Here is a 288,358-nt window from a genome sequence, read left to right as displayed (position 1 = left end):
AGGGGGGTTTCCACTGTTTTGGTACATCAGGGGTTTTCCAATCGCGACATGGTGTCCGATCTCAATTCCAGCCAAAAAGTCAAATGGCGCTGCTTCCCTTCCGAGCATTGCCATGCGCCCAAATAGTGGTTTACCCCCACAAGTGGGGTATCAGCGTACTCAGGACAAATTGCACAATAACTTTTAGGGTCCTGTTACCCTTGGGAAAATAAAAATTGGGGGTGAAAAGATCATTTATGTGAAAAAAATATGATTTTTTTAATTGTACCGCTGTACGTTATAAACTTCTGTGAAGCCCTTGTGGGTTCAATGTTCTCACCACTATCTAGATAAGTTCCTTGGGGGATCTAGTTTCCAAAATGGGGTCACTTGTGGGGGGTTTCCACTGTTTAGGTACATCAGGGGCTCTCCAAAAGCGACATGGCGTCCAATCTGAATTCCAGCCAATTTTGCATTGAAAAAGTCAAATGGCGCTCCTTCCCTTCTGAGCTCTGCCATGCGCCGAAACAGTGGTTCCCCCCCACATATCAGGTATCAGCGTACTCAGGACAAATTGCACAATAACTTTTGCAGTCCAACTTCTCCTGTTACCCTTGGTAAAATAAAAAAAATTGAACCTGAAGTATTTTTTTTGTGAAAAAAAGTTAAATGTTCATTTTTTTTAAAATATTCCAAAAATTCCTGTGATGCACCTAAAGGGTTAATAAACTTCTTGAATGTGGTTTTGAGCACCTTAAGGGGTGCAGTTTTTAGAATGGTGTTACTTTTGGGTATTTTCTATCATATAGACCCCGCAAAGTGGCTTCAAATGTGATGTGGTCCGTAAAAATAAAATGGTGTTGCAAAAATGAGAAATCGCTTGTCAATTTTTAACCCTTATAACTTCCTAACAAAAAAAAATTTTGATTCCAAAATTGTGCTGATGTAAAGTAAACATGTGTGAAATGTTACTTATCAAGTTTTTTGTGTGCTGTATCTCTGTGATTTAAGAGCATAAAAATTCAAAGTTGGAAAATTGCAAAATTTTAAAAATTTTTGCCAAATTTTCATTTTTTTCACAAATAAACGCAAGTTATTTGAATGAAATTTTACCACTATCATGAAGTACAATATGTCACGAAAAAACAATGCCAGAATCACTGGGATCCATGGAAGCGTTTCAGAGTTATTACCTCATAAAGGGACAGTGGTCAGAATTGTAAAAATTGGCTCGGGAGTTAACGTGCAAACCACCCTTGGTAGTGAAGGGGTTAACACTGAACCAATATGTGGCAATAACCTCAGGAAGACAAGTCCTGACAAGAGAGTGACACCTATTGGTCAACAATGAAAAGGCACCTATTTCTAAAATGCCAGAAATCTATTGTCATTTTTTGTAAATTTCTATTTATATTCAGTAAATGCGCTATTTAGGGCTATATTTCCCATAAGCAATCTATTAATGAGTCTTTGTGCTGCACGAAGCTATTGCTTACTATTTTTGAAGTGAAATAAACAGAAAGGCATTCTGGTATAATCAACCCCAGCCTTGCATCAAAAATTATACTTAAAAACTAAAGACTGAACACCTAAAACATAACTTTTAATTGTCAGTACTCAAATGCGAAGACATTATAGTGAAATTCTTGAAAAATATCTATATTGTCTCAGAAAAATAATCAGAATTGTGAGTCCTCAGTGGTTGATACCTTTTAATGGCTAACTGAAAAGATAGTAACAAATTGCAAACTTTCCAGACTACTCAGGTCTCTTCATCAGGCATAGACTAATACAAAATCTGAAGAATCACATATTTAAGCACAAAACAGCACAGAAAAAGTGCAATAGATAAGACAAGTGATGTGAAGCAGAACTATCATTATAGGGGAGTGATAGACAGTTATGGCCATAAATATTGGACCAGTTCATAGATAAGGAGTGAAAGGTTTATTGTCCTCTGATTGGGGTTTGGTTCTGTGTTGTGATGCCCCCACAAGATCTTTGGAGCAAATTCCTTAATTGATGTAAAAAGACATAAATCCATGAGACACATTCATTCCTGCACTGATAGTGTCAAAGGTCATCATGAGTTTGTAACTCCCAGACTTTTCTGTCTCTCTGAGATGTGAACTTACCTTTCAATACCAATAATTTCATGTCCATGGTGCTGTGATCAGGCATACAAAAATGATTTGCCACAGGTAGATCCAGTCTTTTTTCTCTTATTGTGTGGCAGTGAGAATTCATCTTTGTTCTAAGCTTTTGCCCTGTCTCCCCCACATACAGACTCCCAGTTGGACATTTAGTTCTAATAATTAAGTACCATATATACTCGAATATAAGTCGAGATTTTCAGCCCAAAAAATTGGGCTGAAAGTCCCCCTCTCGTCTTATATTCAAGTCATATACAAAGGGGGTCGGAGGGGGCGGAGGTGTCAGGTCATACTTACCCGTCCTGACGCTGTGTCTTGAGCCCCCAGCTGCTCCCCGTGCTCTCTCTTCCTGCCTTCAGCGGTCACGTGGTGCCGCTCATTAAAACTCATGAATATGCGCATATTCATGAGTTTTAATGAGCGGTACCACATGACCGCTGAAGGCAGGAAGAGAGAGTGCAGAGAAGCTGGGGGCTCAAGACACAGCATCAGGACGGGTAAGTATAGCGATACTCACCTGTCCTGCGTCCATGGCTGCTTGCTGCTGTCTGTCATCGGTCAGTGACGTTCAGACAGCAGAGGGCGCGGTGACGTGGTTAGTGCACACCGCGCCCCCTGCAGTCTGAACGTCACTGACTGATGACGTGGCAGATAGCGGTGAGCAGCCATGGACGCAGGACAGGTGAGTATCTGACACCCAGCGACGGAGAGGTGAGTATGTCATTTTTTTTATTTTTACATGCAGCAGCAGCACATGGGGGAACAATATGGAGCTTCTTATGGGGGCAGTATATGGGGGAACAATCTATGGAGCTTCATATGGGGGAACAATCTATGGAGCTTCATATGGGGGAACAATCTATGGAGCTTCTTATGGGGGCAGCATATGAGGGAACAATCTATGGAGCTTCTTCTGGGGACACCATATGGGGAATAATCTATGGAGCATTTCCCACCCTAGGCTTATACTCGAGTCAATAAGTTCTCCCAGTTTTTTGTGGCAAAATTAAGGGGGTCGGCTTATACTCGGATCGGCTTATACTCGAGTATATACGGTACACCACATTAGATGTGATGCAGCTGAAAGTACCTGGGATCTTGTAGTCCTGATGGGAGTTGGGGATCTTTATCATGTCCGTGGTCATTATAAATGGACAGGTTTTACATTTTTTTCTGGTTGCAAGGAATGGTTCCTGCAGCTGTGGGAGAGGACAGGGAGCTTCTGACAATGATGCTTCTTAGATTTGGGGGCTGCCTAAATCACAGTAGTGGGGGGTCTGGAAATATGGATTGTAATCGGGCATCTTTTTGTAGTAAAGGTTGTAATTTCCGTGCAGCTCCCCTTAGCACTTCCAGATTTGAGTTGTAGGTGACCACTAGAGGCACCCGGTTATTTTCTTCTTTAGCTTTGTAAAGTAGCAGATGATTCCTCGATATTCTGGTGGCTCTTGTAATTTGGTTTTAAATTGTTCTTGGATGGTAGCCCTGATTCAAAAAGGTCTTTTTGAGGCAACCAAGGTGTTCATCTCTATCCATGGGGTTGGAACATATACGATTGTATCTGATGGCTTGGCTATAGATAATAGAGTTCTTTATGTGTTTTGGACCGTACTGATGAGAGAAGGAGCAAGCGCTCCTTCTCCCATCATCCCCCTTTCAGCGTCTGATGCAGACACTGACAGGGGGTGCGATGACGTCACTGCCCGGCGCCCGATGTCAGGAGATGAGCGGGAGCTCGGAGCAGCGCAGGAGCCAGGAGGAAGAGAGGTGAGTATTTTTTTGTATGGGGGTGCATTATTTTATCGTCTGTCTATGGGGGGGTGCTGCCTTACGTTACAGTCTGCCTATTGGGGGAGGTGCTGCCTAACAGTCTGCCTATGGGGGGGTGCTGCCATACCTAACAGTCTGCCTATGGGAGGGTGCTGCCTTACCTAACAGTCTGCCTATGGGGAGGTGAGGAGGTGCTACCTAACAGTCTGCCTATGGGGGGGTGCTGCCATACCTAACAGTCTGCCTATGGGAGGGTGCTGCCTTACCTAACAGTCTGCCTATGGGGAGTGCTGCCTTACCTAACATTCTGCCTATGGGGGGTGCTGCCTTACCTAACAGTCTGCCTATGGGGGGTGCTGCCTTACCTAACAGTCTGCCTATAGGGGGGTGCTGCCTTAAAGGGAATCTGTCACCCGTATTTAGTGATATCATGTAAAGATATCACTAAATTGTGCGTCTGGTCCAATGGGCGTGGCTTAGTAGTCTTCTCCCCCCCACCTCCTCGGCTTGCTTTACGTAATCTTCATGATATCACTAAATATGGGTGATAGATTCCCTTTAAATAACAGTCTGCCTATGGGGGGTGCTGCCTTACCTAACAGTCTGTCTGCCTATGGGGGGTGCTGCCTTACCTAACAGTCTGCCTATGGAGGGGTGCTGCGATACTTAACAGTCTGCCTATGGGGGGTGCTGCCTTACCTAACAGTCTGCCTATGGGGGTGCTGCGATACCTAACAGTCTGCCTATGGGGGGTGCTGCCTTACATAAGTCTGCCTATGGGGGGGTCCTGCCTTATATTACAGTCTGACTATGGGGGGGTGCTGCCTTACCTAACAGTGTGCCTATGGGGGTGCTGCTTTACCTAACAGTCTGCCTATGGGGGCGTCCTGCCTTATATTACAGTCTGCCTATGGGGGGTGCTGCCTTAAAGGTAATCTGTCACCCATATTTAGTGATATCATGTAAAGATATCACTAATTTGTGCGTCCCATAAGGATTCTATTAGGGCTTTTGACTCCCCCCGACCCCGCACCTTTGAGGCATAAATACCTTTTTGAGCTTGTTGGGGATGCATGCAAATCGCCGCGGTCCGGTCCGATGGGCGTGGCTTAGTAGTCTTCTCCCCCCCACCTCCTCGGCTTGCTTCACGTAATCTCCATCTGTGAAGACCACAGACGCCGTTGGTTTCCGCGCTTGCGCAATGTAAAGGCTTCCGGCGCCTGCGCAGTATGCTTTGCCCAACTGTGGGCGAAGCATATAATCGCTACTGCGCAAGCGCCGGTATCCGCCATGCATGGTCATCTGGAAAATTATATATTGAAGTTACCTCTTCAGATATTGTATTTGTTACTTCCAATAGTTAGCACTAGAGATCTAGTCAAGCTCGGACTGGCCAATAGGAAGAACAGGGGAATTCCCCCTGTGGGCCCCTGTGTTGTTCTGGGCACCCAACCTCACTATATGGGCAGTACTTGGCATAATTCACTTGATTCACTCTGTACAGAAAAGCAGCATCTCCTCATTCATTAACCAAACTACCTATTTTATTATTATGCAGCAATATAGGTACATTTGTGAACAACGGTAGTGTAATATTTGCATGCAGGTGAAAAATGGGCACAAAGTCATTATTGCTGGTGGGCCCCTGGCACCCCTGTCCAACAATGGATCTAGTCCTCTTCTTCGATGAAGAGGCAATTTGCATGCACTGTAAATAGAATTATAAAGTCCGTCAGCCGCTGATTTTGTCCTTTTGTACCTGCAGATCATAGCTCCTCAAGAACGCAAGTACTCTGTCTGGATTGGTAGATCCATCCTGGCTTCCCTGTCTACCTTCTAGCAGATGTGGATAAGCAAAAAAAGATACGATGAAGCTGCCCTCTCCATTGTGCACCGCAAATGCTTTTAAATGTCTTTTATTTTTATATTTATATCTTCAATTCCAAGTTATATCTTCAAGTGTACTCCAAGTGCATGACCACCATTTCATTACAAAAAGTGTCTTAGGCGCTAATTCGATAAAGTATTTTTTGTTAGTTTGTTATTAACCCCTTTACTCCCAAGGGTGGTTTGCATGTTAATGCCCGGGCCAATTTTTAAAATTCTGACCACTGTCCCTTTATGAGGTAATAACTCTGGAACGCTTCCATGGATCCCGGTGATTCTGACAATATTTTCTCGTGACATATTGTACTTCATGTTAGTGGTAAAATTTCATTCATATAACTTGCGTTTATTTGTGAAAAAAATGGAAATTTGGCAAAAATTTTGAACATTTTTGCAATTTTCCAACTTTGAATTTTTATGCCCTTAAATCACAGAGATATCGCACTCAAAAAACTTAATAAGTAACATTTCCCACTTGTATACTTTACATCAGCACAATTTGGGAACTAAAATTTTTTTTTGTTAGGAAGTTATAAGGGTTAAAAGTTGACCAGCGATTTCTCATTTTTACAACACCATTTTATTTTTAGGGACCACATCATATTTGAAGTCATTTTGAGGGGTCTATATGATAGAAATACCCAAAAGTGACACCATTCTAAAACTGCACCCCTCAAGGTGCTCAAAACCATATTCAAGAAGTTCATTAACCCTTCAGGTGAATTTTTTGAATGTTTAAAGAAAATGAACATTTAACTTTTTTTCACAAAAAAATTACTTCAGGTTCAATTTTTTTATTTTACCAAGGGTAACAGGAGAAATTGGACTGCAAAAGTTATTGTGAAATTTTTCCTGAGTACACTGATACCTGATATGTGGGGGGGAACCACTGTTTGGGTGCATGGCAGAGCTTGGAAGGGAAGGAGCGCCATTTGACTTTTTCACTGCAAAATTGGCTGGAATTCAGATTGGATGCCATGTCACGTTTGGAGAGCTCCTGATGTGCCTAAACAGTGGAAACCCCCCACAAGTGACCCCATTTTGGAAACTAGACCCCCCAAAGAACTTATATAGATATGTGGTGAGCACTTTGAACCCCCAAGGGCTTCACAGAAGTTTATAACGTACAGCCGTGCAAGTAAAAAGTCATATAAAAGATCTTTTCACCCACAATTTTTATTTTCCCAAGGGTAACAGGACCCCAAAAATTATTGTGCAATTTGTCCTGAGTACGCTGATACCCCACATATGGGGGTAAACCACTATTTGGGCGCATGGCAGAGCTCGGAAGGGAAGCAGCACCATTTGACTTTTTTGGCTGGAATTGAGATCGGAAGCCATGTCGCGTTTGGAAAGCCCCTGATGTGCCAAAACAGTGGAAATCCCCCAATTCTAACTCCAACCCTAACCCCAACACACCCCTACCCTAATCTCAGCCCTAACCCTAACCCTAGCCCTAACCCTAGCCCTAATAGGAAAATGGAAATAAATATATTTTTTTACATTTTATTATTTTTCCCTAACTAAGGGGTGATAAAAGGGGGTTTGATTTACTATTTATAGCGGGTTTTTATGTTTGGCAGCTGTCATACACTAAAATATGCTTTTTATTGTAATTTAATTCTAACTCCAACCCTAACCCCAACACACCCCTACCCTAATCTCAGCTCTAACCCTAACCCTAGCCCTAACCCTAGCCCTAATAGGAAAATGGAAATAAATACATTTTTTTTATTTTATTATTTTTCCCTAACTAAGAGGGTGATAACGGGGGGTTTGATTTACTATTTATAGCGGGCTTTTATGTTTGGCAGCTGTCAAACGCTAAAATATGCTTTTTATTGTAAAAATAGTTTATGCATCACCACATTTTGAGAGCTATAATATTTCCATATTTTGACCCACCGAGTCATGTGAGGTCTTATTTTTTGCGGGACGAGTTGACGTTTTTATTGGTACCATTTTTGGGCATGTGACATTTTTTGATCGCTTTTTATTCCGATTTTTGTGACGCTGAATGAACAAAAACCAGCATTTCATGAATTTCTTTTGGGGGGGTGCAATTACACCGTTCCGCGTGTGGTAAAATTGATAAGGCGCTTTTATTCTTCGGGTCAGTACGGTTACAGCGATACCTTATTTATGTCTTTTTTATGTTTTGGCGCTTTTATGCAATGAAAACAATTTTATATAAAAAATAATTATTTTTGCATCGCTTTATTCTGCGAGCTATAACTTTTTTATTTTTTCGCTGATGATGCTGTGTGGTGGCTCATTTTTTCCAGGATAAGATGACGTTTTCAGCGGTACCATGGTTATTTATATCCGTTTTTTTTATCGCGCGTTATTGCACTTTTTGTTCGGCGGCATGATAAAGCATTATTTTTTGCTTCGTTTTTTTTTTTTTTTTTTTTAAGGGGTTCGCTAAAGGTGTTAACTAATGGGACAGTTTTATAGGGCGGGTCGATACGGACGCGGCGATACCAAATATGTGTACTTTTATTGTTTTTTTATTTTCAAAAAATTAATTTATTAGGGAATTTTTTTTTTTAAATTTATTTAGCGATTTTTTTTTTAATTGTTTTTTACACTTTTTTTTTTAAAACTTTATTACACTGTCCCAGGTGGAATATCACTGTCATGTGACAGATCGCTGATCTGACACATCACAGATCACTGTGACAGATCAGTGATCTGACACAGGCGCTGCACAGGCTTCCTCATGCCTGCGCTCTGCGGGCAGTGAGGAAGCCGGCACCCTGCAGGCCCTCGAAGGTCCCACGCCGCCATATTGGATCCGGGGACCTGCAGGGAAGGAGGCCCCCGCAGCAGCGCTGCACATCGCGCTGCACCGGGGGGCTCAGGGAAGCACAGAGGGAGCCCCCTCCCTGCCGATGCTTCCCTAAACCCCCGGTACACTGTTTGATTGCAGTGTGCCAGGGGTTAACATGCCAGGGGCGGTCCGTGACCGTCCCTGACACATAGTGCCGGGTGTCAGCTGTGATAAGAAGCTGACACCTGGCCGCGATCAGTGGCGCTCCCCACAGGGGGCGCCTCTGATCGCTATGACGTACTATTCCGTCCTTGGGACTTAAGTCCCAGGTCACATGGACGGAATAGTACGTCTAATGTAGGAAAGGGGTTAATAAAGCTTAATCTTTTCTAGAAATTAATTAGTAAATGGCTTATGTTATAAGGACTGTACTGGGTATGTGTACATGTGAATGCAGTTAGAGCGACACCTACTGGTCTATCTATAAATCACAAACACTGGCGGAAAAGAAAAGGATACATATTTAGTAATCGACTTATTGCAGTTTTCCCTAAGAGTTACCGTGTCGTAGAGGAAGGCAGGAGATCCCATAACTGAGAGCTGATATCTCATATGTCTAATATGTGCCTGTATGGCACATTATTTAATAAAACAGGTGTTGATACAACTAATGAAGAACCTCTTTTTAAAAGGAATCGGGCACAAAGATTTAGGTTCTGTAGCTTCTAAAGTGTGAGGTATACAATTTTGATGTTGAGTCAACAACTTTGTCATAGGTAGGTTTTCCTATTCTTTGGGTAAAGATTCACGTCACTGCTCAAACCCTACATCTAGTGTCCCCGGCACTTAATACCCAAGTTACGAGCCCCTCCAGCACTCTCCAACCTACTGCATTTTCTTCTAGGTGAAGTATGTGGGTCTTGGGTATGTAACCTGGACCACAATGCTAAATCTGTAACGTGGTCCCCCAACTATTAGAAGTCATTTACAATCTTCACCGCTTATAGGCCATGAGGGGCTTTTTGAGCTCTAGGGACTGGGTTCTCCCACCTATTGGTGTGCCCCTGCATGTTGCTCTTATTTATTCTCTGCGAGTAATTTGTTTGCTGTAGTAGGTCTTTATGCATGAGGCCCATATGTTTTATTTTATACACTGTGTAAAATATTATAGAAATCTCATTACATTATAGTAAATGACAGTGATAATAATGAAATGCAAATCCACTCATAGACTCCTCTAGATTATCTAAATGGAGCGAAGTTGAGTTTGTCTCCTTTCTGCATCGTATTTTAATAGGTCTATCTTCGTAAGTAAGATGTCTGAGATAAAAGCTGCACTTTGGCTACTAAATTACTAAGGAATGGATACTGTATATGCAGAGCAGTGGTAGTGTCACGGTGTGACTGCGGAATAGCAAATGTGCTTCTATACTGACCCTCACGCTATGGGGTCCCTAGCTATCCCTGTCCCCAGGATTACCCCTGAAGGTGGGAATGCCTGGGCCTCATTCCTTACTGTAGCCCTAAGCAGAGTTAGTCAGTAAAGTGTATGGGGAGAATACAAACAATACAGACAGGACAAAACTTAAGCACAATCAGACAACACACTCTCAGTGAAAACCACTAAGGAATTAAAGTGTAAAGCCCGTGAGGCAGCAAAGCAATGTAAAGACACCTAGTGAAAAGGAAAAAGTTAACCAAACACCGCTCGCAACAACTTTGGAAATAACCACTAGCAACCAGGGTAGTGAAAATATTGCTGGCATTACCTGTAAGGCAGAGCCAACTTAAATAGAGAAAGACCAGACATGACAGGTTCTCTCACAGAATGTGACCCAAAGCCAATCAACAACCTTAACCCAGCAAAGACTTAACACTTGCTACCCTGCCTCCGAGCTGAGACTCTAAGAGTTGACACCCAAGTCACTCTGTGCAGACCATAACTACTTATGGAGTTAGAAGGAGGAGTGTATGAATCTGTGGAATCCACAGACCCAGACGCCATGACAATTGGTGATGTTTGAAAAATCCTCCTTGCTTCATGTAGACATGGAAGATGGGGAGCACCATAACGAAAATCATAGTGGGCCACTAATATAAGGCTGGGTTCTGCCAGCCACGAAGGACTGATACTTATTCTCCACACCTTTTCCATGACACTTGGGCCACCCAATTATTTGCTACCAATGTGACATGGCCTTGACCAACCCGGTGAAGAGCTTGGGACCAACAAGGATTGGGCCCCATTCTCTCCAAAGGGCCTATTGTATCTGCATATACTGAATGCATGGGATGAACACACTTAATTTTCAGAAGAGCTGCAGAATCTAAGCCGAAGGATCTGCAATATAAAATCATATAGCAAATAAAAGGAATCGTCTTCAATCTATAATGAAGCTGGTATGGCGATTATTTGATTTCCGCAAGTTCTGCTTCTCTCACCTCCAATGATTAGCGGTTATCATCAGAAGAAACAGGCAGTCACATCTTACCAGTGTGTGGCATTACATAGTGCCTCATTCTGGCTCACAGAGGGAGGTCTCTTTCTGGAGACCCCCTCATCTGCGACATCCAAATGCCCTAATAGGGAATGTGCACAGAGGTCTTCTTGTAACAACCCCTTTAAATCAGTTGTATTCTAGAGCAAGCAGACAAAGCGTGTGGTTACAGTGAATGCATAAACACACAAAAGGAAGGCTGACGTTGGCACAATGTTTTAGTAATAAAATTTAATAAGTAAATGCTTCCATTCAGCACTGCACATTAAGGTTAGAGAATAAGCCAAAATTGGTCTGGAAGTCACAAGTCATTTCCTTGCTTAAACCAAATAGTTTCCCACAGGGCAATAACCCGCAGTAGGAATGATTGGAAGATAGTGTTTTTATCAATATACTACTAACCATTATCTCCTTAAATTCAGGCAGAACTTTATAGACATTATTAGGACTTCAGTCCACCAGCGTTACAATTACCGCTACAGATCCCTAGTCATGCTAAATAATGATATGTGGGTTGCCCTCCCAGGGCTGTGGGGGGTACTCGGTACCGGGCCGGTGTCGGCGGGATGTGTCACAGCAGCGGGGACCCGGTCCGTGGCCTTGGGCGCCCAATTAATAGGGGGAGTTTGAATGGTAGAATGCAGTGAATGGAATAGTTTGTGACACCACCTGTGGTGTTCGGCAAATGAGATGTTAAACCGACGCTGCTTGCAGATCCTCTGGGGCTGGTGGTGTGTTGCAGCCAAGATGGTGAAGCTCCCCACAGGTGGAGCTGTAGCCCCAGGGCAGTGTAGATGTGGAGTTAGAGGAGAGGCACAAGCAGTGTTGAAGCTGGTACCCAGATGTAGCAGTGCTGGGTGTGTTGACGCAAGAATCAATGGAGGACACCAGGGCTTGTAGTTCCAAAGCTTTACTCACAGTCTGTAGTACACACAGGTGCCTGCCTCCGTACTGTGTCCTCCGGGTCAGAGGCTCAATCAACCTCCAGGTCAGATGGAATGCTCCCTTCCAACGCTCCGCCAACATGTACCTTTCTGAACGTCTCCTCTTATAGCGCTTTTAAGTGTAAAGATCTCCTAGTGCTGAGTTACACCGGAGTTCCTCCTGACAGATGTTCCCAAGAACTCTACTTGTACGGCAGACAGCTGTAGCCTCCTTCGGGGACTCCTCACTCCTGAGTCCCGGCTCACTATCCAAGTTGCTGTTGTGCCCCCAAGTCTTAGATGGGAGTAGTGCATTTACAGCCCACTACTCCACCGGTGTCTGCTGCACTACCATTAGCATCCATACAACCTCGGGGACCGGGCCCCGGCCTTGCGCTTAGAACTTCTAGGCAGGGTTCTCTCCTAACCCACATCCTCTGGTCCCTTTTACTCCTTTGTTCCGTACTAATCTCTCTCTCTTATGGAAGACCAGGTTTCAGTTCAATGTCTTTCTCCTTCTTTCCTTTTCTGTGCTAGCAGACCCAGGTCACTGAGGTCTGCTGCAGCACCTCCTTTCTCCATCCCTCTCTGGGATCTTCTTTCCTCACTCCTCTCTGAGTGGCTTCCTCTCCCAGACTGACCTGTAATCCTAAACATTCCCTCTCTTTTATGTATTCTCAACTCCACCCGCCTCCCAGCACGTTTTGTGTTCCAAGCAGGGAGCCACCAAAGGTGCTCTGCTATACTCCAAGCAAGGAGCCGCAATGTGGCTTTGCTGAACTACTCTGTTGTGTGGGGTGCGAGTGTTGGAGCGTGGTCAGGAGCCTCCAACTTACCTGGATGGTGGGGCACCACACCTCAGGAGGAGGTGCAGTACCTCTGTGTCAACTAAGCCTCAGGGGCGCCACATACCCCCGTTAAACACAGCACGTCCGCAGTCTGCAAGGCAAACAAAGTTGACAGCACAGGAACATACAAAATTTTTTTTTGTAATGCTAAACAAACATTTCTTATACTAAACTTCCCAATGTGGGAGGCACTCATTCTTGAACGTTGCAAACAATTCTTAACTAACTATCTAAAATCTTAAGTCAAAAGTGCAATTTTCAATACAATATGTAATTCAAAGTGCTATTGTCTGTTACTCACTATCACTTCAGTATTCTTCATCAACACATTTCTTTCCATCTTTAGTGCACATTTTCTACTTTCTTTTAACGCTGAATGACAACCTGGGTGCCTGGTTCATCACCTACATTTCCAATTCTTTATTCTTTATTCAAACCTCTCATCTCTCTACCAAAACATTCCTAATCCTATATAAAAGCCATTTCCTAGTTACCAATACTCTCATAAGACACATCATTATCAAATACTTCACATTAAAACTTTCAATAATTTTTGTAAACGCTGGACACCGCTCCTAGCCAGGATCTCTTGCAGTGTCCTTTGATTGGAGTCATACTCCAGATGAGGTAGACCTTATCTTCGAAAAGGGTCTATGTAAAACCAAGAGAGGGCACCTAAAGAGGTGCAACTATTTACAATGGCAGTTCTGGACCATTCAGCATTCATGATCTCTATAGTTCAAGTCTAAAGGCTGCCAACAAAACTGGGCAACTCTGGGAAAATAAACTAGGACATGATAACCAAAAATAGGAAAACTGGTGCAAAGAAAAATGGAAAACAATGGCACAACTGTGCAAATACCCTCCTGGGTAACGAGAGGTATTAATGGTTGTTGTTTCCTCCTGGGGTTTCTGAACTGGAACCGCTACCAGATGTGATGCTTTGGGTATCTTCATCTTGTTGCTGGTTGCTTGCCAAACGCATGTATTCTGCCTCCCAAAGGGTGAGATAGGGACTGGTCGGGGTAATGGAAAGGGCCATGGAAACGTCAACTCCCTGTGGAGACGGCATATCCGCTACCACCGAGGGCACTTCTGCTGCTGTTAGTGATTCAGCCGGCGCTGTCGCTAATTCCTCAGGATCTGATTCTTCAGTGTCCATCGGGACCTCAGCCAGCGGCTCTGCGGTCGGGGATCGCCGGCGGAGGTTAATTGGACCATCCCTATCCGTGGGTTCCGCTCCCAAAACTAGGGTCAGACCTGGAGCGGTGATCATACCTGGCGCTCCGAGCCACGGTTCCGGCTCCGGTACCCGGTGGTGGACGGCGGCAGCCGCAACTCCCGGTGTGATTGATGGGGTGGACCGCAGTTGAATTCGGGCAGGGGCAAGGCCGGTTTCGGCCGGGGTCGTCGGTGGAGGTCGGTGCAACCGCGCCCGGTCCAGATGGGGATGCGGTCCCGGCCCTCCGTTCTGCTTCAGAGCCCTCATATATCTCCTCCGGACGGGACTCATCCAATGGCAATATCGGTTGTAAGGTGGTGGCGGACGCTGCAGAGGATGTATCAGCGGTCGCAGCCTCTGCAGGGGCGGCCTGGGGGCGAGTGGCTTCTCCTCCCCCTGTTCTTCTGACTTCTTTTCTCTTTCCATCATGGCATTCTGGCGTTCTTCTTCGAATCATATCTTGGACATCCTTCCTTAACATGACGTCCAAAAATTCAATTTTATTCTCATTGTGGACAAAGGTCAGCCTGATATTAAGTGTGTTATCATTTAACTGCTGAAAAAATTGTCCCAGCAAACCACTAGAGCCCTGCCAGATCAAGAACACGTCATCTATGTACCGCGTCCATAAAAGGACGCGGTCCATAGATGTGTGTGGATCTGACTGGAAGAGGTCCCTTCCCACAGACCCAGGAACAGATTAGCATAAGAGGGCGCATAGGCCGCTCCCATGGCTGACCCCTGAGTCTGTAGGAAAAAGGACCCCTTGAACACAAAAAAATTATGCGTAAGCACAAATTCCAATATCTCCAATATAAATCGTTTCAGACCAATAGACAACCTGGAGGTGTTTAGAAAAAATTCAACAGCTCTCAAACCATCAGTATGCCGTATACTAGTATACAGTGACTCGACGTCAGCCGTCACTAGTATCGCATCATTATCTAGAGAAAGACCATCCACTCTCCGCAATAACTGATTGGTATCTTTAAGGAAAGATGGTAATTCTTCCACCAAAGGTTGTAATACTGAATCAATCCAGCGGCCCACATGTTCCAAATAATACCCCGACCTGAAACTATCGGCCTTCCTGGTGGACATTGTGTATCCTTATGAATTTTTGGGAGCAAGTAAAGAGTTGATATTGTCAGCTCATTAACAACCAAGGCGGACCCCAACTCCCTGGTGATGGTTTCTGCTTCAATAGCCCTAGATATGATCCCCCTGAGTTGGGTATCATAGGCGGACAAGGGGTTAAACGTGAGTTTTTTATAACAGGTATTGTTCAACAACTGGCGAAACGCCTCTTTTTCATACATCGTTTTCGGCCGTATGACTATGTTACCCCCCTTGTCCGCCGGTTTGATCACCACATCAGGAAGGTCACGCAGACACAATGTCCACCAGGAAGGCCGATAGTTTCAGGTCGGGGTAATTATTTGGAACATTTGGGCCGCTGGATTGATTCAGTATTGCAACCTTTGGTGGAAGAATTACCATCTTTCCTTAAAGATACCAATCAGTTATTGCGGAGAGTGGATGGTCTTTCTCTAGATAAGGATGCGATACAAGTGATGGCTGACGTCGAGTCACTGTATACTAGTATACAGCATACTGATGGTTTGAGAGCTGTTGAATTTTTTCTAAACACCTCCAGGTTGTCTATTGGTCTGAAACGATTTATATTGGAGATACTGGAATTTGCGCTTACGCATAATTTTTTTGTGTTCAAGGGGTCCTTTTTCCTACGGAGCCAGGGGACAGCCATGGGAGCGGCCTATGCGCCCTCTTATGCTAATCTGTTCCTGGGTCTGTGGGAAAGGGACCTCTTCCAGTCAGATCCACACACATCTATGGACCGCGTCCTTTTATGGACGCGGTACATAGATGACGTGTTCTTGATCTGGCAGGGCTCTAGTGGTTTGCTGGGACAATTTTTTCAGCAGTTAAATGATAACACACTTAATATCAGGCTGACCTTTGTCCACAATGAGAATAAAATTGAATTTTTGGACGTCATGTTAAGGAAGGATGTCCAAGATATGATTCGAAGAAGAACGCCAGAATGCCATGATGGAAAGAGAAAAGAAGTCAGAAGAACAGGGGGAGGAGAAGCCACTCGCCCCCAGGCCGCCCCTGCAGAGGCTGCGACCGCTGATACATCCTCTGCAGCGTCCGCCACCACCTTACAACCGATATTGCCATTGGATGAGTCCCGTCCGGAGGAGATATATGAGGGCTCTGAAGCAGAACGGAGGGCCGGGACCGCATCCCCATCTGGACCGGGCGCGGTTGCACCGACCTCCACCGAAGACCCCGGCCGAAACCGGCCTTTTAAGCAGTTAAATGATAACACACTTAATATCAGGCTGACCTTTGTCCACAATGAGAATAAAATTGAATTTTTGGACGTCATGTTAAGGAGGGATGGCCAAGATATGATTCAGACCAATATCTTCAGGAAACCAACTTCCACGAACTCGTTGTTGCATGCCACCTCTTCTCATCCTAATCATATGATTAGATCAGTAACGATAGGACAATTTTTACGCTTAAGCCCTTAAGCCCCAAGGGTGGTTTGCACGTTAATGACCAGGCCAATTTTTACAATTCTGACCACTGTCCCTTTATGAGGTAATAACTCTGAAACGCTTCCATGGATACCGGTGATTCTGACATTGTTTTCTCGTGACATATTGTACTTCATGTTAGTGGTAAAATTTCATTCAAATAACTTGCGTTTATTTGTGAAAAAAATGGAAATTTGGTAAAAATTTTGAAAATTTCGCAATTTTCCAACTTTGAATTTTTATGCCCTTAAATCACAGAGATATAGCACACAAAAAAACTGAATAAGTAACATTTCCCACATGTTTACTTTACATCAGCACAATTTTGAAACCAAAATTTTTTTTTGTTAGGAAGTTATAAGGGTTAAAAGTTGACCAGCGATTTCTCATTTTTGCAACACCATTTTATTTTTACGGACCACATCACATTTGAAGCCACTTTGAGGGGTCTATATGATAGAAAATACCCAAAAGTGACACCATTCTAAAAACTGCACCCCTTAAGGTGCTCAAAACCACATTCAAGAAGTTTATTAACCCTTTAGGTGCGTCACAGGAATTTTTTGAATATTTTAAAAAAAAATAAACATTAAACTTTTTTTCACTAAAAAAATACTTCAGGTTCAATTTTTTTTAATTTACCAAGGGTAACAGGAGAAATTGGACTGCAAAAGTTATTGTGCAATTTGTCCTGAGTACGCTGATACCTGATATGTGGGGGGGACCACTGTTTCGGCGCATGGCAGACCTCAGCAGGGAAGGAGCGCCATTTGACTTTTTCAATGCAAAATTGGCTGGAATTCAGATCGGACGCCATGTCGTGTTTGGAGAGCCCCTGATGTACCTAAACAGTGGAAACCCCCCCAAGTGACCCCATTTTGGAAACTAGACCCCCCAAGGAACTTATTTAGATATGTGCTGAGAACTTTGAACCCACAAGGGCTTCACAGAAGTTTATAACGTACAGCGGTACAATTAAAAAATCATATTTTTTCCACAAAAATGATCTTTTCACCCCAATTTTTATTTTTCCAAGGGTAATAGGTCCCTAAAAGTTATTGTGCAATTTGTCCTGAGTACACTGATACCCCATATGTGGGTGTAAATGACTATTTGGGCGCATGGCAGAGCTCGGAAGGGAAGCAGCGCCATTTGACGTTTTTGGCTGGAATTGAGATCGGACACCATGTCGCGTTTGGAAAGCCCCTGATGTACCACAACAGTAGAAACCCCCCACAAATGACACCATTTTGGAAACTAGACCCCCCAAGGAACTTACCTAGATGTGTGGTGAGAACTTTGAACCCACAAGGGCTTCACAGAAGTTTATAACATACAGCCGTACAATTAAAAAATCATATTTTTTCCACAAAAATGATCTTTTCACCCTCAATTCTTATTTTTCAAAGGGTAACAGGACCCTAAAAGATATTGTGCAATTTGTCCTGAGTGCGCTGATATGCCACATGTGGGGGTAAACCACTATTTGGGCGCATGGCAGAGCTCGGAAGGGAAGCAGCGCCATTTGACGTTTTTGGCTGGAATTGAGATCGGACACCCTGTCGCGTTTGGAAAGCCCCTGCCTGATGTACCAAAACAGTAGAAACCCCCCATAAATGACACCATTTTGGAAAATAGACCCCCCAAGGAACTTATCTAGATGTGTGGTGAGCACTTTGAACCCCCCAGTGCTTCACAGAAGTTTATAACGCCCGTGCGTGAAAATACAAAAATTGTATCTTTTCCACAAACATGATCTTTTAGTCACCAATTTTTTCATTTTCCCAAGGGTACAAGGAGAAATTGGACCCCAAAAGTTGTTGTCCAATTTGTCCTGAGTACGCTGATACCTCATATGTGGGAGAAAACTACTGTATGGACACACGTCGGGGTTTGGAAGGGAAGTAGTGACGTTTTGGAATGCAGACTTTGATGGAATGGTCTGCGGGTGTCACGTTGCTTTTGGAGAGCCCCTGATGTACCTAAACAGTGGAAACCCCCCACAAGTGACCCCATTTTGGAAACTAGACCCCCTAAGGAACTTATCTAGATGTGTGGTGAGCACTTTGAACCCCCCAGTGCTTCACAGAAGTTTATAACGACCGGGCGTGAAAATAAAAATATCGTATTTTTTCAACAAACATCATCTTTTAGTACCCATTTTTTTATTTTCCCAAGGGTAACAGGATAAATTGGACCCCAAAAGTTGTGGTCCAATTTGTCCTGAGTACGCTGACACCCCATATGTGGGAGAAAACTACTGTATGGGCACACGTCGGGGCTCAACCCCAAAAGTTGTTGTCCAATTTGTCCAGAGTACGCGGATACCTCATATGTGGGAGAAAACTACTGTATGGGCACACGTCGGGGCTCGGAAGGGAAGTAGTGACGTTTTGGAATGCAGACTTTGATGGATTGGTCTGCGGGTGTCATGTGCGTTTGGAGAGCCCCTGATGTACCTAAACTATTGAAACTCCCCACAAGTGACCCCATTTTGGAAACTCGACCCCCCACTGAACTTATCTAGATGTGTGGTGAGCACTTTGAACCCCCAAGTGCTTCACAGAAGTTTATAACGCCTGGGCATGAAAATAAAAAAATCATTTTTTGCCACAAAAATGATATTTTTGCCCCCAATTTTTTATTTTCCTAAGGGTAACAGGAGAAAGTGGACCCCAAAAGTTGTTTTGCAATTTGTCCTGAGTATGCTGATACCCTATATGTGGGGGTAAAACACTGTTTGGGCGCATGGCAGAGCTTGGAAGCGAAGGAGCACCATTTGACTTTTTCAACGCAGAATTGGCTGGAATTGAGATCAGACACCATGTTGCATTTGGAGAGCACCTGATGTGCCCAAACAGTGGAAACCCCCCAATTATAACTCCAACCCTAACCCCAACACACACCTATCCCTAATCTGAGCCCTAACCCTAGCCCTAACCCTAGCCCTAACCCTAGCCCTAACCCTAACCCTAGCCCTAACCCTAACCCTAACCCTAATGGGAAAATGGAAATAAATACTTTTTTTTAATTTTATTATTTTTCCCTAACTAAGGGGGTGATAATGGGGGGTTTGATTTACTATTTATGGCGGTTTTTATGTTTGGCGGCTGTCGCACGCTAAAAGACGCTTTTTATTGTAAAAATAGTTTTTGCATCACCACATATTGAGAGCTATAATTTTTCCGTATTTTGACCCACCGAGTCATGTGAGGTCTTATTCTATGCGGGACGCATTGACGTTTTTATCGGTACCATTTTTGGGCACGTGACATTTTTTGATCGCTTTTTATTCCGATTTTTGGGGCGCAGAATGAACAAAAACCAGCGTTTCATGAATTTCTTTTGGGGGGGTGCGTTTACACCGTTCCTCATGCAGTAAAATTGATAAAGCGCTTTTATTCTTCGCGTCGGTACGGTTACAGCGATACCTCATTTAGGTCGTTTTTTATGTTTTGTCGGTTTTTTGAAATGAAAACAATTTTATATAAAAAATAATTATTATTGCATCGCTTTATTCTGCGAGCTATAACTTTTTACTTTTTGCGGATGATGCTGTATGGTGGCTCGTTTTTTGCGGGACAAGATGACGTTTTCAGCGGTACCATGGATATTTATATGCGTCTTTTTGATCGCGTGTTATTGCACTTTTGGTTCGGTGGTATGATAATAAATCATTATTTTTTGCCTCGTTTTTTAATTTTATTTTTTAAGTGGTTCGCTAAAGGGGTTAACTAATGGGACGGTTTTATAGGGCGGGTCGCTACGGACGCGGCGATACCAAATATGTGTACTTTTATTGTTTTTTTTTTTTCAACAAATGAATTTATTGGGGAATATTTTTTTTTTTTTTTACTAATTTATTTAGCGATTTTTTAAAAATTATTTTTACACTTTTTTTTTTTTTTTTTTTACTTTATTACATAGTCCCAGGTGGGACATCACTGTCCTGTGACAGATCGCTGATCTGTCACATCACAGATCACTGTGACAGATCAGCAATCTGTCACAGGCAGTTCTGCAGACTTCCTCATGCCTGCGCTTTGCAGGCAGTGAGGAAGTCAGCTCCCTACAGGCCCCCGAAGGCCCCCGTCGCCATCTTGGATCCGGGGGCCTGTAGGGAAAGAGCCCCCCCCAGCAGCGCTGCACATTGCGCTGCCGTGGAGGGCTCAGGGAAGCACGGAGGGAGCCCCCTCCCTGCCGAAGCTTCCCTTTAACTCCCGGTACACCGCGATCGTGTTTGATCGTGGTGTACAAGGGGTTAACGTGTCACATTGTGCCGGGTGTCAGCTGTGATAATCAGCTGACACCCGGACGCGATCAGCGGCGCTCACCACGTGGGCGCCGCTGATCGCATTAGACGTACTATCCCGTCCTTGGGAATTAAGTCCCAGGGCACATGGATGGGATAGTACGTCTAATGGCAGAAAGGGGTTAAGGCGCATTTGTTCGACAGATCTTGATTATGAACAACAGGCCGATGACTTGAAACAGCGTTTTAGAGAAAGGGGCTATAGTCATAGATCAATTAAAAAAGCGTACAATCGTGCAAAACATAGTACGCGTAATTATTTATTGTATAAGACCGGGGACCCTCCACCCAAACTGGATCAATTAAGATTTGTAACAACCTTCCATTCCCATTCAGATAGGGTTAGGAAGATATTGGAAAAGTCCTGGCCTATTTTGTTGGTAGATCCAATAATGGCCAAAATATTACCAAGTAAGCCTAGAATTGCGTATCGAAGAGCAAAGAACTTACGGGGACACTTAATTAAGAGCCACTATGAGACTAATCCACCGTTGACATTCCTGAGTGGTGGTATTCCACGACAGGGGTGCTTTTCTTGTGGACAATGTGTGGCCTGTACCAACATCGATCGAAGTGATACGTTTACAGATTCATCAGGCACCGAAGTATTTAAAATCAAAAAGAGGATTACTTGCTTATCAAAATGTGTGATATACTACGCCACCTGTCCGTGCTCCCTGATCTATGTGGGATTGACCACACGTCAGTTGAAGGTTAGGGTCAGGGAGCAAGTGCTGGGTATACAAGCTGCGGCGAGTGAAAACGACATTTCTGTACTTAAAACCATACCAAAGCACTTTAAGTTTTATCACCAATGCGATAGCAAGACATTTAGAGTTAAAGGGATCGGCATTTTGGATTCTGGTATCCGGGGAGGCAGAGTATCACAACGCTTGGCCCAATGTGAGGCAAGATGGATCTGGACCTTAAATACGGTCCATCCTAATGGGTTAAACGAATGTTTAAATTTTGCATCATTTCTGTGATCACCCGCCGGCTGTATTGCGTAGTCCATTTGGTCATCCACGTTTGCGTGGTAGTTTTTAATCGGCTGTTTTTATATTCTTTTTTATAATTTTTTATTATGTATTTTATATTTTAGGCCATGTGTATATTATATTGAAGTACAGCATTGAGCCACACTTGGTGAACATCTTTATCTGAACCACGAGATCTATATATCTGCAGAATGCAGTTATATATTGTATACCATTATATCAGGATCGTACATCATGGAGCCATATCCGGAGAATATCTTCATTTGGAATCATGAGAGCCATATACCTGCATGATACAGTCATAATTTATTGCATATTATATATTTTTTGATAATTGTGAAACTTAAAGTCCCATATGAATCAATGGGCCAATAGATGTTACTTATAGGGTAAATTATTCAGAGATCTATAGTGATATATATGTAGTATGGTATTATTATTATTTTTCTATGTAAGGTAAATAGGTACGGTATTATCACCATGTCATTTATGTGTTTGCTGTAATGCTATATACATGGTGTATCCAATATCTCTAATTGAATATATAATAATGTTTCCTTACGTTTTATATTTCTAATTTAATGTGCAATAATGTTGTCTTTATGCTCCATGCGATCAATAAGGATTATGTGTTACGATCATTATATTCTGTATTGTTCATCTTAGAGTATTGTGCGGCCGTTTGAGATGCTTTCTTGACCAAGCACGCATGCGTGTCATGGTCTGGGGCTGAGACGCGTTTCCTGGCATCTCCAATCGGTGTGTTCCCATGGTATCTATGACGCCGTGGTGCACGCTGATTGACACCGGCGCCGCTTCGCATCCCTGGTCGTCATGACTACGGATGCGTCATTTCCGGTCTGCGCTCTCTCATTTCCGGTTCACGGCCTTCTTAAACTTTCTGGCTCTGCTGTAGTTCATGCCCCCTGACTAAGGACGAGCATCCGAAACGCGCGTCGGGGCAGACGTGCAGACCCCCCTGTGACTCCTCTATTACCGCCCTTTTGGTAAGATTTACTGCCATGATTTTTATCATTGTGCCTTAAGGCCAGACAGGGTTTTCCCTATAGAAACAGCGGCCATATGATGAGGGACTCCTTGGGACTTTTCTATTCAATGTCCTCTTTTTGGTGAGACGTTACCGCCATGATGTTTTGTCATTTTATTACTCCTCTGGGCCAGATAGGGTTTCCCATATAGAAACAGTGGTTATAATGAGGCAAGATTTAGGCTGGCAATGGCCAGATTTAATAGTGTAGCCATTTTGGTGAGGTACGGTGACGGTGACACCTTCTGTGTATTATTAGAATTGTCCTTTGATGGTAATTGCTAGATATAATATAAGGCCGTACAATGTTCTAAATGTAGTGCCCTATGTGTATTTATTCATTCACACATATTTATCGGTGATGTATATCTGTGTGATTTACTATCAGGGTTGATTTATTAATAGAGTGATATACAAGATTCGTCATATAAGAAATTGATATGGTGATAATACTGTGCATTTATAATTTAGGAGACATTGGTGTCTACTTGGATTATATCATTTGAGTTTTTCAGGGAGGTCTGCTATGTTTTCCCATGTTGTGTGGGTTGTTCCATAATGTATTACTGAGCACTGTCTTTGTCTAGTTCTGTATACCTGTCCTAATAAAGATATATATATATTTTTTACATCGGATCTGTAGTCGCACACTAGTGGTTTTTCCACCCCTATTTCATTGGGCTGGTATGAGAAAAGTCATTGAAAATTGGTGCCGGGAGTGTGGACAATGTAACTTGCGCAGAAAGGACCGTAACAGCCAGCGAGCTTCTTTGCAGCCAATAATAACCAAACAACCACTCGAGTTGGTCGCCCTGGACCATGTGAAGCTGGCTCCAAGCCGTTAAGGCTACATTTATGCTCTTACCATCATTGACCACTACTCGAGATTCCTGGTAGTCGTGCCTGTCAAGGATCAAACAGCCCGAACAGCAGCCAGAGCATTCCAACAGCACTTTTGTAGACCACACGGATATCCAGAGCGAGTGCTTACAGATCAAGGTCCAGCCTTTGAGGCAGAAGTGTTCCAGGAATTCTGTAACTTGTACGGTTGCAAGAAGATCAGGACAACACCGTACCATCCACAGACCAATGGCATGTGTGAAAAGATGAACCAGGTGGTGATTGACCTACTGAAGACCTTGCCTTTGGAAGAGAGGAATCTGTGGCCAGAAAAGCTGCCAGATCTGGTAGACCTCTACAACCACATTCCTGTGAATTCCACCAACTGCACTCCAGCCTACCTAATGAGAGCGAGGCCTGGCAAGTGGCCTATTGATTTGGATATGGGAGTCCTTACCCCTGAAGTAACATCCCCAGATGCTGACTGGGATACAGAAAGTCAACAGCAATATCGAAGGGTACAAGAGTGTGTGGAAAAGAGTCTAGCTCAGGCAAGACAAAAACAAGAGAAGAACTACAACCAAAATGCACCTGCAGTTCCCTTGTCACCAGGAGAATAAGTTCTCAAGAGGAAAAGAAGGCTGCATAAATTGGATGACCAATGGGAAGCTGAACCCTATACCGTCTTACCATCGAACTTCGACAACACTAAAGTGTGCCTTATCAGTAAGGATGGAGGTGAAACCTCAGCAGCAGTATCAAGGGATCATCTGAAACTGTGCCCTGACCAGTTAAAAGAAAGGATGGAAGAACAAAACAATCTTCAGCCCACTGAAGAAGAGGAAGAAAAGGTCAGCACTGTACTTGGTGAATTCCCTGCAAACTGGACAAGAATGGGTCCCGCCATTGTAGTTCCTGTCCTAACCTTTCCCCAGCCTACTGCAACTGAAGTAGCAGAGACTCAAGAGAACGTTGAAAATCAGGAAATTCAGGCAGCGGATGCCACACCAGCAGTGGACCCAGAGAATCCTCGCCCTGCCAGTGGTGAATCTGTCATGCCCACAGTGAGTCTAAGAGTTCGCAGACGGCTACTCCCAAGTTTACCCACACAAGAGCTTTGTAGGTCTACTCGTAGTACACAAGGCATACCGCCCATCAGATTTTGCATATAAATAAGTTAAAGTAAATAATGATAGTGTCTAATGTTCTATAGTAATGGTGAATGGTTTAATAAAAATGTAAATATGTAATCTTTCTCAAGTTTTGTGCCTACAGAGACTCTGTAAGAACCTGTATATAGTTCACCAATTGCCCAGGAATGGAGCCATGGACATTGGCGCATGGACTTATCGTCATAGGACTCTTTTTAAGCATTTGTTTTTTTTTGTAAATTTTTCCTTTTTGAATCTTGTACACCTACAATTGTTTATTTGTTTATGTTGTTTACATGTTTTTCTTCAGCCCAGTAGTGCTGAATTGCACTAGGGGGAGTGTGGTGCCCCCAGGAGTATGGTCGCCACAGTGGCATTGCCTTCCGCCTAGCGAGAGTGATGTCACGCCTGGAAGCAATGAAGGGTCTCTCTGGCAGTTAACCATTGCATACAACACAGTTCCTCTCCAGGCCAGCAGGGGGAGCTCTGAAACAAAACTGAGGGAAGAACTTCTCTCTGGGGGCCAGGAGGGGAAATGAGTCAGTTAGTGTGAGAAGGCGTCATGTGCAGACGTGGAGAAGAGCTGGGGAGACTGAGCAAAGTAGAGAGCTCAGTCCCAGTGATAGCGCATGATCTGGAGCCTGGTCTCCAAGGGTGTATGGATACTAACGGTCCCGCACCAGAAACCAGAGGAATAGGAAGCTGTAAATGTCCTATTCCCACATAATCCTCATAGGCACAACAGCGACGGGTGAGCCAAGAGAGATAGAAGGCTACGGCTGTCTGCCATGCGAGTGGAGTGTGGATAACATCAGAAAGGAGGAACTCCAGTGTAACTCAGTACTGGGAGTACTTCATAGAGAGCGCTAGTAAGGAGACTGCACAACCCATCTGCCAGAGTGATTCCTGATTTGCTCCCAGGCTAACCAGCTCCTGTGCCATCTGTACTCAGGACCCTGGACTGCATTTTCCAAGTAGAGGTAAAGAAACTGCAACCTATTGTGTCCTTGCCTTCTTGCTGCAACCTCCCTGGCACTGCTACATTTCTGTGCCTGACACTGCACCTTCCTTCCCAACACCCATCTACACTGCCCTGGGACAACAGCCCTGCCTGTGGAGGGTTATAACATCTTGGCTGCACCACACCATCTGTCCCAGCGGATCTGTCTGCAGCGTCGGCTTAACATCTTCATTGCCGAACACCACAGGTGGCGTCACGAATTATCTATTCATAAACTTTATTCCGTGACTTCACTCCCTTACATGGACGCCCAGGGTCACGGACCGGGTCACTGCTACTGTGACACTTCCTTGCGAAATACTGGCCCGGTACCGAGTACCCCACTGCCCTGGTGTGCGATGCACATCCAGGCAAGTGACGGCGCCCTGAGCGAGCAGGAGATCCCACTCACCATCGGGACATCGGCACACTATGGGGCCTGTGAGTCGGGGGGGCAGAGCATTATATGGGTCAAATTCTGTATGGAGCATTATATAAGGCCCAGTATTCTGTATAGAGCTATATATAGAGTCCAATGTTCTGTGTGGAGCATTATAAAAGGTCCATTATTCTGCATGGAGCGTTATATGGGGCCCATTTTTCCATATGGAGCACTATATGGGGCTCATTATACTGTATGGAGCAATATATGGGGCCCATTATACTGAATGAAGCATTATATGGGGTCCATTATACTGTATGCAGGACTATATGGTGCCAAAAATACTGAATGGAAGACTATGTGGTGCCCATAATACTGTATAGAAGACTATGTGGTGCCCATAATACTGTATGAAGGACTATACTGTGCCCGGAGCAACACTAGAATGGTGCGGTGAACGCCGCTGAGTCACGTTGAGTGCAGTGGCGACCGCATGCAGGTGTCAGTTGTATGTGACAGCTGACAACCCGCAGCAATGCCCACGATCGGTGCTATCACAGATCGTAGGCATTTAACCCATCTGATGCTGCTGTCAATAGTGACAGTAGCAAAGAGAATCATCGGGCAGGGAGGGGGCTCCCTGCACTCTCCCACCGGAACAACGATGTCTGCGGGTCCTTCCGGGTCCTGCAGGGAGGGGTGGCTTGCATGCCTCCTTCCCTGCCTGTCAGATCCTGATGTGACACTCTGTTGTGCATTGTCAGATCAGCGATCTGACATTATAGTGATGTCCCATACTGGGACAATGTAATAAAGTTAAAAAAATATTATAATGTGTAAAAATATTTTTTTTTAACCCCCCAAATAAAGAAAAATTTTTTTTTTTACCAATAAATATATTTATTTATGTAAATAAAAAAAAACAATAAAAGTACACACATTTGGTATTGCTGCGTCCGTAACAACCCGCTCTATTAAAGTGCCCCACTAGGTACCCCCTTCAGTGAACACCATAAAAAAATAAATAAAAAAACGAGGCAAAAAACAATGCTTTATCATCATGCCGCCGAACAAAAGTGCTGCCTGACTATAGTAAATGGATCCATCGGGGGTTTCATCTGAATCATGTTACTCAGAGATTTAGATGGAAAATCCCAAAGTATGTGGTCAGCGTAGAGTGCCGGATAACTTTGATCCCAAACATCATGTAAAATGTTCCCAATAAAAGCTTCCACTCATCCACATAAAAAGGAAGTCCCCACACAGATAGCTCATCTGTTAACAGAAATATATAGGGCTTCCACGTTACTGGTAGCACAAAGGCTCTGGAAAAGCGAAATGGCTCCACACCCTCCAAAAGAAATTCAGCAAATTATCTGCTCCCAAATTCAAATGCCCTCCTCCCTTCTGAGCCCCACAGCGTGACTAAACCTCATGTAGCACCCTCATGTTTGGCATTTCTGTAGTGAGGAGAGCCCACCTAATTTACAGATGTGTATCTCCAGAAGCACGGGCTGGGCATAATGTACTGGTCCCTATAGCGTACTGGTCACTACAACAGCAGTTTGTAATTTTCACTCAGTATGGGCGGTGTCACACATCCAGATAATTCCGGCACCGGAAAGCATGGTTCCGGAGTTATCCGGGTCCGTGTGTACACGTGGCACATCCGTGTGGCACACGTGTGCCGCATCAGTACCACACGGATGGCCGCAGGGGAAGTAGCACTACAGTAAGCGCTGTTCCCCTGCTTGTGGTGCTGAACATGGCTTTCATCCTTTCTCCCCTGCTCTGCCGGCAACAGCGCAAGCAGGGGAGAAATGAAAAAAAAAAACGACGTGGGGTCCCCCTTATTTTTTCAACCAACCCGGCAAAACTATACAGGTGCGGGCTGCTATTCTCAGGCTGGTAAGGGGCCATGAATATGGGCCCCCCCAGCCTTAAAACAGCAGCCTGCAGCTGCCCAGAAAAGATCTATTAGATGCACCTATTCTGGTGCTTTGTCAGGTTCTTCCCACTTGCCCTGTAGTGGTGGCAAGTAGGGTTAATAAGGGGTTAATGTCACCTTGCTATTGTAATTGCACTGTAATATGGTGCTACTTCTCTTCTGAGCTTTGCAAAAGTAGTTTTCAACCACGTATGGGGTATTGGTGAACTCAGGAGAAATTGCACAACAAGCTTTGGGATCCATTTTCTCCTGTAGCCCTTGTGAAAATGCAAAATTTGTAGCTAAAAAAAGATTTTTGTGGGGAAAATGTGATTTTTTTTTATTTTCACGGCTTAAAGATATAAACTTCTTTGAAGCACCTGGGAGGTTCAGGGTTCTCAATACACATCTAGATGAGGTCCCAAAAGGGTCTAGTTTCCAAAATGGTGTCACTTGTGGGGGTTTTCCACTATTTAGGCACATCAGGGGCTCTCAAAACGCGACATGACGTCCACTAATTATTCCGTCAAATTTTCTTTGAAAAAATCAAATAGCGCTCCTTCCATTCCAAGCCCAGCCCAAATAGTTGTAATCCCACACATATAAGGTATTGGCGTACTCAGGAGAAATTGCACAACAAATTGTATGGCGCAATTCCTCCTGTTACCCTTATGAAAATGCAAAATATGGAGCGAAAAAGATTTATTTTGGAAAAATTTGATTTTTTTATTTCTACGACTCTATGCTATAAACTTCTGTGAAGCACCTGTGGGTTCAAGGTGCTCAATACAAATCTAGATAAGTTCCATAAAGGGTCTAGTTTCCAAAATGGTGTCATTTGTGGGGGGTTTCCACTGTTTAGGCACGTCAGGGATCCTTCAAACGTGACGTGGCATCCGATAATTATTCCATCAAATTTTGCATTACAAAAGTCAAATGGCGCTCCTTCCCGTCCGAGCATTGCCGTATGCCCAAACAGTAGATTGCGCCTACATATGGGGTATCGGCATGCTCAGGAGGACTTGCCCAACAAAATGTATGGTCCATTTTCTCCTGTTACCCTTGCGAAAGTAAAAAAAATTAGGTCTGAAGAAAAAATTTTGTGAAAGAAAAGTAAATGTCTATTTTTTTCATCCACATTCCAAAAGGGTTAATAAACTTCTTGAATGTGGTTTTGAGTACTTCGAGGGCTGCAGTTTTTAGAATGGTGACATTTTCGGGTATTTTCTGTCATATAAGGCCCCTCAAAGTCACTTCAATTGTGAGGTGGTCCCTAAAAAATATGGTTTTGCAAATTTTATTGTAAAAATGAGAAATTGCTGGTCAACTTTTACCTCTTATAACTTCCTATCAAGAAAAAAATTATGTAAAACAAAATTGTGCTGATGTAAAGTAGACATGTGGGAAATGTTACTTATCAACTATTTTGTGCAATATGACTCTGATTTAAGGGCATAAAAATTAAAAGTTTGAAAATTGCTAAATTTTCAAAATTTTAGGCAAATTTCAGTTTTTTTCACAAATAAGCACAAGTTATATCAAAGAAATTTTACCACTATAATAAAGTGCAATATGTCACGAGAAAACATTCTCAGAGTCACCGGGATCCGTTGAAGCGTTCCAGAGTTATAACCTCGTAAAGTGACAGTGGTTAGAATTGTAAAATTGGCCTGGTCATTTAGGTGAAAACAGGCTTCGTCTCAAAGGGGTTAAATCCCCCCAGGGAACACAGCTATTGTAGAATTTACAATAGATATCACTCATGTAATGTAAGACGTAAGTGAAATCTTTGGCATTGTATTATACCTATATTTCATCATGAATTGTAGTATGTAGTGATGAGCGAGCATACTCGGTAATACTCACTGCTCACCTGAGTATCACTATACTCGCAGTACTCGGCGAGCACCGAGCATTTCCAGGATTGCCCGGAGGGAACTCGAGTCCCCTCCCTGCATGTTTGGTGCTCTTTAGAGAGCAAATCAACATGCAGGGATTGTGTGCGACGCACTGTAACGTCGCAGCCATCTTTGTTGTGGTATTACCGTGATTGGCTGGCTGCACAGTGTCATCAGGTGTATAAGAGACCTGGCACCGCCATGCTCGGTGCATTCAGCTCCGGATTTAGTGTAGGGAGAGCTGCTACCGAGATAGGGTCAGATTTGGGGATTTATTAGTCAGTGTGGGTCTACCATCACAGAATCCACAAATCTAGCTAAACCAATAGTTCTAAGGACTAATTATGGATTATCTAGATTGCAGTGCTATGTAGGCAGGCAGGGGAGTGTGTATGTGGCTCTAAACATATCAGTGCAAGGCATACAGGCACTGTATGTGGGTATCTAGATATCATTGCATACATCAAAAGGGTCCATTACTGTCTGCTGCTGCTGCTGCCTATTACATATATACCTAGCCCCAAGTATCAGTGTCTAGGCACAAATTTTTTTTTTCACTTTAATCCTGATTATTTTATTCCAAAGCCCCTTTTTTTTCCTCCATTTGCTTGTTGACACTGCAGACTACAACCAGATTCTTTTAATAGTACAGCATGAAAATCCAGCAATTGTAAACGGCTTTGCCCGTCCCAGTCATCACATCTGAGTACGCAGAAAATTATGGCATTTTTTGTGCTACTGTAGTATTTTCTGGAGTGTCTTATACAATTTTTTGACACCATTTGGCTGACAAAAAAACATTTAGCTGCCAAAAAAATATTTAGCTGGCCAAAAAATATTTAGCTGCCCCAAAAATATTTAGCTACAGTTTATAAATTTAACACTGGTGTTTTGTCCGCCACACGAATCGCATATCATTGCGCTAATTATTTTACAATTTCAGTCCTCCAAAAAAAACCGAAAAAACCAGGCTACATATTTAACAGTGTGCTCTTTCCGTCAGACACCTGATCTATCTATGGGCTACAGATTTGGGCATTTCAGGCCTACATTCACCTTTATTTGCTGTGTCTTACCCTAGTTCTATACACTATTTTGCGGTAAAAAAATATAAAGACAGGCCACATGTTTTACAGTGTGGTATCTCCGTGACATGCCTCATCTATCTGTGGGCTACAAATTGTGGCATTTGAGGGCTCCATTGAACAGTTTTTTGCTGTGTGAAACCATAGTTCTAAACACTATTTTGCTGTAAAAAATAAAAATACAGGCCACATATTTTACAGTGTGGTATCTCCGTGACATGCCTCATCTATATGTGGGCTACAAATTGTGGCATTTGAGGGCTCCATTGAACTGTTATTGCTGTGTCTTACTCTAGTTATTGACACAAGTTTGTTAAAAAAAAAAAATTGTTACCTACAAGGCAGACATTTTAAATTGTGGTTTTCCTGCACTTGGATCACATATAAGTTTGCTCCAACTTCAGCCATTTGTAGTGAACATGGAAAATATTGTAGTCCATTTAAAATGGGCAAGGCGCGTGGCAAGGGACCGGAAACTGGACGTGATGGTGATGGTGCATGCACGGTACATGGCCAAGGCCATGGGCAAACTGAAATTGGGCCACAACAAACACCCACATCTGCTCACTTGACCTTCCTGTCCCAATTAATAGGGGACCGCAGGACAGCACTATTGAAGCCAGAGCAGTTTGAAAAGGTTGTTGGTTGGATGGCGGATAATACTTCCAGTCAGTTTACCACCAGCACCCTGTCTTCCAGACGGTCGAGTTTGAGTAGCCGTGCGTCTGGACGGCATGTTCCTGAACCTGAACCTCTTTCCTCCCACCATGCTGAGTGCCGGAGACAACTGATCCCACACTTGGACACTCCGAAGAGCTGTTCACTTTTCCATTTATAGATTCGGACCTCTTGACCGTCCCACTTGAAGCGGGGCAAGTTGAGATTCCATGTAGTGATGCCCAAATATTTGAGCAGCCACGGTCACACGAAGGCGAAGGTGGGAACGTGTCACAAGAAGTGGACGATGATGAGACACAATTGCCAGAAACTCAGGAGGAGGACCAGGGTGTGGAAGTGGAAGAAGAGGTGGTGGATGATATAGTAACTGACCCAACCTGACAGGAGGACATGCAAAGTGAGGACAGCAGCACACAAGGGAGGGAGGCGTAGCACCCCAACAGGCAGGAAGAAGCAGTGTGGTGGCCACAGATAGAAGGCAGGCAACCATTCCCGTAACACCATGATGGATGTTGCCAGTCCAACTGTTAAGTCTTCCCGAGTCTGGTTGTATTTTAAAGACTCTGACAATAACCCCAAACAGGCCATTTGCACCACCTGCCTGTTTTGATAAGCCTAAAAGTCTGGGGTCTCTTTACATAATCTGGAAAAGGGTTAATATTAGCTACTATATTGAACATTATGGGACTCATTTATCAGTTTGCGCCAGAAATCTGTGGTAAATCTCTCCATATTTTTTGGTGTAAAACAGAAATGTTACAGAATTTTTGAATTTTGTGCAACTCATAGTTGAGTTAAACTGCTGCGAAGGCAACAATTTTCTCATGATTTATGCCACAACAATTACATAAATTGTGACAGAAATGTTCTGTATGACTGATGCACATTTCTTGCAGTAAAAGATGTGTCAAATTCATTAGGAGCTGCCCGTCTCAGTAAATTTGGTGTATTTTACTCCAGAATAGATTTTACCAAGGCTGGTATATAAAACACTAGTCTTGATGAACCAGTCTGTGTACTGGGAAAGTGCAATCTTTTTAAATGAGATTTTTGTATATTCACTTAAAAATTGATTCATAAAATGGGTTTTCAAAGAATAAATATTGGATAGTTTATTGTTAGAGTAGGCCTTTAATATGTAATAGTGGTGGGGATGGGGTGGCACCTCCTGAACCAATCACAGCTGTGGCTTCTTGGTTTTACTGATGCGGAGAGGTGGTTGACTGCCTGCACCCATCTGAGTGAGTGCCTGATGCTGTAATTCAGCCCCCATTAAAATAAGCTGTTTTGTTTTTTTCAATTAAGTGGCCAATTTTGTTCTTATTGTATTCTTGCTGCTCCCCTGAGTATTGTTTTCCGTAAAAAAGTAAATTTAAAAAATCTGCCATTAAGTTTTAGAGATATGGACCTTTTCATTTAAAGGTTCATTTAAGGGGGTTGTCTGTTTCTCGGACAACCCTTTCTGAATCTTTATGTTCTCCCTTTCTTAATAACACTCACACTCACCTCTGGTGCCATTCCAGTAATGTTGGCACTGGCACTCCCGGAGATTACGTGACATTGTTATGTCATGTGATCCCAGCAGCCAATCAGCGCTGGCTCCACTCTCCCCGCCTTAGGACAAGTCACATACAACTCTGGCAAAAATTAAGAGACCACTTTCAAATGTTCATTTTGTCTGATTTTTCTCTTTATAGGTATATTATTTAGTATGATGTAAATTGTTATTTTAGTCTATAAACTTCAGACAACATGTCTCCGAATTTCTAAGCAATAAATTTTGTTTTTTTCTGAAAAGGAGAAATGGTCAAAATAAAGAGCAAACGAATAATGCAAAGAAAACAAGTCCATAATCATTTAGAAACAACAATGTTACTAATGTTTTAACTCAGGAAGACTTCTGAAATGCAAAAATGTAAGCAGTTCTTCTTTGTTTGATGGCTTGTGACTATCCATCATCCTCTTGATTACATTCCAGAGGTTTTCAATGAGGTTCAGGTCTGGAGAATGGGTTGCCCATGACAGGGTTTTGATGTGGTAGTCTCTTAAATTTTGCCAGAGCTGTACATCTCGCTCACTTTCTCTGGATGTGTGCGATTTGTTTTATGGTGAGGAGAGTGAATCCAGCACATTGGCCACATGGATCACATGACATAACAATGTCACATGATCCCCAGGAGTGCCATTGCCAACATCGCTGGAACGGCACCAGAGATGAGTATAAGGCTGGAGTCACACAGAAGGTAGAAAAATACGGACCGTATTTTACGTCCGTAATACGCATAAATGGTCTCTAAATAGTGGTCTGTATGTCATCCGTTGTCAGGGTGTGGCCGCGTATTTTTCTCATGTAAGCATCCGTATGTAATCCGTATGGCGTCCGTATACAGTTTTTTTTCTCGCAGGCTTGCAAAATGGACATTTAACGGTTTTGAGGCCTGCACATAATTTAAATCATCAGCACCAACTCTATTTATTGCCTCAACATCAGGTGGCAGCCTCCAATCTGCCCATTTTGGTGCTCTGCATGTGTTCGTGTCTTGCTGGTTGTTAGCAAACATGTCTGACACACTTCAGTTCACCCCAACTGACCGTGTTCTCTTCAACTGGGTTTTGTCCAGGCACTTTGGTCAGCCATACCCAGTGATTGTGGATCCGAGGAGGAGACGCATGTGGGTCCATCCACTTTTGAGGCAACGACTCACAAGAGGTCATTTTCATCCCTTCTATTCTTCTCTGCGGGATCATCCGGAAAAATTTTACAAATACTGTTGCATGAGCCTTGCAACATTTGATCTACTCTTGGAGACAGTGCGCCCTGGGATCCTGTGATAACCCTTCAGGACACAAGGATGCGCAAAGCTATATCTGCAGAGGAGCGACTTCTACTCACATTACGGTATGTACTACACAACCACATTCTCTATGTTCATGATGTGTTGCCCAAAGTATGTTTTTTATTTTGTCCTAAGTTTAATGGCCTCATCTTATTCCAGATATATATAAACTTACAGACCAGAATGTTATGTGTAATATGTACTGAATATCACGTAGTGATTGTGCGACCAAATATATGTGTGTTAGTAGATATGAATCACTAACAAGTTTGGTATGTATGTACCTGGTGTTTTGGTAATTTGTGCATTCTAAAATGTTCCATTTCTGTTGTTCTTCAGCTTCCTGTCCACTGGCCTGTCTTATGCCGCCCTCCACTATGAGTTTCTCATTGGAAGATCTACCATTTCTGGCATAGTCATGTCGACATGTAGTCAAATATGGTCAAGACACCATCAACTCGTCATGCCCGAGCCCAGGATGGAAGACTGGTTGAGGATATCAAGGGACTTTGAGGAGGAATGCCAGTTTTCTAATTGTATTGAGGCCCTTGATGGCAAACATATCCGGGTGCGTAAGCTGCCGAACTCTGGCTCACAATTCTTCAATTATAAACAATACTTTTCTGTTGTGTTGTTGGCTCTGGCCGACCCTCAATACAAGTTTATAATTGTTGAAATTGGGGCCTATGGAAGGACGGGAGACTCTAGAGTCTTCAATACTTCCATTATGGGTCGGCGGCTACGCACCAACCAGTTGGAACTACCACCACCACGCCAGCTACCAGGATCCACTCAAGAATCAGTCCCTTATGTCCTTGTGGCAGATGAGGCGTTTCAGTTAACGCGCAATGTCATGAGGCCATATCCCCGGCGCAACCTGGACCACCGGTGCTGAATTTGTAACTTGCGCCTATCACGTGCTCGGTGACTGGTGGAGTGTTCCTTTGGCATTCATTGGGCCAAGTGGCGGGTCCTCCAGTCTGTCATTCAGCTGAGTGAACAAAATGCAAAAGAAGTCATTAAAGCATGATTGTTGTTCCTCTGCTGGTGTTGTGCGTGGGTCAGACAATGTACGTAGGGCGAGACCACCTATCACCCCTCAACGTAGACCGCTCTCTGGGCTGAAAGTGCGTGATATTTTCACAAATTACTTTATGTCACCTGAGTTGGAAACTTCTTGGGAAGAACATGCTGTGTCTATGTTGTAAATGTTTTTGGGCTTTGGGAAACTATATATATTACAACCCCTTATGTCTTTTCTCTGTTTATAAATCAATGTGTAAGCATATGGCAGCATGTCGTGATGTAAGTGCATCATTGATAAAGACAACAACAATTGAAAGTGAAAACTTTTTAAGTATCCTTTTTTTAAAGTCCTTGTGAAGCCTTATATTATTTAGCAAAATGGCCAGAATTGGCCTTAGAACACAAACAAATTTTTCGAATGTTACAATACAGCATTTAACCACAAAAACACACACAAAGTTATAAATTGTAGTATGTAGGGGGGGAGAAGGCAGCAGCCCAGCCTGTGTTATCTGATGGCTAGTGTGGCCACCTTGGCCCTCGGCCTGTGTGGGGGCATACTCTTGCCCATGATGGAGGTAGTGGGCCGGCTCATGGGCTTGAGGTGGATACTGGGCACTATATTGGAGACAACTCTCCTGTTGAGGCTGGTAGGGCCCTGAGTCTAAACCACCAAAATGGCCATGTCGTCCCCAACCAGATTGGGACCAGCCTCCAACATTGGCTGGGAACAAGTGGCCATATTGGTGTGCTGGATTATACCCTGACATTTGGGAATGATGTTGCCAATGTTGGGTGGGGGGGAAGGGTGTGAGGTGTAGGCCCACGTGTAGGAGCATCCTCAGATCCTGATTGAGCAAGCACTTGGGGGTGTGGGTTAAGACGCATTAAATTCCTGGGTGACAGCTGCCACCTCTCCAGAAACTCAAACAGCTCATAAGGGGTATTGGGGGGTGTGCTTGCGTCAATTAGGATCTGAATGGATCCTCGCACACACAGCCGCACCTCACGGGGAAGGGAATGAAGATAATGGGCAAGGCTGCGTGAGTACTCCTCCTCCCCATCATCAGTGTCAACTCTGTTATGAGAATTTTGGTCCCCTGTATCCACATTGGTCATGGTATCAGTGGCAGGGATATTGCGCCTTCGTCTACTTCGCCTGGATGGCACAGCAGGCTGGGGGGAGCCCTCTAGGCAAACAGTTGGGCTGCTGCTGTTGCCCTGTTCATCATGGATGTCGGGTGGTGATGCAGCTGACGGTCCTTGTTGTGGCTCTGTTCCTGGTGATGGTGTTTCTGGTGGCGGCCCAGGTTCTAGGGCAGGATCAGGTCGAGCCGGAGAAGTCACTTTGGCCTGGCTCCTTGGAAGCTCACAAGATGGTCCAGACACCTCAACCCCTCCACCAACAGGATCGATGGCCTCTGATTCAGACCCTGTCTCCCTTTCAGTGAGGTTAGACTGAGTTCTATGATTAAATATAACATGTAGAAAAAGGAAATTTTTGATCGGGCCCTATAAAGCATTTGTGTCATGTGGTGTTTTTGTTATACTTACGGTCTGAGATCCATAATTTGAGCGAGGAACGAGAGGCGGTCAAAATAAACATATTTCCGCTTTGTGTGGGCCCCTGAACCACTTCTTGCCCGCTGCTGGCACTCACGGTGATACTGGTCACGGATCCTGCACCAACGTCTCATCACATCTTCGACTGCAATGTGACATAAAAGAATGAAAACTTACAATTTGCCTAAAACAAGTTTTTGAACTAGTATCAAAGTCATGTGGCCTACTAGGGTGTGAGTTCTACCCAGGGTGGCATATAGCGTTGGTACAACCAGGCCAGATGCACAGGGTCACAGTAGCTCATGTGGCAATTAGCAACTCTTTAAACTGTTTTTGCTAGGCATTATGAGGAGCTTGGGGACAGGGTAACATTCTCTCAGGGTCAAACAGTGGGTCCAAAAATAATTTACAAGCCACAAGAGACCAATATCAGAAACACAGGATGTGGGGGGGCCTACTTGTAAAATTTTTTGGGGATGGCAGGTAATTTGACATACATAATTTATGTGCACGTACTTATGTGCTGCTGCTCCTCATGTGGCTGATCACCAAAATCAGGGAACATTTTGCAACATATGCGCCTCCATGCAGCGTCCTTTCTTGCCCGGTCGGCATAACGTGCATCCCGTTGGTCCCATAATTCCGGGCGATCATGCACAAGAACAATTAGCAGCTCCACATTCAGATTCTGGTAGGGTGCCATGATGCTGTACTCCGTAGAGGCGTACTTCCTGTATGACTGGAGCGCTTTTTGAGCTAATTTGCATGTCTAAGCTTCCTGATGATGGATTGGCCCATTTCCTGTCACCAGGAAAAGTCTTGCGTATTTCTCGCAAGTCACATGGGTGATCCATGTGGAATGCGATTTTTTTGCGCACCCATAGACTTGCATTGGCGTACTACGGTCGTAATACGCTGAGAATCGCATCATGCTGCCATTGGCATGGACCATAGAAAATAGGAGAGAAAAATACGGCTGATGGGAGCTACCCCATAGAGAATCATTGGTCCGTGGGCAATGCGTTGTTTTCGCCTCTCACTCGTCCGTATTCCTCTCTAGTGTGACGCCAGCCTTAGTGTTATTATTTTACAAGGAGGAAACATAGAACCTGAGATGGGGTTGTCTGAGTAGTGGAGAACCCTTTTTATGATCTTTATAAAGGGTCGATGCTCATAGGGTAATACAGCAGAGCAGCCTGAATATAGGCACCCTTGTTAAATACTATAAAAATTAGCTGTGATATAAAGGCCATATCTCTGGAACAATATGGTCTATTCAAAATAAAAAATGAAAAACAGAATACTCAGGAGAGCAGTGGGAATAATATAACCTGGCCACTTTTGATCTGGTCTGCTTTAACCCCTTCATGACCCAGCCTATTTTGACGTTAATGACCTGGCCATTTTTTGCAATTCTGACCAGTGTCCCTTTATGAGGTAATAACTCAGGAACGCTTCAACGCATCCTAGCGATTCCAAGACTGTTTTTTCGTGACATTTTGGGATTCATGTTAGTGGTAAATTTAGGTTGATAATTTTTGTGTTTATTTGTGAAAAAAACAGAAATTTGGCAAAAATTTTGAAAATTATTTAAAAATTTTGCAATTTTCAAATTTTGAATTTTTATTCTGTTAAACCAGAGAGTTATCTGACACAAAATAGTTAATAAATTACATTTCCCACATGTCTAGTTTACATTAGCACAATTTTGGAAACAATTTTTTTTGTTAGGAAGTTATAAGGGTTAAAAGTTGACCAGCGATTTCTCATTTTTACAACAAAATTTACAAAACCATTTTTTTAGGGACCACCTCACATTTGAAGTCACTTTGAGGGGTCTATATGGCAGAAAATACCCAAGAGTGACACCATTCTAGAAACTGCACCCCTCAAGCTACTCAAAACTACATTCTAGAAGATTATTAACCCTTCAGGTGCTTCACAGGAACTAAAGCAACATGGAAGGAAAAAATGGACATTTTAATTTTTCCAACAAAAATTTTATTTTAGCATCAATTTTTTCATTTTCACATTGGCAACAGGATAAAATGGATCCTAAAATTTGTTGGGCAATTTCTCCTGAGTACACCGATACCTCATATGTGGTCATAAACCACTGTGCGCACGGCAGGGCTCAGAAGGGAAGGAGCGCCATTTGACTTTTTGAATGGAAAATATGCTTGAATATTTAGCGGTTGCCATGTCGCGTTTGGAGAGCCACTGTGCGCCTAAACATTGGAGCTCCCCCACAAGTGACCCCATTTTGGAAACTAGACCCTCCAAGGAACTTATCTAGATGCATAGTGAGCACTTTGAACCCCCAGGTGCTTCACAAATTGATCGATTAAAAAAAAGTACTTTTTTTTCACAAAAACTTTATTTAGCCTCAGTTTTTTCATTTTCACATGGGCAACAGGATAAAATGAATCCTAAAATTTGTTGGGCAATTTCTCCTGAGTACACCGATACAGAAGTTTATAACACAGAGCCGTGAAAATAAAAAATTTTTTTTTTCCCTCAAAAAATGATTTTTAGTCCACTATTTTTTTATTTTCACAAGGGTAGCAGGATAAATTGGACCCCAAAAGTTGTTGTCCAGTTTGTCCTGAGAATGCTGGTACCCCTTATGTGGGGGGGAACCACTGTTCGGGCACACATTGGGGCTCGGAAGGGAAGCAGTAACGTTTTGAAATGCCGACTTGATGGAATGGTCTGTGGGCATCATGTTACGTTTGCAGAGCCCCTGATGTACCTAAACAGTGGAAACCCCCACAAATGACCCCATTTTGGAAACTAGACCATCTAAGGAACTAGTGTAGATGTAAGGTGAGCACTTTGAACCCCCGAGTGCTTCACAGAAGTTTATAACGCAGAGCCGTGAAAATAAAAATATTTGTTTTTCCCTCAAAAAATGATTTTTAGTCCACTATTTTTTTATTTTCACAAGTGTAGCAGGATAAATTGGACCCAAAAGTTGTTGCTCAGTTTGTCCTGAGTAGGCTGATACCCCATATGTGGGGGGGACCACTGTTCGGGCACACGTTGGGGCTCGGAAGGGAAGTAGTGACGTTTTGAAATGCTGACTTGATGGAATGGTCTGCGGGCGTCATGTTACGTTTGCAGAGCCACTGATGTACCTAAACAGTGGAAACCCCCCACAAGTGACCCCATTTTAGAAACTAGACCACCCAAGGAAATAATCTAGATGTGTGGTGAGCACTTTGAACCCCCCAGTGCTTCACAGAAGTTTATAACGCATTTATGAAAATGATAAAATTGATGCTAAAATAAATTTTTTGTTGGAAAAATTAAAATGTCCATTTTTTCCTTCCACGTTGCTTTAGTTCCTGTGAAGCACCTGAAGGGTTAATAATCTTCTAGAATGTAGCTTTGAGTAACTTGAGGGGTGCAGTTTTTATTTTTGCCCCAATTTTTTATTTTCCCAAGGGTAACAGGACAAATTAGACCCCCAAAGTTGTTGTGCAATTTTTCCTGAGTACGCTGATACCCCATATGAGGGGGTAAACCACTGTTTGGGCTCACGTCGGGGCTCGAAATGGAGGGAGCACTGTTTGACTTTTTGAACGCAAAATTGGCTGGAATAAATGGTGGTGCCATGTCGTGTTTGGACACCCCGTGATGTGCCTAAACAGTGGAAACCCCTCAATTCTATCTCCAACCCTAACCCCAACACACCCCTAGCCTTAATCCCAACCACAACCCAAACCCCAACACACCCCTAACCCTAATCCCCACTCTAACCCGAACCACAAACCTAACCGTAATCCCAACCCCAACCCACCCCTAACCCTAATACCAATCCTAATTCCAACCCTAACCCTAATCCCAACCCTAATTCCAACCCTAACCCTAATTCCAACCCAACCCTATTTCTAAACCTAACTCTATTTCTAACCCTAACCCTAATTCCAACCCTAACCCTAGCCCTAACCCTAGCCCTAATGGAAAAATAAAAATAAAAATATTTTCTTTATTTTATTATTTGTCCCTACCTATGGGGGTGATAAGGGGGGCGGTGATTTACTTTTTTTATTTTGATCACTGTGAAAGTTTATCATAGTGATCAAAATAAATGAATGAATCTGCAGCGTTGCAGATTCGATTCGGTGCACTGCGCATGCACCTGCCATTTTCCAAGATGACGGTGCCCATGATCCTGGATGGCGGGACACCGGGACGGCCAGAGGGAGTCCAGAGGCACCGTGGAGGGTGAGTGGGGGTGATCGGAGGACGGGGGAGTGGAGGGAAGGTGGGGGGAGCAGATTATGATGGCAGCTGCCGAACGGTGCCGTCAATCGGTGGCGGCAGCCGATCGGTGCTGTCAGTCGGTGTGGGAGGGGGGGTCAGGTCTCGGTCTCCAGCCATGTCCGATGCTATTTCAGCATCGGCCATAGCTGGATTGTAATATTGCACCAAATTTCATTGGTGAAACATTACAATCGCTCTGATTGGCAGTTTCACTTTTAACAGCCAATCAGAGCGATCGTAGGCACATGGGGCTAAGCCACGCCCCCTGGGGTTAATTCTAAGGTGTCCTCTGTGTGCGGGTCGGGTGACCTTTCAGTGACCCCGGTCACCCAACCCGCAGGGGGGCTTTAAAGTCATGACGCCACATAGGTGTCATGGGTCGTATTGGCACGACTTTTCATGATGCCTATGTGGCGTCAAAGGTCGGGAAGGGATTAACAAATTTTCTATAATAGTTGGCGAATCCCAGAAAGCCTTCACAAGGTTGAACCCAATCAATTATGGCCTGCACCTTGCCAGGGTCCATCTTAAACCCTTCTGCTGACAAGATAAACCCCAAGAAAGAGATTTCCTCCACAGAAAAAAGCACATTTCTCTAATTTAGCAAACAGAGAGTTCTCCCTCAATCTCTGTAACACAACACGGACATGTTCCTGGTGAGTGTCCAAGTCTGGTGAGAAAATTAGAATGTCATCGGGGTATACTAAAACAAATCTTCCAATGCAATCAGAGAAAATATCATTCATAAAATTTTGAAACACAGCAGGTGCATTAGATAATCTGAAAGGCATGACAAGGTTTTCAAACAGACCCTCAGACTTTAAAAACGCAGTTTTCCACTCATAACCCTTCCAGATTCGTATCAAATTGTAAGCCCCTCGCAGATCAAGTTTAGAAAACAACCTGGCCCCCAGAAGCTAACTACATACGTCCAGGATGAGTGGAAGTGGGTAGGTATTTTAACTGTGATCTTATTTAGCTTTCGGAAATCAAGGCAAAGACGGAAACCCTCATCTTTCTTTTTAACAAAGAAAAATCCAGCAGCTATAGGGGAGGAGGAAGGACGGATATGTCCCTTATGTAAACTTTCGTTAACATATTCTTTCATGGCAGTCCGTTCAGGCCCTAACAAATTATAAAGGCGAACTTTTGGCAACTTGGTGCTAGGAATAAGGTCAATAGCACAATCATAGGGACGATGGGGAGGTAGTGACTCCACCTCTTTCTGAGAACACATCACCAAAGTCCTTGAGGTACCCTGGAAGACCCTCCCGACTAGCGGAGCATATTTGTACATTCTTTAGGCATTTCTTGTAACAACTCGGGCTCCATTTTTACAATCTCCTTCTGACACCAATCAATAACTGGATTGTGAACTTGCAACCATGGAAAACCCCAGTACCAATCAAGCAGGTAAATTATCCAACACAAAACAGGAGATGGATTCAGAGTGGAGAGCACCCACTTGGAGAGTGAAATCCACCATTGCACTCTTGACCAAATTGTGAGCTAACAGTGTCTTGTCAAGAGCAATGATTTCAATGAGTCTTTCAAAACTAACTGTCCCTAAGCCTTACTTCAGAACCAGTCCCGAATCAATAAATTTAGCAGCAGACCCACAGTCAATAAACGCCAATGTTGATAACACCTGTTTCGCGAAGGAAATCATCGTATTTATCAGTACTTTATCAGAGGAAGAAAAAGGTACCTGGGAGTCTGGGTGACCTCCTCGGCTGTCACCCAGACTCAGACGTTCTCCCGATGGTTCCATATCTTGAGGACAAGTTGGGCAGTTCTTACGAAAATGTCCAGAGAGACCCCACAGTATTGACAGTCTTAAATCTTGTCTCCATCTTCTCTCCGCAACGTGAAGACTGGTAACTCTAACCTCGGATAAATGGACCTGCTCCTGGGAAGTGTAACTTGCGGCCTGCTGTTCACCATGTCTCTCATGGATTCTGTGGTCCATTCGTATGGTCTCAGTCATGGCCTCCATCAAAGAACAAGGGGCGTCATGGAGGACCAGCGCATCCTTGAGTGTCTCGGAAAGGCCTCTTTGGATCTGGCACCTGAGAACAGCATCATTCCACAGAACTTCGGTGGACCACTGCAGAAACTCAGTACAGTAGTCCTCAGCTGTGAGACTTCCCCTGTGCCAGGTTCAGGATCTTAGCCTCAGCGACCTGGATTCTGTCAGGATCATCATTGATCACACCTAAACTGTCAAAAAAAGGCAACAGAAAGTCGTTCTGGGTCTTGTGGGAACAAACAAAATGCCCAGGTCTGAGCACTCCCTTGCAGTAGGGACATGATTATTCCTACCCGCTGTAACTTCTCCTGTTGTGAGTTCATTTTCCCCTTCGTCACTGGGGTCTGGTGAACTCCCTATTTTGGTAAAGGAAGGTAAAGAGCCTGATTATCAGGCACCTGAGTCTAATGAGGATGACTGGCTGAGTGGAGTCACGGACTGGATATAAGGCTGCCGACGCCCTTCTGCCCTGCGGGTGATTTCTCTGTGGACTTCTAGGACACCAGTCTGATTCCTGCTCCTCTCAAGCTAAGTTTTCTGTTTTGCCTGTTAAGCTTTTGGTTTTGTTTTTTGTTTTCCTTGCTTTTCTGTATTCTGCCATTCCCTGCTGGGGTGAGCTGAATCTCCTTTTGCCTGTAGCTCTGTCTTCAGTATATTCCTGAGTACTGACATAGCTTTTTGAAGCCTAGCATCTTCAGGGCCTTTTTCACTGTCAGTCTGTTGGCTCTTATTTTCATAGGGTTTTTCACGGATTGCAGACAGCAGCTTTCCTGTCCTTTTCTGTCTAGTTAGCTTGGGCCCCTCTTTGCTCAGTCTATCTTTCTGTCTGTGTTAGTATTTTCATCTTGCTTCACCGTCATTATATGTTGGGGGCTGCCTATTGCTTTGGGGTCTGCTCTGGGGCAGTTTAGATTTCCCCTTTCTTTCTTTAGGCCTATTTAATTCTCCGGCTGTGATCGAGGGGTCTAGGGCATCGTAGGAACCCCCACGGCTGCTAGTTGTGTTAATAGGTTCAGGGGTCTGCAATCCGATAGCTGCCAACTTCTCTGGTTTTCTGGACTTAGCTAGCATTTCTGTTTTTTGCCTCCTACGGTGACTCAATCATAACAGAATCACCCGCCATACCGCAGATCCTAGGGTACTCAATAGCAGGAAAGAATTGTGTTTAAAAAAAAAAAAAGTGTGTGTATATTCTTTCCTCTATATCTCTGAGGCCGTAGGGGGAATTTTTTTTTTCTCTCAATGGAGATAAAGCAATTGTCTGATCATGTGGAGCAGCTCGCTGCGGAAGTGCGGGGAATTTCCGCCTACCTTGCTCGTTCGCATGCTGTTGAACCAAAGATCCCTTCACCTGATGTATTTTTTGGGGATCGATCTGAATTTTTGAGTTTCAAAAATAATTGTAAATTATTTTTTGCCTTGAAGCCTAACTCGTCAGGGAGCTCCGCGCAGCAGGTTAAAATTGTCATCTTTTTGCTGCGTGGCGATCCCCAGGATTGGGCGTTTTCTTTGAAACCAGATTATCCTATTCTGACTAATGTGAACGCATCCTTTCAAGCTTTGGGGTTGTTGTATGACGAACCTAATGCTATTGATCAGGCTGAAAAGACCCTGTTGGCATTGAACCAGGGTCGAGATTCTGCAGAGTTGTACTGTCAAAAGTTCCGAAAGTGGGCGGTCCTTACTACCTGCAATGATAATGCCTTGGCTGCTCTCTTTCGGAAGGGTTTGTCAGAAGCCGTAAAAGATACTATGGTGGGATTTCCTGTTCCCTCTGGTCTGGACGATTCTATGTCATTAGCCATTCAGGTTGATCGGCGTTTACGTGAACGCAGGATTGCACGAGAGGTGTTGCCACCGGTTGAACAGACGTCTGAACCTATACAATGTGATAGAGTTTTGTCTAAGGCGCAACGTCAGGAGTTCAGAAGGCGTAATAAGCTGTGTTTTTTCTGTGGAGATGCCTCGCATATTATTTCTGTTTGTCCTAAACGAGAGAAACGCTTTGCACACACGTTTTCTGTTGGTGGTGTTCAACCTAAGTTTCTTCTGGCAATTACTCTGATCTGCTCCCTGTCCACATTTTCCGCCAAGGCTTTTGTGGATTCGGGAGCAGCGCTAAACCTAATGGACTTGGATTTTGCTAAACGTTGTGGATTTCCGATGACACCTCTGCAGACGCCTATCCCTTTGAGGGGGATTGATGCTACTCCTTTGGCTAAAAATAAACCTCAGTTTTGGTCCCAGGTGGTCATGCGGGTCGCCCCAGACCATCAAGAAAATTGCAGATTTTTGGTATTGCATGGTCTGCATGATGCCGTTGTTCTGGGGTTTCCCTGGTTGCAAATTCATAATCCAGTTTTGGATTGGAAATCTGTGTCTGTGGTGAGTTGGGGTTGTCGGTGTGCCTTTAGTGAGGCTCCGGTTTTTTCCACCTCTCCTCAGTCGCATGATGTTCCTGACTATTTGGCGGACTTTTATGATGTATTTAGGGAGAATGAGTCTGCGTCCTTGCCTCCTCATAGGAGTTATGACTGTGCAATTGAACTAAGCCCGGTGTGTAAATTTCCCAAGGGTCGGCTCTTCAATTTATCTGTACCCGAGCACGAGGCTATGCGGTCCTATATTAAGGAGGCGTTGGAATAAGGGTCATATTAGACCATCCTCTTCACCCTTAGGTGCCGGTTTTTTTTTTGTGGCCAAAAAGGATGGTTCTTTAAGGCCTTGTATTGATTATCGTGCCCTCAATAAAATTACTATTAAATATCAGTATCCGTTACCCCTGATTTCGGATCTATTCTCTAGAGTTAGAAGTGCTTGCTGGTTTACCAAGCTTGACCTCAGGGGGGCGTATAATCTTATCCGCATTAAGCAGGGGGATGAATGGAAGACGGCGTTTAATACTCCAGAGGGACATTTTGAGTACCTGGTGATGCCTTTTGGGCTCACTAATGCCCCTTCTGTCTTCCAGTGCTTCATGAACGATATTTTCCGAGACTTTGTCGATAAATTTTTGATTATCTATCTGGATGATATTTTGATCTTCTCCAAGGATTGGGATTCTCATGTGGAACATATTCGGACTGTGTTCCGGATCTTGAGGGAGAATTCCCTGTATGTCAAAGGATCGAAATGCCTTTTTGGAGTACAGAGGATTTCATTTTTGAGATTTATTTTGACTCCGTCAACTATTGAAATGGACCCGGCCAAGGTACAGGCCATTTATGATTGGGTTCAGCCCACTTCTTTGAAGGCCCTCCAGAAGTTTTTGGGTTTTGCTAATTTTTATCGGAAATTTATAGCAAAAGTTTCTAGTATTGCCAAGCCATTGACTGATCTGACTAAGAAGGGTGCTGATGTGTTGAATTGGTCTCCTGAGGCTGTTGCTTCCTTTCAGGAGCTGAAGCGAAGATTTACCTCCGCCCCGGTTTTGCGGCAACCTGATGTCTCACTCCCGTTCCAGGTAGAGGTGGATGCTTCTGAGATTGGTGCAGGAGCTGTTTTGTCCCAAAAGGATCCTGTAACATCTAAAATGAATCCCTGTGCTTTCTTTTCCCGAAAGTTCTCTCCATCTGAATGTAACTATGATGTGGGGAATCGGGAACTGTTGGCCATGAAATGGGCATTTGAGGAGTGGAGACATTGGTTGGAGGGAGCTAAACATCAAGTTGTGGTCCTCACCGACCACAAGAATTTGATTTACCTAGAGTCGGCTAAACGCTTGAACCCTAGACAGGCTAGGTGGGCCTTGTTTTTTACACGTTTTGATTTTGCGGTCTCTTTTCTTCCTGGAACTAAGAATGTCAAGGCAGACGCCCTCTCTAGGAGTTTCTTTGCTGATTCTCCTGTGATGACCAAGCCTGCTACCATCTTAGGCGAAGGGGTAGTTCTTTCTGCCATCTCGCCCGATTTGAGACTTGCTCTGCAAGAGTTCCAGGAGGACAAACCTGAGCGTTGTCCCAGTGGAAAGTTGTATGTTCCTGACCAGTGGAAGAAGAGAGTGATGTTTGAAGTTCATTGCTCTGCATTGGCTGGTCATCCAGGTATTTTTGGTACTAGAGATATGGTGAGTCGCTGTTTTTGGTGGCCCACCTTGTCTCGTGATGTCAGGAATTTTGTGCAGTCCTGTGGGACTTGCTCCCGGTCTAAATCTTGTTCTCGCTCCAGTGGGTTGTTGATGCCTTTGCGGGTCCCCAGGAGGCCATGGACCCATATTTCAATGGATTTCATCTCTGATATGCCGGTCTCTCAAAGAATGACTGTTATTTGGGTGATTTGTGATAGGTTCTCTAAGATGGTTCATCTTGTACCACTCCCTAAGTTGCCATCTTCCTCTGAGTTGGTGCCCCTGTTTTTGCAACAGGTGGTTCGCTTACACGGGATTCCTGAGAACATTGTATCTGACAGAGGAGTTCAGTTTGTGTCTAGATTTTGGAGGACTTTCTGTTCCAAGCTGGGAATTCAGTTGTCCTTCTCCTCTGCTTTTCACCCTCAGACCAATGGGCAGACAGAGAGAACAAACCAGACCTTGGAGTCGTATTTGAGATGTTTTATTTCCGCTGATCAGGATGATTGGGTTTCGTTTTTGCCCTTGGCCGAATTTGCTTTAAATAATAGAGCTAGTTCTGCCACTTTGATGTCACCTTTTTTTTGTAACTTTGGGTTTCATCCTCGATTTTCTTCAGGGCAGGTGGAGCCTTCTGCCTGCCCAGGTGTTGACACTGTGGTGGAGAGAATGCACCAGATCTGGGACCAAGTGGTGGATAAGTTATCTCTCTCCCAGGAAAAGGCCCAGCGGTTTTCCAATCGACATAGGACCATTGGTCCCCAGTTTAAGATTGGTGATATGGTGTGGTTATCATCAAAAAATATTGCTATGAAGGTGGCTTCTCCTAAGTTTAAGCCTAGATTTATTGGACCTTACAAGATTTTGGAGATTATTAATCTGGTCTCTTTTCGTTTGGCTCTTCCTGTCACATTTAAAATCCATAATGTGTTCCTTAAGTCCTTGTTGAAGAGGTTTGTTGAACCAGTTGTTCCTGGGGTGGCACCTCCAGACCCTGTATTGGTTGAAGGTAACATGGAATATGAGGTAGAGAAAATACTGGATTCCCGTCTGGCTAGACGGAGACTCCAGTATTTGGTTAAGTGGAAGGGTTATGGTCAGGAGGATAATTCCTGGGTCTCTGCCTCTGATATTCATGCCAAAAGATTGGTGCGTGCATTTCATCGGGCTCACCCTGATCGCCCTGTTGGCGTGGTTGAGGGTTCGGTGACCCCTCCTCAAGGGGGAGGTACTGTTGTGAGTTCATTTTCCCCTTCGTCACTGGGGTCTGGTGAACTCCCTATTCTGGTAAAGGAAGGTAATGAGCCTGATTATCAGGCACCTGAGTCTAATGAGGATGACTGGCTGAGTGGAGTCACGGACTGGATATAAGGCTGCCGACGCCCTTCTGCCCTGCGGGTGATTTCTCTGTGGACTTCTAGGACACCAGTCTGATTCCTGCTCCTCTCAAGCTAAGTTTTCTGTTTTACCTGTTAAGCTTTTGGCTTTGTTTTTTGTTTTCCTTGCTTTTCTGTATTCTGCCATTCCCTGCTGGGGTGAGCTGAATCTCCTTTTGCCTGTAGCTCTGTCTTCAGTATATTCCTGAGTACTGACATAGCTTTTTGAAGCCTAGCGTCTTCAGGGCCTTTTTCACTGTCAGTCTGTTGGCTCTTATTTTCATAGGGTTTTTCACGGATTGCAGACAGCAGCCTTCCTGTCCTTTTCTGTCTAGTTAGCTTGGGCCCCTCTTTGCTCAGTCTATCTTTCTGTCTGTGTTAGTATTTTCATCTTGCTTCACCGTCATTATATGTTGGGGGCTGCCTATTGCTTTGGGGTCTGCTCTGGGGCAGTTTAGATTTCCCCTTTCTTTCTTTAGGCCTATTTAATTCTCCGGCTGTGATCGAGGGGTCTAGGGCATCGTAGGAACCCCCCACAGCTACTGCTAGTTGTGTTGATATCAGGGGTCTGCAATCCGATAGCTGCCAACTTCTCTGGTTTTCTGGACTTAGCTAGCATTTGTGTTTTTTGCCTCCTACGGTAACTCAATCATAACATTCTCCCCTGATGACGAGGGATGCAGGATAAAAGAAAACTTACAGCTCCGGAATACCCTAAACTTATCTTTCTCTCCTGCAAATTTATCAGGCAGGGATATCACAGGTTCAGGAGAGACCAACTGTACATCAGAGTGTACTGACGTTACAGCCTCTGCCGGCAGTGGGGCGCTATTGGGGAGTCTTCATCAAGATATTTATCTGACCCTGCAACTGATATTGCGATGACTCCAGACTTTGGCAATCCTTCGCCAAATTCTGAGTCATCTGCATCAAATTTGCCACCTGGTCACAAAGCGTGTGAATAGGATCCATACTGGTGAAAAAGAAAAACATATCGACCAGATGTAATGTGACGCTAGTCACTTCTCACGGCCAAACCGTGAGTCACAGTGGTCAAGGAGTCCAGGTCAGAAGCCAGGAGGGTATGTCATAAAGAGAAGGAAGAGACAAAAGCGTAGTCAGGTAACGTTCCGAGGTCAGAGTACCGGGAGGATAACAGGTCAGTGCTCAAAGGGTTAAACAGGCGGATGGTCACAACGAAGTCCAAGGTCAGGCAACAGATCAAGCATACAGAACTGAAGGTACAGGGAAGCACAAACCACACAGGCTATAAATGTACATCTGGCAGTGGTCTGGGAGAAGCTTCTCAGCTAGGAAGCATGGCGATTACCTGGAATAGTGAACACCTGGACACAGCTGACGCCTCACCGTCTCATATTGGATAGTAGAGATGTCAATCAACACACTGACAGCTTAATCACACCCCTATACCAGATTGGATGGCTGAGCTGTCAGTAACTGCATCCCAGACATCCTGATAGGTGGAACCATGACAAATTGTATTCATAGGGATATTCTGTGATTTAGCTCTCATTTTGGACTCATTCAGACATTTTTCTTGCATGCAAAAAACGGACGAGTGTCATCAGTGTTTGGGCAATCTCAGGCAAATCTAGGATTTCCTGCACCTGGGACAAAATTTCAGTTTTGCATCACCTCTTATGCACAGTTTAAACGGTTTGAGTAGTCATCATATGACCACTTATATGCGATCTGCACACTTACAGTCACATGCTGACTAGATGCTCTTCCTAAGTCTCTCAATGTTCAGAGAAAACATACAGCCCCTGCTTCATTTAGAGAAGCAGGAAGAGAAGCTAATCAGAATGTGACTATGTAAGTATGAAAAACATGAGTTAGGATTTGATATGCTACAGTGTTTCATTTTATAATAAAAGTGTGTAACAAATACATATGTAGTAATCCTTAACTTGTTGGACGGCACATTAAATGTAGCCATGTATCACCTTATCTGACATGTGATGGATTGTGTTTCATATATACAGGATCAGAACCAAGCACAGGAATATGTCACCAGAACCATGGTGGCATCAGTACAGAAACACCAGAGGTCACGGTGATAAGGTAGCTATGTGGGATTTATCATTTTTCTCACAGGCTGGACTTAGTATAATTAATGGGTCTTAATACATGAATAAGGATTATAAAATAACGGGGTATTTTGTTTGTGACTATCAGTAGTACGATTAGCACCTTATCAAAGACACTGACACTTTAATTGTATCTATGTAATTCCTTTTAAACCTCAGTTATAATCAGGTAAGTTCATGTGAAAATGAATATCAATATTCCAAGCATTGTCACTTCATCCTTGCTTATTATCTTTATAGTGCTTGACTTATTGGAGATTTGACTAGGTATTTATTAACTCTTGTGAGGGTTTGTAGTACCTAGGGTCTGCCAGGGCAAGACGACGGTGAGAGGGGGGTGCCATAACATGCGTGCTTATAGGGAAGAGTCATTTTGAGGGAATATTATTAGGGAAAGAATTGAGGTGCCCCCCCAACCTATCTAAAATAAACAACAAAAAACCCTTGCTTGATATGTGACAATGTTTAGCCTTATCTTTATTGTCTTATTGACTAGTGATAATAATATAATAATACATTTTATTCCTATAGCGCCGACATATTCCGCAGCACTTTACATTTCAGCGGGGACTTGTACAGACAATAGACATTACAGCATAACAATAATCACATAGATCATAACAGATACCAAGAGGAATGAGGGCCCTGCTCGCAAGCTTACAGTCTATGAGGAAAAAAGGTAGACATGAAAGGTGGGTGGTAACAACTGCCCTGATTGTTTGGACCAGCCATAATGTTAAGTGTGTAACAGTACAGACACAGAGGGCTAATAGATGCATAAAGCATGTGGGAACATAATGTGGGGAACATGGTTATGGTAAAACTTTTGACTATGCCATACAGGGATAGTTAGGTTAATGTGTTGAGGTGGTAGGCCAATCTTAATAAATGCGTTTTCGGGGCACACTTAAAATTGTAGGGATTGGGGAATATTCGTATTAACCTGGAAAGTGCATTCCAAAGAATTGGCGCAGCACGTGTAAAGTCTTGGAAACGGGAGTGGGAGGTTCTGATTATTAAGGATGCTAACCTCAAGTCATCAGCAGAATGGAGGGCATGGGTAGAGTGGTAGACTGAAACGAGGGAGGAGATGTAGGGTGGTGCTGAGCCATGGAGAGCTTTGTGGGTGAGGGTAATAAGTTTGTACTGGATTCTGGAGTGGATGGGTAGCCAGTAATGACTGGCACAAGGTAGAGGCATCGGTGTAACGATTGGTGAGGAATATGATCCTGGCTGCAGCATTCAAAACAGATTGTCGAGGGGAGAGTTTGGTAAGAGGGAGACCGATTAGAAGAGAGTTACAATAGTCCAGAAGAGAATCAATACATAAATACATATGTAATGTGCATGTCTATAAATCAGGAACATTATGGAAATTCTTTTTTTTTTAACAAAGGTATTAATATTGTATTATGTTTTAATGGATGAGGTTTTTTCTGTTAGACACACATTACTAGAATGACCAACAGTACAGAAATACACCAACACAACAACTATAAGTACAGAAATAGAGCACCAAAACCACTATTTATACAGAAATGCATTACCAAAATCACCATAAGAACAGAAATATATCACCAGATGCACCATAAGTAGAGGAATATATCACCGAAAGCAAAATCAGGACAGGAATACATCACCAGAACCACAAACAGAGCAAAAATGTATCACCAGTCTCCATCAGTACATAAAAACAGCCTTCAAGCTTAGAACAGCAATTAATTGTAATGTCAGGTCAGATGTCAGACATGACTAGAACTAACATTAGTAAAGGAATACACCTCGAGAACCACCAGTAATACAGCATCACATCCATCATCAGTACAGGAATACAGACCCAGAAGCACCATCAGTACATCGCCATAACCACGAACAGCACAGAAATACATCACTAGATACATGTAGAATCATCCATACATGAATGAAGCACCAAGTTTAGTACAGCAATCAATTGTAATGTCAGCTCAGATGTCAAACATACATCACCAGAACCACCATGAGTACAAAAATACAGACGCAGCATCATTACAGGAATACATCACCCAAGCCACCAACAGTACAGAAATACAGCATCCCAACCACTATCAGTACAGGAATAGAGAACCAGAAGCACCATCAGTACAAAAATACAGCAATACAGCATCACAACATTATGTATACAGGAATTCATCACCAGAACGACCAACAATACTGAAATAATACATCACCAGAACGACCAACAATACTGAAATAATACATCACCAGAACCACTAACAGCACAGATATACAGCATTAAATCTGCAAAACCCTTCCATTAAAATTTTATCAGTCTTTGACAGCAGCTACAACAAACATACAAAACAGATAAGAAATCATGAGGTTTAAAAGATTAGACTAATTCCACTAGTCATTATAATGTAAGCCTGCTCAAGGCCATGTAAATATAGATGTATAACCTAGGATGTGTGACTGTGATGAAAAATGCTATGCTAATAGGGTAAAGGTACTGTCACACTAAAGCCCCCATTACACACTGCGACATCGCTAGCAATATCGCTGTAAAGTCACCGATTTTGTGACGTTGCAGCGATATTGCTAGTGATATCGCTGCATGTGATACTTACCTCCGACTGGCTCCCCCGCTGGTTATCGCTGATCGCGCGAGAAGCTCCTGGACCATTCCTCGTCGGTCACTTCCTGCGGCACTTCCTGCTGTGACGACAAGCGACACGTGGAGCCGGGCGGGAGGACGCAGGATCACCGCGTCTGACAGGTAAGTAGCGATCCCCGATCAGCGATATGACGCGGTCAGGATCGCTGGTGCATCGCTAGGTGGTCGCTAGTGAGCTGCCACACAGGCAGATCTCACCAGCGACATCGCTGGGGACGAGGCCATCCTGACGTCCTCCCGCCCGGCTCCACGCGTCGCTAGTCGGCGCCACAGGAAGCCCAGCAGGAAGTGACCGACGAGAAATGGTCCAGGAGCTTCTCGCGCGATCAGCGATAACCAGCGGGGGAGTGGTCGGAGGTAAGTATCAGACATAGCGATATCGCTAGAAATATCGCTATAACGTCACAAAAACCAGTGACGTTATAGCGATATTGCTAGCGATATCGCTTAGTGTGACAGGCCCTTTACACAGGAACTCCATTATTTGCTTACTGCACCTTATATACCTAATTTTAACTAACCTGAAACATAAACTTACAGTATGTGGTCATGTGAACTGTGTTTGTGCTCCATTGTTACCTCTATTCAGGTATCTTACTACAGAACATATTAAATGTGCAAAGGTTTATATGTATGATTTCCATATAGATGAATGTTTAAGAGCAATACAAAAATTAAGGTTCAAATACATCATGCAGAAAAACTTGAGATTGCAAACCTAAGAAAAAAATGATGTTTGTGTGTAGGAGGAGGGTGACCCATTGGGCAACCCGATCTGTCCCGACCAAAGAACCAGCACCACTCTACAGGCTTTGTTCATGGCTAGTATTTAATTCCCTTAACCCCTTAACGACCGCCGATATGCCTTTTAACAGCGGTAGTTATGGGTACTTAAACAACAGCACCGTTAATTAACGACGCTGTGGAAAAAGTGTATAGCGCCCCCCCAGAGTCGGATTTTCTCAGGGGTTTCGGCTGCCAAGGGTAGCTGAGACCCCAGAGAACATGATTCGAGTCGTTTTTTACCGACCCCGCTTTTGCAATTAGGATTATTAACCACATAATGACGATGGCAAAAAAGTAGTCAGATTTGTCATTTAATTTCTCTCTCCTCTGATGTGATTGCACATCAGAGGAGAGAGAAATAGGGTCCCCGATCCCCCCGGTACGTACTGGTGGTACCTCGGCCTGCGTGCTTCCCCTCCATAGGTGCCGCCATCTTCTTGCGGGAAGAAAATGGTGGGCACATGCGCACTGCGCAAGCCGAGATCTGCCAGCCGGCACCCGGAAAGATTTAATTCATTCATTCAAGGAACATTTTGATCACTGTAATAAACCCTTTCACAGTGATCAAAATTCAAAAAAAGTAAATAAACCCCCCCTTTATCACCCCCTTAGTTAGGGAAAAATAATGAAATAAAGAAAAATATTTTTTTTTTAATTTTTTCCATTAGGGTTAGAGTTAGGCTAAAGTTAGGGTTAGGGTTGGAATTAGGGTTAGAATTAGGGTTAGGTGTGTGTTGGGGTTAGGTTTGTGGTTAGGTTTGGGATTAGGGTTAGGGTTGTGGTTAGGGTTGGGATTAGGGTTAGGGGTGTGTTGGGGTTAGGGTTATGGTTGGAATTAGGGTTAGAGGTGTGTTGGGGTTATGTTTGTGGTTAGAGTTATGGTTGGGGTTGAGTTAGAATTGAGGGGTTTCCACTATTTAGGCACATCAGGGGGTCTCCAAACATGACATGGTGCCACCATTGATTCCAGACAATTTTGCATTCATAAAGTCAAAAGGTGCTCCCTTACTCTCGAGCCCTGACATGTGCCCAAACAGTGGTTTACCCCAAAATATGGGGTATCAGCATACTCTGGACAAATTGCACACCAACTTTGGGGGTCTAATTTCTCCTGTTACCTTTGGGAAAATAAAAAATTGGGGGCTAAAAAGTCATTTTTGTGGAAAAAAAATGATTTTTTATTTTCACGGCTCAGCGTTATGAACTTCTGTGAAACACTTAGGTGTTCAAAGTGCTCACCACACATCTAGATAAGTTCCTTAAGGGGTCTAGTTTCAAAATGGTGTCACTTGTTGGGGGTTTCCACTGTTTAGGCACATCAGGGGCTCTACAAACGCGACATGGCATCCGATCTCAATTCCAGCCAATTCAGCATTGAAAAAGTCAAAGGGCACTCCTTCTGTTCCATGGCCTGCCATGCGCCAAAACAGTGGCTTCCCCCCACACATGGGGTATTGGCGTATTCAGGAGAAATTGCACAACAAATTTTGTGTTTCAATTTCTCTTTTAAAACTTGTAAAAATAAAAAAAATTGGTTTTGAAGCAAAATGTAAAAAAAAAAAAAATATGTTAATTTTTTCCTTTCACATTGCTTCAGTTCCTGTGAAGCACGTAAAGGGTTAATAAACTTCTTGAATGTGGTTTTGAGAACCTTGAGGGGTGCAGTTTTTAGATTGTGTCACTTTTGGGTATTTTCTGTCATATTGACCCCTCAAAGTGACTTCAAATGTGAGGTTGTCCCTAAAAAAATGGTTTTGTAAATTTTGTTGTAAAGATGAGAAATCGTTGGTCAACTTTTAACCCTTATAAGTTCCTAACAAAAAAAAATGTTGTTTCCAAAATTGTGCTGATGTAAAGTAGACATGTGGGAAATGTTATGAAGTATTTTTTGTGAGATAACTCTCTGATTTAAGGGTCAAAAATTAAAAGTTTGAAAATTTTAAAATTTTCGCCATATTTCCGTTTTTTCATAAATTAAACGCAAGTCATATCGAAGAAATTTTATCACTAACATGAAGTACAGTATGTCACGAAAAAACAATCAGCAGGATCCGTTAAAGCGTTCCAGAGTTATAACCTCATAAAGTGACAGTGGTCAGAATTGTAAAAATTGGCCTGCTCATTAAGCTGCAAATTGGCTCCATCACTAAGGGGTTAAATGAGGAGGAAATGTACTATCAGGCGCAGCTGAAAGACAAGACTGATAATGTGAAGTGTAATTAAGAATGCACCATCCCTGGTGTTCATCTAAAGTGTATTCTAAAAATGATAACATCAGATTGTGAAGCCAGAAAAATAGACTCTCAGTCGGGGTCCATCATCCTACACAAAGACGTATTTTAACACTAGGGGTTCGCTCAACACCTCTCTGTCCCATTCTTGAATTTTCTACAATTCAAAACTCTATCGCCATGCCACGCCATATATGCAAACATTTTCTTCTGAGAATCCAGTCCCCTTCCTACTCCTGGTCACATTGATACACTCATCTCACCCAAGGGAGTACAATCCTCTGTTCCTTCCTCTCCCTCTTCATCCCCCTGGATTGCAATTTTTCCTTTTTGACAGTGCATTCCTATAGCTTAGGGGCTCTTGATCTCACCTTAACCACGGGTGAGAAGGAATGCACCCATGAAACCTGTCCTAAACCCCTGTTAGAAGATTTACTTGAGCAAGATCTGAGCCTAGTTACAGGACATGAGCCAGTCCAAAACCTTAATACATTGGGGAACAACCCTTCTATTATTTGTAGTGCGCCTGTAATTACGGATTTATCCACTTCAAAGAATTCTTCACCTGACACGGCCACCATATCCTCCAGTGAATACCTTGTTCACCAAAATTCCCTTCCCTCTACTGGTGCATCTTCAGTTGCAACTTCCATCCAGGGTGCTTGTAGTCATGATCGACAAGGGAAAATTACTCTTTTTTTTCCCCTCGTACCCAATTACTTTTTTTTCCCCTCGTACCCAATTACTCTTTTTTTTCCCCTCGTACCCAATTACTCTTTTTTTTCCCCTCGTACCCACCTCAACAGGTCATTAAAAAGAAAAACATATTCAGAGGGAGTAGAGGGGGGGAGGAAGAAGTCCTATAAGAGACAATCCACCCAACAAAATTAGATGCAACCTAAAGTGAGGATATTTAATTAATCCCAATGTTAATTAAAGTCAGAGGAAGTTGAACAACTGAATAAAGGGTTATATTTTTGTCCCACGGCTAGAGCAGATACATTTAGTCTGTTCCTAAACATTAAGTTTTTTTTAGGAAATAGACATTTTCTTATCCAAGCAAATAGAAAATATAGTGATATTAAAATCCATGTGGAATCTCATGATGATGATCTGTCACAAGTCGCTATATGCGACCCGTTTCTCCTATTCGGAATTTTTACCGTATTCATCAACGAGACTCATTTATAGACCTTTCATTATTTAATAATGAAGGAAATTAGAGCTTTCCCTCAGGTTTTTGGAAAAACCAATAACAAACCTGGAGGACAGTTGGCCCTTAGGAATCTGAAATCGAATAACCTAATAGTTATACGAGCCTCTGACACTGGGGGTGAAGTGGTGGTTATGAATAGGTCATCCTACACTAATGAAGCAATAAGAATTTTGTAAGACTCATTTTTATCAACAATTATCTCATGGTCTTTCTCCCTACTATTTTCAGGAATATCAATTACTAGAACCAGTTTATCAATCTAGATTATTTAATAAAAAGGAAAAATATTTCCTGTTCATTAAGCATTATCAAACACCTCACTTTTACTTTTTACCCAAAAGTTCACAAAAACCTTACAGACTCCTCTGGCCGTCCAATCACATTGTGTCACGGTTCCACCCCTCAGGGTGTCTGGGATGCAGTTACCGACAGCTCGGCTGTCCAATCCGGTATAGGGGTGTGCTGAAACTGTCAGTACTTTGATGGACAGCATGGCCATCCAATCTGGTGCAGGAGCGTGTTGAGCTGTCAGTGTGTTGATTGATAGCTCGGTTGTCTCAGGTGTTCACTATCCCGAGTAATTGCCATGCCTACTTAATTGAGCAGCTTCTCCCAGGCCACTGTCAGACGTACATTCAGCCTGTGAGGTTTGTACTTTGTGCTTTCCTGTGTTCTTTTGCTTGATCTGTTGCCTGACTTTGGACTTCGTTCTGACCATCCGCCTGTTTAACCACTTCAGTTCTGATCCGTTAACTTCCCAGTACTCTGACCTTGGAATGTTACCTGACTACGCTTTTGTCTCTTCCTTCTGTTTATGATGTACACTCCTGGCTTCTAACCTTGGACTCCTTGACCACTCCATTGTGTATTAATTCTATTACAGCCAATTTGTATTATATAGACTGATTTTTCTTTCTTCTTGCCATTATATAGATTTATGCTTACAGCCCTATGTTACCGAATTTTCCTCATAGATACATATTTTCTCACAATTCTAGAACTGAAGGAGTTGGTGCTTTCCACCCACTATTCCTTTCTTTCATTGTATGTTACTTCGTTATACAGCAACAATAGACATCAAGTGGGACTTTCAGCTATTGAATTTGACCTCAAATGTGACACTTCCCTACATGATTCATGAACTCTCTTTATTCTACAGAGTATTTATATTGGAACATAATACTTTTACCTTCGAGAGTGTGTCCTATAGGTGTTACATTAACAATTTACTTTTTATCTGGACTGGGACTCGTTTGGAGATGGAAATGTTTGTTCACAACCTTAAATCAGAGCACTTGGGGGATATAATTTTTATATTCTCTCTCAGACATGGAAATCAACTATCTTGATCTCGCACTCCCTTAGAATGCGCGGGGTAAGATTGTTACCAATATACATCTAAAAATTGTAGACTTTAATAGCTACTTGGAGTTTTCTAGCAGTCACTACCATAAGTGGATACACAACATGGACATTGTACAGTATAAAAGAATAAGAATTGTGCCTATGATCATGATTTTGAGAAAGAAACAGAAATACTTAAGAATAGATTCCACGAGACGAATTATCCCAAACAGATCTTAAAAGATGCCTAACTGCACTAAAGTACTCACTCAAAACAGTGCCAAATTAGGAAAAATACTGAACCTAGTGATCCTGGGCTGACAAATAGGATAAAATGTAGTTTCATGTCCACCTATAGTCAATCCCATAAGAGTATTAGATCTCTGATTAATAAATATTTGCCGATTATTAAAAATGACCCTATTATGTCTAATAGTCTACCCGATAAACCAAACATGATTAATCGTTGGAATAGGACTTAAAAAAGAATCATTTGGCACCAAGTAGATTAAAACCTATTTGTTCTTGTCATGCCCGCAGGTGGCAGTTGCAGACGTTGTTCATGAACCCACTGTGCCACAGGGCTGGACCTGCCTAGACAGGGGTGTAGCTAAGCGGCTACCTGGTATTCACTGAAGCTCCTGATGGTGGAGACAGACTGGGCTGCAAGTAGCCGCCAGGTGACACTCCTAGGCAGGCACCGGTACTACCGCTGCCGATCCCAGGTGTCGGGTTTGCCGATTCGGGGAAACATGACCCAAGTCACTGACTAGCAGGAAACAGAGACTGATGGCTGTACGGACAATTTTGGTATTGAAGATAGGTTTTTGTTCACACACCTAGTTAACAAGAAACAGTTCTGGAACTGGCTGTATTAGGAACAGAGACAACGGATTCAGGACTAGCTTCACTAGGACCAGGAAAGAAGCTATAGGTTCCGTAGATGCAGTTTCAGGATTTGGATACAGCAGAAAGGGTCACAGGAACAAGGACAAGTTATACTAATTGAAACACAGGGTAGGGAATTAACTAACAGACTAAGGACAGGGAACCTGGCAACATACAATTTCACACACCAACACCCCTAACACTAAAACTATAGGGGTTGTTCAAGCACCTCCTTATTGAGGAGGGTGCCTTTATACAAGATACCTCCCAGCTGTTAGACTGGGAGGATACCATATATGCGCTGCCCCTTTAACAGCAAGGAAGCGCATGCACTAGGTGCACTTCCGGGAAACAGTGCAGCATGTACTGAAGAAGGGAGAGGCTCACTAGGGAGCTGCTGTGGCTGGGGCTATGAGTACGTCAGCATCCCCGCATGGAGAGAGGAGGGCAACTATGCGGCGGCACCAGCCACAGACGTAACATTACCCCTGTTTTGAATGGGGATATATCCTCAAGCCTATCAGTGGGTTCCTACAGCTGTGGCAGTAGGAAGGGTCTTTATTGTAATTTGATTGGAAAAAAAATATATTTTCTTTTTAATCTTTTTGCACTGGAATAAAATATCCTGTTTTACAATGTCTGAATTGCAACTCGATCTGCGTAATTTATCTGCTTTTTTCGATTCAGAACACTACCTTTCCCAGGTTAATTCGGCGTTTGTCTTAATCTCTCCTTAATTGTATTTTTTTTTTTAGAAGTATTTTTATGTTTTATACTTACATTTTATGATTGTAAAGTCATTTATATGTTTTTTTATATACACGTTTTGTAATTGAGGGGTCATTTCCCTTGTTGTTCACTATAATCATGTGAATTTTCCAATCATATTAGCCCATTAAGGACTGATCTCTATAAAAAGTTTTGTGACGTAACAGCGATCTCACCAGCGAGATCGCTGTGACAGCGATCAGCCCCCCTGCCGGTATCGCTAATCGCTGGAAGAAACCTCTGGACATTTCTTTGGTCGCTGGTCTCCCGCTGGCCAGCACGCATCGCTGTGTGTGACAGGCGGGAGACCAGCGATCAGGTGTAAAAAAATAATAAGAAATATAGTTATTCTCCCCTTCCGACGTCCCGTTCAGCCATCCTACCTCTCTCCACGCTCCGGTCCCAGTGATCCTTTGCACGAATGACCGCGAGACTTTGTTATCCCTCGAGACCGTGACATCTCGCGGTCATTCTCGCAAAGAATTACTGGGACCGGAGCGTGGAGAGAGGAAGGCTGCACGGGATGTCGGAAGGTGAGAATAACTATATTTTTTATTTTGATTCTATTTTTTACAGGGATGGCCAGCGATGCCGGGCGCTCGGCATCGCTGTGCTGATCGCTGAGCTCACCAGCGATCACATAGCGACTTACTAGCGATCCTGACACCTTGATATCGGTGTCGGGATCGCTGGTAAGTCGCTTAGTGTGACGGGGCCTTTACTCTTTTAGGTTTGAAGATGTTTTCCACTGAAGGACTCCCACCAGTCTGGACTTGTGTCTATGATGATCCTTCTGAAAAGATTTTACCCATTCAGCCACCACACCAGGGAGTTCAAGATTTTCATTGACATATGAAATTTTTGGTACAGAAGAGCTGATCTTTTGCTCTCGGCTGAAACGATCTCCCATTGAAGGGCCTCGTATGACCTTGGGCCCACTGGGACGGTGGCTGTCAGAGAAATTGCTTTCCTTAGAGACTTCCCAAATTGTAGGCATTTCCAAAATCTTGTGTCTGATTTTTTATAAACTTTTCTCTTGGGAGGAAACAACATTGACAAGTGGAGGCGATGTAGATCACGAGAAGTTTGTAGAAGTTTTATTTATCCCTGTTGATAATGCATCCTAGATCTGAAAGAATCAGAAGGACCTGACTGGCCACCATCGCACAATTAGAAAGTCATCCAAAATAAGGTCAATTTAAAATTTCCTTTCATAGGATGGTACTTCTGGAGTTATTTTTATGAAGATTCTAGGAGCCTTGGAAATATCAAAAGGCAAGCATTGATATTGAAGATGAATCCCCTTAATTTTTACAACAACCCTCAGATATTTTTGGTGACTTTGATGAATTGGTGCAAGAGAATATGCGTCTTTCAGATCCATGAGTGACATGAAAGAGTAAGGGTATAGCAGCTTTTTGGTATATTCTAGAGATTGCTACAATATCTGTCAGATACCTGTTTTTTCCAACAAAACAAAGACTTACTTCTCCAAGACTGTCTGGCCCTTTGCCACTATTCAGGTTTTGACTATTTTAGGAGAAATGGTAGGAGAAACAGAAAAAAATAAAGTCTTAGTTACTTACTGGTAAGCACCATGAGAGATGGGACCCACCTTTCAAGGACAGGAAACCTAGACATAAAAGGGCAGCACCTCTCTCCCGCAGCAGTTGGATTACAGTGCACGAGAGGACCTTCAAGGTTAGTAGCATTATACACATTATTCCGTACACCAAATAATTTTTCCCACGTCATTATGCAGAAGTAAAAGTGCTCACCCACACGTGAAGGGAGGCAATATAAGGGTGCTGTCATGGGCTCCGAAAAATACCATTACCGGTAAGTAAGACTTTATTCGGTCTCCCATGGCAGCACCACGAGAGAATTACGGAGAGATAAGAAAACTAGGGAGGGACCACAGTCTGAAGCACCCTTCTTCCAAGCGTGAGGTCGCAGAGGCACCCATATCAAGCCTATAATGCTTATAAGACGTGGAAGGAGAAGACCATGTAGCCGCCTTACACATCTGCTCAATCGACACCTCCGATCTCCTCACCCAGGAAGTCGCCACGGTTCGTGAGGAGTCTTAAGACCCTCTGGAACTGCCTAATCACTTGCTGTATAGGCTAAATAAATCACCTCCCTGATCCATTTAGCTAATGTACATTTTGAAACCTTAAACCCCTTCCTAGCCCCCTGAAAGGACACCATGAATTCTCTCTTTTCAAGGGTCAGTCACAGAAACATAACTGAGTAGGCGTCTCCTGACATCTAATGAATGGAGCCTTTCTTCCTTCCGATTCCCATGGTTGACACAGAAGGAAGAACAATCTCCTGCAGTCTGTGAAATTTAGAGGCTACTTTCGGTAGGTAAGACGGATCCGGCTTCAAGATAACCCTGTCTTCCAGGAACTGTGTATATGGAATCATACCCATTTGCGAGAAAAAAAAAAAAAAGGTCTGATTTATGGACCAAAAAACAGCCGAGTGCTATGCGAAAGTCATGCGATTTCCGTGCAATTTTTCCACGGAACATCCGTATGACAGGCGTATGCAATGCGATTTTAACATGAGGTTTTACATAGAGCAGTTCTCTGTATGTAAAACGCTCATGTTAAAATAGCATTTTTTTTTTACAATGTACACAGTTTTAAAACAAAATAAATATTTATATAGAGATCTAGTAAAAGCCATCAGATGCCGTGTACATTAAAGATTAGAAAGATATAGATAAAATTGCAAAAGCCAACATGATAGGAGACATGGTTTACATATATAAATCTAACTGATATGCAATGGTTTACTATATGTCCCTAACTAATACTGTTAGTGTATAAAATATTGGCGCTCTAGGTGTTAAAGAATTAATTCACAGAAAAAAAATGTTTGGGCAGAAATTTATAGCCTAGAGAGGGACCATTGTTATTGCTCCCCTCCCCCGGGCTAAAAAAAAAAAAACCAAAAACTGCCCCCAGCCACCCAGAAAAGGCGCCAATTCCGGCACTTACCCTCTCTCTTCCCATTGCCTTGTAGCGTGTGGCATATGGGGTCATAAGGGGTTAATGTCACCTTGCTATTGTAAGGTGACATTGCCTGGTTAATAATGGAGAGGTGTCCGTAAGACATTATTAACCCCTTCACCCCCAAAGGGTGGTTTGCACGTTCATGACCGGGCCAATTTTTACAATTCTGACCACTGTACCTTTATGAGGTCATAACTCTGGAACACTTCCATTGATCCCAGTGATTCTGACATTGTTTTCTCGTGACATATTGTACTTCATGTTAGTGGTAAAATTTCATTCAAATAACTTGCGTTTATTTGTGAAAAAAATGGAAATTTGGCAAAAATTTTGAAAATTTCGCAATTTTCCAACTTTGAATTTTTATGCCCTTAAATCACAGAGATACGGCACACAAAAAACTTGATAAGTAACATTTCCCACATGTTTACTTTACATCAGCACAATTTTGGAACCAAAATTTTTTTTTGTTAGGAAGTTATAAGGGTTAAAAGTTGACCAGCGATTTCTCATTTTTACAACACCATTTTATTTTTAGGACCACATCACATTTGAAGCCACTTTGAGGGGTCTATATGATAGAAAATACCCAAAAGTGACACCATTCTAAAAACTGAACCCCTTAAGGTGCTCAAAACCACATTCAAGAAGTTTATTAACCCATTAGGTGCGTCACAGGAATTTTTTTGAATATTTAAAAAGAAATGAACATCTAACTTTTTTTCACAAAAAAAATACTTCAGGTTCAATTTTTTTTATTTTACCAAGGGTAACAGGAGAAATTAGACTGCAAAAGTTATTGTGCAATTTGTCCTGAGTATGCTGATACCTGATTTGTGGGGGGGAACGACTGTTTCGGCGCATGGCAGAGCTCAGAATGGAAGGAGCGCCGTTTGACTTTTTCAATGCAAAATTGGCTGGAATTCAGATCGGACGCCATGTCACGTTTGGAGAGTCCCTGATGTACCTAAACAGTGGAAACCCCCTACAAGTGACCCCATTTTGGAAACTAGACCCCCCAAGGAACTTATCTAGATATGTGGTGAGAACTTTGAACCCACAAGGGCTTTACAGAAGTTTATAACGTACAGCGGTACAATTAAAAAATCATATTTTTTCCACAAAAATGATCTTTTCACCCCAATTTTTATTTTCCCAAGGGTAACAGGACTCTAAAAGTTATTGTGCAATTTGTCCTGAGTACGCTGATACCCCACATGTGGGGGTAAACCACTATTTGGGCGCATGGCAGAGCTCGGAAGGGAAGCAATGCCATTTGACGTTTTTGGCTGGAATTGAGATCGGACACCATGTCGCGTTTGGAAAACCCCTGATGTACCAAAACAGTGGAAACCCCCCACAAATGACACCATTTTGGAAACTAGACCCCCTAAGGAACTTATCTAGATGTGTGGTGAGAACTTTGAACCCCCATGGGCTTCACAGAAGTTTATAACATACAGCCATACAATTAAAAAATCATATTTTTTCCACAAAAATGATCTTTTCACCCTCAATTCTTATTTTTCCAAGGGTAACAGGACCCTAAAAGTTATTGTGCAATTTGTCCTGAGTACGCTGATACCCCACATGTGGGGGTAAACCACTATTTGGGTGCATGGCAGAGCTCGGAAGGGAAGCAGCGCCATTTGACGTTTTTGGCTGGAATTGAGATCGGACACCATGTCGCATTTGGAAAACCCCTGATGTACCAAAACAGTGGAAATCCCCCACAAATGACACCATTTTGGAAACTAGACCCCCTAAGGAACTTATCTAGATGTGTGGTGAGCACTTTGACCCCCCCAGTGCTTCACAGAAGTTTATAATGCCCGGGCGTGAAAATAAATAATTCGTATTTTTTCCACAAACATGATCTTTTAGTCACCATTTTTTTATTTTCCCAAGGGTACCAGGAGAAATTGAACCTCAAAAGTTGTTGTCCAATTTGTCCTGAGTATGCTGATACCCCATATGTGGGTGAAAACTACTGTATGGGCACACGTCGGGGCTCGGAAGGGAAGTAGTGACGTTTTGGTATGCAGACTTTGATGGAATGGTCTGCGGGTGTCATGTTGCCTTTGGAGAGACCCTAATGTACCTAAACAGTGGAAACCCCCCACAAATGACCCCATTTTGAAAACTAGACCCCCTAAGGAACTTATCTAGATGTGAGGTGAGCACTTTGAACCCCCAAGGTCTTCACAGAAGTTTATAATGCCAGGGCATGAAAATAAAAAAATCGTATTTTTTCCAGAAACATGATCAATTAGTCCGCAATTTTTTCATTTTCCCAAGGGTAACAGGAGAAATTGGACCCCAAAAGTTGTTGTCCAATTTGGCCTGAGTACGCTGACACCCCATATGTGGGAGAAAACTACTGTATGGACACACGTCGGGGCTCGGAAGGGAAGCAGTGACGTTTTGGAATGCAGACTTTGATGGAATGGTCTGCGGGTGTCATGTGCGTTTGGAGAGCCCCTGATGTACCTAAACTATTGAAACTCCCCACAAGTGACCCCATTTTGGACACTAGACCCCCCACGGAACTTATCTAGATGTGTGGTGAGCACTTTGAACCCCCAAGTGCTTCACAGAAGTTTATAACACTCGGACGTGAAAATAAAAAAATAATTTTTTTCCACAAAAATGATATTTTTGCCCCCAATTTTTTATTTTCCTAAGGGTAACAGGAGAAATTGGACCCCAAAAATTGTTTTGCAATTTGTCCTGAGTAGGCTGATACCCTACATGTGGGGTAAAACACTGTTTGGGCGCATGGTAGCGCTTGGAAGGGAAGGAGCACCATTTGACTTTTTCAACTCAGAATTGGCTGGAATTGAGATCAGACGCCATGTTGCATTTGGAGAGCCCCTGATGTGCCCAAACAGTGGAAACCCCCAATTATAACTCCAACCCTAACCCCAACACACCCCTAACCCTAATCTGAGCCCTAACCCTAGCCCTAACCCTAAGGCTGTGTGCACACGCTGCGGATTTTGCTGCGGTTCCGCAGCGGTTTTGGCTGCTGCGGACCCCAGTACCATGATTCCCTATGGCAATCAAAAACCGCAGTGCAGACGGTGCGGAATTTTCCGCGCGGATTATCTGCGGTTTTCAATCCGCAGAAAGAATTGACATGTCAATTCTTTCTGCGGATTCTCCTGTGGTTTGCCATCTCCTCTATTGAGGAGATGAAAATCCGCAGGACAAAACCGCAGAGCAATCTGCAGGTAAAACCGCAGGTCTTTTGACCTGCGGTTTCACCTGCGGATTTTACAAAATCCGCACCTAATCCGCAGCGTGTGCACACAGCCTTACCCTAACGGGAAAATGGAGATAAATACTTTTTTTCTAGTTTTATTATTTTTCCCTAACTAAGGGGGTGATAACGGGGGGTTTGATTTACTATTTATGGCGGTTTTTATTTTTGGCGGCTGTCACACGCTAAAAGACGCTTTTTATTGTAAAAATAGTTTTTGCATCACCACATTTTGAGAGCTATAATTTTTCCGTATTTTGACCCACTGAGTCATGTGAGGTCTTATTTTTTGCGGGACGAGTTGACGTTTTTATTGGTACCATTTTCGGGCACGTGACATTTTTTGATCGCTTTCTATTCCTATTTTTGGGACGCAGAATGAACAAAAACCAGCGTTTCATGAATTTCTTTTGGGGGGGTGCGTTTACACCGTTCCGCGTGCGGTAAAATTGATAAGGCGGTTTTATTCTTCGGGTCAGTACGGTTACAGCGATACCTCATTTAGGTCTTTTTTTATGTTTTTGTCGGTTTTATGCAATGAAAACTATTTTATATAAAAAATAATTATTTTTGCATCGCTTTATTCTGTGAGCTATAACTTTTTTATTTTTTCGCTGATGATGCTGTGTGGTGGCTCGTTTTTTGCGGGACAAGATGACGTTTTCAGTGGTACCATGGATATTTATATGCGTCTTTTTGATCGCGCGTTATTACACTTTTTGTTTGGCGGTATGATAATAAATCATTATTTTTTGCTTCGTTTTTTATTTTTATTTTTTAAGGGGTTCGCTAAAAGGGTTAACTAATGGGACAGTTTTATAGGGCGGGTCATTACGGACGCGGCGATACCTAATATGTGTACTTTTATTGGTTTTTTTTTTTATTATTTTCAAAAAATGAATTTATTGGGGAATATTTTTTTTTTTTTTTTTACTAATTTATTTGGCGATTTTTTTTAATTTATTTTTACATTTTTTTTTAATTTTTTTTTTACTTTATTACATAGTCCCAGGTGGGACATCACTGTCCTGTGACAGATCGCTGATCTGTCACATCACAGATCACTGATCTGTCACAGGCATTGAAGCAGACTTCCTCTTGCCTGCGCTTTGCAGGCACTGAGGAAGCCAGCTTCCTCAGGTCCCCGAAGGCCCCCGTCGCCATCTTGGATTCGGGGGCCTGGAGGAAAGGAGCCCCCCGCAGCAGCAGCGCTGCACATTGCGCTGCCGTGGGGGGCTCAGGGAAGCACGGAGGGAGCCCCCTCCCTGCCGATGCTTCCCTTTAACTCCCGGTACACCGCGATCATGTTTGATCGCGGTGTGCAAGGGGTTAACGTGTCGGGGGCGGTCCGTGACCGCCCCTGACACATAGTGCCGGGTGTCAGCTGTGATAATCAGTTGACACCCGGCCGCGATCAGCGGCGCTCACCACGTGGGCGCCGCTGATCGCGGTAGACGTACTATCCCGTCCACGGTCATACGGGCCCGGGTACCGTGGACGGGATAGTACGTCGGATGTCAGGAAGGGGTTAATCCACTAGTATGAAAGGATTAAAAATCCACACATTAAGAATAAAGAGTTTTAATGAAATAAACATTTTTTCCATCTTTATTTAACTCCCAATCCAATCAAAGCCATCGTTGTCCGGTAAAAAAAAAAAAATCCAAAGTATAAAAGCAACGATATCCCATACTTGTCCGCCGTACAGTCATGCCCCACTCTGCAATCCATCTCAAGGGGTTAAATAGTTCACATCTGGGAGCGGTGCTAATGCGACCGGCCCAGCTGTAAACTGCTGAAGAGTGAAGGAAAAGCTGCCTGCGCAGCCTCCCTGCATGACCAAAATGAATTCATTAGCGTGGTAAAGTTTCTGAACATTTTCCCACGCTGTCAGTTCACCGCGGGTCAGGCGGGGAGTTAGCGCAGCCTAAGTGACGTCAGGGGTAGCTTTTTGCATGTCGTATACTCGAAAACGGGAAAAAATTCCAAGTGTGGCGAAACTGCAAAAAACAGTGCAATCACATTTTATATTGTGCCTTTTTGGTAGGTTCACCAAATGCTAAAATTGACCTGCCATTATGATTCTCCAGGTCATTACAAGTTCATAGACACCAGACATGTCTACATTTTTTTTTTTTTTTTTTTTTTTTTTAAGTGGTGAATAAAAAATTCCAAACTTTGCTAAACAAAAAAAAAAAAAAAGTGCCATTTTCCGATACCCGTAGCATCTCCATTTCTCGGAATAGGTGAGGGCTTATTTTGTGTGCGCCGGGCTGAAGTTTTTAACTATACCATTTTGGTGCAGATACGTTCTTTTGATCGCCCATTATTACATTTTAATGTAATGTCGTGACCAAAACATGCAATTCTAGCATTGACTTTTTCCCCACGCTACACCGTTCATTGATCGGGTATTTTTTTTTTTTTAATGGATCAGGAGATTCTGAATGCGGCGATACTGAATATGTGTGTTTGCTTTTGTAATACACACTTTTGGCATGCTTCAATAGTCTTTATAGGAAACTAGAAGCTGCCACAACCCGATCGGCTGCTACTTAGACGCGATGGTCAGATCACCTCTATGTAGTAGAATTGCTCACTCCAAGAGATCTCCAGTTGTCATGCCGACACACCGGTGACCTGTGATCACGTGACGTGGGTCACCGGTGTGCGTACTTCCGGTGCGATTGCTGGAAACGCTTGTTAAATGCCGCTGTTAGTTCAACAGTGGCATTTAACGGTTAATAGCCATGGTTGAATAGAAATTCCACCTGCAGCTATTGCGGGCACATGTCAACTGTTCAAGACAGCCGAGATGTCCCTGGAAAGATGTGGGTTCACCGCCAAAGACACATCAAAGTGAGGGAGTCCTACATCGGTGTAAAATATTCCGATGTCGGAAAGGGTTTAATGTCTTAAGTTACTCCCCCCAATCCGGCACCCCAGATCCACCGGGTCAGCAGGTCCTCCATGTGGTCTGCAGGCTGTGCCCATGCCCCCATGACTGCGCTGCCCCCAGCCCTCTCCTGCAAGTCAACATAGACCCGAACGGCCACAACCCGGCACCCCCCCTCCTCCCGGACGCACCTGCCCACAGCCCCAGAAATTGTGTCCCCCAGCACTTCCAGGGATGCGGCTGTAAATTCCCAGCCGCATAACCGGGGGCACGTCCTGGCCGCACCATGCCACCCGGGCCTGCCGGAAGCACATGCGCCAGGACCGCGGCCCTGGAAGCCAAACACACACCATCAGCCCCAGGCACGCTCACCTGCACCTCCACACCACGACCGAGCCAGTAATCCTGCACGTACACTGCTCTCCTGCTTCTGCTCGCCATTGTGCAGTCCCCCTGGACCCACTGCGGCGCTTCCAGGGACCCCCCTGCAGCCTGAACAGACAGTCCAGGCCTGGGAATGAGTCATCTTCTCCCTTCTTCACAGGCATGTCTGAAAGAGGTTCACCCGTCAAGGACAGGAAACCAACTGATGTGGGAGAGAGGTGCCACCCTTATGTCTGTAGGTTTCCTGTCCTAGAAGGGGGAATACGCTGTCTCGTGGCGCCATCATGGGAGACCGAATAAAAAAACCCTATGGGCTGAATTTGATAAAAGGTACAAGAGTGGACACAACCCCCTAATGCGGTCCATTGTTGCATTGGCTAAGACATTTCTGAATAGTGGATAAGGCCACCAACAGTTGTTCCCTTGGTCACTGCTTTATTAATTGGAACAACAATTCATTTAGCCATTTTACAGAGGGACTGACGGACTGACTAGTGGCTACCTGTACAGCTAAGCTTAGGAGAGAAGTCTCCACTTCCCAAGTCCTTCTATAGCTGCAGTTATTTGGGGGTGGGGGCAATTTTAACTGAATGCCACCAATTTTTAATCTAAAGGATAAGGAAGTTTTTATGGATTCGGTATACACCAGGTCTGCCAACCCACTAAAGTGAGTCCTGGCTGCACTAGTTCTCTCAGAAATGCTACCCCTATGTTAGATCTAGCTGGTATAAGCAATTTTTGGGTATCCTCAAACGAACGTATGGATATCCATAACCCACAGAGGAATAGTTTGAGGACAGTGGAGAATTAATTGGCGATTGTTAGTCTTCCTCTGAGCTAGCTTCAGACAAAATAAACATCTATTTGAAGAGGCAGAAGGGACATTTGTATTCTTCGCTTTCTAGTATTTCTGACTGGGAGAGAAAAGACCCGGAGCAACTCTGTTAGCCCCAACTCCTCCCCCAGGGACCCCTCACACCCAATCCCTGGAGGGGGTTCTCCCAACTCCTCCCCTAGGGACCTCACACCCAATTCCTGGAGGGGGTTCTCCCAACTCCTCCCCCCCCCCCACGGAACTCTCACACCCAATCCTTGGAGGGGGTTCTCCCAACTCCTCCCCTAGGGACCTCACACCCAGTTCCTGGAGGGGGTTCCCCCAACTCCTCCCCCCCCCCCCCCCACGGAACTCTCACACCCAATCCTTGGAGGGGGTTCTCCAAACTCCCCCCCAGGGACATCTCACACCTAATCCCTGGATTGGCTAACAGTAGTGATGAGCGATTATACTTGTTGCTCGGGTTTTCCCGAGCCCACTCGGGTGTCCAAGTATATTAGCGTGCTCGGAGATTTAGTTTTAGTCGTCTTATCTACATGATTTGCGACTTGCAGACAGGCTGAATACACGTATGGAATGCCTGTTTGTTAGGGAATTCCCACATGTATTCAACCTGTCTACAAGTCGCAAATCATGTAGAAAAGACGACGAAAAATAAATCTCCGAGCACGCTAAAATACTCGGAGGACACCCGAGCATGCTCGGGACAACCCAAGCAAGGAGTATACTCGCTCATCACTAGTTAACAATAAATAAACCTGCAACTTTACTCTGCAGTGCAGGACTGTAGGTCTCCCTTAAGGCCCTGTCACACACAGCGATATCGCCAGTGAGATCCCTGATTTTGTGATGCATCAGCGCTCGCCAGCGATATTGCTGTGTGTGACGGGGGATCAGCGACTGGGCCCCCTGCCGGGTATCGCTGATCGCGCTTGATCGTCCTGGGCCATTTTTTTGATTGTTGGTGTCCCGCTGGTCAGCGCGCATCGCTGCGTGACAGCGAGAGACCAGCGACGCTGGTTTCCAATGTAAACATCGGGTATCTAGGAGCCGCACGGCTCTTGGTTACTCGCTGTTTACTGATCCCACTGGTCCTGATCGCTGGAGGGGCTGTCTATGTGACAGCTCACCAGCGATCAGCCCAACGATGTCACAGCGATCCCATCCACGTCGGATCATTGGTGGGATCGCTGGGACATTGTTATGCGTAATAGGGCCTTTAGGAACATAACGCCCCACTGAGGCACCTTTTTATGCTGCAAGTTTTCTGCTCCGGGGGGGGGGGGGGGGGGCGATCCCTTCTAAAATGCTGTCAGGTTGTAGGGGGAAAAGTTAAAAAAGTGCAACATCAGCCCAAAGCTAAGCTCACATTGCCATATAGATGGCAGTTGTGCTTAACGTAGCGCTCACTGACCCAGTAATTTGCCATTTTTCATACAGCTCAATTGCAGCATCCACTAGTCTGGTCCACTTTAACACAGCAGTGCATGTAACTGCAGGCAACTCTTGCACTGCTCTGCCAGCAGAAGAGCACACATTTTGAGGAATCAACTAGCCAGGTGCCTGCCCTCCATTACAAAAAAAAAAAACAAACAAAAAAAAAAACACACAGACAAAAAAACCTGAACATGTGTAAAACTCTTCAGCTGAGCAAATACATGTGAACGACAATGCCGCCTTTCTGCCAAGCTCTGCGCACACAAGGAATACAAATGACAAACCCATTAAAAGACAATATTAATTTATTTATTGACAGCAATTTGCCTTTTTTAAAAAGAAAAAAAACCCTGAAGTTTAAAAATCAATGATTACAAGAGAATAAAACACCTAATTTGGAGGCATTGTAACAGGAAACCCTTGATTGCGAACTGAAATGTGTGGCTGATATTTGATAGTTCTACTAATTCAGACTGACAGATAGAAGCCAATTAAGGCTGCATTCACACGGCTGAGGAGGAAATCCAGTGAGGACACGGCCGGGAAACCTACACCAAGGCTTTTGTGCGATAACAGTTCCCAGAAGGTATCAGATTTTGTTCCAGTCTTTGCATATTGAGAAAATAATTTAACCATACAAAAAACAGACAAGAATATAAACAGACAAAACACATGAACACAGCACTCCTTCCATCAGAGTATCCCCCAATTATACAGTATATCGTTTTTCAGTAAAGTGCATCTTCTGTAAGATTTGTCTAGTGAAACAGTATTTTGCCAATCTAAAACTTAAACACAAAAAACGTGAATCATTAAGAAATGTTAACGTGAGCATCTTCTCTTTTCACATTAAATAAACTGGAATTGGATATACTTGGCAAACCTTTACCTTGGAGAAAAAGCAAAGACGCATGATTAGAAAAAAAACGTTTCTTGGTGCAATGGCAAATACAGTGTGAGCAATTAGATCTTGGGGAGTTTCGGCGCGGTTATGACTGGGTTGGACTCCTGCAGATACCTCCTACCCGCTGTTTTGTAGTCATAGGTACAGCTGTGAGTTTCCGCATAACGGTGAGTGGCACAGAAATTGTTCCCACACCTGGGGGAAAAAAAAAAAAAAAAAAAAAAAAAAAAAAAGTTTGTTACGTTCAGAAGTTGTGTTTTTTTGCAGCTTGTTTTCTGCAGTTCAGAAATTGCATGCAGACATTTTTACATTTTTTTTCCCGACTGAATTGGAGAGCTGCAGCATTTATTGAAATCTGCACAACGTCAATTCTACGTTTTTTTTGCAGCGCATTTTCACTCCTATAAATATCAATGCGAAAGTTCAGGAGACATTACAAAGAGCGCAACAAACCGGTTTTGCTGTTGTGTGGAGAAAATGAACTTTATTAAAACATGTATTCTGAAAAAAAAAAAAAAAAAAACCATGCGGCAAAAACAGATCTATAAATGAAGTTGAAGCTACCAAGTGTCCTCACAATCCTGTAATTCTTCATTTGCCCTGTGGCAGCGCTGCAGAAGACTGAACACTTGTCCAGGTTCACCAGCAGATTCTACGTCAAAATTCTATTGCCACGCAGATGCCTTGAATCACACTAGCCGTATGGCATCAGATGCGAGAGGCTAATGACCCTCGGCTCCAGCTCTGCTGCGAGCGGGAGCCGAGTGTCAGTGCTCGATGCTGCGATTCTCTCGCATGACAGCTTTGGAGCACAGCTGCGGAGGAGATAGAGAGCATCTCGGCGGGAATCGCACTGCACTCGGGCGACATTTCACTCGCACCCATAAACTTGTATGGGTGCGAGCTAGCGGCGTCTCGCTGCAAATTGCAGCATGCTGCGATTATTTTCTCTGGCAGATTCAGCCGTGTAATACAGAAGCGTGACTTAGGCCTAAAAGAGGATACCGATGCTGCTCATGGACCGCTCCTGCCAAAGATTCAGCTACTCCCTGTCAGAGCAGCAGTTTATCTTCCTGTTGACAGCGTGGGACTACCAGTGTCATGCTGACTGACAGCCAACTCCAGCTGCCCGATTAGGGGAAGCTGACTGTCAATCAGCATGACCCCGGTAGTCCCACGCTGTCAACAGGAAGATAAACTGCTGCTGTGTTGACAGGGAGTAGCGGAATCTCTGGCAGGAACAGTCAATAACCGGCACTGGGCACAACAGGCAGGTAGTTGTCTGTTACCTATATTTTTTTTCTTCTTTTAAAGTCCAAGAAATCCCCTTTAATGATGGGGCAGAATGTGCCCGAATCACTCTGTTCAGAGAAAAGTGTGCACTATGGGTATAATAAAATGTACCCTTTTATTAAACTAGGCCAGCATGTATACTGACAGTAATCACTTCATAGCCCTGGGCCACTAGCGTTAACCCTTCCACTACCCTAAATCACCAGGGCATGCCGACATTCATACCTTTCATGCCACAGACCATCAGGGACGCTGATATTAACCTGTGCAATATCTTAGACCACCAGGTATTCAGACAGACAATCTTCACTGCATTAGACCTGGTTACTGTGTAATACTATTTACATGGATGCCATGTAGTCAGTCCTGTTTATAGCTACATAATAAACTTATTAAAAGTAAGGTGAAGAGCATTAATATTTAAGGCGATTCAATATCGCCCAACTTAGGGACCGTAGTGTGCGGCTGCATAGAAATACATAGCCACACACTCCGGTCCTGAGTGCCAGTGGCAGTGCCCTGTATTGAGACTCGAAACTCGTGCGAGTTTCTCGCAAGTGTGGCCCCAGCCTTAAAGAGATTGTCCAGGCTTGGGACAAAAGTGGGAGATTTGCATACTTGTGGTCATGTGTAGACTAGATGCTTCCAGGTTCTCTCAATTCAATTCTCTTGAGAGAAGCTGAAAGAAACTAGTCAGCATGTGACCGCCAGTGTGCAAATTGTATACACTTGGTTAGGTAACCACCCGCTCTCAATACTGAGGGACCGTGATAGCCCGCACGCTATCAAGATTCAGTAATTGGCAGAGTGCGCACGCTGGGGACAAAGGTCTGTCATCAGCAAGGATTCTTTGGTTCCGGCACCACGAAAAGGCAGGCGCGTGACCGCAAGTATGCCATTTGCATACATATAGCCATGGCCGACTAGAGGTTCGTGGCCTCACTCAATACAGGCAAATTCATGTGCATTGAGAAGGCTGGACACATCTAGTCAAAAGTTCTAACAGTGTGCACTGAGAGGATTCAGCAGTTGGCAGGCATTTGTATCATCATTGGTCAGCAACTGACCAGGAAGCTGCCAGTAGCGGATCTTGATGATTAGCCCAAGTGCATTCAGTGTGGCAGAACATTCATTAGACAGCCATTAATACCAGCCAAGGTGTGCAAGTGTGGAGATTTCTGCATGTGATGTTCCTACTTATGATGCTTTGAAGATTCTCTTAATCGCTTCAATATTTGCATATAATTAACATCCATCAGTCCATGACTTTTCCCTTCTTGGTGTTGTAATTTCAATGTTGTAGAGCGTATATATCACTAAATTGCACTTTAGTGTTTCTAACAGCCTGCAAGTCATTTTTTCCCCTCATTCTGTTAATCCACAGGGTCATACTCAGCAGACAGACAGCATTTAAGCAGTTACCTGCATTCATAGCTAGTCGCCAGGCCAGTTTTCTTCCCACAGAGAAAGCAATGTTTTGTTGCCTTCTTCTTAGTCCGAACAGTGGACTTAACAGGAGGAAAGAGATGTGTAGCTTCAACTGTACAGAAGAGAATGGGAAGAACATTAGAACAGAGTTAGCGAGTAATGCTGCAGCCAGGATTTAGGTCTAAGGTTTCAATAATTTTACAGTTTTTCGCTTTTAAATTGGTCTTTCCTAAAACAAACCTGTTAAGAAAAGAGTAAAGAGTTGGGCAGGTTAAATGCCACCTTTAGTTCTCAAGGGAGATAACCTGTGGAGTGAAGTGTCTGGCTTTACTTTACTCTCCCCATTTAGAACACATGGTCGCTTGGTTGGATTGAGGAAGCATTTGATTGGGGATTGAGCTAGCATTTTTCGTAAATAGGGTTCGAGAGAGAACCTACACACATGGTCAAAGTGAACAAATGAAAGTCAGACATTGCTTTTCAACCATGCTGCCGGAGATTTTTTTTTAAATAAAACTCATTAAATAGGTCTGGACAGAAATGATGGTACCCTTAACTTAAGATTTTGTTGCACAACCATTGGAGGCAATCAGTGCAATCAAGACTTCTGCACCTCTCGACAGGTATTTGGGCCCAAGAGCAAACTGCTCCAGTTATCTAGTGTTTGAAGGTTGCCTATTCCAGACGGCATGTATCAGCTCTTTCCAAAGATGCTCAATAGGATTTAGGTCAGGGCTCATAGAAGGCCACTTCAGAATAGTCCAATGTTTTCCTCTTAGCCATTCTTGGGTGTTTTTAAGCTGTGTTTTGGGTCATTAGCCTGTTGCAAGACCCATGATCTGCGACTGAGACCAAGCTTTCTGACACTGGGCAGCACATTTCTCTAGAATCCCTCGATAGTCTGAGATTTCATTGTACCTAGCACAGATTCTAAACACCCTGTGCCAGATGCAGCCCCAGAACATAACAGAGCCTCCTCCATGTTTCACAGTAGGGACAGTGTTCTTTTCTTAATGTGCTTTATTTTTCCATCTGTGAACATAGAGCTGATGTGCCTTGCCAAAAAGCTCCATTTCTCTCTCATCTGTCCTTAGGACATTCTCCCAGAAGCTTTGTTGCTTGTCAGCATGTAGTTTAACAAATTCCAGTCTGGCTTTTTTATGATTTCTTTTCAACAATGGTGACCTCCTTGGTCATCTCCCATGAAGTCCACTTTAGCTCATACAACGACGGATGGTGCGATCTGACACTGATGTTCCTTGAGCTTCAAGTTCACCTTTAATCTGTTTAGTAGTTTTCTGGGCTCTTTTGTTACCGTTCGTATTACAAGTCTCTTTGAATTGTCATCAATTTTCCTCCTGCGGCCACATCCAGGGAGGTTGCAACAGTCCCATGGAGCTTAAATTTCTGAATAATATGTGCAACTGTAGTCACAGGAACATCAAGCGGCTTGGAGATGGTCATATAATGTTTACCTTTAACATGTTTGTCTATAATTTTCTTTCTAATCTCCTGAGACAACTCTTTCCTTTGCTTCCTCTGGTCCATGTTGAGTGTGATACACACCATGTCACCAAACAGCACAGTGAGTATCTGTAGCCCTCTATACAGGCCCACTCACTGATTCCAAGATTGTAGATGCCATTTAGTGGACACACCTTATCTTCAGGGGTACTGTCCAGGCCAATTTCATGAGTTTTATTCATTTATTTTTTAATTCTGTGGAAGCGTGGTTGAAAAGCAATGTCTGACTTTCATTTGTTCATTTTCACAGATTTTTGATTTTTTATTACTTCTGTCAGAGTCAAGTTATTTCTGTGACCATTGTGGGTTTTTCCTGTCATTAAACGAGAGGTACTAACAATTTTGACCGTGTGTATTGAATGTATATGTCCCCTTAAATTTACATTTGATGGCCATATTGTTTAGAATGTCAAAAAGAGAATGCAGGTGGGATAACCATTCTGCTAAGGCTACGTTCACATTTTGTTTGTCTATTCCTAATACAATGCTCTCCTTAGCCTTTGGTTCTTGAGATGTGTGGCACACAACATGATATGAAACAGCACTGTGACTACTTTTCACACTTTATATAGGCAGACTGACTGATTACAAGTTTGTAGACACCTGTGATGCCAATTACAAGACACCTTATTTTTGACATGTCACTATGAAAATAATTTGACCAATCTTTTCTAGGGGTAGAATAACTTTTCATCCTGGCCATTTTTTTTTTTTTTTTTTTTTTTTTAATATTTCTGTTGATCCTCAAAAAGCAAGGTATGAATTGCTCATTGCTTAATATTCAAATTTACACTGAAAATTACTTTTGTTCAGTTTCAGGTGGTTTTGCCTTCATTAACAGATGTGTACCAACAATGTTGTCCATGTGTTAATTCAATTATATACTGCTCAAAAAAATAAAAGGGACAATTAACCAACACAATGTACTAGGTGGTGTTCTTTATTTTTTTGAGGAGTATATATTTATCCACCCACACAAAATATAAAGGGCAACATAGATGCAGCTACCAAACAGAATTTTCTTCATGTATATTTACTAATCTACATAGAGCATCAGTTATTGGTTCTACAGTTAGGAGTTTTTGTAAGAAAACTTGACTCTTACTTGTGCCTCTTCCACAGCTTGTATTTATCACACTCTGTCCAAGTCTATGAGGCGTCTAAAACATAACAGGAAAAACAGTTTCATCAGACAATACATTGACACAATGGCGTGACAATGCTACACAACTGTGTGTAATAGGTAGAGATATACATCTCTCATTCACAAACACAGTTTGCATATACACCCACTTCATATTTCTTACAAATAGCCAAAATCTAATACTACTTGGTGAATGGAAGGAAATATCTATATATAAAACTGCATGTATGTATGTATGTATGTATGTATGTATGTATGTATGTATGCATCACAAAGCATCCTTCATTTCACCAGAGCTGTTCAAAAGAAGCAGAGCCGTGATTGGTTGCTATGAGCAACAGTTTTCCTTGCAGCCAATCACTAAGCATCTCTCATTTCACCAAAGCTGGTTAAACGAAGCTGAGCTGTGATTAGTTGCTATGAGCAAGTTTTCCCACTTGACAACACCTCAGCAGACACTGACATGGTGGGAGAAATCTAGCAACCCCGGGAACATAAGCTCCCAGCCATTGTCTGCCCCCAGACAGGAGCACAGAGCACATGACAAATGAATCCCCCCCTCCCGTGGATCATTGGTATGCAAGTTAGGGCAAATCCACTCTTTTTACTACTGACCCCAGGCTTTTCTTAAAGGGATCTCCAGTATGGAAGGCAGGGCAAATCCATCCAGTGTTTTGGTACTGACCCCATGCCTCTCTTAAAGGGATCCTCGGTATGGAAGTCCGGGCAATTGCCTTCAAATGCTCTGGTACTGACCCCAGACTCTCTTAAAGGGATCTCCTGTATGGAAGTCAGGGCAAATCCCTCAGTGCTCCGATTCTGACCCCAGGGTTCTACTAAAGGGATCATTGGTATGCAAGTCAGGGCAAATCCACTCAGCGCTCTGGTTCTGATCCCAGGCTTTCTTAAAGGGATCTCTGATATGGAAGTTAGGGTAAATGCCTCAGCGCTCTGATTCTCACCCCAGGCTTCTATAAAAGGAATCCTCGGTATAGGAAGTTAGGGCAAATCCCTCAGCACTGTGGTTCTGACCCCAGGCCCCTCTTAAAGGGATCATTGGTATGGAAGTTAGGGCAATTCCACCAAGCGCTCTGGTTCTGACTCCAGGCTGACAGGATGATGTGGGATATTATAGTTTGTGTGACTATGCGGAGTGGGCGGGGCTATACACTCAGATTATATATCTCTGATATCATTATAATTTGTTATAACTTACAATAGGTAGTTACTATGCCCAGGCAGCGCTGGGCTCTTCAGCTAGTGTATAATACGATACTCAAAGATCAGTGGTTATCCCCCAGGAAGTGTTTGGGCAGCTCTGCCATTGGAGAAATGGAGCATTACCTGGCACCCATTTAAAAGTATGGGCCGACCAATTAATTCATTTAGATGTTGTTTCCACAGGTTTTCCCCAGGGGTCACACTTGCGAGAAACTCACACCTCAATCAATACCTGGCACTGCTGCCAGCACTCGGGACCGGAGTGTGCGGCTGCATATATTTCTATGCAGCTGAATGCTCCAGTCTGAGTGGTGCGAGACTCGTGCGAGTTTCTCGCAAGTCTGACTTTAACAAAGGGCTTACTCAGACATCCATGTTTCATATATGTGTTCTAACCATATTTTTCGTGGCTAGAATATGCACTCATTATCTAAGGATCTGTCCACATGTGAGTTTTTTATTTTGCGATCTGTGTACGAGAATTTTTTTACATTTTTTTTTATTTTGCTCAGATTAAAAAGTCACCCACGCAATTGTATTAGTCTGTGAAAATCACACAAGCACACAGATACCAACAGTGTACCATACATGCGATTTTTAAACATTGTAATGGTAGAACAGTTGCTTTTTTTTGTATATGAAAAAAACAAAAAAACAAAAAACAAGTCACTGATGAAAATCATAATTTTTTTTTTTTTTTAGTATAGTTCTTCTGATAAGCTGCTGCAATGCCCTGCACAAGGCCTATTGTAGCTTAAGTACCCATGGTTATGACCACTCAGTGATCATAACCATGGATACCCAAGCTACTGCAATGCCCTGCACATGGAGTAAGCGATATAGCGAGTCACAAGAACAATACTACATTTCTAATTTGAGGTATTTGCCACTACACCTACAACATATTGGTATAGGAATACCCCTTAATGATGAATGGCATGAGCAAGAAGGGAGAATAGATAGGTGAGAAAGGCATTTTTGTTATAAAATGACATGTTGCAAAGTTTCTTCGCTTGTACATGTTGAAATTAAAAAAAAAATAAAAATAAAAATATGAGACTAACCTGTTCTACAACCCACTGCAGTACATACAGTAAGTAGATCTAATTAAATTATTTTGCAGTCTTTCAAATGAACAGGTCTGCAACTGTACTACGTTTTTTGGGTTTTGTTTCTATGGCATTCGTGGCGTAGTAAAAATGACTTTTTTGGTCATTTCAATTACACAACCAAATTTCTTTATTTTTTTTGTTGGAAAAGTACCCACCTGCCCACCAGTGGAATTAAAGAGACAGGTCTCCTTTAGAGATTAAATACAATTTTTCAACGCCAATGCTGAAGTAGCCTTAGTTAGAACCCATTAAAAGAGACTGAGCACAATGACTGATCAAACCCAGTAACGCAGCTCGGTGCGGCCATTTACATACTCCTTGCCATCTGTTCGTTTTCGCATCAATCTTCACCCCCTCCTCTTTGGCTCTATGAAGCCAAAGCCCTCAAAGAAGGGTGAAGCTAGATGTAAACCAAGCAATTTGGGAAGGTGTATTGAAAAGGTTTGGCCATGCAGTGAAGCACAGAGTGCCTGTACTTGGTTTGACCAGTTATTCTGTGCCAATAGTCTCTTTAAGTGAATACTTACATTGAAGATGTTCAAACTGTCATGTAAGGAGATTGCCTCTTCCTGGAGAGTTGTTGGCGTGACAAGAGGATTTCGAAGTCTTCTGGGATTACAGGACCTGTTCAAGTCATCTTTACTTGTGCTTCGAGCCAGCGAAGCAAAAAATCCAAGATTATTAAGTGATCCCATGGGTTCTTTAGATGCTTTATTAACGAACTCTGTCATATCTCTAGCCTCCATTTTTGAAATCACATCTGATCCCTTCCCTGGAGATTCCACTTTCACACCTCGGAATCTAGTAGTCCTAGAAATGGTAGGATCGGCCATGTTTTGGAGTTGCAGAGAATGGAAATGACTGTGTGAAGCTGGTGGTTTCAAGCTTCTGAAATCAAAACACTTGGGGTGACGTGACTTTGAGAAGGTGGCATCATTTAAGTTTGGAGAAAAGTGGATGGGTGACAGAAACTTGCTTCTTGGTGGACTTACTTCAGAAGTATTAAGAGATGTCTCCATCAAATCAGAGTTCAATGGCTTGGAGAGTGCAGTCTGATGCGTCTCAATGGTAGCGGCCTCTTGGTTTCCATCCAACAGGTCAAAATCAGACTTCATTTTTCTCAAGCTGCAAAGTTCTCCATACAGCTCAGGGGGTCCTGCCTCTGCCAATAATGCAAAGGATTCAGAAATTGACCTTGACGCATCTTCAGATGAGAAAAGGTCCTGGTGTAAAATGGGGTCACTGTCTTTTTTCAGCACACTATTCTTGGGAAAAGGTGTAATCGGGGAGAGAACTGCATTTGTTGAATGGCTCGCATCTTGAAGTTCTACACGTGAAACCTTGGGGGGCAAGTTAATACTAGAGAGTGATGGAATTAATGATGGGCTTCCCCAGGTCTCATCTGCTTTCAGAAAGTCACTAGTGATAGATGGTATTGTCCTAGCAGCACCAGTTAGGGTAGAAAGTGCATTATGGGAAGACTCCGAGACGTATGGGTTCCCAGGAGGTAGAAAAGTTTGTCCAATGTGGGGAAGAACTTTTAGGAGCCTGTGACGAGAAGAAGCCATTGAGTTACTTGTAGGCCGAGGAGCATTAGGAGGCCGAGGAGCATTAGGAGGCCGTGGTTTCAACTTTGAAGACATCTTCGGCTGCACAAAAACAAAAATTGAAGGGAGACATGAGAGCATTGCGCAACATACAGCATTCATCCAATATCTTAAAGGATAGGTAATAAAATGTGGGAAACAGACTGCTGCGACTCACATGGATCATGAGACTGGGGGTCTTTTGTCCTTTGTGTAACAGTGACAGCTGGGACCCACACTGATCCTGAGAATAGGATCCCAAGCCCCTCATGTGAATGGATCAGGGAGGGGAGAAGGAACCCCGGTGGAATTCCCAGAGATTAGTCCCCACACACACACACACTTATCACCTATGTGAACCCGCTAGACAAGAGCAGCCACTTTCCATATTTGTGATAAGTTCAACTACAAAACTAATAAAAGAATCCGGCTGTCAAGTAGTTCACACAATGATAGCTACACTCAAATACAACCCTGGGCATTCACGTTACATACCCATGAGTGAGAGCTATGCGAGTAGAGTCCGGTTATCTGACTACAACACATTGGTACGTTACATCCGGTTCATTATACATTTTGTGATTGCAGTTTTCCAAGAAAATAGCCATACTAAAGAGAAACAAACAGTTTATGGCATTGCTTTAAAGACCTTTTTATTGAGGTTCATGTTCTCCATCTTTGATTTCAACAACTTCATTTTGTTCATAGTGATCGAATTTTCTATAATCTGTTGGCCAGATGGAGAAGCCTCAATGTCATCCTCATCTTCAGCGTACAAGTTATAGACCGAACCTCCACTAACAAGAAGACAAAAAGAGTTCATGTACAGAACAGGAGAAATTCAACCAGAAATTAATAAATGAATAGCCATCATCCTAATGTAGACCTCTCCATTCTTTGTAGGTGGGAAAACTTGCAAAATCAGCAGTAATATATACAGTGGCATGTAAAAGTCTGGGTACCCCTGGTCAAAATTACTGTTGTTGTGACCAGTTAAGCAAGTTGAAGATGGAATGATCTCTAAAAGGGCTAAAGTTAAAGATGACACATTTTCTCTGTATTTTAGGCCAAAAAAATTAGTCATTTTTTACATTTTAAAAATTACAAAAAGGAAAATAGGCCAATGCAAAAGTTTGGGCACCCTGCATAGTTAGTACCTAGTAGCACTCCCTTTTAAAAATATCACAGCTTGTAAACGCTTTTAGTAGCCAGCCAAGAGTCTTTCAATTCTTGTTTGATGGATTTTCATTCATTCTTCCATTTCTGTGAGATTCCTGGGTCGGCTTGCATGCACTGCTATTTTGAGGACTAGCCGCAGATTTTCAATGATGATCGAAAAACCTTTAGCCATCGCCTTTTGAGGTAGTCCATTGTGGATTTTGATGTGTGTGATCATTATCCATTTGTAGAAGCCATCCTGTTTTCAGATTCAGCTTTTTTTTTTTTTTTTTTTACACATGGTGTTATGTTTGCATCAAGAATTTGTTGAAATTTCATTGAATCCATTCTTCGCTCTACCCATAAAAGGTTTCCTGTGCCATTGTCTGCAACACAACTCCAAAGCATGATTAATCCATCCCCACGCTTAATGGTTGGAGATATGTTCTTTTCCTGAAATTCTATGCAATTTTTTCTCTGCACATACCTTTGATCATTGCGACCAAAGAATTTTATTTTAACTTCAACAATTCACAGGACTTGTTTCTAAAATGCATTGGGCTTGTTTAGATGTTCTTTTGCATACCTCTGATGCTGAATTTTATGGTGAGGGTGCAGGAGAGGTTTTCTTCTGATGACTCTTCCATGAAGGCCATATTTGATAAGGTGTCTGAACAGTAGAACAATTACCACAACTCCAGAATCTGCTAAAATCTTTCTGAAGGTCTTTTGCAGTCAAGTGGGGAGGGTTCTGATATGATGCCTTTTTAGCAATCCTACGAGCAGCTCCCTCTGAAATTTTCCTTGGCCTTCCAGACCTTATCTTGATCTCCACTGTTTCTGTAAACTGCCATTTCTGAATTACATATTGAACTGCGGTAAGGACAACTTGAAAACGCTTTGCCATCTTCTTATAGCCTTCTCCTGCTTTGTGGGCCTCCACCATTTTCAGAGTGCTAGGCAGCTGCTTAAAAGAACCCATGGTGGCTGTTTTTTCGCACAAGATTAGAGGAGGCTGTGTTTCTAAACCTGTGGAATCTGCATCACCTAGCCTTTCCTAACATTGAGGGTGAACAAACGATAACCCTTACAGGCTAATTAAGGTCTGAAACCTTGGTCAAAGTTATCTGAGCACGCAAATCTTCAAAGGTGCCCAAACTTTAGCATCAGACCATTTTCTTTGTAATTTTTAAAATGTGAAAAAATGACAGTGTTACTTTTTAGCCTAAAATACAAAACAAATGTGTCATCTTTAACTTTAGGCCTTTTAGGGTATGTGCACACGCTGCGGATACCGTAGCGGTTTTGGCCGCTGCGGACCCGCAGCAGTTTTAGCTGCGGTGTACAGTACCATTCAAATGAATGGTAACCAAAAACCGCTGTGTAGATGGTGCGGATTAATCCGCAGAGTCTGCACACACCCTTAGAGATCATTTTATCTTCAACTTGCTTAACTGTTCACAATAACAGTAATTTTCACCAGGGGTGCCTAAACTTTTAAATGCCACTGTACATATTTTTTATACTTCAGGATAGGGGAGTTCAAACCTTGTACTAAACTAGTTATGACATGGAGGGCATCATAATAATATGCACATCACAGACCTTCATGATTAGTCAGTGACTACACACTTTTCTTCAGAGACCAGACAACCAACTTAATTGAAGAGTTTGTACATAGACATTTGTATTATAGCCACCACAGCATACTTTACATGATTATTATTACATTTTTACATTGTAGACTGTGCTGGATAATGTCTATACTTTCAACCATCTCCAAGGCCTCGTACCCCATTATCTACACATCTTTCCACGACTGGTTTAATTAGAGGAAAGAATAGCTGGATCTTTTTCGTCCCCTAGTTTGACACCTATGAACATAGATGACATCTTAGCTTTACAGAATCGCCTTTTGGAGAGGTCACCTTGTCACTGGTATGTGGCTTTACACAATCAAAACTACACAACTTCTTTACATATCACTATGTAGTGGGCGTAATGTATTCACTAATTGCGAAGTGCAATTAAAACAGATGCCCCAGTATAAATCCTTTGAAATAGAGAAAAAAAAAAAAAAAAGAGAAAAAAAAAAAACACTTCTGCAAAAAAATATTTAACATTGCTCAGTGTTCACTTTCCTTGACATGATCTTTATTGTGCAGATTGCTACAATGACATCAATACCCCATTTATACAATTTTTTTTAGGTTTTACTAGTTATGATAAATAATGGAATATAAATATTGATAGCCTGGGGTTTGCCATGATCAGTTATATAATAGACTACTTTTTGATCACTTTATCAGAGCCTGGATAAGCAAGAAACAGCAATTCTGGTCGTGCTTTTCATGATTTTTTTTTTTACCTGCGTTCATTATGTGGGCTAAATAATGATATTGTTTTATAGTATGGGTGCATATGATTACACTGTTACCCAGCCAAGTTTTACTACTTTTGCATCATGCTATGAGCGACATAGCTCTGTAAACAAAAAACAAAACAAAAGTTATGAGGGCATGCATTGTTAGTTTTTATTGGTGCAATTTTTAAACAGTTATTTTATTTTTGGTGCACATTTCTGACATTTCTTCAAATTTTTTTTTTTTTTTTTTTTTTTTTTTTTATATAAATGTATGCATGCACGTATATTCATATATGTTCACTGTGCATGAAATTATCCTCAGTGTTTGACCGACAGGTAGCCCATTAGACTCTGCCACTGGCGGGATCTGATCAGCTGTTGCGTATGGCAGACCCAGAGGCCATTGACAGGCCTCCAGATGCTATAGAAGCCAATCAACACCCTGTGATCAAGCTGCAGAGGTGTATATGGCTCTACAGTGGGAGTGCTCTCCCTCTGTTAAACTCTTCACGCGCTGCTGGCACTAAACAGACCGGCATGTGAGGAGCCCTGTGAGGCTCCAGCAACTAATTGCACAAACCGTAGAGGAGCTGTGTAGTGTGATCAGAATCACGCACACACCAGTCTTCCAGAGTAAAACATCATCTGTGTAAACTATGAATATACATGTCATATAGCGTTAGGGGTTAATGTACTGCACTCTGTATACCAATTACAGTCAAGTACTCAAAAGGGAAGGATGTGGATATCCCAAATAGTCATGTAGTCTAGTCCTTAAACCTGGCTCCTTCCAGCTTGATTGACATCCCACTGACTTCTCCGAGTCTTGGATGTGCCTTTGTAGAATAAGATGGTGGTTTAGGACAGGTGCCGCAATCCAAGTGACAGGTTCCCTTGAACAAATCATTTAGTCAGCAGCAGGTCCTGCTGACCTCATCGTAGATACACAGATCACTTTGCTCTGTACACACGGAGGCATGCAGTAGTGTATGCATTTGTGTTGCAGAACCTCATGTATAAACCAAAGTTTAATGGAACTTGAAAACGGACTTTGCTGGAGATATTACAGCATCAATTGTTCATGATTTTCTGCAGAACACACAGGGATCCACAATTTGATGCAAAGGAAAAGAATAGCGTCTTGCAAGGGTCAAGATATATCGGTGCACCAATATCTGCACAGTGTGACACTATGATCATCATCAGTACATGCGTTAATGGACAAGGCTACTTTTTTGTTATGGGAACCAACTTTGATCCTCCTAACAGGAGACAATGGATTTTTTATCTTTGCAGCATACAACTGGTAGTAGTGACCGCCGCCATGGTTTGCCGAGCATTCCTCCCATCAGTCGAAGATGCTCCACACACAATAGATGACCATTTGGCCAGAAGCCACTATGCCAAGCTCTGCATTAGAGTCCACTGGCAACAGCTTACCTCACCACTAACAAAGAATCTGCAGCCCAAAGTTGGACGTGCTTGAGTCTTCTGCATCATTGACTCATTTCACCTGCAAGGTGTGATCTGCAAAATGTGTGTCCTGTAAAGAGATACTCGGTGCATCAAAGGCTGGGCATGGAGGGTAAACACCTCCCCAGGAAGAAGCCTCCAGCTCACACAGTCCTATACAGGTATTCTATGTGTTCATATCTTCAGCACTACTCGTTACATCTACATATGAAACCAATGTATAGACGGGACTTTCATTCCTTATTATTACAATGGCACTTTCCTCCATCTTTGCTGCGCCAAGTGTTCTACCCCATTTCTTCCTGTTTACCCATTTATTTTCTAGCTCCAAGTGCCTCAATCATTGATAGTCACTGGATATTTTATTAATGCCATTCTCCCATGTGCTATATATTTGCACCTTAGCTATTCTTGACATTATGTGCAGCTAGAAATGCATATAGTGTATTTATTATTGTCTATTTTTGGGTCTGCATCATCATCTTCTCTCCATCTGCACTGTATGTAAGAACCTCCACGTCTCTCACCCTCTGGTTAGTAAGTGTATGAAAAGTGCCTTCTATCATAACTAGTACATTTATTTGCCCACTTGATGGCCTTACTACATTATGGGGACTTTATTCTGTGATTTTTTTTGCTACCATCCAGATTCCCCTGTATTGTAGACCACGTACTCATTATGACTGTTTGATGCATACACCTTTAATTATTGGTCATCTATAGGTATTAAATGTAAAGAAAGTGGGGTTTACCTGAGCGATTCTGATAATGGTGTCAGGCTACCATCCCCTCTATCCACCACACGGAAGAAATTCAGCTGATCTCCTTCACGGTATACCAGAAATGTAACCTGCTTATTTGTAGGGGTCTTTTCCCACAACTCCTCCCGGACGGGGTCCATGAATTCTGCCATCTCTCGGACGGAGTCATCCAGTGGCACTGAACACAGCAAACAAATACATTAATAACACAAGGCAGGATCAAATCTTGTTGGCCCTCATGTCACATTTTTGAAAGTCTTCCGCACATCAGCTCATTGGAGCAAGTATAGGATTTTCAGTGAAGACTTATGATGAAACCACGCTCTGGCCATTTACGCAGAAGCACCTGTGAGAGTCTGACCTAGATTTCCCCATTGACCAATATACAGATCATTTATTTAAATTGGGAAAGGAAGCAGGATATTCACCGTCGCTTCCTGTCGAGGAACATCCTCTTCCCAATGTATTGCCATTGCATGCTTTCACATCATCTCCAAGACGGAATTTGGGCATCTTGTTTTTAAATGGCTCTGCAAAGTTGTTCTACAAAACGTAAAGGAATTGGATCACAGCGGCCAATGACATCCCCCAACTGCAAGAGAAAACTTACATCTAGAGGAAGTGATTAACCCCTTTACCCCAAGGGTGGTTTGCACTTTCATGACCGGGCCAATTTTTACAATTCTGACCACTGTCCCTTTATGAGGTCATAACTCTGAAACGCTTGCATGGATCCCGTTGATTCTGACATTGTTTTCTCGTGACATTTTGTACTTCATGTTAGTGGTAAAATTTTTCATATAACTTGCGTTTATTTGTGAAAAAAAACACAAAACGGAAATTTGGTGAAAATGTCGCAATTTTCCAACTTTGAATTTTTATGCCCTTAAGTCACAGATACGGCACACAAAAAACTTAAGTAACATTTCCCACATGTTTACTTTACATCAGCACAATTTTGGAACCAAAATTTTTTTTTTTTTTTTTTGTTAAGAAGCTATAAGGGTTAGAAGTTGACCAGCGCTCTCTCATTTTTACACCACCATTTTATTTTTACGGACCACATCACATTTTAAGCCACTTTGAGGGGTCTATATGATAGAAAATACCCAAAAGTGACACCATTCTAAAAACTGCACCCCTCAAGGTGCTCAAAACCACATTCAAGAAGTTTATTAACCCCTCAGGTGCTTCACAGGAATTTTTGAATATAAAAAAAAAAGTGAACTTTTTTTTTTTCACAAAAAAAAATATTTCAGGTTCAATTTTGGAAAAGTTATTGTACAATTTGTCCTGAGTACGCTGATACCTCACATGTGGGGGGGGGGGGACCACTGTTTCGGCGCATGGCAGAGCTCAGAAGGGAAGGAGCGCCGTTTGACTTTTTCACTGCAGAATTGGCTGGAATTCAGATCGGACGCCATGTCACGTTTGGAGAGCCCCTGTTGTACCTAAACAGTGGAAACACCCCACAAGTGACCCCATTTTGGAAACTAGACCCCCCAAGGAACTTATCTAGATATGTGGTGCGAGCTTTGAACCCCCAAGGGCTTCACAGAAGTTTATAACGTACAGCCGTACAATTATAAAATCATATTTTTTCAACAAAAATGATCTTTTCACCCTCAATTCTTACTTTCCCAAGGGTAACAGGACCCTAAAAGTTATTGTGCAATTTGTCCTGAGTACGCTGATACCCCATATGTGGGGGTAAACCACTATTTGGGCGCATGGAAGAGCTCGGAAGGGAAGCAGCACCATTTGACTTTTTTGGCTGGAATTGAGATCGGACACCATGTCGCGTTTGGAAAGTCCCTGATGTACCAAAACAGTGGAAACCCCCCACAAGTGACCCCATTTTGGAAACTAGACCCCCCAAGGAACTTATCTAGATGTGTGGTGAGCACTTTGAACTTCCCCAGTGCTTCACAGAAGGTTATAAACGCCCGGGCGTGGAAAAAAAAAAAAAAATTATATATATATATATATATATATATATATATATATATATATATATATATATATATATATATATATATATATATATATATATATATTTTTTTTTAGTATTTTTTCCACAAACAAGATCATTTAGTCACCAATTTTTTTTATTTTCCCAAGGATACCAGGAGAAAATGGACCCCAAAAGTTGTCCAATTTGTCCTGAGTACACGGATACCCCATATGTGGGAGAAAACTACTGTATGGGCACACGTCGGGGCTCGGAAAGGAGGTAGTGACGTTTTGGAATGCAGACTTTGATGGAATGGTCTGCGGGTGTCATGTTGCCTTTGGAGAGCCCCTGATGTACCTAAACAGTGGAAACCCCCCACAAATGACACCATTCTGGAAACTAGACCCCCTAAGGAACTTATCTAGATGTGTGGTGAGCACTTTGAACCCCCCAAGGGCTTCACAGAAGTTTATAACGCCCGGGCGTGAAAATAAAAAAAAAAAATCATTTTTCTCCCCACAAAAATGATTTTTGCCCCCAATTTATTTTCCTAAGGGCAACAGGAGAAATTGGACCCCAAAAGTTGTTTTGCAATTTGTCTTGAGTACGCTGATACCCCATATGTGTGGGTAAAACATTGTTTGGGCGCATGGCAGAGCTTGGAAGGGAAGGAGCACCATTTGACTTTTTCAACGCAGAATTGGCTGAAATGGAGATCAGACGCCATGTTGCATTTGGAGAGCACCTGATGTGCCTAAACAGTGGAAACCCCCCCCAATTCTAACTCCAACCCGCCCCTAACCCTAATCTCAGCCCTAACAGGAAGATGGAAATAAATACATTTTTTAAATTTTATTATTTTTCCCTAAGGTGGTGATAACGGGGGGTTTGGTTTACTATTTATGGCGGTTTTTAGGTTTGGCAGCTGTCACACGCTAAAAGACGCTTTATTGTAAAAATAGTTTTTGCATCACCACATATTGAGAGCTATAATTTTTCCGTATTTTGACCCACCGAGTCATGCGAGGTCTTATTCTTTGCGGGACGAGTTGACGTTTTTATTGGTATCATGTTCGGGCACGTGACATCTTTTGATCGCTTTTTATTCCGATTTTTGGGACGCAGAATGAACAAAAACCAGCGTTTCATGAATTTCTTTTGGGGGGTGCATTTAAATCGTTCCGTGTGCGGTAAAATTGATAAAGCGGTTTTGTTCTTCGGGTCAGTACGGTTACAGCGATACCTCATTTATGTTTTGGCGCTTTTATGCAATGAAAACAATTTTACATAAAAAAATTATTTTTGCATTGCTTTATTCTGCGAGCTATAACCTTTTTATTTTTTCGCTGATGATGCTGTATGGCGGCTCGTTTTTTTGCGGGACAAGATGATGTTTTCAGCGGTACCAAGGATATTTATATGTGTCTTTTTGATTGCGCGTTATTGCACTTTTTGTTCGGCGGTATGATAATGCATTATTTTTTGCTTCGTTTTTTATTTTTATCTTCTAAGGTGTTCGCTAAAGGGGTTAACTAATGGGACAGTTTTATAGGGCGGGTCGTTACGGACGCGGCGATACCAAATATGTAATTTTATTTTATTTATTTTTTTATTTCCAAAAAATGAATTAGGGAATAATTTTTTTTTTTTTTTTTTTTTTAATTTATTTAGCGATTTTAAAATTATTTTTACACTTTAACTTTATTAGGTTGTCCCAGGGCGGACATCACTGTCCTGTGACAGATTGCTGATCTGTCACATCACTGTGACAGATCAGCAATCTGTCACAGGCAGTGTGCAGGTTTCCTCCTTGTCTGCGCTTTGCAGGCACTGAGGAAGCCTTGGATCCGGGGACCTGCAGGGAAAGAGCCCCCCGCAGCAGCGCTGCACATTGCGCTGCTGTGGGGGGGCTCAGGGAAGCACGGAGTGAGCCCCCTCCCTGCCGATGCTTCCCTTTAACACCCGATGTACCGCAATCGTGTTTTATCGCGGTGTGCAAGGGGTTAACGTGTCGGGGGCGGTCCGTGACCGCCCCTGACACATAGTGGCGGGTGTCAGCTATGATAATCACCACATGGGCGCCGCTGATCGTGCTAGATGTACTATCCCGTCCATGGGCATAGGGGCCCGGGTCCCTTGGACGGGATAGTACGTCTGATGTCAGAAAGGGGTTTGTGCCAAAATTTACATTCATGCATGATGAAAATAGATCCTATTTGAGAAAAAACAAAAAAAAAAAACAAAAAAACAAAACCGCATGGTCATAAAAATATTTACGTTTTATCATAAGAATGGTGCAAATCAAAAATCAATTTCCTCTATGTAGAATCTTAGTACAGTTCTCTCATTTGCCATGTACCTTTCCTTACATGCAGGGCATTGCGAGACCTTAGGTATCCATGGTTAAGTCCACTGATCTAGTGACAGTTCGGTTATCCATGGTTACGACAACTAGCCAACTTAGGTCCTGCACATGAGGAAAGACATAGCGCTAATCAGAATAACTATACATTTCTAATTGGAGTAATTTACACCTTCTACATACTGGGATGGGAATAACCCTTTGAGGCTCTTTGTATGCCACAGATCTTAGCTGGCCAAGTATGACCAGTCACTCTGCATTCTTCTAATGCAGTAATAAGCCTAGGATAGTATATACAGAGCCTGTTGGGACAGAGGAATCAAGTTTTACTGCTGCGTGTAGCTAGGATGACAGAAGACAGGTGGTTGCACATGCGAAATCACAGCAATTGCACGCAGCAGCAAAATTACATTCTTTTGTTCCATTCAGCACTGTATATAATAACCGCTGACAGTTTACTGCACTAGAAGACAGCCAGCCAGGATGCAGCTACAGAACAGTAAAGACCGACGGTGCATGCCCAGATTTAAATTAAAAAAAGTGAAGTATTTCATAAAATATATTATATTTATATATATATATATATATATATATATATATATATATATATATATATATATATATATATATATAGAGACCACTGTGTCCGCTAGGAGGCGCTGTGTGGGTGTCCCAGGACAGGCGTATAAGTATTTCCAGTGTCCTGATAGGAGTAGGATGCTGAATGATCGTAATGTATCAAGTGGGTGGCCTTGGGATAAAGGCTTGATTATGTGCTGATCAGCAGAGCTGATCTTTCGTGCCAATGTGTTAGGGTGAGCTACCTACAAATCCACCTAGGGGTGTGTCTAAAAACACCATAGTGAAGTATATGTGTATGAATGCTTGAAGGACCTGTGATGAGGTCATAGCCATGTGACCCAGTGGGCGTGGCTACGGACCATATAAGGTGCCCAGGGTAGGTCACATGAGTGAATGCTGGGATCCGGTTGGTCCGTATGAAAGGTCTCGTCTGGGCTGACGTGAGACCGACTGAAGGAAGATGGGTCTGCCTTCCTGTACACGTGAGAGGTGTGTGTGAGAGTTCCCTGGAGGGAATGAATGTCTGCACTGAGAAGCAGCCATGAGGTAAACCCAGACAGGGGATATAACTCTGAGACTAGAGAGCCTGTGTACTGGACATTGCTTACCCTGGGGTCACACAGGTTGTGTAGAGTGAAGCTCTGTCATGGACGCTATGCTGTTTATATGAACTTTCTGTTGCTGTTCCTGGTTTATGATGCCTAATAAACCGCATGGGCTGTTGGAGTTATGTTAAAAAACCTGTGCCAGATGGGATTTATTGGCTGCCAAGCGAGTGTTCCCCAACCTTGAATGACGATAGATCTCTCTATCCATCTCATTGCTACTGCAGGGTGTTCAGAAGCCCAGCTCTAGTAACAGTGGTGGCCCAGCTAGCAAACAGTTACCAGCCATCTTGTGGATAGGTGATAAAAAGTCCATTGTGGATCATCCCTTTAAACTGACCACTGAGACCGTACATACCTCTCCGTGTGTTAATTGGACCTCCTCTCATAGCCAACACCAACTTCAGAGTGCAACCTTCTGAGATGCTGGAGGGAAAAAAAAAAAAGTTTGCAAGGCATTACGATGGGTTAAATAGTTTAAAGAACTAAAACATCCAAAATACTCACTTGTAGTCAGTCAAGCAATACTCATCCTCCAATTCCATGTTATTCCAAATTAAATGTTGTTGTGCAATGGGAATGCCTGGAACGAGATCAAGGCAACATGGCTGTCATGTACAGCAGGTTACAAATGATCAGGTTTACATTCATGGATGCAACCCGTGGGAACACACGTGTGTGTGATATATATATATATCTCTCTCTCTCTATCACACACACACACTGAAGAGCCCGGCGCTGCCCGGGCATAGTAACTAACTGTGGTTAGTTATAGCAAATTATAATTATCCTCCATCCCATAGTCCCGTGCCCATATACCCATCATACATATCCACGATCCCATAGGCCCGTGCCCATATACCCATCATACATATCCTCCATCCCATAGTCCCATCCTCCATCCCATAGTCCCGTGCCCATATACCCATCATACATAGCCGCCATCCCATAGTCCCGTGCCCATATACCCATCCTCCGTCCCATAGTCAACCATTATGACATCATAATGAGCGGCGTGGCTTGCAACCTATGATGAATCAGCGTCACCATAGCAACCATTATGACATGATGAGGGGCGGGGCTTGATGCACACTCACACTCTTTCCCCCCCCCCCCCCCCCCATTATGTAGATAGGGGCAAAATTGTTTGGTGAATTGGAACGTGCGGGGTTAAAATTTCGCCCCACAACATAGCCTAGGACGCTCTCGGGGTCCAGACGTGTGACTGTGCCAAATTTTGTGGCTGTGAAGGTGCGGATGCCAGTCCCGGACACACACACACTTGAGCGTTATATATTAGATATATACGCATACACACACTTGTTTAATACAGAAAATATTTTTAATTTTTTCTGGTGTCCAATGCTCCATGTCACTTTTTTTTTTTTTTAAATAAACACATAAATTCCTGTTCACCCCAATAGCCCCTGTGTACCAACTTATCCACTTGACTTAATCAAGGCCTGGTTATGGTCGGTCAAAAACGCAGAGAGGGGGCGCAAGGTGAGAAAACTTGTCCAAGTATATTGAGGCGAGAAGGAAGAGGCTATGGCGTGAGCAGCCAGAAAAAAAAAAAAAAAAAGCTAGAATACTGGGATTGGCAACTCTTGTCCAGTACATTACGGATCACTAGAATACCCTCCGCATGGAATGCTGAGAACATGCAGCGGAGAAGGACGAAGCCTGTCCCTAGATGTGATAATCTGCACCTTGAATGTCCAGGGAACTGGCAGATATGCCTAGTCTTAAAATGGGATTAAGAGAAAAATGGAGCGAGATCACCAGAAGAGAGAACTTTCCAGGATGTAGAGATTTATTGCTACAACAAGCTACGCAGCCACCAGCCTGGGGCTGTAGATTTTGGAATTCACGGTGGCCATCAGATCTCCTCTGGGTACAAGCAAGTCAGAAGATTCTCTCAGTGATAACCATGATGTGCGAGTAAGGTACTGCTTTCAAGTATAAAGCCAGAACCGGAACCAAGTAACCCAGAGGTGGTACTACCAACACTACCACTCCAGTATCATACACTCTGAGGCTATGGATTCTTTAGAGCATACAAGGCTCAAACTTAAAGTTTTAAGCTTTAATAGAAAAGGTGCAGTGCTTACAATAAAAGGATATACAAATAAGAAAATAAAGAGTGACATACAAATATGCAAAAACAGTGGTAGAATATAAGTGAACAAACTTACAGAAATATCTGAACTTTGTAGTCTGGCATTCTGCTCCCTGGGGGGGGGGGGGGGGGGGGGGCGCACGAACATGGAATGGCTCACACCAGTTTAGCTGTCTCAGTCTGAACATCTTCCCTTGTGTAAAAGCCTAATTTATAGATTTAACCTGGAGATCAGATTTCTAGACCAGCCGCTCATGTTAATATTCTAATTGCTGGTTTGGAGACTACCAATGAATACATTATTTTTCTCTGAACGCTGTTTGTATAACTTTTTTCTCATAGTAAATAGATGAGTCAGGCTGAAATTTGGCATCTCACTGCAGAGGCACCAGAAGGTGTGAAATGTTTCCACTTTGTGTGTTCTCAGGAAAGCCCCCTGGGGATGAGACCAGGAAAACAGTCTGTCACAGGATAACATAGGTCATGACCTTTGTTTAGAGCTGCAACATAGAACAGATGCCAAGTTGCTGCTGGTCATACATCCATACAAATACATATGTCACTACACGCAGGTTGACTTTTTTGCAGCGTATATGCTGCAGAGAAGTCAAGGACAGCTGAATGTGACCTCACAACTCGGCTGCTACCTCTAGATTGCAGGCTGCATGATGCATCCATACAGCTTGCCATCCAGCAGAGCTGACCTGAACCCCATTCTCTTTATTGGGGGCCTGACAATACAGTGTTTGACACGCCGTCATATGCATGACAGAGCAGCAAACACAGCTTCTGATCGGCGGTGAAACCATCCCCACCGGTCAAAGCTTACCTCCGGTCACTGGTGTCAGCTGATGGGACTACTGATCCATCATCCAACACCTGCTACCGCTAATTACAATGAAAGCAAGAGTGGCGGATGGGAGTATTAATTAGCAACTCCTGTGCTGCAAATAATTTAAAAAAAAAAAAAAAAAAAAAAAAAAAAAAAAAAAAAAAAAAACACCCTTTGTGGGTTCCCCCCTATTTTTGATAACAGGCCAGACAAAACTCACAGATGGTAATAATCATGTATGACATAAGTACTAGTGATTGGAAGCTGTGGCATGAGGATCCAAAAAAGGAGGAGATAAAAATATTTGATCTCCAAAAATTATTATATAAAGTCAGATAAGTATATTTTAGTGCTCAATGATTCAAGTTTTATTAGTCCACTCAGAAGCTCATGTCACAGGTCCAATCATCAGTAATCACAAATCTGTGTATATCACCACCGGTAAAATAGGAAAATATAAAGTGCTATACAAGATCACATTATCAGAAATATATTTTCATTTAGCTTATCAAAAATGCATTTCTAAATTCAAAACAATCATGATTCTCTATGGATTATCAACAATAAAAAGTGCACAGTGCAAAACGCCCAGTGTGAACTTACCCTAAAACTAGAGGGAGATCTTTTCACAGGCTGCTGCAAAAACCTTAACGGTGTACCGCAAAAACAAGCTACTATGGTTTTTGCGGTACCGTTGCTTTAAATGGGGGCCGTGTCCGTAAGCCGTGAAAAATATCGAGCGAGCTCGATGTTTTTTTCACGGCCGTAAATACGGCCCTTACAGAAAAACAGCGCTCCGACTAAATTTTGCGGCCCCATAGAAATCTATTGGGGCCACAAAAGCATGGCAAGTGTAAAAGAAGCCTAAAGTGTTGATACACATTGCATCACAAACAGTGCACTGGGGACTGTACATGCTACAAAGGACATGACAGGTTCCCTTTAAAGGTAGAAAGGCCTACAAACAAGCACCAACTGAAGTCAACTGCCGTAAAGGCCTGGAACAGCAGTCACTGCTTGCAAAGGATTCTGTACAGCAAAGCATTTGACAAAGTATCTCACACAATCCTTACTGAAAAAAATGTATGGAATGGACAAGGCATCTGTTAGGTGGATTCATAACTGGCTTAGTGATCGGACCCAAAGAGTGGTCGTAAATGGCTGCACATCCAGTTGGAAGAATGTCTGAAGTGGGGTTCCACAGGGCTCTGTCCTGGGCCCTGTATTGGTCAACATCTATCAACGATTTAGATGAAGGAATTGAGGGTAAACTGATTAAATTTGCTGATGACACAAAGCTAGGAGGGATAGCTAATACTAGAGGAGAGGATTCAAAGAGATATAGAAAAACTGGAGCAGTGGGCAGCAACTAACAGAATGGTATTTAACAGGGAAAAATGCAAAGTACTACAACTGGGCAATGAAAATGAAAAAAGCATATACAAAATGGGAGGAATAGGGCTAAGCAACAGCACATATGAAAAAGACTTGGGTATACTAATAGATCACAGACTGAATATGAGTCAACAGTGTGATGCAGCAGCAAAAAATGCAAATGCAATTCTAGGATGTATTAACCGAAGCACAGTCTAGATCACGTGAAGTCATTATTGCCCTCTACTCCTTTGGTCAGACCTCATCTGGAATACTGTGTCCAGTTTTGGGCACCAGATTTTAAAAGAAAAAAAAAAAAAACACACAACAAACTGGAGCAAGTTCAGAAAAGGGCGACCAGAATGGTGACCGCCCGGTCTGCAAACCCCGTCTTATGAGGAAAGGTTGCAGGATTTGGGAATGTTTAGCTTGCAGAAGAGAAGACCGAGAGGAGACTTAATAGCTGTCTACAAATATCTCAAGGGCTGTCACATTGTAGAAGGATCATCTTTATTCTCATTTGCACAAGGAAAGACTAGAAGCAATGGGATGAAACTGAATGGGAGGAGACACAGATTAGATATTAGAAAAAACTTTTTGACAGTTAGAGTGATCAATGAGTGGAACAGGCTGCCACGAGAGGTGGAAGACGACACTCCTGATTCTGCGAATCTAGGGTTAGGCCCAAGAACTGCTGAACTTTCATGGGCTGTAGACGGGACTTCTTAATGTTTAGTAGCCACCCTAACCGTTCCAGAGCCGATTTTGCTGTTTTGCAATTGATCCAGGCAATGGTCTGTCGTTCTGCCTACAATAAGGAAGTCATCCAGGTAGGGGACTACCAGGATGTTTGCTTCTCGTAGATGGGCCATAATCTCCGCTATAACTTTAGTGATCACCCGGGGGGCGACTGCTATACCAAAGGGAAGGGCGACATATTGGAAATGCTGTACTGACCCCTCTAAATGAACCGCCACTCTAAGGAAACGCATGAATGGGTACATGGCAATAGGAGTCTTAAATCCAACACCACCATAAAGCAGTTTTCAAACAGTAACTTTATTGTGGAATTGATAGTTTCTATTTTAAAGGCCGAATGACCAGGTATCTATTGAGTGCCTTCGGGTTGATTATGGTCCTACAAGAACTATCCGGTTTACAGACCAAAAATAGGGGGGGGGGGGGGGGGGGATGGGGGGTGGAGTAGAAGCATTCGCCCTTCTCTGCCTCTGGTACCTTTATCAGTACACTTTTATGGCATAGGTCATGGACTTCGGTCTCTAGGGCAGCCTGTTCCGACAGGGAAGACCTGAGCGGGGTGACCTTAAAAGTGTTCCGGGGGGGCACATGCAAATTCTAGTCTTAGACCTGAGGCTATCAACCCCAGGATCCAGTTACTGTTTGAAATCCGTGACCAGGCTTGGTAGAAGGCCGATAGTCTACCTCCCACCGGAGCCGCTAGTCATTGGGGAGGTTTCTTGGCCTCACGGGGTGCTTTCTGGCATCCCCCTCCAAACATAAACCCGGTACCTTTTTTCTTTTTATCTTCCCATCTGCCCCGATCTCTGGATAATCTTCTACGGAAAAATCTCTTCCTAGTAAAGGGACGTCTATAGGAAGGGGTGGGCAAGGACGGGAATTTCTTTTTATCGTCGCCGGCTTTCTCCAGGAGTTCATCTAGGACTGGTCCGAATAGATATTCCCCCTCACACGGGATGGAGCAAAGCCGGGACCTGGCCTGGATATCCCTGGTTCAGCCATATAGCCCTTCGGGCTGCATTTGATAGACCTGTGGCTTTGGCCGCCATTCTTGCAGAATCTGCCGAAGCGTCGGCTAAAAAGGCTGCCGCAATCTGGATGGTAGGTAGGGTCTTCAAGATAGAGGACAGCCTCAAGAGAATCTAATTGTGATTTCAGCTGGTCCAGCCAGACCATCATAGATCTGACTGTGCAGGTAGCTGCTACTGCCGGTCTCAGGGCGCCAGCTGACATTTCCCATGTCCCTTTCAGGTAGGAGTCTGCCTTTTTGTCTAGTGGATCTTTTAAAGAAACCATGTCGTCAAAGGGAATAGTGGATTTTTTGGATGCTTTAGCCACTGCTGCGTCCAATTTTGGGGCTTTGTCCCATTTGTTTACCAAGGGGTGCTCAAAGGGATATCACCGCTTAAAAGCCGGTGGTAGGGAGCCTTTTCTTTCTGGTTTCTTCCATTCCCTATTGATCAGGTTTTGGACTTTGTTGGTTTCATGTCTGTTACCCCCATGGTGGCCCTAACTGCCTTGACTAATTTGTCCACTGAAGAGGACGCAGACGAGGAGGTCGAGGGCTCTAAGGAATCTTCATTTCCTCTAGGGTCTGCTGAGGAGCCCGACCCTGAGAAACTTGCTCCTTTTCCTAGATGATTCCCCCTGGGATACGGACTTTAGGGCTTTAACTTCCGTCCTGATAATTTCCCTTAGACTCGTAGCGAAGTCAGGGGTTTCTTCCGCCACCTGTAGTAGTGGGGAAAGGGTAAGGAAGTTCTGTATGGCAATCTCTAGCACTACTCCCGAACCACCCCCCCCCCCCCCCCTCTTTTTTTTTTTTTAACCGCCTGCAGTATACGTGACTGGCACAGTTTTTTAGGGTTGGCGTCCGGCAAGGGGCATTTGCAAAGGGCGCACCCCGTTTTTCGCTTTGTCAGCGCACTTCTTCCCCAATAGGAGGAAAAACATAAGGGGAACACTGCATCAGGGCGCGAGCTGGATCCTTCGGCCTGGAGGAACTTCTGTGGCTGGATTGTCCAGTTCGTTTTTTCTTTTGCTGGGAGCTTGTCTGGGACCTCTGAGGTACGTTCCTGCTCTCGGTCCAGCTGGGTCACGGGAGCTTCTGGCTCATCCATAGCTGCAGATGAGCTAAAGCAGCGATTCTGTGCCCTTTTATATCTTCCCCCCGGAAATCCGGGTTAGCAGGTGTCATGGCCAGGGGCGAATTCCCCTCCCGAGATGTCCATGGACTCTCCCCCTGTGCCTCGCCCCCCCCACCCCTATGTTGGTGCCTGCGACGCCACGCCCGGTGACGCACAGAGGAAAGTCGGCCGGCGTCAGACTTCCGGCGCCACCGGCCCTGCCCCCGTGTCACTTCCAGCGACACGGCACCGCCCGACCTGGCACGGAGCTCCCCGCCCGCCACCAGCCCCCGCCCAAGGGGAGACGGCAGCAGGAGGGCCAGGGATCAGGGGGGATTTATACTCACCTGCCTGCGCCGGCCCTGGAGACGGGCATCCGCCGGACCCCGCTCCCACCTGTTCCGCACACTGTCGTGGAGCCCTGCCCGGGCCCACCGTGGCGCTTCCAGGGGACCCCGCGCTACCTGAGTCGGACAGCCGCCCTGGGGATTCCTCGTCCATGATGGTACGATCTGTAGGGAATCCTGTCCTCCAGGAAACCAACTGATGCGTGGGAGAGGTGCCGCCCCTATGCATCTGTAGAATTTCCTGTTCCTGAAGGGCGGATCCCCTGTCAGGTAGTGCTGTCATGGACGACCGAATAAATCTGACCTCCAATGTGCCGCCTCTTTTCGGAGCTTCACACTGACTGAAAAGTCGTTGTTTTTGGACACATAAGGCGTTTTGATGTACTCAGAATACTGCTCAACAAAATGTACAGTTCATTTTCTCCCATTATCGCTTTTGAAACAACAAAAAAAATAGAATTAGACTTACCGGTAATTCGGTTTCTAGGAACCCTCCACGACAGCCACCTTGGAGGTTGTCTCCCCGCCCTAATAGGGGACAGGAACACACAGAGGTTAAATAACCCTCCCCTTCCTGCTCCCTCAGTGTTTTTTCTGAATATACTAGCATGAATAGTTACCACCAGTAGAGCAGGAATCAGGTAAATACATCATATAGGGAGGGAAATTAGTGCTGTCGTGGAAGGTTCCTAGAAACCGGATTACCGGTAAGTCTAATTCTATTTTCTCCAGTCACCTTCCACGACAGCCACCTTGGAGTTATACCAATGTTATCTTTTTTTTTTTTTTTTTTTTTTTTTTTAGGGAGGGACTACGGCTTGCAAGACGCGTCTGCCGAACGTCAGATCCTTATTGAAATCTAGTCTATAGTGTCTAGTAAAGGTGTGCACAGAGGACCAGGTGGCCGCCTTGCATATCTGCTCCGATGACGTATTCCCCCTTGCTGCCCAGGACGTAGCGACCGATCGAGTGGAGTGGGCCTTCACCGACTCTGGAGAGAGATGTCTTGCAGAATATGCCAGAGAGATGACTGTTTGATCCAGCCTGCTATCGTGTTCTTTGCTGCCTTCTTCCCTTTATTTCTTCCTGAATACTGGAGGAACAGGTTCTGGTCCAGTCTCCAATCCTTGGTTGCGTCGAGGTAACGGAGAACTACCCTGCGAACATCCAGGGTATGAAATCTCGCTTCCTTCGGGCTAGAAGGTTTTGGGCAGAATGAGGGCAACACGATATCCTGGCTTCTATGAAAGTCTGACACCACCTTGGGCATAAATGAGGGGTCTAGGCATAATACTATGCTGTCTGAATTAAGTAGGAGATAAGGTTCCTGTACTGAAAGGGCCTGTAGCTCCCCCACCCGTCTAGCTGATGTGATTGCCACAAGAAATGCTGTTTTGAGTGTGAACATTTTCAATGGAACTTCTGACAGGGGCTCAAACGGGGCCTGTGTTAGGCTGTTAAGCACTATATTGAGATCCCAGGGGGGAACCCGACTAGGGAGCGAAGGGCGAATCCTGCCTGCTGCCATCATGAACCTCTTGACCCAGCGGTGTTTGGCTAGGTCATGGTCAAAACAGGCACTCAGGGCAGACACGTATACCTTTAGTGTACTTGGAGTGAGTCCTAACTCTAACCCCCTCTGTAGGAAGTCTAGAATTTGGGCAATATTTGGGTGGGCGGGGTCAGGGACCTTCGGGAGGCACCAGGAGGAAAATCTTTTCCATATTTTCCCGTAAATTGCATTGGTTATTGGCTTTCTACTCTTTTGAAGGGTCCGGATTACCTCATCCGACACCCCTTTGGCCTTCAACACGTTGGCCTCAACAACCAGGCTGCTAAGGATAGTTTGGCTGGGTCCGGTTGTAGCAACGGACCCTGATACAGAAGGTCGGCCTTCTGGGGTAATAGCCAGGGACCTTCCAGGGCCATGTCCAACAGCGCGCTGTACCAGCTTCGTCCTGGCCACATCGGAGCCACCAGGATCGTCTTGACCCCGTCTGCTCTGATTTTTTGTAGGGTCTTTGCCAACATTGGGATTGGTGGGAAGGCGTAGGCCAGTCTGAAGACCCATGGATGGGCAAATGCATCCATCCCCCTGGCTCCGTACGTGGGACTGAGGGAAAAATAAGCCGCAACCTTCGTGTTTTGTGCATTTGCGAACAGGTCGACTTCTGGATTCCCCATCTTGAGACTAGGGCCTGGAACACCTCTTGGCTCAGACACCACTCCCCTGGATGGACGTCCCTCCTGCTCAGGAAGTCTGCCTGGATGTTTTCCGATCCCTTGAGGTGTACCGCAGAAATGGATAAAAGGTGCTTCTCTGCCCAGAGGAAGATCCTTGCTGCCACTTTCTTTAGGCTGGCGTATCTTGTGCCCCCCTGATGCCTGAGATACGCCACCGTGGTCACGTTGTCGGAGTATATCCGGACATGATAGTTCTTGACAAGGACTTTTGCAGCCTTCAGTGACTCCTCTACTGCTGTTAGCTCTCTTAGATTTGACGACCCCGTTCTTATATTCTGGGGCCACTGTCCCTGGAAGTATGAATCCTCGACCACAGCTCCCCAGCCCCTCAGGCTGGCATCGGTGCATAGTATTCTTAGAGGAAGCTGATCCCAGCTTACTCCTCGTCTCAGGTTTTTGTAGCTCAGCCACCAGCCTAGGGCCAATTTTACATGTCCTGGAAGTAGAACCCGTTTTAACAGGTTGTTCGGATACTTTTTCAAATTTGTCAGGACATGCGACTGGAGGACTCGCGTGTGAGCTTGTGCCCATGATACTGCCTGAATGCACGCTGTCAGAGAGCCTAGGATGGACATGGCGTCTCTCAGCGTCGGCGCTCTCTGGTCTCTGAACCGGGTTATTTTTTGCTGAAGATCTTTCTGACGGTCTTCAGGAAGAAAGGACGTCCTGTTCTCTGAATCCAAGAGGATTCCCAGGAATTTTTTCCTCGGGGAAGGACAGAGGGCCGACTTCTGAAGATTTGGTATCCACCCTAGAGCTTCGAGAATCTGTAGGGTTTTTGTTATATCCTGGTTCAATCTGTTTATTGATGGGGCGACTATAAGCAGATCGTCCAGATATGGTACGATGCATATCCCCTGAAGCCGAATGAAGATGACCGCCTCTTTCATGATTTTCGTAAATACCCTTGGTGCTGGGGATACCCCAAACGGCAGGGTGTTGAACTGAAGATGGCTGATTCCTCGGTCGTGGGTAACTGCAAACCTCAGAAATTTTCGGTGGTCCGGATGAATGGGTACGTGGTAATACGCATCTCTTAGGTCTATTGTCGCCATCTGCCAGCCTCTTCCGATAAGAGGAATCGCTGATCTTACTGACTCTATCTTGAATCGACGGTACCTGATGAAGCAGTTCAGGGGTTTTAGATTTATAATGAGCCTGTGCTTTCCTGAGGGGTTTTTTTTTTTTTTTTTTACCATGACCAGGCGAGAATAATGCCCCCTGCCCTTCTCTTAAGGAGGTACATACGAGACCACTTGTTCACGTAGCAGCTCTTCTAACTGAAGCCACAGAACTTTCTGCAGGTTTGGGGAATGTGCTGGGGTAATCCTTAGGGCATGCGGGGGGGGGGGGGGGGGGGGGTTGCTCGAACTCCAGTTTTAACCCAAATTGTCTAGTGTGCAGGACTCACTGGTTCGAGGTCGTGGCCTGCCATTGGGCAAAAAACTGTGAGACGACCCCCTACCTGGAAGTCACTGCTTCTCCGGGGGCTGCTGCTGTTGGGGCACAAGGATGTTTCTTCCCTTACCCCCTTTCGGGTAGCTCCATTGACCCGTTTTGCCCTTCCCCCTAAACGTCCTCTGAGAAGTCTGTTCCCTTGAGGGGCGAAAAAAAACACCTTTTTGCGGGTTTCTGTTCCGGCAGTGATCTATTCTTGTCCGAAGCCTTCTCTAGAATGTCATCGAGGACCGGCCCGAACACGTGGTGTCCCTGGAAGGGGATGGCACAAAGTTTCGTTTTGGAAGTGATGTCGCCTCCCCATGACTTCAGCCACAAGGCTCTCCTGGCCGAGTTTGAGAGAACTAGGGACCTTGCTGCCACCCGTACCGATTCTCCCGAAGCGTCAGCTAAGTAGCCTGTTGCTTTTTGAAGAGTTGACAGGGAGTCTAAGATCTCCTCCCTTGGAGTGCCCCCCGACAGGTGGTCTTCCAACGTTCGTAGCCAGAAAAACAACGATCTGGCTACGCAGGTGGATGCGATATTTGATTTGAGTAAGTTCGTAGAGGCTTCCCAGGATTTTTTAAAATGGCTCTCTATTTTGCGATCCATCAGATCCTTTAATTGGGAGGCATCCTCAAAGGGCAAGGACGTCTTTTTAGTGACCTTAGACACCTGGACGTCTATTTTAGGGATCTCCCAAATGGAACTCTCTCCTTCTAGGGGGAACCGATTATTTTAACTCCGAGGGCACCGTAAGTGCTTTCTCGGGGGAGGGCCATTCCCGAGTTATTAAATCCTATATAACCTCATGAACCGGGAAACCCTTCTTGCCTCTGGGTTTCAACCCTCCAAACATCTCGTCCTGGACTGAGAGTTTAACCTCCTCCTCCAAGCCCATGGTATTTCTTACCATGGAAATTAACTCCTCCATATCCTCTGAGGAGAAAAAATATTTTTTTGTATCATGACTGGAGGTGGAAGTGGAGCCCTCATCTTCCCAAACCTCCTCAGACCCTGAGGAACGGATCTCTCCAGAGTCTGAGTTGGCTTCTATAGGCGCCCTCTTCCTCTTTTTTGGGGCAGGGCCCTGGTTTGAGCCGCTACGGAGGTCTGAACCTCCTGTCTAATGAGTGTCTTTATGCTGTCAAGCAGCGAGGGTTGCTCAGTACGCAGGATATTCTGTGTACATGGCTGGCATAGCTTCTTTCTGTAACCCGAAGGGAACCTGGCACCACATATACCACACTTGCGGGGGGGGGGTTGAGGCTGTGTCTTCCTACAAGAGAAGAGAAAGCTTGCTCGGACCTGTGCCACCAGCTTGTTTGACAGGAAAGGGACTGGCCCTGCTACTCACAGTAGGAGGGGGAACGCTGGGCTCCGCAGATGCTGCAGTTGAGGGCTTCTCACCGTCCATACTGCACACACTCTGCTTACCTGGAGCTGCTGCACCCTTTAATGAGGGTGTTGCTGGCGTTCAATTTTCTGGTGCTCCTCCCCTCTCCTTGTCCCTGGGGAGGACGCTAGTCGACCCCCGCTGTCATGGGATCCATTGCCGGGTCCCCAGGCACCGGACGCCGCAAACCGGAAGTGCGTCATCGCCACTTCCGGTCCACTGCCCGCCTCACCACGCAGCGCTGGAGAGAGGAAGGATGCCGGGGAGCTGCACAGGACCCCGGCCGGCACCATACTGCCCCGCTTAACCCCAGAGGGCACGGGAGGGGCGGAGGAAGTCCAGAGTCACACCAGCGGTGGAGACGGGAGCAGCATCGTGAGGAGAGGCGAACCCCCCCGACCTTGGCTTCCCAGCTTCAAGTATGTATCCAGGGCTCCATTCGCTGGCCACGGCAGCCCCTTGTGACCTCTTCATGCCCCGATAGGGGACAGGAAAAACACTGAGGGAGCAGGAAGGGGAGTGTTATTTAACCTCTGTGTGTTCCTGTCCCCTATTAGGGCGGGGAGACAACCTCCAAGGTGGCTGTCGTGGAAGGTGACTGGAGAAATGCGTAATTATCCATTAACTTAGCCCAATGTTACACAGTTCTGAGGGTTGAAAATGCTCACTACACTCCTAAATGAATTCCTCAAGAGGTGCGGTTTTCAAAATGGGGTCACTTGTGGGGGTTTCTGGTACTTTGACATGTCAGGGGCTCTTCAAAGGTGACATGGCATCTGCAATCTATTTCAGCGAAAATTGAGCTACATAATTCAGATCCCTCCCCTTCCAAGCCATGCATTGCACCAAACAGTTTTCCTGCCACCACAAATAGTGCATCGGTGTACTCAGGAGACATTGCATGGTCCATTTACTTCTGTTACACTTGTGAAATTGGGGGGGGAAGTGGGGCTGGAGCAACAGGTTTACAGGAAAAATGTAGTTTATGTTCATGGCTCAGTGTTATAAAATTCTGTGAAGCATGTGGGGCTTAAAAGATGCTCATCACACCCCTAGATAAATGCCTTCAGTGGTGTGGTTTCAGAATGGGGGTCACTTGTGGGGACGGAGGGGGGTTTCCACTGCTTAGGCACACAAGGGGCTCTGCAATCGGGACAGGATGTCCACTATCTAAAGCAACATTTGTGGGGAAAAAGGTAAAGCGTTAAGTTTTACCTCCACATTGCTTTAGTTATTGTGAAGCACCTGAAGGGTTAAACTTTTTGAATGGTTTTCTGTGCTTTGACAGAATGGTGTCACTTGGTTATTTTCTGTCATATAGGCCCCTAGAAGTCACTTCAAATGTGATATGGTCCAAAAAAAAAAAAAAAAAAAAAATAATACACACACACATATATATTATATATATATATATATATATATATATATATATATATATATATATATATATATATATATATATATATGTACAAGGAGGGCTGGATGTCTGTTTAACTCAATGGGATTGCATCTACTATTAACCTTAAAGTCTAAGAAAAAAAAAAATATTTGAAGGCAGTCTACTGCTCTAAAGGAACTGACATTTTCTTCATTATCTTACATTGGCCTTTTATGTGGGGGGGGGCATTAATATCAAAAACTTAATTCAAGTCAAATGGTAACAGTTTTGCACAGTGGATACCTTCAAGCCTCTGAATTTTAGCTTTCACACAGACGATGGTTTCAAATGGCGACACACGAAGTTCAAAGCAAGTTCCTGTAAGAGTTTCAATGAAGAGCTCCATGGTCTCATAGAACGGTAGCTTGTAGTGGAAGGACCCAATATTATCTTCGTTGAAAAATGGGGGTTCCTTTTTATTGGACATTGCATAGGATAAAAAAAAAAAAAAAAAAAAAAAAAAAAAAAAAAATATATATATATCTAGGAAGTAGAACTACTAAAATGAGAAAGACTCTGGGCCGCAGACACATTGGGTGTGATCTTGTTCCATTTTTAAATATGGCAACCTGTAGATACAAGAAGGTTAGAAATGAGGCAACGCCACAGCTGAGATCAGCGTAGTACAAGTACTGTAAGGCTGGTTTCACACTTGGGTTGGCAGAGCTGCGGAGGGATATGGACTTCCTCTGTGAAGCTCCGCCCTCTGCCGCAACTCCTCCGTTCAGCTCTGCCTACGTAAGCATGTGGCCTGCGTACCTAGGTTTAACATTGGGTACCCTGGCCATGCGAATGTATGCGGATGCCTCTGCATGTGTCGTCTTGACGCTGCGTTCAACGCAGTTTGGCACAGCATCAAAATGACACATGCAGAGGCATCCGCATACATTCGCATGGCCAGGGTACCCAAAGTTAAACCTAGGTACGCAGGCCACATGCTTACGTAGGCAGAGCTGAACAGAGGAGTTGCGGCAGTGAGTGGTGCGACAGTGAGTGGGGCTTAACAGAGGGAGTACGCAGTCCTCCGCAGCTCTGCCCAACGCAAGTGTGAAACCAGCCTGTGTGAGCTGCAATTCGAAACATAGTATGAAAAACAAAAAAAAAACAAAAAAAAAAAAACCCAAACTCCACACCCCCCCCCCCCCCCTCAGTCACCAGGTTTGTCCGCTATAAGATGCGGCCACTGCCTTTCAGGGCTTATCTACAGCATGTTATAATACTGTAGATAAGCCCTCAGTCCAACCTGCAAGGATATAATAAAGCTTATTTATCTTCTCACCCGGGGGGGGGGTCCGGTCCGATGGGTGTCACAGGTCCGGGTCTGGCGCCTCCCATCACTTCATCTCTTCCAGGTGTACTTCTCTGTCCTGTTGAGGGCAGAGTAAAGTACTGCAGTGCGCAGGTGCGGGACCCCTCTGATCTTTCCCGACACCTCTGCACTGCAGTATTTTGCTCTGCCCTCAAAAGGGCAGATAAGTACGCCTGCGCACGAGCGCGATGCCGGGAAGCGATGAAGCAAGCAGGAGGATGGCATCGCAAGAAGATCGGAGGTGCCGGACCCGCGACACCTATTGGACCGCCAGGGCGAGTATAATAAAAATTGCTGTATATACAGCCACCGCCTTAGCTTGTACCGACCAATCCTGGTGACAGGTTCCCTTTAAAGTCAATGATCACCACTGTATACTACTAGGATGAGATACAGAGCTACAATTCATGCCATATAGATCACACCACTGTTGGAGACTCAGTCTCTGCCGATTTGATGGAAATAGACATATATAGACATCCATTGCATATCTATTTTAATGTTTTACCTCCACATTCTAACATGGGCACAAGAAGTGAACACAGCATACATCATGCAAGAGATTAGGATATTATGCCAAATCTAGGACTAGGAGACAGAAATAATATTTCCCATTGACTTTAATGTGATTTCTCTCATCTTATGTGTGAACGGAGCCTAATGTTTGGAAGTTATGATGCTGCCACCTGTTAGCTGCCTTGATCGTTTTTGTAAACTTATGTCCCAAGGCTTACAAGTCTTACTTTTCGTGTGCCCAAAAAGGTCCTGCAATCAAAACTATCAGATTACCGCAGCTCTGTAAAGGGAAGAAGTTGTCATGTAATCCGAGAGCAGTATGAAGCAGGGGCAGAGACCCCGCTTCAAGGCATGTGTCATGATGATTCAAAACAGTCAGTGTTTTATCAACAGGAGATCACTGCAGGACAACTGGCCTTGTTAATTTTAGTCCAACCACACCTCCAGCACTGATTAGCAGCCCTGTCAGAAAACTGTCTGGTGTAGGCAGGTTTGCAGCAGAGAAAACAGATTCTATCATAAATGTTGCATCCAGGAAACTAAGTGATACATTGCTGGAATCAGGGTCTCTGTCTCATGCTGCGGTCAGATTATATAGCAATAAATCTGCTGAAAAATTCCCTTTAATTTTCAGAACCTCATAGCACACAACGCTGCTGGATTAAGTAAAAGAAATTGTGATGGATCCATTATAATCAGTGTTGTTGAGCTTTGGATAAGCAAAGATTTTTTTGGGGGAGGAGGGGGGGGGGGGGGGGTAACAGTTTTGGAGGTAGATAATAAAAACAAAAGAAATATGGTTGCATAAATGTGGACATCCTTTTATAATTGTGGTTGTGTTCAGAAATAGTCACATTTAAAGGGATCCTGTCAGCTGAATTGTGCAGAGTAACCTACAGACAGTGTCAGGTCGGAGCCATTCTACTGATTACAATGATACCTGGGTTGATGAAATCAGTCTTGTGGTTGTTGTTTAATCTTTATTTTTAGTTAATGATATGCCCATGCACCAGGGCGGTCTGTTGGGGGGGGGGGGGGGGGGGGGGGGGGGGGGGAGATGTCTTCAGGTGGTGCTCTGCTTAGCTATTCATCTTTATGGCTCATGACAAGTCACCTGTGCAGTAGCATGCAACTCCTATAGGCTGTGTGCCCATGTAGCTTTTTTTTTATTAGCGTTTCCGCGGCGTTTTTAAAACCGCGATTCTGCCGTGGAAACGCTAAAAAAAAAAAAAAAGCATTCCATGCCTTAATAGAAAACGCACATGTTGTGCCAATGATGCATTTTTTACCCCTGCGGAAATCGCTTAGCGGTATAAAAAATGCAGCATGTTCATTAATTTTGGGAAACTGGGTCTGAGCAGAAAAAGTAAATTAATGTGCATGCAAAATGTAATTGCATATGAACACATGACCTTTACACAGAGAAAACCAAAAGCAAAAACACAAAACAAATATCCTGGAATAAAAAAGTAAAAAAATATATTGCAAAAATTGCATGAAGGTAGTAATAATAGTAATAATAAGGGTATTTAGTTAACATAATTTTGATCAAAATAATGTAGAAGCCATCCCGCAACATCACGGCAACCCTTGTGGGACAGTCCTAACTCTTGTATTTAAAACCTTTCCACTTGTCAAGTGACGTAAATGTGAACAAGGACAGAGGGACTGAACCACCAGTAATAGTATAGGCCAGACAGGATGGATTTTCCAACTCAGAAACAGGGCGGTCACACCCTTATATGCACAGAATGCACAATGAAACAAATGGGAAACTGGGTCTGAGCATTAATTTTGTAGAATCAATTATAATGGGCAAAAACATGTGACAAATGCTTAAAAAAAAAAAAAAAAAAAAAAAGAGCGTGAAAAACAGCATGCGTTTTCCCGGGAGCAGGGTGTGCGATTCTGCATGAGAATCGCTACGTGGGCACTTAGCTTTACTGATGGTGCTTGCGCAGTAGAATCTTTTGGTAAGAGTTGCATGCTACTGCACAGGTGCTGCTGCCATTTTGCTACATGTAATTTTTTTTTTTTTGTCTAAGGCCTCTTTCACACATCAGGTTTTCGCCGTCAGGCGCGATCCGGCGCTTTTGACAGAAACCGGATCCGGCGAAATGCAATGCCGGATCCGTTTTCCCCCCATTGACTTGCATTTGCGCCGGATGGCCATGCGTTTCATCCGGTTTTCGCCGGATCCGGCAATGTGTCGCGATCCGGCGTCTGGAAAAAACGGTGACTGTAACGGCTTTTTCACACAATGAAAGCCTATGAGCGCCGCAATGCGCCGGATCCGGCGAAAGCCGGATCCGTCGGCCGGATCCGGTTTTTTGGTCTGAGCATGCTCAGTAGCTCTGCCCACAAGACATATATAAAAGCAAGACAGTGGGACCCACAGCCACACCCAACATGCCACCCAAGACAGCAACCAGGCGCAGGAGAAGGCAGGAGACCACTGCAGCACCATCAGCACCACCACCCCAAATGGAGCAGCAAATAGAACATGCTGAGGAGGGGAGGCCAGCAGCAGATGAGAGACGGTAATTATCAAATAACCCATTCCTCCAAACTAGGGCTATTGAATATCAAGATATTCATTGGCCCTTTGTTTCTCTTTATTCAACAGCCGCCCAATAGATGCAGCTGCAGCAGCAGCAATGGCAGCAGCTGGAACACCACCCACAGGCATGGAGTGTGGCCACCAGGAAGACAGCACATCTTCTTCTGGGAGCCCTCCCTCGCATAGTCAGCGTTTGACGGTAAGTTTTTATTTCCAAAATCCATCATCTCTGTAATATATGTCTATTCATTGCCTTTTATTTCAAAACAGGAATCACAAGATGAAGAGGAGCTCCCAGAAGAAGAAGGAAGGGGTGGACAGACACCTGGAGTGGGCTCACAATTGGTAAGTTTTTTGCATCAAACGCAGAAACACAACATCACACTACACACAACACATAGAAAACAATGTTCTGCAGACCACACACAGCAAACAAATGCCTACATCCAAAGACATAACATTTTTTGTTTTCTTCTCTAGTCTTCCCAATCTGGTGCTTGGCCAAGAGGTCCTCGCAGTGCCTCCCAGGGTCGTCGGCGACAGCAACGCGGCGGTCACCAGCGTGTAAGTATAAATATTTTTGCTTTGTTTTTTTGCACTTTTTATTTCATTTCTTTTGTGGAGGCTAATTATGTTATTTTTGTCTTTTTCTTTAACAGCCTTCACAGCGTGCTCCCGACTCTGACGGTGAGGATGGAGGGATTGATGTGGACCGCCTCATCGATCTCGTCAGAGAAAGGGAGCCGCTCTGGAATATGGCTGACCGCCGCCACGCTGACCTGATCGTTACCCGACGACTCTGGGAGGAAATCTGTTCGCTCCTTGTTGGCCGCTGGGAGGACCTCGAAGCTCGGGCCCAGATTAAAGAGCGCAAGTATATACAGTACCGGTTGCTTGATGTAAACCAGTGTTTCCCGAACTCCAGTCCTCGTGGTCCCCACGGATCATGTGTTCAGGATTTCTATTTACTATAGAAATCATGAAAACATGACCCCTGGGGACCATGAGGACTGGAGTTTGGGAAACACTGATGTTGTATACTAACCACTCCTTTCTCGTTTCAGGGAACAGAATTGTGAATCGGTGGCGGTCTGTGAGAGATCGTTTCAAGAAGGAGTTCAATAAAGAGATGCGGGCCCCGAGTGGATCTGGAGGACGCAGGAGCAAGTACAAGTACGCAGAAGCCCTGTCGTTCCTCCGGGAAACAATGGTCACCAGAAGGTAAATATTACACACCACATGTGAAAAAAAATGTTAGATGTAAATTTTTTTTTCAGCCAGGGCCATACCATGTCAGTATTTTAATTGTTTTTTTTCTCTTTATTCCACAGCACGGTGAGCAGCACTCGGGAGCCGGCACGATTGGACCCTTCTGAGGCGATCCCTGAGGAGACCGGCACCGAGGGACACTTCGACCGCCCCGGTACATCTGCACCTTCCCAGCCTTCCCACACATTCGACCCATCTGTCCCATCCACCAGCACAGGAGCATCGTGGCCGCCTACATTACATGAAGCTGCTGGTGAGGAGATCGCTTTCCCTTTACCCCACCCTTCTGCCCCTGCCACCTCTAGTACACCTGCGGGTACTGGGCGGCAGCGGCAGAGGGGTCAGGAAAAGACTTATGCGCCAGAGTTCTTGCATCTGAATGCATCTTTCCAGAACTGTCTAAAAGTCTTGTCAGAGCAAATCTCCGCAGGCTATCAGCAGATCAACTCCAGCATTCTGGAGGTGAAGACACTTCTGCAAACCATGCATTCAGAAGCAAGATCTTCGCCAAACCACACCTTTTTCAGGTCTGTTGTGGAGCGCATGGAAACGCTCTCTCCTGCCCAGCAGATGCATGTAATGCATTCATGCCACGCTGCTCTTCAGCAAGTTACCTCCCAACCTCCTCCTCCTCCCACCACAGTAGTTCCTCCACCTGCACCCCCTCCAGCCACTTTCCATCCTCCCCCTCCTATTACATCTACACCCCCTCCAGCCACTTTCCATCCTCCCCCTCCTATTACATACCATCCACCTCCAGCCACTTTCCATCCTCCCCCTCCTATTACATACCATCCACCTCCCCAGCACCAGCAACCTCCCCAGCACCAGCAACCTCCCCAGCTTCCAGCAACCTCCCCAGCTTCCAGCAACCTCCCCAGCTTCCAGCAACCTCCCCAGCTTCCAGCAACCTCCCCAGCTTCCAGCAACCTGCCCCGTACCAGACATCTCCCCACTTCCAGCAACCGGCCCCGTACCAAACTCCTTCCCCCTTCCAGCAACCTGCCCCGTACCAGACTCCTTCCCCCTTCCAGCAACCTGCCCCGTACCAGACATCTCCCCACTTCCAGCAACCTGCCCCGTACCAAACTCCTTCCCCATACAACTTGCCATCAACATCATCTGCTCCTACAGTCCCTGCCCAACCCTCCACTCCACCACCCACCACCTCTTCTGCTTCCCACATGTCCACCCATTCTGTAGTTTTTTCCACACCTTCACCTCTAACTGTTCCTTCCCCACCACGATCCCAGTCCTCTCTCCACACTCCCAGTGTCGAACTGTCCCGCAGCCCCTACAGCAGTATTTCCACCACACACTACACAGAATTATAGTGTGTATTTAAATAAAAATGACCAGTTTTATGGTTTCAGTTTTATAGTTTCAAAGTTATTAAACAAGTTTATTAAAATTTTAAAAAAGTTTACTAAAAAAACATTTTTCAATAAAAGTTAAATTATTTTACACTGGTTGTCTGTCATTTCTTTCTGCGGCGAAAAAAGGTAAATACAGGGTATTTAAAAGGTGAAATGGTATTCAAAACTAGGTATATAACTGTGGGTAAATTTTAGCTTTTTGCCACAGTTGTGTTCCTGGTTGTGTTTGAAGCAAAGTATTTCACCTAAAAAGTTGTGTTTATTGTTGGTGATTTCCTAACAATGTACACAACTTTTGTTAAAAGGTGAAATACTTTGCATAAAACACAACCAGGTACACACCTGTGGCCTAAAGCTAAAAATAGAGACCATGACAAGATAGCCAACTTTGGTTGGCAAAGGTATTTACTGTTGGTCCAGAAGGTACACAAGTTTGGTTAGGGCACAAATCTTTCACACTGTCATCCTGCCAGTGTACTCTGCCTTGAGGTGACATAGTATAGTGCAAAATTGTCCCTCATTACTGAAACCGTCACAGAACTTCTAGTGGTAATGTCATGGTAATCTTGCAAGGTGGTTTCTTCAGAGGTGTCCTCAATGGAAATGGGTTCCTTGCAGATAACAAAATTGTGGAGTACCACGCACGCTTTGATCACCTCGTCCACAGTTTCTGTCTTGAGGTTGATCACAGTCAATAGGACCCGCCATTTGGCTGTCAGAATACCAAAGGTACATTCAACCATTCTTCTTGCTCTTGTGAGGCGGTAATTAAAAATGCGTTTTGGTCTTGTCAATCCTCTGCTAGAGTACGGTTTCAAAAGGTGTTCTGACAGCTGGAAGGCTTCATCCCCTACACAGACAAATGGCATAGGTGGACCAGATGTTTGCGGCAGCGGTCTAGGTGGTGGGAACTGGAAGGTGTTTCCATACAGTTTACGCCTCATGGCAGACAGTTTGAAAACTTGAGAGTCATTGGAGCGGCCATAGGCCCCAATATCAACCGCAATAAATTTGTATTCCGCGTCAGCGATGGCCATGAGGACAATTGAAAAATATTTCTTGTAATTGAAATATTCCGATCCCGATCCAGCTGGCTTTACAATGCGGATATGTTTCCCGTCCACAGCGCCCAAGCAGTTTGGAAACTGACATATCTGTTGAAACTTGTCAGCAATTTCAATCCACCTCTCTGTTGTGGGCTCTGGTAAAAACTCTTCAGCTAAGGAGTCCCACAGTGCACGGCATGTGTACTTCACAATTCCAGATATGGTGGAAATCCCGAGTCTGTACTGGAAATGCAGTGACGAAAGGGATTCTCCAGTTGCAAGAAATCTGTGGGGAATTAAAAAACAATAAATTAGTTTTAAATCACTGCATTACATACCAAAACTGACCTATAACACTTGGAGATACAAACTACCACCAACAAGATTGCAGTGAAAGTGTGCTCTGATGCGATCATATCCAATAAATGTGGCTTACCTTAAAGTCACCATCAGACGCTCTGCGGGTGAAACAGAGAAGCGGCAATAGGTGTCTGCTTTTCTTATGAGGTGTGCAATGCGCTCCACCAAGTAATCAAAATTCTCCATTTTCATCCTAACATATCCAAAAAAATTTATCCGGGTTTCGTCGAAGGTCCATGCATAGTGTAGAATAGACCCCACGCGTCATTCTCTTGGCTGTGATGGGGTGGATCCACAAACGTCGTCTACGATGCCTGATGCGCTGCTGTCTCGCTCTCTCCTTCTCCAGAACAATCACCCTCAAACGATTTGCCTCCGCTGTAAAATCCACCAAATTCTTCAAAATATTTCCAATGACAACATCCATCTTCGCCAGTAACTTGCTCTTCTCTCCAACCTGCACTTTCTCCTCTACAACCTGTCAAAGAAGGGCTGTAGGAACACGCTATATATAGTTTTCCAGTAGCCAATCCCGTTCGGAAGGCCACAAGGGTCAATTTTAAAAACCGGATCCGGCGTAATCAGTCGAAAAAAACGGATAGAAAAACGGATGAACCGGATGAGACGGATCCGGTTTTGTCTGTCCAGAAAAAGACGGATCCGGCAGAAAACCGGATCCGTCACATCCGGTTTTAAGAAACATTTGCCGGATCCGGCGTTCCGGCACGACGCCGAATCGCGCCTGACGCCGAAAACCTGATGTGTGAAAGTAGCCTAAGCCAACATTATTTACATTAAGTAAGCTAGAGGGCAGGTCAGTGAGGGATCAGCGACTTGTCGTAAGCCATCAGTATGAATATGCAAGCAGAAGACCCCACAACAGGAATCTCATTAACACAAAACTGCAAAGATTACACAACAACCACAAGACGGATTTCAGCACCAGGTATCACTGTAATCAGAATAATGGCGCCAACCTGACAGTGACTAAGTTATGCTTTGGGAATAATTTTCAGCAGCTGGAACTAGGGCTTTAGTTAAGGTGGAGGGAAATGGAAATAGAAACAGTTCCAGATAGTCAATTTTCAAAAACTGTCCAGCCTAAGCATTCCTCCAAAATCAACAGAAGAATGGTTTCACCTAAAGAAGATCAAAATTATGGAATGGCCCAGACTATTTCAATCTGTGCGATGACCTGAAGAGGGCGCTGGACATGAGATACTCAATCTGACAAGATTTAGAGCTACTGCAAGGAACAGTGGGCAAAGATCACCAATTCTAGATGTGCCATGGTGACAGACTCCTACCCACAAAGGCTGAATGCCGCCATATATTCAAAACAAAACTTCAACAAAGTACAAGTATGAATAGTGTGCATATTTATGACAGTATTTTAGTTCTTTATTTTTCTTTTTCTACCTGAAAAGAATTCAAGCTTATTTTTCAAATGAATTCTACACAGAACGCGGGTCTGACAGCCACTACCTAGGGGATATGTTTTTTGGGCAGTTTGTTATTTGTGTCCGCTCGAAAAACCAACTAGGAAAGAAAAAAAAAATTATATATAATGGAATCCATCCATGGAGGTTGTCCTCCTCCTCCTTACAGGGACAAGAAACAAAGGAGAGGTTAAAAGGCCCCTTCCCCACCCACCTCCCTCAGTGTTATAGCAAGTACCACCACACCATGGCTGATGCAACTTAACACATTTATTTCAACCAATATCATATGAAGTCATCCTGAAACACAAACAGGGAGGGAACTAACTGTGCTGTCAGGATGGACTCCTGGAAACATAATTACCGGTAGGTCTAATACCCATTTTCCCTCCTGACAGCACCATGGAGAACACTAGAGTACCTCCTCAGGGTGGGACCACTGTCTGGTCTGGAGAACTACTCTCCCAAAGGCAGTTTGTTGACCAGATAACATGTCTAATTTATAATGCTTGCAAAACATATTTAACCTGGCCCAGGTTGCAACCTTAGGGTGGTTTCACATTAGCGCTTTTTAAGCGCACGCACGGCCGGGGGTAGCTCCTCCCCCGAGCCGGCTCTCTGCCCGGCGTGCCCGCCCCTTGCTTGTAGCGCCGCCTCCTAGCGCACCCTATCTTTAGCATAGGGTGCGCAGATCGTGCGCAGGCCATGCGCTAGTTGCGCTTTGACCTGCGCTGCGCACTTTTGACGGTGCGCCGTGCGCGCCAAAATCCAAAAAGTTTGATTTTGGCGTGCACGGCGCACCGTCAAAAGTGCGCAGCGCAGGTCAAAGCGCAACTAGCGCACGGCCTGCGCACCCTATGCTAAAGATAGGGTGCGCCGATCGCAGGCGCCGCTGTGCGCTAGGAGGCGGCGCTACAAGCAAGGGGCGGGCACGCCGGGCAGAGCCGGCTCGGGGGCGGAGCTACCCCCGGCCGTGCGTGCGCTTAAAAAGCGCTAATGTGAAACCACCCTTACAAATTTGCTTGACTGATGACCCTTGCCCTCTCAATTAAAGAGGTGGAGACTGCTCTTGTTGAGTGGGCTCTTAGTCCTTCAGGGGGAATGATCCCTTCTGATTGGTAGGCTAGGGAGAGTGCTGAGGTAATCCACCGCAAGATGGTGGATTTAGGAGCTTTCTTCCCCCTATTTTTTTTACCCCCAAACAAAAGGATCCTAACTTGTTAGTTTTGTCTCAAACTACGAGTGGCCTCTAGATAGGCAGGCAGTTATTGACCAACATCCAATGCGTGAAGGGTCTGCTCTTTCTGATTTGGAGAGTTTTCACAAAAAGGAGGGTAAGATAATCTCTTGGTTTAGATTCTGACAGGACACCAACTTCAGCAAGAAAGCGAGGTCTAATTTTAGGATTATGCAATCCTCCCATATCCAAAAGATACGGATCCCAAGTGGATAGGGCCCAGATATCTCCTACCCAAATGGGGCACCGACCACCTTATAGTAGGTCGCAACCTCCAAACTGGCAAAACAAAAAGTACTTAAAGCCAATATCTGGTCCTTTAGGGTGCTAGGTCTAAGCCCCTTATTAAAACTGACTTGGCAGAAATATAGGACTTTTGGAATATCAGCTATGCCTGGAACATTGGACCTGCCACCTTCCAAAGAGAACCTTTTCCAGATTTTGTTGTATATTGCAGAAGTGACTGGCTTTCTACGAGCTTAAATCGTGGTTATGACCTGGTCCGATAACCCCTGAGCTCTCAGATATCCTGCTCAGGATCCAAGCTGAAAGATGAAGTCTTCCTGGGTTCTGATGGAAGACTGGGCACTGGTGGATTATATCTTCCCTCTGGGGACGCATAACCGGATCTTCTAACGCCATGGCTCTTAGCAGTGGGAGCCAACTCATCTTTGGCCAACATGGGGCGATCAGAAGTACCTTCGCTTGGTCCTCCTGGGGGGGCATAAGGAGAAGACCTGTTCCACTTCTGGCTTAACACATCGACAGCTTCTGAATTGTCTGTTGGATTTAGGGAGTAAAAATCTGGCAATCTTTGTATTCTTCCAGGTCGCGAATAAGTCTATTTGAGGTGTACCCCAGAGGTGACAAATGCTGGAACATGCCCTCGTTTAGCTCCCATTCCGTAGGCCAGACCTTCTGTCTGCTCAGGTAATCCACCACAATATTTTGGGACCCCTCGAGATGAACCACCACAAGGACCATTTTCTCTGCCCAGGAAGAGATTCTAGATATTGGAGTGCCCGGTGTCTGGGGCCCCCCCTTGATGTCACAGGAAAGATACTGTTGTTACGTTGTCTGATAGGATCTTTAAGTGTTGCCCCTTTAGACATGACCCATTTCGCCTTAGGGCTTCCCACGCAATGTAGAGCTCCCTGTATTTGGACGACTTGGACAGGATCTCCGATGACCATCTGCCCTGAAGAATCCTTCCCTCCAAGTGTGCTCCCCAAACCCACTTGCTGGCATCTGTATTGATCACCACGCATGGTGAGGCAATCCAAGGAATGCCTAACTGCAGATATTCTGGCTAAGTCCACTAAAGTAGTGATCTTCCCACCGGGGATAAGGACATTCCTCTGTCGAGTGATGACTGGCGCCGATCCCAGACAGACAAGACTTCCCTATGAAAGGCTTTTGAGTGGAACTGGGTCCACCGGACACAGGACATGCAAGCTGTCAGGAGACCTAAAATCTTCATTGCAGACCTTGTGGAAGCGTGACTTCTCAGGAACTCAGACTGTTTTGCATTGTCAAGATAAAGAAAAAGATAAAGAAAAAAGTGGCATACTCCAGCAAACCTGCTATATGGGGAATATATCATAGTAAAAACAGTGTAACAATAAGATACCCCATAATACTCACAGTACTGTGGACTGTACACAGACCAGTTGTCAAACTGACATGAGAGGAGAGGGAAGATAAAAGCCTTCCAAAACGACAATAAAGGTCAAAATCTATAAAATTGCTTTATTGGACACAGGGCAAGGAACAATACAGATTAAAAGTTATAGCTGATAGCTTGTCACAGGTAGGCACCGTGATCTACATATGCTGCTTCAATACAACCAATATATGAGGGACAGAGAGATATAACCCTCATTTCATATAACAAAACATAACATTCAATTGAACAGTGATAGCACAAAGAAGCACTATATGAAATGAGGGTTATATCTCTCTGTCCCTCATATATTGGTTGTATTGAAGCAGCATATGTAGATCACGGTGCCTTCCTGTGACAAGCCATCAGCTATAACTTTTAATCTGTATTGTTCCTTGCCCTGTGTCCAATAAAGCAATTTTATAGATTTTGACCTTTATTGTCGTTTTGGAAGGTTTTTACCTTCCCTCTCCTCTCATGTTTTGCATTGTCTCCTGCTTTTCTTCTGGCAGGAAGGATTTTCTGCATCTGGAGTCCAGTAGTAATCCCAGGAAAATCTTCCTGTTTTCCGTCACCAGGTCTGATTTCTGCCTGTTAAGGATCCATCCAAGGTACTCCATTGTGGATATGGTCTTTTCTCTGAAGTCAGAGTTCTTCCACCGAATTTGCCACAAGGAAGAAATCGTCTAAGTACGGCACTATGATTATCATTTGGTTTCTTAAGTAAGCTACCATCTCTGACAACAACTTGTTAAATATCTGGGGAGCCGATGCTAGGCCGAATGGAAGGCACTAAAACTGGAAGTGGCAGGTTAGATTCTGGATCGTCACCGCAAATCTCAAATTTTTTGGACGCTGGGTGAATAGGAACCTGGTGATATGCACTTTTTAGATTGAGGGTGCACATAAATGCATCCCTGTCTATAAGGAGAACCGAAGATTTTATCAACTTCATCCTGAACCTTTTGTATTTTACCCCGAAGTTTAAGGGCCTCAGATTTATTATGGTGCGGGATTCTCCTGATTGCTTTATGATGTTGAACAGTGCCGAATAGTGACCCTCGCCCTCCTCTGCCTGGGGGACCGGGATTATGACGGCCGTGTCAACAAGCTCCTTTAAGCTTGCTAACATGGGCAACTGTCGACAAGGTACGGGGAGCAATAAACCCTTCGGGGGAGATGCAGTAAACTATTGAATTACCCTCCGCTATGGTTCTGAGAACTCACTCATCCTGGGTAATTTGGAACCAATTTGCCACGAACTGCCTGAGTCGCCCCCCCCGATCAGGATGGCATCATTGCTTTCTCGATTTTGAACCCGACCCAAATAAGGATCCTTTACTCTTCCCTCCTTTGTGGTAGGTTCCTCTACTGGACTTCCCTTGTCACCTGTAATAGGACTGTCTCTGAGACAGGCCTGGTTTGTGAAAGGACTGGGTCCTTCAGGAAACCCCTTTTTGTCTGACACTTTCTCAAAGATGTCATCTAATGCTGGCCCGAAGACTCTTAACCCTGAGAAGGGAATGGAGCATAACTTATTTTTTAGAGGTGTTATCCCCCGACCAGGTTTTCATCCAGAGCCCTACGGGCCGCATTAGGCAATGAGCTATTCCTAGCAGAGAACCTTACAGATTCAGCAGATGTATCTGCAAAAAAGGCTGTAGCAGACTTAATCAGTGGGAGGGGGCTATAATATCTTCCCTTGGAGTTTTTTTTTTTTTTATTCAAATGCTCCTCCAGTTGCCCCATTCATAGAAATATAGACCTAGCAACTGAAGTGTTACTATGTTGGTTTTGATCAAAGCCGCAGATGTCTCCTAAGCCCCTTTTCAGGCGGTTGTCTGCCTTCCTGTCCATAGGGTCTTTTAAACTTGAGCAGTCCTCAAAGGGAATGATGTCTTCCTAGCGACTTTGGCAATCAGTACCGTACATCCATCTTGGGGAACTGCTCCCAGATCTTGACATCCTCAGGATCAAATGGCAAATGATTTTTAAAGTTCTCTGCATCCTCCCACTCCTCCAGGACCATAGCACAGATATGGTCATTCACTGGAAACATGATGCTTCTGAGCTCTGAGACCCTTGAACATCTCATTCTGTCTGGACTGAGGCTTTGGGACCTCCTCCACCTTCATCGTATCTCTGATAGAGGATACTGATGGCCTAGTCCAGGCTATCGGCATCCTCTGAGGCAATTAAGTATTTCCTGCCTAGTCTTGGACTCTCCAACAGTACCTCACTCTTCTTCCTGGTCTGAACCCGGGAGTGGGGATTCCTCGTCCGAGCTCTGCTCTCCCACCAAGGTCTCTTAGCTATCGGACCTGGACTGCGTGGTTGTGAACGGGTAAGGCTAAATATGGAGGGCTGGACTTCTTTCCAAATTAGAGACCTCATCTCAGACAATAGGGATGGTTGTTCTTCCTCCACAACTCTGGTGGTGCCAGTGTCACAGAGCGTTCTGCCATAAGTTTCTAGTAATTTTATATGGCACTAGCTGAAGAGCCCGGCACTGCCCGGGCAAAGTAACTAACTACAGAGAGAGAGAGAGAGAGATAGATATAGATATATATATATATATATCTCTCTCTCTATCTATCTCTCTCATTATGGGTTTGTTATAGCATAGCCACATTCTCTATAATATCCCACATCATCCTGTCAGCTTTGGGTGAGAACCAGAGACCTGAGTGGAACAGTCCTAACTTCCATACCGGGGATCCCTTTAAGACAGCCTGGGGTCAGAACCAGAACGCTGAGTGGAATTGCTTTAACTTCCATACCGGAGATGCCTTTAAGAGAGGCCTGGGGTCAGAACCAGAGCACTTAGGGGAATTGCCCTAACTTCCGTACCAATGATTCCTTTAAGAGAGGCCTGGGGTTAAAACCAAAGAGCTGGATGGATTTGCTTTGACTCCCATACTGGAGATGCCTTTAAGAGGGAAGATGTGCCTATAAGATGGAGGATGTGTGATGGGTATATGGGCACGGGAGGGGGCGATTCATTTCTGTCCTGTGCTCTCTGCTCATTTCTGGTGTCAGACAATGGTTGGAGCTTATGTTCCCGGGATGCTAGATTTCTCCCACTATGTCAGTGTCTGCTGAGGTGTTGTCTGAGAAAACTGTTGCTCATAGCAACCAATCACAGCTCAGCTTCTTTTAAACAGCTCTGGTGAAATGAAAGATGCTTCGTGATTGGTTGGAGGATAGATAGAGGTCTGGTTTTGGCAGCAGCTTTGCCGGTTTGTGCGTAGGCAGAGGCATAGCTGGGGTTACCTTATCCTGTACATTTGAAGTGAAAGGGAATAGTCAGAGGCCATGTAAATATAGATAGGACTGAGCACAGCGCACTTACCCTGAAGTACTGGTCAATTTTGCTCGAATCCCCCATAGCAACCTGCAAGCCCTGTGCCTCCTGAGACCCAGGTAATGGCTTTATTACCTGTGACGAATTACTTCCGCGTTCCACCCTGGAACGCACGCTGACCACGTAACCTGGAGGTCTCACCATACACATCTGTGTGGTCTACACTTACTGTATAACTGGATCCAATACATAGTGGACCCCATTGACTTAATGTGGCTCTGGATGGAATTACATCATTTAGATATTATTAGTGCTGCATGTATTGCTGTACTGGTCATCAAATCTCACAACTGTCAATGGAGGTCTGGAGAAAGCCTCTAAGGCCGTGTTCACACTGTTCAGTGCCGTTTTTTAGGGGAAGGCAGACCAGGCAGCTGCCTAGGGCCCCCGCTCCCCAGGGGACCGCCCCCAGCTAACAGCACATCACGCAGCCGCTATGGGGCCCCTGTGAGGCAGGGGGGGCCCGCCTGCCCCCAGCGCCGACTCCCCCCGCCGCATGGAAGAAGGCAATGATGGAGGAGAGAGTGTCAGCTGATGCTCCCTCCCCCATCATTCCCCGCTCTGCCTCTGACACAGCGGGTGCGCGATGATCAGGCAGTGCAGGAGACAGGAGCAGCGTGGGCATGAGGAGAGGGTGAGGAGTGTGTTTTTTTTTTTTTTTTTTTTTTTTTTTTAAATGTGAGTACTGGACTGTGGGGCCATTCTAGGGAGGGCTGTATACCATGCTGGGCTGTGCTAGATAACGTGGGGGCTGTGCTATATACTAAGCGGCTGTGTTATATACCATGGGGGGGTACATTTTACATTATATTCTATGGGTGAGGATGTGTTATATAATATGGGGGGGGCAACATTATATTCTAAGGGGAGGTGGGCTGTATTATATTTATTATATTCTATGGGGGGCGATTGCATCATACTTTATGAGGGGGGCTACATTATACTATATGAGGAGGCTACATTATATTGTATGGGGGGCTTCATTATACTATGAGGGGCTACATTATATTCTATGGGGCTGCATTATACTATGAGGAGGGCTATATTGTATTCTATGGAGGAGCTACATTATATTCTGGGATAGCTGCAATATACTATAAGAGGGGGGCTGCATTATATTCTATGGGGGGTTACATTATATTGTATGGCGGGGCTGCATGCTGCATTATACTCTGTGGGGTGGCTGCATTATACTGTATTGAGGACTATGGGTAATACATTATATGAAGAACTATGGGGTGCATTATACTATGGGAAGTGAATTGTACTACATGGATAACTATGGCGGTGCATTATACTATATGGAGAACTATAAGTGTATTATACGTGGAGGACTGAGCAGTGTATTATATTATATGGAGGACTATGGGGTATAAACTGTAGATGTGCTGCTGACAACATGATACTGTATGGGGACAGATTGATCCATTAGTGATTGTTCTGTTCCCATCATTCTTTCTCAGACGGTGGAAAGAGGCCAGGAAACAAGTGTTAAACGATTTCAATTTTGTCGATCACACTCGTATAGCGTCCTGAACTCAGCGCATGTAAATACAACTGAAATGCTTCTGCGATGTGCAATATGTTAGCATTTGGGGCCCCATTTTAAACTTTGCCTAGGGCCCCACTTTTGCCTAAAACAGGCCCTGACTGTTTGTGCAGTGGCTCAGGGTATTCCAGCTGAAACCCCAAACAACAGGATTCAGACAAACCACTGATGGGGCCATGGAAAACAATGTGAGTTCACACGGATTTAGACTGTTTTTCCCCTTTGTTCAGAATGAAACAGCCGTAATCTGCTACATAGTCTGCAGAAAGAGTGTGAAGGGAGGGGGACGCTAGAATCCTCCCGTCCGGCTCCCTGAGGAGCGTCTCTGCTGACCAGAGTGATCATGATGCGACCTGTCACCTGGACAGAGGGATCCTGTAATATGGGGACTATTCACTTAGAGATCAAGGTCTGCTGCTGATCTGGAAGGGGGGGGGGGAAATACATGAATGATTAGCCCCTCATAGCACTGGAGGAGGGAACAGAGCAACTCGCTGAAATAAATCATCCTTATGAAGATATTCTAAACATTATAAGGCTGTGTGCACACGATGCAGATTTGCAGCGGATTTTACCGCGCAGAAACGTTGCATATCCGCATTGTGATGTACAGTAGCCTTAAAATGAAAAAAAAAAAAAAAATGCTGTGCAGACGCTGTGGATTTTTCCGTGCGGTTTTCCTGCGGTACAAAATCCACAGCATGTTACTTGTTTTGTGCGGTTTTCCACCTCCCCTGTCTCCAAATCCGCAGGGGGAATCCGCAGGTCATTTGACCTGCGGATTTCTTCCATTCTGCACAGAAAAATCCGCAGGGCTCAAAACTCCGTCTGCACTCAGCCTAAGGCTGTGTGCACACGCTGCGGATTAGGTGCGGATTCATCCGCACGGATTTTGTAAAATCCGCAGGTCAAAATACTGCAGGTTTTTCATCTCCTGAAAACCGCAGATAATCCGCACGGAAAATTCCGCACCGTCTGCATTGCGGTTTTTGATTCCCATAGGGAATCATGGTACTGTACACCACAGCAAAAACTGCTGCGGGTCCGCAGCGGCCAGAACCGCAGCAAAATCCACAGCGTGTGCACACAGCCTTAGGGTGTGTGCACATGATGTGGATCCACACTACCATTATAATCTATGTAAATCCAAAACCACAGTGCCCACGGTGCAGAATTTTCCACGCGGATTTGCTGTGGTTTTAAATCCGCAGCATGTCACTTCTTTGTGCGGATTCCACAGCGGTAGCACCAGTGTACAGGTGTCAAATCAAATAGCAGGGAAAACCGCAGGCAAATCTGCAGATCCGCAGAAAGTTCCACAGCAGAATCCGCAGCGTGTGCACAAACCCTAATAACTGCTTCTGGGGACCATAAATATATAGTGAGATATTTTATCAGAGCGGCCAGCGACCTCACAGACAATACATGCCCCACAGCTGGAGAATGACCCTGGGAGAACTGGCACCTAGAGGTCATGACCTACCTCCACACGTGACTCGGCAGATCACTAACCGGTGGGCATACCGACGAGAGGTAGTAGTTGGCACAGACTGGATGGGATATCCCGGGTGAGATTTATCAGCACTATCGCCCCCTGTCCCTTCCCCACCAATATTTTGCTCGCCCTACTACCCAGGGTGAATAGCCCGGCACATTACTCCCGACCTGCCGGCTATTGTCACTGGGGAGACCGAGCCCCCCACCCTGGACTCCCCGCCAGCACCTTTCCAGCGACTAACCCGAATTCGCCTCCAAGCCACGCCTCTCCTTTGTGACGTCAGAAGGATAGACAGCCGGTTAGACCTTTAAGCATCGGGCTCTCACAACGACCATCCTAGAACGGAGCGGCAGCCAATAAAAAGATTAGGCGTGGCCATCCAGACATTGGAGGGAGTCGGCCACCGGGAGGCGAGCGAGGGGCGGGACATTCTGCGCTTGTTGTTGTTACAGACATACCCGGATGCTAACCCCTGTCCTTAACAACGGGTGTCACATGACCCGTCCGGCCAGGAGGGCGTTGGGACGGCTAGATCATGTGACTAGATGACAGCCTGGACAGAGATTCTGATGTCATAGTCATGTGATCGGTAACTTGTCGGGAGAACGCGGGTACCTACTGGGGATAAAGAAGCTTTAATGGAATCCGACCAGTGCTTGATCCTCCTTGCTGTTTGTGTGTCTGCAAAGTAGCGGCGTGCAACACCGCTGTGTGCGCCATGTACCGGGAGATCTACTGCCGAGCTGTGTGCGCCATGTACCAGGAGATCTACTGCCGAGCTGTGTGCGCCATGTACCGGGAGATCTACTGCCGAGCTGTGTGCTCCATGTACCGGGAGATCTACGTGCTGCAGAGCTGTGTGTGCCATGTACCGGGCGATCTACTGCCGAGCTGTGTGCGCCATGTACTGGGAGATCTACTGCCGAGCTGTGTGCGCCATGTACCGGGAGATCTACTGCCGAGCTGTGTGCGCCATGTACCGGGAGATCTACTGCCGAGCTGTGTGCACTATGTACCGGGAGATCTACTGCCGAGCTGTGTGCGCCATGTACCGGGAGATCTACTGCCGAGCTGTGTGCGCCATGTACCAAGAGATCTACTGCCGAGCTGTGTGCGCCATGTACCGGGAGATCTACTGCCGAGCTGTGTGCGCCATGTACCAAGAGATCTACTGCCGAGCTGTGTGCGCTATGTACCGGGAGATCTACTGCCGAGCTGTGTGCGCCATGTACCGGGAGATCTACTGCCGAGCTGTGTGCGCCATGTATCGGGAGATCTACTGCCGAGCTGTGTGCGCCATGTACCGGGAGATCTACTGCCGAGCTGTGTGCGCCATGTACCGGGAGATCTACTGCCGAGCTGTGTGCGCCATGTACCGGGAGATCTACTGCCGAGCTGTGTGCGCCATGTACCGGGAGATCTACTGCAGAGCTATGTGTGCCATGTACAAGATATACTGCAGAGCTGTGTGTGCCATGTACCAGATCTACTGCAGAGCTATGTGTGCCATGTACCAGATCTACTGCAGAGCTATGTGTGCCATGTACCAGATCTACTGCAGAGCTATGTGTGCCATGTACTAGGAGAACTACGTGCTGCAGAGCTGTGTGCGTGCAATGTATCAGGGTATCTACGTGCTGCATGTGCCATGTACCAAGAGATCTATGTGCTACAGAGCTGTGTGTGCCATGTACCAGGGGATCTACGTGCTGCAGAGCTGTGTGTGCCATGTACCAAGAGATCTACGTGGGTTGCCCTCGCACGCCCAGGGCAGCGGGGTACTCGGTACCGGGCCGATGTCAGGGGGATGCGTGTCACAGCAGCGGTGACCTGGTCTGTTGCCCTGGGCGCCCAATATCAATGGCGGTGATGTTAATGGTGTAATAGTTTATTTGGATAGTTTGTGACACCACCCGTGGTGTTTGGCAAGTATTACTTATGTTGAGCCAACGCTGCATGCAGATCCGCTGGGACTGATGGTGTGGTGCAGCAAAGATGGTGTAGCTCCCCATAGGTGGAGCTGTAGTCCCAGGGCAGTGTAGGTGTAATGGATGAGGAGAGGCGCAGAATGGTATAGATGTTGTTACCCAGGTGTAGCGGTGCTGGAATAACTGGAGGACACCAGAGTATGCGGTTCCAAAGCTTTACTCACTGTTTGCAGTTCACACACACGCCTGCCTCTGTACTGTGTTCTCCAGGTCAGGGCTCCAGCCAACCTCCAGGCCAGATAGGGTTCTTCCTTCCACACGCCGCCAACATGTACCTTACTGAACGACTCCTCCAATGCGCCTTTAGGTGAGAAGCACTCCAGTACTTACCGTATTTTTCGGACTATAAAACGCATCGGACCATAAGACGCACCCCAATTTTCAGTAGGAAAATAGGGGAAAAAAAATAACGTGTCAAATGGGGGTCCGTCTTACAGTCCGAATTCAGCTTACCTGGGAAGGGATCCGGCACAGGTGGAGAAGTAGTCACAGGGGTCATTCAGTGGTCCAGGCTCGTGCGGTGTCGGCTCTGTGCTGGGGCAGCTGCGCTGGGGTAGGGGCAGCTGTGCTGGGGCAGGGGCAGCAGTGCTGAGGCAGGGGCAGCTGTGCTGGGGCAGGGGCAGCAGTGCGGAGGCAGGGGCAGCTGTGCTGGGGCAGGGGCAGCAGTGCTGAGGCAGGGACAGCAGAGCTGGGGCAGGTGGGCTCTGCGGTGGTGGCAGCGGGCTGTGCTCCGGTGCAGGGGCGGCGGGTCCGTCGGCATTTCTTCGCAGCCCGGAGGCCTCCGCACTTCCCTTGCTTCCCGGGAGCATGGACGCCGGAAAGATGGCCGCCGGTCCGTGGACGGCGCATGCGCGGGATCAGATCTCGTCCCGAGATCTCGGGGGACGAGATTCAAATCTCGGCAACGAGATCTCGTCCCCCGAGATCGTCCCCCGGGACGAGATCTGAAGCTGCGCATGCGCCGTCCCCGGACCGGTGGCCATCTTCCCGGCGGCCATGCTCCCGGAGGCCACCGCAACATGGCGGCGGCCAGCAAGGGAAGTGCGGAGGCCTCCGGGCTGCGAAGAAATGCCGGCGGACCCACCGCCCCTGCACCGGAGCACAGCCCGCTGCCACCACCGCACCGCAGAGCCCCGCCCGCTGCCACCAGCCACAAGGTTAGACCGTGTATTGCGACCATAAGACGCACCCCCCACTTTCCCCCAAAATTTTTTGGGAAAGAAGTGCGTCTTATGGTCGGAAAAATACGGTAGTTACCCTGGAATGGGGACCCGGTAAGCGATTAGTGTTCAGGTGCCATGGGATCACGCCTCCCTGCACATTTCTTTATGGATTTCGAGAAGTTTCAGATTCTGTAGTAAAGGGTTAGGCTACTTTCACACATCAGGTTTTCGGCGTCAGGCGCGATCCGGCGTCGTGCCGGAACGCCGGATCCGGCAAATGTTTCGTAAAACCGGATGTGACGGATCCGGTTTTCTGCCGGATCCATCTTTTTCTTGACAGACAAAACCGGATCCGTCTCATCCGGTTCATCCGTTTTTCTATCCGTTTTTCGACGGATTACGCCGGATCCGGTTTTTAAAATTGACCCTTGTGGCCTTCCGAACGGGATTGGCTACTGGAAAACTATATATAGCATGTTCCTACAGCCCTTCTTTGACAGGTTGTAGAGGAGAAAGTGCAGGTTGGAGAGAAGAGCAAGTTACTGGCGAAGATGGATGTTGTCATTGGAAATATTTTGAAGAATTTGGCGGATTTTACAGCGGAGGCGAATCGTTAGAGGGTGATTGTTCTGGAGAAGGAGAGAGCGAGACAGCAGCGCATCAGGCATCGTAGACGACGTTTGTGGATCCACCCCATCACAGCCAAGAGAATGACGCGTGGGGTCTATTCTACACTATGCATGGACCTTCGACGAAACCCGGATAAATTTTTTGGATATGTTAGGATGAAAATGGAGAATTTTGATTACTTGGTGGAGCGCATTGCACACCTCATAAGAAAAGCGGACACCTATTGCCGCTTCTCTGTTTCACCCGCAGAGCGTCTGATGGTGACTTTAAGGTAAGCCACATTTATTGGATATGATCGCATCAGAGCACACTTTCACTGCAATCTTGTTGGTGGTAGTTTGTATCTCCAAGTGTTATAGGTCAGTTTTGGTATGTAATGCTGTGATTTAAAACTAATTTATTGTTTTTTAATTCCCCACAGATTTCTTGCAACTGGAGAATCCCTTTCGTCACTGCATTTCCAGTACAGACTCGGGATTTCCACCATATCTGGAATTGTGAAGTACACATGCCGTGCACTGTGGGACTCCTTAGCTGAAGAGTTTTTACCAGAGCCCACAACAGAGAGGTGGATTGAAATTGCTGACAAGTTTCAACAGATATGTCAGTTTCCAAACTGCTTGGGCGCTGTGGACGGGAAACATATCCGCATTGTAAAGCCAGCTGGATCGGGATCGGAATATTTCAATTACAAGAAATATTTTTCAATTGTCCTCATGGCCATCGCTGACGCGGAATACAAATTTATTGCGGTTGATATTGGGGCCTATGGCCGCTCCAATGACTCTCAAGTTTTCAAACTGTCTGGCATGGGGCGTAAACTGTATGGAAACACCTTCCAGTTCCCACCACCTAGACCGCTGCCGCAAACATCTGGTCCACCTATGCCATTTGTCTGTGTAGGGGATGAAGCCTTCCAGCTGTCAGAACACCTTTTGAAACCGTACTCTAGCAGAGGATTGACAAGACCAAAACGCATTTTTAATTACCGCCTCACAAGAGCAAGAAGAATGGTTGAATGTACCTTTGGTATTCTGACAGCCAAATGGCGGGTCCTATTGACTGCGATCAACCTCAAGACAGAAACTGTGGACGAGGTGATCAAAGCTTGCGTGGTACTCCACAATTTTGTTATCTGCAAGGAACCCATTTCCATTGAGGACACCTCTGAAGAAACCACCTTGCAAGATTACCATGACATTACCACTAGAAGTTCTGTGACGGTTTCAGTAATGAGGGACAATTTTGCACTATACTTTATGTCACCTCAAGGCAGAGTACACTGGCAGGATGACAGAGTGTGAAAGATTTGTGCCCTAACCAAACTTGTGTACCTTCTGTACCAACAGTATATACCTTTGCCAACCAAAGTTGGCTATCTTGTCATGGTCTCTATTTTTAGCTTTAGGCCACAGGTGTGTACCTGGTTGTGTTTTATGCAAAGTATTTCACCTTTTAACAAAAGTTGTGTACATTGTTAGGAAATCACCAACAATAAACACAACTTTTTATTTGAAATACTTTGCTTCAAACACAACCAGGAACACAACTGTGGCAAAAAGCTAAAATTTACCCACAGTTATATACCTAGTTTTGAATACCATTTCACCTTTTAAATACCCTGTATTTAACCTTTTTCGCTGCAGAAAGAAATGACAGACAACCAGTGTAAAATAATTTAACTTTTATTGAAAAATGTTTTTTTTAGTAAACTTTTTTAAAATTTTAATAAACTTGTTTAATAAAACTTTGAAACTATAAAACTGAAACCATAAAACTGGTCATTTTTATTTAAATACACACATTATAAATCTGTGTAGTGTGTGGTGGAAATACTGCTGTAGGGGCTGCGGGACACTTCGACACTGGGATTGTGGAGAGAGGACTGGGATCGTGGTGGGGAAGGAACAGTTAGAGGTGAAGGTGTGGAAAAAACTACAGAATGGGTGGACATGTGGGAAGCAGAAGAGGTGGTGGGTGGTGGAGTGGAGGGTTGGGCAGGGACTGTAGGAGCAGATGATGTTGATGGCAAGTTGTATGGGGAAGGAGTTTGGTACGGGGCAGGTTGCTGGAAGTGGGGAGATGTCTGGTACGGGGCAGGTTGCTGGAAGGGGGAAGGAGTCTGGTACGGGGCAGGTTGCTGGAAGGGGGAAGGAGTTTGGTACGGGGCCGGTTGCTGGAAGTGGGGAGATGTCTGGTACGGGGCAGGTTGCTGGAAGCTGGGGAGGTTGCTGGTGCTGGGGAGGTTGCTGGTGCTGGGGAGGTGGATGGTGCTGGGGAGGTGGATGGTATGTAATTGGAGGGGGAGGATGGAAAGTGGCTGGAGGGGGTGTAGATGTAATAGGAGGGGGAGGATGGAAAGTGGCTGGAGGGGGTGTAGATGTAATAGGAGGGGGAGGATGGAAAGTGGCTGGAGGGGGTGCAGGTGGAGGAACTACTGTGGTGGGAGGAGGAGGTTCGGAGGTAACTTGCTGGAGAGCAGCGTGGCATGAATGCATAACATGCATCTGCTGGGCAGGAGAGAGCATTTCCATGCGCTCCACAACAGACCTGAAAAAGGTGTGGTTTGGCGAAGATCTTGCTTCTGAATGCATGGTTTGCAGAAGTGTCTTCACCTCCAGAATGCTGGAGTTGATCTGCTGATAGCCTGCGGAGATTTGCTCTGACAAGACTTTTAGACAGTTCTGGAAAGATGCATTCAGATGCAAGAACTCTGGCGCATAAGTCTTTTCCTGACCCCTCTGCCGCTGCCGCCCAGTACCCGCAGGTGTACTAGAGGTGGCAGGGGCAGAAGGGTGGGGTAAAGGGAAAGCGATCTCACCAGCAGCTTCATGTAATGTAGGCGGCCACGATGCTCCTGTGCTGGTGGATGGGACAGATGGGTCGAATGTGTGGGAAGGTGCAGATGTACCGGGGCGGTGGAAGTGTCCCTCGGTGCCGGTCTCCTCAGGGATCGCCTCAGAAGGGTCCAATCGTGCAGGCTCCCGAGTGCTGCTCACCGTGCTGTGGAATAAAGAGAAAAAAAAACAATTAAAATACTGACATGGTATGGCCCTGGCTGAAAAAAAAATTTACATCTAACATTTTTTTTCACATGTGGTGTGTAATATTTACCTTCTGGTGACCATTGTTTCCCGAAGGAACGACAGGGCTTCTGCGTACTTGTACTTGCTCCTGCGTCCTCCAGATCCACTCGGGGCCCGCATCTCTTTATTGAACTCCTTCTTGAAACGATCCCTCACAGACCGCCACCGATTCACAATTCTGTTCCCTGAAACGAGAAAGGAGTGGTTAGAATACAACATCAGTGTTTCCCAAACTCCAGTCCTCATGGTCCCCAGGGGTCATGTTTTCAGGATTTCCATAGTAAATAGAAATCCTGAACACATGATCCGTGGGGACCACGAGGACTGGAGTTCGGGAAACACTGGTTTACATCAAGCAACCGGTACTGTATATACTTACGCTCTGTAATCTGGGCCCGAACATCGAGGTCCTCCCAGCGGCCCACAAGGAGCGAACAGATTTCCTCCCAGAGTCGTCGGGTAACGATAAGGTCAGCGTGGCGGCGGTCAGCCATATTCCAGAGCGGCTCCCTTTCTCTGACGAGATCGATGAGGTGGTCCACATCGAGTCCTCCATCCTCACCGTCAGAGTCGGGAGCACGCTGTGAAGGCTGTTAAAGAAAACGGCAAAAATAACATAATTAGCCTCCACATAAGAAATGAAATAAAAAGTGCAAAAAAACAAAGCAAAAATATTTATACTTACACGCTGGTGACCGCCGCGTTGCTGTCGCCGACGACCCTGGGAGGCACTGCGAGGACCTCTTGGCCGAGCACCAGATTGGGAAGACTAGAGAAGAAAACAAAAAATGTTATGTCTTTGGATGTAGGCATTTGTTTGCTGTGTGTGGTCTGCAGAACATTGTTTTCTATGTGTTGTGTGTAGTGTGATGTTGTGTTTCTGCGTTTGATGCAAAAAACTTACCAATTGTGAGCCCACTCCAGGTGTCTGTCCACCCCTTCCTTCTTCTTCTGGGAGCTCCTCTTCATCTTGTGATTCCTGTTTTGAAATAAAAGGCAATGAATAGACATATATTACAGAGAAGATGGATTTTGGAAATAAAAACTTACCGTCAAACGCTGACGATGCGAGGGAGGGCTCCCAGAAGATGATGTGCTGTCTTCCTGGTGGCCACACTCCATGCCTGTGGGTGGTGTTCCAGCTGCTGCCATTGCTGCTGCTGCTGCAGCTGCATCTATTGGGCGGCTGTTGAATAAAGAGAAACAAAGGGCCAATGAATATCTTGATATTCAATAGCCCTAGTTTGGAGGAATGGGTGATTTGATAATTACCGTCTCTCATCTGCTGCTGGCCTCCCCTCCTCAGCATGTTCTATTTGCTGCTCCATTTGGGGTGGTGGTGGTGCTGATGGTGCTGCAGTGGTCTCCTGCCTTCTCCTGCTTCGCTTGGTTGCTTTCTTGGGTGGCATGTTGGGTGTGGCTGTGGGTCCCACTGTCTTGCTTTTATATATGTCTTGTGGGCAGAGCTACTGAGCATGCTCAGACCAAAAAACCGGATCCGGCGCATTGCGGCGCTCATAGGCTTTCATTGTGTGAAAAAGCCGGACGCGCCGGGTCCGGCGTGTCCGGCTTTTTCGCCGGAGACAAAAAACGTTACAGTAGCCGTTTTTTCCAGACGCCGGATCGCGACACATTGCCGGATCCGGCGAAAACCGGATGAAACGCATGGCCATCCGGCGCGATCCGGCGCAAATGCAAGTCAATGGGGGGGAAACCGGATCCGGCATTGCATTTCGCCGGATCCGGTTTCTGTCAAAAGCGCCGGATCGCGCCTGACGCCGAAAACCTGATGTGTGAAAGAGGCCTTAATGTTTACCCTTTGGACCATTCTACAGCTTGAAGTGCTCTGGGGTATCCTCAGGAGGAAAATAAACCAGAGCCGGCTTTCTGCCTAGCAACAGAGCCTAAGCATGCTGTGATTGGCTGCTTGGGCTGCTGAGGTAAGGGACGCCGTGATTGGAGGAGCGTCCATGCGGGAAGGGAAATTATTCAAATGAACAGCTGAGAGGTTTTTCACTCAAGCTCCGGACGCCCTGAAGAGAAGTCACCATGGAGCTTCTGCTGACAGAACTTCGGCAGAAAATCAGTTCAGAAAAAGGTCTGGAGTTTCTGCGGTCTTTACTATCGGCACCAGCACCGAGTGTACCGGCAGCGCCAGAGGCAGTTGTCTCGGAGGGGACTGTAGCTGAATTGGGCACTTTAGGTACCGAATCAGTGCTTAACACAACAGAAGAGCCGCAGACGGTAGCCAGAAATGGCAGGAGAATGTCGGGTACGTCGGAGCAATTGCCTGTTGAGGAGTTGTCCGGTTCCAGAATAAAGAAACCAAATCGTCGTTACTCCCCACAGCTTTCACAGGTAAGGAGACGGGGACGTCAGTAACAACGTCGCCAGACATCTTCATTATCTGCCATGGATCGCAGGGGGTTGCCGGTGTTTCAGGCGACACCAGAGGACAACAGAGCGGTTCGGCCAGAAAGAGGAGGAAGATAATACCGGTGGCAACAGACGGAGTGACCCAGCCGGGAGGATCCGGTAAGATCTCCAGGCTTAATCTGGTGAAGGAGGGGAGGATGGTGCAGGGCAATGTCATGCCACAGGTTGCCACCTGATGTGGCTGGCTTGCCTGTGGTCAGCTTTGGGGCACCAGGCTGTCCAGCGGTGCCTCAGACTGATGCTTCACATAATGAGGCTGCTTATGCGGCTAGAGTTTGGTCTGCTGTACAGAGTGACTCAGATGATGGGTCTGTGTTATCTGTGGCAGCTGCATCAGGTATTAGTCAAGCAATTTTTGCTAAGCAGAGGCATTCTAGACAACAGGGGTTTGATCACTCTGCCCCTTTTCCACAGTTTTCTCATTTTCCTGAGCTTCAAGCGTTGATTAAACAAGCGGTATCTGAGGCAATGGCAGGTCCCCGGAAAGATCAGGGCACTCCTGCGCAGGTTCCCTATGCGGGAGCTTCTGGGGTTTCTGATTCTCCTTAAGGAGGCTTTAACTTGCCATGTTTCGCCTCTGGGTTTTCATTTGCCGCAAACGCTTAAGGATAAGATCTGGCGTAAAGAATGCGTGGATTTTTTCACTCTTCTCCCGTCTAACCGTTTAAGTGTTTTTCCTCTGCTGATAAAAAAAAAGGACAAGTCCGAAGGAGAAGCTGATAAAAAACGGTTTTACAAGTAGTTTCATAATTGGTTGCAAGCATTCTGCATCTATTCTGCTGTGCTGGGTGAGAGAGATGCTTCGGTATGCTCGGGATTATTTCAACATCTGGATATAATTCTGGAAGCATACCGCAACTTTGGGGGCTCGTCATGGCTTCTTTATGAAGAAGCGTTTAGACAGAAACTTTCGGTGCACCCCAATGTACATTGGGGTTCCAAGGATGTTGGGTTGTGGGTGAGCCTTATGCTCCCCCAAAGCACTCCGGCCCCCAGAGTCTCTGCCAGTCAGACCCCTAAAAAAGGGGTCTGTTTTGCATATAACGACTCGGGCTGCAAATGGCCCTACTCGTGCAGATTTCGTCACGAATGTTTAGCCTGCGGTGGTTCGCATGCAGCCACCAAATGCTTTCATAAGCAGTCTTCTCAAGGAACTGGAAATTCTAGGGAGTCTGGGCATAAAGGGCCGGACCCCAGTGAAGGTGGACGCAATGCGGCCGTTTCTAAATTCTTACCCAAACCGGGAGAGGGCTCAAATTCTCGCTAAGGGTTTTCAGTTCGGTTTATGGCTCCCGGGGTTTACTGGTTTAGGTTGCACCTGCCATAGGAATCTTTCGTCTTTGGCTTTGCATGAGGAGGCTGTGTAGGCCTACATAAATAAAGAGCTGGGTTTAGGCCGGATTTCTGGGCCTTTTTCCAACCCCCTTTTTGAGAACTTTAGGATATCTCCTTTAGGGGCGGTTCCTAAAAAGATCCTGGCTGTTATCGAATTATTCACCATCTGTCCTACCCCGCCGGTTCGTCTTTAAATGACGAAGTGGCGGACATTCTTCCCCCGGTGGTTTATACCTCATTTGATGTGGCGGTGGACCACCTCCGACACCTTGGTAATGGTGCACTTATGGCTAAGGCCGACATAAAATCAGCTTTCAGGCTCTTTCCGGTTTGCCCGGACGGATTCAACTCCCTGGGTTTCCATTATAAAGGCTTTTATTTCAAAACATTTTCTTCTTTTCTTGAGTGGGCCATCTTGCAAATTTTTCCCCATGGGAGGGTGCTCCATTATCTTGATGACTTCCTTTTTTTGGGCAGCCCCAATTCTAGGGATTGTTTTTCTTTTATTTCCGTTTTTTTTGGATTATTGGAGCATTTCGGGATCCCGCTGGCGGCGGAAAAGACTTTTTTTTCTTGCACCAGTCTCGATTTTTTAGGGATTCACATTGATTCTCTACATATGGAATTAAGTCTTCCCTTGGAAAAAAGGAACAATATCCGAAAAAAAATTCTAGATGCCTTGCGAGGGGATAAGGTCACATTAAAACAGCTGCAGTCCCTCTTGGGCACCTTGAACTTTGCTCTGCGGATCATACCAATGGGAAGGGCATTCTGTAAGCGACTTTACGATGCCTCAAAAGGGATCGTTTCCCAACATCATTATATCCGACTCTGCAGAGACGCGAAGGATGACCTTCGGGTTTGGTTACGTTTCATTGAGCAGTTCAATGGGCGTTGTTGCATTCAGGAGTTTACTTCCTCGTTGGAATTTTCTTTTGATGAGACCAACGTTAGTTTCATGCAAACATCTATGGGTTCGCAACTTGTCTTTTCATTGTGGCCGGCTTGGTGGAATAGCGGCACACCCAATTTTTCTAACACAGCGTGTAAGATTTTTTCTATTTTTGTGTCTTTATCGCTTTGGAAACAAATTTTTAGGAACAAGAGACTTATGCTTTTGTCGTATGACAGAGGAGTAGTGATGGCCTTGAACTGTCTGTCTTCAAAGAATCCTCTGGTCAATTCGTTGTTAAGAGAAATAGTATTTTTATGTTTGGAATCTAATGTTTGGTTAAAAGCACAGTTTTGTGAAGTTAAATCTTTTCCTTCTCAATCTTGTCTTTCTTCCCAGAACGGGTTGGATGGAGCAGGACACCTTGTGTCGTTGGAAATGGATCTTATATCATTCCCGGAACAGCTTTGGACTCATTTGATCCTTTAGTAGCAGAGCACATTCGATCTTCAGTGTCCGCTGCCACATGGGCCACTTACTCGGCTGCATGGAATACTTGGTGTGTGTATTGTTGTAAGAAAAAGGTGGATTTCTGTAAAGTCGATACACATTTTGTGTTAGGTGATTTGCATTGCCTCTTGGCGAATAAGTTTAGTTATTCTAATTTGCACAAGCAAATTTCGGGGATCCCTTTCTTCCTTAAACTCCTGGGGAAGCATTCACTTTTTTCTTTATTCCCTATACAGCAGTTTTTTAAAGGCTTTCGTAAAAAGTCCTACCGCCCTGATGGGAGGAAGGCCATTTCACTGGAATTATTACTTAAGCTTAGTAATATGCTTCAGATGGTTTGCTTCAGCGAGTTCGAAACGTTTTTGTTTCGTGCTTGTTATTGTTTTGCATTTTTGGATCTTTCAGAGTGAGTGAACTAGTTTGTCGGAATCGTCAAACTTTCTCGGGTTTGTTATTTCAGGATTTTTCTTTCTCTAAGGGGGGTTGTTAGATCCTGCTTAGCTACTCTAAGACTGACCAAATAGGTAGAGGGACTTGCATAAGTTTTAAGGCCATCCCCGAGTCTCCTTTATGCCCGGTCTCTAATGTCGCCAGGTGGTTGAAATTTCGTCCTCTCAGCCCTGCCCTGCTTTTTGTTCATCTAGATGGTTCCCCTGTCACGATCTTTCAATTTAATGCGGTGTTGCGCAAATGTACCACGGCCCTTGGGCTGGCGGACTCCCACATCTCTTCCCATTACTTCAGGGTAGGGGCGGCCACGTTTGCCTCAAACGTTGGTCTTCCGGAAGGGAATATTCGAAAAATCGGGAGGTGGGCCTCGCACAGGATGCGCACTTATGTGCGCCCTCATGTGTTTAGTTCCTTTCTGCCTCTTTTTGGGGCAGTTTTTTCTTTCTTCTTTTCAGTTCCAAAGAGCGTATGGATTATTGGCGATTCCATGGTGTTTTGGGCAAAGAGGGCAGCTAAGCGTCCCTACTCTGCTAATTTGTCTTTCAATTCTTCCGAAGTTTTCATTTCGTGGTTCGGAAGGAAGGATTTATCCTGGGAAGCATTAGTTCCTTTGGTCAACAGACTTTTCTACTCCCCCCCCCCCCCTGACTTGGCGATTTTTCACGTAGCGGGGGTGCGATTTGGGTAGGACGAAAACTCTGGATCTCCTTTCTCGTATTAAACAAGATTTTAAATTTTTCAGGTCCAAATTTCCTTCAACCGTTTTCGTCTTCTCCGAGGTCGTTCCCCGTCTATTGTGGAAAGAGCCGAAGCTCCGTTTTTTAGAAAAAATTAGGAAAAGGGTTAACCGCACCTTGGCAAGATTTATGCCAAGTGTGGGTGGTTTTTCTTTTAGGCACTCCGATTTGGAAGGTTTTTTTGTTCGGTTTTTACAGATGGGATGGTATACATTTAAGTGAGATAGGACTGGATATCATAAACCTGGACTTCCAGAGTGTGATAGAAAAATGGCTGTCGGGTTTGAGGGGGCTCCTCTGTTTCGGCGGGCCCGAGTGGGGTCAATTTTCTTAAGCCCACCTGGGCTTTGATATCTTATTTATGACTACTCATTATAGTTTTTATGAATATTTCATTTTACGAAATTTGAATTAATAGTTTTCTTGTATATATATTGGGAATTACCTAGTAAAGCCTGACGGCCAATTAACCCCACAATCGGAGTCGTCTGTTTTTTGTCATTTATGTTAAGCACTTTATGGGGGGCTGTTATCCCATGCCTCTCTCTAGGTGTTCCTAGTCTCTACTTGTATGACAGACAGCTGTAGCCTGCTTCGGGGACTCCTCACTGCGTCCCGGCTCTCTATTCAGTTGCTGTTGTGTCCCAAGTCTATGATGGGAGCAAGGCGTTAGCAGCTCACTACTCCTCCGGTGTCTGTTGCCGGACATAAAGATCCAATCAACCTCGGGGACCGGGCCCCGGCCTTTGCGCTCTGGACTGGAAGGGTTCTCTATCTTTCTTCAACCAGCTTCTCACCGTCCTTCTATTCTCCTTCGTTCCGATCTGTTCTCTCTCTCTTATGGAAGGTTAGGTTATCAATTTTATCAGTCTCTTTCTCTGGTCTTTTTCGTGCCAGCAGCCCAGATCACTGGGACCTGCTGCAGCACGTCCTTCAGACACCCATCTTCTCTCTCTCTCCAACTAACTCTCACTCTTCCCACTCTTTTGTATCATCTCACTCCACCCGCCTCCCAGGACATCTCGTGTAACAAAGCAGGGTTCTGCTAACCCCCAGCCTGAAGCTGTTAGGTGGCCCCACTGAACTATCCTGTGTGTGGAATGCAGGTGTGGAGCGTGGTCAGGAGTTCCCACCTTACCTGGATGGTGGGGCACTACACCTTAGGAGAAGGTGCAGTACCTCTGTGGTGACTGAAGCCTCAGGGGCGCCACATACGTGCGACAGAGCTGTGTGTACCAAGAGATCTACGTGCTGCAGAGCTGTGTGCCTTGTACCAGGAGATCTACGTGTTGCAGAGCTGTGTGTGCCTTGTACCAGGAGATCTAAGTGTTGCAGAGCTGTGTGTGCCATCTACCAAGAGATCTACGTGCTGCAGAGCTGTGTACCATATGCTAAGAGATCTATGTGCTGCAGAGCTGTGTGTGCGCAATGTGCCAGGGGATCTACGTGCTGCAGAGCCGTGTGCGCCATGTACCAGGGGACTTATGTGCTGCAGAGCTGTGTGTACCAAGAGATCTACGTGCTAGAGCTGTGTGTACCATGGGATCTATGTGCTATAGAGCTGTGTGCCATGTACCAAGAGATCTACATGCTTAGAGCTGTGTACCATTTACCAGGGGCTCTACGTGTTGCAGAGCTGTGTGTGCCATGTACCAGGACCTCTACTGCAAAGCTGTGTGTGTCATTTACCAGGAGATCTTTGTGCTGCAGAGCTTTGTGTGCCATGTACCTGAAGATCTACATGCTGAGGAGCTGTGTAGCACGTACCAAGAGCTCTACGTTCTGCAGTGCTGTGTGTGTCATGCACGTGGAGCAGACCTGTGTCATTCATATGGGGCAGAGCTGTGTGTGTAGCCTGCATTGTATGACATATCCGTTTATCAGCATTTACAGACAATGAAAATATAGAGGGCTGAGTGGTTCAGTTCGGTGCATTTCTGCAGCCAAGCTATCTTTTTGAGAACCTCAGATGAGACAGCATTTATATATAGTACGGTAACAAAAAAAAAAAAAACTTATGCAGGTGAAGAAAAAGTTCTGCAAAGAAAGGACTGGCAGTATTTGGTGTGTCCGCACTTTGCCTTGAGAGCAGCATCACTTCTTCCAAGTACACTTGTGCGCAGTTTTTAAAGGAACTCAGCAGGGAGGTTGCTCCAAACATCTTGGAGAACTAACCGCAGATCGTATGGGGATGTCACTTGTGCAAATTGTTCTGGCTGTTCATGTGATCCCCAATAGGCTGTGTGGTTGAGATCAGGCTCTGTGCGGACCAGATCATCACGTCCAGCACTCATTGCTCTAATTTATGCTGATAATAGTTCCTGATGTCATTCACTGTATGTTTGGGGTCGTTGTCCTGCTGGAGCCAATCAGACGCCATCTTTATGGTTCTACATCATGGATAAGTGTCTGCCTGTATTTCTCAGCATTGAGGACATCATTAATCCTGACCAAATCTCCAACTCCAACTTTTGCTAAAAATGCAGCCCACAACTTGCAGCACCTGTGTGCACGCCATGTACCAGGCAGATCTACGTGCTGCAGAGCAGTGTGTGCACCATGTACCAGGCAGATTTACATGCTACAGGCTGTGTGTGCACCACATACCAGGCAGATTTACGTGCTGCAGAGCTGTGTGTGCACCACATACCAGGCAGATTTACGTGCTGCAGAGCTGTGTGTGCACCACATACCAGGCAGATTTACGTGCTGCAGAGCTGTGTGCACCATGTACCAGGCAGATCAACAGGCTGCAGAGCAGTGTGCGCAATGTACCAGGCAGATCTACAGGCTGCAGAGCTGTGTGTGCACCATGTACCAGGCAGATCTACGGGCTGCAGAGCTGTGTGTGCACCATGTACCAGGCAGATCTACATGCTGCAGAGCTGTGTGTGCACCATGTACCAGGCAGATCAACGGGCTGCAGAGCAGTGTGCGCAATGTACCAGGCAGATCTACGGGCTGCAGAGCTGTGTGTGCACCACATACCAGGCAGATCTAAGGGGTGCAGAGCTGTGTGCGCAATGTACCTGGCAGATCTACGTGCTGCAGAGCTGTGTGTGCACCATGTACCAGGCAGATCTACGGGCTGCAGAGCTGTGTGCACAATGTAACAGGCAGATCTACGGGCTGCAGAGCTGTGTGTGTCATGCGCACCGGGGCCGAGGTGCACGTTTCTTCCTTCGTCGAGAGAATTGGATCACAGTATGCCGAAACTCAGATCAGTGTCATTAGCATAATCAGCCCAATTCTCTCTGATAACCCTATAGTTCAGGGAAGGTAAAATTAGCCATTATTTGAACCAGTGTTCATCCCCCCATTATCTAATTTGTATGGATACAGTTATATCACACAAGTTTTCATAAAAGACATACAATAATCTTGTAAGTGGATTAAAAAATAATTTTGACCCACTGGTATAGAATTAGGATTTATTAGTTAGACATCTGGATAGAATTCTAGTTTTCAGATAAAGATGTTACAGAATTTTAGAAATGTCCTGCATCATGGATACAAGTAGGAACCGAACACAACATCAACACTGTATGCAATCCTTTCTGAGGCGGATTTGGTTAGAATAAATATAATAATACAGCAGGAAATATGGAAATAGTATTTGGTGAAATGGCGAGAACAAGCTACTCCACAGTTGGTGAAGATATGCGAGACTGGAGGGTGTGAATAGTGTCACTGGAGAATGGTCTGACATTGACACTGGCCACTTTCCAACTCGAACCACATTGTGTGTAAATGCCGCCATCGGTGGCTCCTTATTTAATTAGGTGCAATGTCACCCTGGCGGTGTCACACACACATACGATGTCGTGCTAGGCCAATTAGTCAAAAGAGAAGCAGCGGGTACTGGCAAGTAGGAGGCGGTTTGCAGGGTTTGTATCTATTGACCACGGAAAACTGACCTGTGAATCAATTCGCTTGTCTCGGCAATTTTTTCAGTTTCTTTGCAGTTTACAAGAAGATATTTTAAGGTTAGGACTGCTCTGAGAATACACCAGAAATACATAGACTGTACTCCGCTCCAATGCCAAAAGAAAGCACTAAAGAGTAGGCGAGTAATGGAATGTGTCCAGCAATGGCCGATCCACCAGCCCTTGTTATACACAACACGTGAGATGAGCCCGTCGTCCGGGTAACAAAGTTTGGCACAGACACTTAAGTGCTTATAAAAACTAAAACCATTCCGTCTTTAGCCTACAATGTAAGACTATTGGTAATATTCCTGGAGTATGAAGCAATGACATGAAATTGTGCAAAGATTCTCTTCTCTGAAGGCCGGCCGGCCCCACTCATTATCCAAGAGCGCTTAAGGGATCATCAAATGTTGTGGAAACCTTGCTGTCTGGCTTTGCTTCAGCCCCTGGCTGACTTGACTTAGATTTCGACTTGGTTTTCTTTACGTTAGGCACGGGTGCCGAAAATATATCATCTGCAGGGGGGAAAAAAAGTTCACATGGTATCAAGCTACATTAATGAGAAAGCAGCGATATTTAGGGTATGTGCACACAGCGTCCTTTAGACACCAGTGTACTTGGATTGTTTTTGAAGCAGAAGACACTTCAGGAAAATCGCTGGAGATGGTTTCCCTGAAGTGTCTTCTCTTGCGGTGGCATAGCCGCCGCTTTTTTCTTCTTCTATATGTAACATAATCGTGGCTTGGAAGCTGGCCGAAGTATGGACCAGTCACTTCTTTTAGCCACTTCACAGTATTCGAAGCCTGAAGAGGTTAAAAGAAGTCACAAAAGACGGAACATGTGTTCAAAATTTTTCATGATGTTTTAGTGCTTTTTCAGGAGCGTCCCACCTGAAAAAGACACCGTGTACATACCATTGTATAAGCATGCTCATTGCAAAAGCTGCCTGTTAGTTAAAACATTAACATGAAAGTCCCCTAGGACCAATTAACCAAGTTTTTTTCCTTCTCTTCCTCCGGGAACATCAGTTTTTTATTTTTCCGTAAGCGCAGATGGATGCAAACAGCAGAACACAGTCAGTGTAGACCAAGCAGACATTGGCTGTGCTATGCCTGAGAGCGAGACAACAATGATCGTACCCACATACCCATGTCATCATCAAATATGGATTTCGGCTCAGTCTTCTTTTTGGATTTCTTCTCCTTAGGTTTGTGTGTGAAATCGGCAAAAATATCAGTATTTTCATCAAATAGATTAACTTCCGATAAGGCTTTTTTCTCCTTTGGTTTCTTTACTGGTTTAAAAGCTTCTGCTGCAAATATATCATCCTTTAAAAACAAAAGATGCCATCAAGATATTAGTGGCATTGTCATTATTCGTTTATTGACATTCTTGATACATTGAATGAAAAAAGTTTTTGTTTAGACATCTGGAGAGAAATGACCTATTTTCAGGTCACTACATTTAGAGGTGCGACAGTATTGCATCTTATGCCTGCCGTGGACAATCCTCCTTTGGATAGAAATATACCCTAATAGTTTTATTTTTCAATCAATGCCGCAGTTTTTTTTTTTTTTCCTGTAATTAGGTGATTAAATAATGCCCCTTGCTTTTCTTTATCACTTTATTGGGAGATTTGATGATCAGATACTTAGGCATTTTTTACATTTGTTTCACAGTGTTTACAAATGTGGCAAAATCAATTATGTATCTTTTTATTACTATTTCATACGAATAATCAAGGACTTTAGATTTTCATTTTCCATATTTAAAAGCACTTTTTCTTTATTTTTTTAAATCTCCATCTGGGATTTGTAAAATAAATAACTAAATCCTTTGCTCACTTGTAATATATTGCAACACTTCTGCATTACAGTGTACTATTGCCTGTCCTTACATGGGAGACCTGGATGTGCTGGAGAGGATGATAGGGAGAGTCCCTTCCCTCCATCTAAGGTTGGGGTCACAGGGACGTTTTTTTTTTTTTTTTTTAAATACTGTATATTCTCGCATATAAGACGACTCCAGTATAAGCCGAGGCACCTAATTTTGCCACGAAAAACTGGGTCAGCTTACTGACTCGAGTATAAGTCGGTTATGCATTGTCCCCTCATTCCTGTTCTGGTATGCATGGCTCCCCCATCGCTGTCCTGGCATGCATGGCTCCTTATCCCCTATCCTTGTATTCATGTTTCCTATTAAAAAAACAAATATACTACTTACCTTCCTGCGCGCCCTCGCTGCATTTTGTTCCGGCGCCAGCAGCTCTTCAGGCCGAGCGATCACGTGGCCCCGCTCATTAAGGTAATGAATATTTACTTCACGCCTATGGGAGTGGAGAGGCGTGCATATTCATTACCTTAATGAGCGCCCCACGTGATCGCTCGTCCGGAAATGCTGCTGGCGCCGGAACCAAGATGCAGAGAGGGCGCGCAGGCGAGTAGGATGTCTTCTGGAAGCCGGCAGCTGTGGGTGTCACTGTGCGTGCTATAAGAGAAATGAATATTCATTTCTTTTTAGCAGCGGGCACAGTTACAGCCGCAGCCTCCAGCTTCTGCCTCCTGTGACCCGCTGCTCCCCCTTCACCACCGGCCCTCTGGGACAATTGTCTCGTGTATAAGCCGATGGGGGGCGTTTTCAGTACAAAACAATGTGCTGAAAAACTCGGCTTACACACGAGTATATATGCTACAGATTGTTACATTACTGAGATAGGAGATGGCTGTTCCTACTGATTAGCGTTTATGTAGATGAGAGGCGGAGTAGGAGGCAGGCGCTAGAGACAGGGCTCCACCCTTCTCTACTTCAGTCTACATAGAATCTAATCAATAGCAGCAGCCATCTCCTACCTCAGTAGTGTAACAATCTGTCTTCACTGAATACAGATTTTACCTGTGAATTGAGAATTTCGAAAACGAAAGATCAGTCATGTGGGAGAAAGAAACAGATTTCTCTGATAAAATATATTAGAAAGTTGTTTTCATGTGTACTAATGATTTATGAAATTAAAATGACGGTTACTTTTTAAATCAAAATTACAAGAAAAATATACTTTCATCTCAGTTTTACAAAAAAAAAAAAAAAGCAAGAGATTATTCGTAAAAGAAAAGGCATTCACTTGATAAGAAACATGACTTACTTCAAACATGTCGCTGGTTGTGGACTTATCTGTTGGAACAGAAGGTTGAACATCTACTTTCTTCTGAGGTTTCTGAAACCCAAGAAGATCATCATCAGGTTCTTTGTCCCTGGGAGAGCTGGACTGAGAGGTCTTCTTGGGTTTGCCCTTAACAGACTTGAATAAGTCATCATCACTGCCATCACCATCGAACAAAACTCCAGAAGATTTCTTCCCCTGCTCCAGGAAAGGCTTTTTGGAAAATACACTTGTCGGAGACTCCTCTTTCTGTTCTTGAGATGCAAGTGGTTTAGGTGCCGAGTTATCTGCAAAAAGGTCAGATCCAAATAAATCATTTACATCTGGAGTCAGCGGATTTACAGCTGCTTTTGTGTGTGTTCTGGGCTGGATATCATTTTCGGAGAAGGATAACTTCATAGTAGAAATCTCCTCTCGATCTGTTCTCAAGTTTAAGTCCGATAGTCCAGCTTCAGGCTTAGCAGCTGATGTAGACGATTCTGGAGAGGACAAATCTTCATTCTCCCCAGATTCTTGGGATGCAAGTTTTCTCTTCACTCGTGTAGGGGGTCTTCTTTTAGAACCAACTTTTGCACGAGTCTGATGAATACAAAGTCATAAAGCAAAGAATACTTAATACATTGATAAAAAAAACAAAACAACCTTAATAAATTAATATAAATCTGACATCGAATTGTTCTGGGTGATCAGATATTCAGCCTATTTCTTTATCTAAGTCCATTTTCAATTACAAAAATACGAAAAAAGCAGAATGCTAATCATATTAGGCTCATAGGCAACAATTGGGGTGAAGCAGAAGTCTGTACACTTACTACCTAAAAGATTCCTAGCATTGCGCTAGAGATAGAAAATGAGATGCTCCAATATTCCTAACTCCGTGTTGTGCCGCCTTTCCGCTGTTATTCCTCCTAAAAATGTATAAAATAAACTGACAATTGTGTTCTCTAGGAGAGCGCCCCTGATGGACATCACTAGTGGTGGCTTAGTTCTTAAGATGAGCGGCCATCCGGCACGTCAGATCCTTATTTCCCTCCGCCTTATGTGTCACGGGAAGGGAGTAGAGGCCCCCATGCACATTAGACTGTCGCACGAAGCTGTCAATATCGGCGGTTTGTATGACATTAATTTACGGTAATCTATGGGGGGCCTTACAATTCCTCAGGTCATTTGTATTATGGAAATAGTAGCATTTACCAGGTAGTGTTCTGTAATCTGATGCAGATAGCTCAGAGAAGGTGATGCATTGGAAATAATCAGTAGGAATCACCCAAGCACCAAAAGGAATGAACGGAGAATGGTGATGCTTCATCTTCAATAAAATTTAGTATTTGATCTGGTAAAACATAACTCATATTGCCCAACATTTCGACCTAAGCAAATGCATTCATGACTTCTGTACTAAACATTGCCTAGTGGTGTCAGTAGTGGAAAGGATGGGTGAAAATCTGGGGATGTCTTCTAGCCTGAATGAAGTTTGGAAGGGAGGGGGGAGGGGAATCGGGGGTGGTCGGTCACAGGAGGTAGGAGTAGGGTTGCCGCTGCAGGAAGCCGGCGGTGTCTCAATGGTGCAAAGTAAGGGAGGGAGAAGCAGAGTCCCAACTACATAAACTGACCTGGTGGTTGTCTTCAGGGAAATGGGTCCGGTGTCAGCGGATGCGCAGATTTAGATCTAGGCTCAATGAAGAGCAGAGACCTCAATCTGCAAATGCGCCGCCTCGGACACCTTTTTACTGAACACCTCCGGGGAGGTCACGTGAGCATGTGCCAACACCAGCACCATTTTACTGAAGCCCGCTGCAAGTTGAATGTTTTTCAAGCACCACCCACAGGACTGCGCTGGTGAAAAATTTAAACCAACAAGATGTTGATCCTAGCCACAGTCCCGCCCCATAAGCCCGAACAACCAGGCTATGGATGCTTACAGTTAAGGTACCTATTAAACCAGTAGGACAGCAACTATGCCCATACATTTAGTTTACTGTGCCTTTTTTCCCCCATTTTCCTCCTCTAACACCTAAGTGCATCTGGTGGCTTAATACCATATTTTGCAATCTGATTTTTCACATTAGGATGATATATTTAATTGTCAATTTCTAGAAAGATTAAAAGGTGTTGTTCCACTATATGTTCTACAGCATTGCTGATAAATGTATGGCTACTGGGGGCCAGACATTGTGAACCCCACTGACCATGAGAAAAGGGATCTTAAAATCCCCTGTATAAATAGCGCAGTAGCCTACATGCATGTGTGAATGATGGAACAGCCATCTCCATCAGTTCCATGGGTGGGAACGGAGTGGAATTAAAAAATGCACACTACTGCTATCAGGGCTGTGGAGTTGGAGCCCATGTTTGATGGAGTCAGAGTCTGTGTCATGGAAATTGAGAAATCGGAGGTTTGGCTTACCGACTCCACAGACCTAGCAGGGCTGTGGAGTCAGAGTCATGGAATCGGAGCCCTTTTTGGTGGAGTTGGAGTCGGTGTCATGGAAATTGAGGAGTCAGAGGTTTGGCTTACCGACTCCACAGCCCTGACTGCTATATGCACAAAGAGGACTGGGATCTTATTGTAGGGATTTGTGGGGTCTCAATGGTTGGACACTTAAGGAACCATCCTGTGAATAGTTGAGGAGAAAACCCTTTCAAATACTGGTCTATTCTACAATAACTTTGCCTACATTTTATATACACACTGGGCAATATGTAACTGAGAAAAAGATTTTGACATACCTTATTAGCACTATGAAGGGTATCTACTTGCGCCGGGGTCTCGAAGCTTGCGCCCTCTAAATTTTGGCTGTTAGATTTTGAATCCAAGTTGTCTTCTGCAAGGGATGAAGATGGAGCTTCTGTCTCGACAGCAACCACTCTGGCTCCTGACAGTTTTGGGATAGCGCCCGGTAACAATGCCGCTGGATTAATTAGCAAATTTGCCTGGAAAAAAAAAATTGTATACACATGATGATTTTTTTTTTATGTAGTTCTTATCAAGGTTTTAAGATGGTAAGCTCCTGTAGTAGTAATGACAGAGGTAAGGAGGAGTATCGCATTGGTAACAGAATAAGCCACATGCACTATGCAAAGGAAAGGTCAGCCAGGTTCCAAGCATTGCTAGTGGGAGAAAAAGGAAAAATTGGAAGAATTTTCGATTTTCAAAATAGAAAAATCTTAAGAGGAAGAACAAGAGAATGGCAATATTTAATAGTTACTTGGAGTTTTCCAATCCGAGAGGAAGGACTTTTTGTTTTAAATGGTGCTGGGCCTGTGGTTTTCTGGACAAGATTAATAAAAAACAAAAAGATTAATACATTTCTGAAAAAGAATTATGAATGTATGGTAATTCATGTAGACGTTCTCGCAAAGTGTACCAATTCTCCTTGAATGTCTAGTGACAGGTAGGAAGTCTTTAAGACAGTAGCCTGTGGTAAGAATGAATGAAATAGCGCTACTTCAGAGAGAAGACAAATGTCTTCATAATGCCACCCAGATGCCGCCAGACGATATTGACTTACAATGGGGACCCTCTGGATTCCACTTTAGTATCCAATGGTTTAACATAAAACTAGTGCCGTTTACAACATAAGGGATTCTTACGGTCAAATCCAAATGGAGTACCCGACACAAATGGGAGCAGAGTCTGTACATGTTCCTTGATTGAAACATTCCAAAAAAACTGGAACAAGGGCAGTCTAGCCAAAGTTCTCAAATTGTCTAATCAAAATCATGAATCCATACAAGAATAGGCGTTAAACACTTCACAAGTTCATTAGAAACAGTAAAGACAGGTGATGGGTAAATGAGGGATTTTTGGATTCTTACTGTAAAATCTCTTTCTTGGAGCCTTCATTGGGGGACACAGATTACCATGGGTGTATGCTGCTGCTGCTGCTAGGAGGCTGACACTATGCAAAAAAAGAAACTTGGCTCCTCCCCCGGCAGTATACACCCACCGACAGGCACCAAGTACTTCAGTTGGTGAGAAAGCAGTAGGAGAAGCAACCAAAAACTCTCAAAATATGTACCAACCCAACAAGGGACTTGAAAACCCAACACGGTACAACTTAAAACAGGGAGGGTGCTGTGTCCCCCAATGAAGGCTCCAAGAAAGAGATTTTACAGTAAGAACCCAAAAATCCCTCTTTCTTTATCGCTTTATTGGGGGACACAGATTACCATGGGACGTTCCAAAGCAGTCCCGAGGGTGGGAACAGCAACAAAGGAACTAAAGAAGGAAGGGCTTAGGTCGGTCGAGGTGCTACCGCCGTCTGAAGAACTTTCCTACCAAAAGCTGCATCAGACGAGGCCTGGGTATGAACCCTGTAGAACCTCGCAAAGGTGTGAAAAGGCGACCAGGTCGCGGCTCTGCAAAGTTGTAAGGCCGAAGCATGGTGTCGCACAGCCCACGAAGCCCCTACAGCCCGGGTGGAGTGGGCTCTCACTCCCGGAGTCGGTAGGCTTCCAGAATGGTAGAACGAATCCTGCGAGCGACTGTGGATTTGGATGCGGGAAGCCCTTTAAAGGCAACCTTCAGAAATGACAAGCAGGGAATCGGATTGCCGAAGAGAAGCGGTCCTGGCAAGATAAACTCGCAAGGCTCTCACTACATCCAGTTTGTGGAGCGACTTTTCCAGCGGGTGAACAGGCGCAGGGCAAAAGGAGGGGAGGACGATATCCTCGTTAATGTGGAAAGGGGATACCACTTTTGGAAGGAAAGATGGAACTGGCCTGAGAACAACCTTATCCTGATGGAGGATTAGGTACGGGGAACGACAGGATAAAGCCGCCAGCTCAGACACTCTCCTAATGGATGTAATGGCGATAAGGAAAGTTACCTTCCATGAGAGAAGGGAAAGAGGAATGTCCTGGATAGGCTCGAACGGCGCCTTCTGGAGAGCGCCAAGAACGAGATTGAGGTCCCACGGATCTATCGGAGAATGATGATGAGGAGCCACGTGGGCGACCCCCTGAAGAAAGGTCTTAACTTGCGGTAATGGGGCCACATCCCTTTGGAAAAGAATCGACAGAGCCGATACCTGGCCTTTGAGGGTACTGAGGGACAGGCCCACATCTAAACCAGACTGGAGGAAGCCAAGTATGGATGGAATGGAGAACGACAATGGAAAAACATTGTTATCGTCGCACCAACGGAAAAAAGCCTTCCAGTACCTATGGTAAATGCGGGAGGAGGCTGGTTTTCTGGCTCTGATCATGCTCTGAATGACCTGGTTGGAAAAACCTGATTCTCTCAGAATCGCGGCCTCAACGGCCATGCAGTTAAACTCAGAGACTGAGAATTCTTGTGGTAAAGGGGGCCTTGAGAGAGAGAAGATCTGGACATTCTGGAAGCCTCCAGGGGACGTCCGCGAGCATGTTCACTAGTTCCGCGTACCAAGGTCGTCTTGGCCAGTCCGGAGCCACCAGAATTACCGGGATGCCTTCTGATTTTATTTTCTTGACCACCCTTGGCATCAGGGCAAGGGGGGGAAATAGGTAAGGAAATTGGAACTGGGACCATGGAATTACCAGGGCGTCGCAACCGACGGCTAGAGGGTCCCTGGACCTGGCTACGAAGCGAGGAACCTTGTGGTTCATCTGAGATGCCATGAGATCGACGTCCGGGGTGTCCCAACGCTGGCATATCTGGTTGAAGACTGTGGGGTGAAGGGACCATTCGTCTGACGCCAGGCCCTGGCGACTTAGGAAGTCGGCTGCCCAATTTTCTACCCCTGGAATGTGAACGGTGGAGATCGCCGGAACGTAACGCTCTGTCCAGCGCAGTATCCTTGCCACTTCTGACATTACCTGCCTGCTGTGAGTACCGCCCTGGTGGATTATGTACGCCACGGCCGTGGCGTTGTCCGATTGAATGCGGACTGGTTTGCCTACGAGGAGAGGCTGCCAGCAGAGGAGGGCAAGGAAGATCGCTCTGATTTCCAGAAGCGTTCCAGCGCCCTTGGGCCGTCTTCCGATGGAAAACCGCCCCCCATCCTAGGAGACTGGCGTCGGTGGTGATGACTTGCTAGTGAGGCGGGAGAAAGGACCTTCCCTGTAGAACTGATGCCGGTATTGTCCACCAAGTCAGAGATTGCCTTACTCAGAGGAAGGAGTATGGGACGGTCCAGAGAAACCGAAGTCTTGTCCCAGGCAGAAAGGAGGGACAGCTGGAGCAGATGAGTGTGAAATTGTGCAAAAGGCACTGCTTCCATGGAAGCTATCATCTTCCCCAGGACCCTCATGCAAGACCGAAGGGGAATGGGCCTCGACCGTTTCAGGGATCGGATCCCCTTGCAAAGGGCTGAAAATTTTTCCCTCTGAAGAAACACTCGGGCTAGATTCGTGTCGAATTCCATGCCCAAAAAGGTCAGACGCTGAGTAGGATGCAGGATGGACTTCTCTTTGTTGACTAACCATTCGAGACAGGCGAGAGTATCCAGAGTTATCTGAAGACTTAGGAGACAGTCCTGACGGGACGAGCCCTTGATCAGCAGATCGTCCAGATAAGGGATAATGAGACTACCCCTGGAGCGAAGAATGGCCATGACTGTTGCCATCACCTTCGTAAAGACACGGGGAGTGGAGGCTAGGCCGAAGGGGAGGGCCGTGAACTGATAGTGATTTTCTTGAATCGCAAAGCGGAGATATCTCTGATGTTGCAAACAAACAGGGATATGAAGATAGGCATCCTGTATGTCCACCGAGCAGAGGAACTCTCCGGGTTCCATCGAGGCCATCATCTTGAAGTGGAGGATCCTCACGTGGTGACTGAGCAACTTGAGGTCCAAGATTGGGCGAAGGGAAAAGTTTTTTTTGGGACTACGAAGAGATTCAAGTAAAACCCTGAAAACCGTTCGTTTGAAGGAACGGGAACGATAACTCCGGCGGAAAGAAGGGAGGAGACGGCCAGAAGGAACCCTGGGGTCTGGGACGGCTGTCTTGGGGGTCGGGAAAGAAAGAAGCGACTGTTTGGCGGGGGGGGGGGGGGGGAGAAAATTTGATCTTGTATCCGGATACGATGATTTCCCTGACCCAAGTGTCATCGACCACGGACAGCCAAGCGTCCATGAAAGAATAGAGCCTGCCTCCCACTCTGGAAGAGATTCCAGGTGGGGGTGACCCATCACTTTGAGGAGAATCTACCGGAGCGGGAGCCTGAGGACCTGGAGGGTTGGTCTCTCGATTTCCAGCGGGAAGCGGGTTTATACGATGGTTTTCTGCGATCTCTGGAGGCAGAGGGCCGGTCCTGCTGGGATGATCCTTCTGCGGAAGAGAAGGGGCGAAAGGCTCCTCGACCATTTAGGTCCTTTCTGTTGAAAAAACGTCTAGGCCGAGACTTCTTGGAGGTGGTGTCCGCACTCCATGACTTCAACCAAAGGATACGGCGTATAGCTACTATGTTGCTGTTAGCTCTTGCTACGCACCCAGCCGCATCTAAGGAGGCGGCCAAAAGGTATTTACCTGCATGATTAATTTGGTCTGATAGGTCTGCCAGCTCGTCCAGAGGGGCAGACGATAGGATGCCCCTGCGAAGAATTTTTGCCCAAGCTGAAATGACTTTCGCCACCCAGGCAGAAGCGAAAATAGGGCAGAGCGAGACGCCGGAAGCTTCAAAAATTGATTTAGCCAGCGATTCTATTTGCCTGTCTGTTGGATCTTTCAGGGATGCCCCGTCCGGAAGGGATAAAACCGTCTTAGAGGAGAGACAGGAAACTGGTGGGTCCACTTCGAGGGCTTTAGTCCATTTTGTAAGAAGGTCCGTGTCAAATGGATACAGGGTGTCCAAGTACCTGCGGCCTGAGAAACGCTTCTCAGGGTGTTCCCAGTGTTTGGTTAAAGTAGTCTCGAACTCTTTGTGATTAGGAAAGGTTCGGGAGGGAGGTTTCGCTCGTTTAAAGGGGACAGAGCCGTCCTGAAGGGGAGCCTTATCTTTTATTTTGAGCGTCTGGAAAATAGCCGATATGAGACTATCGACCATGTCCTGTGTTTTAGACATGTTGTCTGCCTCTGAGTCAGATCCCGATTGAGAATCATTGTCTGACCTAAGGTCGTCTACTGACTAGGGAGACGAGGAAAGCAGCCTGGGTGGAATGGATGGCCTTGCGAGCTGGAAGACGAGCTAGAAAGAACTCGCTTCCTAGAAATCCTACCTGGTCTGTCCCTGTGGAGGTCGCGGTCAGGTGCAGACGACTCACCGTGAGAGGTGGTCGGAGCACAGGTGGCAGAAGATAGCTGAGGTAGTCGTTCTAAGACCTGGACCAGGGACTGAGAAACTTTAGTCAGGTCAGAGACCGACTGAGACATTACAACAGCCCACTCTGGGGGAGGGGGAGTGCACTCATCCCGGGACTCGGGGTGCTCCGGCGGGGCAGACATCGCGGAAGGACTGCAGGACGGGCAGAAGGGAGACGACTGACCTGACGCCCACTTCTTTTTGCAGCGCGCGCAGGCGTAGTGGGTAGCGGTGGGTCTAGGGTAAGGAGCCCTTGCAGGGTTGGGCATATGTGAAGCCTGCAGTATTACTGCGGCAAGTATCTGTAAGGGGAGTACTGCGGAGGGAGCTAGAATTAGGGGCTCAGAAAAATAAGAGCCTAGCGTGACCAGCATCGTTATCTGATGCGCAGCAGACAGCAGCTGTGTCCCCCAAGCTGAGATCCGTGGTGTGTCGCACACGAGGTCTCAGAGAGGCGCAGGTCCTTAGAGATGGGCGGTGCTGGGCGGCAGCGCTGCGCGATTGGCTGTGGACTGTGGGGGGGGGGGGGGGGCGTTTCAGAAGGAGGCTGAGGATCTATGAACAGAAAGAAGCCCTGTGATGGGCTAATAAAAGGCGCCAACGAAGCGCGCGCTCTGCAGAGGGCGAGAACCGGAGCATAAGCGAAAGTGAGAGTAAAAACGGCTGCGCCGGTTTCTGCCCCCGGAGTCCCTGATCCTGAAGCGATGAACCCGGTGCCCGTGACACCGCAGAGGAGAGGGAGGTATGAGGAAGGGGACCCGCTGACTGCTGCTTTAGAGAAGAGCTGAGAAGCGCGCCTAAAAACGAATGGGCAGGAAATTCAAATGCTATCAGCGGCGCCAACCTCAGTGACATCTTTGTGGGGCGAGCATGGGACTGATGGTAGCCTTCAGGCTGCTTACATGGCGTCCACATGCTCCCAGAAGAGGATGACACAGGGGCCCGCGATGAGGGGGGGCCGCTGGTAATGAAGGTCCTCTGCCCCGCACTATGTCCGAATAGTGCAGAAGACGGCGCCAACCCTTTGCCAGCAGGGGAGAGTCACCACTGGTGATCGCCGTCTTCCTCTCAGCCCTGTCCCGGGAGAGGGGTGAGGAGGGGAATAGGCTAGGACCCGCCACCTATAGTCAGCCCGTAGCACCCGAGGGTGATAGGGAAAAGGTCCTGCCCGCGGTCCTGAGAGTTGCGATGTGGATAACACCACATTGCTCGCTCACCCGCGTGATATGGGAAAGCAGGGTGAACATTTACCCCCCGTTTCCCGGAGCTGAATCTGAAAAATAAATGGGAAAAGATTAATACACACACGAAACCTAAAAGAAAAAAAAGGAATCGTTAAATGCAGACCTGGGGAGATCCCGGTCCGCCTCCTACAGACACTAAGCACAAACTGAGGTACTTGGTGCCTGTCGGTGGGTGTATACTGCCGGGGAGGAGCCAAGTTTCTTCTTTTGCATAGTGTCAGCCTCCTAGCAGCAGCAGCATACACCCATGGTATTCTGTATCCCCCAATGAAGCGATAAAGAAAACCACATGTTAAGAAGAGATTCCAAACATTTTAGCGATAAAACATTTTTTTTATTAAAATGCAGAATTAAAATGACCAAAAAAGACAGTGGCTAAGACCTCCTAATAAGAAGGGGAAGCTACTGCATGCCAAGAATTAGACAATCTGATAAAGGGGAGGTAGACACCGGGAAGGTAGGACAGGAGGGAGGGTGGTGGAGTGAGGCTGTGCGTTTATGGCAAGTAGACAAGTATACTCTTTGGAATCTCTTCTTAACAGGTGTTTTTTACCCACCACCTGTTTTTAGTGTTTCTAATCAAATGAACTGACAGTAATATTGTAAAATTAATTTTTTTTTGGCATGGATTGATTAAACAGGGTTGATCGAATAGCTTTGGATAAAAGGTTATCCGAATAGCTATAGCACTTCCCGAATAGCTGCATTGGGAACCCGGATACCTGGAGCGCTCCTGCTGATCAGCTGTTCAGTGCCGCAGCTGCATGTGTCGCGGCTGTGTGACAGTCACAACAAACAGGCTTTTCATGTATGTGTTGTGACTGTCACACAGCCGCGACACATGCAGCTGCGGAGCTGAACTCCAGAGGGTAACAATCAATATCTTTCGACTTTAATTTCCATTGAGATACGAACCTCGGCCTCTGCAGGTTTCACAGCAGCCGCCTCATTAACTTCTGATGGTCTGACACATTCTTTAAGAGTTTCCAAGCCTTTGCTTTTGATAATGGTTGTCTTTTCTGGAACCTGATACAGTAGGAAAATATATACGACATCCATGAATCATGAGATAAAAGAAAGCTGTGATCCTACAGATGTATTAACCCCCAAGAACAATAGCTGCTACTCTTCAGCTTTTCCACAGAGCAATTATCAAGACAGGCTCCGTTATTGCAAATATGTAATTTGCACTCTTAAACGCTGCACAAAATACAAACAATTGTGCACAATAATGTTGGCTGCAGAATCATATAAATCGTATATATGTGATCGCTGTAATCAGATATCACATCTAGATACCCTCATTAATATACTTGGCCGTATGTGGCATGTTCGGTCTATTGTAAGGGATGGGGTGGGTCGATCAGTTATGCTTTTTGTGTATAAAAAGTTAAGATGCCAGAAACACTACCTGCCATTGTATCCAATCATTAGAATGGTAAGCACCATACAGATATGCTATTCAAGTCATGTGCATTACTAAATGGTACAGTAATCCTAATATTGCACAGTAGATATTAGTTATTGCCATGAATGTAATACAGGGATTTTTGTGTGCACTCAACGTAAAATCCATTTCCCCGAGCCACTAATTGGGGGACCCAGGACCATGGGTCTTATGCTGCTGCCTCTAGGACGACACTAAGCAATTATAGAAAGAAATTAACTCCTCCTCCGGTGTATATACCCTCTGCTGGCTCAATCCTGACCCAGTTCGGTGCCAAAGCAGTAGAAGCTCATAAATAGCCAACAAAAATGTAACATGTCAAAACCAAAGAACCATCACAAGTCAACAGGCTAACAGGGTGGGTGCTGTGTCCTCCAATGAGTGGCTCGGAGAAAAGGATTTCATGGTGAGTACACACAAAAATCCCTGTTTCTCCTTCGCCACATTGGGGGACACAGGACCATGGTAGTCCTAAAGCAGTCCCTGGGTGGGAAACAGCGCAACAGCTGAAACCTTGTGTACCAACAGGCCTACAGATGTGATACTGCCGTTTGCAGAATCTGTCTGCCAAGGGCCACATTTGCAGAAGCTTGAGAATGAATGTTGTAATGTTTAACAAGCGTGTGCAGGCAGGACCAAGTCGCAGCCTTGCTGTGCCGACGCCTGATGCCGAATGACCCAGGAAGCCCCCACTGACCGAGTGGAGTGTGCCTTGATCCCCGCCGGGATAGGATGACCTTTGATACGGTAAGCCTCTTGGATCGCTGAGCGGATCCACCTGGCTATTGTAGCTTTAGAAACAGGTAGACCCTTTCTGTGCCCCTCCGGAAGCACAAATAGGGATTCTAATTTGCGGAAAGGCGCCGTTCGGGAAATGTTTTTCCTGAATTCCCTAACCAAATCCAAAGTGTGGAGAGCTATCTCAGTATGATGGACCAGCGCTGATCAGAACGAGGTCAGAACTATGTCCTCATTCAGATGGAAGGAAGAAACTACCTTAGGTAAAAAGGATGGAGACGTTCACAACACCACCTTGTCCTGGTGGAAAACTAGATATGGGGGCTTGCAAGACAAGGCCGCCAACTCTGAGACCCGCCTAATGGATGTTACCGTCACAAGAAAAACAACCTTCCAAGAAAGAAGGGCAAGCGCTGCGTCCTGCAGAGGTTCGAAGGGGGCTTCTTGCAAGGCACCTAGGACCAAGTTAAGGTCCCAAGGCTCCAGGAGCATCTTGTAGGGGGAACAAGATGCGACCCTCCCTGTATGAAGGTCTTAACCTGCGATTTGGAAGCTATCCTTCGATGAAACTGAACGGATAAGGCCGAAATTTGACATTTGAAAGAAGCCAGTGCCAGGCCTGAGTCTAACCCTGCTTGGAGAAACTCCAAAATGGAAGGGATGGAAAACATGAGTGGGGAACATCCGCGGATTCTGCACCAAGAGAAAAAGACCACAAGGAGGCCATCAATAATAAGGCTCATCCATTAGAGCAATAATCAAACCAAAAAAGAAATGGAATCAAGAGCAATAAATAAAATCTAAAAATTTTTATTATACTCAATAAAATAAGATACAATATGTAGAAAATTAGTATGGAAAAATACAAAATAAGGGAATCAGCGACATCCAATTACCACACATAGATTAGATTAGAATCCTGGTACAAATAATGTTTTCTAGGTAAAGGCAAAAAAGGAGATTTTTGTGTACTCACAGTAAAATCTCTTTCTCTTAGCCTCTAATTGGGGGACACAGAACCATGGGTGTTATGCTGCTGTCCACTAGGAGGCGACACTATGCATAATCTGAAAAAGATTAACTTTGGCGCCTCCTCTGCAGTATACACCCCTGGACGGCGTCAGCCGTCTCCAGTTTTGTGCAAAAGCATTAGGAGGAACGTAACCAAATAACATAACCATGCCTGTATGAAGGCTACTAGGTACGAGCTCAAAGAACAATATGAGAACTCAACCGTACACAACGGCCCATAAGGGCAACAGGGTGGGAGCTGTGTCCCCCAATTAGAGGCTAAGAGAAAGAGATTTTACGGTGAGTACACAAAAATCTCCTTTACTCTGTCGCCTTATTGGGGGACACAGAACCATGGGACGTCCCAAAGCAGTCCCTAGGTGGGAAGCAATGGATGAATATTGTGCAAGCAGGTCCCTAAATTTGGGGCACTGCCACCTGCAGAACCAGTCTACCCAGGCTCGCATCCGCTGAGGACTGGGTATGAACACTGTAGTGTTTCGTAAACGTGTGTAGACTAGTCCAAGTGGCCGCCTTACACACTTGTGCCGAAGCCTGATGCCGAATGGCCCAGGAGGCCCCTACTGCCCGTGTAGAGTGTGCCGTGATACCGGCCGGAAGAGGGGAACTGTTAAGTCGGTAGGCCTCATGTATGGTGGACTTGATCCACCTGGCAAGGGTAGCCTTGGAAGCCGGCAGTCCCTTGCGACTACCTTCTGGAAGAATGAAGAGGGAATCAGACTTCCGGAAAGGTGCAGTCCTGGACACGTAAATCCGCAATGCTCTGACGAGGTCAAGCATATGCAGAGCCTTCTCCACTCTATGAACCGGAACCGGGCAAAGGGATGGCAGTGAAATCTCCTCATTGAGGTGAAAGTTGGACACAACCTTCGGAAGGAAGGATGGTACCGTGCGGAGAACCACCTTGTCCTGGTGAAAGGCTAGGAAAGGCCGTCTGCAGGAAAGTGCTGACAATTCCGACACTCTGCCTAACGAGGTGATCGCCACTAGAAAAACCACTTTCTGAGACAGAATGGAGAGTGGAACTCCTCTAAGAGGTTCGAAGGGTGGAGCTTGCAATGCTGTCAGGACCAGATTGAGGTCCCACGTATCCAGCGGACGTTTGTAGGGAGGAACCAATCGGGAAACTCCCTGGATGAAAGTCCTTACTTGCGGTTTAATAGCAATGCGCTTTTGAAAAAGGACTGAAAGCGCCGACACCTGACTCTTAAGCGAGCCTAAGGATAGCTTGGCGTCTAGGCCCGATTGAAGAAAACCTAGTACCTTCGGGAGGGAATAAGGGAGTGGGACTTGTCCATGAGATTCGCACCAAGAAAAGAAAGCTCTCCAGGTACGATAATAGATCTTGGCGGAGGCAGGCTTCCTTGCCCTGATCATAGTTGCAATGACTGCCGGTGAAAAACCTGCCTGGGTTAGAATCCAGGTTTCAAGGGCCATGCCGTCAAATTGAGAGCCCCTGAATTCTGATGGAAGAACGGACCTTGAGACAGAAGGTCGTGACGGTCGGGTAGACGCCAGGGGGCATCTGCTGTAAGTTGAACTTTGTCGGCGTACCATGTACGTCTGGGCCAGTCTGGCACGATGAGGATAGTTGGAACCCCCTCTTGCTTGATCTTCCTCACGACCCTAGAGATTAGGGGGAGGGGTGGAAAATGTACAGGAGTCGGAACTGGGACCAGTCCTGGACCAGGGCATCCGCTCCGAGCGACCGCGGGTCGTGTGTCCTGGCCATAAAATTGGGGACCTTGGTATTGAGATGGGATGCAATTAGGTCCACCTCCGGGGTTCCCCAGCGTTGACAGATCTGGTAAAAAATCTCGGGATGGAGAGACCACTCCCCCGAGTCCATTCCTTGCCTGCTGAGGAAGTCGGCTTCCCAGTTTTCTACACCCGGAATGTGGACCGCAGAAAGGATATGTGCCACTTCTCTCATCACCTGGGCGCTGTGGGTCCCACCTTGGTGGTTCACGTATGCCACAGCCGTGGCATTGTCCGACTGTATCCGTATGTGCGAGACTGCAAGCAAGAGATGAAAGGCTCTCAGTGCCAAGAGGATGGCCCAGATTACCAAAATATTGATGGGCAATGGCACTCGCCTCGGTGACCACTTGCCTTGTGCCCTGTGATGTAGGTGCACCACCCCCCAGCCTGTCAGGCTTGCATCGGTAGTCAGGATCTTCCATTGTCCTGAGAGAAAGGGCTTCCCTCGTGTAAGCAAGGTTGGTTTGAGCCACCAATGCAGGGACCTCCTGGTTGACGACGTCAACCTGAACTCCCTGTAGAGGGAGAAGGGATTCCTGTCCCAAGATCTGAGTATGGCTAGTTGAAGGACCCTGAGGTGAAACTGGGCAAATGGCACTGCCTCTATTGCTGCTGCCATCCGGCCGAGGACTCTCATGGCAAACCGGAGAGATCAAGGAGGACTGCGAAGGAGTGTACGAACTCCCAGACGGATGGCCAGTGTCTTGTCCTTGGGAAGGAGCACCAGGCCCCTGGAGGTGTCGAATAACATTCCCAGGAATGTTAGAGTCTGACTTGGGATAGTCGACGATTTCTGTAGGTTGACTAGCCATCCCAGGCGACTCAGTGTGTCTATTGTGATTGAGACACTGACCTCGCAGTCTTTGAAAGTGGGAGACTTGATGAGGATGTCTCTTGAGTGCAGAACGTCCATGGTGGCCGCCATGACTTTGGTGAACGTTCTTGGAGCCGTGGCGAGTCCGAACGGAAGGGCGACAAACTGGTAGTGGTTTTGGTTGACCGCGAACCTGAGAAACCTTTGGTGGGCGGGAGCAATTGGTATGTGCAGATACGCATCCTGTATGTCTATGGAGGCAAGGTATTCTCCCTGCTCCATGGATGCAATGATGGACCGGAGGGACTCCATGCGGAAATGACGGACCCGTACGTAATTGTTGAGCTGTTTTAGGTCCAGTATGGGTCGGACGCTGCCTCCTTTCTTGGGGACTACGAACAGATTTGAGTAGAACCCTCGGAATCTCTCGTTCGTGGGAACCGGCACCACAACTCCTGCTTGAAGGAGAGAGGAGACCGCTTGGTGGAAAGCACGAGCCTTGTCTGGTGGTGTTGGAGGAATAGAAAGGAAGAACCGGTTCGGTGGAGCGGAAGTGAACTCTATCTTGTATCCGGAAGACACTATTTCCCTGACCCACCTGTCTTCTGTAATAGGCAGCCAGACTTGCTGGAAGAGTAAAAGTCGGCCGCCTACTGGTGGGGTGTCTTCCTGAGTTCGTGAGTCATGATGAAGTGAAGTTCTGAGGTTTTCCTCCCTTGGGTTTCGCTTGGCCTGCTTTCGACTGCCAAGACCTGTCCGGTCGCAGCTGCGTTCGTGGGTTGTCCCTGCGTGGAGAGCGGTTACGGTTTTGCGCTGGGCGCGAGACGGACCAGCCCGAGAAATTCCGAAAGGATCGGAATCGCGTCTGGTTTCTTCGTTTAAACGTGCGTTTCGGTTTTAGTTGAGGGAGAGAGGTACTCTTACCCCCAGTGGCATTGGCTATCATTGTGTCCAATTTTTCGCCGAAAAGTCTTCCAGTAAGATACGGAAGTCGCGTGAGGGACTTCTTTGAGGCCGCATCCGCTTTCCATTCTCGCAGCCAGAGGATGCGTAGGATCGTGATGGCGTTCGATGCTATTCCCGCTACACCTCTTGCGGAATCCAGGGCTGCATGAAGCATGTAGTCTGCTACCACTGCTCTCTGGACCACTTAGTCCGAGAGCTCGGGATTTGAAGCTTGAAGACCCTCCTGTAGTTTTTTGGCCCAAGCCAGGATGGCCTTGGCCGCCCAAACTGAAGCAAACGCAGGGCCCAGAGAGGCGCCTGCCGCTTCAAAAATAGAACGAGCCATGCATTCTACTTGCCGGTCTGCTGCGTCCCTGAGGGTTGAGCTATCTGGCAGAGAGAGTAAGGTCTGCGCTGCTAGCCTAGAAACCGTGGGGTCCACTTCAGGTGGATCTGTCCATTGCTTGGTGTCTTTCTGTGGGAAGGGGTACTTCGCTTCCAAATATTTGCGATTAGCAAATTTTTTCTCAGGCTGCGCAAAATGTTTGGTATTTCATCAAACTCATGGTGATTAGGGAAGACCTTAGGTCGTTTCTGAACGCTTTCGAAGCAAATCCTATGTTCTGGGACTTCCGGGGCCGACTGGAATTTTAAGCACCCGATGAATGGCAGAGATTATGTCCTCAACTAGCGCTGTATTGCTAGGGGGAGAAGATACCACGGACCTCTCCGTTTCGTTATCCGAGTCGGAGTCACAGATGCCCTCCGAATCCTGTGCCTCGCCAAGGTGATCCCTGGAGGGCGACCTGAGGTTGGGGTCTTCTGTGGTGGGGGATCTCTGTGGTAAATTGCACTGTCTGTCTGTGACAGGGGACTGCCTAGGAGACCTGGAATGACGGTGTCTCTCCCTGGGGGGGGGGGGGGGGACAACCTTGTGCTATAGGACGACTCAGGTGATCGAGACCTGTGGGTCCACTTACGTCTGTGAGAGTCGGAAGCAGCATGTTCCTGAGACAACCTGTCCGTTTGCTGTGTAACGTCCATAGCCGGGGCTTGCAGCAATGTGGCAGTTAAGTTGTCTATGGACTGTGTCATAGACTGTGACATCTGAGTTGCCCATTCCGGCGTGGCCTCTGACACTGAAGCGTCAGTAGGGACTCCCTGGGGTTCTGACCCAGAGTTCTGGATGCAGTCCCGGCAGTGCGGATACGTGCTGCCACTAGGGAGCGTGGCTTTGCAGGCTGTGCAGAATGCATAAACATTCCTGCCTGGTTCTCTTCCTTGAGCCCGGCATAGTGCACAGAGGCTGGCTATTAGGGATCGTACAGGGGTGGCTACGCAGAGGGAACCCACAGAGAGCCTTATAGGAAGTATGGATTCACAGCTGAGTAATGAGAACCCAGCTGTGAGCTTACCCCACCAGTGTGCCCCTAGGTCCAGCGCCGACAGATCCCAGTTCTGTGCCCCCCGGAGACCGCTGTGATGCTCCTCTCCTGGATCTCATCCAAAAAAAAAAATGGCCACCGGGACGCTGAGGAGAGGGAGGAGGGGGCGGAGAGCTGAAAAGGGCGCGCTGGGCTGTGTAAAAACACACCTTTTCTGCCTCAATCTGCCCCTTCTATGACACTCCAGCGTGTCAATTTAGTCATCCGGGGCGGGCCGGGGGGCGGTCTAAATTAGAGGCCTGATGCCCAGGAGGGCTCAAGAGCGGCGCGGTAGTCCTGGGGGGGGGGGGACGGATTTGTACCAGACCCCCCCAGAATGGTCGACTGGGTAGCAGGGGAAGCGGTTCTTGTATGGGGGGGCCCCTGGAGCGCTATGGAGCCGCTCCTGCTGCAGAGACAGGGACGCAGAAAAGCCCTGTCTCTGCTGTGCCATGCCAGTCCGCACCCTCCCCCGACCCCAACAGGATCCCTCAGCTGGTCTGGGGTCCCTGGAAGCTGCGGAATGGTGCCTATTCTCCAATCCTACCTGAGGCGTCTCAACCTAATGCCCCCTGCGTCTGTCACCGTCAGGGGGTCTTCATCCTCACCTCAACCTCAACCCAGACCCCAAAGGGGTTGGTTAAGGAGGGGGGGGACTCAACTTCGGACCAGTACCCGCAGGACTGGGGAAGGAGCGACATGGGGAATAGCCATCTCAACTTCAACCGGGCACCCCTAAAAAGGGGGCCAAGGAAGGAGCCATGTCGGGAGTCTCGCTGGAGACCCACTTTTCTTCATCTGTTCCTGACGAAAAAAGAGAACGGAAAAAAAAGGTGTGCCTCCTTGCGACACTAAGCAAAAACTGGAGAAGGCTGACGCCGTCCAGGGGTGTATACTGCAGAGGAGGAGCCAAAGTTAATCTTTTTCAGATTATGCATAGTGTCGCCTCCTAGTGGACAGCAGCATAACACCCATGGTTCTGTGTCCCCCAATGAGGCGACAGAGTAAAATATAATCAACTCCCTCTTAATTATCTCTCAAATGCAGCGGCACACAGTACCTTCAATAAAGTGCACAGTGCATAAAAACAGTCACCGACAAAAATTATTACTTATTATAGGATATATAATAAATAAATATGTAATCCTTAAATAGGAGTCTGAAGACCGCAGATAAAAAAAACCCACTGTCAGCCGACATAAAGGTAGCATAGGATGTTAGAGGGAAAACAGCCAATGATGTATAAATGCCTGAAAATCAATATTGTATGAATAAACAAGTCCCAACCTATCTATAGTGTGGACTGCAGGACCCCTATGCGCGTTTCGCTTCTTCTGGGTTCCCTGGGTCAGTGCCAAGACCTTTTCCGGAGGGAGAATTACCAACCCTCGGGAAGTGTCCAGGATCATTTCAATAAAGGAAATTCGCTGGGATGGTGTTGGGGAGGACTTGTTTAGATTTACCAGCCAACCCAGATGAGAGAGAGTGTCCACAGTGATGCTTATACACTCTGCACAGGCCTGAAAGGACGATCCTTTGATGAGCAGGTCGTCTAGATACAGCAGGATCACCACGTCTCGAGAGTGCAGAATAGACATAACGGCTGCCATGACCTTGGTGAACACTCTGGGGGCGGTGGCGAGACCGAAGGGCAAGGCGGTGAATTGAAAGTGCTCGTCGCCGACCGCGAAGGGTAGAAAACTTTGATGACCTGAAAAGATCGGATTGTGAAAATATGCGTCCTTGATGTCGATGGACGCGAGGTATTCCCCTTTCTCCAGCGAGGTGATGACTGAACGAAAAGACTCCATTCTGAATTGACGAACCCTGACAAACCTGCTTAACAGGGTTAGGTCCAGGATAGGGTGCATGGTTCCGTCCTTTCTTGGAACTGTGAAGGGTTAAAACTAAAATCAGAGCTGAAGTTTCGTTTTGTCCATTCTCTGAAGGTTTCGTTTCTTCATTTTTGTTGCTGTAAGATAAATTTTTGTAATTGGCAAGGGCTGTCACGAAACCAGACTGTTCTCATCAGGTGCAAAGATAAGGGAGGCGGGAGTGTAAAACTCTGAAGAATATGCCATTATACTACTTTCTATTTGGATACGGACATATATGTAGTTTCCGGTTTTCTTGCAATATTATTGGCTTATAAAGTGAAATGATGCTATTGGTACTTGAGAACCTTGCATAATTAAGCAAAAGATTATAAAAGATGTGACTAAAATAAAGGGGCTTAGTGATCTGCCTCGATCCTCCCGTACAGAGACCCCCGTCTCCGTGTGGTCATTTGAGTTGCTAGCAACACTCTGTGGAATAATTTGGACATCACTGGCTCAACCGTGAAGGGTTAATTTAGCCCTCCCTAAATAGCTACCTCGACAGAACCATGAACAGGTTCGAGTAAAACCCTTTGAATCTTTCACTGTGTGGAACCGGGACGATGACTCCATCCTTGCGGAGTGCATTTATGGCTTGGTAGAACGGGGCTACATGCGCCTCCATCTTTGGAAGATGCAACCGGAAGAAATGTGTTGGAGGGGGAGACGTGAATTCTATTTTGTATCCGGAGGACACCAGTTCTCTGACCCACTGGTCGTGAACGATTGCAAGCCAGGCTTGACGAAACAAGAGTAGACGGCCGCCTACCCTGTCTGTGTCCTCTGGATACTGCAATGAGTCATTGAGCAGAGAACTTGTGGGATGTGGAAACCTTTGAGTCCAGACTGTGAGGGTCTGCTTTTCCAGGAATGAGTGGGCTTGTACGAAGGCTGGTGATTCCTGTCCCTACGCGGGGGATGAGCTGAGCTAGAGGAAGCGGTTGCAGAGGACCAGCTTGAGGTGCTCCGAAATGGCTGGAAGTGAATCTGGTGTTGGCTTCGAAAAAGCCAACTGGCTCTTTTCTGAGGGAGGCATTTACTTTTTCCTCCAGTAGCATCAGAGATAATTTGGTCTAGTTTGTCTCCGAACAGTCGCCTGCTCTGGTAAGGCAGGGAAGTTAAAGATTTTTTGGAAGCGGAATCTGCTTGCCACTCGGAGCCAAAATGCTCTCCTGATAGTAATGGCGTTTGCCGCTGCTAATGCGGCACAGTTAGCTGCATCTAGAGAGGCATGTACAACGTAACCCCCGGAAAGGGCAATTTGGTAAGCGAGACTGACCACCTCCGGAGGCAGGTTATTGTCTGGGCTGGTCTTAGCCAAAGCTTCTGCCAAGGCCGCCATGGCTCTGGCCACCCATGTTGCGGCAAAGGATGGGAAAAGTGCCATGCCGGTGGCTTCAAAGACTGACCGAGCGAGATTGTCAATCTGTCAGTCAGTTGGGTTTTTAAGATGAGCTGTCAAAGACAAGAGACTTTTGGAAGCGTAATATGAGTGGATCCACTGCAGGGGACTCAGTCCACTCCTTTCTTAGAGTAGGAGCAAAGGGGTACCATGTTTCCAGCATCTGTTGCCCAGTAAAGCGCTTGTCCGGGCAACTTCTATGCCTCTGAACAATGTCGGTAAACTCAGGGTGGTTAGCAAACACCCTGTAAGGGTGTTTGGTCCTTTAAAGGACACAGTGTGATCCGGGCTAGTCCCAAGCTCTTCGTCTGTCAGAGCCTTATTGACCAATTCAGTTCGCTGCGAACCCCTGGTGAGGGGGAGTGGGAAACGGAGATTGTGGACGAAGAGGCACCAGAATGCCTGGGGGACGAGTGATGGGGACGTTTCCTAGAAGATTGCACGTGTTTTGCTGTTGTCCGGCCCCTGTCTGACGAACACTCTCGCATGGCTGAGGGGCTCTCCACGCAAGACAAACCGATGCCCTGGCTTGAAGAGGAATCACGGAAGGACTCTATAGCTTTAGCCAGGGAAGCCATGGACTGTGCCAAAGATGTGGCCAACTCAGGGGGGGCTAGGTCCACTAGGGCCAGCATTAGCAGAGGGCTCCTGTGCGCATGAAGGGTAGCAGACCACACAGAGTGAAGTACGGTGTCCATGTGGTAGTGGGGCATTACATGTGGTACATGAGGCATACACCGCTGTGTGTTTTATTAGCCTTCTTAGATGCCTTTGACTGAGACATATTGGCCTGTAAATGCTGCTTAGAGACTACTGCAGGGAAGGGGTTAAGTGCTGTGTCCAGCTTACCCAGGTCCTATGTCCGTGCCCCTAGAGACAGTAATCTGCCTTGCGGTGTATAAGGTGTGTCCCTCTGCTGTAGCCACACATGCAGTGGCAGTGCGGTGAAGGTGGAAGTGATGGTTCCCCAGTAATAAGTCGGTGCTTCTCATGAGGAACGAGAAGTGGCAGGAAATGTGGGCGGAGTCAGGCCAGAGAGCAGGGATGCGGCCATGGCGCTTCTCGTCCAGAGCCAGAAGCGCCTGAAACGTGGGTGGAGCTAGGCCTAGTCCGGCCAGAAGCCGAGGACTAGATTTGCGGTGACGGCGCGCGCATGCGCAATGAGAGCGCCGACCTGAGAGGAGTGCAGACGGGACACCCATCCACCCGGGGGGCCAGGACCATCTCTGCGCCTAGGAAGGAGCCTTCCTGCCGACCAAGGACGCTGCGCTTACTTAGTGGCCAGATGTAGCAGAGCCAGATACGCAGGTGTGCTGGCCGCGCAGATCACCCTCAAACCACCATCCCTTTGATAGGGAGGTGGAGAGTGCCCATTCGCCTCCTACAATCATCCACTTTCTGACAGTGGTGATGCAGTGGGGTTCATCTTTGGAGTGGGGGCAGGGCTTTTGTCCAGCTGAAGGCCAGGCTCCAGAAGGGTACATGTTCCCGTCTGTTGTCGGTGTGGGGAGAGTGAACCCATGAAAGGGACCCGTCGCCCCTAAAGTGAGCCCAGGCATGGGACCCATCGCCTCTTATTCCATTTTGAAAAATCAAAACAAAAATGAAAAGTTAAAAAATTGAAAGTAATAAAGTTGGGGTCTGAAAGCCAGACCCAAGTGCCTCCTACAGACACTAAGCAAGAACTGGTTCAGGATTGAGCCAGCAGAGGGTGTATACCGCGGAGGAGGAGTTACTTTAATTCTATGATTGCTTAGTGTCCTCCTAATGGCAGCAGCATAACACCGATGGTCCTGTGTCCTACAATGTAGCGAAGGAGAAATATTTAGATTTATCAAGATTATAGAAACCTAGAGTAGCCTGTAATCCCAGAAATACATTTTGTTCTTCCAATAATATACACTCCTTAACGTTGAAATTACAACACAAGTTGTGGAATTCTGGATATCACAGTCTGGATAGACATGTTGGTGATATGCAAATGACGAAAAACTGGAGACAAAATGTTATTAATTATGAAATATGACCATCACACAGAAATCCCTGTATTTGCACACTTTGGCTACCATCAATAGTCGTCTGAAGACTTTTCTAACACAGAATGCACTTGGGCAAATTATTAAGAGCCGCTGCTGGTGGCTTCTTTGCAATCACTGACCAATGATGTCCTAAATGTGTTCAATAGTACAGAAATCTGGAGATGCTGCAGGCCATGTTTACACGTTTAGGCCAAACAGGCTGCTCACAAAGGTAATTTCTGCAAAGATTTTGGTCCCAGGAGCCGTTTTTTCAACACGACAAGATCAGGCTGCATGTTGCTCGTACTTGCAAAGGAAGCTGCCAGCAGCGGATTTTGATGATTTGTCAAAGTGCATTTCCATTTTTTCATGATTTCCATATCTTTAACATATCTATCCTGTGATTTCCAGAATTCCATGGCTTCTCCTTCTTGGTGTTGCAGTTTCAATGTTCAAGATTGTATAGTAAGAGGCATATATACTTTAATATTCATATATATTTAGAAAAACTTACTGGGGGCTTTTTTGATTTAGGAGAACTGAAGAGGTCGTCATTGTCATCATCACAAAATAATCCAGCTCCAGTTGACAGTTTGGTGCTTTGGAGTTTTTCGGACTGAAATAGAACAGTTTGATTTAAAAAGGTTAAAAAACTGAACAGAAAGATAAAAAACAAACAGAATAAGCGGCTACTGGCTTGTCTCCTGAGGGAAAGAAATCAGCCATAAGGCATACTGAAATACAAGAATCTCATCCTTCCTCCCCCCCATCATTTACCACTGGGGAGAGTCGGGACACCTCCTACGCAGAGAGTCGTACAGTCCTGCCAAAATTCGACAAACCTCGCCAACTCAATCAGGTCACCAGAGTACTTTTTGACTGTGACCAAGTGCGGTAATGAGAACCTATCTGCACGCAATCAGGATGTATCCAAATTTAACTACACAAATAACGTGCCATCTTGAGCACTTTTCTCTTATGTCATTTCAGTTACACTGCAAGAGCTATTTACTGATCTCAAGAAAGGCATCAGTTTACACTTTTCTGTGCGGTGATATCCCAGTGCAGGGTTATCGGCATTCTTTTAACCATGACTACTTGTGATGAGCGAACGTGTTCAGATAAGGTGTTATCCGAGCATGTTTGAGTCTCCGCGGCTGCATGACTCGCGGGTGTTAGACAGCTGCAACACATGAGGGGATTGCCTGTTTGTTAGACAATCCCTGCATGTTTTGCAGCTGTTGAACAGCCACGAGACATGCAGCTGTGGGGACTTGAACATATTTTTTCGAGCACGCCGAAGACACTCGGTTAGGACCCGAGCATGCTCGGATAACACCTTATTGGAGCACGATTGCTCATCACTAACGGCTACCTCTGTATTACACCAGTAATCACTAAAACAACTGACTGATTTTTTATTGGTGCTGGAGAATAGATCTACATCCGGGTCATTGTCCTTCTGTAGCTCTTGACTGAAGAGAAGTTCCTCATCTTGAAATACCCCCGTGCTTTTCCCCTGAGTGTTTTTTTCCACAGAATCCTGAAAAAGGAAACAAAAAATGGCGACTTACAGTTTCAATTCAGGAGATGTTTTGCACAGTCCACCTTACACGCAGTATATTACCACACATCTATTATTGAATTTCTGTGACTTATACAATGCTAATATATAGCATGCTTCAATGTAGACATATCTGTGGAGTTGGTATATTATCCTTAAATTTCAGGACTATCCAATAGGCCTCTTTCACACTACAGTTTTTTGTGTCAGTTAAAATCCGCCAAAAAGGCGGAAAAGCGGATCCGTTCCTTTTCTCCGACTTCCTTTCTCCGGGCATGCGCACTGGAAAATGCAGATCCAACAACAAAAAAAACGTTGCATGGTCCGTCCAGGCATGCCGGCGGACGCAAAAAAAATGTGGCGGATCCTCACAACAACGGATCCAACCGATGGCCATCCGGCAAGATCCGCCAGTAATGCAACACAATGGGGAAAAAAACGGATCATCAAAAAAAAAATTAAAAAAAATGGCGGATCTGTTTTTTTTCAAAACCTGGCGGATTTTGACTGATGGTCAAAAACGGAAGTGTGAAAGAGGCCTAAGATGCAGGAGATCTGGCATTGTGACTGCATAGCATTACTGCCAGAGATCGAGGAACTCTACTCTCATGCAAGAACATTACACCCATTCTTACCTTTGGAGAGCCCGACGGTATAATATTAGTTGCAAACTTATCTTCCATATCATCCTCTTCATCCCCAAAGAGACTCAGTACATTCTTACTTTTCACCTTACTTGCTTGCTTGGCAGGTTGCGACGATGCAAACAGATCCTCGCTATCGGACTCCTCAAGAGAAACTGGTTTTACCTAATAGGAGTGGAAAAAAAATCAAAAACAAATAAAAAACATAAAAAGAAGTCTAAATAAAGCAGTAATTGAAAAAACACATTTTATGATGTCTGCACGTCACCTTTTGACACTTTATTGATTAACTTGAATAGGTAAAGAAAAAAATGTTGTGCCGACTAATTGTTGAAAAAACTTGAAATTACAAATCCTGTGATTACAAAGCCATAAAGCTTAATTTGAGTCATTAATAAATTATAAGATTTTATCGGTCACTTGGGGAGGGAGAAGCAGGTAGATTTATTAAAGGTCCACGATGTACACGTGGAAGTTGCTGTATGGATAAAGGATATATATATATATTTTTTTGTCCATATCGATTGAGGGAAAATAAAGGAAGTACGTATCTTTTGTATTTTTATTATTTACCCCCAAAGGACCATTTTAAAATTTGTTCCCCGTTCTCTAGCAATTATTTTTCTACATCAAACATACTTTTTTTTTCCAACAGATGTGGAGCTAGCAAAATTATTTGGATTGGCAATATTTCCGGCTTTTTTTTCATATTTATTTTTAAATTTTTTTTTTTTCGCATAATGTTCCCCACTATAAGGTCAGAAAAGACATATAGGGGTGGAGGAGGGTATTTCAGCATTTACGGTAAATACTTTTTTTTTTCACTCTGATTTCACCTGTGGCTGGTATATTACTTCCAGTTAGGGTCCATGTACTGGTACAGCGGCATTAAATGACCACCGATCTGTAAATAATTAATGATCGGTGGTTGTTTTAATAGCCTGTTTACAGTGGTAAATAATGCGCAGTGTACGATCTATAGTAGATAGCTTAATGTGCACCTGCTAACATTGTTCTCGGCAGGCCAAGCATTTTTTATTTTCTTCACACAAGGATGACGAACTGCCGAGAACGATGATCTTTTGTGAAAACGAAAAGAGCATTTTACCCAATGAATGAACGTTTTCCTCACTTATCAGGTGGTCGGCTGCCTGTGTACACCGGAACATTAACATTCAGCGTAAATGCATCTTGACAGTGTAAATTTAGCCTCCTAGCTGTATAGCAGAGCTGACTGTGTCCTCTAGCCCCTTCTCATCCATACACCCAATGGTCCAAAGGAGGACGCACCGTTAGCACTTCCTATATACTGTGGACACAGCGCTTGTTCACCTCCGTGTTTACAGCGATAGGGAAGGCAGAAACAGTAATAAACAATCCCTGCCTTCTCTATGGGGAGTCTGGCTGTGTCTGACAGCTGCCTCTCCTCTCCTGCGGCTGTTTTAGAACATCGCTGCAGAGCAGAATGTGGACCACCCGGATGTTTATAATTTATGGATGGTCCAGAAATAGTTAAAATACACTTCATTTGATGTTTGCCAAACTTACAGTAATAACGAGGAAATTAGCAGTTGACGTCTAGTGTTGCTTGTGTTCCTAGCGAACAATGTGATTGAGACCAGTTTCCCCAGATTGCAGCCCTTGGGCAAGGGTATGACTGACTGCGCGAACAATCACTTCACCTACTTCCACCTTGTTATCACAGAGTTTACAGAATATCGGTTTCCACACATTTGTTTGGAGCCTACCTTATTATTTTGTGTCAGTTTAGGGAACTGTTCCTCCACAGCTTGTATTTTGGCTTTAGGTTCGGGTTTCTTATCGGAATGATCGGCTATGGAGGTCCTCTCATTTTCTTCTTTTACAGTAACAGATGTCGTTGGCTGATCCTGTGATTAAAGATTAAAAACATCCCAAAATCTTTTAATTTGCTGAACACTGTGGCTAGCATCCTGGTATAAAGTTGCTAAATAGCATTTCCAGATCTCAACTTGTGGATATTTCACTGGCACCAGGAATAAAGTTCAGCGGACTACACAATCATCTGATCATCGTGCATTAGACAAAATGCTGGCGAATTCTGTGCTGACAAGTATGGCGCTAAGAGACACTAACTGGCCTCAACCTCCATGTCTCCAGACAAACATGCTATTGGGCGTTGGACCATAAGGTCACTGCCTTCTGAGGAGGGTAGGCAGGAGGAATCAGTTGCAGATTGTGTGGACTACAATGTGTGATTGCTGGCTTCTAGACCTGTGTAGTCCCAGCCCCAATATATTCACATAAAAAAATATCCACGCTTACCAGACAAGAATGGGGAATTTAAGTAATTTGCTCACAGCGCAGGCGGTCACATACTGAATACCTTATGCACATACATTCGTTTTCTTTGCGGTTTGCATCATAATTATCAATGCGGAGCACAGGGCGCTGACGAATGCAGCACAGCAACTGAGCTGATATTTGATCACCTTTTACGACTTACCGAAGATTTGGTCACGCCAGATGAAAACAAAGGCTCTTCACTGCCAACATCATCTTCAAATAGCAAGGAAACGCGGTGACTTTTCTTCTGACTATAAAGAAATAATGCCATCAGATCCGGTTCTTACTCCTCTCCTAGCTTTAACATATATGAACACATTGACATGGGGCAGGTGTATTGCTGGGGGCAGGGAATGGCGCCACTGTTGGCTCTGGTGATCAATACCTAGGAATATTCCTTTTATTGGCCCCTTGATTAAATGTTTATGACTTAAGGAAAACGAGTCGGGATTAGAGTATAGCGATTAGACAGTACTGGTGGTAAGCGAGGGACAAGGATCCCTTCACAAGGGTCTGTTTGGTGTGTCTGTCCTTTGATGCAATGGCGTGATACCCCAAGTGCCTTGTTGTATCCTCACCCAACATACTATGTATGTCGGGAGTTTGTTTGTTTGACCCAATCTTTTTGGATTATATTGTTTTTAACGATATTACAACATATTGAGTTTTATGTTCAATCTATTTTATTGAGCATTTTACAAACAAAGAATATATTATACGCAAACAGATCATATATAGAATCCTAGAAAATATCTAGTATTCAAAAATGAGAATACAACCATCTATCAGTAAATCAAACATACCATGGTAGACAATAACAGTAGCCATATGGCGAACGCCAACAAGGTATTCAAGAGAGGAAGTATCCTCTATATTATGCAGAGGACAGACATAGGGTAAAAAAAGCGGGAAAGAAAGACAAGGGAAGAGGGGGAAAAAAAAAAAAAAAAGGGGTTATGGATAAAGCAGTCCTTAAAATCATGTATATATTAATGTGCAAATTCCTATGTAACTGAAACATTCAGTGGAACAAATTGTGGAAATCAGGTGAGTCCTGAAACAAAATCCATCAACTCCAAATCCTTCTAAATTTATCGTTTGTACCATTGCAGTCTGCAGACAGCTCCTCCATTCTACACAGATTGACCATTTCCTTATACCAGTCTAATATTTCAGGGGGGGTTTGTAAGTTTCCAAAACTGCGGGATTACCATTCGTGCTGCTGTTAGACAAAACCGAAGAATATCTCTCTTCTGAGTCCCTATTGAAAAAGGTAAAATTGACAGAAGAGCTATTTGAGGGGACCTTGCAACACGGTTTCCCGTGATTCGTTGATAATTGTCGAAAACCTTCTGCCAGAATGGCTTGATCTTAGAGCATTCCCACCAAATGTGAATCATAGAGCCCACCTCCCTCTCGCATCTCCAACAAGCCCCTGAAACTGCTGGATATATTGCATGTAGTTTAGAAGGGTAATGATACCATCTCATAAGTATTTTATAGTTCTTCTCTTGTGCAATCCCAGCGCTAGCAAGTATATGAGTGAAGAGAAACCCCCTTTCCCATTCCTCAGGAGACAAGCCCATCCCCAAGTCTCTCTCCCACGCCTGCTGAAATGTTAACTTCTCCGCTTCACCCTCTCTGCTTAATCCCCCATAAATCACAGATATAGCATGTGGTGGCTTATTTTCCTCTACGAACAATTTCTCAAAAAAGGTGAAGTTTGAAATCAAAAATTTATCAAATTTATGTGTTACTAGGAAGGATTGTAATTGCAAGTATTCAAACCACCTAATTTTCTCATTTGGAAACTGAGCCTGTATAGAGACAAAAGAAGGCAACTCCCCATTTTCTAGCACCTGAAACAATCGGGTATCCTCCAGTGCCCTCCGACCGAGAAAAGATCCGCGCAAGTATCCAGGGAGAAAGGATGGATTGAAAAACAATGATGTAAGTGGGCTAATATTCCTATTTGGGAACCCCTTCTATCTCAGAGTGTGCCATATTTTAAGTGTGTCTCTAGTTAAATTACAATTGACAATAGTCAATGACTCCCGGCAGATGACTTAAAGGGACATCCAAACCCTCCTGTTCCACCCCCACCCATTGTTTAGCATCAGCCCGAAAGCGCCAGTCTAGAAACCTAAGTAATGCAGTAGCCTGAAAATACCTCTTAAAATTGGGAAAACCAGCACCAACTATAGATTTAGGTCGAGAAAGGGTCTGTATGCTTATGCGAGGTTTGAGTTTACCCCATATGAACTTGGTTAAAGCTGATCGTAATTTACAGAAGAAACTATGAGGGGGGGAAATCGGTATAGTTTGGAATATGTATAAGAAACGGGGTAAAACGTCCATTATGATAGCATTCATCCTTCCAAACCAGGATAGTTTAAATTTACTAGAATTCGCTAGGTCTCTGTATGTTCTGCTTAATAAAGCTTGATAGTTAAGCTCGAACAATTTATTAGGATCAGAAGGGACCAGGACCCCTAGATATTTCAATGACTCTCCTTGCCATTTAAATGGAAATTTATTCATGATTTGAAGGACCTCATTCTGAGAAAATGATATATTTAAGGCTTCTGATTTGGAATAATTGACTTTAAAATTACTAAGTGATCCGAACCTATCAAATTCTTTTAAAATCATTGGAAACGATATTTGTGGTTGTGAGATATAAAGGAGTAAATCATCTGCATACAGAGCTGTTTTATAAGAGTTAGGTCCTATCGTGTATCCATGAATATTGATATTATTTCTGATAGCGTTGGCTAGGTGTTCCATTACCACTACGTAAAGTAGTGAAAGTGGGCAGTCCTGTCTGGTTCCATTGTTGACCTTAAATGGGCTGGATAATGAACCATTTATTCTAACCCGCACTGTTGGACCATTATATAAGGCTAAGATTTTCTGTAGAAAGCAGGGCTGTGGAGTCGGTAAGCCAAACCTGCGACTCCGACTCCTCAATTTCCCTTACACCGACTCCGACTCCCACACATATTGCTTATATTTAAGTGAAAAATTTATTGTAGTACAATGTGAATCTCAGACATTTAATCATTTTTATGATCCAATAATCAAGATATTTAGATAGAACAGAATATATATTGGTGTACTACCCGGTTTTCATTCTTTTTGGTACAGATACGATATGGATAGACAGATATGGATAGATGGATATATAGAGCAGATTTCTAATCTGCTTTTGCTATTGAGAACATTATCTATGAGCTCAAAAACCTTTCAGGTGATGCAGTTTTTTAAAAAGATGATCAACTTTTGCAGCTGAAAAACGTATCCTCAAAAAACACAGGAAAAACGCTGTGTGTGAATGTAGCCTTAGATCAGGAATATAACAGCCATTTATAGGACATTTCATAACTTTCCCAAACTCCTATGAAAAAATATTCAGCACATTCTGCATTGAATTACTGTACCCAATTTATTATATATTTTAGGAGTCGGAGTCGGTCCATTTTATACCGACTCCAACTCCGACTCCACCAAAATGAGCACCGACTCCGACTCCACGACTCCGACTCCACAGCCCTGGTAGAAAGTGAGGACCTAGACCTATCTGTCTCAAGGCTTCCTCCATAAACCCCCAATGGACTCTATCCAAAGCCTTCTCTGCATCTACAGATAAAAGACCTAGTGGTGTGGAGCTAGTTTTTGCCTTGGAGATAAGTAATGTCTTAATAGTATTATCCCGGGCTTCTCGTCCTTTCACGAATCCCACCTGATTATTGACCAGGGAAAGAAGTTAAGGGGCTAGCCTCTCAGCTAAGATTTTTGAAAATAATTTAATGTCCATGTTTAAGAGAGAAATCGGCCTAAAGTTGGCAATTATTGAAGGGTCTTTACCTGGCTTAGGGAGTACACTAATGTGTGCTTCTAGAGACTGGGGAACAAATCCAGTACTTTCATCAATAGCATTGAAAGTTTTTGCCATTATTGGAGAGAGTTGTTCCCTAAAGTTTTTATAAAACGCCGGTGTGAATCCGTCTGGACCAGGGCATTTACCCGGAGAGGACCGTATTGCCAAATCGATTTCCTCTATTGAAATCTCCTCCTCTAAAGCTTTCAGAGCTGAACTACTCAACACAAGTAGGGATATGTTTCCTGAATGTATTCTTTTATCTTATAGGAGAGGTCTAATGGGGGCATATCTGTGAATTGGTTCTTAATGTTGTATAAATTCTCATAGTAAGACTGAAAGAGATCCACAATTTCTTTTGGGTTGTGTGTATCCCTGCCATTTTGTTTTTTAACAAATGGAATAAATGTAGCTGACGCACGTGGATGGAGCAGTCTGGATAATGGTCTCCCGCACTTATCCGATAGGTCATAGAAAAAAACGTTTAGATTTTTCCATGTATTGAAAATATTTTTTATCTAAAGTTTCTCTTAATTCATTTCTTTTTTTGTCAAGTCAGCAAGCGTGGAAGCAGATAGAGTTTGTTTGTGTGAAATTTCAAGGGAATGAATTTGCTGTAATAATTCATCCACTTTCTGAGCTCTCTCTCTCTTTAACCTAGAACCATGCTTTATCAGAATCCCTCTCATAACGCATTTCAAAGTCTCCCATTGCAAGGGAGCTGAAGTTTGGTTATTTGGATAAAGGAGTCAATAGACTCTTTCAGCTCTGAAGCACATAAAGTATCCTTGATAAGGTTATCATTCAATCTCCAAGTCCAAGAACGTTGGACCAGAGATGGCAGAAATAAGGACTGAAAAATCGGAGCGTGGTCCGACCACAGAATGTCTCCGATTGTGGCCTTGGGTTGCCAGGACAAAGCATGGTGGCTCAAGAGAAAGAGGTCGATGCGGCTATAAGAATTATGTATATGGGAATAATATGTGTAATCCTTCCCCTGAGGATTCATTATCCGCCAAACATCGGTCAGTCGGAGGGCATGGAGAACCCCTTTAAGAGAACACAGCTGTCTCACCGAAACAGTTTCCCTTCCAGAAGAAGAGTCTACCTTTGGGTTCATTGTAAAATTGAAATCTCCACCTGCGATCAGTGTACCTTCTGCAAAATTAGAAAGTGAGGTTAGGAACACACGGCATGCTGGAATCTGGCCCTTATTAGGAAGATACCAGTTAGCAATTGTGTAGATTGTGTCTGCAATTTTTATCTTGAGAAAGATATAACTACCCTGTATGTCTACAAGTGTATCAATAAGAGAAAATGCTAATGACTTATGGACTGCAATGGAGACACCTTTGGACTTTGATTCAGGATACAACATATTGAGTTTTAACCCACTGTGGTCCAGTGATGTTTTATTTATGTACATGGGAGATTTGGCCAAATGAAATTCTCACTGCACAATCTGTAACAATCCCGAAAAGAAGGAAGAATTCTAAGCATTTAGAGACCAAGATGGAAGAACACAGAACTTAAAACACTTGCTAAAAAGGAAGAAAAAAAAAAAAAGGTTTAGTAAATGGAAAGCGGGCGGGAATACCTAAAGTAGAATATAATTTTGTTTGCAGGGAATACAGGGCAAGTGTAGAAGAGCTAAAGCCAGTAATGAAGTAAAGCTTGCAAGGGAGACAGAAAGTAGCATAAAAAGATTTTGGGACATGTCAAAAGCAAAAGTAAAGTCAAAGATGCCATAGAATTCTACAGGATGAAAAGGGTGAAGTGAAGTGATCAAAAATTATGTTGAGAAGGACAAACTTTTAAATTTCTATTTTGCATCAGTGATCTCTAAGAAAGCAATTGTAATATCAACTGATCACATTGACATCGAAGGAATAAAAGAATCCACACTATCAATAAAAAAATAGTGAGGGAACACTTAGCTAATTTAAATTAATTTAAATCTGATCCAGATGAATTACATCTTCGTGTATTGATAGAGTTAGCAGAGGAAATTGGAGACAATTTGCCAAAAATTTTTTCAAATTCCTGGAGAACAGAAGAAGTCCCATGAGACTGGACAAGAGCAAATGTTGTCCCCATCTTCAAAAAAAGAAAAGATGGAGGCAGGAAATTTCTGATCAGTGAACCTTACTTCTATACCAGGAAAGTTCTTTGAACTAATTATTAAACAGAATGTACAGAAGTACTTGAATAATTAACCAGAGCCAGCATGGGTTTGTAGCAAACAAGTCATGCCAAACTAATCTAATTTCCTTCTATGATGGAATCACCGAGTGGGTGGATCAGGGAAATGCGGTGGATATAGTATATCTTGACTACAGCAAAGCATTTGATAAAGTATCTCAAATTATCCTTATTGAAAAAGATGTATGGAACTGACAAGGCTACGATTAGGTAGATTCATAATTGGATCAGTGATCGTACTCAAAGAGTGGTAATAAATGGTTGCACATCCAATTAGAAGGGTGTTTCAAGTGGGGTACCACAAGGCTGTGTCCTGGCCCCAGTGTTGTTCAACATTTTTTTATAAATGACCCAAATAAGGGAACTGAAGGTAACTTAATTAAATTTGCAGATGATGCAAAGGTAAGAGGGAACACTAGAGAAGACAGAGAAAGGATTCAAAAGGATCTAGATAAGCTTGAACAATGGGTAACAACTAATAAATCATTTAACAAGGAGAAATGCAAGATTCTGAATCAGGGCAAGAAAAACAAAAATTACATCTACCGAATGGGAGGATAGACCTAAGCAACAGCACATGTGAAAAAGACTTGGGTATACTAATAGATCACAGACTGCACAGGAGTCAACAGTGTGATGCAGCAGCAAAAAAGGCAACCAGTTTTAGGATGTATTGAGAGAAGCACTGAGTCTAGATCATGGGAAGCAATTATCCCCCTCTACTCCTCCTTGGTCAGACCTAATCTGTGTCCAGTTCTGGGCACCACTTTTTAAAAAGAAATACATTGAAAAACTGCAGCAAGTTCAGAGAAGAGCTACCAAGTTCATGAGCAGACTACACGGTATGTCCTACGAGTACCTGCTAAAGGATCTGGGAATGTTTAGCTTACAAAAAGGCTTAGGCTAGTTTCACACTAGCGTTACCGGGCGCAGCACAGGGCCGCTAAGCTCCGCCCCTCCAGTCAGCTCCTCCTATGACCGCATGACGCTGCATGCGATCAGCGTACTCTATATTTGGCATTGGATACGCTGGCCGTGCGCTGGTACACTTTTGCCGGCGCATCCGCCCTTTTGGAGCTACGCCGACGTGCACCAAACGCACTGTGTTGCATTTTTGTGTGCTCGGCGCAGCGCCAAAAGGGCGGATGCGCCGCCAAAAGTGTACCAGCACATCGCCAGCGTACCCAACACTAAATATAGGGTACGCTGATCGCATGCAGCGTCATGCGATCATAGGAGGAGCTGACCGGAGGGGACGCAGCTTAGCGGCGGTCGTCCGCTGCGCCCGGTAACACTAGTGTGAAACTAGCCTAAGAGGAAACTTATTAGCTGTCTGCAAGGGATGTCACAGTGTAGAAGGATCATCCTTATTCTCATTTGCACATGGAAACACAAGAAGAAATGGAATGAAACTGAAAGGGAGTAGATAAAGATTAGATATTAGAAAAAACATTTAGAGTTAAGGTACTGTCACACTTAGCGATGTACCAGCGATCCCGACCAGCGATATGACGCGGTCAGGATCGCTGGTACATCGCTAAATGGTCGCTAGTGAGCTGCCACACAGGCAGATCTCACCAGCGACAACGCTGGGGACGGGGTCGCTACTTACCTGTCACACTAGGCGATCCTGCGTCCTCCCACCCGGCTCAACGCTCGTCGCTCGTCTCTCCACAGGAAGCACCGCAGGAAGCTGACGATGAGAAACAGTCCTGGACGTTCTCATGCGATCAGCGATTACCAGCGGGGGAGCGGGTCGTAGGTAAGTATCAGACACAGCGTTGTCGCTAGCAATATCGCTATAACGTCACAAGTTATAGTGATATTGCTAGCGATATCGCTTAGTGTGACAGTACCTTTAGGCTGAGATCAATGAGTGGAAAAGGCTGCCACGGGAGGTGGAGAGTTCTCCTTCAATGGAAGTCTTCAAAAAGAGGCTGGACAGACATCTGTCTAAGATGGTTTAGTGAATCCTGCATTGAGCTGGGGGTCGAACACGATGACCCTGGAGGTCCCTTCCAAATCTACCACTCTATGAAATATATATAGGAGTCCTAAAACTTCCAAAAATGTCTCAGTCTAATTCTATTTGGAAACAAGAAAAGTTATTAACAAAGTAAATTGTTTTTATGTGGGCGGAATTTTTTTTTATTTTTCCTGAAAAATTCTATATATATTTCATCTTTACACAAGACCTGAAAGTGTCCAGTTTTTATTCATATTTTATTCTCACTGCTACCCCGAATATTGTTTGGTCCACTATATGTTTATAGAGATATGAGACTTTTTATTTAAGATTTTTACAAGGTCATATGGCTCACAGGGTAATAATGCAGAACAGTCTAAAGACACACCCCAGAGGATCCTGTGAACCACACCCCCTTGAAAAGACCATAAAATATAGCACTAAACAAAATGACCCATATCTCTGTGCTCAGAATTTAAAAAAAAAAAAAAAAAAAATCTAGACTATCATGAGCAAATACTGGACACTATTGACCTGGTGACAGGTGATATGTAAGGGAAAGTCATGGAAACAAGGAGTTCTGGCGTTCTGGTGACAGGTCCTTTTCAAAAAACGGATCACATGCGGAGAAAATAAGCATACCTCTCTCTTGCAATTGCAAATAGATCATCATCGTCATCAAACAGATTAGATTTCGTCCCGCTCTTCTCTTCTTTTTTGGGCTTTATTGGACCATCAGTATCCTTTTTTCTTTTCTCAGTTGGTTTTATGCTGGCAGACTGAGCAACAGGATCCTGTAAAAAACAAAGTATGGTCGAATGAGAGTCTGAAATCTTTACTCTGCTCATGCATTTTTTTCTCCTTGCCAAATGGCCCATTTTTTGACTGGTGGTCATTGTAGGTCTTGTTACAGTGGCATGTAAACGTTTGGGCACCCCTGGTCAAAATTACTGTTATTGTGAACAGTTAAACAAGTTGAAGATGCAATAATCTCTAAAAGGACTCAAGTTAAAGATGATACATTTCCTTTGAATTTTAGGCAAAAAAAGAATGGATTTTTGGTTCTTAATTCTAATTCTTTTTTTGAATCAGATCTTTTTTATTAAACATTCAGGAATCAATACAGAAAGAATATGACATCTTATATAGCTAGTAAAAATTACATTGAGAGCAGATATTATTTAAAGGGTAAAACTCTTCCTGTGTAAGAATAAATAAAAAGAAGAAATCTCAAAACACAGATATTTGCATAAAATTGAGCCTATAAACAACATGGCTCCACAAATAAACAAAAATCAAAATTATACATCAGTGCCTCATTTCAGCGGGAAAACCATCCCCGCCAGCCGCGCCACTCCGCATCATATTTCGCCCCCCCCCCCCCGCCCCCCACGGATATCAGGTCCAATCCACCCCAGCCCCCTCCCACCGCGCCACTCAAAATCTACTTCGCCACAAAGGGCACTAGACTTTATTTTCACCCCCCAAGCATCCCCTCATCGCAAGCACAACAGCAACTGGTCCAACATCGCATCCCGTACCAGTGCGCCCGAGGGGAGACCCGGTGACTCCATCCATGGCTGCCAAATTTTGTAAAACTTTCTTAATGCATTTCTTTTTAAATAAGCCCCCCTTTCCAATCTGATGACATTATTTAGTTTATTTTTAAGCTCTGACAATGTTGGTGGCATAGGATCCAACCAATGATATGCAAGTATCTTTCTTGCCTGATACAGGATGCGTGCTATTCCCAGGGCCACTGCAGAGTCCGGGTCAACCCCCTCCTCCCACAAATTCAACAAACATAGACGAGGTGACGGTCGTATTGTGATATGGTATACTTGGGCTATGAGTCCCAGGGTCTGCCTCCAGAAATCCCCAATGTGCCCGCACTCCCACATAACATGCATCAAGTGGGCATCATCCTGCCCACACCTAACACATTGTGTATTGGGCCTAAGTCCCATTTTAAATAATAAGCTGGGTGTTTTATATACCCTGTGAATGAGATATATTTGCGAAAGCCGCTGGCACTCAGAAACCGCCATTTTAGGGACCTGTTCTAGAATATCGGACCACTGGTCCTCCGTCAGGGGGCCAACGTCCCGTTCCCACTTATTCTCAGCAGCAGTCAGTGGATATATCTCCAGATGGGCAGGCAATAATCTTTTATATAATTCAGAGATAAGTCCCCTAGAAGACTCAGATGTAAGTAGCATATGTAGTGTTTGATTATGTGTCACTATCACCGGATTTGTCCTTCTCTGTTTTTCCAATGCATGTCTTAGCTGTAAGTACTGATAAAAGAAGACGTGCGGGAGGTGAAATTCTGTTCTCAATTGTTCAAAACTCTTAGGAGTATTATTTTGCAAAATTTGTGACACCAGATAAATCCCTTTATCTTCCCATCTTCCGAACCCCACCAGCTTTTTGATCTCTTGCAAATCCGGATTTCGCCACAATGGCCACAATTCCGTAGGCCCATTTATCTTCAAAAGAGACTTACCCCTATCCCACACCTTGAAAATCATAGCCAACGTGGGGTATCGTGCCCCATTTATCTGCCGTCTTCCCACCTCCAACCGGCACCCTGGATATTTCCATACCGATCCTTCCTTCACAATATCACCACCATTGTCACACGCCCCGTCTCTACCCCAACCCTTAAGATGTTGCATCTGGGAGGCTATAAAGTATATGAATGGGTTTGGCACCGCCAATCCTCCCTCCTCCTTCCCTCGCTGCAGTATCTCCAAGCGAATCCTAGCCTGTTTTTTCTTCCAAATTAATTCCCGGAATAATGTATTTATTTTTGCAAAAAAGTCCCTACAGATCCACACCGGAGAATTATGTATCAAATATAATAATTGTGGCATCATTACCATTTTGATTAAGTTAGATCTACCAATATTCGACAACGGCAGGCGACACCAAGTATGTACTTTTGCTCTAAATCGCTGCAACAGGGGCTCCAGATTCAGAGCCCGAAAATCCTTCGGGGCAGGACTAACAATTATACCCAGATACTTAAACCTCCGAACTACAGGGACCGGTATCTGCAAATCTGAGAAATCCGCCGGGAGAGGGTCTATCGGCATTAAAGCTGATTTGGACCAATTAATCCGAAGACCAGACCTCAGCCCAAATTCTCGAATGACCTCCATTGCTGGCAAAATCGAGGAATGTACCTTATCTAAATATAGAAGTAAATCATCCGCGTACAATGATATCCTCAACTCCACAGTTCCACATCTGAATCCCATTATTTCTCTGGACTTCCGAATTGCAACTGCCAATGGCTCCACCGCAGTAGCAAATAGCAAGGGCGAGAGCGGGCACCCCTGTCTAGTACCTCTCCCAAGAGGAAAAGACTCAGAGACCCTGCCATTAGCCCCAACCTTCGCCACCGGCGAGCCATACAACAGCCTCACCCAATTTATAAATCTGTGTCCCAAGCCCATTTTCCGATGTACCGCCCACAAAAAACCCCACTCCAAACTATCGAATGCCTTAGCGGCGTCTAAGGACAAAATTGCTCTTCCCCCCAACTCCCCAGAACTATGTTGAATCCCCAAGTATAATTTCCTAAGGTTCATAGATGTGGCTCTGCCTGGGATAAATCCCGTCTGATCCTTCTGTATAACAGATGAGATAACTCGGGACATCCTATTGGCGAGTACCTTGGCCAATAATTTAACATCTGTTGATAATAGGGAAATCGGGCGATATGAATCCGGAACCTCTGGATCCTTTCCGGACTTTAATATTAAAACTATCAAAGCTTCCCTCATAGATGGCGGGAGGACCCTCTGCCTTTCAGCCTCTTCAAATACCTTAAGTAGCTTAGGTAGCAGTAAGGGTGCATAGGTTTTGTAAAACTCGACAGGCAGGCCATCCATTCCTGGAGCCTTTTCATTTTGCATCTGACCAAGCGCCTCCTCCAACTCCTCCAACAGGATGTCCCGATCCAATGAATCCCTATCGCTATCAGCCAATGCAGGGAGAGAGATAGCATCCAGGTACTGCTCAATCTCAGTCTCCGTGAGACTGCAATCTGATGTGTATAGTCGCATACAATACCTCCTTATCTCACTCACTATGTCCGCACTGTCTGTCACAGGACCACCCGAGTCCGTTTTTAGCCTATTGATATATGAAGATCCGTCCTGTGCTCTAATGACCGTGGCCAATAAATGTCCTACTCCCTCCCCCTCTATAAAATATTTTTGTTTGAGGAAATAACGTTTATTTGCTGCCGCCGACATGAGGTTTTCCCTGAGCGACCCCTGTGCCTTCTCCAAAGCTTTTTTAATTTCCTCTGTCGGGTTGAGTATCACCGCAGCCTCCGCAACAGACACCTCCTGGATCAGACTCTGGGTGTAGCGTCTATTTTGGCTTTTCCGTGTGCATATTTCTCTAAAGGGCTGTCACATTGTAGAAGGATCAACTTTATTCTCATTTGCACAAGGAAAGACTAGAAGCAATGGGATGAAGCTGAATGGGAGGAGACACAGATTAGATATTAGAAAAAACTTTTTGACAGTTAGAGTGATCAATGAGTGGAACAGGCTGCCACGAGAAGTGGTGAGTTCTCCTTCAATGGAAGTCTTCAAACAGAGGCTGGACAGACATCTAACTGGGATGATTTAGCGAATCCTGCTTTGAGCAGGGGGTTGGACCAGATGGCCCAGGAGGTCCCTTCCAACTCTACGATTCTATGATTCTATAATATATAAGCCCCTGACATAGGCTTTCATGGAATCCCAGACTATGTGTGATGATGCAGAGTACTCATTAAGTTGAAAATATTCTAGAATGGCATCATGCAAAGATCCCCCTATAAGCTGGATCCAGAAGGGATTAAGCTTCCAGATAGGTCTAGATAGGGTGAGGGGGTGTCCCCATGAAAGTGTGACATGTAGCGGCGAGTGATCAGATACACTTCTAGGCAGGTAGGCCACCCCTCGTACATATGGGGTCATGAGTGTATTCCCAATGGCCAGGTCTATCCGTGACATAGCGTGGTGGGAGCTAGAGTAGCAGGAAAACTGTCTGGCTGTGGGGTTTTGGACACGCCAAAGATCTACCATACCCAGCTCCACTAACGTTCTAGCAAATGAGGTTGAGGCTGCATCTTCTGATATGTTTCCCGAATGCAACTTATCCAAATAGGGATGCAAATATGTATTAAAATCTCCTATTAGAAGAGTCGGCGCAGGGGGAAAGGAACCCAAAATAGACAAGATTCTTTTTACTGGTTCGACTGAATAGGGCGGGGGGATGTATATGGCAACCAAAATAAATTGTATACCGTATAACGTGCAAAGCAAACATACAAATCTGCCCCCAGGGTCAACCACTGATTTAGTACATGAGAAGGGGATGGACCTGTGCACCAGCACACTGACACCCCGCGCATGGGTCGAGTACGTGGAATGATATTCATGTGAAACCCATCCCTTTCTTAGCCAATGAATATTATCTTTCACCATGTGGGTCTCAGACATACACAGGATAGCCGGGAGAAATTTCTGCATATTAGTAAATATAGCACATCTCTTATTTGCATCCCCGAGCCCCCTAACATTCCACGCTACAATATTAAGTGATATCGCCATAAGAGCAGACTAAAAAATGAGAAATCGGAACATACTCCACTCCCGAGGGAGAGAGGCAATCTCCACCATCCCTCAGTACAATGAATTGGGTGACACGGCTGACGCACATCACATCCCACAGAACAATTAGGGAATACAACAACAAACGAAAAAAACAAAGGAGGGAGAGGGAGCACTGCACACCAGTGCACAGCGCCCCTACCCCCAAACACAAGTGTAACTTGCACATTTCTCTCAAATAGAGAGAATCAGGGCTAGAAAACTCGCCCAGAGTCAACGCAGGGAGAAGGGTCCACAGCTTGTCACTGTAACGAGTGTCCACAGCAATCCGGTCAGCTCCCACCCTGAATCCGAAATGGAATGAACAGTAGTAATTATACCAGCATAGCGTCCTAGACAAAAAGGAGTAACAACACCTGGTGGCGAAAAAAGGGAGAACTTCAAGTATTCTTCCTCCTCATGGACCTCTCATTAATATCCAGCCAGGACAGCGCCATTCCCGCCGTATCAAAAAAGTGCATTTCTCCATTCACATCAATCCGCAGTCTAGCAGGGTACATCATGGAATATGTCACCTGTAAGTCACGTAGGCGTTTTTTAATCTCAATAAATTGCGCCCTTTTACGCTGCACCTCCAGGGAAAAATCAGGGAAAATGGAGACTTTCCTCCCATTAATAGCAAGTTCCTTAATGTCTCTGGATCTGCGCAGGATAGCATCTCTATCTTTAAAGTGTAGGAGCTTGAGCAAGATGGGACGCGGGGGTGCTCCCGGCGGGGGGGCACGCGTAGGGACCCTGTGTGCTCTCTCAATAGTAAAGAATGGGGACAAAACATCTTTACCAAAGGTGTCCATTAGCCATTTTTCAAAAAAGCCAAGTGAGTCAGTCCCCTCCGTCCTCTCCGGAACCCCCACCAGTCGCAGATTACTTCTACGGGAGCGGTTCTCTAAATCATCCACCTTGTTCAGCAGTATTGTAATATTTTGCGTGGCTTTTCCCAGCTCCCGTGTTATTGGTGGCAATTTATCCTCCGTCGCACCAACACGCTCCTCCAGTTCCCCCACCCTGGCAGTCACCCCCCGCAGCTCTTGTTTAATACAGGCCATGTCCTTGGTGACAATCTCCATTTGATTACTTAGAGTGGCCAGTGTGGTATTGCAGGAGTTAATTGCTGCGAGGATTTCTCCCAGCGTGGGCTCAGCAGTCACAGACTCCGGCTGCTCCCCATCCCCCACTCCTTCCTCCTCCAGCACAGGCCCCTGTGTCTGCACGTGTCGGGCTGAAGGGGGGCCCAGTTTACTCACTGTTCCCTCCCTGGAGAGATGATCCTCCAGCTCCATGCTGCAGCCAGCGTCTGCCTCAGTCTGTGCACTGGACGATCGAGCAGCAGCAGGAGGCACCCTTGCATATCGTTCCAGCAGCTCCCATCGCTCCACTACCGGCCGACTTGTTGTTTGCTGGCGCCATCCTGGATGTAGCAGAGGCGCGCCCCGGCGTCTCCTTATCTTTTTTACTGCTGCGGTTCGACATGGCCCAAGGATCCTCCGCTGTCTAAACGCCCAGGGAGATATTGCAGCCCTCCAGGTCAGTGGGACTCGTCAGCAGTGCCGGTAATCAGGATTTATTGTCGGATCCGGGCAGCGGATTTTTGGTTCTTACCGTAAAATCTCTTTCTTGGAGCCTTCATTGGGGGACACAGAATACCATGGGTGTATGCTGCTGCTGCTGCTAGGAGGCTGACACTATGCAAAACAAGAAAATTAGCTCCTCCCCGGCAGTATACACCCACCGACAGGCACTAGGCACCTCAGTTGGTGAAAAAGCAGTAGGAGAAGCAACGAAACCACTCTAAACATATGTACCAACCCAACAAGGGACTCAAAGACCCAACACGGTACAATTTAAACAGGGAGGGTGCTGTGTCCCCCAATGAAGGCTCCAAGAAAGAGATTTTACGGTAAGAACCAAAAATCCATCTTTCTTTATCGCCTTATTGGCGGACACAGAATACCATGGGACGTTCCAAAGCAGTCCCAAGGGCGGGAACAGCAATAAGGAACGAAAGAACAGGAAGGGCTTAGGTCGGCTGGTGCGCCACCGCCGCCTGCAGAACCTTCCTACCAACAACTGCATCAGACGAGGCCAGGGTATGAACCCTGTAGAACCTTGCAAAGGTGTGCAAGGACGACCAGGTAGCGGCCCTGCAAATTTGTAGGCCCGAGGCCTGGTGACGACCGGCCCACGACGCCGCCACGTCTCAGGTGGCGTTAGCTCTCACTCCCGGAGGGGGCCGTTTTTCCTGTAGCCGGTACGCTTCCAGAATGGTAGAACGAATCTAGCGAGCGATCGTGGATTTGGATGCCGGAAGCCCTTTCCGGCGACCTTCATAGATGACCAGCAAAGAATCGGACTGACGAAATGAAGAGGTCCTGGCGAGATAGACAAGCAAGGCTCTAACTACGTCCAGTTTGTGGAGACTTCTCAAGAGGGTGAGAAGGAGGAGGACAAAAAGGTAGAAGAACGATATCCTCGTTGATGTGGAAAGAGGACACCACCTTCGGAAGAAAGGCAGGAACGGGCCTGAGGACGACCTTATCTTGATGGAGGACCAGGTAAGGGGAACGACATGACAGTGCCGCCAGCTCAGAAACTCTTCTGATGGACGTAATGGCAATCAAGGTGGTTACCTTCCATGAGAGAAGGGACAACGGAATGTCCTGGATAGGCTCGAACGGCGCCTTTTGAAGAGCGCCAAGGACGAGATTGAGATCCCACGGGTCTATCGGTGAATGATGAGGAGGAGCCACGTGGGCGACCCCTTCGAGAAAAGTCTTAACCTGCGCCAAGGAAGCGAGCTCTCTTTGGAAGAGGTTAGACAAAGCGGAAACCTGGCCCTTGAGGTTACTGAGAGAGAGACCCGAATCTAAGCCAGACTGGAGAAAACCCAGTATGGACGGAATGGAAAAGGATATTGGAAAGACTTTCTTATCGTCGCACCAACGGAAAAAAGCCTTCCAGTACCTGTGGTAGATGCGGGAAGAGGCTGGCTTTCTGGCTCTGATCATAGTCTGAATAACCTGGTTGGACAGACCTGATTCTTTCAGGATCGCGGCCTCAACGGCCATGCCGTTAAACTCAGAGACTGAGAATTCTTGTGGTAAAGGGGGCCTTGCGAGAGAAGCCTCCAGGGAACGTCTGCGAGCATGTTCAACAGCTCCGCGTACCAAGGACGTCTTGGCCAGTCTGGCGCCACTAGAATCACTGGTACGCCTACCGATTTTATCTTTCTGACCACTCGTGGGATCAAGGCAAGAGGCGGAAACAGATAAGGAAGTTGGAACTGGGATCACGGAATCACTAGGGCGTCGCAAGCTACGGCTAGCGGGTCCCTGGACCTGGCCACGAAGCGCGGAACTTTGTGGTTCATCCGAGATGCCATGAGATCGACATCCGGAAAGCCCCAGCGCTGGCATATCTGATCGAAGACCGTGGGATGAAGAGCCCATTTGCCTGATGCTAGGCCTTGACGACTCAAAGTCGGCTGCCCAGTTTTCCACCCCTGGAATGTGAACGGCGGAGATTGCCGGAACGTAACGTTCTGCCCAGTGCAGTATCTTGGCCACTTCTGACATAACTTGCTAGCTGCGAGTGCCCCCCTGGTGGTTTATGTACGCCACAGCCGTGGCGTTGTCCGACTGAATGCGGATCGGCTTGCCGACGAGGAGAGACTGCCATTGAAGAAGGGCCAGGGAGATTGCTCTGATCTTCAGAAGATTGATAGGAAGATGAGCTTCCTGTGGACTCCAGCGTCCTTGGGCCGTTTTCTGATGGAACACCGCTCTCCATCCGAGAAGGCTGGCATCGGTGGTGATGACTTGCCACTGGAAAGGGAGAAAAGACCTCCCTTGTAGAACTGACGCTGGCATTGCCCACCAAGTCAGGGATTGCCTCACTCTGAGAGGGAGGAGAATGGGACGGTCCAAAGACAGCGTGGTCTTGTCCCAGGCTGAAACAAGGGACAGCTGGAGGGGGCGAAGATGAAATTGTGCAAAGGGCACTGCTTCCATGGAAGCTACCATCTTCCCCAGAACCTTCATGCAGAACCGAAGGGGAATGGGAGTTGGCCGTTTTAGGATTCTGATGCCTTTGGAAAGAGCCGCAAATTTGTCCCTTGGAAGAAACACCCGGGCTAGGTTCGTGTCGAATACCATGCCTAGAAAGGTCAGACGCTGAGTGGGAATTAGAATGGACTTCTCTTTGCTGACTATCCATCCCAGGCGGCGGAGAGTATCCAGGGTTATCTGAAGACTCTGAAGGCAGTCTTGTCGGGACGAGCCCTTGATCAAGAGATCATCCAGGTAAGGGATGATGAGGATCCCCCTGGAGCGAAGGATGGCCATGACAGTCGCCATTACCTTCGTGAAAACACGGGGAGCGGAGGCTAGGCCGAAGGGAAGCGCCGTGAACTGGTAGTGATCTTTCTGAATCGCAAATCGAAGATATTTCTGATGTTGCACACAAACAGGAAGGTGCAGATAGGCATCCCGTATGTCCACAGAGCATAGGAATTCCCCGGGTTCCATTGAGGCTATCACCGACCGACCAAAGGGACTCCATTTTTAAATGAAGAATCTTCACGTGGCGATTGAGCAACTTGAGGTCCAAGATCGGACGAAGGGAGCTGTCCTTCTTCGGGACTACGAAGAGATTTGAGTAGAACCCTGAAAACCGTTCGTTTGGGGGAACGGGAACAATCACTCCGGCGGAAAGTAGGGAGGAAACGGCCTGAAAGAACCCTGGAATGTGGGACCGCTGTTTTGGTGGTCGAGACAGGAAAAAACGTCTGTTCGGGAGGGAAGCGAATTCGATCTTGTATCCGGATGCGACGATTTCCCTGATCCAAGCGTCGTCAAGAGAGAGCCAAGCATCCACGAAAAAGGAAAGTCTGCCTCCCACCCTGGAAGAAACTGCAGGTGGGGGTGACCCGTCACTTAGAGTAAAACCTGCCGGAACTGGCGCCTGAAGATCTGGAGTATTGTCCTCTAGATCTCCAGCGAGGAGCGGGTTTGTAAGAAGGTTTTTTTTTCTGCTCCCGCTCCCTGGTGGTGGACTGACTATCTTGCTGGGCAGATCTTTCCGCCTGGAATGGCCGAAAACCCTTTCTGTTGAAAAAAAAACGTTATGGTCGAGACTGAGGGCGAGAGGTGCTTTTACCACCCGTGGCATCGGAGATTATCTGATCCAGCTTGGCTCTGAAGAGCCTAGAGCCATGGAATGGAAGATTAGTAAGCGACTTTTTTGAAGTAGTATCCGCATTCCATGACTTTAGCCAAAGGACTCGGCGTATAGCTACTATGTTGCTGTTAGCCCTTGCTACGCAGCCGGCCGCGTCCAATGAGGCGGCTAAAAGATATTTTACCGCATGGTTACTCTGATCCGCTAGATCTGCCAACTCGTCTTGAGGAGCTGTCGCTAAGACGCCCCTGCGAAGAATTTTTGCCCAAGCGGAAATGACTTTCGCCTCCCAGGCGGATGCGAAAATAGGGCAGAGGGAGGCGCCGGATGCCTCAAAGATAGACTTAGCCAGAGATTCAATCTGCCTGTCAGTAGGATCTTTGAGCGATGCCCCAACTGGAAGGGATAGAACCGTTTTTGGAGGCTATCCGGGAAACTGGGGGATCCACTTTGTGAGCAGGACTGCATCAAAGGGGTACAGCACGTCTAAGTACTTGCGGACTGAGAAACGTTGCTCCGGGCGCTCCCAGTGTTTGGACAAGGTAGTATCGAACTCTTTGTGATTGGGAAAGGTTCGAGATGGAGGCCTTGCTCGTTTAAAGAGAACAGAGCATTCCTGAGGGGGAGCCTTATCTTGCTTAATTTTAAGGGTTTGGAAGATAGCCGAAATGAGACTATCAACCATGTCCCGTGTTTTAGAAACGCTGTCTGCTTCTGAACTAGATCCCGATTGAGAGTCATCGCCAGACTTAAGGTCGTCATCCGAGGAAGGAGAAGGGAGCCTGGGAGAAGTAGAAGGACCCTGCGAGCTAGAGGACGGAGTAGATAAGGCTCGCTTCCTAGAACTCCTGCCCTGTCTGTCTCTCTGAAGGTCGCGGTCAAGTGCGGACGACTCACCCTGAGAGGCGGTCGGAGCACAGGTGGCTGTAGATAGCTAAGGTAATCGTTCTAAGACCTGGACCAGCGACTGAGAAACTTTTGTCAAGTCAGATACTGACTGAGACATTACAACGGCCCACTCCGGGGGCGGGGGTGGAGTGTCCACAGGCAGGGACTCGGTGTGCTCCTGAGATGCAGACATAGTTGGACTGCAGGACGGGCAGAAGGGGGACGACTGACCCGATGCCCACTTTTTACCGCGCGCACAGGCGTAATGGGTAGCGGTGGACCTGAAGCAGAGATCCCCTGAAGGGTTGGGCATAAGAGAACTGCGCTGAATGGCTGAAGGAATTAGGGAAGAACTGCCGAGGAGAGCTAATTCCAGCCTCAGAGCAGAGCCTACCGAGATTCAGGCAAGCAGCAGAAACGCCAAAGTGTCCCCCAAGCAGCGCAGGAAGAGGAGTGAAAACCCAGGAAATGCTTGATGATGGAAGTTGGGGCGGAGCGATTGGATAAGAGCAGCGGGGGGGGGGGGGGGGGGGGGCGAGGAGGAGGGCTGGCAAGGCCAAAGAGAAAGGAGCCCTGTGATGGGCTAGAAAAAGCGCGACAGAAAGCGCGCTCAGAAGGAAGAGGGAGGCGAAGGTGAAAGTGAAATTGACGTCGCCACAGCCCCATGCCTGATACCTCAGGACAATAAAAAAAGCCGCTATTAAGGTATCTATGCCCGCAGATTTCTTGAAATCCCTGCCTAGGCTGTGTGCTGTGCCCCCCTGAATATAGAAAGGGAGGCGCGCGCTGATGAGAGCGGTGCGGCAGGCAGGGGAGAGAGGCGGGAGATTCAAATGCCGATGGGTTCTCTGTAACACTGTGGGGGCTGGAGGGATCGTACAGACACATACCTGACGTCCCTGAAGAGGATGATCACAGGGGCCCACGAGCATAAGGCAAGCCGCTGGGAAATGTCCTCTGTACCCGCATCCTGCAGAAGACGGCATTAACCTCTTGTTGGCGAGGAGAATCTTGCGATCGCCGTCATCCTCTCAGCCCTGTCCCGAGAGAGGGGTGAGGAGGGGGATTTGGCAAAGACCAGCCACCTGTCCACAACCCATAGCACCACAAAGTGATAGGGAAAAAGTCCTGCCAGCGGTACTGAGAGTTGCGATGTGGGATCAGCCACACTGCTCGCTCAGCCGCCTGATATGGGAAAGCAGGGTGAAACTTACACCCTGTTTCCCGACTTGAATCTGAAAAACAAAAGACAAAGAATTAAAACGTTCTACTAGAAAACCTAAGGGAAAAAACTGCGGATCTGGAGAGATCCCGGTCCGCCTCCTACAGACACTAAGCACAAACTGAGGTGCCTAGTGCCTGTCGGTGGGTGTATACTGCCGGGGAGGAGCTAATTTTCTTATTTTGCATAGTGTCAGCCTTCTAGCAGCAGCAGCATACACCCATGGTATTCTGTGTCCCCCAATAAGGCGATAAAGAAAATACTCTTATACTCTTATCTTTTACATTTTAAATATTACAAAAAAAGAAAATAGGCCGATGCAAAAGTTTCCACACCCTGCATGGTTAGTAGCCCTCCCTTTTGAAAGTACCACAGCTTGTAAACACTTCTTGTAGCCAGCCAAGATTTGAAAGACTACTGGCTGGCTACACATTGTTTACAAGCTGTGATACTTCCAAAAGGGAGTGCTACTAGGTATTAACCATACAAGGTGCCCAAACATTTGTATCTTCCCACTTTCCTTTTTGTAATTTTTAAAATGTAAAAGATGAAAATATATATACACACACACACATATATTTTCCTCCATTTGTCCTTGGAAAATTCTTCCAGTTGTGTGAGCTTCCGGAAATTTCATTGAATAAATTCTTCCCTCTACCTGTGAAATGTTCCCCATGCCATTGGCTGCAACACAATCCCAAAGCCACCCCCATGCTTAATGGTTGGCGAGATGTTTCCCTTAAATTCTGTGCCCTTTTTTCTCCACGCACACTTTTGATCATTGTGGCAAAGAGTTCTAATTTTTAACCTCATCGGTACTCAATACTTATTTCCAAATTGCATCAGGCTTGTTTAGATGTTCTTTTGCATACTTCTGACGCTGAATTTTATGGTGAGGATGCAGGAGAGATATACAGGGGTTGGACAAAATAATGGAAACACCTGGAAACATCAACAAAAGTTAGTTTAATATGGTGTAGGTCCACCTTTGGCAATGATTACAGCCTCAATTATCCGAGGTATGGATTCATACAAGGTGTGAATTGATTCCAAAGGAATTTTAGCCCATTCTTCAGTTAAAACACACTCCAGTTCTTTGAGCGACAATGGCGGTGGAAATCGACGTCTAACTTGAATCTCTAAAATCGACCATAAATGCTCAATAATGTTGAGGTCTGGGGATTGTGGGGGCCAGATGAGATGCTCAACTTCATTACAATGTTCCTCGTGCCATTCTTTAACGATTCTAGCTGTATGAATTGGTGCATTTTGATCCTGAAAGATGGCGTTCCCCTCCGGGAACAGTGCTTGAACCATAGGATGCACTTGGTCGCTCAAAATGCCTAAATAATCGCGGCTGTTAATTCTTCCATGAAGGAATATCATTGGCCCAGCGGATCTCCACGAAGTCGCACCCCCGATCATCACAGAACCTCCACCATGTTTTACGGTTGGGAGAAGGCAGTCTGGATGGAATGCTTCTTTCGGCTGTCTCCAAACGTACACTCGGCCAGAGGTCGGAAATAGGGTAAACGATGATTCGTCTGAGAATATCACATGTCACCATTGCTCGAGGGACCAATTCTGGAGGTTTCTACACCACTCTAAACATTTGTCATTGAGAGCAGCGGTTTTCAAATTGAAGCTCTTCCATGGAATCCAGATTTGTGCAGCTCCCGACGAACATTTTTCGTGGAAACTGGGTTCTGTAGATGTTCATTGAGCTCAGCAGTGATTTTCGGAGCCGTGGTCCTGCGATCCTCTCTCACAATTCGCTTTAGAGTCCAACAGTCTCTCTCAGTCAACTTTGACTTTTGGCCCGACCTGTGCTTAGCTGCGGACATTTTTACTTCTCTTTCAAACACAGTCATTACTTTGGAGACAGTACCTCTTGACACGCCAAGCATTTGGGCACTTTCTGTTACACTAGCGCCTGCCATACGAGCACCAACAATTTGGCCTCTAGAGAGGTCTGCCATTGGTATCAGGTTTTCATCAATGTTCTTACAATTCTGCAAAACAAACAGTTAATTTACATACACATATCACAAATAATCAACTACTATATATATATATATATATATATATATATATATATATATATATATATATATATATTTATTTATTTATTTATAGGCCTTTTAGGGATCATTTCATTTTCAACTTGCTTTGCTGTTTACAATACCAGTGATTTTCACAAAGGGTGCCCAAACTTTTACATGCTACTGTATGTGATAACATTTTGCTAGCTTTATCCACTTGACCACAATCCGGACCTTGTAAAATAATGGTCTCTTTTCTTGACAAATGAAATGTAATAGTTTTACATCTGCAAGGAAAAAATAATCAACGAGTAAATGAGACATCATTATCCTCATTCACTTTGCTGACATCAGGAAACCATTCAGTTTTTGTGACAAATCTGTGCAGAAAAAACGCAACAATTCTGCAAAATGTTCACAAGTCCTCAAGGGGTTTTACCATGAAGATAGTACATTTTAATCAAAAGATGTTGGAATAATAATAAGGTCCACAATTGGATGTGTTAAAAGAAATGTTCCTGTGCTAAGATAATCTTATAAATGTGCCCCTGCTCTCTGTACTGCATAATGGTCGTGTGACTGCACAGCTGCTCCAGTTCATGGTCAGCACATACCACAGCTCCAGGCACAGTATAAGTCACTTATGATAAGCGAGTATACAGACGATGCAGCAGGGGCTGGCAGCTCCTGCTTTCTGAGGTATCACATTTCCCCAGATGTGGTACCTTTTATTTAGTCCTATTTTGTATGGTCTTTACCAAGTGGGCATAGCTCATAGGATTTTCTTGTAGTCTGTATTTAGGCAGCTCTGCATTATTACCCTGTGAGCCACGCCCCCTTAGAAAAACAAATTTACTGCAAATAAAAAAGGCCCATAACTTTGGAAATGTATAGCGGATTAAAACAACAAAAACACCACACATTACTCAGGGGATCAATCTAGGAATAAAAAAAAACAAACAAAAAAAAAAAACCAAACAACTGGCTGCTTTTGACCTTGTTACAGTTTCTCTTTAAAGGGGTTGTTCACTGTTAATATAACCCCTTCTGAATCTCCATGTTTTCCCCTTGTAAAATAATAACACCTATACTCTGTTGACACAGGCTCTCCCATGTGCTCGTGTGCTATTGTTATAGCACGCAAACACTCTCCCCTCCTATGGACGTAATTGACTTCCGGAGAAAGTGAAAGCAGTCACAGCTCTCACCTCCTCTGGATGTCTGGATTTGTCCAAAAGAGGAGAAATGAAGCCAGAACAGATTGGCCGCAGAGATCACGTGACAACGTCACACAAGTCACGGGAGACCCAGTGCCAACACCCCTGGAACGGCACCAGCACCGGAGGGAAGTATCGATGTTATTTTACTGGAGGAAACATAGGGATTCAGAAGGAGTTGCCTGAGTAGTGGACAATCCCTTTGAGGTTGTAGTATAAAAGGTACGTATCTATATGGTGCTTAGGTACCCGATTTTAATTTTTTCTCAACATTTAGAATATGATCTTACTAAATCAAACATGCAGAAGCTAAAACTAGCGGCACAGCAGTTAAACTTATAAAAATTGGACAATTAATCAAAATTATTACCTCCTCGTCACTACTAAACAGCCCTGATTTTGGAGTCTTCACTTCTGCAGGCACAGCAGATTTTGGTACTGGCTTTGAGGCAGCATTTGAAACCTTTTTTTCAGGTACTGAACCAAAAAAATCCTGCACAAAAAAAAGTAATAATTTACTAGTTGAACTTAACAGGCAAGAAAAAGATCTGGCAGTTTCGTTTTTTGCTTCCTACTAATAAGCTGAAAGGAGTTCACTTGAGGTCATCAGGAAAGATTCTGAGCAAGAGCCGGCCTTCTTTGATTCTGCCTCATACATGGCTGCTGCCTTCATAGTAGGCAGAGAATGTTCTGTATTTTTAGACTAAAAATGAACATGAAAACTTTTAAACAAATGAGAATAATCAAAGGACTTCTAACGTCTTACATGGTCCCAAATAAAAATTACTGAGCTTCTAAGAATTAAGATCGAAAGCTGGTGTCAACATGAGCAAAAGTAACAAAATCATATAAAACCTCTCACATAATGGAGAGTGAAAGGAGAATGAATATCATGACCCTTATGTTTTAGACTCGTTCTCATATTTTTCCTAACAAGTTAACTTTTTGTAGACCCACAGGACCCCATTATAAGATTTAAAAATCTTATTTTCTACGTTGAAGGTGTCCTTAGCCTTTAAAGGGAATCTGTCAGCAGGTTTTTTTTTTTTACCTTATCAGACAGCAGCATTATGTAGGAAAAGAGACCCTGATTGTAATGATGTCTAATTTAGTTTACTGGGTGCAGCAGTTGACACAATCAGAGTTCTTAAGGCCCAGTCACACATAGCGATCTCGCTAGCGAGATCGCTGCTGAGTCACAAGTTTTGTGACACAACAGCGATCTCACCAGAAAGATCGCTGTGTGTGACAGCGATCAGCGACCGGCCCCCCTGCCGGTATCGCTGATCGCTGCAGGAAAACAGAGGACATTTCTTTGGTCGCTGGGCTACTGCTGGCCAGCACGCATCGCTGCGTGTGACCGGCGGGAGCCCAGCGATCAGCTAGTAACTAATGTACACATCGGGTATCCAAGGGACGTGCGTCCCTTGGATACCCGATGTGTATGTTAGTTACCAGCTGCCTGCATCAGCGCGCTGGTAACTAACAGAACACAGTCTGTGTGACAGCTCACCAGCGATCACATAGCGACTTACCAGCGATCCTGACACGTTGATATCGTTGTCGGGATTGCTGGTAAATCGTCATGTGTGACAGGGCCTTAAGATGTAAAATGCAGCAAAGCTGAGAAAGCTAATCCCGCCCACACCAGGCTATGTAAATTGTCTATTGACAGGGAGTTGCTTATCAGATTAGGGGGCGTGGCAGTCTAGCAGTGTGTGAGCTGTAGTCCAGGCAGTGATCAACATAATTGTACATAAACAAGAGCATACAGTGTCATAAGTGACATTTCTGAATTCAGTGTTTTAACCCCCACATCGCCCTGTCCTTAGATTAGACAGCAAAACTTGCTGACAGATTCACTTTAAATGTGTTTGAGTGTTGCTTATTCCCCAATTTAATAGGTAACTTGCTTTAATTTATAGAATTATTTGATATGCTCTTTATTGATTTGTTTAATACTTGCAAAAGTAATTTACTGCTACCTGTTGGATATAGCTACTGATTACTTGTCTAACTTTATTGCACTTCAGTTCCAATTTATACTTCTTAATTTAGGAATACTACCCCACTTCCCAATTAGGTATGAGATTTCGCTGACCCACTGCTCATGTTTTTCATCATGCCCAATTTTATTACCCATTTATATGAATTTTGAAAATGGATTGCATTATTTGCACATATTTACACTATCTTTTGATTATTAGGTTTATTTAAAAAGGGGTTGAGTCAGTATTCCAATTAATTATGATAAAACAAGATTATGGGTGCTCACTCTAAAATCTTTTTTTCTTGGAGCCTTCATTAGAAGACACAGGAAACCATGATTGCATGCTGCGGCCACTAGGCAGAAAAAAAATTAGCTTGCTCCCTAGCAAGCAACACGCACTGACTGGAACCAATCTAATCAATTAGTAAAAAAGCAGTAGGAAGGAGAAACAGAGATAACATAAAACTTTAACCAACAATGACACAACTGAAAGCAGGTGCTGTGTTCCCCAATGAAGGCTCAGAGAAAAAGATTTTATGGCGAGTAACAAAATGTTTTCTCTATCGCTTCATTGGGGGACCCCAGGAAGCCATGGGACGTCCTAAAGCAGTCCCTAGGGTAGGAAAAACAGATACTCACAGATATAAGACCAGTCCACGGATGTAAGCAGAACCTTCCTGTCCAGGCTGGCATCAGCGAAGGCATAAGTGTAAACACTGTAGAATTTGGAAAAAGTATGGACCGAAGACGAGGTGACAGCCTAGTAGAGCTGCAAAGCAGAGGCCTTATTGTGAACTGCCCAGGAAGCCCCCACGTGTGGCAAGAGCAGTGACCACGAGTGGGGATGGTGTTCTCTTCATTTGGTACACTTCTAGGATGGTAGAATGAAGCCACAGGGACAATGGTAGCCTTAGAAGCAGAGAAAACTCTACGAGAAACTTCAGGAATTACAAAATGAGAAATCGAACCTCTGAAAGATGCTGTCCTGGAAATGGAGAGCTGCAAAGCTCCTACGAGATCCGTTCGGTGTAGACACTGCTCCAGAGGATGAGCGGGAGTTTGGAAGAAGGAAAAATTATGTCCTTATTGAGATAAAAAGAGGAAGCCACCTTCGGAAGAAAGGTTGGAACTGGACGTAGAACGACCTTGTTCTCATGGAACACAAGGAAAAGCAAACTATAGGGAAGAGCTGCAAGCTTGGAGACAAGTCTGAGGGAGGTGATCACTACAAGGAAGGAAACCTTCTAGGAGAGAAGGGAGAGAGAAATATTCAGAATTGGTTAAAAGGGTGCACCCTGAAGAACAAACAAGACCAAATTGAGATCCCATGGCTCTAGGACAGGCAGACAGGGAGGGATGGAGTGAGTCACTCCCTGCAGGAAAGTCCTTATTTGGGAGTAAGGCCAGGATCACACTACCATGTGTGATGCGAGAAACTCGCACGAGTCTTTTGCATAAATACCCGGCACTGCCGCCGACACTCAGGACTTGCGCTGCGGCTGCATGTATTTCTATGCAGCTGCGGCTCCGGTCCCGAGTGCCGGTGGCAGTGCCGGGTGTTGATGAGAGAGACTCGTGCAAGTTTCTAGCATCAGACATGGTAGGGTGACCCCGGCCTTAGAAGTCAATTTCTTGGGGCGAGAAAGGGCAGAGACCTGACCCTTTAGAGAGCTGAGAGACAGGCCACAATCCAGGCCTGACTACAGGAAAGCCAGTAAAAAGGCAAGAGAAATAGACAGTGAAGCAACTGGATTGGAAAGCCATTTTTTTTTTTTCATAGCACGTGACTAAAGTAAGATGGCTTATGTGGGAGAAAAAGGGATTTTGGGTTCTTACCGTAAAATCTCTTTCTTGGAGCCTTCATTGGGGGACACAGAATACCATGGGTGTATGCTGCTGCTGCTAGGAGGCTGACACTATGCAAAACAAGAAAATTAGCTCCTCCCCGGCAGTATACACCCACCGACAGGCACCAAGCACCTCAGTTGGTGAAAAAGCAGTAGGAGAAGCAACCAAAAACCATGAACATATGTACCAACCCAACATGGGACTCGAAGACCCAGCACGGTACAACTTAAACAGGGAGGGTGCTGTGTCCCCCAATGAAGGCTCCAAGAAAGAGATTTTACGGTAAGAACCCAAAATCCCTCTTTCTTTATCGCCTTATTGGGGGACACAGAATACCATGGGACGTTCCAAAGCAGTCCCGAGGGTGGGAACAGCAATAAAAGGAACGACAGAAGGAAGGGCTTAGGTCGGCCGGTGCGCAACCGCCGCCTGCAGAACCTTCCTACCAAGAGCTGCATCAGACGAGGCCTGGGTATGAACCCTGTAGAACCTCGCAAAGGTGTGCAAAGACGACCAGGTCGCGGCCCTGCAAAGTTGTGAAGCCGAAGCCTGGTGTCGCACAGCCCAAGAAGCCCGAACAGCCCGGGTGGAGTGGGCTTTCACTCCCGGAGGGGGCCGTTTCTCCTGAAGTCGATAGGCTTCCAGGATGGTAGACCGAATCCAGCGAACAACTGTGGATTTGGAGGCCGGAAGACCTTTCCGGCGACCCTCAGAAATGAGAAGCAGGGAATCAGATTGGTGAAAAGAAGCGGTCCTGGCAAGGTAAACACGCAAGGCTCTCACTACGTCCAGTTTGTGGAGCGACTTTTCCAGAGGATGAGCAGGCGCAGGACAAAACGAAGGAAAGACGATATCTTCGTTAATGTGAAAGGGAGATACCACTTTTGGAAGGAAGGAAGGAACTGGCCTGAGAACAACCTTATCTTGGTGGAGGATAAGGTACGGAGAACGACAGGATAAGGCCGCCATCTCAGAAACTCTCCTGATGGAAGTAATGGCGACTAGAAAAGACACCTGCCATGAAAGAAAAGACAGAGGGATGTCCTGGATTGGTTCGAACGGCGCCTTCTGGAGGGCGCCAAGAACAAGATTGAGATCCCATGGATCCATCGGAGAATGGTGAGGAGGAGCCACATGGGCAACTCCTTGGAGAAAAGTCTTCACTTGCGGTAAGGAAACTAGATTCTTCTGGAAGAGCATTGCCAGGGCAGACACCTGGCCTTTGAGAGTACTGAGGGATAGGCCCGCATCCAATCCAGATTGGAGGAAACGAAGAATGGATGGAATGGAGAATGACAGTGGAAGAACATCGTTATCATCGCTCCAACGGAAAAAGGCCTTCCAGTACCTATGGTAAATGCGGGAGGAAGCTGGCTTCCGAGCCTTGATCATGGTCTGAATGACCCGGCTGGAAAACCCTGAATCCTCCAGAATTGCGGCCTCAACGGCCATGCCGTTACACTCAGAGACTGAGAATTCTGGTGGTAAAGAGGGCCTAGCGAGAGAAGATCTGGACGGTCTGGAAGCCTCCAGGGGACGTCCACGAGCATGTTCACCAACTCCGCGTACCAAGGGCGTCTCGGCCAGTCTGGAGCCACTAGGATGACTGGGATGCCCTCTGACTTTATCTTTTTGACCACTCTTGGAATGAGGGCAAGGGGAGGAAACAGGTAAGGCAGCTGGAACTGGGACCACGGAATTACTAGGGCGTCGCAACCGACGGCTAGAGGATCCCTGGACCTGGCTACAAAGTGAGGAACTTTGTTGTTCATCAGAGATGCCATGAGATCGACGTCCGGGGTGCCCCAACGCTGGCATATCTGACTGAAGACTGTGGGATGAAGGGACCATTCGCCTGACGTTAGACCTTGGCGACTCAAGAAGTCAGCTGCCCAATTTTCCACCCCTGGAATGTGAACAGCGGAGATCGCCGGAACGTGACACTCTGCCCAGCGCAGTATCCTTGCCACTTCTGACATTACCTGCCTGCTTTGAGTACCGCCCTGGTGGTTTTTGTACGCCACAGCCGTGGCGTTGTCTGACTGAATGCGGACTGGTTTGCCTACGAGGAGATGCTGCCAACGAAGGAGAGCAAGGAGGATTGCCCTGATCTCCAGAAGGTTGATGGGCAGAAGAGTCTCCTAGGCGTTCCAGCGCCTTGGGCCGTTTTCTGATGGTAAACCGCCCCCCATCCTAGGAGACTGGCATCGGTGGTGATGACCTGCCACCGAAGCGGAAGAAAAGACCTTCCGCGGAGAACTGACGCCGGCAATGCCCACCAAGTCAGCGATTGTCTGACTCTGAGCGGAAGAAGAATGGGGCAGTCCAGAGAAAACGAGGTCTTGTCCCAGACTGACAGGAGGAACAGTTGGAGATGTGGAATTGTGCGAAGGGCACTGCTTCCATGGAAGCTATCATCTTCCCCAGGACCCTCATGCAGGACCGAAGGGACTTGATACTCGAGCGTTGTAGGGACTGGATCCCTTTGGAAAGGGTTGAAAACTTGTCCCTCGGTAGAAACACCCGGGCTAGATTCGTGTCGAACTCCATGCCCAAAAGGGTCAGACGTTGGGTAGGGCGCAGGATGGACTTCTCCTTGTTGACTATGCATCCGAGGCGGCTGAGGGCATCCAAGGTTATTCAAAGACTGTGAAGACAGTCTTGGCGGGACGAACCCTTGATCAGGAGATCGCCCAGGTAAGGAATGATAAGAATCCCTCTGGATCGAAGGATGGCCCTGACTGTTGCCATCACCTTCGTAAAGACACGGGGAGCGGAGGCTAGTCCAAAGGGGAGGGCCGTGAACTGATAGTGATTGTCCTGAATCGCAAAGCGGAGGTATCTCTGATGCCGCAGAGAAATGGGGATGTGGAGGTAGCCATCCTGTATGTCCACAGAGCAGAGAAACTCTCCGGATCTTCACGTGGCGATTGAGCAACTTGAGGTCCAAAATTGGACGAAGAGAGCCGTCCTTTTTCGGGACTACGAAGAGATTCGAGTAGAACCCTAAAAACCGTTCGTTTGCAGGAACGGGAACGATGACCCCTGCGGAAAGGAGGGAGGAGACGGCCTGAAGGAACCCTGGAATCTGTGATCGCTGTCTTGGAGATCGAGACAGAAAGAAGCGACTGGGGGAGAAGAAAACTCGATTTTGTATCCGGATGTGATGATTTCCCTGACCCAAGCGTCGTCGATAATGGATAATCATGCGTCTTTGAAAGAGGAAAGTCTGCCTCCCACCCTGGAAAGATTTCCAGGTGGGGGTGACCCGTCACTTAGATGAAAATCTGCAGGATCGGGAACCTGAGGACCTGGAGGGCTGACCTCTGGATCTCCAGCGGGGAGCTGGCTTATAAGAAGGCTTTCTCCGGTCTCTGGAAGCAGGATGCCGGTACTGCTGGGATGAACCTTCTGCGGGAGAGGAGGGGCGAAAGGACCTAAATGGCCGAGAAGCCTTCCTGTTAAAGAACCTCTTAGGGCGGGACTGGGGAAGGGAAATGCTCTTTCCACCGGTGGCATCCGAGACATTCCACGGTGGAATCGGTGGCATTCCACGACTTCAACCAAAGAATGCGGCGTATGGCTACTATGTTGCTGTTAGCTCCTGCTACGCACCCAGCTGTGTCCAAGGAGGCAGCCAAAAGGCATTTGCCCGCATGACTAAATTGGTCTGATAAATCCGCCAGCTCGTCCTGAGGAGCTGCTGCTGAAATGCGTTTGCGCAGAATCTTTGCCCAAGCCGAAATGACCTTCGCCACCCAAGCGGTGAACATAGGACAGAGGGAAGCGTCGAATGCCTCAAAAATTGACTTAGCCAACAACTATTTGCCTGTCTGTTGGATCTTTAAGAGAGGCTCCGTCCGGACGGGAAAGAACCGTCTTAGAGGAAATCCGAGAAACTGGTGGATCTACCTCGGGAGCTTTGGTTCATTTCGTGACTAGATCTGCATCGAAGGGATATAGTACATCTGAATACTTGCGGCCTGAAAAATGTTTCTCAGGATGTTGCCAGTGATTGGCTAAGGAAGTGATTAGGAAACTCTTTGTGATTAGGAAAGGTTCGAGATGGAGGCCTCGCTTTCTTAAAGGAAACAGGGCATTCCTGAGGGGGTGCCTTATCCTCCTTTATCTTGAGAGTTTGGAATATAGCCGATATGAGACTATCTACCATATCCCGAGTTCTAGCTATGTTGTCCGCTTCTGAGTCAGATCCAGATTGGGAATCATCGTCTGACCTAGGATCATCTGTTGAGGAAGGAGACAAAGAGCGTAGCCTGGGAGAAGCGGAGGGACCCTGCGAACTGGAAGAAGAGCCAGACAGGACCCGCTTCCTAGAGCCCCTACCCGGCTTGTCCGTCTGAGGGTCACGGTCAGGTGCTGGCGACTCACCGTGAGAGGCGGTCGGCGCACATGTGGCTGCAGATAGCTGGGGGAGATCAGAGACCGACTGAGACATCGCCACGGCCCACTCAGGGGGTGGGGTGCTCTCAACCCGGGGCTCGGAGTGCTCCTGAGGGGCAGACATTGAGGAAGGGCTGCAGGACGGACAGAAGGAAGACGACTGACCTGATACCCACTTCTTTTTACAGCGCGCGCAGGCGTAGTGAATAGCGATGGGTCCTAGAGCAGAGAGCCCCTGCAGGATTGGGCATATGTCAAAGGAGTAGAAACACTGCCTGATGTGGAACTGCGGAGGGGAGCTAATTCTAGCGTCAGCTAAAGCAGCGCCGAGCCTACCGAGGTTCAGATGCAGAAAAACCAGCGTTGTGTCCCCCAGGAAGAAATCTTGTGAAGAGAGAGGCAGGAAGAGACGCTAGCGGTGGGCGGGGCTTAATCGCCAAGCCCTGATTGGAAGAGGACCGAGGAGGGGGCACGGTAAATGTCCCACTGACAGGGCTGAAGTGAAAGCAGCCCTGTGATATGCTGTAAAAGTGCGCGAAGAAAGCGCGCGCAGGGAGAGGGGAGAAGCTTCCTTAACTTTTTTTATTTTATTTTTTTTTTTTAAACGAAACTGAAAAAGTGCTCCCTCTGCCCTCATGAGCGAAGTCACGCCCGGAGCAAAGAAACCACAGGGACAGGACCCACAGAGACCGGGAGGCCACAGGGATAGGAAAGTCACAGGGACAGGGCAGCCACCGGGTAGGATGCTGCCTGTGGAGGCCACCGCTGAACCCCCCGATGATAAGCGCGTCTAACAGCGCTTGGAGAAGGAAACTGTCTGGAAATTCAAAAAGGGTACTGATCCTGATAGCGTGGTGCAGGGCTGTATTTTAATACCGCGCAGTACTGGCTGTAACGCTGCAGGGCTGATGGTTCGGCTAGGGTCCATATTTGAGAGCGGGGCTAGAGGGGACATCTGGATCCGCTTACCTGACGTCCTTGAGGAGGATGACCGCAGGGGCCCACGATAGCCAGCAGGCCGCTGGGAGAAATGATCCTCAGTACCCACACTATGTCCGTATGGTGCAGAAGACGGCTCATGGTAGGGGAAACGTCACCGCTGGCGACCGCCGTCTTCCTCTCAGCCCTGTCCCGGGAGAGGGGTGAGGAGGGTACTCGGCTAGGACCGGCCACCGTTATAAGCCCATAGCACCCGAGGGTGATAGGGTAAGGTCCTGCCTGCGGTCCTGAGAGTTGCGATGTGGGCAATACCACATTGCTCGCTCAGCCGCATTAATAGGAAAAGCAGGATGAACTCACATCCCGTTTCCTGATGCTGTATCTGGAAAAGAAAGGGGAAATCATTAAAAAACACAACTAAAACCTGAAAAGAAAAAGGATTAAATGCGGATCTGGGGAGATCCCGGTCCGCCTCCTACAGACACTAAGCACAAACTGAGGTGCTTGGTGCCTGTCGGTGGGTGTATACTGCCGGGGAGGAGCTAATTTTCTTGTTTTGCATAGTGTCAGCCTCCTAGCAGCAGCAGCATACACCCATGGTATTCTGTGTCCCCCAATAAGGCGATAAAGATTGTTTTCTCACTTTGATAATGGTCTAAATAACTTGGCCGGAAAACCCTGCGGCTTTAAAAACTGCAGCCATGCCATTAAACTAAGACATTATGAATTCTGGTGGAAGAGGGTACCCTGGGAAAGAAGGTCTGGATGATCTGGGAGCCTCCAGGTGATGCCTGCCATAAGATTGATTATCTCAGCGTGCCATACTCTTCTGGGCCAGTCTGGAGAATTAAAGGGAGGAAACAGATAAGGGAAGCTGAACTGAGCCCAGGATATTGCCAGAGCATCAGAATCAATTGCTAGTTAATCGCAAGACCTGAATATGAAAAGCAGAACCTTGTTTATTCTGGACACCATCAAGGAAACATAGGAGGTGCCCCACCGGAGACAAATCTGGGAGAATACAGTAGTTTTAGAGACGACTCGCTGGCTGACAGAATTATAAAAATCTTTATTTATATAGCGCCAACCTATTCCACAGTGTTTTACAATTCAAGCTCGTGGCTGAGAAAAATCGACGGCCCAGTTGTCCATTACCGAGTACTACGGAGATAGTTGGGACATTCTGTACGGCCCAAACCAGGATGCAGGACACCTCCGACAAGACTGGTTAGCTCCATGTTCAGCCCTCTTGGTTGATGTATGCCACGGCTGTGGTGTTTTCGCATTGAATGCAGACTGGACGGCCCGTCAGTAGGTCCTGCCAATGGAGCAGGACCAGGTAAATGGTTCTGATCTCCAAGAGGTTGATCGTAAGAGGAAATTCCTGTTCTTTCCAGCAACTCTGGGCTGTGAGATCCTAGAACTGATTCAGGGAAACGATTGACCTGTCCCAATGTGGGAGAAGGGTTAGCAGTCAGGATGGGTAACTGAGCAAATGGAATGCTTCCATACCCAGTACCATAATGCAGAGCCAGAGCAAAGGCATGGCTCTGAGAGACTGAATCCCGAGAAGAAGAGCAGAGACCTTTTCCTTGGGAAGAAAGACCCTTACGCGAACTGTGTCGAAATCCATCCTAGGAATACTTTGATCTGTTGAGGATTCAGCTGAGACAAGACAAGGTGTCGAGTAAAGGCCCCGTCACACACAGCGATCTCGCCAGCGAGATTGTCGATTTTGTGATGTCACAGCGATCTAGCCAGCGAGATCGCTGTGTGTGACGAGGATCAGCGACCGGCCCCCTTACCGGGTGTCGCTGATCGTCCAGGATCGTCCTGGGCCATTTTTTGATCGCTGGTCTCCCGCTGGCCAGCGCGCATCGCTGCGTGTGGCAGCGAAAGATCAGCAATCAGCGAGGCTGCACGCTGGTTACCAATGTAAACAGCGGGTTTCTAAGAGCCGCGCGGCTCTTAGAAACCCGCTGTTTACGTTGGATACCAGCATGCAGGCTGGTTACCAATGTAAACAGAAGGTTTCTAAGAGCCATGCGGCTCTTAGAATCCCTCTGTTTACCTTGGAAACCAGCTTGCTCGCTGGTTCTGATCGCTGGTGAGCCTGTCTATGTGACAGGTCACCAGCGATCAGCTAACAATGTCCCAGCGATCCCATCCACGTCGGATAGTTGGTGGGATCCCTGGGACATTGTTACATGTAACGGGCCCTTAAGGTGAAGACTCTTGCAAAAGTCTTGTTTAGATGGTGCCTTGATAAGAATGTCATCCAAATAAGGAATAGATATAATCCCACTGATGCAAAGCCCTGACTGCGGCCATAACCTTCATAAAACTCTGTAGCGCTACAATATGCAAAGAAATACATTAAATTTAAATTGCATTACTGCTCTAGAAAATAGGAAAAAATGAGAATACTTAGCACATAAATTGGAGAAATTCATGTGTGTCCAATAGCCACGATAAGGCGATACTCTCTGCTAGGACCTATCCTAATGTAATTCCTCACATGGGTGGATAGCCTTCAATTATATGGTAAGGTAGGATCCTGCTGTGATTAAAACTGCTAATACAATAGCACTACAGAGTGCTACTTTATTTGTTGGTTAAATATGGATATGGCTACTCTTAGTAAGCACCTGTACACACATTTCTGTTTGGAAGTGACGATCAGTCTTTCAATATTTGTACAAATAGGCTCTCTGACTGAGCACTCCACCCATCAGCTTCTGGAGTTTTTAATCGATTAAAGACCAGGAGCATTTCCATTTTTGTGTTTTTTTGCTCCCCTTTTTCCCAGAGCCATAAGATTTTTATTTTTCCCATCAATATGGCCATGTGAGTGCTTTTTCTTTGGCAGGATGAAATTTTACTTTTGAACACCACCATTGGTTTTACCATATCGTGTTCTGAAAAACGGGAAAAAAATTGCCAGAGCCCGCACCACAGGGGGGAGGCGAACTATGATGGATATACATGTCATAGGTCATTAAGGGGTTATCACAACAGGATCCTACCTGTCCATATAATTATAGGCTATCAAGCAATTAAGAGGAATCACATTAGGATAGGTTCCCAGCAGAGAGAATCACCTTATTGCGGCTGCTGGGTACACATGAATTGTCCAATTTATGAACCAAGTATTCTCAAGTGTTCCTATTTTTGAGAGAAGTAATGCAATTAATATTTCTTGTTTACATGCTACAGCGCAACAGAGTGCTACTTTGTTAGTAATATATGGAGATGGCTACTCTTAGTTTGCACTCGTACACACGTTTTCTGTTTGGGAATGATGGTAAGTCTTTTGATATTTCTAACCTTCGTAAACACCCTGGAAGCGGCTACTAGGCCGAAGGGAAGAGCCATAAACTGGTAATGAGAGTCCTGAAAAGCGAACCGGTTTAAATGAGGGCCTTTTCCTCGCTTGTCGTGCAGAAGCCTTTTCCTGACAGATGAGACCTCCGGAATAGGGAAACTTACGAAAGTATGGGGCATATCGACTGGATGGTGCTTTTTCCTCAACTAGCGTCAGAAATTATCTAATCCAGTTTAGCCCCAAAAAGGTGCAGGCCATGACAGGGAAAGGCTGGTAAGGGACTTTTTAGACTCAGAGTCTGCATTCCAGGCTTTAAGCCATAGAACCCTACGAACGGCCACAATGTTGCTGGACACCAGAGCAGCACATCTGGTAACATTGAGGGAAGCGAAGAGAAGATATCTTGAATTGGCAATCTGATCTGCAAGTTCGGCTAATTCGTCTTGGTGAGGCCCCAGAGATGATACCTCGACAAAGGAATTTAGCCCAAGGGAAGACCGCCTTTGACACCCAGATGTTAGCAATGGATGGACAAGGTGCCATCCCAGAAGCCTCAAAAACAGATTTAACCAAAGACTCAACATGCCTTTCAGTGGGGTCCTTGAGAGACTGCCCGTCAGGGAGGGAGAGAATCGTGTTAGAGGATAAGCGAGACACAGGGGGATATACCACCGGAGGGTATGACCAGAATTTAATAAGGTCAGCGCTAAAGGGATATAGAATATCCAAACGCTTTTTCCTACAAAAAGGAAAGTCTCTCTGGTGGTTCATTCCGTGGCGAATAGCTCATGATACGCCTTGTGGTTTGAGAACACCCGCAAAGGGTGTTTCCATGGGCAGAGAATCCTCATCCTTGATGTTTAGGGTCCGATACACAGCTAGGACGACAATGTCCATCATCTCCTGCAGTTTGGAGATCTAGTCAGATTCCCGATCAGAATTTGTTTCAGAGCGGAGGTCAGATTCTTGAGTTGTCTAAACAGATGGCATCCTAGGGGAGGTGAAAGGAGGAGACCTGAGGATGAACTTGTACATATCTGCTTCTTGGCTCTTCTATGTGTCCTGCTATGGAGCAGGGTAGTGGGTGACTCATGTTCAGCCCTAGGGATGATCGATACACTGCAGGCAGCTAACAGCATGGGCAGGCACTCTATGAGACCTTGATTAGGTCATCGACCGTATCAGATAAAGCTGCAGCCCACTCGGGGAGGAGAGGGTGCGCTATCCTCATGGGCAGTAGGCGGGCTCCTGTGGGACATGCATTGTAGGGTTACTGCAATACGAGTAGAGGGTCGACCTGTTGACCGGTAGGTAGCTTCTTTTTACAGGAAGAACAGGCAAAGTATAGGATTATAAGAGGAGCAGGATGAAAGGGAGAGGCCCTAATGTTAGACATATAGGTAAAACGAGTTCCAGGTGTGGGGCTGCTGAGAGGAGGCCCATATGCCTATAGTAGCAGAGCCTACCAGGTTCCTGAAGAGGCGAAGAACCAGACGAAGATATGACCCCAGGAGAGCACAAAACCTGTTTAGTGGGTAAGCAGGCCAGAGATGGATGGAAAAGACCTGTCCACCTTCACTTCTGTGCAGATGCCCAAAACACTCTTGATGTGTAGGCAGGATAGGATCCTGTCTGGTAGACACGAGAGGGTAAGATGTGGATCAGACCAAACTGTTCACTTGGTCTCTAGGTGGAATGACATTCTGAGCAATAACACCCTGCTGTATGTGGAAAAAAAAGGGAAATCATTAATAAAAAACAACAAAAAGGTAGAGATGGGTCTGAACGCAGACCCATGCCTGCCTCCTTTGAACACTAAGCAAAAACGAATTCGCTCAGTTCCAGTTGATGGGGTGTACACTGCTGAGGAGGCGTTACTTTTCTTGCTTAGTGTCAGCAGCATACACCCATGGTTTTCTGTTCCCACCACATTAAGCGATAGAGTCAAGTAGCTTTTCAATTAATACATATTAAAACCAATGCATTGTTGCAAACCAAAAAAAATAATTTTTTTTAGCCTTCTGCTAATAGTGCACAATGCCTTAATGGAGTAACATAGGCAGTAGTTTTATTATTTAAAAATAAGCTTACATCATCTTCATCATCAAACAGAGATAAGGATTTGCTAGTCTTGGCTGTGGGTACACTTGCTGGCTTTGGCATGCTGGCAGCTTGACTTGGTGAAAATAAATCTGACTATAAAAAAAAAGCACCAAGATGTAGAAACGTGAATGTTTTCTAATATTAGGCAAACACACTATATAAAAGTATAAACTTTTCTTTTTCATGAATATACAGTTCTTTAATTAGAAATCTTACCCTACCGTACCTCAGAATCCTCCTCATCAGAGAAGAGACCCTTGGTTTGCTTTTTGATTGACTGTTCAGAAGGAACTTTTTCTGTAGTGATCTTTATGTTCTTGAAGGAAGCAAAGTAAATTATTTAGAACAAAGCAGCAAAAAACATTTTTGCTTTAGGGTCTGTTCACATTACAAGAGCAGACATATGGTGTGTACTTGCTGAAAGAAGCCTCAAACACATCCATTCTGCACATTTGAGGAATGCCAGGAGAGTGCAGTTTTGGCCCAGTTTAGCCCAGAATACATTGGTATACCTTTACGGCAGTATGGAATAGCGTAGTAAATTATGTTATTGACTTCACGGCTTCCAATAGGTGGTGGGGAAGTTCTACGTCCTCTTCCTCTCTGAAGAGTCAATTTGCATATTTAATTTCCCAGAGGAGCATGCATGGCTTATGCATCTCCGCACTCAGACATTCCAGGCTTGGCTTGTCTCTCTCCACAAGTAGAAACGTTACACCTTATACCTACATGCATATGCTTTAAAGGGTAACCATACTTCCAAGTAATTTTTCAAATATAAGCTATCTTGTGTTTGTACATGAGGAATAACAATTTGTGGCCATTATATGACTGGTATCCGGAATTGTCACCAGTTTACAGTATGCATACTCTAGCATTGCGTGCTCCAGTCATGGCTCGCTGATGTACCAAATTCATCAAGAAGACTTCTCAGGGGCGTGCGCCTCACCAGAAATGCTACTCCAGTCAGTGATTGGAGTACCATTCATGTGGTAAGAAACACTGACACATTTGCTGAATTTAAAGGGTGGACACAGCCAAGTCCCGTCTCCTCACCAGCTCTGCCCATTTGGCAGAGTTGCTTCAAATTGGCATGAAAACCCCAAAAGCCGCTACATTTGTGTGTAACTCCGAATTGCACAAACATTTTGTGACTATTCAAAGCTTTGATGAATTGGGCCCTATTTCTTAATTTGCAATCTACTCTCAGAAGGTTGGCGGAGACTTGCTGCAATGATTTCTCGTTCGCCTTATTGGGGGACACAGAGACCATGGGTGTATGCTGCTGCCACTAGGAGGCTGACACTATGCACAAAAAAAAAGGTTAGCTCCTCCTCCGCAGTATACACCCCACCGACCGGCAGGAATTTCCTCAGTTTAGCTTAGTGTCAGTAGGAGGTGGACACGGGTCTTTCATTAGACCCATATCTACCTCGGTGTGCGTCGTTCCTTTTCAGGGTCCCGGAGGGATACAGAGTGAATAGTCACATCTGTAGTCCCACAAGAGACTATGAGTACGGCGTGTACTGCCACCCCGTATCCTCATAGCTCTCCGCAGCAGGACCAGGAGCTTTGCACAGGTGCATGCCAGCTATATGGATGGTCCTTGCTCCCCTGCCTCCCACCCACTCGCCTACCAGAGCCTGTCGGTCGGACGAGGCGCGGACACTGGGAAAATAGACTCAGACAGCGTTGGATTTACAAGGTACCTTTATTGAAGACACCACTGGAGGATTCTTCGGAGCGGCACAGGGCAGTGCCGCAGGGTCCTCAGCTGCCTGCGCCTCCCGGCAGCCGCCGCACTTTCTGTTGCGCCACATGCCAGGCCCCGGCTGCGGCGCGGGCCTTGTCCCCCCCACCCGCCGCCGCCCTCCTCATTCTATCCTGAGGGCTTTTTTCGGGCGGCGGTTTCTTCTTGGGTGGCCGTGGCAGCGCTGCAGGACTTCCGCACCGCCCCGCGCTGACAGGCGGCCGCCGATACTAATTTAGTCCCCGGCTTCATTTCGGGCCTACTCGGCCGTCGCGGCCACGCCCCCCGCCCTCTGTTATAGGCGGGCGGCTCTTCCGCCCGTTCTAGGACCACCCACCCTCCTAGTCTGTAGCTGGGCAGCGGGCGGTCTTCTCTCTGGGTCAGGCGGCTAGCTCCGCCCTTCTTCTTCTCTCCTTAACCGCGCTTTCCTTTTACCTCAGGCTGCCGCCATCTTTGCAGCCTGTCAGCCGGACGCCTTGGAAGACACCGGGCAGCGGAAAGGGGTTCCTCGTTATCCTCTACTGCGGCCATGCATCTCAGACGAGCTGGGCACATCGCCTTTCGGGCCACCGGACTGTGAGTAGCTCTGCAACTGCAGACTGACACCCTCCTCTGCCTTCTTTCCCTCAACCTTCCGGCATCTCCTCGGGGTTCTTTCTCCCGGAACGTGCCCGTCCGCCAGCACAGAGAACTTTCCCATTCCCCTCGGTTTAGACTGCAATTCAGCCCGATGCCGTCCAGGAACCATCTATTGCGCCACGTGAGTGTGAACCCCCCCCCCCATTCCTGGCTAGGCCTCTTTATCACAATCAGTGGCGGACCTCACCAGGGTGTCTGTCCCTAGTGGCCATTCTTGATAAGTTGCCCCTGGACACTTCCGCAAGGTCCAGCAGGTCGCAAGGGGTTCCATCTGAGCCAGCCAGCAGAAGCCGCAAAAGACCCAGGCAGGATCTCCGGCCGGAATCCTCTCCTGGCCTGGTCTCTCCACATTGTCCTTCCCAGCAGTCGCCTTCCCGTGCCTCCTCACCCGAGTCAGGTGAAGCGTTCTCGAATGCGTCATCCGAAGAGATTTTAGAGCTGGATTCGGACCAGGACGCGGACATGAAGGTTTCGGTACAGAACCTCATTGCTGCGATTAACCACACCTTCGAAATACAGACTCCCCTCGAAACGCTCGGATCAGGAGGTTTCGTTCAGACGGGCAGTAACACCTTCCAGAGTCTTCACCTCCCACTCTGAGTTTGGCAAGATGCTTACCAGGGAGAGAGAGAAAATCCGACCAGACGCTTTCAAAGAGGGAAGCGTCTCGGCGTGCTCTATCCATTTTCAAAAGAGCTCACCGACAACTGGTCGGCTTTCCCCTCTGTAGACGCTCCCGTGTCCAGACTATCTTATCAACACGGTCCTTCCGATTTCAGGTGTGACGTCGCTAAAGGATTCTAATGGCAGAATTATAGAATCCCTAACAAAGTCAGTATTCGAAGCGGCTGCGGCGGCGCTAAGCCCAGCCTTTGCCTCATCTTGGGTAGCAAAGGCCATAGCTACTTGGGAGGAGGATCTCCGCAAGGGCATCCTAGATAAAGCCCAACCGGAGCAAATCGGCCAAACTGGCTAACCAGATCTCCCATGCAGGGGATTATCTGCTCTCTGCCTCCTTGGATGCCGCGTCTTGGGCGGCTCAGACGTCCAGCAACGTGATGACAATCCGGCGTACAATTTGGCTCAAGGCTTGGCAGGCGGATTTGTCTTCAAAGAGTCCCTTACCAATCTGCCTTTTCAGGGAGCGCGTCTCTTTGGATCCCAGCTGGACCAGATTATTAGGGACACCACTGGAGGCACAAGTTCCCTCCTTCCTCAGTCCAAGCCTTGTAGGCCTCCGCTAAGGCGTCAGTTTCGGCCCTTTCGGTCTACCAACAGAGGCCGCAGGCACGCCAGGATAGAAAGAAGGTCTCCTTCAGACCCACTCCCTCCTGGCGATCTCACTCATCCCAGGGCAGATCCTCCAGGTCCAGATCTGGTCGGTCCACAGCAGCATGACTATCAAGGAAGTCCTGAGGGTCCTTCCCAACTGGGCGGTCGACTCCTTTTCTACAGAGACGTCTGGCTTGCCTCAGTAGAGGACGCTTGGGTCAGGGAAGTTGTATCCCCAGGATACAAGATAGTTTGTTTCTCGTCCCCGGGATCGTTTCTTCGAGTCCATCCAAAAGACCCTGCCTTAGTCCGGGTTTCTTCGCATCCATCACCTCTCTCCTCAGTTCCGGGGTGATTTTGTCCGCTCCCGAATCAGAACGTTTCACAGGGTTTTATTCAAACCTGTTTGTAGTGTGGAAAAAAGATGGTGCAGTTCGTCCCATCCTGGATCTCAAGTTACTGAACAACAGGGTCCGATTGCGTCATTTCAGGATGGAGTCTCTTCGGTCGGTAATCGCTTCCATGGAGGCGCAGGAGTTCATGTGTTCAATAGACATTCAAGATGCCTATCTACATGTTCCCATCTTTCCCGGGCATCAGAGATTCCTGCGTTTTGCGATTCACCAGGACCACTACCAGTTCGTTGCACTGCCGTTTCGGTCTCGCCACCGCACCCAGAGTTTTTACAAAGATCATGGCGGCGTTGATGGCCTTGTTGAGGATGAGAGGTCTCGTTCTTTTTCCGTACCTCGACGACATTCTGATCAAAGCTCCGTCTTTTCACCAGGCTCGCCAAAATCTTACCATCGTCCTCTACACCCTGTCCAATTTTGGGTGGCTCGTCAACAAAAAGAAGTCCTGCCTTGTTCCGACACAACGTCTGGTGTTTCTGGGCCTATGGTTCGACACTCGTCGATCGACGGTTTTTCTCCCAGAGGAGAAGATAGTTTCTCTGCAGCGAGATGTACGGTCGCTGCAAATCACACGACTTCCATCTCTCCGGACAACCATGAAAGTTCTAGGAAGGATGGTGGCGTTGACAGAAGCGATTCCCTTTGCTCAATTTCACTCCAGACCCCTCCAACAGGCCATCCTGTCTCGGTGGAACAGGTCTGTTCTTTCCCTGGATCGTCCAATTCGCCTTTCATACCAGGTCAGGCAGTCCCTCATTTGGTGGCGGACGTCACCTCTCATTGCCCTAGGACGGTCATTCCTTCTCATTCATTGGCAGATTGTGACAACGGATGCCAGCCTCCTCGGCTGGGGGGGCAATATTTCGCAATCACACTGTTCAGGGTCGGTGGTCGAATAGAGACAGCTCTGCCGATCAACGTCATTGAGATACGGGCGATCTATCTGTCTCTCGTTCACTGGGAGAGACTTCTCAGGGGCCTGCCAATCCATATTCAGACAGACTGCCACAGCTGTGGCAGATATCAACCACCAGGGGGGACACGGAGTGCCTCAGCCCTAGCGGAAGTGTTCAAAATTCTTCACTCGGCAGAGTTTTCAGTTCCACCAATATCCGCGGTGCACATTCCCGGCATGGACAACTGGGCCGCCGATTTTTTCAGCCGAGGGAGTCCCGCGGCGGGAGAGTGGTCCTTACATCCGGATGTATTTCATCAGCTTTGCCGTCGTTCGGGAACTCCGGACGTTGACCTGCTGGCGTCTCGCCTCAACAGGAAAGTCCCACAGTTTGTATCCAGGGCTCGAGATCCTCTCGCCAGGGGCGCCGATGCTCTGACCATTCCTGGGTCTTAGTTCAAGCTCCCCTACCTGTTCCCTCCCCTTCTTCCCAAGCTGTTGAAGAAAATCAAAGCAGAAGGAAGTCCAGTCATCCTCATTGCCCCGAAATGGCCCAGAAGGTCTTGGTTCACGGACATCGTCAACCTTCTCGCGGACTCCTCCTGGAAGGTTCCAGACAGGGCAGATCTGCGGTCTTAGGGCCCGATTTGCCACCTCAATTCTCGGCAGCCCAATTTGACGGCATGGCTATTGAGTCCAAGGTTTTGAAGCGATCAGGTTATTCATACCATGATCTGGGCCAGAAAGCCTATTTCACTTGGTGTGAGGCCAATAACATTCCGCCCATGTCATTTTCTCCCCTTTCTGTTCTGGCGTTCCTTCAGGCAGGCCTTGATGCGGGCCTTGCCCTCAGCTCTTTAAAAGGTCAAGTCTCGGCGCTATCCATTTTGTTCCAGAACACACTGGCCTCCCGTCCTCAGGTCAAGACCTTCCTTCAGGGAGTGGCTCATGCGGCTCCTCCTACCGTGCGCCCGTACATCCATTGGATCTTAATCTGGTTCTCGAGGTTCTGCAAGGTCCTCCCTTTGAACCTCTCAGGGAAGTTTCCCTATCCTTTCATGGAAAGTAGCCTTCCTAGTAGCCATCACCTCCATCCGGTGCGTGACGGAATTGGCAGCCATTTCTTGTCGTTCCCTTTTCTTGGTGCTCCACCAGGACAAGGTAGTTCTACGGACTCCGCCTTCTTTCCTTCCTAAGGTGGTGTCCACTTTCCACCTGGATGAGGATATTGTTCTCCCGTCCTTTGTCCGGGTCCAACTCACCCTCGGGAGCGCTCCTTGAACAAGCTGGACTTGGTCAGGGCAAAGAAGGTCTACCTAGCTAGAACGACTCGTTTGAGGGAGTCAGACTCTCTTTTCATCATTCCAGATGGGGCGCGGAAAGGTCAGCCAGCCTCCAAAGCTACTATTGCTCGCTGGATCAGGTTGGCAATTTTGGAGGCCTACCGGATCAAGCATCGAGTGGCCCCTCAGGGAATTAGAGCTCACTCTACCCGGGCAGTGGGTGCCTCCTGGGCGGTGCGCCACAGAGCTTCCGCGCTGCAACTTTGCAAAGCTGCAACCTGGTCATCTGTTCACACGTTTGTGACATTCTAGAAGGTCCACACCTACGCTTCGGCGGAGGCCAGCCTAGGTAGAAGGATCCTGCAGACAGCGGTGGTGAGTCCACTGGCCTGATGGAAGTTTGTTTCCCACCCCAGAGACTGCTTTGGGACGTCCCATGGTCTCTGTGTCCCCCAATAAGGCGAACGAGAAAACAGGATTTTTGGGTTGCTTACCGTAAAATCTGTTTCTCGGAGCCTTCATTGGGGGACACAGCACCCTCCCATGTTCTACAACTCCTGTTCTTATGTTGTTGGTTATGTACAGTTGAGTTGTCTGTTCTGTTTCAATCTATTCTGTTACTTCTCCTACTGCTTTCTCACTAACTGAGGAAATTCCTGCCGGTTGGTGGGGTGTATACTGCGGAGGAGGAGCTAACCTTTTTTTTTGTGCATAGTGTCAGCCTCCTAGTGGCAGCAGCATACACCCATGGTCTCTGTGTCCCCCAATGAAGGCTCCGAGAAACAGATTTTACGGTAAGCAACCCAAAAATCCTGTTTTTTCTCATACACAGTAAAGCACATAGAGAGGAATTCCTATTCTGCATTCATTTGTTTAGCACACAGAGACAAACCGTGTAATTGCGGATTTTATACAGCATTACTGACCGGTCTAGATCAGCTCTGGAGTGAGATAAAGGACTTGTTAGAAAGGTCACCACAACCTTTATATGATTCCCTCTGCCTGTTTCCTCACCCTGCTCCCCCTATAAGTGGCATAAGGCAGCACAGGGAGCTGGCAGTCCATCTTGTCTGAGCAAGACAGATTTGAACATTTCTTTTTTTTAGTGGATGGTGGGTCCAAGAGATGGAGGGGTGGCTGATAAGTGGGGAAGCAAGCAGATTTCTGTAATAACATATGATCTATATTCACCTATACTATTAAAATGCACCAAGTTTGATGAAAGCACAGTTCCATTTTAATCTCCACTAATTGCAGGCTGACTTTGTCTGTTTCTTTCCAGCTAATCATTTGGGAACCCAAGTAATTAAACAGTGTATCCAGTCATACCTTTTTATCCAGGGTTTTTGGATCTGGTACTTCAGTCTCTTTTGATTTAACTGTTACAGTATTGATAGAACTATGGTCATTAAATAAGTCATCTTCATCAACAAAGAGATCTGGTAGTTTAGCTTTTCCAGTAGGAAATAAAAAGGAGACAGTTATAAATGAATAGATAAACAGACAAACAAGGAGAATGAGTTTGGCCAAATTATACCTAACAGAAGCCCATGAACTGGAAGAAAAACAAGGTGCAGAATAAGTCTTGAAAATACTGTAAACCCCTTTATTTAAAACAATCTTTATTTCAGATATTAAAAAGAATAAACCTCCACCCATATAACCTAAAAAAAAATAACTGGTGACTGATACAGTAGTTACTTGTTTAGGGTCACAAAAAGATGACCCCATAAACCAATGTCATATTTGGTACAACAGTTCGAAATATGAAAGATGGAATGACTGACCAGTCACTGCGCGAGCGCTTAAAAGGATGGCAACTTTCACCTGCCCATCAATGATTCTTTAGGGCAAATTAGTACTTAATACTAGGATCTTGTTCTCTGTTGAACCCCTAAAAATGAGTAAGGGTGGGGGAAGAGGGGAGGAGTGGCATTGGGAAAGGAGGCAGGAAAATAGGGTCCCAACCTCTGGGACTAGCTAAGGAATCGAATACGAAATTTCTGTGGACAGTGTATACTGGTATGTTGACCCATAAGATACAAATACCTGTCCCTAACACTGCCGACATTGGGTGGGTCCCCATCTATTACAAACTCATAACTAGAGTTGAGCGAGTATTTCAGTATTCGGTTCGGATCACGATCGCGGAGTTTGCAATATTCGACGATTTAATTGCCGAATATAGCCAAATGCCTTTGGAATCACTGGGAGGCAAAACCCAGACACATACACTGCACAAACGCCGAAGTTTCCCACGCTGGCACACAGCGTGGGAAACAGCGGCGCAGCGGTTCTGACCGGCAGTAACATTACCGTTGTCAGTGTGCTATGGGGTCACGCTGTCAGATGTCAGCGAGTCAGATACTGTGACCCATGGTAAAAAGCTTACCACAGGTCAGCAGGCGCTGGCTGATGAGAGACTACTCCTCTCATCAGGCTGCATTTGCTGTCACAGATAACAGTGATAGCAGGTGCCGCTGATGGGAGAAGTAGTCTCTCGTCAGGCGGTGCCTGTGCTCAAACTTAAAAATAAATATTCAAATAAAAATAAGAAACACATTATAATCAACTAACACCAAATCTCCAATGTCCTTATCTCCTATAAAAAAAATGTAAAATAATAAAAAAAAAAAATAATAAAAAAAAAAAAATCAACATATACTCTCCTGTCCGCCATAGTCCACGTGATCCTGAGTGTCCCACGACAATCTCACGTGTAGAACAGCCACATCGGGAGATGTGACTGCTCTAACTCGCTGCGGGCTATACACTGACAGGAGCATCATCGCTCCCACAGTGTATAGCGCTAAACTACTGTGAAAAGGTCACACGAGTCTATCAGCTGATGAACTCCGCTGAACTTTCCCACGCAGCAGTGGTGCCATAAGTGAGATCATTGGGACTGATCAGCTCATCAACTCTGGTGAACTTTCTCACCGCAGCTCAGCGCTATATACTGCAGAAGCGATTAATTCCTGTGTCAGTGTGTAGCCAGCTGTCCTTGAGAGCAGTCACATCAGAGACTGCTCTCAAAGTCATCAAGATCGTCGTGGGACATTATGGATTATCTTCTTCTCGGCAGACAGGTGAGGAATATTGTGGTTTATTATTTTATTTTTGTTACAGGAGACATTGGCTTCAGTGGATTAGGCGTTCAGCGAGTATGATTTAATTTAGATTCAATAAAAGGACTCATTATTTCAATTAAAGGGCTTTATTGTGTGTGTGTGTGTGTGTGTGTGTGTGTGTGTGTGTGTGTGTGTGTGTGTGTGTGTTTTATAATATCATTATGGAGTTAGTAATGGGGGGCATCTTATAGACAATGCAATTTTTTTTTTTGTAAAAATTAACAGTTGCTGTTTGATTTTACAGCCTATGTAGTTTCATCCTGTTAACGCTCCTACACAGGCGTGTTTCATTACTAAACCTAGGGCTTGGAGTCAGTGACAGCTGCTGACACCAAGCCCTAATCCCATTATCCTGATGCTACTGCATCAGAATGAAAAAGTAGGTGTTGACCCAAGAAATTACATCACAAAACTTTTTTTTTTTTTTTTTTTTTTTTTAGTTCAAAAAAGCCTTCATTGCTATACAAAATCGAATGCAAAACCGAGGCAAAAACCGCACTAAAATGAGTGTTTTTGCAGCCAAGAGATAAAAGAAACCTCGCAGAAATTTCTGCAAGGAAATACTCAACGTGCACACATACCCTAAGGCTGGAGTCACACTAGCGATTTTAAAATCAGTCCGATTTTGTTCCTGCATTGTTGCACAAGTGTAATGCAAGTGTCATGCAAGTACAATCCAATTTACATCCGAAAGCAGTGCGATTGGTATCGGATTGCAATACAATTTTAACATGAGCTTTTACATAGAACAATTCTCTGTCATTTACACATGGTTTTCAAAGGAAATATTATTCAAAACACAAATATATATTTATTTCAAATATGTATTTTGCGGATTATAAGACACACCCCAAACTTTAAGGAGAAAAATAGGGGAATTTTTTTTTTTTTTTAATAAAATGGTGGTGCCTCTTATAATCAATGCGTCTTATTGCTTACCGGGGGTGGTAGCTGCGGTGAAGCGGGGTCCCAGGGTCACTGCTGGAGGAGGAAAGAGTGGCGCGTTGCTGCAGGCTGGGATGAGGGGGGGGGGGTGGGGGGTGTTCCGATGTGCGCCTCTGCGATTGAAAATGGCTGCGGTGCTCTGTGGTGCAGGGGGCTCTGCCGGCATTTTGTGAAAGCCCAGAGCCCCCCTGTATATCCATTACTGCAATGCGGTGGCCTCCAGGAAAGTGGCCGTCGGGGCGGCGCATGCTCATATTGAGATCTCTGGTGCAGAGATTTCGTCTCCCTAGATCTCGTTGCAGAGATCTCAATCTGAGCATGCGCCGCCCCCGGCAGCCATTTTCCCGGAGTCCACCGCATCGCAGTAATGGATATGCAGGGGGCTCCGGGCTTTCACATGATGCCAGTGGTGCCTCTCCCACTCCGCAGCCATTTTTAGCCGCAGCGGCCCACATCGTAACACCCTTTTATCCCAGCCTGCATCAACGCGCCACGCTTTTCCTCCAGCTGGGACCCTGCTTCACCGCGGACAGTAAGGTATATCCGCATCATAAGATACACACACACACTAATTATAATATAATATACAGTTGTGGCCAAAAGTATTGACACCCCTGCAATTCTGTCAGATAATACTCCGTTTCTTCCTGAAAATGATTGCAAACACAAATTCTTTGGTATTATTATCTTCATTTAATTTGTCTTAAATGAAAAAACACAAAAGAGAATGAAGCAAAAAGCAAAACATTGATCATTTCACACAAAACTCCAAAAATGGTCCAGACAAAAGTATTGGCACCCTCAGCCTAATACTTGGTTGCACAACCTTTAGCCAAAATAACTGCGATCAACCGCTTCCGGTAACCATCAATGAGTTTCTTACAATGCTCTGCTGGAATTTTAGACCATTCTTCTTTGGCAAACTGCTCCAGGTCCCTGATATTAGAAGGGTGCCTTCTCCAAACTGCCATTTTTAGATCTCTCCACACGTGTTCTATGGGATTCAGGTCTGGACTCATTGCTGGCCACCTTAGAAGTCTCCAGTGCTTTCTCTCAAACCATTTTCTAGTGCTTTATGAAGTGTGTTTAGGGTCATTGTCCTGCTGAAAGACCCATGACCTCTGAGGGAGACCCAGCTTTCTCACACTGGGCCCTACATTATGCTGCAAAATTTGTTGGTAATCTTCTGACTTCATAATGCCATGCACACGGTCAAGCAGTCCAGTGCCAGAGGCAGCAAAGCAACCCCAAAACATCAGGGAACCTCCGCCATGTTTGACTGTAGGGACCATGTTCTTTTCTTTGAATGCCTCTTTTTTTCTCCTGTAAACTCTATGTTGATGCCTTTGCCCAAAAAGCTCTACTTTTGTCTCATCTGACCAGAGAACATTCTTCCAAAACGTTTTAGGCTTTTTCAGGTAAGTTTTGGCAAACTCCAGCCTGGCTTTTTTATGTCTTGGGGTAAGAAGTGGGGTCTTCCTGGGTCTCCTACCATACAGTCCCTTTTCATTCAGACGCCGACGGATAGTACGGGTTGACACTGTTGTACCCTCGGACTGCAGGGCAGCTTGAACTTGTTTGGATGTTGGTCGAGGTTCTTTATCCAACATCCGCACAATCTTGAGTTGAAATCTCTTGTCAATTTTTCTTTTCCGTCCACATCTAGGGAGGTTAGCCACAGTGTCATGGGCTTTAAACTTCTTGATGACACTGCGCACGGTAGACACAGGAACATTCAGGTCTTTGGAGATGGACTTGTAGCCTTGAGATTATTATTATTTATTGTTATAGCGCCATTTATTCCATGGCGCTTTACAGGTAAGGAGGGGTATACATAAAAACAAGTACAATAATCTTAAACAATACAAATCATAACTGGTACAGGAGGAGAGAGGACCCTGCCCGCGAGGGCTCACAATCTACAAGGGATGGGTGATAATACAGTAGGCGAGGGTAGAGCTGGTCGTGCAGCGGTTTGGTCGATCGGAGATTGCTCATGCTTCCTCACAATTTGGTTTCTCAAGTCCTCAGACAGTTCTTTGGTCTTTTCTTTTCTCCATTCTCAATGTGGTACACACAAGGACACAGGACAGAGGTTGAGTCAACTTTAATCCATGTCAACTGGCTGCAAGTGTGATTTAGTTATTGCCAACACCTGTTAGGTGCCACAGGTAAGTTATAGGTGCTGTTAATTACACAAATTAGAGAAGCATCACATGATTTCTCGAACAGTGCCAATACTTTTGTCCACCCTCTTTTTTATGTTTTGTGTGGAATTATATCCAATTTGGAATTATATCCAATTCTTTTTGTGTTTTTTCATTTAAGACAAATTAAATTAAGATAATAATACCAAAGAATTTGTGTTTGCAATCATTTTCAGGAAAAAACTAAGTATTATCTGACAGAATTGCAGGGGTGTCAATACTTTTGGCCACAACTGTGTGTGTGTATGTATATATATATATATATATATATATATATATATATATATATATATATATATATATATATATATATATATATATATCACATTAGGGACACAGGTGCTATAAGCTGTTGAGTCACAAGCTCTGGACATTGGGAACATCTATGAAACATCTATGCGAAGTGTCTAGACAGAGAGTCTGGCCCAAACACTGCAGTACCGCAGGTGGCTGTCTGCTCATGATACTCAGGAAAAAAAAAATATGGTGCTGAGCAGTCAGCATTGGGCCTCTTTCACACTTCAGTCTTTTGACGTCTGTTCCAATCTGTCAAAGTGTGAAAAAACGGATCCGTCGTAGCAGCCAGAGACTGAAATTTAAAGGAACAGACCTCTGGAAAAAGAAAGAGAGAGAGAGAGGAGAGAAAGAGAGAGAGAGGAGAGAAAGAGAGAGAGGAGAGAAAGAGAGAGAGGAGAGAAAGAGAGAGAGGAGAGAAAGAGAGAGAGGAGAGAGAGAGAGAGAGAGGAGAGAAAGAGAGAGAGAAGAGAGAGAGAAAAAGAGAGAGAAAAAGGGAGAGAAAGAGAGAGAGGAGAGAAAAAGAGAGAGAGAAGAGAGAGAGAGAAAAAGAGAGAGAAAAAGAGAGAGAAAAAGAGAGAGAAAAAGAGAGAGAAAAAGAGAGAGAAAAAGAGAGAGAAAAAGAGAGAGAAAAAGAGAGAGAAAAAGAGAGAGAAAAAGAGAGAGAAAAAGAGAGAGAAAAAGAGAGAGAAAAAGAGAGAGAAAAAGAGAGAGAAAAAGAGAGAGAAAAAGAGAGAGAAAAAGAGAGAGAAAAAGAGAGAGAAAAAGAGAGAGAAAAAGAGAGAGAAAAAGAGAGAGAAAAAGAGAGAGAAAAAGAGAGAGAAAAAGAGAGAGAAAAAGAGAGAGAAAAAGAGAGAGAAAAAGAGAGAGAAAAAGAGAGAGAAAAAGAGAGAGAAAAAGAGAGAGAAAAAGAGAGAGAAAAAGAGAGAGAAAAAGAGAGAGAAAAAGAGAGAGAAAGAAGACAGAATTTTCTGTGGCAGAACGGCTTTTGGGGTTAACTTTAATGAATGGATATTCTTCCGGGCATGCTCATTTTAAAAAAGCGGAATCCGTTGACGGATTCCGTCATTTGGCGGCTTGCAACGGATCCCCCGCACATAAGCTTCCATTCTAGCATTTCAACACAGACAAAAAAACGTTACAAAGTCCATCTGCTCCAGACAGCGGACGCTGAGATTCCGACGGATCCGTCAAATAACGGATGCAACGGACAACCATCCATCACAATCCGCCGCTAATGCAAGTCTACGAGAAAAATTCGGATTCCGCAAACAAAAAAAACGGATCAGTTTTTTTTAAAAAAAAGGGAGGATTTCGACTGACGTCAAAAGACTGAAGTGTGAAAGAGGCATTAAGGAAAAAAGGGCGCGTTGAATAGTGATGGGAAGTCCAACTCTTTTTGGTGGTCCGGCTCATTCGGCTCCGCTCATCATAAAGAGCCGGCTCTTTAAATGGCTTTTTTTTTTTTTAATAGAAATCAGTTTTCCACAGTCCTCGCTCCGGTCTCTGCCTGTACAGTGAGGCCTCATTATACACCTGTATAAGGATCTAGTGACGCAGTGTAGACTGTTATTCAGCATTGCTGTTTCCTCAGATTGTCAGCTCTTGTGAACAGGCCCCTGCTCCTTGGTTGCAGTCTTACTATGTATTCCTTTCTAATATAAGCCTGCAAAAAGATTTGGACTAGGGCCAGTTTTGTTTCCATATTACACTGAAAAGAACCTTCATGGTCCCCAACTGGAACCATTTCTCCAGACTCCCTTATTACTCCAGTGTAATAAAGTCACGTGCAGAAAAATTAGTTTCATATCGCCACTGGTGATCTGATAATTAACTAGCAGTAGCCCAGCGGGACATCTATTCCTCGAGACTAGTAGTCCGCACCTTCATTGCTGTAGTCATTCCCTCTTGGACACGATTTATCCGCATCCATGTTTTTTCTGCAAATGGATGCAAACGCATGGAACTGCATCCTGATCAGGATTTGGTTGGAAATGTGAAATTCTGACTTCTGGGGCAGAGAATAGGGGAGAGGAGAGGGGAGGGGGAAGAAGAGAGGAGAGGGGGGAAGAGGAGAGGAGAGGAGAGGGGGGAAGAGGAGAGGAGAGGGGAGGGGGGAAGAGGAGAGGAGAGGGGAGGGGGGAAGAGGAGAGGAGAGGGGAGGGGGGAAGAGGAGAGGAGAGGGGAGGGGGGAAGAGGAGAGGAGAGGGGAGGGGGGAAGAGGAGAGGAGAGGGGAGGGGGGAAGAGGAGAGGAGAGGGGAGGGGGGAAGAGGAGAGGAGAGGGGAGGGGGGAAGAGGAGAGGAGAGGGGAGGGGGGAAGAGGAGAGGAGAGGGGAGGGGGGAAGAGGAGAGGAGAGGGGAGGGGGGAAGAGGAGAGGGGAGGGGGGAAGAGGAGAGGGGAGGGGGGAAGAGGAGAGGAGAGGGGGGAAGAGGAGAGGAGAGGGGAGGGGGGAAGAGGAGAGGAGAGGGGAGGGGGGAAGAGGAGAGGAGAGGGGAGGGGGGAAGAGGAGAGGAGAGGGGAGGGGGGAAGAGGAGAGGAGAGGGGAGGGGGGAAGAGGAGAGGAGAGGGGAGGGGGGAAGAGGAGAGGAGAGGGGAGGGGGGAAGAGGAGAGGAGAGGGGAGGGGGGAAGAGGAGAGGGGAGGGGGGGAAGAGGAGAGGGGAGGGGGGGAAGAGGAGAGGAGAGGGGAGGGGGGAAGAGGAGAGGAGAGGGGAGGGGGAAGAGGAGAGGAGAGGGGAGGGGGGAAGAGGAGAGGGGAGGGGGGAAGAGGAGAGGGGAGGGGGGAAGAGGAGAGGGGAGGGGGGAAGAGGAGAGGGGAGGGGGGAAGAGGAGAGGGGAGGGGGGAAGAGGAGAGGGGAGGGGGAAGAGGAGAGGGGAGAGGGAAGAGGAGATGGAAAGCAGACCACTGGGGGCAGATGTTTATAGCCTGGGAAGGGGGTAATACCCATGGAGCTTCCCAGGCTAATAATATCAGCTCACAACTGTATACTTAGCCATTACAGGGCCCCCCCCCAAAAAAAGGCTCCCCCTAAAATTAATAACCTGACTAGGCAGACAGCTGCAGGCTGATATTAATAGCCTAAGAAGGGGCCATGGCTATCGCCCCCCCCATGCTAATAACATCAGCTTTCAGCCGCCCCAGAAAAGACACATCTATAATGGAGTGACAACTTTTGTGACACTAAAGAAGCAAGTACTGGAATTGTGCCCAATTATAGTCTCTTATATCTGAGTCACTGTTTATGTGATATCAGGGTTTAATCTTTTTAATATAAGCAATAAAGATTGTTTGTATATATGAAGGAGTTTGCAATCCCTTTCAGTCAGCTCATTATTTATTAGCCCCCTTGATATCTACACTGTGGAAACACTATTTAATAGATAACCAGTTTTCCCCTCCTATACTGTATTAATTAATATTTTTCATAAATATCAGATGAATGGTAATCTTCACTATCTACATAGGACTAGAAACAGACCTGATTAAAAGAAAAATAGCTTGAAAAACGCTAGCAAAATAACGGAGCGGGTTATACCTGAAGGTTGTGTTGAAGCTGCGCCTGTGAATATAACATCGTCGTCATCAAACAGACCTGCAGCGGCTGAAGGATTCGGGGCAGTATCTGTCGGCATGGGATGTTTCTTTCTATCCTTCTCTGTCAGCACTGATGAGTTGATCACATTCTCCCCACCTGTAACACACACAGGCATGGTGTACATCTGACATAGGACTGCAGATTATTACTCCACACATTGGAAGAGGCTGCAAATATCACATTCTGATTGCTTTTAATAAAGTATTCCATATGTAAATCTAATATAATGAACCTGATATCCAAGAGTGATGGCAAATAAGTGTCAAACAAATGGGGGAATTGACATAGAAGTGTGAGCCTGCCTATGTCAATGATTGAGAGCGGATTTTAAACCGCAGTGATCAGTGCCAAGTCCGATTACTGCTGTTATAGCAAGAAGGTGGCTGTGTGTCACACACGGCATCTCCTAGGTATGATGCAGGCTCAGCTCCTGAGCCTACTCCACACACAGGCACACAACAAATGACATGCTATTACGTCATATGGTAAGGGGGTTAACTTATATATTAAAAAGATAGATGAATTTTACCTGGGAAAAGGGAAACGCCTCCATAGGGTGATTTCTTTTTCACATCTGATGGTAAGGTTTCTACAGTAAAGAAAGATATAATGACCTTCACAATACACGCATCGTGAGGTGAGAACATATACTAAGCACACACTATGTACCTGGCCTTGCTGATGGAGTTGGCTCTATTTTTCTGCGTTCCTTTCTCTGAACATGAGAGAACAGGTCGCCCTGCAGCCAACAAAAAGTAGAAAACGGTTTACACGTCAATAAGAAGAGTAACCACAAGCCAAGCCTGACGGCCAAAAGATAAAGTGGCACCAATAAAACTAGGCCAAAATGTCCCTAATGGCCACAGTGTTTTGGTCCCAAATCACAGCTTTTTTGTAACACTGCGCAATAGTGGTCTAACCCCTGAATGCAGTCGTCAATATACTTCATTTTAGAAATGCTTTTCAGCAATGTTATTAAAAAGAGAATACTATGTAGACTGCAAGTGGATAAGAAAAACCCTTCCATCTCCTAACAAGGTCTAAGGCCAAGGACCACCCAGGGTCCTAAAAAGGTTAACAGGTTATCATCTGGCCTTTTACTTTTGTACTTTAGATTCATTTTCCTTTAGGATCTTTTAGCGAGTCCTGAAGTGTGGTATGAAGGCCACCAATGAAAGGGTGAGTATTAACCCTCCAAACCAAAAATAAAGTCCCCGCCCTGGCTTACTGGGCCCAGGGATTTCCTACCCATCATTCTATGTTTGACACACAGAAAAAATATTTTATGGTAAATGAGATGTTTCAGATTAAGCTTACAAGTAAGCAGAATGTCTGTGCCATTCACCAGAAAGGGGCTTGCAGAAATTAATGCACATACTGCACAAAATTTCAATGAAAGGGGTCATTCAGAATCATTTAATTTTTTTATACTATTTGCCAACTACCTGCGTGTTCAGCCCAGTGCCAATCTCTGCTGGCACAGAGTTGTCAGTGACCGCTCCTGCGGATGATACTGCTGACATCACGTCGACAGAGCAGCGGCTTATCTTACACTCTGCTCAGTTGATGGGGCATGAATGCCCATTAGCAATGAACGAGCATGCTCGGATATTGTGTTATCTGAGTATCTCAGGCTCGAGTAATCTGTTAGTCCCCATGGTTGCATGATTCCCAGCTGTTAGACAGCTGCATTACGTGGGGTTTGCCTGTTTGTTAGACGGCTGCAACACACGCGGGAATTGCCTAACAGCTGCGAAACTTGCAGCCGTGGGGACTGGAACACATTATGAGCACGCCCGATACACTCGGATAACACGATATCTGAGCACACTCGCTTATCACTACTACTGATGTCTTGTTGATTGACAGCTAGCTCCCTGCTGCCTAACTGTGGCCAGCCGGCTGTCAATCAGAATGACGTCAGCAGTCACGTCCCATAGCAGAGCAGCCTGGAAGAAGAGGAGCTGCTCTGTTGACATGGAACAGCTGTATCGCCGGCAATTGCTTTGAGTCGGCACCGAGTAAAACAGGCAGGTAGCTGCCTCTCTGTTACCAACTACCTACCTGGTTTTAGGCCCATAAAAAAAAAAAAAATAGTCCTGGACAAGCCCTTTAAAAAGGTGAATATACCATAAAAGATATACAAAAATTTAAAGTGCAATTCACCAACCTGTCCTACATCATTATCATCATCATCATCATCATCATCATCATCATCAAAAAGTCCCTTCCCTCCACTGAACAGCCCTCCTTTATTGCCAAAGAAGTCTTCATCTGTAAGTTTGGGTGGCTTAAAAATGTCATCATCTTCATCTTTAAAAGGAAAATAAAGAGGCTTTTAATTAAACTTAAAAGGATGAGAAACTTGCTAAGATGAGCGCTTTGTACTTCTAAGTCGTTCAAAGAGCATCCTACCATCAGAGGGAAGTTTCCGGACTTCTTTTATCTCCTTCACTTTTTTGTTTTTGATTTCTATGGATGATATAGCTGAAGGAAATAATAATTATAATAAAATCAAACAGAAAAAAACTCGCATTGCAAAACAAATTTCTACTTTGACAAACTGATATACAGAATAGTTTTTGCAACGTACACGACTGATCCGTCTCCTGCCGCTTAGGGACTTCTGACTGTATACGGGCTGCTAATTCATCAGCAAAGGATTTTGTTCTTGTCTTTATCTAATAGAAGGGGAAAAAAATATTAATAACATCAGTCACTGCCGGCATTTTATTATCTGGCCAACATGCTTCAGGTAAAATTAAACATCTTAGTAGAAAGGCATCCTATGGGCAAAAATTAACACATAGATAAGTAACTAGTGAATCTGCTTTTCTCATAAAATGATGGCTGCCTGCAGCTGCCACTAGGGGGAGCTCACTGCAAAGGAATGTAAATAGATCCAACTGAGCACCAAGTAAAACTTTTCTTGGACTTCAAGGGAACTTTTTAACAGATTGAAGCCTGGAATGTTTTACTCCGAATGCTCCGGCGTTTCCAAGTGTACATACTTTGAAATACCAGCTGGCAACAGTGTGTCTCGGCTGACTGATGCAATCCTCGGCTGACATCTCCCTGCTCCACTACAATGTACATGGGGGAGACAGTATTAGTCTACCGGAGCAGGGACTGTACTGGTCATAATCCTTGGCCGGCTTTCTAAAGTATGTTTTGTCTGAAAACGCCTAAAGTGTTGTAGAGTAAAGCATATCTGGCTGCAATCACACTACAGCCAGCATGAATCTGATGGCAGGTTCCCAATATCGTATGCTTAGGAATATGCCATAACCATTACATCGGAGAATGCTTTGCATCTGCTGACCGCACCGATCAGTTTGCAAAAAAGGCAGCAACCCATCAGCAAGTGCTGTGTCCGCTTCACCCCTTACCACGCACAGTACTTTACACTCTGCAGGCAAGGCCTGGTCCCGCCGCCCTCTGTACCCCAGTCCCACTCAGGTGAATGAGTCGAATCCACCATACCAAGTAGAACTGCCACCAAGGTGTGCTCAGCAAACTATAAAGTGGACATGGTGCTGGAGTATCAACTGGCCATCAGCGTTAACCCCTCCCAGACAGGCCAATTTCCAAATTTTGCATTTTCATTTTTTCCTCCCCCTCTTCCCAGAGCCGTAACTTATTTTTCTGTCCACAGACATACGAGGGCTTGCTTCTTTTTTTTTTTGTGGGACAAGTTGCAGTTTACAATAACATCGTTCATTTTACCACATGGTGTATTGGAAACCAGGAAAAAAAAAAAAAATCACGCAGGGAGTCAAGACATTGCTTTTTTTGGAAATTGTTTTAACGGTGTACACTTTGTGGTAAAAATGAACTTGCAATATGATTCTTCTCACTAGTACGATTGTTGCGATACCAAACACGTCCAGTATTTTTTTGTTATTATTTTAGTGGTGAAATTTTTCTTGCGGGGGGGGGGTCGCCATTTTCCAAAACCGGTAACTATTTATTTTTAGGTCGATGGAGCTGTGTAATGGCTTAACGTTTTTACTGATACAATTTTGGGATAGATTTGACGTTTTCATCGTTTGTTACAGCATTTTTGGTGGAATTGTAGGGATAAAAAAAAAAAAAAAAAAAACACGTAATTTTGGCGATTTTTTTTTTCATTTACCGATCCGGTTAATTATTTTTATATCTTGTGCTATATACAGTGAAGCCACAGCATCGCTAAATATAGCAAAAATTACAGTCTCCTTTGAAGTCCAGCCACAGGTAGGGTTTCAAAGGAGCGCCATAATGACAAGCGTGGGGGTCTTTAGCAGACCCCGTTCTGTCAAAGGAATCCCAATGGGCACACAGAATGATGCACCCCATACCGCTGTGTGTTAAATGCCTCTGTCAGAGTTTGATGTTCCTGTGAACGTTATAATAGTGGCATTTAACAGGTTAACAAGCATTAGAAGTAGGTCCTGGTTCTAACACACAGCCATCACCTGCCAGTATGGGGTGAGCTCACCCCGGGACTCTGCTCCTAACATCTGCTTCCATCTTGTGCCGTACATGTATGGCGAATGTTGTGAAGGAGTTAAAGCTTCCACCCCCCCAAAACAGAACTTTACATTCTCATGCAACAAGTTCCCCATAATGTGAGGCTATGTGCACACGTAGCGGAACTCTCGCGGAAATTACAGCGAGAATTCCGGATTCCATTCCGCGGGAAAAATCGCATTTAAATTCCTGCGGAAAAACTAGCGTTTTGCAAGTGTAATTAGCTTGCAGAATGCTAGCGTTTTCCAAGCGATCTGTAGCATCGCTTGGAGAACTGATTGACAGGTTGGTCACACTCGTCAAACAGTGTTTGACGAGTGTGACCAACTTTTTACTACTGAGGCCGCCTATGCAGCATCAGTAGTAAAAGATAAGATGTAAAAAAATAATGAAAAAAATAAAAAATATTGTTATTCTCCCCTTCCGACGTCTCGCGCAGCCTTCCCGCCTCTCTCCAAGCTCCCGGTCCCAGAAATCCTTTGCGTGAATGACCGCGAGACTTCACGCTCCCGCGGCGTCATCGCGCATGACAGCGAGATGTCGTGCTACCACGAGATCACAACGTCATTGCGGTCATTTTCGCAAAGGATCGGGAGCGTGGAGAGAGATGGGAACGCTGAGCGGGACGCCGGAAGGTAAGAATAACAATATTTTTTAATTTTAATTCTATTTTTTTACAGGGATATTGTTACCTATAGCCCGGAGATCTCCCCTCCTCCAGATCGTGGGTACCATCCGCAAATGTTCTGCTTACTTTTCGTATGGTGTGCACAGCCACATGCGGAAAGTAAGCAGAACAATGCATTCCTATGGGTGCGGGATCGCCGCGATTCCGCTAAATTAATGAGCATGTTGCGTTTTTTACCGCGTAGCGATTCCGCCGCGGAAAAAACCGCAGCATTAGCACAGCATTGCGGAATCCCACAGGAATGCATGGGAAGCTTATTTTTCGCGGCAAAATCGCGCGTTTAAAACCGCCGCGAAAACGCAAAAAAAACGCGACGTGTGAACATAGCCTGAAAGTGATACAAGGCAGAGGGGGAGACACTGAACTCAATAGATGCCCAAGAAGCACAGGTGACTAAAGAAAGGGTTTTATATATGAAGTCTTACAGATTTTTCATTGTCCTCTTCGTCCTCCTTGTCTGAATCAACAAATAGGTCTGATCCATTATCCTCATCCTCGTCACTCAGGGCTGGATGGTGCTAAACAGGGGGAAATGTATGCTTAGACATAATGCTCATTTACACGAGAAAATTTCTGATAAAATGGTAAGAATAGATATAGATATACAGTGGGTACAGAAAGTATTCAGACCCCTTTAAATTTTTCACTCTTTGTTTCATTGCAGCCATTTGGTAAATTCAAAAAAGGTCATTTTTTTTCTCATTAATGTGCACTCTGCACCCCATCTTGACAGAAAAAAAACAAATGTAGAAATTTTTGCTAATTTATTTAAAAAGAAAAACTGAAATATCACATGGTCATAAGTATTCAGACCCTTTGCTCAGACACTCATAAGTCACATGCTGTCCATTTCCTTGTGATCCTCCTTGAGATGGTTCTACTCCTTCATTGGAGTCCAGCTGTGTTTCATTAAACTGATAGGACTTGATTTGTAAAGGCAAACACCTGTCTATATAAGACCTCACAGTGCATGTCAGACCAAATGAGAATCATAAGGTCAAAGGAACTGGCCAAGGAGCTCAGAGACAGAATTGTGGCAAGGCACACATCTGGCCAAGGTTACAAAAGAATTTCTGCAGTACTCAAGGTTCCTAAGAGCACAGCGGCCTCCATAATCCTTAAATGGAAGAAGTTTGAGACCACCAGAAGTCTTTCTACACCTGGCCGTGAAGCCAACTGAGCAATCGTGGGAGAAGAGCCTTGGTGAGAGAGGTAAAGAAGAACTCCAAGATCACTGTGGCTGAGCTCCAGAGATGCAATAGGGAGATGGGAGAAAGTTCCACAAAGTCAACTATCACTGCAGCCCTCAGTCCATGCCCTCATTATCTCCCGCCTTGACTACTGCAACCTGTCGCCTCCCCTCTAACACTCTTGCACCCCTCCAATCTATTTTAAACTCTGCTGCCCTCCTAATCCACTTGTCCCTGCACTGGCTCCCCCTAACCATGGCATACAAAACCATCCACAACCCGCGCCCTCCACACATCTGTGACCTCGTCTCTCGGTACTTACCTGCACGCAATCTCACAAGACTAAAGGCCCTTTTACATTTAGCGATGCACCAGCGATCCGACCAGCGATCCCACCCGGTCAGGATCGCTGGTGCATCGCTAAATGATCGCTAGTGAGCTTTCATACAGAAAGACCTCACAGCGATGCAGCAGCGACGCAGCGGACGATACTTACCATTCACACACAGCGATCCTGCGTCCTCCCGCCCGCCTCCACGCGTCGCTCGTCGTCACAGCAGGAAGTCTCAGCAGGAAGCGCCCGGCGAGAAATGGAGCCGGGCATTCTCGCGCGATCAGCGATGGACAGCGGGGGAGCCGGTCGGAGGTAAGTATCACACATAGCGATATCGCTAGCAATATCGCTATAACGTCACAAAACCAGTGACGTTTTAGCGATATTGCTAGCGATATCGCTTAGTGTAAAACCCCCTTTACTTCTCTACTACCCTCTTATCTCCTCTTCCCACAATCGCATAAAAGAGTTCTCCCATGCATCCCCCCTATTCTGGAACTCTCTACCACAACATATCAGACTCTCGCCTACCTTGGAAACCTTCAAAAAGAGCCTGAAGACCTACCTCTTCCGACAAGCCTACAACTTGCAGTAACCACCGATCCACCAAACCACTGCACGACCAGCTCTACCCTCGCCTACTGTATCCTCACCCATCCCTTGTAGATTGTGAGCCCTCGCGGGCAGGGTCCTTTCTCCTTCTGTACCAGTCGTGACTTGTATTGTTTAAGATTACTGTACTTGTTTTTATTATGTATACCCCCTCTCACATGTAAAGCACCATGGAATAAATGGCGCTATAATAAAATATAATAATAATAATAATAATAATAATAATAATAATAAATGACAACACCAGAGAACATAACATAAAACAAACAGTATCTCTCACTGGTTTCTTTTCTTCATCCGAGTTGTTACCATAGTCTTCTTCTGACTCCTGTGGTTGGAAACAACAGATTAAGGTTTTGTCCAAAATATTACAAGGAACCATAATATCAGTAATAGGAAGAAAACAATTACAGCAAAAACTGCAGGAGAGAAACAACACAACTATGTATATACTTCAACATCTAATATATAATTATCAAAAAACTCTGTCACACACTTCCGGCTCTTGTGTCGCTTCCACAATGCACCGCGACAGAAGTACGCTGACCGCCATATGGAACACCCAAGTTATGGGTATTCCGATATGGCGGCCAGGAGTCATATCCCCAGTCAAGCCACGTGTGCACCACTCATTGGCTGAGCCGCCCGCCGGATGGGCGGCTCAGCCAATGAGGGGGCGGGATTCAAATCCCCCGCCAAGGCGCGCGGCACCGCTCATTAGCTGAGTCACCCCTGGCTGCGCGGCTTTGGTGGGGGATTCAAATCCCGCGCGGCACCACTCATTGGCTCAATCGGCGGGGCGGGGGAATTTGAATTCCGAGCCGCTCATTGGCTGAGCGTCAGGGGTGCTCAGCCAATGAGCGATGCCGTGCGGCTTTGGCAGGGGATTCATATCCCGTGCGGCACCGCTCAATGGCTCAGCCGGCGGGGGATTCAAATCCCCCTCCACAGCCGCGAGGCACCGCTCAATGGCTGAGCTGCCCGCCGGGGGGGGGTAGGATGTTCATTTCACTGCACTCCCGATGCAATAGCATCGGGCCTATTTCTAGTTATTGCATAAAAAGCAAAATGATTCCAGAAAGTGACAGCAGGGCTGGTTCCAGGTTTTCGTGGGCCCTGGGCAAAAACAGTCTCAGTGGGTCCCCTTAACACATACCACAATTCATGATGCACAGATACAGCTGAGAAATATAGGTGTACAGATTTCACTTACATCTTACATGAGTGATATCTATAGTAAATTCTACAATAGCTCAGAAACCGGATGGTATAATCCTCCATACAGAATAATGAGCCCCATATATTGCTCCATACATAAAAATGAGCCCCATATATTGCTCCGTACAGAATAATGAGCCCCATATATTGCTCCATACAGAATAATAGGCCCCATATATTGCTCCATACATTATAATGAGTCCCATATATTGCTACATACAAAATAATGAGCCCCATATAATGTTCCATACAGAATAATGGACACCATATAATGCACCATACAGAATGAGCCCCATATTTTGCCTCCATACAGTATAATGAGCCCCATATTTTGCCTCCATACAGTATAAAGAGCCCCATAAAATGCTTCATACAGAATAGGCCTCATAATGCGCCATACCGAATAGGCCCAATTTAATGCTCCATACAATATATGATGGGCCCCATATATTGCTCCAAATAGAATGAGCCCCATATAGTGCTCCATATATAACTGGCCCCATAAGATGCTCTATATGTAATTGGCCCCATAAAATGCTCCATATATAATTGGCCCCATAAGATGCTCCATATACAATTGGCCCCATAAGATGCTCCATATATAATTGGCCCCATAAGATGCTCCATATATATATTTGGCCCCATAAGATGCTCTATATAAAGTTGGCTCCACAAGATGCTGTCATGATCCAGGTTGGATCTGACAGATAAATGTAGAAGTAACCTTTTTTTTTTCCTTCAGCTGTGCTTAAGGTTGGTTTTTGCCCCCGGTGGCCGTTATGGTCATTGCACTGGTGTTTTTAGTTCTAGTTGGCCCCCGGTGGTGGTTAATGTTATTGCACGGGAATCACTAACAGGTGTGATGGCTCAATAAAGGTGTGTCAGTTGTGCTCACTCACTGTTGGTGATATTATTGGTCTTTTCCAACCATCCTGGGTGAAGGAAGGAGCTGGAGGAGAGTCCCGGGCAGCTCAGTCAGAGTCCTGGAGTGGCAGCTATGGTGGAGAGCTGGACTCTGTTGCTGGACAGTTGCACTCAGGTGCTGGACTCTGTTGCTGGACAGTTGCACTCAGGTGCTGGACTCTGTTGCTGGACAGTTGCACTCAGGTGCTGGACTCTGTTGCTGGACAGTTGCACTCAGGTGCTGGACTCTGTTGCTGGACAGTTGCACTCAGGTGCTGGACTCTTGCTGGGAGCATTAGCAACAGAGCTAAGCTAAGTGGTGTTCCCTGTTTGTCACTTTCCCTTATGTGTTTCAGTGCAGTGGTGGGATTAGTGTCTGCACCGTCCACTTCACTAGAAAGGGCTAGGTGCAGTGCGAGCTAGGGATATTAGGTATTCTGATCGGCGCCCGGTGCGGAACCGGCCTAGTGATCGTTAGGAGTGTAGAGACACTGACTCAGGGGAGTGCAGGAGGTCTCCACGTCCCCTGTCGCAGGGCCACCATTGTAATTGTTTCCTTGGTTTTCCCCTTTATTCTGAAATTCGCCCTCCTGGAGGCATGTATCCAGACATACGTGTACCACTGTAATTCGCCTGCTGGAGGCAGTGTATCCGGCTGCACGTGCTATTATTTAAATTCGCCCTGCTGGAGGCGGTGTATGCAGGGTCATGCGTGTCATATAAATTCGCCCTGCTGGAGGCGTGTCCAGTCCCACGTGACCATGACAGATGCTCCATATAAAATTGGCCCCATAAGATGCTTCATTTATAATACGCCTCATAAGATGCTCCATATATAATTGGCCCTATATATAGCTCCAAACATTAAAAGAAAAAAAAACCAAAATACTCATCTCTACTCGCTGGCCGCTGCTCTGCTCCAGGCTCCTCAGCGGCGGCATCTTCCGGCTCTCTGCACTGTGACTGTTCAGGCAGAGGGCGAACACTAGTCACATCATCGCGCCCTCTGACCTGAACGTCACAGTCAGAGGACACGGAAAACGCTGCAGTGATGGAACGGGAGGGATGCATAGCAAGCGGGCACTACTCAGGGCCCTGGCACTTGCCCAGGTGCTGATGCAGGCCCTGAGTGACAGGAAGTGTTATTTGTGGGCATCACAGGCACAACGGTAAGGTAACACTTCTCTGTAACAAGATTGTGTCAATGAGGTATAATTAGCAATATGAGAAAAACTTAATCAGATAGTGATTCAGTAGCTGAAGTTTTTTTTTTGGAAGGGCGATCTCTTCAAAAAGGTCCAACAGCTAACGAGGAGGGTCAATATTGGCTAGTGACACTTCTTGCAGGGCTGATTGCAAGGCAGCAACATCTATGAACTGAATTTACATTTATAATGCATGTCATTGATGAACAAACATGTCACTCCGCTTTCATTCACAAAAGATTCTGTTTGCTCTTGCTTTCCCCTGGCAAACCGGTCTTCCTCCTTTGCACAGAAGAGGAGCAAACACCCAAAACATGATTCAAAGAATGCAGTTTCTGCTTTGGCTTTTTATCATAAGTTTCGTGGCAAGACTCATTAAAAGGGTCAATATTGACTTTTAGGATTGCTATCCCCAATAGGTGGGGCTAGTGCGCCTCTTCTTTTACTCTCTGAGGAGACTAATTGCATATTTAAATTCCCAGAAAAACATTTAATGGCCTAAAAGTCTCCTTAGGCTTGCTTGGTATTCTCCACAAGGAGAGACATTACCTCTCAGACCAGCTCTCTTAGCTGTAAATGTTAAAATTCTGGTAAGGAGAAGAATGGCTTTGGGGCACCCCCACTATTAAACAACTGCTCCTCTATCTATGCCTATGCTGATTACCATATTTTTCAGACTATAACATGCACCTAAGTTTTAGAGCGGGAAATTAGGAAAAAAAATGTAAGCAAAAAATGTGGTCAACTATGTACACAATATCCCCTATCCTGGTATATATGGTCCCCTCATCCCCATCCTGATACACATGGCCCCCCATCCCTATCCTGGTATGCATGGCTCCCTCATCCCTACCCTGGCAGGAATGACCGCCCTCATCCCTATACTAGTATGCATGGCCCCATCCCTATCCTGGTAAGGGACCCTATCTCATCCTAGTATGCTTGGCCCCCATCCTTATCTTGGTATGCAGGGCTCCCATCTCATCCTAGTATGAAGGGCCCCATCCTATTCTGGTATGATTAGCTACCATTCCGGTCCTGGAATGCATGGCTCCATCCTTATACTTGCCCTCCACCCTGGTATGCATGGCCCTATCAGAAAACATAAAACTACTTAAGAGAAATGAATATTCAGAAATGAACATTCATTTCTCTTAAGTAGAGGCACACGTGACTGCTAGCAGCAGCAGGAAGCCGGCGGACGACACTGCGCGCTACTGAAGAGAAATGAATACTCACTGCTATCTGCGCACAGTCCCAGCAAGTATTCCGTCTGTGCCATGCGCTGCTTACAAGCATAAAGCAGTTGCTGGCACCAGAGCAGGACACTGCGAGGGAGCGCCGGTTAGGTAAGGGTAATTTATTTATTTTTTTTAATGCTTTCTGATGGGGCCATGGACTACCATGCATATCAGGACTGGGTCAATCATACCAAGATACTATTATTGAACAGAAATGAATATTCATTGAATGCGGTGAATATTCATTTCTCTTTAGCAGCAGGAACAAGAGTTACCTGCAGCTGCAGCCTCCTGTGACCCGCTGCTCCGCGGATGCCGCTCTCCCAGCTCCCCACCATAGCCAGAGTCAGTACATCCAGACTATAAAGACGCACACCCCATTTTCCTCCACATTTTTGGAAGAAAAAAAAGTGCATCTTATAGTCCGAAAAATACGGTACTATAATTTTATGGCAACATAACAATTATGATAAACCACAGTTATTGCTGATCTTCTCCAGCATACCATAGTTGTAATAGATCGGAAAAAAAGCAAATTGTGATAACAGGCCAGAGTACATAGGGCCATAAAGTCAGACTCTACACAGCAACAATGGCTGCAAGCATCAGCAAAGGAGAAATGCTGACAACATTGTAAGAAATAAACAAAAAATAATACCTCATCATTATCTTTGTCGTCTTCCTCCTCACTGTCAATAGCGCTCCCCCGATCATTATCTACAGACCCTTCTGTGGGAACATAAAAGCATTACTGAGCATCATCAGTAAAACGTGCTATACAAGAAAAGCACACATGGGTATAAATCTGCATAAGAAAACAGTAAACTACATTAATGCTAAAAACAGAGGTTGGAATATTCTCTATGTTAACCCCTTCACGACCTTTGACGTATATTTATTTCAAAGGTCGGGTTAATGTGGGCTTGCATGCCGAGCTCACTACTTTCCCCGCACATGATGGCTGATTTAAGTAGTCATCATGTGCCTTTAGCAAGTGGAGCAGTGCTCTGGCCATGGCTGTTGACCTGCAACATCCTGCTGTCAGTCTCTAAAATCAGGATTTAACATGCACCAGCAGGAAGCCCGTCATTCATACAGCCCATCATTGCACCTGTCATGAGATCATAGGGTACCGATGGGTTGTCATGACAGCCAGGGGTCAGCTGAAAAGCCCCATGCCCGTCATTACGATACTCTTGTGAACGCTGGCTCGAGGCATGGAGATCGTGATTTCTGCTAACGTTATGTTTGTAAAAATTCCGATCAAAAGTATAAAATAAATTACTCCGATCTGTAACCGGCATAATGAGAAAAAAAAAGAAAAAAAAAAAAAATCAAAAACGCCAGAATTACGTTTTTTTTTTTTGGACTGCAGGAACACTGCAATAAAATGCAATAAGAGGTGATCGAAACATCATATCTACTCCAAAATGATATCAATAAAAACGTCAGCTCAGGGAGCAAAAAACAAGCCTCACCCAGCCCCAGATCTTAAAAAATGAAAATGCTACGGGTCTCGGAAAATGGCGATACAAGCAAATTCTTTTTTTTTTTGCTTACAAATTTCTGAATTTTTTTTTTCACCATGTAAATAAAAAAAGAAAAAAATCATGCATGTTTGGTATTTGTGTACTTGTACTAACCTGGAGAACTATACTGCCAGGTCAGTTTTTCCATATAGCGAACATGGTAAATAAACAAAAAAAAAAAAATTTGTGGTGCTGCACTTTTTCGCAATTTCAAAGCATTCGGAATTTTTTTCTCGCTTTCCAGTGCGTCAAATGATAAAATGGATAGGGTATTGGAAAAGTACAACTCGTCCAGCAAAAAAACAACCCTCATATGGCTGTGTGGAAGGAAAAATGAAAAAATGGTTGTTGGAACAAGGGGAGAAAAAAAACTAAAGCGCAAAAGAAAAAAAAAAAAAAAAAAAAAGGAGGGGGTTAATGATACTCCAAGTCAAAGTATTTTTCTAAGTTTTTTTTTTCTTTCCCATCACATCTGCCATCAAGAGAAAGAGGCGCACCACAATACACAAAGTTGGATGGTTTAGCCAAAATCAGAGGGTTTTTTGACTGACTTTGCTCTTATGTGTATGGGGACAGCAAACAAAACACCCAATATCTGAAAGGGAACAGCTGATCAGCGTCACATTTCATTATAGGAAAATTTTCAGTAAAAGTTGCATTGTAATCTCTGGTGCTTGTATGCAAGAGTCCAGTGGACGGTACTACTCAGTGATTGACAGTCTTCTCTGTATCGCGGTGCAGTAGTCAATCACTAGTAGGACTTCCCACTGATTTCCTATAACAAAGTGGATGTTAACCTCCGCCATAGGGAAATAGCAGTGAAAAAAAAAAAAAAAATTACCTTCACTTGATAGGTCCCCAAGCCCTACATCTTCTTGCTGCATGAATAACTGAGAGCCAATTAAATACGGTAATGGGCGATCTATGTATAAATCCTAAAAATAAGCCAGATAAACTTGTTATTCAGACAAAATAGTTTCATCAAATGAAAACTTCCAAAGTGTATAAAAACACAGGAGTAAGTGAGTGAAGAAACGGGTCTCAATGACCCCTCATCTATCGCATATCTACATGCATAAATGTAAAGGTATCTGCTGTTTAGAGATGCGCAGCTCTTTTCAAATTTGCCAAATTGAATCTCAAAATGTTCGAATTTGAATGAAACCATACATTTCTAGCAATTTAACTCAAAACTGACTATCTGCTCATCTCTAATACTGATGTTCCTATAAAGAACTGACTCTACTAAAGCCAAATCCGCCCTTGATGTCTGCTAGTGGTGGCTATTACATTTGACAGTGACAGTTCGCTCGTGGCTGTCATCATATACAGGACAATGTGCATAATAAAGCAATGTATATTTACAATGAAACCTAAAAGGGAACCTGTTACTCTATTCTTGCTTTCCAGATCACGGGCAGCATGAATCAGAGCCTGGCTACATGATTACAGATAAGTACGGTTTTCTCTGCGAAGATTCAGTTGACTGACAGGTCTCTCCCTATATACAGAGATGAAAGAGATCTGTCAATCACCCGAAGCGGTGTGGGAAAAATCTGCCCGGGGAGCGCATCGAACTCAGCTCGTCTTTACGGTTAGTTCTTGAACTCTAATCCAACTATGCTTTCTCTGGCGGAGTGGTACATTACCTTTGGCTCCAGAATAAGTTCCACTCTTTCATTCACTTCCTCATCCTCAGAATCGGAGTTTCCTGCCTTGATGTCAAGTTGTTCAAATGCAGTTTCCAGGACTCGTAACCCAAAATTAACAGCTTCTTGGATTTTGGGGATTAATTCTACTTCCTTCTGTTCTCTGGTTTTCTCCTTTCAAAAATGAAGAAAATTTATCAAATCGATATGAAAAAACAAAAAAAACAAAACAGGATTTTGGTTGCTTACCATAAAATCTGTTTCTCAGAGTCTTCATTGGGGGACACAGGAACGGTGGGTGCGTGCTGCTGCCACTAGGAGGTTGACACTATGCCATAAAAAAAAATGATAACTCCGCCTCCGCAGTATACACCCCTCCGACCGGCTGTAGGACAATCAGTTAGTGAAAAAGCAGTAGGAGGAGACATTATCATGCAAGTCATCATATATTCATTACAAGTAAAAGTCATGGGAGGGTGCCGTGTCCCCCAATGAAGACTGAGAAACAAATTTTACGGTAAGCAACCAAAGTCCTGTTTTCTCTTCCGTCTCATTGGGGGACACAGGAACCGTGGGACGCCCCAAAAGCAGTTCCTGGGGTGGGAAAAGACAGGTCGGAGAACTCATCACTGCCACCTGCAAGATTCTTCTGCTTAGGCTGGCGTCCGTTGAAGCATAGGTATGGACCTTATAGAACCTTGAAAAGGCCATTCTGATCCAGCGGGCAATTGTTGCCTTAGAGGCCGGAAGGCCTCTTCTCAGCCCATTGGAGATAACAAAAAAGCGAGTCCGCCTTCCTGAAGGGAGCGGTACTGGCCAAATAGAGCCTTAGCGCCCTTGACCAAGTCTAGCTTATTCAAAGAACGCTCCAGAGGATGGGTTGGAGCAGGACAAAATGACGGAAGGATTACATCCTCGTTCAGGTGGAAGGCCGATACCACCTTGGGAAGAAAGTTAGGCGGCCGCAAAACAACCTTGTCCTGTTGCATAATTAGGAATGGAGGGCAACAGGACAATGCCGCTAATTCTGAAAGCCGCCTAATAGAGGTGATGGCTACGAGAAATACCACCTTCCAGGACAACAAAGACACGGGAGTTTCCTGGAGGGGTTCAAAGGGTAAATCTGTCAAGGCTTCCAAGACCGAGTTAAGATCCCATGGAGCCACAGGGGATCTGTAAGGCGGGGCCGCTTGTGCCACTCCTTGCAGAAAGGTCTTAACCTGTAAACGGGAGGCCACATTTCTTTGAAAAAGAATAGAGAGAGCAGATACCTGGCGTTTCAAGGAACTTAGGGCCAGACCGCCATCTAACCCTGCCTGGAGAAAAGCTAGGACAGATGGCAGGGAACAGGGCATAGGTGTGATGTGATTAGACTCACACCAGCCAAAATAGGCCTTCCAGGCTCAATAATAGACCCTTGAAGAGGATGGCTTCCTAGCCTGGATGATTGTATTAATGACTTAGTCCAAAAATCCCGCTGCTCTCAGTATTGTAGTTTCAACGGCCATGCCATCAAATAGAGCAACCGAGAATTAGAGTGGTAAAACGGCCCCTGAGCCAGGAGATCTGGTCTGTCGGGGAGTCTCCAGGGGGTGCCTGTGAGATTGATAATTTCTCCGAACCAGGCCCTCCTGGGCCAGTACGGGGCGATCAATATGACCGGCACCCCTTCCGCCTTGATCTTCTTTAGCAGTCTGGGCAGGAGAGGAAGGGGAGGGAACAGGTAAGGGAGTCTGAACTGTGTCCAGGGAATGACCAGCGCGTCGACCCCTATTGCTAGAGGATCGCGGTATCTTGAGACAAACTGTTGGACCTTTCTGTTCTGTCGCGATGCCAGGAGGTCCACGTCTGGAGTCCCCCATAGCCGACATATCTGACGGAACACGTCCTGATGTAAGGACCATTCTCCTGCCGCGAGCCCCTCCCGACTGAGGAAGTCGGCAGCCGTGTTGTCGGGAACGTAAACCGCCAAAATTGCGGTTTCTGCCAAGTTGAAGATTCTGGATACCTCGGCCAGTGCCCAGGGACTCCTGGTTCCCCTTTGTATGCCACCGCCGTGGCATTGTCCGTTTGAATCCGGACTGGCTGGTTGTTGAGGTATCTTTCCCAATGTAGGAGTACTAGAAAGACCGCCCTCAGATCTAGAATATTGATTGTGCGGATTCTCGCCTCGACCATCGTCCCTGGACCGTCAGGTGGCGGAATCCTGCGCCCCAGCCCAGGAGACTGGCATCTGTAGTTACTACCTGCCAGTGGACAGGGGGAAAAGGCCATCCCAGATGAACGAGGGGGAGGTCAGTCACCACTTGAGGGACTCCCTGGTCTGAATGGAAGGGAGGAAGGGGCGATCCAGCGAAGAGATGGACCTGTCCCACTGAAGGAGGATGTTCCTCTGCAGTATCCTGGAACGGAACAGGGCAAAGGGTATTGCCTCTGAAGTTGCCACCGTCCTTCCCAGGACTCTCATGGCAGCGCGAAAGGATAGAAGCCGGAATTTCAACAGAGAGCAAATTCCCTGCTGGAGGGTAATCCACTTTCTTTCTGGGAGAAAGACCCTCGAGCAGCGGGAGTCGATTATCATCCCTAAGAGTTCTAGGCGTTGTGTTGCTGTTAGGCGAGATTTCTCCCTGTTTATGATCCAACCAAACTGGGACAGCGTGTTTAAAACTACCGCTAGATTTTTCTGGGCATGAGAGAAGGAGGGCGCTTTGACGAGAATATCGTCGAGATATGGTTCCAATATTATGCCTCTGACCCTTAATATAGCTACCATCGCTGCCATAATCTTTGTAAAAATTCTGGGGGCTGTTGCTAGCCCAAATAGCAGGGCCACAAACTAGAAATGCTGCTTTTGGACAGTAAAACGCAGAAACCTTTGATGTTCCTGAAAATGGGGACGTGCAGGTAGGCGTCCCGGATATCTATGGAACATAGGAATTCCTGATCCTCCATAGAAATAATTACCGACTGAATCGATCACATCCTGAAATGGCGTAAGCGGACCCATCTGTTTAGCCTTTTGAGGTCTAGTATGGGACAAACAGCCATCCTTTTTTGGTATCACAAACGGGTTTGAGTAAAAGCCGGTAAAACGTTCCTGCTCGGGAACGATCCTGCTTTGAGGAGAGGGTCGACTGCCGCAAAAAAAAAAAACCTAGAGCCATAGAAGCGTCTTTTGGTGGTTGCAATAGAAAGAAGCGATCTCGCAGAAGCGCGTTGAAGTCTATCTTGCATCCTGTCGATACTACCTCCTTTACCCAGATATCCTCTACTGAACTCTGCCAGACATCTCTTATGAGAAGGCAGCCACCTAGTCTGGGAGAGGTACTGGGAAGGGAGTTGGACTCCCTGCTGGCGTCAGGCTGAAGTGGCTCTGCCACGGCAGCTCTGCTGTTGGAACTGCGGGAATGGCAAGAAAGGGTGGCCCAAAAGGATACATTCCTCCTATCTCTCGGTGCTTGCGACCTCTGTGGGCACTGAGCATAAGTGCCTGTCGCTGGGGTACGGCGAAAGGGCTGAGCCCTACGTTTGAAAACATATCGACGAGGCCTGGCCTGAGGGAGAAGGGAGCTTGTACCCCCTGTTGCATCCTTAATAATTTGATCTAACATTGACCCAAAGAGCCGGGTGCCCTGAAATGGCAGATTGGTCAGTGATTTCTTTGGGGACAAATCAGCCTGCCACGTTACTAGATGCTTGAGCTGCGCAAGACACGGCATCCAGGGCTGTTGATACCATATACCTCCCGGCATGAGAGATTTGATCTGCGAACTCCACCAGTTCCGCTGGGGGTGCCCCGGCCAATATGCCATGTCTAAGCTGTTTGGCCCATTCTGTAACAGACTTAGCTACCCAGGCTGAGGCGAAGGCTGGATACAATGTAGCGGCTGCTGCCTCAAAGGCAGATTTTGCCATGGATTCTATCCTCCTATCATTGAGATCCTTGAGGGCTGCCCCACTGGCGAGTGGGAGGACTGTATTGGTAGCGAGTCTGGACACTGGTGGATCCACCGAAGGGGAGGCGGGCCAGTTGGCGGTGAGATCTGGAGAGAAAGGATATAGAATCCCAAAACGACTTCCTCTCTGAAACCGCCTGGTTGGGATTTCCCTTGCCAACACTTCCTCAAAATCCTTGTGGGAGGCGAAGACCCTAGAGGGGGACTTATGACGCTTAAATGAAAAAGCCTGATCATTAGGTATTGTAGTGGCCTCCCCAATGTTAAAGGTCTCATTGACTGCGGCAATGAGGCCCTGAACCATATCCTTGACGCCCTGGGACTGTTCTGGCCCGTTCTCAGAGTGTGTCTCCGACAATGCCTCGCCTGATTCCGGGATGAGGACCGGGAGGAGTCAGACGGCCAGAGGAATTCTGACGGTGAGATGGAGTGAGAAGGGAACCTGGGATGGTGGTCCTGTTTAAACCTTTTATGGCCTCTAGAAGGCCCAAAAGGAGGCTCCTTTGGTGCTCCTGTGTCCACTGGAGTCTGAAGTGGCAATCTGTTAAGCACCGTTACCAAGGTCTGTGATACCTTGGTAAGGTCGGCCACGGACTTAGATAAGGAAGAGGCCCATCCTGGACACTCACTGTCTCCCGTGGCGATGGATGGCCCCTGGGCGGCAGGCAGGGTGGCTTCCTCCTGCTCCAGGGATAATGTGGGAGCTCTGACAGGCAAAGCGGGGGGCTGCACCTGCTCTATATCGTAGGTGACACCGTAGGTCTGCTGCAATCTGAGTGGCGAGGACTGACCTGAAGGAAGCCTGACATTGCATTTGGTACATACAAAATATTTGACCAAGGTCACTGAAGCGGATGAGGAGGAGCGGGACTGCTCATCCTTGGGCATACTGACAGGCTTTACCTGGACGACCGTCGGGGGTAGAAAGCGGAGTGAGGGAGTAACCTGTAATGCAGTACTTACATACCCTTGACCTGTGTCCCCGCCGCAGCTGCCGCCCGAAGGCTGATGAGGGGGAGAGAGAGCGCAAGAGAGCGAGGTGAACAGCCCTGCCACGGCCTAGATGTTTTATGAAATCCCCACCCGGAAGCAGTGGGCGGGGCCCTGCTCTGGCCTCCTGGAGCACCAAGATGGCGCTGGTACAGGAAGAGGAAGCCGAGGGGCGGAGCCTGCCGGAAGTCAGAATCTGACGTCGGCTGTGCTGGGCTCCTTCTGAAGCCCAGGGCCATAACGCTGCCACGGGAGGGGGGATGGAACCATGCTGCACCGCGTGCTTGAAAGTAAGTGTTGGCTCTTAACATAATTATAGAGCCCGGGCTGGTGAGCAGATCATACAACGCTGCAGCCTCTTACCTCCAGTTCACCCTGTAACAGGGGTCGGTTATCTGCATGAAAAGATTGCTGTCCCAAACCTTTTCTGCAGGGCGTCTCTCTCGATCATCAGGCTCTGGTGGGTGAGTGATGGGAGACGAAGGTCAGGACCAGGAGCTGCCACCTGAACACAAGTCTTGTGTTAGGGGTTAGGGTCCTGCCAGTGCGATTCATGAGGATACAGGGTGGCAGTACACGCGTACGCATGATCCCGGTGTGGGAATACAGATGTAGCAGATCTATTCTGTATCCCTCCATGGTTACCTGAAAAGGAAAGACGCACATTGAGGTAGGCATGGGTCTGCGAGAGACCCCTGTCCACCTCCTGCTGACACTAAGCAAAACGGATTGTCCTACAGCCGGTCGGAGGGGTGTATACTGCGGAGGCGGAGTTAACAATTTTTTCATGGCATAGTGTCAACCTCCTAGTGGCAGCAGCACACACCCACGGTTCCTGTGTCCCCTCAATGAGACGAAAGAGAAAAAACATTAAGAGAGAAGAGTAATAAAAACACTAAGTATTATGCAAACACTGCTATAGGAACACAATAAATTGTGTCTAAAGATCCATTTCACCTCCCCACTTTACTTCTGTCATGTTTACCATCTCAGTTTTTCATTTCTGGACTAAGCTAGAGCACTATGTGATGCCCGTGTTTATACGGTATATTAGTCCTACAGCTCTTACGTTGGTATATTTGGTGTGGACACTGCACTCCATATTCCTCCTGCTCACCCCCGCCAGTCATCTACACTGAAACAGCCAATAATAAAATGCACAATAAGGCCTGTTTCACACTTCCGTTTGTCTCCATCAGTCGTTTTTTGCGTTTTGCAAAAAAACGGATCCGCCATTTTTCTTGGCGGATCCTTTTTCCCCCCCATAGACTTGCATTACCGGCAGATCTTGATGGATGGCCATCCGTTGGATCCGTTTTTTTTGCGGATCCGCCAAGATTTTGGCGTCCGCTGACAAAACTGGACGGACAATGCAACGTTTTTCTAGCTGGCCGGATCTCTCTCTCTCCTCGCACAACAAAGCGTACGAATCTTAGTGATGAGCGAGTATAATCATTGCTTGGGTTTTCCCAAGCATGCTCGGGTGATCTCCGAGTATTTGGATGTGCTTGGAGATTTAATTTGTGTCGCCGTAGGCCCGTAGCTGCATGATTTGCGGCTGCTAGACAGCCTGAATACATGTGGGGATTGCCTGTTTGTTAGGGAATCCCCACATGTATTCAGGCTATCAAGTAGCCGCAAATCATTCAGCTGTGGGAATACAAATTAACTCTCCGAGCACACCAAAGTACTCGGAGATCACCCGAGCAACGAGCATACTCGCTCGTCACCACCGGCCCGATGTACCCGAAGCACCATGGCGGGTCCAATTAAGCAGCTGATTAACAAGGATGCCTGTGATTAGACACTTGCCAATATGATATTGATGGCTTATTCTAAGTATAGACCATCAGCATTAGGGCATGTCCACGTTGCACCTTTTTTTTTTTTAAAACATTTTTTGTGCAGGAAAAAGCTGCAGAAAGAGGTTTTTATTAATTCAAATAAAAAATATACATGTTGTGTTTTAACTAAAATAAAAAGGGCTAAATTACATAAAGGATATATGCTTGAAAACCCACTAACGTAGCTGAGTGTTTTCGTTGTCGATTGTCAGGCAAAGTTCAAGTGCTGCATATTTCACACTTTTTTTGTTTCCCAAAACTAGTACTGTCCTTCTAGACTTCCTTCTTAGCACAAAAAGAAAAAAAAAAAACCACAGGGATTTGTGTGTGTACTCACCGTAAAATCCTTTTCCCCGGACCCAATTATTGGGGGATACAGGACCATGGGTGTTATGCTGCTGCCACTAGGAGGACACTAAGCAAATGCACAAAGAAAATTGTCTCCTCCGCCACAGTATACACCCTCTGCTGGCTCTATCAGTTCGGTGCTAAAGCCGTAGGAGTTCACAGATAGCCAACAAAGAATGCAACATGTCAAAAACACAAACTACAAGTTAAGAGGGTGCGTGCTGTGTCCCCCAATGATTGGCTCGGAGAAAAGGATTTTATGGTGAGTACACACAAATCCCTGTTTCTCCTTCGCCTCATTGGGGGACACAGGACCATGGGACGTCCTAAAGCAGTCCCTGGGTGGGAAACAGCACAACAGCTGAAACCTTAACTACCCAGCGATTAATCTGGTCTACAGATGTGCTACTGTCGATTGCAGAACTTGTCTGCCAAGGGCAGTATCTGAAAAGGCTTGAGAATGAATTTCGTAGTACCTAACAAACGTATGAAGATTGGACCAAGTTTCAGTACAACAGGTCTGCATGGCTAACGCCTGGAGACAAAAGGCCCAGGAAGCGCTCACTGACCGAATGGAATTTGCCATGAGCCTTTCCAGATAGGCTGACGTCTGACACGGTAAGCTTCGTGAAGTGCACAGTGGATCTTTCTGGCTATTGTATTTTTTTAAGCAGGTAGGCCTTTTCTATGTCGCTCTGGAAATACAAAGAGGGAATCCGATTTGCGGAAAGGCGCTGTTCTGGAAATGTATTTCCGGAGTACTTTCGCCAAATGCAAAGTGCGGAGAACTTTGTCAGTACGATGACCCTGAGCTGAGCAGGACGAGGGCAAGACTATGTCTTCATACAGATGAAAAGAAGAAATTACCTTAGACATGCAGGCTGGAAAGTCCTTAACACCACCTTGCCCTGGTGAAAGACCAGAAATAGAGGTTTGCAAGACAGAGCCGCCAATTCCGAGACCCGCCTGCTGGATGCTACTACCACGAGAAAGGCAACTTCCTAAGAAAGGTTTAGTGACACGTCGTGCATGAGTTTGAAGGGGGCCACTTGTAAGGCACCTGAGACCAGATTGAGATCTCAAGGCTCAGAAGGCATCTTGTAGGGAGGAACAAGGTGCGGCACTCCCTGTATGAAGGTCTTAACCTGAGATTTGGAAGGTATTTTTCGCTGGAACAGGATGGAGAGCATTTGAGAGAAGACAGTGCCAGGCTTGAATCGAATCCTGCTAAGGCCTGTTTCACACATCCGTTTTTTGGCATCCGCATGCATCCGTCAAAGTGTGAAAAAACGGATCCGTTTCCGTTTTGCTGCAAACGGATGCAAACGGATCCGCGGTAGCCGCTAATGGAAGTCTATGGGACAAAAAAACGGATCCTCCAAAAAAAATGGCGGATCCGTTTAACGGAAAACGACGGATTTTAAAAACCGGAAGTGTGATCCAGGCCTTAGAGAAACACCAACATGGACGAAATAGCAAAAACACAAGTGGGGAACATCCGTGGTTGTAATTTTTTTTTTTATATATACCAAAAGAAAAAAGGGTCTTTCCAAATATGATGGTAAATACGCCTGAAGGTAAATTTCCGGGCGTTGATGATGATGGTAGACGCTACTTGTCACGAGCAACGGGCCTGGGCTAGGATCCAGGATTCAATGCCCAGGCTGTTAAGTTCAGCACTCTCGAGTCCTGGCGGTAAATGGGCCCTGAGAGAGGAGGTCCGGTAACGCCAGGGAATGTCGGCGACTAGTTGCATTAGTTACGCGCACCACGCTCAGCGTGGCAAGTCTGGTGCGGCGAGAATCACCAGGATACCCTCCGCCTTGATCTTTTGAATGACGCTTGGGATAAGCAAAAGCGGCCGAAAAATGTAAGTGAGGCGAAGGTGATGGCACTGAAGCACCAGAGCTTCTGATCTGATGACTAATAGATGTCGGGAGCGAGCAACGAATGCAGGAACTACGGCGTTTAGTCTGAAGGCCATGAGATCCACATCCGGAGTACCCCAGCGCCCGGATGAAGGGACCACTCTCCCGAGGCCAGACCTTGATGGCTGAGAGAATCTGCCGCCCAATTCTCTGCTTCAGGGATATGAGCTGCCGAAAAGGCTGAATGGCGAGTCTTGACCCACCGCAGAATGTATTCTACTTCGAGCATCACTCTTCTGCTCTATGTGCCACCCCTTGCCATTAATGTACGCCCCCCCCCCCCCCCCCCCCCCCGTGGCGTTGTCCGACTGGATCCGAATGAGACGGTCGGCCAAAAGTTGATGGAAACAATGAAGGGCCATCTTGACTGCCAGAATCTCAAGGATATTGATCAGGAGACGCGATTCCTGAATGGAAAAGTGTCCTTGGGCAGTGTGGGGTGGAAAAACGCGCCCCAACCAGGGACCGGAAGAAACGATGTTCCTTGACCCAGTGAGGATGTTGACTCCCACCTCCTGAGAGACCGCTAATCCTGGGGAACAGGCGAAAAAGGCGGTCCAGGGGTGCTGGGTTAACGTCCCAAGCCAACGGCAATGCTTCAGTAGAGGACGGAGATGAAGTTGGCTAAACAGTACTGCCTCGATCGATGCCACCAGTTTCCCTAGGACCTGCATACTGGACCGCAGGGAGTGGGGGGCGGCCGTGCTCCCCGGATCCACGTCGAGATCTATCCTGGAGGGAGAATTATCAACCCTCGGGGAAGACTACATAATACGCGTCGAGATATTTCCTGGAGGCAGAATTACCATCCCTCGGAGAAGAGTCCATGATCAACCCCAAAAAGGACTAGTCTAGGTTCACTAGCCAACCCAGATGAGAGGGGAAGAGAGTGTTTTCACCGTGACACTGTGACACTAACACCTTGGGCACAGGCCTGCAGAGACGATCCCTTGATGAGGAGGTCGTCTAGGTAGGGTAGAATCACCACACCCTGGGAGTGCAGAGTGGATATGACAGCAGCCATGACCCTGGTGAACACTCTGGGGCAGTGGAAAGATCGAAAGGTAAGTCCATGAACCGAAAATGTCAGTCTCCGATTGGCCTGAGAAGACTGGAATGTGGATACATGTCCCTGATGTGACATACGCGAGGTATTCCCGTTTCCAATGAGGAGGTAACAGAACGGAGAGATTTGATTCTGAAATGAAGTACTTTGACAAGCTTGCCTAACAGCTTTAGGTCTAGGAGGGGGCGCATGGTTCGGATTTATTCGAACCCATGCGTGCAGAGCACAGTGGGTTAGCAGACTATCGCTTTAACCAATCGGCCACGTCGTCCTTGAGAAAATGGAACTGCATGCGCCTCTGTCCTCGAAAGACTCCACTGTAAGAAGCGTATAGGCGGGGAAGATGCAAATTCTATTTTTGTGTCTGCAGGACACCAGATCTCTAACCCCTTGGTCTTGATCGGCCGCCAGTGGGACCTGTCGAAAGAAGAGCAGACAGCCACCAACCCTGACTTTGTCTTCCGGATACCGGAGTCGTAGCATAGAAAACATGCGGGAAGAAGGACCCTTGGATCTGCACCGAAAGGACCTGTGTCTCCATGAATGAGGGCTTGAATGCCAGTCTGAGAATCCCTATCCCTGCGTGGGGAAATGAGATATTTCCTGGAAGCGGAGTCTGCACGCCACTCCAGGGGCCCTAGGGGCTCTCCTGATGGTAACGACGTTAGCAGCTGCAAGTGCGACACAGCCGCATCTAGGGAGACATGCCCAGAATAATCCTCGGCGGGGCAATCTGGTAAATGAGACTGACCGCCTAGGAAGGTAGGTTACAGTGTTGACCAGACTTAGCTAGAGCTTCTACCCGGCCACCAGGGGGCGGCAAAGGAAGGAAAGAATGTTGCACCGGCATCATCAAAGACCGACCGAGCAAGATTGTCTGTCGGCCAGTGGGGTTTTAATGGAAGAGCTTGTGCTTTGGCTGGGAAACGAACCCGGGTCAACTGTTTGGAAGGCAGCTATCCTAAACACTATACCATCAACGCCGTCAGTCAGAGACAGGGGAAATTTGGAAGCGAGCAGTGACACGTGGAGCCACTGCGGGGGACTGAGTTCACTCCTTTCTTAGAGTAGGTGGCTTCCAGCGGCTTTTGCCCTGGGAATCGCCAGTCAGGGCAACTTCTATGCCTCTGAACAATGTCCGTAACTGAGGTGGCAAAAAACCCTGTGATGTCGTTTAGTTCTATAGAAAGACACGGCGTGGTCCGGACTGCTGCGTCTACTATCAGGATTTTATTAACCTCGTCAATGAGAGAATCTAGAGACTAATGGTAGTCTAGCAAGTCCGGGACTATGGACACATCAGACTCGTATTCTGAGTCGTGTTAGCAGCAAGCCCCTGGTGAGGGGAAGCATGAAGCAGAGTCTGAGGACACCAAGGCACGAAAGTGTCAGGGGGGACGATTTCTAGAAGATTGTATATCTTCTGCCGCAGTTCGGTCCCCGTCTGAGGATGACTCTCGTGAGGCAGAAGAATCTATAGCCTTGGCCAGAGAGGCCATGTACTGTACCAGAGACGAGGCCCATTAGGGGGGTGGACTAGACCCACTAGGGTCGGCATTAGCATGGGGCTCCTGTAGGTATAAGGGGTCGCAGGCTGTACAGATTGCCTTACGGTGTCAGCATGGTAGTGCATTACGTGCTGTACATGAGGCATACACCACTGTGTTTTAACAGACTTCTTAGATGTCTTGAATGAGACATATTGCACATCTTTTGATGCTGCTTAGAGGCTGCTGCAGGGAAGGGTTTAAGCGCTGTGTACCAGCTTACCCAGGTCCTAAGTCCGTGCACCAGAGAAGATAGTGAAATCATGTAGTCACACTGAGCATGAGCTAAGATGATGTTTGGAGGTTGCGCGTTGCCGTGGATTAGCGCTGTCCTCAGCGCTGAATGCCACCGGGATGTATGCCGCAGCCGCTTCCGTGCCTGTTCGTGACGCGGTCGTGAGGAGAACAAGATGGCTGACGAAAATCTCAGGGGCGCTTCTCGTTCTGTGCGAGAAGCCCCCAAAAAGTGGGAGGAGCTGCCACTGCGCGTCATAGTGCGGGCAGGGTTTTGGCCTAATGTAGGCCAAAGCCAGGGTGCTCAATTTTTCGGCACCGGCCGACGCTGATGCAAGAAGGGGTCGGATGTGTTGCCCCACCCCGCTGCAGGATGAGCCCCCTTATGCCTGCGCCACCCGCAGAATTGGGGGAGAGGGGGGGGTCCGAGAACAAGACGGCGCTTCTCATGAGAAACGAGAAGCGCCAGCAGAAGGGAGTGGAGTCAGGACCTGAGGACAGGATGTGGCCGCAGCGCTGCTCGCTCAGAGCAAGAGGCACTTAAAAGGTGGGCGTAGCCGCCGTGTGGGCGGAACATGGCCTACCCCGGTCAGAAACCAGGGGCTAAATTTTCGGCAGCGGTGGCAGTAGCGCGGCGGTGCCAGGGCAGCGGTTGTATCATGGCAAAGAGCGATGACGTCGGCAGCTGGTGGGTTGGTGTACATAACCCTCTGGTAACCCGGACATGTGAAAGGACCATTGGAGGAGCCCCTATCTCCCTCTGCCAGCTGCTGAAAGGGGATGCAGCAGAGCCAGGTGCGTGAAGCAGAGTCGGGTGGGTGGCAAGGGCAGCATTTACCAGTGCCTGGTTGTGGGCAGCACAGATCCTCCTCAATCCACCTTCCCTTTGATAGGGAGGTGGAGAGGTCTCGTTTGCCTCCAGTCACCATCCACTTTCGGGCAGTGGTGGTGCAGTGGGGCCGCACGGACGCCGCATGGAGCCTCTGCATGTTACCTGAGGTAATTTTTCTTGTCATGAGTGGTTGGCATGTGCGGCTGAAGAACCTGGCTCCAGAAGGGCATACTTGGGGGTGACACCCCATTTTCCCGTCTGTTGGTGATGTGGGGAGAGTGAACCCATTGAAGGGATCCGTCACCCCTAAGGAGAGCCCAGACCGGCGTTGAGGTTGCAGGAGGGGATATGGGGAGACGACACTCCGCGTGCCCGCCTGTTGATGATTTGAGGAGATCGGGACCTTGAATGGCCCCGTCGCCCCTTCAATACGTAGAAAAAAAAGGTAAAAAGTAAAAATGGAAAAGGTAAAATAATAACATTCGTTTTTGAAGCCAGACCTTAGTGCCTCCTACAGACACTAAGCAAGAACTGGTTCAGGAGAGATCCAGCATAGGGTGTATACTGCGGAGGAGGAGCCAGTTTTCTTTGTACATTTGATTAGTGTCCTCCTAGTGGCAGCAGCATACACCCATGGTCCTGTGTCCCCCAATGAGGCGAAGAAGAAAACAAATGTTTGCAGCTGAATGTGGGGTCGGCCAGCTCTAAATATTTCATTCCATATGCCAGTGTTATCAGATAATAGCTAAATTGCCTTGTATGTACTGGAAGTTACAGTAAGACGTACTGCAAACAGTAATTTGAAGAGCAACTAAACTTGTATTTATTTTTGTTAATTTTGCATAGAATGGAAAGTTAGGAAACTTTGCAAATTACTTTATTATGGGATTTTTCTTAATTGCTGTAAGATTTGTTGTCCCCAATCTATGTGCCTGGTTTCAGCTGCGTTGAAATTAGAACGTTCCCATTTGGAGTACAGATGATGGCAGTGAGGGGTCAACACCTGTGTCCTCCTCTGAGTTTTGTGCTTTCCAGAGCAATCTCCTGGAACATCAGCCATTGTTCCTGTCTCTGTGCTATGTGGGAGGCATAATCCACAGCATACTCGCCAGTAAGATACAAAAAAAAACAAACCTGTATTGTGTGTTAAACAGACCCTCGCTACCCTCTGTGTACTGTCATGGAAGCATTGGATTTGCTTTTCCATAAGCACCTTTTATGCATCCCTTGGAAGGACTGTCATAATGACACAAGGTGCTTGTGGAAGCAAATCCAATGCTTCCATTACTGTAGATAGGGCACAGAGGGCCTGTTGAAAAATCCAATGCTACTATTACAGTATACTTGGGGTAGTGAGGATATATTGAGCAAATCCAATGCTATTACAGCATACTAGGGGCAGTGAGGGCCTGTTGAGCAAACCCAATGCTTCCATTACTGTATACTAGGGGCAGTGAGGGCCTGATGAGCAAACCCAATGCTTCCATTACTGTATACTAGGGGCAGTGAGGGCCTGTTAAGCAAACCCAATGCTTCCATTACTGTATACTAGGGGCAGTAAGGGCCTGTTGAGCAAACCCAATGCTTCCATTACTGTATACTAGGGGCAGTAAGGGCCTGTTGAGCAAACCCAATGCTTCCATTACTGTATACTAGGGGCAGTGAGGGCCTGTTAAGCAAACCCAATGCTTCCATTAATGTATACTAGGGGCAGTGAGGGCCTGTTAAGCAAACCCAATGCTTCCATTACTGTATACTAGGGGCAGTGAGGGCCTGTTAAGCAAACCCAATGCTTCCATTACTGTATACTTGGGGCAGTGAGGGCCTGTTAAGCAAACCCAATGCTTCCATTACTGTATACTTGGGGCAGTGAGGGCCTGTTGAACCTGCTGCAGGAGATTGAGTGATGTGACTATCAGAACAGAGAAGGAGACAAGTGCACAACCTCTCACTACCATCACCTGTACTCCAAATGAGTTATGTTGTTATATCAAGGCTGCCAAAGACATGCAAATAGACTGGTGAAAAGCAGGGGGTTTGAAAAACACATGCAATTTATTTATTTTTACAGGAATGAAGATACATCTCCTCATAAACTCATGTGCAAAGTTTCCTCACTTTTCAAGCTAGACAAAAACATAACATTTATCTACTCTTCCAAACAAAGGTTAAAACAAAAAAATAAGAAAAACTAATACAGGTTTAGAAAATGATACGACATACCTGTTCAGGTTTCTCGCCTAAATCAGTCTTTACAACATGTTCCTCTACTTCTTCATCATACACCCGCTGGGGAAAAAAAACATTAAGTGATACAAATCCAAATTAAGGGAGTGTTTCATCTGGAAATGAGTTAGTCAGCTTTTTATGTTAACTGTACTTTTTTTTTTTTTTAATGTTTTCATACTGGCCACTGGGAATATTCTAGATTTAGACTGAATATTCTTTCAGGAAATAACATGTACAGTTGTGTTCAAAACTTTACATACCCCGGCAGAATTTTTTTTGCTTTCTTGCCCTTTTTTTCAGAGAATATGAATAACACCAAAACTTTTTCTCCACTCATGATTAGTGGTTGGGTGAAGCCATTTATTGTCAAACTACTGTGTTTTCTCTTTTTTAAATCATAATGACAATCCAAGACATCCAACTGACCCTGATCAAAAGTTCACATTCCCTGTGATTTATGACTGATAACATACACAGAAGTTGACACAAATGGGTTTGAATGGCTACTAAAGGTAACATCCTCACCTGTGACCTGTTTGCTTTTAATCAGTGTGTGTGTGCGCATAAAAGCTGAGTTTCTGGGATCCAGAGAGACTCTTGCATCTTTCATCCAGCCACTGACGTTTCTGGATTGTGAGTCATGGGGAAAGCAAAACAATTGTCAACGGATCTAAGGGAAAAGGTAGTCGAACAGTATAAAACAGGAAAGGGATACAAAAAGATATCCAAGGAACTGAATGCCAGTCAGCAGCGTTTAAACTGTGATTTTCCATTTGTTAATCAGGGGCTGTGTAAAAACAAACCCACGGTCAGGAAGGCCAACAAAAATTTTGTCCACAGCTGCCGGGAAAATTGTTTGGGATGCAAAGAAAAACCCACAAATAACTTCAGTTGAAATACTGGACTATCTGAAAACTAGCGGTGTGGCCGTTTCAAGATGCACAATAAGGAGGTACTTGAAGAAAAACGGACTGCATGGTCAAGTTGCCAGAAGAAAGCCATTACTGTGCAAATGACACAAAGTATCTCGCCTACAATATGCAAAACAGCACAGAGCCAAGCCTCAAAACTTGTGGAACAAGCTAATTTGGAGCGATGAGACCAAAACTGAACTTGGCCACAACCATAAACATTACGTTTGGAGAGAGGTCAACAAGGCCTATGATGAAAAGAACACCATTCCTACGGTAAAGCACAGAGGTGGATCACTGATGTTTTGGGGATGTGTCAGCTACAAAGGCACAGGAAACTTGGTCAAAGTTGAAGGAAAGATGAATGCAGCACGTTATCAGCAAATACTAGAGACAAATTTGCAATCATCAGCCCGGAAGCTGCGCATGCAACGTACTTGACAACATGACAACGATCCAAAACACAAGGCCAAGTCGACCTGTCATTGGCTACAGCAGAACTAAGTGAAGGTTCTGGAGTGGCCATCTCAGTCTCCTGACCTCAATATCATTGAGCTACTCTGGGGAGATCTCAAGCACACAGTTCATGCTAGACAGCCCAGGAATTTACAAGAACTGGAGGCTTTTTGCCAAGAAGAGTGGGCAGCTTTACCATCTGAGAAAATAAAGAACCTCATCCACAACTACCACAAAATACTTCAAGCTATCATTGATATTAGAGGGGGCAACACACAGTATTAAGAAATGGGGTATGTGAACTTTTGATCAGATTTAAAAAGAGAAAACAGTGTTTGACAATAAATGGCTTCACCCAACCACTAACCATGAGAGGAGAGAAATGAATGATAACATCAAATCTATTCTCTGAAAAAAAGGCCAAGAAAGCAAAAATTCTGCCGGGGTTTGTAAACATTTGAGCACAACTGTACAGTAGTAACAGACTAAATCAGACAAAATTTGATATCTTGAAGAATATAATGAACGTGGGCAAAGGTAATTTTGAACGGAAGGGGAGTAGGGTCATCTATGACATCTTCCATTGAGATTGGTAGATCATGTGTTATCAGCTGTGTATTTAAGGTGTTAATCTATTATAATCCTGCCTCTGATGATGAGACTGCTGAAAACTCTTGCTGAAAGGACAGAACAGTCTACAATTAGCTCCAGTCACCAGTGTGACAATTGTCAGATTACTAATTTTGCTTTTAATATAACCCCTTTTCTGATTAAGTCATTTTTTTCTTTGCATTCAAAGACCCATAAATTTTATTTTATGGTCAATAAAGCTTTGTGCAAGATTGTTTTTCACATGATGAAAAATTCCAGAATGTAGGTGTGAACCCTGCTTAACAAGTTACGATCTTCTCTACAAATGTAGACATGCCAAATATGTATAATATTTTATATCTTAAAAGGAACGTCAGCAAGTTGTCGCTATGCAATTTGACAAAAGCATGAAGTAGTAACAGAGACCCTGATTCCAGCAATGTCTCCCTTAATTTATTGAGTGCGACACTTGTGATAGAATCACAGTTTTCTCAGATTTAGCAGAACTCGTGATGCCGAGCAGTGTAACTCGTGCACACCATTGATTGTGCTGGGGTTGGACTAGGAAGCACGACACCCTGTAATCAGCCAGCAATAATCTCCTACTGATAAAACACTGATTTTATTGAAACAATAAAACAAAGCCCAGTAAATGACACATTGCTGGAATCAGGGTCTCATTCATTAGGGTTCTTAAAAAAAAAAAAAAAAAAAAAAAAAAAAAACCACACACCTTATGGAATTTGATCTTCATTTTTGTTTTGTCCTACCAGAGATGTGAACCAGCAAGGTCCCTTGTATAATACTTTGGTATCCATAGTATTTCAAAGCAATATTGCTTATGGTTCAAAAAGCAGACCTGGCCATTGTTAGACCCCTATCTGCCATGGTTGCGCATCAGCACCTTACAACTCCCTCCCTCACCTAAACTCCTTCCTACTGGGATAAGAAATAACTCGGACTCTGGTGTTTGTGGTGGGGGGGCGGATGTGTATTACAGCTGTGCTCTGGTAGAGATCTGGTGAGTACGGTGGGTAGATCCAACAAGATCATTATAACAGATATAAATGTGGAAACAAGTACTGTATCTCCCTCATGACGGATACACGCGGCATCCGAGCTTAAAGGGGGCGGCCACTATTCATCTATTGTAGCTGTAGAACTAGTAGTATGCAAAACAAGCATTTCATCAATACTGTACACATTATTTAAATATAACAGACCATTTACTGTATATACTCGAGCATAAGCCGACTTGAGTATAAGCCGAGGCCCCTAATTTTGCCACAAAAAACTGGGAAAACTTATTGACTCGCGTATAAGCCTAGGGTGGAAAATGCAGCAGCTACTGGTAAATTTCAAAAATAAAAATAGATACCAATAAAAGTAAAATTAATTGACACATCAGTAGGTTAAATGTTTTTGAATATCCATATTGAATCAGGAGCCCCATATAATGCTCCATACAGTTCATGATGGGCCCCATAAGATGCTCCACACAAAATTCACCCCATATAGTGCTGCACAAAGGTTAATAATGGCCCTATAAGATGCTCCATAGAATAATATGCCCCATATGCTGCTCCATAAAGCTTATGACCCCATAAGATGCTCTATAGATATACATGCTCCATATAATGCTGCATAAAGGTTATGGCCCCATAAGATGCTGCATAGATATACATGCCCCATATGCTGCTGCCGTGATTTAAAGGAAAAAAAAAAAAAAAAGACCTACTCCCCTCGTCACTGGGGGCCAGGTGTCGGTGTCGCAGCTGGCTCAGGTCCCCCGCACCTGCAATATTCACCTGTCCCCATTACACCGCCGCGCACCGCTCTGTCTTCCGGGTCTCTGCAGTGACTGTTAAGGCCTCTTTCACACATCCGGTTTGTGCCGTCAGGCACAATCCGGCATGTGTGTAAAAAAACGGATCCGGTTTTTTTTACCGCCGGATGCGTTTTTTTGTCATTGAGAAGCACATGCGCCGGATCGCGCCGCATGTGCTTCCGTTTGTTCCGGTTTTTACCGGATCCGGCTGAATTCCTCTGTCCGGCGGCCGGACAGGACGGGTGCTGCAGCGTTTTTTTGTCCGGCGAAAAAAGCCGGACATGGACGTATGCGGCCCTTCCGGCTCTGCGGGACAATGTTTCTCAATGGCACATTCCGGCCGCCGGATCAGACTTCTACCTGATCCGGCCACCGGATGCACGGTTTTACCCTGTGCGCATGCCCGGATATCTCTCTCTCTCTCTTTAACCCGTTCTCTCTCTCTCATACCCCGGTCTCTCTCTCTCTCTTTCATATCCCGTTCTCTCTCTCTCTCTTTCATGCCCCGTTCTCTCTCTCTCTTTCATACCCCGTTCTCTCTCTCTCTCTTTCATGCCCCGTTCTCTCTCTCTCTTTCATACCCTGTTCTCTCTCTCTCTTTCATACCACGTTCTCTCTCTCTTTCATACCCCGTTCACCGGCTCCTGGATCCTTTTCTTCCCTGGTGACCCCTTTGCAACATAGCCGTGTCAGGCGCCGTAAGATGCGCCGCATATACTTCCGGTCCCTCCGTTCACGGCTGGATCCGGCACTCCATCTTTTTGCCGCATGGCGCCGGAATGCCACCAACGGACATGTGAAAGTAGCCTTAGGCAGAGGGCGCGCACTAACCATATCATCGCGCCCTCTGACCTGAACGTCACAGCAAGAGGATGCGGAGGACAGAGCGGAGTGCGGCAGTGGAACAGGGACAGGTTAATATCGTATGGCTCCCCCCCCCATCCTCCCCGTCATACTCACCCCCTCCTGGCGCAATCTCTGCAGTCCCTGCTTTTCAGCGGGTCTCCGGTGCCGGCAGCTCCTTCCAGTGTTCAGCGGTCACATGGTACCGCTCATTAAAGTAATGAATATGTGCATATTCATTACTTTAATGAGCAGTACCACGTGACCGCTGAACACAGGAAGAGTTGCAGCGCGGAGACCTTCTGAGAAGCAGGGACTGCAGAAACCGCGCCAGGAGGGGGTGAGTATGATCTGACAGCCGTGATCCCCATTCCCCGCCGACCCCCGGGACAATGACTCGGGTATAAGCCGAGAGGGGCACTTTCAGCCTAAAAAAAAAAATGGGCTGAAAGTCTCGGCTTATACTAGAGTATATACGGTACTTTCCCCATTTCCCACAACTCAAGCACCAAGGAGTGATTTGGACACTGATTTGTCCATAAAATAGGGGGAAACTCCAGTAACGTGCACTTGCACTCATCACTAGTGATCTTGGTGCTACCTCTACCCACTTTGCCCTTTTCCCACAGCCTGGGCTCAGCAGTAGCTGGAGGAGAAAGCCACCAGACCGCCGATGCCAGTGCTCATCACTAATAAAGATTTACTCTCCTACAACCTCCTTTCCCGGCTGTTCAGTCATGGGTTCAATATAGAAAAAAAAAAATAAATAAATAATGAAGCTCGCTTATGGCATTTACCTCAGCATTTACCTCAGGTGCTTGAGGTAGTGACGCGGTTACAACATTTTACCACATAAAATATATAAACTGTACAGAAGTAGTTAATATGATAACACCATATAAAAGTGTTATTACCTGTACTGTAGGGGCAAAAAATAAAAGATCCCATATGGAGCAACCATAAAGCATTGCATTTTTACCACTTCAATGCGGTTCTTTAATATAGGAAAAAAGTATTTGACTTTGTAAACTGTAATAACTGATGATGTATAAAAACGGACGACAAGTGAGACGAAAAACGGCCAAGGATTCATTCGCTCGTGTGAACTTAGCCTAAAGATGGGAAAACAGTCACTCACATTCTCTATAAACTGAGTATTGGATAGCATGAGGAAATCATTGAAGATATTGTGCAGCCGGCACTCCGTGCTCTTCGCTTCATGGACGAGGCCATCCAGCTGCTTCTCAATCTCGTGTGTCCTGGAGATGGTCTGGTGGGAGAATTCCTGGAGAAAATTCAGGAGCTAATGAAAAACACAAACAATACGGATATTGTGAGAGAGGTTTATGGGAAACTACAACAAGCCAGATATTACACAGGGTGATCCACGTATAGAGAAGGGAACCCCACCGGCACCACCAGCATGTAAGCTAAGCCTTTACTTTAACCCTTTCCTCTCACAAGAAAGAGTTAAAGTTTCTGCAGTTTAGCTTTTTCCTCCCCTTCTTGCAAGATAGTACATCAGCGGTCAGAGTCCCCTGCCTTGAGGTAGGCTCCGGCGGTGAGCCCACCTCAAAGCTGCGACATGTCAGCTGTTATAAACAGCTGACATGTGCCCGCAATAGGCGCGAGCGGAACTGCGATTCATTCGCGCCTATTAACTAGTTAAATCCCGCTGTCAAACTCTGACAGTGGGCATTTAACTAGAGCTTCCAACCGCCGGCCGTAAGTGAGCGCATCGCCAACCCCTGTCACGTGATCGGGGGTCGGCGACGTGTTGCCTTGACAACCAGAGGTCTCAGAGACCTCTATGGCTGTTGCAGGCACATTGCTATGATCGCCGCCCGGTGGTCGGCGCTCATAGCAATGCAGTAAATCTGCTACATATGGGCGATCTGCTCATTGCCCATATGTAGCAGAGCCGATCAAGTGTGGCATGCTTCTAGCCTCCTATAGAGGCTATTGAAGTATGCCAAAAGTAAAAAAAAGTGTTTAAAAATTAAAAAAAAAACCCTTTCGCCCCAATCAAAATAATAATAAAAAAAAATCATCACACATACACATATTTCGTATCGCTGCGTTCAGAGTAGCCCGATCTATCAATGAAAAAAAAAAGCATTAATCCGATCGCTAAATGGCGTAGCGAGAAAAAAAAAATCAAAATGCCGGAATTACGTTTTTTTGGTCGCAGCGACATTGCATTAAAATGCAATAACAGGCGATCAAAAGAACGTATTTGCACAAAAGTGGTATCATTGAAAACGTCAGCCTGGCACGCAATAAATAAGCCTGCACCCAACCCTAGATCACGAAAAATGAAGACGCTACAGGTCTCGGAAAATTGCGCATTTTTAAAAATTTTTTAGCAAATTTGGAATTTTTTTCAACACTTAGATAAAAGAGAACCTAGACATGTTTGGTGTCTATAAACTCGTAATGACCTGGAGAATCATAATGGCAGGTCAGTTTTAGCATTTAGTGAACCTAACAAAAAAGTCAAGCAAAAAACAAACGTGGGATTGCACTTTTACAGCACTTGGAATTTTTTCCCCATTTTCGAGTACGTGACATGGTAAAACCAATGGTGTTGTACAATAGTACAACTCGTCCCGCAAAAAATAAGCCCTCACATGGCCATATTGATGGAAAAATAAAAAGTTATGGCTCTGGAAAGAAGGGGAGGGAAAAATGAAAAAGCTCTGGTCATGAAAGGGTTAAAAACAACAGTATCACTGTGCTTGATTGGCCAGCAAACTCGCCTGACCTTACCCTATAGATTCTCGATGGGGTTATTGTCAAGAGGAAGATGAGACACCAGACCCAACAATGCAGACGAGCTGAAGGCTGCTATCAAAGCAACCTGGGCTTCCATAACCCCTCAGCAGTGCCACAGGCTGATCGCCTCCATGCCACGTCACATTGATGCAGTAATTGATGCAAAAGGAGACCCAACCAAGTATTGAGTGCATTTACTGAACATACATTTCCGTAGGCCAGCATTTTGGATTTTAAAATCATTTTTCAAGCTGGTGTTATAAAGTATTCTAATTTACTGAGATAATGATTTTGGGTTTTCATTGGCGGTAAGCCATAATCATCAACATTAACAGAAATAAACACCTGAAATAGATCACTCTGTAATGACTCTATAGAATATAGGCGTTTAATTTTTTATATTGAAAAACTGAAATAAACTAACTTTTTGATGATATTCCAATATTGTGAGACGTACATATTTAAATATATTTTTTTTTTAGCATTGTTTAAAAAATATACAGAAACATAAAAAAAAAAAAAAGGGGCTTGTGCTGCCATTTTCTGAGAGCCGGAACTTTTTAATTTTTTTGCTGATGGAGTTTGAGGGCTTGTTTTTTCCACGCACAGTTGACCCTTCTATTGATCCTATTTTGGGGTACATATATGACGTTTTGATTTTTTTTATTGCATTTTTTTGATGTTGGGGGAAAAAAAGTGTTGACAATAAATCAGAAATTCTGGTGTTTTGATTTTTTTCTTTATGGACTTTACTATATGGGTTAAAGAATTTTACATTATGATAGACCAAACTCTTGTGGATATGCAAATAACTACATTTTTTTTTTTTATGTATTCTAAACTGGAGAAAAGGGAAGGGGGCAGGGAAAGACATTTTTCATTTTAGCCCAGCCCAGCCTTCGCACAGTCTTCGCCCAGCCCAGCCTTCGCACAGTCTTCGCCCAGCCCAGCCTTCGCACAGTCTTCGCCCAGCCCAGCCTTCGCCCAGCCCAGCCTTAGCACAGTCTTCGCCCAGCCCAGCCTTCGCACAGTCTTCGCCCAGCCCAGCCTTCGCACAGTCTTCGCCCAGCCCAGCCTTCGCCCAGCCTTCGCACAGTCTTCGCCCAGCCCAGCCTTCGCACAGCCCAGCACAGTCTTCGCACAGCCCAGCACAGTCTTCGCACAGCCCAGCACAGTCCCCGCCCAGCACACACACAGCCCATTACTCGTGAGTATTAGGAGGTACTCGTAACAAGTACAGCGAGGCCGAGTATTTCACTACTTGCTCATCCCTTAATCATGACATCGGGACGCCCGATAAAGGTAGAGGTGCCCAGGACGCCGGGTGCAAGAGAGAAAAGCGGCTGTCATGGAGGATCGGACTGGAGGCCGGACCAGGAATTGTGCATGGAATATCTCATCTCTAACCATACACGTTCTAGTCCATGGCAGCGGTTACAGGACAGACGACAAGCGCCATAGACAATGAATGGAGGAGAGGTCCCGGGTGTGCACTGCTCCTCCATGATCCTCCGGTCACACACCCACAGATCTGCAGAGGGCAGTCCTGCTTTTTACTGGACAACTCCTTTAAGTGCTGGGGTAGAGGGGGTCATGTCAGGATGTGCTGGAGGGGCTGACATGCACACAGCTCCCGGGTCTCCTGTATACAGATGGGACCTCACGTCCTGCAGTTATTCATCGCACGACTTCTCCTGCCTAGCTGTGATCGGATGGGCTGCCCCTCTTCCTGCCACCAGTACATGCAGGACACAAGCACAGGCATCGCTCTCACCCCAGCATCGGCCGCAAGAGACCAGTTCTGGCTGCTCCTCCCGATCTCCTCCAGGGACCACGGTCTCTGCCACACGGGCTCCTCCGTCCCGGCGCTCACGGGGCCGTTCATGACTGCAGCGCACACGGCCTGGAGCAGCGTCGTACGATCCGCAGAGGTTGTGGACAGTACGCGGATCTCGGCGTCACATCACTTCTGGGGTCTAGTCAGCCCGGGGCGCCATATTGGAGCGGCGCTCAGGTGACCGCGGTCATGTGACATTGTGGGCACGTGACCCGCCTGACGGCCGCCGCTGGGCGGGGAGATGTCTCTGCTGCTGAGAGGAAGAAGCTGAGCCACAGCGATAATATCCTGCCACCGTTATCCTGTACGACATGAGCCTGCGCCCCCGATAAGGGCTGAAGTACAACGCTCTCTATGGAATAATTGCCTGCCTCCTCAGTCCCAGGCTTTTCGGCTGAGTGCACACGATCAGTATAGCTAGCGTTTCTGGACGCGGCATATTTTTGCTGCGTTCAGTTCAAGAACAGCGGTTGGATTAACTCCTTAAGGACCAAGCCATTTTGTAGGTTAATGACCAGGCCTTAATTTTGAAATCGGACCACTGTCGGAGTTGGAGTCGGTATAAAATGGACCGACTCCGACTCCTAAAATATATAATAAATTGGGTACAATAGTTCAATGCAGGATGTGCTGAATATTTTTTCATAGGAGTTTGGGAAAGTTATGAAATGTCCTATAAATGGCTGTTATATTCCTGATCTAAGGCTACATTCACACACAGCGTTTTTCCTGTGTTTTTTGAGGATACGTTTTTCAGCTGCAAAAGCTGATCATCTTTTTAAAAAACTGCATCACCTGAAAGGTTTTTGAGCTCATAGATAATGTTTTCAATAGCAAAAGCAGATTAGAAATCTGCTCTATCTATCCATTTATCCATATCTGTCTATCCATATCGTATCTGTACCAAAAAGAATGAAAACCGGGTAGTACACCAATATATATTCTGTTCTATCTAAATATCTTGATTATTGGATCATAAAAATGATTAAATGTCTGAGGTTCACATTGTACTACAATAAATTTTTCACTTAAATATAAGCAATATGTGTGGGAGTCGGAGTCGTGGAGTCGGAGTCGGTGTAAGAGAAATTGAGGAGTCGGAGTCGCAAGTTTGGCTTACCGACTCCACAGCCCTGCTTTTCACCCCCAATTTTTATTTTCCCAAGGGTAATAGGACCCCAAAAGTTATTGTGCAATTTCTCCTGAGTGCGCTGATACCCCATATGTGGGGGTAAACCACTATTTGGGCGCTTGGCAGAGCTCGAAAGGGAAGCAGCGCCATTTGACATTTTTGCCTGAAATTGAGATTGGACGCCATGTCGCGTTTGGAAAGCCCCTGATGTACCTAAACAGTGGAAACCCCCCACAAGTGACCCCATTTTGGAAACTAGACCCCCCAAGGAACTTATCTGGATGTGTGGTGAGCACTTTGAACCCCCAAGTGCTTCACAGAAGTTTATAACATAGAGCCGTGAAAATAAATCAAATTTTTTCCCACAAAAATTATCTTTTTGCCCCCAAATTTTAATTTTCACAAGGTTAACAGGAGAAATTAGACCCCAAAAGTTGTTGTCCACTTTGTCCTGAGTACCCTGATATCCCATATGTGGGAGAAAACTACTGTATGGGCACCAGGGCCGGACTGGGACTAAAATTCAGCCCTGGCCCACTAGTCACATGGTGACTATATAATATTTTTGTACAGTTGTAGGTTACAAGCAGTGAGAGATTAACACGACTATATAACATGTCACAGCTGTGTCCAGTATTTCAGCTCAGTCCTATTTATTGCTTTTAGGTACTGTACTCCTCCCAAAGCTCTGTCCCCTTTTGTACACACTGTGACAGAATTCCTGGCAGAACTGCTATCCATTGGGCAACCAGACCCCCTGGTCACAGCCACCCCTATCATACCTCCTATTTTTGAGGAAGGGTAAGAGGGACAAAGACTGCGGCACGCTGCGCGCGCCGCTGCAAATTTTAGGCCACGTCCGGCCACACCCATTCCGCAACTAGTCACACCCATGTCCACGCATAATCGCACCCATTTAGCACTGCTGATCACACTGACTTGTACTGAGGGCACAGTGGCTGGCATTATGGCCACACTGACTGGCACTAAGGAAGAGAGAAAACAGAGAGAGAGAGAGAAAAAAGAGAGAGAAAGAAAGAGGGTAAAAAAGAAAGAACAGAGAGAGACAGAGAGAGAAAGAGAGGGGAAAGAAAGAACAGAGAGAGACAGAGAAAGAATAGAGAGAGAAAGAAAGAGGGGAAAGAAGGAACAGAGAGAGACAGAGAAAGAATAGAGAGAGAAAGAAGTAAAGAAAAGAAAGAACAGAAAGAAAGAGAGGAAAGAAAAAGAAAGAGGGGAAAGAAAGAACAGAAAGAGAGAAAGAAAAAAGAAAGATTAGAGAGAGAAAGAAAAAACAGAGAGAAAGAAAATGAGGGAAAGACAGAACAGACAATGAGAAAGAACAGAGAAAGAAAGAAAAAGAGAGAAAGAAATAAAGATTCTATAAAGATACTATAGCAGCCCGGCTCTCATTGAAGTGCCCACCTGAGCCTCCCGATGCAGGACATATCATGATCCGCTCACATGGCCGGCATCCCCGATTTCAAGGCGATCCTGCTGTCTGCGCTGTCGGAGGAGGACATGGTGATGGATCTGAAGCATTCCTGGTTCTGTTACAATCTCCTCAAGAAATTATCTCATTTCCGGTCAGCTTCAAGCACATCACTTCAGGTGGAACATCAAGTGTGTGTTTTAAAATGCTCCTTGGGGCTCCGCCGTGTACTCCTGTGTCCGTGGGAAAAGCCCGCTTTGTATGCTTCGTACACACTTGGCTCCGCTCCGTACATCCCGTACACATATGGCTCCGCTCCGTATACCCCAAACACACGCGGCTCCGCTCCGTACACCAAGTACACACGCGGCTCCGCTCCGTACACCTTGTACACGCGGCTCTGTTCCGTACACCTCATACACACACGGCTCCTCTCCATACACTTCGTACACACGCGGCTCCGCTCCGTACACCTCGTACACACAGCTCCGCTCCGTACACCTCGTACTCACGCGGCTCCGCTCCGTACACCTTGTACACACGGCTCCGCTCCGTACACCTCGTGCACGCGGCACCGCTTCATACACCTCGTGCATGACACCCGCAGACCATTCCATCAAAGTCTGCATTCCAAAACGTCACTACTTCCCTTCCGAGCCCCGACGTGTGCCCATACAGTAGTTTTCTCCCACATATGGGGTATCAGCGTACTCAGGACAAATTGGACAACAACTTTTGGGGTCCAATTTCTCCTGGTACCATTGGGAAAATAAAAAAATGGTGACTAAAAGATCATGTTTGTGGAAAAAATATGAATTTTTTATTTTCACGCCCGGGCGTTGTAAACTTCTGTGAAGCACTGGGGGGTTCAAAGTGCTCACCACACATCTAGATAAGTTCCTTGGGGGGTCTAGTTTACAAAATGGTGTCATTTGTGGGGGGTTTCCACTGTTTAGGTACATTAGGGGCTCTCCAAAGGCAACATGACACCCGCAGACCATTCCATCAAAGTCTGCATTCCAAAACGTCACTACTTCCCTTCCGAGCCCCGACGTGTGCCCATACAGTAGTTTTCTCCCACGTATGGGGTATCAGCATACTCAGGACAAATTGGACAACAACTTTTGGGGTCCAATTTCTCCTGGTACCCTTGGGAAAATAAAAAAATGGTGACTAAAAGATCATGTTTGTGGAAAAAATACGAATTTTTTATTTTCACGCCCGGGCGTTGTAAACTTCTGTGAAGCACTGGGGGGGTCAAAGTGCTCACCACACATCTAGATAAGTTCCTTAGGGGGTCTAGTTTCCAAAATGGTGTCATTTGTGGGGGGGTTCCACTGTTTTGGTACATCAGGAGTTTTCCAAACGCGACATGGTGTCTGATCTCAATTCCAGCCAAAAACGTCAAATGGCACTGCTTCCCTTCCGAGCTCTGCCATGCGCCCAAATAGTGGTTTACCCCCACATGTGGGGTATCAGCGTACTCAGGACAAATTGCACAATAACTTTTAGGGTCCTGTTACCCATGGAAAAATAAGAATTGAGGGTGAAAAGATAATTTTTGTGGAAAAAATATGATTTTTTAATTGTATGGCTTTATGTTATAAACTTCTGTGAAGCCCATGGGGGTTCAAAGTTCTCACCACACATCTAGATAAGTTCCTTAGGGGGTCTAGTTTCCAAAATGGTGTCATTTGTGGGGGGTTTCCACTGTTTTGGTACATCAGGAGTTTTCCAAACGCGACATGGTGTCCGATCTCAATTCCAGCCAAAAACGTCAAATGGCGCTGCTTCCCTTCCGAGCTCTGCCATGCGCCCAAATAGTGGTTTACCCCCACATGTGGGGTATAGCGTACTCAGGACAAATTGCACAATAACTTTTAGGGTCCTGTTACCCTTGGAAAAATAAGAATTGAGGGTGAAAAGATCATTTTTGTGGAAAAAATATCATTTTTTAATTGTATGGCTTTATGTTATAAACTTCTTTGAAGCCCATGGGGGTTCAAAGTTCTCACCACACATCTAGATAAGTTCCTTAGGGGGTCTAGTTTCCAAAATGGTGTCATTTGTGGGGGGTTTCCACTGTTTTGGTACATCAGGGGTTTTCCAAACGCGACATGGTGTCCAATCTCAATTCCAGCCAAAAACGTCAAATGGCGCTGCTTCCCTTCCGAGCTCTGCCATACGCTCAAATAGTGGTTTACCCCCACATGTGGGGTATGAGCGTACTCAGGACAAATTGCACAATAACTTTTAGGGTCCTGTTACCCTTGGGAAAATAAAAATTGGGGTGAAAAGATCATTTTTGAGGAAAAAATATGATTTTTTAATTGTACCGCTGTACGTTATAAACTTCTGTAAAGCCCTTGTGGGTTCAAAGTTCTCACCACATATCTAGATAAGTTCCTTGGGGGGTCTAGTTTCCAAAATGGGGTCACTTGTAGGGGGTTTCCACTGTTTAGGTACATCAGGGACTCTCCAAACGTGACATGGCGTCCAATCTGAATTCCAGCCAATTTTGCATTGAAAAAGTCAAACGGCGCTCCTTCCATTCTGAGCTCTGCCATGCGCCGAAACAGTCGTTCCCCCCCACATATCAGGTATCTGCGTACTCAGGACAAATTGCACAATAACTTTTGCAGTTCAATTTCTCCTGTTACCCTTGGTAAAATAAAAAAAAATTGAACCTGAAGTATTTTTTTTATGAAAAAAAGTTAGATGTTCATTTTTTTTTAAATATTCAAAAAAATTCCTGTGACGCACCTAAAGGGTTAATAAACTTCTTGAATGTGGTTTTGAGCACCTTAAGGGGTGCAGTTTTTAGAATGGTGTCACTTTTGGGTATTTTCTATCATATAGACCCCTCAAAGTGGCTTCAAATGTGATGTGGTCCTAAAAATAAAATGGTGTTGTAAAAATGAGAAATCGCTGGTCAACTTTTAACCCTTATAACTTCCTAACAAAAAAAAATTTTGGTTCCAAAATTGTGCTGATGTAAAGTAAACATGTGGGAAATGTTAGTTATCAAGTTTTTTGTGTGTTATCAAGTAGTCCAGAAAAAAAATACCTGAAAAACTTAAACAGACAGAAATAAAAAACGAGACAGTCCCTCGTTCACCAATTTATTACCAAAAATATTCCCACGAAGTTCCGGTGTAGTCCATGTTCCCCGAATCTGGCTCTGACCACTGTGAATAGCCATAAAGTTACGGCTATTCACAGGAGCTGGGGAGTGACAACAACGCTCATCAGAGAAGCCGAGTCTCGCTGTATTACTGACGTCATTGCCAGTGAGACTTGATCATGCGTGACCCATGCAGTCTTGAGAACGAGGCTTCATATTTCACTCACGGTCATGTCACTGCTTATCATTACAGCTCTCATGCTGTACTCCGTGAGACTCAACGGAGTACAGGGTGAGACTCAGCAGTGACTGATGCTCCAGTCTATGAGACTCCATATACTGCAAGATGGAGACTCGGATCGTCATGGGACTTCCATTTGGACTCCTGCGAACTGTTGTTTTTTTTTTCATAAATGAGTGAAAGAGGGAAATTGTTAGGGAGGTTTTTTTATTTCTTTTGACTAATGGATTATTAATGGGGGTGTTTGGCAGACACCTCTCCATTACTAACCCATGGGCTTGATGTCAGCACCAGCTGACATTAACCCCACAATCCCATAACCCCGGTTTTCAGTGCACCAGCGCAACTGGGAAGAGCCAAGGCTAAGGATGCACCATTTTTGGGGTGGCTGATGACTGGTCTTATTAGGATGGGATGGGTCTAATATCCATGGTTGTTATGATTGAGTCACCGTAGGAGGCAAAAACAGAAATGCTAGCTAAGTCCTGAAAACCAGAGAAGTTGGCAACTATCAGATTGCAGACCCCTGAACCTATCAACACAACTAGCAGTAGCCGTGGGGGGTTCCTACGATGACCTTGACCCCTCGATCACAGCCGGAGAGATACATAGGCCTAAAGAAGGAAAGGGGAAATCTAACTGCCCCAGAGCAGACCCCAAAGCAATAGACAGCCCCCCACATATAATGACGGTGAAGCAAGATGAAAACACTTACACAGACAGAAAGACAGGCTGAGCAAAGACAGGGCCCAAAAACTACCTAGATAGGAACGGATAGGAAGGCTGCTGTCTGCAATCTGCCAAAACCCTATCAGAGACAAAAGCCAACAAGCTGATATAAAAATGGCCCTGAAGCAACTAAGCTTCAAAAACTAAATCAGCACTCAGGTACATTCAGAAGACAGAGCTCACGGAACACTGCACACTCCAGCAGGGAGTGGCAGAATCCAAAAAGCAAGAAAAACAAAAACAAAACTTAGATGCAAAAAGGCAAAACAGAAAACTTAGCTTTAGGAGAGCAGGAATCAGACGGGTGTCCAAGAGTCCACAGAGAAATCACCCGCAGGGCAGAAAGGGCGTAGGCTGCCTTAAATCCAGTCAGTGACTCCACTCAGCCAATCGTCTTCATTAGTCCCAGGTGCCTGATAATCAGGCTCACTACCTTCCTTCACTAGAATAGGGAGTTCACCAGGCCTCAGTGACGGAGGGGAAAATGAACTCACAACACATGGTCCTTACGAGCCTATTAATATCAGCCCACAGCTGACTGCTTTCCCTTAGCTGGTTACGATAACTAGGGGGTATTTTTTTAGGGTCCCTCCATTTTTAATAGCCAGCGAAAGAAAACAATTGGATGCTGATATTAATAGGTTGGGAAGGTCCATGGATATTGACCACTTCCCTGCATAATAAGGCCAGCTCACATCTGTCTGCTTTCCCTAGGCTGGATATTAAATATGGGGTGACCGCACATCGTTTTTTAAAATTATTTATTTATTTTACACTGTCAGGCTGGGTCACGTTGTGTGACGGCGAATCACAGCCATGCCATGACTTAGTATGCCAGTGATGGGGTTGGAAGTGCCCACGGCCTTAAAGATTGTTGATGGCTGCACTGCAGCCTTTCATCAAGCTTTATCAAGCTGCAGAACCCGAACAGTATCCTCGATGTACAAACCCCAAACTTTACCTTTTGGGCTCGCTCATCCCTAAATCTTATGTAGATTGGAAAAATATTCAGGATTGAGAGTCCTCAGTAGTTGATACCTTTTAATGGCTAACTGAAAAGATGGTAATACATTGCAAGCTTTCGAGACTACTCAATGTATTACCATCTTTTCAGTTAGCCATTAAAAGGTATCAACTACTGAGGACTCTCAATCCTGAATATTTTTCTATCTACTGGCTAACACGGTACAAAGATATACATCTTTCCTGTATGTAGATTGGTGCATTTTTGGTCATTTTTTAGCAGTTTTTCCTAGGTTTTTATTTGCCTATATACATTGTTGGATTTTTTTTCATGTACTGACCATTTTTAGGATTTTTTTTTCTATTTTATACACTATATTGGTTCCTTTGTCATTGTATATACTTGATCAAGTCAGTCAAGAGTGGTGCACTCAAAAATGAAAAAGTGGTGCTTGGAAGGAAAATAAAGTAATAATATAAGATGATGACCTTCGGCACTCAATAAGACAGGTATAAGTATTATATTTCAAAAAGTAGCAGTTTAATTCACAGCCGACTCCAAGAATATTACAGACATTTAATCCATCCAACGTTTGGGCAACATTGCCTTTATCAAGGATATCTACATATATTTTAACAGTGAGGAGCTGCAGCAAGAGGTTCTGCAGGAGCCACAGGAGGGGAGCAGAGCAAAACCGCAAGGTATGTGGTGAGGAGCTGCAGCAAGAGGTTCTGCAGCAGGAGCGGAGCAAAGCGGAACCGCAAAGTATGCAGAGAGGAGCTGCAGCAAGAGGTTCTGCAGAAGTAGAGCAAAGCAGAACCGCAAAGTATACGGAGAGGAGGTGTAGCAAGAGGTTCTGCAGCAGCAGAAGCGGGGCACAGGCAGAACTGCAAGAGTGTGGAGCACAGGCAGACGGAGAGGACACAAGGATAGACATGGCAGGGAAAGGAGCCACAGACAAGGAGTCTAACAAACAGAGGTAGGACTGAGTTCAGACAAAGTCAGTAACAGGATAAGATACAGGAATAGGACACAGTACACAAAAGGACGGACAAGGGAACAAATACTAGACAAAGACACAGGCCTGAGTATGCAGTGCTCAGGTAGGCGGAGACATAAGTTACAAGCACATGGAAACAGATCTGGGTATGCAGCCCCCAGAGAAGACAGAAACAGGACAGGACCTGGCACCTCAGTAGCAAGCCACTGACTGAGGGAAATAGTTGCTCAGGTAGCATCCACCAGGTGGAGCTGCCTTAAATACTAGAGCCCTCTTGGTAATTGGCTGGGAACACCATAGGCAGGTGCACACTGATTCTATAAGAACCAGAGAGTGCCGGAACCACCCTCCTATGCACACAGCCAGGAATTATGCAGAGATCAGGCAGGAGGCAAAAGGCATACAGCATGGAGCTAGCAGCAGACAGAACTCACAGCATGGCCCGGAGTAGTGAGTAAGGCTGGTGGGGGATGGGAGGCCATGCAGTGATACCGGCAGGGTTGTTACAGTATCCCCTCCTTTACGACCCCTCTTCAGGCCTGCCAAAATGACCTGCAGGAGGAGTATGGGACCACACACAGTCCAGGCCATCACGACATCCTTCGGTAATGGGAAGTAGGCGTGCCATCAGGAATCTTAGAATGCCAAGTCTCTTGGTGCCCGACGAGGTCAACCTCCACAATGACCTGGACCTCTTCCTTCAGATTGATGGAAAGCAGAGATGAACAAATTTCTGCCTTAGTATCTTCACCAACTGGCCATATGGAAGATGAAGGCATACAGTCAGGAAGCATCTAAAGCCGTTACCCTAAAAAAATGGACCACATCTACCAGGTTAGAGGAAGAATAAAACTCTGTCTTGGTATCTTCACCCACTGGCCACATGGGAGCTGAAGGCATACACTCATGATCTATCTTCAGTCCATTACCCAGAGAAAGACAATCAAGAGGCAGGGATGCTCCTGGGAACGGAACACTGGTACAGTCGTTGGAGCCATGTAAAGAGAACGCCACTGCTTCCACTTCATTGGAGACGTCATCAGACTCATTGACTAGCAGACCAGAGGAAGAAGTCGAGACTGCTGACTGACTCTGATGCATCGGGACCAGATAACTCTTGCAACTTGGTTGTTTCAACCGAAGCACCTTGCTGGGGCTCCAGACCTGAACGGGTAAAAGAGTTCTAGGCTCAGAATGTCCCATAGGCATACCAGACATCATAAGGAAGATGAACTTCTTCGAGTATAATGCTCCGACTTGGAGCTGTAGTTGTCCTTGCAGGACTAGACTGTTCTTGAGTAGGGCTCGACCATCACCAGACAACGCCCACACCGGGTTCTGGGGCTGATGAACAGAGATCACACACTGACTCCGTATGGCTGGCTGCTTGAACACACCAAAGCTCCCAGAAGGCAGAGAAACAGTCATAGATTTTAATGAGAGGGAGTACTCTCGCCAAGAGCAGCCTCTCCTACTGGCCCAGGTGTAACGAATGGAAGCGGAGGCAGAGATGGTGAAGTTCACATTCGTTTTTTATTTTTAAAGTGGAACCTCGAGACCACGGTCCGGGGTGCTCCGAAGGGGGCGTAACTAGTGAGCCCCGGGTACCCGTAGTAAAGTCCCTCAGACAGGACCAGAATGGAATACCCGGGGGACACAGGTGCTACCTCCAGTTAGACCCCGGACACGTGGTAGCTGTCCCAGTGGGACCCAAAGGGATAACAGAAATAGCAGCAGAGTCCGTAGTGAGACGGGTCCTGGATCCGGGTAGATGGTACATAGCTGGCTCCAGTAACCATGACACAGTCCACGGACTTGGATGGCTGTTGGTGGAACGGGATGGCTTTCGCCCAGATGGTTGCAGGTATGACCAGGGTTAACAGGATTCAGATATTTCTGTGGAGACAGACAGCATGAGAATATGCACAGAGACTGCTAACGCAGCACTGACCGATTAACAACAGAACTGGATGTAGCAATGATTGATACTTGTTGCTTCGGCGCTCTCCCTATGGAGGAGAGGCCAGATATAGCAGCCAGTGCGCTGCTATTGGATAATTGCTTTTTTGAAAATGTGCACAGTCCCTTTAAGAAGCCTGGAGAGCGTGTGATCGTGCCCTAATAGCTTTGACTGCAGGCCATGCCGACGGGACGCCAGGAAGTGGGGGAAGGGAAGAGACCTGATCGCTGAGAAGCAGCATGGGACACACAGGGAGCCGGCTGCTGCATAGGAACAGCGCGCAAGGCACGAGGTGAGTGCCCTGGATGGGGGGCAGCAGCAGACCGGGGCGCAGAGCCAGGACAGGACCCGGGTATAACACCAGGGTTTTGGAGTACAGGCTTCACAGGGCAGAGACCGCCAGGATGTTCCTTCTCAAGACCAGATTCAGGCTGCAACTTTGCCAGCCCCTTTTTATTAGACCTCTTAGATCTTGCACGGGAGGCCGCCTTGGCAGGCTGTGGAACAGGCGAGTCATTCATGGAGGTCATAGATGGATGAGACGATTTACCCACAGGTTTCTTTCATCTGGTCTGTTTCTGGAAGCTTGGGGGGAAGACTTTTCAGGAGAATGCTGTACTTGGCTTGTCGAAGGCTTTGCAGAAGACCACCAGGAAGGCTGGAAAATTTGAGGTGATGGGATCCCCGCTTCCCAGAGGGGGTTAAGCCTCTCCAAGGCTTTTCCTGTTAGGTAGGACATTAGGAATCCTATCTTTACCTGATCAGAGGCAAAATGGGGAGCATGCCATTTGAAGTATCGTAGGCACCGCTCAAAGAACATATGACACTGCTTTGGATCCCCATCGAACCTTGGCGGATCCATTGGGGCAGATACAGGTTGAGAAACTACATATGAAGGAACTATGAATTGAGGTAGAACTTTGGGAAAGGCCTGGATTTCGTATCGGGTAAATAATTTTCTCGGTTGCTAACACCAGAGAGAAGTACATGTTGCTCCGAGAGCGGAAGGACATGGGACTCAGTGGAGACCATGGCCTGCGCAATCTGTAACATTCACGCCCTGACTGGTTGGCGCGAGCGTGGTGATGTGGCCTCACTGTGCCACAAAGACTACCCTGAAAGGGGCGTGACTAAGCAGCTACCTCGGTGTTCACTGGAGCCTCTGATGGTGAGGTCAGGCTTGTGCGGCAGGTAGCTGCCAGGCACCACTCCAGGGTGGTGTCTGGCTGTGGCTGCTGATCCCACAGATGGACTGGACACTAATAGCTGGAGTGGGTAGGTACTGACAAGCACAAATGCTACTCTGGCGGGCACGGCTGGCACTCTGGCAGGACAGGTGGTCACGGCTGGCACTCTGGCAGGACAGGCACGGATGGGTACGAGTGGTATGAGGGGACAGGTGGGGAGCTGTTCACACTGGAGGTGCAGAAGCTGGTTTGGGAAGGACGGGAACATAGACAGGTATGAAGGGTTGGAACCTGTACACACTGGAGAAGCCGGTACTGACTAGGAACCAGTACAGACGGGTAGGACAAGGATCCACAAAATACAGAACGGAAGCAAAGCAGAACCACAGGGTTGCAGAGCAGAGAAGAACCACAAGAAGCGGAGCAGGGTAGAACCACAAGGCTGCGGAGAGGAGCTGCAGTTTGCAGCAAGAGGTTCTGAAGCAGCAGGAGCCACAGGAGAGGAGCAGAGTGAAACCGCAAGGTATGCGGTGAGGAGCTTCAGCAACAGGTCCTGCAGCAGCAGGAGCCACAGGAGGGGAGCAGAGCGAAACCGCAAGGTGTGCGGTGAGGAGCTGCAGCAAGAGGTTCTGCAGGAGCAGAGCGAAGCGGAACCGCAAGGTATGCAGAGAGGAGCTGCAGCAAGAAGTTCTGCAGCAGCAAAAGCGGGTCACAGGCAGAGCCTCAAGAGTGCGGAGCACAGGCAGAGCCTCAAGAGTGCGGAGCACAGGCAGAACCGCAAGAGTGCGGAGCACAGGCAGAGCCACAAGAGTGAGGACAGGCAGACGGAGAGGACACAAGGATAGATGGGTCGCCCTCCCAGGGCCGTGGGGTACTCGGTACCGGGCCGGTGTCAGGGGAATGTGTCACAGCAGCGGTGACCCAATCCGTGGCCCTGGGCGCCCAAATCAATGGTGGAATGTATATGTAGTTAATGGAATGGAATAGTTCGTGACGCCACCTGTGGTGTTTGGCAAGCAAGATGTTAAGCCAACGCTGCGTGCAGATCCTCTGGGGCTGATGGTGTGTTGCAGCATAGATGGTGCAGCTCCCCACAGGTGAAGCTGTAACCCCAGGGCAGTGTAATTGCAATAGATGAGGATAGGTGCAGGGGGTGTGAGGAATGCTGGTACCCAGATGTAGCGGTGATGACGGTGTTAGCGCACAAATGAATGGAAGACACCAGGGCTTGCAGTTCCAAAGCTTTACTCACAGTCCGTGGTACACACTGGTGCCTGCCTCCGTGCCGTGTCCTCCGGGGCAGAGACTTAATCAACCTCCCGGGCAAGTCAGGATTCTCCTCTCCAACACTCCGCCAACATGTACCTTTCCTGAACGACTCCTCTATTGCGCCTTAAGGTGTGAAGAGCTCCAGTACCGTGGTACTCTGGAGTTCCTCCTGTCAGATGTTCTCAACAACTCTACTCGTATGGCAGACAGCTGCAGCCTCTCTCGGGGACTCCCTTCTCCGGAGTCCTGGCTCTCTATTCAGTTGCTGTTGTGCCCCAAGTCTTAGATGGGAGTAGTGCATTTACAGCCAACTACTCCACCGGTGTCTGCTGCAGAACCATAAGTGTCCATACAACCTTGGGGACCGGGCCCCGGCCTTGTTCTGAGAACCTATAGGCAGGGTTCCTCTTCCAACCCATGTCTCCTCTCTGTTCTCCTACTCCTTTGTTCCGCACTGTTCTTTCTCTCTCTTATGGAAGCTTAGGTTGCAGTTCTACGTCTTTCTCCTTCTGTTCCTTTCCCGTGCCAGCTGACTCAGTTCACTGAAGCAGCTGCAGCACTCCTTCTCCTCAGACTCTCCTGACTGAATGTCCTTCTCCCGCCTGACCTCCCGTCAGACTGACCTGTAATTCTATACCTTCCCAACCTTTTATATGGATCTCAACTTCACCCACCTCCCAGCACATCCAGTGTTCCAAGCAGGGAACCACCAGAGGCACTCCTAATGTCTAGGAGGAGAGAGACCCCTCAATGTGGTTGTGCTGAACTACCCTGTTGTGTGGGATGCGAGTGTTGGAGAGTGGAAAGGAGCTCCCAACTTACCTAGGTGGTGAGGCACTAAACCTTAGGAGAAGGTGCAATACCTCTGTGGCGACTGAGCCTCAGGGGCGCCACATAGACACTGCAGGGAAAGGAGCCACAGACAAGGAGACTAACAGACAGAGGTAGGACGGAGTTCAGACAAGGTCAGGAACAGGTTAAGATACAGGAATAGGACACAGTACACACAAGGATGGACACGGGAACAAATACTGGTCAAAGACACAGGCCTGAGTATGCAGCCCTCAGGTATTTGGAGACATGAGTCACAAGCACACAGAAACAGCCCCCAGAGAAGGCAGAAACAGGACAGGACCTGGCACCTCAGTAGCAAGCCACTGACTGAGGGAAATAGCTGCTCAGGCAGCTTCCACCGGGTGGAGCTGCCTTAAAATCTAGAGTCCTCTTGATAATTCGCTGGGAACACCATAGGAAGGTGCACACTGAATCTATAAGAACCAGAGAGTGCTGCGTCGCCCCCCTATGCACACAGCCAGGCATTATGCAGACAGCAGGCAGGAGGAAAGAGGCATACAGCATGGGGCTGGCAGCAGACAGAACTAACAGCATGGCCCGGGGTAGTGAGTAAGGTTGGTGGGGATGGGAGACCATGCAGTGATACCGGCAGGGTTGTTACACTGTACATGAGAATAGGTTACATCAAAATACAAATATCACAGTAAACAAACTTACAATGTCAGACTGATACAGAGGGAAGAGGGCCCTGCCCTTGCGGGCTTACATTCTACAGGATTATGGGGAAGGAAGGATATTTAGATGGTCCCAAGACAGAGGGAGAGTGAAGAGAGAAAGTGGGGAAAAACAATAGGGAACAGAAGAAGGGTGGGAGAAAAAAGAAACGGTACCAGAAAAGGAGTAGCAAGAGAAAAAGGAGAAAGAGAGAAATCAGGGAGGAGAAAATGTAGATAAGAAACAAGAGGTAGAATGTAAAATAAGATGAGACGGCCAGGGGAAATCAGGGAAGGTAGCGAAAGTCTGTAGAAGTAACTACCTATAGGTGAGTCGGTCAGCGGAATCCCAGTGCTTTGGTGCTGTGTGGTAGGGTGAATGCTGTGCTGCTGTGTTTTAAATCCTGCCTCCTGTATCGCATCACTTCCGGTTCCGCTGTGCCCGAAGTGTTTTCATGATTGGCGGAAACACCCAAAGTGCAAGAGAAAAACCACGCATGCACAGTGACATCTCCATAAGCAAGAAGAGAAAGAAAAGGAAGGTGCTAAGGTGCGCATGCGCCGATGACTGAAACAAGTTGGCTGGGATGTCGCGCTAATCTAAAGGGGACATAGGAAAAAACAGGAAGGGAAAAGTAGGGGAAGGAGAAACCAGGGAAAAGGAGTTAAAAGACATAGGATATGGGATTAAGGGACATTGGAACCACAAAAGGAAGATAGATCAAAGAAAAAAGGGGGAGGAGCATTGCAAGAGGGAGTGTCACCAAGGAGGAAGACCACTTCTGTGGGATCATAGTAGGATCATTATGGGATCTAAAAGAAATCAAAAGCATATTATTAGTGAAACATCATGCTCAAAAGTCAGGTACGTATATGTAGCAATCTATAAATATATATATTTATTATAAAATAAAATAAAAATGTAAAAGATCTCAGTTAGTGTTGGAGAACCTCGTATTCTGTGTTTATCCCCCATGGATGATGTGTCTGGAGAGTGAAGAGCCAGAACGCCTCCCTTTCTTTAAGTTTATGGATTCTTTCACCACCCCATGTAGATAAGGTGATGTTACTTGAAATTTGAGCTGTGCCACGGTATGTCCTGCTGAGATAAAGTGTGCTGGGACCGGTAGCATAGTGCGTTTGCAGTGGATCGTTGATTTGTGTTGAGAGATGCAGTCCTGGATTTTTCAAAAGCACTCTTTGTATTGGAAAAGGTTCATCGATGATATTTTTATGATATGGAGGAGTGATGAACTCTGCCTCACACAATTTTTCCAAGACATCAATTCCCGAATCCCAGCACTTTCTGTTGATCTATCTGTTTTGCCAACTCCAGCGGCACTAAAAACCTGCTCAGATAAAACACTAGTGGCAGGGCAGCACAAAACCTCCAAGGCATACATGGACAGCTCATGCCAAGTGTCCAGCTTTGAGAACCAATAGTTTAAGGTTGCAGAGGAATTAGGGAGCACGCTTGTTTTGTCGGTCAAGTATTGCTCGACCATCTTTAAAAATTTTTCCCTCCATTTGAAAAATACCCGGTCATCAGGGCCTGAACGCTGGGATGGTGTTATGAAATTGGCCCAGGCCTTTGACAGTGTACACCTGACTCTGAAGTACCTGCAGTGTGTCTCCCTCACTTCTACTCCTTGGTTGGGCAAGGAAACCTGTTTGATGGGAATTTTTTCAACATATTTTCCACAGCGACTTTCTGCTATAGCACCATTTTAGTAGACCTCTCCACCTCAGGAGGGAGAGAGAGATGCAAGATTCTCCTTGTAGCATGGTTCTAGCAAGGTGAAAAAGCAGTACTTTTTTGACCAAGATGAATGTAACGCGAGGGTCATGGGAAAGGCAGCAGAAAATAAAAGTCTGCCACATGCGCCAAGGTTCGTATAGCCAACACTTCCGTCTCCACCATGATGACTACTCTCTATCTCTTTTTCCTCTTTCCCCTCAGCCCATTCACGTAGGAAAGACGGGACAAAGCTTGTGTGGGTAATAGCCCCTGTTGCTCTTTGGTTTTCACCATAGTGGAGTTTGGAGTGTGACTGAGGTTGTGGACAGGTCTCTTTTATACTGATAACAAGTTCAAACAAGTGCCATTACTACAGGTAATGTGTGGAGGACAGAGGAGCCTCTTAAAGAAGAAGTTACAGGTCTGTGAGAGCCAGAAATCTGGCATGTTTTTAGGTGACCAAATACTTATTTTCCACCATAATTTGAAAAATAAATCTTGCCAACTCAGACAAGTGGATTTTCTGGATTTGTTTTCTCATTTTGACTATCATAGTTGTAGTCTACCTATGACGTCAATTACAGGCCTCTCTCATTTTTTTAAGTGGGAGAACTTGCACTCACTCCGTGTCGAGCCACCTCAAGGAGCCTCTCCCAGGCACTTTAATTTCTCAAGAATAGTTCATCCTGTTCCCTTCCTTCTTGGATCACACCCACCTCATATCAATGATGTTGCCCCTCTGTTTTGAGGAACATGACCCAGTTTCCAGGCATCAGCTCTTGCAGCCTGCGAGGTAAGTGTTCCATCTCTACTGGTTGAACGAGATGTAATGACGGGTCCCCAATTCATTCATGGACCCCATCTCCGCTGTCAGTTATACATCATGACCTGCCTCCAGGAAGCCGACTGTCAGTACCTTGCGGCTATCGGGCCTGCTAGTATGTCTCCAGCCTTGGTTCTGTCTTGTCTTACTTCTTTATCTCTTTTGACCAACCTAAACCCCGCAGTCCACTCACTAGTTGCTGGTTCCTGGCTCTCCGGTCTGCAATCATCAAGAACGCCAGCGGTGAAAGCTGAGGCCTGGGTTCGGGCCTTGGTGGTTCTGGGAAAGCTGCCAATTCCAGACTACAGGATGCTGCCAGGTCTGCTGTCGTGCCAGCTTGGTCTAGCTCCAATATTCCTCCGGTCTCTCCCTTGGGAATTTTGCTGGATTCTGCTAAATTTGTTGCCCACTAAGCACATAATCCTCTATGGATGACTAAATAAATAAAAAAAAAAGTTTGTGCTTTTTTTGGAGTGTTATATACCACCAAAATGTAACAGAAAGCACGTAATACTCTATGGATGACTAATTGAATCAAGAACTATTTTTCAATGCTTTTTTGGGAGTGTTATATACCTCTGAAATGTTACAGAAAATACCTAATACTCTATGGATGGTAAATTGAATCCAGAAACATTTTTCAACGCTTTTTTGAAGTGTTGTATACCATCGAAAGGTAACAGAATGCACGCAATTCTCTATTGGTTAGTAATTGACTCCGGAAAAAAATTTCAATGCTTTTTTTTGACTGTTAAGTAACACCAAAATGTACCGCAAAGCATGCAATACTCTATGTGGGAGTAATGGAATCAAGAAAAATGTTCAACGCTTTTTTGGAGTGTTGCATACAACCAGAATGTACCACAGAGCATATAATACACTATGGAGGAGTAATTGAATCTAGAAAAAAAGTAATGCTTTTTTGAGTGTTATGTAATACCGAAGTGCAACAGAAAGCATGTAATACTCTATGGGTGAGTAATTTAACCCAGAAAAATTTGTCAACTCTTTTTTGGAGTGTTATAGAAACACGGAAATGTATAGCAAAACACATAATACTCTATGGGTGAGAAATTGAATCCAGACAACTTTTTCATCTTTTTTAGAGTGTTATATAACACTGAAATGTACTGCAAAAGATTTAATACTCTATGGGTGAGTAATTGACTCCAGAATATTTTTTAATGCTTTTTTTAGAGTGTGATATAAC

At 45.8% G+C, this 288,358-nt stretch overlaps 2 protein-coding genes across 7 annotated transcripts; both read right to left on the bottom strand.

The window, feature by feature from the left end:
- Positions 1-73,226: 73,226 nt before the first annotated feature.
- Positions 73,227-128,016, bottom strand: ZFAND4 (zinc finger AN1-type containing 4). Of its 4 annotated transcripts, none has more exons than XM_073585841.1 (10): positions 127,911-128,016; positions 108,727-109,052; positions 94,919-94,994; positions 94,770-94,837; positions 88,900-89,086; positions 83,801-83,948; positions 82,093-83,214; positions 79,194-79,248; positions 76,559-76,676; positions 73,227-74,038 (listed from the first exon to the last, which is right to left on the bottom strand). In XM_073585841.1, the coding sequence occupies exons 2-10, from the start codon at positions 108,908-108,910 to the stop codon at positions 73,903-73,905; spliced, it is 2,094 nt and encodes a 697-aa protein (XP_073441942.1). In that variant the 5' UTR covers positions 108,911-109,052; positions 127,911-128,016; the 3' UTR covers positions 73,227-73,902. The 4 variants fall into 4 exon arrangements, with proteins under 4 accessions (XP_073441942.1, XP_073441943.1, XP_073441944.1 ...); XM_073585842.1 differs by lacking the exon at positions 127,911-128,016 and adding an exon at positions 127,655-127,786; XM_073585843.1 differs by lacking the exon at positions 127,911-128,016 and adding an exon at positions 102,438-102,496 and having other exon boundaries at positions 108,727-108,849.
- Positions 128,017-144,313: 16,297 nt separating this feature from the next.
- LOC141098232 (WASH complex subunit 2-like) lies at positions 144,314-270,240 on the bottom strand. Of its 3 annotated transcripts, XM_073585837.1 has the most exons (30): positions 269,979-270,240; positions 266,568-266,732; positions 260,795-260,860; positions 245,827-246,000; positions 245,019-245,112; positions 243,307-243,377; positions 238,362-238,409; positions 236,371-236,463; positions 233,339-233,426; positions 233,161-233,232; positions 232,916-233,058; positions 231,415-231,484; positions 231,275-231,334; positions 230,686-230,841; positions 221,902-222,023; positions 214,547-214,636; positions 214,309-214,413; positions 200,085-200,207; positions 184,135-184,286; positions 175,605-175,695; positions 174,868-175,008; positions 173,111-173,284; positions 172,323-172,454; positions 171,426-171,527; positions 158,369-158,479; positions 151,192-151,254; positions 150,713-150,916; positions 147,965-148,561; positions 145,973-146,153; positions 144,314-145,340 (listed from the first exon to the last, which is right to left on the bottom strand). In XM_073585837.1, the coding sequence occupies exons 1-30, from the start codon at positions 270,087-270,089 to the stop codon at positions 145,204-145,206; spliced, it is 3,936 nt and encodes a 1,311-aa protein (XP_073441938.1). In that variant the 5' UTR covers positions 270,090-270,240; the 3' UTR covers positions 144,314-145,203. The 3 variants fall into 3 exon arrangements, with proteins under 3 accessions (XP_073441938.1, XP_073441939.1, XP_073441941.1); XM_073585838.1 differs by lacking the exon at positions 151,192-151,254; XM_073585840.1 differs by lacking the exons at positions 151,192-151,254; positions 158,369-158,479.
- Between the last annotated feature and the right edge of the window lie 18,118 nt (positions 270,241-288,358).

Source organism: Dendrobates tinctorius, unplaced genomic scaffold, assembly GCF_039654945.1.
Source record: "Dendrobates tinctorius isolate UK_male_01 unplaced genomic scaffold, ASM3965494v1 ptg000089l, whole genome shotgun sequence".
NCBI classification, from domain to species: Eukaryota; Metazoa; Chordata; class Amphibia; order Anura; family Dendrobatidae; genus Dendrobates; species Dendrobates tinctorius.
This window is presented reverse-complemented; position numbering and strand designations above follow the sequence as displayed.

Coding starts and splice junctions, on each gene's coding strand:
- ZFAND4 (XM_073585841.1), bottom strand. CDS start 108,910: ATGTCCAATAAAAAGGAACCCCCATTTTTCAACGAAGATAATATTGGG. Junction 94,995..108,726: donor TAAAATTCAGAGGCTTGAAG/GTATCCACTGTG, acceptor ATCTCGTTCCAG/GCATTCCCATTGCACAACAA. Junction 79,249..82,092: donor ACAGTTTGAACATCTTCAAT/GTAAGTATTCAC, acceptor GTTATGTTTTAG/ACGCCTCATAGACTTGGACA.
- LOC141098232 (XM_073585837.1), bottom strand. CDS start 270,089: ATGAACGGCCCCGTGAGCGCCGGGACGGAGGAGCCCGTGTGGCAGAGA. Junction 266,733..269,978: donor CTCTTGCGGCCGATGCTGGG/GTGAGAGCGATG, acceptor GTTTTTCATTAG/CTCCTGAATTTTCTCCAGGA. Junction 158,480..171,425: donor CTAAATCAAAAAAGCCCCCA/GTAAGTTTTTCT, acceptor CTACTGTATCAG/GTTCCAGAAAAGACAACCAT.